At 40.8% G+C, this 227,698-nt stretch overlaps 4 protein-coding genes across 18 annotated transcripts; 2 read left to right on the forward strand and 2 right to left on the reverse strand.

Moving 5' to 3' along the window:
• Nucleotides 1-25,628: 25,628 nt before the first annotated feature.
• APBB1IP (amyloid beta precursor protein binding family B member 1 interacting protein) lies at nucleotides 25,629-73,103 on the forward strand. Its single transcript, XM_086466699.1, has 13 exons — nucleotides 25,629-25,700; nucleotides 28,797-28,884; nucleotides 29,695-29,984; nucleotides 31,221-31,298; nucleotides 34,128-34,287; nucleotides 37,767-37,888; nucleotides 46,134-46,208; nucleotides 47,503-47,646; nucleotides 51,103-51,213; nucleotides 64,027-64,125; nucleotides 65,063-65,180; nucleotides 69,257-69,354; nucleotides 71,701-73,103. Exons 1-13 carry the CDS (start codon nucleotides 25,629-25,631, stop codon nucleotides 72,226-72,228), a joined length of 1,983 nt encoding a protein of 660 aa, XP_086322825.1. The 3' UTR covers nucleotides 72,229-73,103.
• Nucleotides 73,104-78,675: 5,572 nt separating this feature from the next.
• LOC104341769 (uncharacterized) lies at nucleotides 78,676-103,443 on the reverse strand. The gene is made up of 19 exons (XM_086466949.1): nucleotides 103,239-103,443; nucleotides 101,915-102,033; nucleotides 101,546-101,674; nucleotides 100,729-100,793; nucleotides 100,571-100,627; nucleotides 100,373-100,471; nucleotides 95,787-95,854; nucleotides 95,038-95,125; nucleotides 93,214-93,283; nucleotides 92,527-92,599; nucleotides 91,704-91,787; nucleotides 89,575-89,704; nucleotides 88,872-88,916; nucleotides 88,703-88,784; nucleotides 88,520-88,612; nucleotides 86,940-87,019; nucleotides 85,569-85,612; nucleotides 79,741-79,820; nucleotides 78,676-79,418 (listed from the first exon to the last, which is right to left on the reverse strand). Exons 1-19 carry the CDS (start codon nucleotides 103,441-103,443, stop codon nucleotides 79,296-79,298), a joined length of 1,734 nt encoding a protein of 577 aa, XP_086323075.1. The 3' UTR covers nucleotides 78,676-79,295.
• Nucleotides 103,444-103,925: 482 nt separating this feature from the next.
• PDSS1 (decaprenyl diphosphate synthase subunit 1) lies at nucleotides 103,926-126,951 on the forward strand. Of its 2 annotated transcripts, none has more exons than XM_086466766.1 (11): nucleotides 103,926-104,066; nucleotides 105,745-105,809; nucleotides 106,681-106,804; nucleotides 107,191-107,321; nucleotides 113,923-114,064; nucleotides 114,853-114,964; nucleotides 115,053-115,162; nucleotides 121,794-121,874; nucleotides 122,058-122,171; nucleotides 125,741-125,821; nucleotides 126,728-126,951. In XM_086466766.1, exons 1-11 carry the CDS (start codon nucleotides 103,941-103,943, stop codon nucleotides 126,866-126,868), a joined length of 1,227 nt encoding a protein of 408 aa, XP_086322892.1. In that variant the 5' UTR covers nucleotides 103,926-103,940; the 3' UTR covers nucleotides 126,869-126,951. The 2 variants fall into 2 exon arrangements, with proteins under 2 accessions (XP_086322892.1, XP_086322891.1); XM_086466765.1 differs by having other exon boundaries at nucleotides 103,941-104,063.
• Nucleotides 126,952-128,117: 1,166 nt separating this feature from the next.
• ABI1 (abl interactor 1) lies at nucleotides 128,118-210,373 on the reverse strand. Of its 14 annotated transcripts, none has more exons than XM_086467463.1 (12): nucleotides 210,123-210,373; nucleotides 186,535-186,702; nucleotides 157,734-157,910; nucleotides 147,733-147,747; nucleotides 146,902-147,002; nucleotides 143,367-143,507; nucleotides 141,101-141,201; nucleotides 139,852-139,929; nucleotides 138,028-138,204; nucleotides 135,115-135,201; nucleotides 130,703-130,888; nucleotides 128,118-129,007 (listed from the first exon to the last, which is right to left on the reverse strand). In XM_086467463.1, exons 1-12 carry the CDS (start codon nucleotides 210,237-210,239, stop codon nucleotides 128,832-128,834), a joined length of 1,524 nt encoding a protein of 507 aa, XP_086323589.1. In that variant the 5' UTR covers nucleotides 210,240-210,373; the 3' UTR covers nucleotides 128,118-128,831. The 14 variants fall into 14 exon arrangements, with proteins under 14 accessions (XP_086323589.1, XP_086323578.1, XP_086323576.1 ...); XM_086467452.1 differs by having other exon boundaries at nucleotides 139,852-139,893; nucleotides 210,123-210,270; XM_086467450.1 differs by lacking the exon at nucleotides 147,733-147,747 and having other exon boundaries at nucleotides 210,123-210,270.
• Nucleotides 210,374-227,698: the final 17,325 nt, after the last annotated feature.

Consider the following 227,698-nt stretch of genomic DNA (forward strand, 5'->3'; position numbering starts at 1 on the left):
GACTTTTTTCTGGAGTATGTTCACATAAATGAGACATTCCTTTTGTATGTCTGTATCATAAGGCAAGGAATTCTTTCTGCATAGGAAAGGAATAGTAAACTGAATACAGAAAAAAAATATGATTAAAGATGCTGCACTGGTCTCTGAAAGTACTGTTACAACACTCTACCACCAGAGCAAAGTGTAGAGTTTGCTTTTCACAGTCTTCACGAGTAACAAATCAAGTGCATAACATGTACATGACAATACTGACTGCTTCAAAATTTAGTGCACGCCTGTTGCTGAATTTACTTGGAATGCACATTTATATGTTCCAGGTTCACTTGCAATGTATGCTTTTCAACTTTTCTCTTTATTCAGCTGTCAACTCAAGCTCAAGTTGAGCACATGAAGAGATTTAAGAAAATATTTGCTTCCACATGCCTTCCTTCCATGGTGTAAACTAGGCATCATTTTTGACTCAGACATATAGCCAGATCCTCCCAGGTCAGGTGTGTCTAGAGATTGCTGATTATTTCTTTGCAGCACTAAAATAGGTGCCCTCTTTCCATACGTTAAAGCTTGAAGCAAGGCTCTCATGTCATATCCTTATCCTTGGTCTCCAGATGTGGTCTTTCCCTTTTCATTTATTCTTTCTTGCTCTGAAGATTACTTTTTAGGCCAAATACTTTTATTGTATCACTTAGCCTCTGCATTACTTAGCTGGCACTGGCTTCTCACATCAAACACAAGCTGCTGATCTTCACTTTCAAGTCCCTCTATGGACTCCGCACATTCCACACCACCTCTTTTTCACTATAGACTCATCAGCTCTCATCTCTCCTTTGCCCATTTATTAAAATTCACAAAAGCCTTCTCGTTTTATTCTTTATATCTGAAACTTCTAAAAAGCTTTTCAAAAGTTTTTTTGAAATCCAGGGACAATGTAGTACATATATTTGCTACTCTACTACTGCTACGAGTACTTAGAAAGGTCTCTGTCAGCTAGGGATAATCTAAATGCTGCTGCAAAGGATTTCCATTTGAAAATAAGCAAAAGTAATACTGAAGAGTGAAATATGAAGAGTACACAAACAATTGAACTATGTTCAGAGATAATCCAAGAGATGAGAATAGTGTTACTGAGGCAAAAAGGGAACAGAAACCTCAATATGAATAGGAAAGCACCAAGTATTAACACTGAACATGGTGGACTGTAAGGGACAAGCACTTCCTTAATTGCTTTGCTGAAATACAGCCATAAATCAGAACACACCCCTTTTCCAGAAAATCCTGGACAAAATTGGTTAAGAGCTTGAAGTTATTTGTTAAGTCTATTTGAGAAAATAATCTGCTTACTTTCAGAGAAGCATTATCAGCCAGAAGGTCTTTCATGCTTATCATATTTTTAGAGCAGAAGGAACAGTTTTCTCAAAGGCAAGCTACATTATTTGTAATACTTTCTGCAAAAATTTTACCCCAAAACCAAAGCCATATCCTGCTTTAGTATCCTGCAAGAAACTCTTACAATTGCCAATGACATAGCTAGTACATAGGAACCCTCATCCCTGGGAACATGAAAGACTAGTAATGCTGGAATACTTAGGCTGTTGAATGATTTTTACTTCCGTTGCTATGTCAAAGCTTCCTTTTCCTTATTCTCATAAAAAGCTTTGTTGTGGTCGGCAGATGGTTATGCCACTATGCGAGTACAAATGTTTGTTGACAATTGGACACTGAAGCTATCATATGAGGAAAATACGACAGTATTTAATATATTAGTTATAACCATATTCTAAAAATAATACAAACCGTACATTGCAACTGTGCAGTGTAGAAACTTGAGTTATTCAATGCAAGGGAAGTGAGAATTCACTTCCTCCTGCTAAAATTAAAAAATAAAATGCTACCAAAGGAAGCGCAATGCTGTTCTCAAGTTCCTCTTTTACACATTATTGAATCTACAAAATTCAAATAGAGCTCATATTTGACTTGTATTTTATGGAAAACTATATTGTAAACATCATCTGGAAAACACTGTTAGATTACTACATCTATCTCAGTAAATTATTCATTGTCTTATGCTCTCGTGAATCATGTGAGATGCTAGCCTTGAGTAAAAGTGATGCAACTGGCCACAGGTGGGACAGTGTTATTTCTTTGCACAGTGGAATGAATCTCACCTTGACTCTTGCTTGGCGCACAGACATTCGGTTGCAGTCCAGCACCAACTATAGGCCATGGAGAGCCGCAGAAGAAGAGAAGATAGAAAGGTCAAGATCTCCAAATTCTTGATAGTAACATTCAGAGCTCAGCTGTACATTACCTGAGCAGAGTATGTACTATCCTTCAGATAATCTACAATTTTATGGAAGCAAATTTTTATGGACAATATGGAAATAAAAAAGTTCCCTGGCAATTTTACACTTATTTATCAGCAGCAGGCATGAGCTGAGACCACCGTTGCGGTGTGTTAAGCTCTAGCAGGTAGCTTTTCTTTTAGCATTCACCATACAAGATCATGGTAGGGTGGAAACTGATGAATATTTATTTGTTTAACAATTGCCCCATGTTTTACACAAATCTAACATAATGTTCTGAGGTGGCCAAGACAGGACAGAGCTGTGATGGTATGACAAAGCTCTTAGCCTCAAACTTTTGTATTATGTGTACCTTTTCTGTAGACTTAACTTCCACTGCTATGATACCACTTGGTCTGGCTCCCTGGGACCTACCAGAAAGGACCGTCTGTGTACCAAAATTCCATCTGTTAATTTCAAATGCATGAGCTAATTTCATACGCACCTCCCTCCAAGGTGGGGCAAAAAGATGAAACTGTTACCAGTTTTCCCCATCTGCTTCCATATTTAGTTCAAGGGCCTGAAGCAAGTTCTGCTTCCTACTTTGGCCCCTTATGAGCAGTAAGGGCCGCACACCTAAAAACTATTTTGCAAGAACTGTCAGGATCCTCTGCTGCAGAAAAAATAGGTCTGATGACTATTTCTGAAGGTTTCCATCAGTTCCTTGCAGGCAGTGTTTACACTAATGGGAAATAAGTGATTGTGCAAAACCTCCACTTCTCAGTTCCTCACATTAGGAAAGAAAATACAGCTAGTTTATAGTGCTACTTTCCTCATGCTATCCCTCACCGTATATGCACATTACAACTGGCCAAATGCTATACAGTATACATATGCTCTAAGTGACAGACATATTTACTATCAACAGCAGAGAACTTTGCAGCCTAATATTGACATGCAGCTACAGAAAATTAAATGCATGTGCAAAAAGATGTAAACCTAGCATTTGGACTTTAAAACTACCCACTGAGATGGAAAGAAGAGTAAATACATACTCAGATTTTGGAGACACTTTCTGACAGGCAAAAAAATATTACATTTCCGTAAAGCCTTCTATTAAACACTGTGAAAATTATGAGGGAGGTGGGAAGTGGGTGGGGGTGGTGGAGTGGTACAGGTTTATTTCGAACCCTGAATAACAGAAAAAAATCTGAAAATAAAATTATCAAGCTGTTTTCAACTACTATTGTGTAGGCAAAATAAGACCATTAAGTGTTTCAAAGGCTGTCCATGAGCCTCCAGGCAATGGGGTAATTTTTAATATTCATGTGAATGTAATGAAAGAGTCAACATCTAAGAAAAGGAGAAAGTTTAACACTGGTATGACCAGAGGACCAGCTTCAGAGGTGGATCTCACATGGGTTAACACATGTTGACCTCTGGGTAGAAAAAAATTTAAATGAACATTCTACATGTGTAAATCATTCTTACAACATTTTAACAATCAGGAAAAAAAGAAGTGGATAGGGAAATAGATCACAGAGGAAAGAAGTGAGTAAGGAAAGGGTTGAACAGCTTGAAACGAGTAAAATACATCATTAATTTATTTCTATTAATGGAGCCTGGTAATTCCATCTTCTTTCATCTTCAAATTCCTTTTATAATCACTTCAGTAAGAACCTTCAAAACCTTGCTCATATCATGCTAAGTTTGTCATACATGTGAAATCTAACACACAGCATTAATGAAATCAAATGTCCAGTTTAAAATTATGCTTCTCATTAAGCTAACTTTTGTGCACATTGCTCTGAGCAATAGCTAGAAGCCTATCTTGTAAATCTAAAGAAATAATGTTAATAATAAATGCTGACATTTTCAAATTAAGACCCTCAGGTTACAATTTTCTAGTTAATAACAAGTAGCATTCTGAATAAGTTAGATGATATTTCAATATTCCATTTCACAACACTTACAGATGTCCTTTTATGAGTGTAGACAATTTAATTTTATCATAAGATTAATAAAGCAAATAAACAAGATATGGTAGTCAGGCTTTTCCTACCTTAGCTGCAATTTGTGTTAGATGTTCAGCTGTCATGGTGAAGAAGTGGGCTGGCTTGAACAGAGGTTTTTTGAAGAAGAGAAAGGGATATATATCTGCTATGTCTAAACAGTCACAAGAAATATGGATGTACACAGTGATATTTATATGTGAGAGCTGGAAAACAGGCTCTGATCTAAAACTCATTGAACCCAGGGAAAAATGCTCCCTCAGGCATCTCTGGCTTTTGAATCAAGGCCTTTGAAATTTTAACAGTGTAAAGCCTGGACATGTAAAGTGTTGCCTGAACATATTCTACATGTAGAAATGGAAGTCATTGACTAACCTGAGGCCCTACCATACACAGAGATAAAAAAGGTGGAAATCCACCTTAAAATCATTATGGTGGGCAGAACTCTAGTAACTAAGCTTTGATCATAAACTTTTCAGAAGTACTTCCGTCCTAATTTCCTGCAGTTAAAAGTGCAAACTTGCTAGCTTCACTGCTGACATCTTCAGATGGACTTAGAACCAATTCAGCTTTTCATCCAGTTTGAGGTTTCTTTTGCTTTTGGTTTTCCACTGCAAAAACCAATGCATATAAGCTTTCCTATTAATAGGTACTGAGAAAGAATTATATTCTCAATTCTGAGTAGCTCAAAGATGCCATCAAAAGGATGGAAGGACAGATGGGCAGAAGGAAATTGATCTGGCCATATACCTGCTCTTTAGCATATTGAGTTTAACTTCTTCATTTGTTCTAATTTTGAAGAATTATATGTGCTGTACTTGTTAACCACTTCTGTATTCAATGCAGTTGTACTTAAATTTGGATTACTGTGATTTTTCAAAAGGTATTTTTGGTAATTTCTTCCATATAAACTCTCAAATCAGAGCGTTCCATCTTTCTCATAAGAAGTTTTGTAGTTTATGGGTCATTCACAATTGTATTGCACAATCACAAAGGAATATACACACCACACACCCCCCCCAACTTTAAACAGAACTAATTCTTATTGGAAGAACATAAAAGCTATAGCTGCTCCTTGCTTATCCCTATACTTTCTGCTTTTAGCCTTATCATCTAGGAAGATGCCAAACAGATACACACATTTTTCCAGAATGCCCTGACATCGCAGTCTAATGTGGTGCTGTGATTCACTTCACACAAATTGCAACTTCTTTAAGATTTCTGGAAAAAAGAGTGTCTTGGTACCCCAGAGGATCATCCAGTCACTGTACCAAAGATTTTCACAGTGTCTGCAGACTACTACTTGAAAAGAGAATACTCCATCTTTTAGATATCACTTGCCTTAAACTGATACTTTCTTATCATATTTTGTAGCTTGTATCTATGCCTTTGCTTTCTGTGATCAAACCCTTCATTTTCCATCATTCTGAAAGCTGTTTTGTTTAAATAACTACAAAACAAACAAACCTTTCTGTTGTATTTTACGTGTTTTGCTATGACAAAAGATCTAATTAATACACTGATTAATATTTATTTTTCTTTTTTTAATTGTTGGCCAGTGGCATAATGGCTTAGCAGTATTTCACTTATCTGCAGCCTTTCTGTTCATAACGCTGAGGGCTGTGGGCTGATCCTGCATTACTCTGGGCAGGTAAGATCCTAGTCAGCATAGTGTCGTATTTGCCCTGTAGAGAAAATCAAGGTCAGTCTCTCAAGTGATGTCATTATCAGTGTATAAAGTGATGTCAATGAAACTTAAGGAAACACATAGACAGTAAAACATTACCTCTTTTACCAATGAAGTGATGGTTTCCTGACACTAGAAACATATCTATTTGTTCCCTTTCAAAAACAGATGTTCTGCTTTAACTCTGAATTATCTGCTGCTTTATAGAAACTTGCTTTCCAATGAAGGACTCTGAAGGTTAATAAAGCTCCCCCGAGCTGAGGGTATATAATGACAGCATAGCTGCCCAGTGATCTACTCTCCCATGATAAGAAAAGGAAAAGAACAATTTGTAATTGCATGCGTTAGATCTTGAGTCATGCAACTGCTGTGGAACACCTGATTGCAACGTGGGTGGGGTGCGTGTCTCTTTCCATTAGGAAACAAAAAGCTTTTGAATAAGAGCAGGAGGGAGCACTGGAATTCAGGGGAATGATTCTGCTGCACATTCATTTTAGCTGAGAGGTGAGAAATTAGGAAGCATTATGTATTTCCACGTGCTCCTGCCACAGCTTTTGCCTCTCTCTAGCATTAAGACACACACTGTTAATCAAGTCCATGTCTGCCACAGCGTTTCCCTCACCACATTTCTTCCTTATGAATAGATGATGGCCTCCACCCATCCCACTGGAGCACAGTGCTCATGCTCCTGAACGTAGCCCAAAAACTTCTCAGCGTTCAAGATTTTCTGAGATTTCTATGATTTTCTCCTTGCTTTCTGGAGATGTGCCATTCTCATCTCCACTGTTCCTCGTAGAGAGAAGAATGCCTATCTGTTTCAGCCAGGTACAAGGAGAGCTGGAAAGTACTGCCGTTCAACTTTCTCAGCCTTATTTCAGGATACTTGGGGAGGACAGAAACAAATATAGATACCGAGAAAACAAAGGCTCATTTGTACAAGCTGAATAAACGTTTTCTACGTTATCATCACAAATATCTTGGTCATGTATTTCAACAACAGCAAAATAAGTGCGAAACCACTAGTGTAATCAGGGTGTGGCCACATATAGAAGTGAAAAAACACTTTTTGGCAACAAAATGCACCATCAAATATTATTCTTTTAATACATGCAGAGTGTTCACTGCAAAGTGCTGATTTCAAATTTGACTTTGGGATAATTAAAATTAAAAAAAAATGCCGATCAGTCTCTTGAAATTACCTTTTTCCTTTGCACCATAATGACCCCAAAAGCCAAAAGGAGCAACTGCAAAGAGAGTCAGCAAAGAGAACAGAATCTCAGACTCCCAAGCTGCTGAACTAATAACTGTTTATTAACTGTGTGCACGACTTTTTCAAATGCTGAGAAGATTGCCAAATTTAGATGTATTTTCACGTGCCTGGCCAAAGACGCAGTTCTGACCTCAGTGAAGTCTCTGGTAAATTTTAGCCAGCTTCTCAGTGAAATAACTTGTTTTTGTGGGTTTTTTTAAATAACATGAGCAGAACAACATACTATTCCCTAAATGCATTCTTAAATATGGCTGAGCTGTCTCAGCTGGAATTTTTCAAAGCAATTACCCCTTAAAGCATTGAAACGTATTTGCTGTGCAAAACATGGTGGTAATTTAAAATGCTACCATCCTTCTGTTATAATTATCTCCAGCAGTGTTAGAGGAACAGAACATGGGATTTCTTGGCTGCTTTTGAGCAAAACCTGGAGTTTTAAAATAAATTGCCTGTAAACCAAAGATTAAGCTAAACTACCTGATGACTTTTCTAAACTGAAGTAACAGAAGGAGGAGAGACAACATCTTCACCTTTGTTCACTATACTTCACTGTCAGTGCCTTAGGTATGGAAGAAAGAATCAGCTAAAGCATTGGTTTGGAAAAGTTATGGACCGCAAAAATAAGATTTTAAATCAAGAGAGGGGGCTATTTGCATGCTGTCTGCAGCACTTAGAATCTCATCTTTTTAACTTGATATTAACCCCACCAAGGCCACACTGAATTTTCTAACTGACGTTTGCCTTTCTAACTTCAGATGGAAACCTCTGAATTTTTTTTTTCCTCCTTGTCTTTTCATGGAATTTAACCTGTTATAAAATTATTTCTGTTCAGTGAGTAAAATATAAGTACACTTCAAAGCAGCACTTGGCAACATCACGTATGATGTAAAATGCTATAAAAGCATTCCTGCTTTGCGTCAGCATTATTTAAAAGAGATGCAGCCTCACTAACCGGAGTGGGGAAAGAAACACATTTCTGTCCGAAAACCAGAGAGCACCTGACAGCGCTGCCCAGCCGAAAGTCAGCCGGTGCGGCTGGGATGACCCAGGAGAGGCTGCAGGAGGAGCGGAGCAGGCAGGACGACCATCGTGGGGCTATGGCTACTGCTACTGCCCTCGCACCAGCCACAGCCTCTCCGCCTGGGCCTCTAGCCCCTCAAGCCTTCGCATGGCGAGCCTCAGACTCCATTTTGTGGGCAGCCCGGGTGCCCTAAGGCTCAGGGGAGGAGAGGAAGCGCCCGCCCCAGCTCTTCACAACCCTCGGGTCGGCCTTGAGCGGCGAGTCCGTCGCAGGGAGCGGGCCCAGCTCCTCCTGCCCCCGCAGCGGCTCGCCTGCCCAGGCTCTGCGGGACAGTTGTCCCCGGGCCGAAGGTAGAGGGCGGCGCTGCGTGCACTGGGGCGGCTCCCGCCGAAGTAGCCGCCTGGCAGCCCGCGGGGCGGCCCCACTTCCCCACAGGCGGAGGGCGGGTGAGCTCCCGCCGTGCAGGGGTGCCGCGGAGCCGCCCTGCGCCTCCCGCTCGCAGCGCCTCCGGGAGCCGGCGGCGCCCGCCAAGGTAAGCTGCGCAGGGAGAAATTAACCGGATCCCCAAGGGCTCCAGCGCTAGCCCGGGACCCCGAAGGGGCGGGAGGGCGGAGGTGCGGCCGCCGCGGGAAACGTGAGGTGCCCGGCTGTGGCGTGGCGGGGGGCTCGCGGTGTCCTGCTTGCCGTGGTGAGAAGTCATGGCGGGACGTAGCGGTGCTCGGGATGGGGAGTTGCGGCACACCCCGCTCTGTGGTGCCGCTGGAGGGCGGCAGCGCGGGGTGGGCAGCCCGGCAGGCTCCGTCGTGCTGTGCTATCCGGCCGCCCAGGCCTGTGGCGAGAGCCACCTTTCGCAGACAGGGCTTCCCCCTCGGCACAGGGAGACTTCCGACGGCAGACGTGGCCTCGGCGGGCTGAAGTGGGATAAAGCGATTTAGTGCTGCGGGGCAGGGTCCCGGTGTTGGTTGTTCCCTTCGGTAGGGTTAACCTGAGTCAGACCTTCGCCCTGCCCAGAGCTTGAGGTGGCGAGTAGGAGATTGGCCATTTGCAAGGCAGGGTGGCAAAAGTTTCCCCGCAGCCTGGAGAGGCAGGTGGGATGCGGGGGGCGGAGTGCTCTGGTACGGGTGGGGGCGTTCGGCAGGGGAAGGCAGGCAGGAGCCGCAGACCGGGTGGCCTGGCACAAGCGGCCAAAAAATACACCATGTGAATGTGCTAATCTGCCAGCCTTAAACTAAGCTTTTAAGAAGGTGGTGTGGTTATGGCAGAACAGCTAGTACAGACTTCCAGCGAACGCAATTTACATCCCTGTGCTGGTGGTGCATTTGGCCACGTGGTTTAGGGAAGCAATAGATGTGTCTCCTGATGTTGAGAAGGCCCACGGTGCTTGATACCCTCATCTGAACACCGTGGAGAAGGAACATAAGTACAGTCTCCACAAGCTTGGGGTGGTTTTTCAAGCCCTTGGGCACCAAAAGAGAAGTTATTAAATCCATTCATTGTCACACTGGGAAGATGTGTCCAGTAGCATCTTTAAGGCAACATATCATCTAGCCTGTCTTAACTGTCTAGTAAAAATTTAGATACAAGAATACAGCCTACAAACAAAATAGGCAGGGTGCCACCAAAGTGGGACAGACATCTTGACTTTTTGAGGGCCCTTCCTGCCCGAGATTACTCTAATGCTGTGATTAGTGTGGCTCCAGTTTGACTCTACCCCTCAGAAACTTCTGTGTGCAGTATTTTGGCAGTCATTTTTCCTCTTTGGTTCTAGCTCCCCTTTGTGAATTACATGATACGCATGTTTTGTCATCTGTGCTTCCTGCCTGCCTTCTAAAAAAATAATGATTTCATGTATGACTCTGTTGATGTCACCATGGATTAATTACCCTGCTGCTGCACAACTGTGTTGTAAATGTAGTGTTTCCAAGGTTCGATTTAGTACATCTGCTTCATTAGAGACAAATCGGTAAGCCCCAGTGCTTCAGAGGGCTATACTAGATGACCTGCTCCACCTGTGTACGCTCCTACTCATTTGCCTTCACTAAGTTTACAAAGTTTTTTTCTAGAAACTTTGTAAAGTGTGTGAATTTGGGTTAAAACTCTTTATTTAAAACAGCATGTTTAACTTTTTGCTGAACCTGTTCAGTTCTGTTTTCAGGTTTAATCAATGGAGCATTACAGATAGCTGAGTGATCCTTGTTTTATATTCTCAGAGAATTCTGATCCATCTGGGAGCACACATAACTGGAAAAATGTACTGTCTCTGAAAGGGTACTTTTAATCATTCCCTGTGTCTTCTCTTTCTTCTTTAAATACCTCCTGTAGGTACTACAGAGTCTTCTCATGGCAAATGTGACTGAAGGCTCAAAGTAATTATTGAGTAAATTGTGTTTTAATTGTTCGTGTTGGAATTTCTGATTATTTGATGTGCAGTATCTTCGAGCAGGGTATGATGTCTTTGAAGTGCTGGTTTATTTTATCAAATGTATTTATTCCAGCTAAGTTTGATTTTTACAGATCAAAAGTCTGATTCTTGCTATACTTGAGCAGTGTCTGCTAGATCACTACACTATAACGCATCCGTGAATCAGGCTGTAAACTTGATTTTTTTTTTTTTTTTTTTAAATTTATAAAGCTTTAGAGACTAACACATTTGGGAGGGTAATGGTTTGCACAGAGCGGGTAACAGTGTGAACAGAGGGGCCTGCTGGATTTTGTAACAGCTTAACTCAGAACGGTGGCTTGAGGTGCCTTAGGTAGTAAAGAATTTACACAGCCCACTAAGAATTTACTTTTGCTATGTTGCACCTTTCCTGTTAGAAGAAATGTCTTACAGTAATGAGAGGAACAAGAGGCAGAACACCTTCCTTCTCTTGCTCTGCAGTATGTGGTGAAGGGAGAGGTAGGACTTAGGTAACCTGTGGATGGAGGAATCGCTCCTTGCGTCTCTTTGGCCCTACAAAATGTCTGAGAAAACTACCAGTCTGGAGTACTGCTGGAGCTGAGAGGAAGGGTTGCCTTGTTCAAGAGGACGTGGCTTGTTTGCAGATTCATGAACATCTGTCCTTTGAGAAGAATATCTGGGAATGTGGATTTTCCTGAAAGAGTGTTTATGTTTCAGAGGTGGCTTTACAGGAATGTAGATGAGTTTGGTTTTCCTCCATATCATTCAGATATCAAGGCCCCTATCCTTTCCTGCCCTGTCTGCAAACTACACGTGTTTTTCTTTCCCGCAGGCCTTTTTTTCATCTTTCATTTCAGTATGTGTTGACTTGTTTTGTTGTAGGCCCATCTGACCTGTTGCGATGATGACTTCACGTGGTCAGGTGCTGATCTGAGGTGAAAGTGAAATTAAGATCTCTTATTCCTGCAGCGATATAGAAGCTTTAGCTTGTTTCTTTTGGAAGGTCTCTAGTGACAATGGTAACTTGCATCCATGCAGAACTTCCAAAGCACATCTTGGACTTTATAGGCAGGGTCCTTCTCACCTCGCTTTAGACACTAGCATTTTAGTTAAGTCACCTGAGGTTCTGGGTTGCCTTTACAGTCATCAGAGAGAGACAGATTCTCCTAAGACTTGGTTCAGCTGCCCGCTTTTACACAACTACTGTGAAACATGCTGTACAAAATTGCCTTTCTTTCCCTTCGTTGACTAAAAAGAGCCTGGGATGACCATGTCAGATGCAGATGTCATAGAAACTCCACCATAAGTCTTTTAAAGATTAGGAGTGATCCGTGGTACAGTAAAATTCCTCTTGGAAAAGCAAGCATTACAGGCAGCCTCCCTTATCACCCAGCCTGTTGATTCATGGCTACCCTAGATATTAACAGTATAGCTGCCAGTGTAGAAGATAATAGGTTGCACTGTGAAAGAAAGAAGCTAGGGTGCTGTGTTCTTCTTAAGTTTCTGTAGGGGACTTCTGAGCATCTACATGAACATACACGAGCATGTGTTCCTCACCATCCCTCAATATTAATTTACAGTGTTGCTCCTGGGTGATGAATGAAAAGGAAACACAAACGACTTTGATCTGACTTAGAACTTTAATGTGGGAATTCACAAACTAGTTTGATAATGACTGTTTAAAAAGTTTAAGTCTGTCATTAATTTCAAAGCTTTTCTTCCAATAAAGTGACCTTTTAGATCTGTGGCTAGCTAATTGCTTTTATAATTTTTGCTACCAGAAGCTATGTCAGCCTGCACACAGCACTGTTTCTTCTTGTTGAGCATTGATCCAGCATGCCATGAGTTTAGGCTCAAATAAATTAGGGCTACAGTTATTAGGAGTATTTTGGGGAGTAGATGCATTATGAATCCTAGAAGAAAAAAGAAGGTTCAGTATATATGAACCAAATTTTTTTATGATACTCTGTTTAGAAATGCATGCAGAGACATTTCTGATAGAAGTTTTGCACTGGATGCATCTCCTCAGTCCATTTCCATTTTTACTTTCACTCTGTATTTGCTTGTAATTTAAAGCAGCAGATATAAAAATGTGACATGTAACACTAATATTAGTGGGTGAAACTCCCTGCGTATCTGCTATCAGTGATGGGCAGACCCTACATGGCTGATACCACTAGCAATGGAAAGTTCTTAGTTGTCCTCAGACAATCCAAGTGATACAATAAAAATTTTGGTGAAAATCTTGTCATTGTACTCACATCTATTGGGGGCGGGGGAGTGCGGGGCATGTATACGGAGTACATCTGCTTCTAGCAGCATTGCTTCCATCAAGCATAGAGAGAACAGCTAGGAGCCAAAATCAGAGAGGCACTCATCAGATGCTTTTGCTGATAAAAATTGCAAATGACCTTCTGAGTCCCCAGTTTTAGGCAAAGTAATGTATCTGGCTAGAAGGCAGCTCACCAAGAGAGTGGGCAAGCTCTACAGAATTGTCACTTAACCTGCTGCATCAAGTCTATGTAGGCAGCAAATGAAAACTTACTCCTCAGTGGCCTTAGTTGATCTGTTTTGGTACTCACTGCATCTTTAGGTATCCCAGACTGCAGACACTTGATAACTTTTCATCCACTTCAGAGCAAGATTTGAATGTACTTTTGAAGATTTTCTAGTATTTTCTAACAGTACTAGAATCCCCCGTTCTCTCACTTGCTACAGGAATATCATTGAAGCAAAGAAATAAGAAGGATGTATCAGCCCAAAAAGATTGATGTGTTTTGTCTCTGATCGCAAATTTTAAAAAATAATCATTTAAATAACAGTCAAGTTTACACTACTGTTCTTTGTGCTTTTTAATGAAACCTTGTAGTTGGAAGATATGCTGTACATGTGGCTTGGAGGGCCTAAGTTGCTGAGATAACTCTAAGCAAGTGAGAATACCTGCTAAAAACATGAACGCAGATAACATGCCAAAATACTTGCTTTGGTTACAGCTTGATTTTGTACTTCGGTGACAGCATCTTCATGACTGAGGTGAAGACGGCCAGACATAATATTTGAGAGAGCAAACAGAAATGAGCCAGTTGTTTTGGATGCCAGACCTAGGAAGGGATTCAGCATAAGTGTAACTGCAATTTTCTCCCATGGGGGCCATGTTCTTCCATGAAATTCAGCAAAGCCTTTCATATCTGTCACTAGATTGACCTCCCTTGTCTCCCCTGTGTCATGATGGAGTTGCTGTCTCTGACCAGATCAGTTGTTCCATCCCTCCTTCACTTGGTAAGGAAAAAAGAGAGGGAGGCAGTGGCATTTCCTTCTCATGTAAAACCTTACGGAAATGGAAGAATTAGACTGGAAATGTCACAAGATTCTTCTCCTCTTGCTGCCTTTTCTTCCCATTAACAGTTTCCTTTGTGCGGTTCAGGGCTTGTGGAGCTGCGGCAAAGCAGCCACAGTCATACCAATATAACATCCCATCTGTGGTGACTCCGGGCTTCCACTTTCTTTATAGATCTTCATCTGAAAAGCCTCTGCCTATAGCTGTTTGTGACTACCATGCATTATATAGACTGAAAAAAACAGCTTTTCTAGGTGGAAAGTTAATAATGGGCCTTGAAATTGTACCTGACTCTTCAGTCAGTAGTAAAGCTGAGGAAAAGGTTTAGAAAAAAAAATCTTCATTTAATTTTTCGACCATTCACTATGGTACTGAGCACTGTACTTCAATGAAATACCTATAAATTCATATTAAAGCATTACTTGCTTCGTTTGATTTTAATATACAAACTATGTATGAAACAAACAGATGGGCTCAAAAATTTTACAGGTTTGTTTTCATGCTTTTGCTTCACTCTTATCTGTTAGAACATTTTATGCTAGTGTCTTTTCCTCTCGCAGTCTTCCTTTGCCATATCATGTGTCTCCTCCCTTAAACATTTCTGGCAGTAATAAGAGCATGTGATTATGAAGGATATGATGGTGACCTGGAGCTCTTGCCAATGACTAGGGCCTAGGAATAAGTTATTTGTGTGGGCAGACAGTTCTGTCATCAACCCTTATAACATGTCTTGCACTTAACTTCTGATGGTACGTTGTGGGAGGGAGTGAATGTTGGAAAAGATGAGCTGTTGATTATTCAGTGTAGCAACTCCTGCACTTAAATTTTGTGCTGTAACTTTTGATTTCTCGTTTCCTCTTCCTAAGTCTGTGTTATTATTTTTGTTATTCCACACTTAACATCTCTTGATTCTGTAGGGAATTGGGGAGGCGAAGGATTTTCCCCCATTGTGGATCCATGTATGCCTTCCTCTCTCATCTGTGGGCATCCTTGTCTACCATTTTCTGCTCATTAGACAATCTATTCTTGTGGGATCAGCCTACCTTATGGATTGTGAAGCCAAATATAAAAATCTTCATTTAGTAGAGAGCCACAAGACACACTTCCCATAGCTCAGTGACCCAAGGATAGGGGAGTTCTGGAAATAGTTCAAAAGTGGCAAATGGTAATGAAATGCCTATAGCCCATCTGCTCCACTGCAGAGTGGAGTTAGGCTGAGCATTCTGCTGGATCCAAAAATTATTAGTAATTGCACTATTCTCTTTGCTGGCAATTTTTTTAAGTACTAGTCAGTCTCTTCTTGTCACGTAAGTTCCATACAGCAATGTTGTGTAACTGGAAAAAAGCAGGAAGGAAAACATTGCACCAACATCAGCAAACTACAGGTTATGGGAAGGAATGTGGAAACAGAACAAATTTATGCTACTCAGACTTACATTACTCTCTCACTATTCTGCTCTCCCATCAAGTCAGGGAATGGGAGGAACCTAGAACTGAGATTTGTGTTTTCTGGTAACTTGTATGTCTGCAGTTGTTCGTACCTGAGCAGAGAGTAGAGCAGAGTAGACATATTATCAACACAAGATCAGCTGGTGGTTCATGGGCTGAATCCAACTCAGGGGACACACTTCCATCCAGCTTTCTGTCTTTCCTGGAGAAGGTAAATTGGGGCAGTAGTGATCTTATTCCTATGTGCCAGTCATCTAGACATTGTTTCTTCTACCAATCTGTGTGAAGGCGTAGGACTGGAAATAATGTCTCCTCTTACCTTTTCATTCTGCACAGAGAGTTTATGCTGCCTGTGGCTCGTGGGGAGAAAGTCCTCGAACTGGACCATTCTGCAGTAAATAATTCTGTGACAAAGGAAGAACAAGATGACAAAGTCTGTAGCACTGAGTCTGTAGCAGTACAGTGTTTCTGTGATGTTCTTAGTCCCACAGGCCAGACTGAAGCTGGGAGGATACTATATGAGAGTGAACAGAAGTGGCATTGCTTTTGAGCTCCATAAAACTTCCCTTTGGGGGCTGACAGCAGGTTCCAAAGTGAAGTTCTGGGACGTAGACATTGCTTCTCAGCTTTCTCGTCCCTGAGTTTGTGCTTTACACTGGGGTTTCTTTTTCCCCTTGCTTTTAACTCAGTCCCCAACTGGTCGATGCATTTGGGAAACATTTTCTGGAGCCCAGAATCTAGACTCTGTGTCTGTGCCTGAGACTGATTCTGGAGAGGAACTTGGTGAATAAGCTGTCTTGCACCCAGCCTGCATACCATATCCCTCTATACTCCTTTTCTGTAGCTGTAGCATACGCTACCTGTCACTGATTAAATGTTCTTCCTGCCCTCTCTTGTCTTAGTAGAGGGCTGACCTCCTCCTCTGGCCTTGAGTAACTTCCTCCTGACATACTGTGGATAAGCTTTAGGTAGTTCCTTGTTCCTCTCAGCATCTCTTAACTAAGCCTCTGGGACCATTCAGTGATCTTTCCACCCTGCCTCACCCTAAGAACAGAACTCACTTCTCACAGACACCACCCTCAGCAAATGGGATAAAGAAGAGAGTATGTTTTTGGGGCAGTGCATGTGGGAGAGGGGAAGGCTGGGGAGCACAGAGGTGATGAACGCTGAGGCAGTGTCATCTGAAGGATGGCCTCGGATTCAGTCTCCCATGGTGCTTTACGAACATACTAAAACTTATTCTCTCTCTCTCTCTGTCTCCAGTGGAAAAGAAAATACTCCTATATCACTGAAAAAGACGGTGGTGTACTTGTGCTCAGTTGGTGTACTCGTGCATAGGAGGTCCTGTGGTATTTAAATTATTATTGTCATCTTGGCAAGACAAGGGTAAAATACAACTACTGTCATTAAAATGCAGCAGTGTAGCTTTCAGGTCTATGAAATCTCTGTCTTTTGGCCTAATAAAGACTTCTTCTAAATTCAGTCCTAACTGCAGGCTTGTTCCTGTAATACAAGTGAGTTCCCTTTTTTGCTGTTTTGGAAATTCACAGTTAACAAGCTTTGAAGAGGTTTAATTGTATAAATGGCATAGTTACAATTTCTGTGAAAGAGAAATGGGATCTGTGATTTTGGGGTGCTCTTATCTAAAGATGTTTGTGCTTACATCTGGGTGGATGATTCTGGAGTTAGTGGAGTGTGAGTTACAAGCTTCGTTATCAGGTGTGCCTTTAGTCTTGCTAGAGTCAATTTGAGCAATGTGATACAAGATAACAAGGCAACTGGAGTCACATCAGTTCCACAGGGTATGTAAAAATGTGTCTGGAGCAATCAATGGAAAATGCTAGAAGTGTCTTTTTGTGGCGTGGTCACCTGAAGATGCTCTAGTGCCCCAGGTTAACATTAGGAAAGGATTCTTTCACGTGATTGTATTTATCTGCCATTTTTATTTTAATCCAAAGACAAATGTGACTTACTTTCAAACTAGGAAGCATACTTTGTGGTTGTATCAGTCTTCCTGCAGCTCCTAAGTGTTTTAGTGTGTCACTTTTTTTCCATCGTGAGCTGACTTATGATGTGTCACACCCATCCCTGAAATAAATATGCAATGTAATTTCAGCTGCAGATAAACCTACAGTCGTTGGCACACCAGATTTCCCAGAAGGACAGGTGATATGAGTAAGAAACTGCTTTCAGGGTTATCTATATGTGCAAGCTTTTTCTTGGAAAATGCCATGCTTGCCACTGTTGGGTAGGTGCAGTGCTGGAAGCAGTCTAATTGCTTTTGATCCATTCTTTTCAAAACATGAGTGTTAAAACAGGAGAGAGTTGCAGAGTCATGTTATGTGGGTAAGAGAGAAAAGTTGGCATGCTAATTGCCAAATTGATTGTGATTTTGGAAGCTTGAAGGCAGCTGCCATTTCTACTTTAACACTCCAAAACTTCAGTTTCCTTTCTTAGTATCCACTAGAATTAGTGACTAATTGGATTATTCTTCTAGGATGAATTCTGCGGTGATAGGCATCCTCTCATGTTCTACTTCATAAAAATTGATCTAAAAGTCTGTTAAGGACTTTTTACTAGACATGATAAAATAGCTGATTAAGGAACTTCTATCCTGCCTCACTTAAGTATATGAGACATTTGAGTAGTCAGAGTTTTTGTTGTCACCTAACTGTAAAATCATGGTAAGAAACCTGGTTAGATCTATTCAGACCTGCAGTCAATTTGGCCAGCAAGTTGTCTCCAACTACCTAGGGGCTAGCATCATGTGCTTCAGAAGGAGGTACAAGAAATCCTGTGCTTGAAGGTGTGGTGTAACCTATCTATCATGAAAGTATTACTGTGGTTCCAGATTGGTGAAGCCTTTGTTTTAGGTCTTCAAACTTGAGGTTCATTGTCCTTGCCTGAAACTCTCTCTGAAATGCTAGCACTTCTAGCTATAGCTGCTTGTAGAGAAACCCAGCTCCTCAGCTTGCTAGCTCACCAGTTCTGATGGCAAGTTTCACAATTACAGTGTGCATATTTCCCTGGAACAGTTGTGCAGACTTCCAGTTTCATCTGCTATCCCATTGGTTTCACATTATGACCCAGGATGAAATGGTGCCTCAGTAACTTTCTGCTAGGTTTTGATGCATTTTTTTTATCACACTACTTTGACATCTGTTTCCTCTGACAATCAATTACCCTCTTCCCAGCTTTGCTCTTTATGCTGGGGCTTCTGTAACTTTCATCCATCTTCCCTAATTCGCTTCTTTTTTTTTTCTATCTTTGATATGGGATAGTCTGCTGTAGGTAAGGGTGAATCTCTGATTTGAGTGATTTAATCATTGGGCTACTGGTGGGTCTCTCTAAAAAGTTCAAGATTTCTTCATTCCACTGCAGAAAGCATTTAAGCATTAAGTGTTAGCAGGAAGTTACAGTGCTGGTAGTTGTCATCTGGTTAGTCAAACAGCTAGTGTGCATTTTGGCGGACTTGGTACTCCAACGCTTACACACTGTGGTGGAGGGACTAGGACATGAAGGTGTGCTTTTGATCTTTCTGTGTGACTTGTAAAAATATACTTCATGTATTTTTATCCTTGCTATTTGCGTATGTAACAGTTTAAGAAAAGCAACAATACTTTCAGTTTAATGAATGTGTCCGTAACGTTCACCAGATCACTAAATAGATTTGTTCCTAGTACTGTTCATAACATGAATCCACTGTATGTTTTTGTTCTACAGATACCATGCCGCTCCTCATTCCTTTTTTGTTGGTAGCCCTTAGGTTGGTTAAACTGCATCAACTCAACTGCAGCTGAGTTGCAGAGATGGTAATCTCGTGTGTGATACCGTTGGCGTTTCCTGTTCGGTATTTCACAAGGGCTTTGAGCTTGTTTTCAGATTGCAAGTGCAGAAGCCTTGTTACCATGTGACTTAGACCACTCTTCCTGTTGAAATGGGCTGGCTTTGAGTAACTCTCAAAGCTATCAGATGCTAACAGTTCAAACTCTGCTTAGCTTAGTACCTTGCCTGGTTTTTTTGAGCTACATTGTATGATCACCCTGTCAGCTTTCAGGATATTTTTTAATAGTTTCATTATTAAGCACGGTGAATTTTGTACCATTGTTTTACTACTTATTCTGTTAGCTTCCTGCCAAGTGATAATGATTCTATCAAACAATTCCATTTCCTATGTATTGTTCAAAGACATAGTGCTGTTCTCTTACGTAAGTGTGCAAATCACAAAACTTTCCTCATTCTTAAAACATAAAGTTATTTTATTTTTCTCTCTAGTATCTTAACAAATCAAAACATATGCAACCATGCAGAAATCATATCCTGATTTTAATTACAGAGTTGATATTATAGACCAGGAAAGGCAGTTCCTGTTCCACCTGTAAATGTGTGACACTAAATAAGATAGGTGAGGTTCTACTCAACCCAGGTAAGACTGTGCATCTTGAGACTGAGTGCAAGGATTGCTTCTCCATTCTTGCATCTTAGCAAAAAATTTTGCAGTCAGTGTTTTTCTTTGGTGCCCTTCAATAGTGGACCATCCTCATGGGGAAACGGTGTTGTTCACTGTCAGCAAAGTACGTGTCTCATGCAAGTGCAACAAGTTGGACCAGGGAGTGTTTCCCATCCACCTTGGTGGGCTACCTTTCTTTCTGCACAAAATTTCACTGATGTTAGAAATGACATAACTTAATCCCAACTTCCTAGCCCATAGCTCAAAAAATGTAGAAATTTACATCTCAATTTCAAAATAAGGGTATATATGGAATAGATATTTAAGAGAAGGAAGAAGTTTTGTGTGGGTCTGTTGCCAAGATTAGAAGTACAGCGCACAGGAGTTTTGTATTGTCGTCCACGGCAGCAGGGCTGGTTCTTGTGAAAAGGAAATGGTTGGAGGTCACCTCACAGGGGCCCCTGAATGGATGCAAGTAGGACTTTGGAAATGGTAACAAAGAATGTGATGGAGAAAAGACAGGCACTACAAAAGACAGACACTAACAGGTAAGGAGAAGTAGGAAAAAGTACACAGAAACCGTATTTTTTTCGTTGGGTGAGCTGAAATGCAAAGATGCTACAAGTACAAAGAGTACAATAAAATACAAATTGTATAAAATACAAGAGTTGTTTTTTGCATCTCTTCATTTAGATTTAAATTACTTTGATCAGCAAAGAGGCTGTTAAATCTGAAATTGGGAAGGTAAAAAAATTAAAGATCTAGCAGGTCTAGGGGACTTCTGGTAAATGGTGGGATGAATAAATGTATTGATAAGTCAAAATACAGTGAGTTGATTATTTATGTATTATAAACCTGTGAGAGTTTAATATGCGTAAACTAAATAGTGTGACTTGGTAGTTAGAATAGGAAGCTGGAGAGAAAATGCCCCACCCATTTAGGTATACGGTATGAGGAATGTGAGAGTATTAAAAAAACCCGAAGAGGTGTTCATGGGAGCTCAATGAAGATTTGAGAATGTGAAATTTGGGGGAAATAAAAGACAAGGAATACCTTTGCCTGTATGCTTGGTGGTCTAGAAGACATCAGTCTGAAAATTAATCACTTTGAGAAGAGGTAGGTTTCACATGTATGCCTTCCCACAAGCCTTTCCTTAGCATGTTTATTATTGACAACCACAATTTCCTATTTTAATTTTAATTCTGATTTTTTTCTGTGTTTAAAATCTTATGCATAACGTGGGAAACATACTATAAAAGTACTCTTCTTTTTTTTTTTTTTTTCCCTTTTCAGTTTATTATAGTTGATAGTGATTTTAAGAGTTACTATTATTAGTACTATATACAGAAAAACCTGACAGAAAAGTTACTGTTTAATGGATGTAGAGGAGGACTGAATATGAAACTCAGTATTCTTCTGGACACTTTGGTAAATATTTTCCCTTTTTTTGTTAATAATAGCTCATACACCTGCAGGTTTCACTTCAAGTTTCTGGTTTGAGTAAGTTCAAGGCTATTTATAAAAGTTAAAAGAATTTGCTGGTCCAAAATGCAACATCATCCTCCTTGAATTGGGATAGTTCCTAAATCTACATATTATTTTGTCTGTCTGTTCCTACTGTGGCAATCAAATAAAAGAAATGGAAATGCTTGTGGAGAGGAGTCAAAGAGGAGGAGAGTGGATGGACACTCTTTTGCAGCTCCTTGTTTTGGGGACTCATTTTAATGTCTTTTGCTTTTTCTAGCCCTTGACAAAATCCCCGATGAATATGCAGAGTTCTCATATCAGTTTAAGAGATCATTCAATGTGTTTTAACATAAAAGTATTTTCAGAGTATTTGGCGATGGTGATGGTAACTTTATCTTCCTAAACCAAATCAATAAAAATTCAAGAGGAAAAAAATGATACCAGTATGGGCAATGGCTTGGTGACAACATGGCTTTATCCAGTTGGTGATGATGATGAATAACTGTTCATTGAAAGTGACGCTTGAAAGGGACACTAATGCATTTCTTCTTAAAATATGTGTTCAGGCCTTCTCCCTCCCCCATGTGCTTAAAGTCAAAGAAATCCCTAGTATTAAATGTCTTTTATTTTAATCTATAAGGAAAAGTCATCGGTGACTAACTCAGCTCTAATTTACAGTGAAAGTTCTTGCAGAATTCTTTGCACATTGCCTTTTCATAGGATTACATTATTTTAATTATAGAACAAATGTGTCTGAAGATTCAGAAAATCATATAATTGTAAAGAAAGAAGCTTTAAATTTACTAGACCTGTAAAAATCCTGCAATTTGATGAAAGCATTGTATAATCCCATATACAGTTCTCTTGCCTTTTTTTTTTCTTCTTAACTACTGAAGAGGCTTCTTAGGGTTGTTTTGGGTTTTTTTTGTTTGTTGGGGTTTTTTTAATTTATTTTTAGACAGTTCTTGCTCCTTCTCTTGACAAGGTCTCCTGATTGTAACCCAAGAGTAATATTTTTGCCATTTTTATTTTTCTGTTCTGGAAAACATAGCAAAGCAGGATTTCAGATTGTCGGAGGACCCAGTATGAAGACTTTTTCCTGAAAGCAGATCTAGCCAATGCTTAAAAAAAACACAGAAAAACATCCAAATGGCTAGAGCTGAGAAGATTCCCCCAGCAGATATTTTGTTCTTCTAAATCAGAAACCAGGAAAACATAAAATTACTCAGTAGTGTTTAAGCACTGATGAGATACTTGTCAGTATGAACTGCAGCTCCATTTTTTGTCACATAACAAATCTCACTTCACACTGCCTGATGAAATAAGTGCCATTTTATCTGCCTTTTTTATAAAAATTCATTCTCCAAGTGCCAGGTGTGTAGGAAGCTACACAGCTGTTGATTCAAATAAATGAATTAAGATTCAGTAATCATTTGCCCAACCAGTATACTGCTGAATCTACAGAAACAGAACTTTATATAGAAAGCTCTGTACGATAACTATGATACATACAGAGAGAGTGAGCCATCCAGTGTGAGTTTGTCAGCTGGAAATGAAGCAGATTACTTTAACTCTTCATTTGTTCCATCTTGTATGATGCATGTTCCCTGTTACATGGGCATAGCTGTGCCATCTCCACCGTTGGGCTACGGTTCCCTTAGCCCTGCCAACCACATCCAATTAAAATGTCTTTAACAGCATCCAGTTTCCAAATCTTTAAGTCTTTGATTTCCGGGATCCAAGAGAACTGCAGTTTGAAATCCGGTTCCCGGTTGCCTGTGCCTTGTTTAGTTACACCAGCTACAAAAATAGTCTAAAGAAGGTAGAATATGCCCTGAGCCTGACTGATGAAAGCTGTATGTGCCTACTTCTAGTGAGTTCTGGTATTGGGAATAACGTAGGTGGTAAGAGAACAAGTGGTAACTGGGCCAATCTTCCTTATGTAGGTGCCAGAAGGACCAAGTCCAAAGGAGGTGGGAGCAGCTCAGAGTGCTCTAGAATTAACTATCATATTCAAGACATGCTACCAAATAATTCTCGAACAACAGATACTGACTTTAGTGGTTTAGTGGCCTTTATCATTTAACTATGGAATAGTTATGTGACTCAAGATGCTCTATTAAAGGAAAAGCGTAAAGATTTAAGAACAGGATACTTGCTGCTCTTCTTTTCTTGCCAGTCTTTATAGTCATTATAGTTGTTCCTCTCCTCGGTTGATTGGTTTTTTACACTAGGTTGGTCCTTGTCCTGTAAGGTGCTGTGGTGGGTTGACCTTGGCTGGACACCAGCTGCCCACCAAGCCACTCTATCACTCCTCATCCTCAGCAGAACAGGGGGAGAAAATACGATGGAAAAGTTCACGGGTGGAGATAAGGACAGGGAGATCACTTACCAATTACTGTTGAGCAAAACAGGCTCAACATTGGGAAAATAATTTAATTTATTGCCAATTAATAAGACAGTAGGATAACGAGAAATAAGAGGCAATAATGAAACCATCTTCACCCCACCCCTCCCTTCTTCTCAGGCTTAGCTTCACTCCCAACTCTTCTACTTCTTCCCCTTCAAGCAGCACAGGGTGAAGGGAAATGGGGATTGCGATCAGTTCATAACACTTTGTCTCTGCCACTCCTTCCTCCTCACACTGTTTCCCTGCTCCAGCATGGGGGTCCTGCCATGGGAGGGAGACAGTCCTTCATGAACTTCTGCAACGTGAGACCTTCCCACAGGCTGCAGTTCTTCAAGCACGGCTCCAGCATGGGTCATTTCCACAAGGCACAGTCCTTCAGACACAGACTGCTCCAGTGTGTGTCCCCCACAGGGTCACACGTCCTGCAAGAAACCTGCTTTGTGTGGGCTCCTCTCCACAGACTGCAGTTCCTGCCAGGAGCCTGCTCCAGCGTGGGCACACCATGGCCTGCAACTTCCTTCAGGGCATGTCTACCTGCTCCAGTGTGGGGTCCTCCATGGACTGCAGTGTGGATATCTGCTCCAGCATGGTCCCACCTCCAGGGGAACAACCTGCTTTGCCATGGGCTGCAGGGGAATCTGTGCTTCAGCACCTGGAGCACCTCCTTTCCTCTCCTTTACTAACCTTGGTGTCTGCAGGGCTATTTTTTCTCACTCTTCTACAGCTGCTGCACAGCATTTTTTACTTCTTCTTAAATATGTCATCACAGAGGTGCCACAAGTGTTGCTGATGGACTCAGCTTTGGCCAGCCCCAAGTCTATCTTGGAGCCAGCTGGAACTACTGTCTCTCTCTGACATGGGAGCAGCTCCTGGTGTCTTCTCACGGAAGCCACACCTGCAGCCCGCCCTCTACCAAAACCTTGCCACATAAACCCAATATAGGTGCACACAAACCCAGTGAACCAATAGGACTACTTAGATTTTTAATTTTGACCCTAGTTTGAACCTTAGTTTTATGCAATCAGTACCAGAGTTGTCAATTCCTTGCAGGCTTGACCCTCTTAAGAAAATGATGTTTATAGTTCTTGTCTCTGGCAGTGCTCCATATCAGACACCCTTTTACAGTACTTCTGTCCCCGCAAAGGAATAAATTTGTGAGAAAGAGGAAAAGGATTATTATAGAAGCTCTATCTGCCCAGTATCTCAGCACCACCAGGGTGCGGTTGCTGTCCTTGCACCGGCCCCTCTTGCAACGAGACCCACTATTTACTGTTGTGCACCGTGTACCAATTTTCCTTGCCTTGAGGTTAGGTAAAACTGGAGTTCTGTCAGTGCACTAGTATTTGAAAGAAAATAGGGAGAAATACTGAGACAAAAAGTTGTTCATGTACCTAACCATAACCAGGTTCTGCATTAGACAACACCTAATAAACTCTTGTTGTATTAGTCATCTAAGCCAAAGAAAGCAAGCTTTCAAGATGAAGTGTTCAGGAATTTCTTGACCTCAGACTTTGTTTCCCTCTCCATCTTTCACTAACTACATTTCTTTGATGTTTAAGATACAGCCATGGTTTATTACCTAGTGACTCCCTATGAGATGTAAATAATTCAAGGAGATTGTTGGAGCTCCTAATGAATGTAGAGCCCAAATGTGCATTTAAGCATATACAGGATTGAGATTCTGATCTGTTAGTAGTTATTTCTAAACTATGGATGAAGGTTTTTGCAAGTCATGCGCAGTTGTTTTAAAGTTATATACAAGAATGTTGCATATGCTCTCTTTCTGACGGTTACTGGCTTTGAAATGAACTTGTGATGATTCCTTGTTTGTGGATTTTTTTCTTTCAGATGGAGCAAACATGTGATGATATAGATGAAATGTTCAGCAATTTACTTGGGGAGATGGACATGCTGACCCAGGTAAATGATTCTTTTTTTCCGTCAAGATCAGAAAAATAGTTATTATGTGTTAGAGAAGTGAGTCAACTTTTCTACGTTCTTCATGTACCTCAACTCTGAATAAATAAAAGTCCATTATTTTAAAAAACGTTGAACTAAATTTCTCTGCTTGACATTTAAAACAAGTGGCCTGAAGAATAAGGTAGTAGCAGTGCAGGCTAGAGTGTTAAAGAGAGATAACTGCTTATGAAAGACACTTTCTCCAAAAAAACCCAAGTAAGCAATATGAATTCCTCTGGACTCAGTCCCAAGAAATTGAGAGATTCTTTCAAAACAGGAAGAGTTTGAGTCAGAATCTTCGGGTATGAATGCTTTGCATACATGGATAAATGGGATGTAGCCTCAGTGTCAAATGTAAACTTTAGTAACGAAAGCAACATTTTGAATATATGCCTAAGAGTAATCTCTAGATATGGCAAAATACTAAGTTACAGTTAGGGTGGCGTGCAAGAATTTATAGCGACATTATTGCCAATGCAGAATACACTCTTGAGAGGAAACTATAAAACAGTATGAGCCTATTTCTAAACCTTAAGTCATAAAATACGTAGTGCAAAACCTGATGAAAGGAGAATTTTTATTTCTTAAAAAGCCACACAAAATCAATAGATTTGTTGTATTTTAGTAAATGCATGCTTGACAATATTTAAGCTGTCATCTTGGATTCTGTGTGAGTTTGATTGCTTACAGCCTCTGTTTGGAGGGATCTTTCCTCTTGGTGAATCCCAGTGCTTGCCAAATAAAATGCTGATAATTCTGAGCCACAGAATAGGAATTGTGCTTAAACTGTGTGAAAGCCAAAATTTCACTTGGCATTCTTCACTGTCAAATCACAGTACTTTGCCCCTTGGTAGCCTTTATGCTTTTTAAGGGCTTTTTAGAATCATGTATATTTATTTTTTTATATATATGTATATAAAGAGACAAGACTCTTCTCTCTCTGGCTCATTGGTGCAGTACTGGGTGGGATGGGATTTGTTCCTAAGATGGAGACTGACTCCTCCTTCTCTCTAAAGTGCTGGGGTATCACCTCTTACCTCAGCATTGTATGGGAGAAGGATACAGGCATGTCTGAAAGCCTGAAGACTTTCGATTAATAGACTTGCATCTCTTAATTCCTTGAGACTCTTAATTTCTGAAATGAGTCTGTAGGTAGTTTTTCACCCATTTTCACCAATCTCACAAATTTCACCAATAAAGCAAGTGTAAATGATAGAAGCACACAGAGATGCCTTCACATTGCATAACAAGGCTGAAAAATAAATGCAAGTTCAGAATTGGGCTTTTCTGCTATTTCTTAATTTTAAACCTTTTTTTAGCATTTTGATTGTTTTCTCTTTAATTTCCCTTTGCATGTACTTTTTTTTTTTCCTTCACTTCTATGGCCATTGTGAGATGTTATGACTTCTTGTTAGGTTAGTAATAAAAGTATTTCCTTTGTGCTCTTACAGTCTGTTTCATCAATCCATTTTGTCCCTTCCTTTTGCCTCCCCCCCCTCCCCCCTTGGGCACTGTAAAACTATCTCATGTGCTTCATTTCTCCCTCTTCCCCTGTTTATACCGTGTCTATTTTTTGAGAGTGAGTATTAACACACAAACAGTGTTTAAAGTTATCACTGCTTTGGTTTCCAGCTCTGTATAACTTCAGAAGAAACCAACATGTCCTGGGTGGGAAATAGGTGAAAAGAGCTGCCAAGAAAAATATTTGCATTAATTTTCATGGAAGACACCCATCAGTTTCAGGCAACTCTAAGTGTAAATGCCTCTGGTACAAATTAAGTATGAGCAGCAGTAGACAAACATCTTACAGGGATGTATGAACAACGGTATGGCTTGTAGGATTTATGAAGTAATCCTTCCATTCTGTGCAGCATTGGTAAGACCTCAACAGGGAAACTGTGTCCAGCATTGGCATTCCATTTTGAGAAGGAGGGTCCACTGGAGAAAATCCAGAGAAAAGCAATGGGAATGATGAGAAGGAAAAGAAACATGACCTATAAGAAAAAATTGCATGAGGCTCTTTAGTCTAGAGGAGTCTGATAACAATCCTCATGTCCGCAGAGAGTAGGACAGCAGGGAATGGTCTTCAGCTGCAGCAAAGAAAGTTTAGGATGAGCATCAAAAGAAAGGCTTGATGGCAGGAGTAATGATCTCTGTAGTGAAGCAGTGTCACGGATTGCCAGAGGTGATGATGGAATTTATCTAATAGGAAGCTTTTAAAATCAGGTTAAGTATACATTTTTCAGGTATGACCCAGGTATAACTGACCTGCCTTGGGACAGGTGCATGGTCTAGACACGCCCTTGAAATTCCTTCCAGTCTTGTCTACGGTGTTTGCTTGTTAGAGCTATCACCTTCCTCACTGTGGAAGGGAGAATGTATCTTTTTCTATCTCCACTGTATGCACTTTTCTTAACTTGTGAACCACTGGTTCACTGCCTGCTTTCTAAACAGCAAGCCAAAACTAGGAATTCTCACTGCAGGTTTGCAGTTTACGTTACAAACAGCAGCATGTTTTGTTATTTGTTGTGTTTGGGTTTTGGGTTTTTTTGCAAACAGCATGAGAAAGCAACAGCTAGGTTACATTTATTGAATAAAGCACTCTGGAGCAAATGGCACTCTGGAGCTCAAATATGGACACAGCTAAACTCTTTCAACACCCACCCCTGCCCCCCTTCAAAAAACCCACCAAAACCTAAAAATCAGTCAGTCTTTATCCACTGTCTCTATTAGCAGAGGCTAGGGCTGTTTCTCTTCCTCACATCAAGCCTGGGTGTTGCCTGACAAGAGTTGCAGTTGGCATGGGTCAATATTGTATTGAGAACCATGCAAGCCATTAAACGCTTGGCATGGTTGTGAGGCAGTGCTTGACCCTTTATCCTGGCCCTAAATAGTTTACCAGTCTAGGCATAATCGCAGAAACTAGTGTGTGTCATTCAGTTCCTTGAAGAAGAATTGATTTCATTAGACAAATTCAGGTAATTGATTTACAAATGTTAATGTCTGTAATAGTAATTATGTCATCAGGTAACTGTTTTATTTCTTTTACCTTAACAGAGTTTAGGAGTGGAGACTGTACAACCTCCATCCCCCAAAGTGTCCAACAATGAATTTAGCTTTACAGTTGGTTTTAAAGATTTAAATGGTAAGTAGCCGAATGGACTCCTCCATGCTTTTTATGCTTATTAAAATACTTCACAGCAACAAATGAGAAGAAAAACTTCAAACACCCTTGATCAAAAAAACAAACAAACAAACAAAAAACCCAACACAACAACAAAACCAAACCAAAGAAACCTGTTTTGCTGGAGGGGGAGGTATATTTGTGTGTCTCAATTTAGGAAACTTCGAATGGGGCAAATTTTTTTAAAGGGACATTGCTCAGTCTTACATAGGAGTCAGAATTTTTAACACAATTACTGATGTGCTACAAATTGTAACATACAATTTCTTGTGTTCTAGAACTCTCTGACTCTGCTTCATGTTAATTTTAGAGTAGTAATATATGAAGATATTCTTGACCTAGGCCTGTTACACAGTTTGTTGTGTGCTATACAAAAACTTGCTAAGCATTTAAGTATGTTCTTAACTTAAGTAGATAATCTAAAGGGAGCTAATGGAATTTCTTTCATCCACTTCACTAAGCGTGTGCCAAGAAACTTTACTGGATCAGGGCCAGGTTTTGTGACATCATAAGAGCTGAGACTGTATCAGTGAAAGTGAAGCTTCCTGTCCTGTTTAATTTGTATTTGTAGAGTTCCTTGTACTTTGAACTTCAGTGTGACTAGCTTAATGGCTACTCCTGAAATTCTTGAACCCATTTAAAATGTTGTTTCCTTTCCTATAACCCTTATATCTTACAGTAACTGTGCCTTCTGCAATTTAATGTCCACTGATGCAGAAACGTAGTGTTTTGCATTGCACTCTCTGACACATTTTGTGGTTTTCTTTACAGAATCCCTAAGTGCCCTAGAGGACAAAGACCTGGATGCTTTAATGGCTGATCTTGTAGCAGACATAAATGATGTTGAACAGAGAACTTTACAAGCCCAGAAAACTTCTGGCAACCAGCAAAGTACAGTCACTCAGCCTTCTACAGGCTTGGGTAGTGATATTTATTCTAAATCAAGTCCCTATGTTACCATTACTGGACAGTTTGGGGATGACTTGCCGCCTCCACCTCCAGACCCTGATTTAGACCTTCCACCACCACCACCACCTCCTCCTCCTGAGCCACTCACCCAGGTAAGCTTGGGTGGAATCTTGTTCTAAGCATTCAATAGTTCTTGTAAATTTGCAAGTGGTATTTGTCATTGGAACAACAGTGGATATCCCAGGTAGAAACATCTTGGGAAGCTTCTGCCATGATGAAACATGCATGAACTGTGGAGTAAGAGTTATTGTGGGCTCAGAAGTTTCTTCCTGTTCTTTGACCTATTGCCTATTCCTTTACCTTTCTAATCCTCATTTTGATAGCTCAAGACAGGCATAAATCATTGCAAATAGTTTACTGTAACAGAAAACGTGTGAATGATAGAGGTAATAACCATTTAAAATTAATACAGAAAGAACTGATTTCAAATTAGTATTTACTGTCTTGGTTAGCATTTGCTTTGACATGACATTTCTGCTCAGTTGACATTTCTGCTCAGTAGAATGAAGTGCAGCTGTAAATGGAATGCATTTTGTTTCATCGAAGTTCATGTCCCTGTTAGCCAGGATTCTTGATATGTGATTCTTGAGCCATTCAAGGCTGATGTTTTGTTTAACACTTACGGTTGTCTGTAGTCAAATAATAATAGTGTTAATTATTCCCAATGCACTTGTGATACTAAGACTTTATTCTCTAACCTTTAAGCATGCCAAAATTAAGTACAACCTTTCTTTCAGGGAAGCATAGATCTATCTGTTAAGTTTCCATCAACTCTGACATTTCTTTTTAAAACTGTCCTTAAGCTAAATAAGGCTTCTACATTTTCTATGACATTATCTGGATGACTTTTGTGTGCTTCTGTTTGAACATCCAGAAGATGCAAGCCAAGTTTTCAGTGAGATCCTAAAACCTCTAATTCTTTTAACTCTATGGAAAGGCGAGTTTTCTTCCAAGTGGCTGCATCCACAGTGCTGTTTCTTTCAGGCTATATCTTCCTTCACCTTCTCTTTTGTATCAGCTGTAACCCATATGGAAACAGAAGAGTTCAGTTTTCAGGCATAGCTGTAGCATTTAAGGAAGAAATCATGTAAGAGCTGTATGACTGGGCAACAAAAGGAAGCGCTGGACTTGTAAATCGAAGCTTTGGCTAGAGGATATTAGCTCAAGGAAAGCTGAGGGTTCCCTGTAACTATGATTTCCCATGATAGGCCTTATGTTCTGCATATAAATAACAGGAAAGAGCTCTTTTCAAGTGAACATGAATTGCTGGCCTTAATTAACAAGAAGTATACCAAATGTCTTCTGTTTTTAATCTTGTGTCTTTTCAGGCAGAACAAGAGGCACAGGCTAAAGCTGACAAGATTAAACTTGCATTGGAGAAACTGAAGGAAGCCAAAGTTAAAAAGGTGAACCTTAAAATAGTGAAATGCTTATCATAAGAGCTACCAACTAAGTATCTATTATCATTCTTCTCAATACTTGCTAAAATCACTAGGTTTTTTTCATATTTTGTCTGTAAGTTGAGACATCTAAAGGTATTCTGTGGACCTGTCTTGTCATCTGCCTGAAGAGAAGTCTCTGAGAGAATGCTACCTCTGAGGGACTTATTTTTAAGAAGACTTGGAAGGCTCTGCCTCTTTTTTTTTTTTCTTTTTTTTTTTTTTTCTCCCCAATGCTGAGGCAAAGCCCGTTGTGCTGGTAGGTCACTTCAGAGAAAGTGGAATGTATATACTTATGCTGTGCTGATCCCAGAAGTATTAAACTTTTCTTCTACAGTGGATGTGAATTCATCCCAGTTAAATTAATGAGGGTCTTCTTGCTAAATCTTTTCACAGAAGTGTAGTAATGTACAAGGATAATAGAAATTATTTTAGACCAACAAATTAGAAAGCTTCCAGCCATTGTCTGCACAGTGCTGCAATGTGTCATGTAATTATGCCCACTCATCCTAAGCTAGCATTCCAGCTGAACTCAACAGAAGCAGCAGATTTCCAGATGTACTCAACAGCAGCTGAAAAAAGGATGTGAAGGAAAAACAGTCGTGACCTTTCAGTCTTCCTCAAATGGGAGAGGTGAGGTGCTGGAGATCAGAGCCCACAGGGCTTCCAAGAAGACTTGAAGCTTCCAATAAATTTGGGGGTGTCCAGACGTGAGATGGTTCTCCCAGAACACTTTATGTTCATGTACAAATACTACTTCTGAGAGAATGTGTTGGGAGGATTTCACCAATGCTGTCTTTGGAAGGCTCTATAACTAAACTTAGGACTGCTCATTGGTCACCCTCTTTTCCTTGCAATATTAGCAATTCTCCTTTGGGAGGAAACATTTATTTTGAAGACTTTTTTTTTTTTTTTTCCCCACCCGAATATTTGGAGCCATAGAGTAGAAGTAAGGCCTAATCTTCTTGTGGCTGTGTCACTGTGATGAAATTACTGTGTCATTTTTGAATTCTAAATTGAATAAAGAATTCTCAAGAAAACTGGTCTTCTCTCTTTTACTAAAAGCAGAGGGCAGAAGCCAGGGAGGATGGTGAAAAGCAAGCTCACAGCCCTGGACTTCAGGAAAGCAGACTTTGACTTCTTCAAAGATCTGCTTGGAAGAATCCCATGGAATAAGGCCCTGGAGGGTAGAAGGGCCCAGGAAAGGTGGTTAATATTCAAGGATCACCTCATCCAAACTCAAGGGAGTTCCATCCCAATGAATGAAGGGCCACAGCATCTCTCATATTAGGAAAGGCTGAGACAGCTGGGACTGCATAGCCTAGAGAAGGGAAGGCCCAGGGGGATCTTGTCAATATATAGAAATAACTGAAGGGAAGGTGCAAAGAGCATGGAGCCAGGCTCTTTTCAGTGGTGCCCGGTGACAGGACTAGAGGCAATGGGCACAAACTGAAACACCAGAGATTCTATATGAACATCAGGAACAGTTTTTCACTGTCAGGGTGACCAAGCACTGGCACAGGTTTCCCAGAGAGGTTGTGGAGTCCCCCTCCTTGGAGATATTCAAAAGCCATCTGGACAGCATCCTGGACAACAGGCTTTAGGTGACCCTTCTTGAGCAGGTGGTTTGACCAGAGGGCCACCAGAGGTGTCTTCCAGTCTCAACCATTCTGTGATTCTGTGAATATGGGAGCTGCATGCATGTTTCTGAGCAGTCAGCTATAACCAGACAAAAATAAGCTTTTTTCCTCAGACACGTTGTAGATTGTGCATGTACAACATTTCTTTTTCTGTAAGATGTGCTATGGCTCGGTTACTTATTTTAGAGAAGAAGATAGTTACAAGGGTTGGAATCAAAGCAAGTTTACTTTTTTTTTTTTTCTTTTACATTTGCTTTTACTTTTCAGAGATAGTGTAGATTTTCTCTGGGGGATCATCACTCTCTGCTTCTACATGATCTTTTAACAGATTGTGTCAGTAGTACCAAAGCTTCTTATGCACACATTTTGAAATAAGGAGCTATTTAAACAAGACTATGTGGAGAAGTCCTCCTAACTCACTGGTTTAGTTCAGTTTCCATGTACAGATCCTGTAGACAATTTTTCTTTTGTTTTCAGTACTAATGGAGCATTTTAAGTAATTTCCTTATAATGTATTTGCAGTTCTTTATCACATGTTATGTACTTCAGCATTTTCCTGCATTGTTCCTCTCTGGAAAAAAAGTGCATGCTCTTTCTTGTTTAACAAGTACTTCACAATAATAATGAGTGTCTTAGGTTAATTTGGTGAATATAAGTAACTCATCTGTTTGCTTATTGATGGGTGTTGGACTACTGCCTGTCTTAGTACTGAGTCTGATTTCAGGTTAATCTGTTGGCATGGCAATATTCCATTCTTTTTCTCATTTAAAACTAAACTTTCTGCATTTCTGTCCTGCATTAAGGACACTCTGTCCTTTTGGACTTGATTTCCCTATCAAGCATTTTCCTTAATTACACATCTAGTAGATTTGGAGAAGAGATTAATTCTGCTTTTTCTCCATAGGAGTTTCACCTTTCCTGAAGTCATGCACAGGACAAGGTTCAATTTTCTTTTTTGAGAAAAGGTCTTTACTTTGGTGTCAATATAATGTGAAAGCTTGCAAGCTGTTTTATTCACTCAGCTTACTGTGGGACAGGGTGCCTTTGAATCAGTAATAACCTTCAGCCTTAATCTTTCTTATCTGTGTTAGCAGATTCAGACTAGCCTTTTACTTGCTTCTGAAATTAACTGACTCTTCTGTGACTATGTACTCAGCTTGTTGTCAAGGTGCACATGTACGATAACAGCACAAAGTCACTAATGGTGGATGAGCGTCAGGTGACACGGGATGTTTTAGACAATCTCTTCGAGAAAACCCATTGCGACTGCAACGTTGACTGGTGTCTGTATGAAATGTACCCAGAGCTGCAAATTGGTAAGTGGCGTAGTGACAGAGCATATAACAAATAGATATAGTGCATCCTGTGCTATTGGTAATCTTGAAAAGATAATTAATAACATTTCTTCTACCCATGTGTCCACTGGTGTTGGAACATCGCAGCCTCTGAGCTGAGGGATGCTGCAGGAATGTACTTGGGCTGTTCTTGCTGTAGAAGTGAGTCTTCATTCGTCTGTGCTGTGAGCTGCAGAGAGCTCCTCGCCCACCACCATTTCCATTATTCTGTTTTTCACAAAATGAAGGGGCCATGTGAATATCACTATGTTTGTCAAGGCAGTGACAGACCTAAACGCACCAGCACTCAACTCTTTGAAGAGGATGCAGTGCTGAAGTGCTGTCAGCATGCTGTTACATACTGGCCAAACAAATGTCATTAAACAAGACTGTCTGAGAAGTGTTTCTGTCATTTCTAATGCTTTTCACTTGTGATGGTCATTTTCTTAAGTGTAGTTGTGAACAGGATATTGCTCTCTGACAGGGCTGCAGCTCTGCTGGTGATACCTTATGATTTGGAAAGTAACTAACCTGGCCTTCAGGTCCCTAGGAAACAGTTGTGCAAAACTTGGGTATTGTTTGCTGCAACTTAATGAATTTTGTTCCAAAAGGGCTTTCAAGTATTCTCTAATTGTGAGTTATTTTGGAATCTTTTTACTGTCCAGGCTACAAAGGTATTCATATCAAAAGTAAAAGGAAAATTGCCACAACTTTCTTCCAGGGTCACATTTGACCTAGAGAAATGAGAATTTGTCAAAAGCCTTTAGCATTCTCAGTTTACAGTCTCCTGGCAGAGACGTAAAAATACACAAAGAAAGTTAAATATCAATATTGCACTTTAAAAGACTCGTAGGAATAATCATCCTGCTAAACTAAAACAAAGACATGTAAAAATAGCTGGAAAAGGCCTAGCTGCTTATGACCAAGGAGATATTCATCTGCTTGTAAGAATGGCACAGACATTAACTGCTAATCTGTTCTTTCTACTCCATTGAGATGATACATGAAGCAATGTTGCTGCATTCTTTTGTACCTGCTTATCTTAAGTAAGGAAAAGACTGGAAATGCCATTAGACCCTGGAAATGTCACCAATGTCACTGTGAATAATTTTAGTGTTTTCTTGTCTTGGAAAGTTGGTCCCTCTGGTCTAGTGTGACTTGCACAAACGTGTCTGAGTGTTAGGATGACAGCACATGAACGGATTGTTTTCTGAATCTCCAAAATCATTAAAAAGAATGTGCTTTGTGATTCTTCATAATCTGGAGAGACATTTTGAAAAGTAAAAAAAGTAAAAATGATTTGTGTTACTTTAGTCCCAGCTAATGCTAGGTGCTTTGGTTTAGGATTAGGGTATTGCTACAGTAAGTAATTATTCTCATAATGAACTAAAAGCCAGGACAGAAGAGTAGGAAAGGAAATAAATCAGTAGTTTGTTCAGGAAAAATGAAAAAGTCTATGAACTCCTGATGCAGAGGTCTGTCACCAGGCCCAAATCATCTGGGAATGCAGCCTTTTGGTTTGCAGAAGGGAATTTTGATATGGGTGGAATGGTACATATTCTTTCGTCTGCTTCCAGTGCACAGCAACATGCGGTTAATTTTGTTCAAGATCAAAACAATGTTAGGTGTTCTTTATTCTTGTTAGCATACTTCTTGGTAGTTCTGGATTGCTCTATTACTATCAGCATGCTTAGAAGACAGGCTTTTCTGCACTTACCCTTTCTGCCTGCTTTTCATGTTAGTATTGAAGAGACTAAAATTAGGTTTACTTTAAGAAACGAATCCAAGCAGCAAATATTTCAGGCTGAACTGAAAGTCCAAGCTAGTTTTGTATCAGAAGATCCTTGACAGAGTATCTTCTATATACTGTTATTTTGAAAGATGATCATTGCAAATAAAACAAACTACAACTTTAAATTAATTGCATATTAAATATCACAAATAATCTCAGCAGTGAGATTGTGATATATCACTGGGCTGTACATACTAGCATGTATTTTCCAGTAAAGAGTATTGCCTTATATTAGGCATCCAGATTTGACTTTTTTTGATAACAGTAATTATTAAAAAGACCCTTCTGAGGATGGTAAGATCGTACCTTTTATACAAGAAAAGCCTAGTACTGGAAATGAACAAAAAAAAAGTGTGTGTGCCAAAAATTAGTATTTAACTAGTGTTACAACCTGAGAATTATTTTACAGCTGTACTGGACTATAAGATTCTGTTTACTCTTCAAACTGTTACTTGCGTTTTATATAGTGCTTTGTATTTCCAGTGCATTGCAGAAGTATCAGTTGCTAAATGAAAAGTGTTGTGTTGCTTGTGTTGTTGAAAGTTACTGTGTACATGTGAACTGGCCCTGAAGCTCATCTCATTTTGTGAACTTAATTCACAAAATTTAGTTTTGATGGGACATGCTGAACCCTTGTCAAAAGTAACAAGAAGTGTTAAAGAAAGCCTACAAAATGTGTGCTCTGTTAACTCCTCTTACACTAGGCCAATCTAGAAAGATGTGATCGTCACAGACCACTGACATTGCAGTACAGCTGTTCCCAGGGAACAATTGGAGCTTGGTCAATTCCCTGCCCCAATACTGAACTGGTAGAAAAAGGCAGTTTGGGTCCTTCCAAAATTACCTGTCAAACTATGCTCAATTCCTTTTCCTTCCAAAGGGGGTTTATGTGACTGTTCAGCTGCTTTATACCAGTGAAACTGCAGAAGAAGAGATAGGAGTTACCTAACCTCAGCATACCCTGTGGCTTTCCTGGGTGGAGGATCTGGGTTCAGATCAGCTCAGGAAGGGAGAGAACTGCCGCTAGGTCTCACACATTTCTGGTGAGAGTTTTAACTGCAGAGTTGCTAGGTGAAACAGTGTATCTTCACATCAGTTCTCAGTCTGTCTTCCTATTTTCTCTGTTTTACCATTTCTGTTTTTAAATACTGGTACTTGGAACAAAACATTTTCAACGCATAGAATTCTTCCCACTGACAAAAAGTAATTTTTCATTTGTTCCAATAAGTAAAAAGACAAGGAAATAATTTTTTACTATTTTTTTTTTTTTTCAATTCAGTAGCCGAAGTGGATATATAACCACCCCAGTCATACTGCCAACCTTAAAAAACAAAATCAGAAAGCTGTTGAGAGACATGAGTGTAACCATCTACTCCTAGTGGGTCACTGTTTCCATCCTTTGCAGTCTTTGGGCAACAGCACAGAGGTGCAGGAGGAATCCAGGAGCACGCCAGAGCTACATAAGACGTGTTCTGTAGCTGATTTGCCCTTCCACGTGACACTATTTTCATGTGGTTTTCCTTCCTTCTGTGCAGTGGAAAAGAGTACTGGACTGTCAGCCCTGAGTGAACATCCAATAATGATTACATTCTTACACAGGAATTTCTACAGCCTCAGGAGAGGGGAGAAAGAGTTTGGGTGTCTTACATTACTTTTTCTGTTTCTCCAGAAAGGTTTTTTGAAGACCATGAAAATGTTGTTGAAGTGTTATCAGATTGGACCCGAGACACTGAGAATAAGATTCTGTTTTTGGAAAAAAGTGAAAAATATGCTTTATTTAAAAATCCCCAGGTAAGCTAACATGGTATTTGGATAAGAGTCTAAAATTATTTCATTAGGCTGTATGCTGTCTATTGCATTATTAAGTTGCTTACAGATCTGTCAGTTTGGAATTAGAGAAAGCAAAACTTGTACTTTAAACAACAACAAAAAAGAAGACAAAACCAGAATGTTGAATGCAAGGATTTGAAAATTCATGCTTTCTCTTCTTTTCTGATACTATTTTAAAGTCCTGTCTGCAGTGGTAAAAAATGAAGTGTATAGTTCTCCACTTGTACAAGCTGTGGCTTAGGCACATCTCTCAGAACTGGGGTGAGGTGGCACAGCTGTAAAAACCTGGCCTTTGTCATAACTAGTTTCTCCACTGTTTCTTCTGGTGGAAATCAACATTTCCTTGAAGGCTGTTTTTTGCCATTTGTACGTGAAACATCATAAAGGGTATGCTGGCTACTATAGAGGGTTTATCTGGACTTCGTTTAGACCGGGGAGACGAATTGGATGAACAGTAACTTGTGCATACTAACTTTGTAAAAAGAGGGTCTGCACAATGAGTTGTGTCAAATTATTCAGGATAGATATATACACAAATGATTTAAGTCTTGTCATATGTGGTCAAAACCATATTTACAAACACCCTAGCACATAGTTGATGGATTCTGGGGCACTAGATCTTTTCTCCTTGTCTGTCTGTTAGCTCTCTGAGCATCTGGTTGCTTTGTAAGGGCAGCAACAGAAAAATGAGCAATTCAGCATTGCTGAAAAAATGAGTCAAATAGATGATTTGGCAGCAAATCTCTCCAAGCTGCTCATTAGGAAGCTTTTTTTTTAGAATGAGCCAGTGTTTCAAATAAAACCTGCAGAGAGGAAGTTTCCTTCATTGACATAACAAGTATCCACAGTCAGGGAAAGAAAACTTACCCTGCAGTGTACGTGGATTGATGTTAATTTTTAATATGAAACAGCGCAGCCAAGTTTGGAAGTAAAGCATACATGATGGCTCAAGATGTCATATTTCTAATGCACATAAGCATACCTAACAGCAGAGGTTCGATTGTACGTTTGATTCATACACTAGTAGTGTTATTTGGGCAAGTGACTTAGGGCAAGGCTGTGAACCTCCCATAGGACATAAATCTTTGATGAAGATTCTGGGCATTTTGATTGTGATGAACTTTAGAAATAAACATGACCTAAACCAAAACCAGAATAAGAGTGTAGCTCTGTCCTCCTATCTCAGGACATGTCTGCAGTCCTTCAGCTTCAGCCCCTCTGATAAGCTCTAAAATGAACAGACTAAGGAAGCTGGATCGGTTGCAGCCATCACGCTATTGAAATATTTTGCCAGTAATAAAGTCTAACCATCTGTCAGGCTTAGTAAATTCAAACATTGTGAGACAGGCAAATTAGTACAGTCATATCAGCAGTTTGTCTTTTTGGCAGAAAATAATGGGTATTGTACAGACAGAGCTCACACTAGATAATGAAACGTGGTAAAATACATGATCTGGAGTGTGTCCGTGAAAAGGTAAACCAAGCAGAAACGCTGAGTTGGTGGGGGTCAGGGTGTGTGATTACTTAACAAACTGCTTTCAGAAGTTATGGTGTAACCAACCAATGAGAAACTGAAATCCAGTGCTCTGGTACTGTATTCTCAGTATATTCAGCCTCCTCCTAGCTCAGTCAAGGTTGCTTCGTAAACTCATTTTGTGAGTACAGAAATTGCAGAATGCTTGTTTTGACGCAGCCGGTGCTGGCAATGCAGCAGCAGTTGGATTTCTTGTTGGTCTTATTTGGTGCTCCTTCTGTCGGAGGTTGTTGGCAGAGATCTCACAGTTTTGTAACTTGCAGATTTCTTTCTGGAAAAAGAGAAGCAAATTCAAAAGGTGGTCAGGTGCCTACAATTTATTCTTAGACAAATTAGTGATAAAAAGTTTTGTTACAGAGGTTGGATGCAATTAAATGCTTTAAAAAAACCTTATTATAAAGATGTCCAGATGTATTGCTAAAAGAAGTGGACATCTGGAGAAGGTCTATAATCTGTGCCAATATTCATTGTTTCTTTCTGTGAATTAGTTATATACCTGGTATAGATTAAACAACAAGTAACTAAACATGTTTCATTTTCTAATGAGGAACTGAGGTTTTAAAATACAGAATTTATCCTCTATGTCTGTGCTAGCAACGTGCTGCTCAGCTAATGCCAGTGGCTTTTTTTGAAGATTGTTATTCTTGTCATACAGTACTCTCTAATGTTTTTCTGCACCTTTATTTCTGAAAACAATTTTTTAAAGTACTTGGAATACACTTTAGAAAAAGCATCTGCAAAATCCTCCAGTGTCCCCCTCTTCATGAAGACAGGCATACTTTTGCCCATTCCTCATCGTGATATAATTTACCCCGCAGGGAACTCACAGTAAAAGACTGTTCCATTAATGACATCAGTGACTCATCTATAGAGATGGAGCGTCACAAATCTATGACTAAAGAGTAAAAGAAAAATACGTATTGGTACACGTGCAAATAAAGAAAACCCATAACACAGGAAAGGCAATGCTTTGTCATGCGGTTGAGTGATACTGTGCTTGATTCTTGAAATGAGAGGTTGTCGGGTCTCAACACCTCTTTTCAAAAAGCTCAAAGAAGATTTCTCAGCTGAAAGAGACTCTAAAAAAAAGAAAAATGTAGAAAATGCTTTTGCTTCATTTAAACAGGGTTATTTGTAAGGCGCAGCTGAATCTAAACTCCTGACTCTAAATGTTGGTCACGCTCTTGGGATGCTATTTTGATTTTTGCTTACATGGATTTTGTTTCCTGTGTTTTCTTTTGCTGATACAAGCAGACAGGATAAATTCAACAGTGCAGGTGACACCACATGCATGTGAGGGTTTTTGGGTTTTATTATTTTTGGACAGTATTTGTGAAAATGAATGAAAGTCTGTGCAGCGAGTACTTTATGCTTCTGCTCCCTTGTATGTGAGCCAAAAGCAAGAGCTATACCCTCCAGTGGAGAACCCATACACTGAATTGACATTTTATTTCTTCCAAAAAGCGAGAGTACTGAACAGCATGAGAAGGAGATGGAGTGAGAATTTGTAATGTCTTTCATACCAAGACTGCTATAGTGAGTTTCACACTTGAATATTTATTTTGAAGTCAGTTAAATTGGGCTAGTATCCACCAGATGATATTTTCGTTTTTCCACCACCTTTGAGTCAAGGTTTTTCTTTTGTATCCACTGTTACCCAGTGAGGAAAACATGGGACAAGAGAGCCTGATTATTGAGTATGCTGGCAAATGTGCAGAGAAATAGAAGTGAGAAAAGGGAAGTATTTTTCACTGTATTCCCGCAGTTTAGTAATCTTAATTTCTCTCTCTGTTAGCGTATCTCAGACCACGGTATAGTTTCCAGTTGAAGATACTACTTCAATAAATATTTTTCCTTTTCTGCCCTGGGACTGTAGCACAGAAACAGTCTTTACACATTTGAACCATTTTGCAGGTGACTTTTAATCAGCATATTAAGTGTTTTGCTGTTAGCTGCATCCTAGCTTACGTATGTCTGTCAGTTGTTCCATGTTCCATTGTCTTTGATGATGAAACCATCATCCTCAGGGCATGAAAAATCAGTAGTGCTTTCCTCAAACATTATAAAATCAGTTTAACAGAGTTGAAAATCAATTGAGGGGGGCTTCAAAAGAGCTTTGCATTTAGCTTCGTTTATTTATTTACATTTGTGATCTTCAGAACAATTATAGGTATCTCCTAGTATTTTTAACGTGCATTTTTTTTAGGGGACATGTCATGATACAGGTTGCAGGTATGACCATGTTTTGGTTTATTTTTTTCTGCATGAACTATGCTGCGTTCAGTAGGCAGTTGCAACGGGCAGAAATGGGATGTGTGCTGGCCAATTCTTGTTTCATTCCGGGTGCGCTTTGGATGAGTGTAAACAGGCAGCTCATTGCACAAGGATGTTGGGCATGAGTATGGAGCAGCTGCCTTGTTTGCTGCATGCTGTCTGATCCTTGCTGTTGCAGACTTTGCAGATCTTCTGGAAAAACATTTTCAGTATCTTGAAAGCAAAATACAACCTAAGTAGAAGGGGAAGCAGAGGGATGATGCTGCCTTGAACACCTGTTTTTTTGCTATATACTGACAAGTAGCTGCTGCATTCCAGCTTGGATGGAGCTCTGTATGAAAAAAAGATGACAGGTATGGGAGAGGTGCTGTTTCATTTAGGAAATTCTTTTTTACAAATGCAGAAACATGGAACACTGATCAGAGAGTTTGGCAGTGCAGTAGTTAAGACTAGTGTTTCTACCATGATTAAGTTTGGTTTGCTGACATGCCACCAGAGATGGTTTTTGAAACTGTTGAAAGCACCTTCTGTCTTCCACTGTTTGAGGGTTATACAGTGGAGAGAGATAAGAGCCTGAATTTTTTTACCTCCGTTTCCACACAAAAGGAGATGGCTGTATCCCTAAGTGGAAAGGATGTGTGCATAGACTAGTGTTACTTTACAGTACAAAGCACAAAATTAACTTAAGCTGGCCATAAAATCTTTTCAGGATTTTCTTTTGTGCATATAGAATTTCCTGCTAACGTAAAGCCATAGATGGGTCATCAGCTGGTTTTGCCACTGTCTTGCATAAGCACAGGGGAAAATGCTAATGTAGTGTCTCTTGAGGATGTCATACCTGGCTAGCAGTACATGTCAAAACTGCCACTGTAGCGCTGCATTAGTCTGAGTCAGGCAGAATGGCATGGGGAGAGCAACTGGCTTTGTGTCAGCTCAGCTGGTCTGGGATGTATAGGCAGAGGGAATAATTCAGCAAAAACACTTGACTGCTCATCTCTGCAGCAAATAACCCAAACAGTGCAAACAAAGCAAACTCAATGACAAGGTGTGCCAGCACATTTTGTTTTGTTTGTTAAAATAACCCTTTATGTTTGCTTTCTTATGTTATCAGCCCAAGAGGATGAATCTATCCTCTTAAGTAAGCTCTGCTGTATATCAAAAGACTGACATTGTCTTTTGAACGTAAAAAATAGTTAATTCTGAAATCTGTAGACGTATGCAGAGAGCTGCCCTGTAGCCACATCTTGTCCCATTAATGACCTGACCTCCCAAACCAAACATGCGTTTCCCAGTGGAGCCCTCAGACAGGAAAGAGCTTGCCTTTTATCATGACCTTTGACTACTGGACTTGGAATGACCTCTTGTGGACACATATGGTTTGCCTCCTATAGGATGAATGCTTCTGATCAAAAATAGACCACACAATGATAAAACAAGTACAGTGTACAGTCTGCTCCCCAGGTTTTTAACCACTGACAAATAATAAGTGTCATGTACTTCCAGATTTCAGGGCAGAGACATAAAGGAGATAATCAATAATAAATGAAATGTGTGTTGACAGGTGAAAGCTGACAGTGTACGTCTGTGTAACATTGGTTTAGGTGACAGAGCCCTGTTTCCCTAATGAAAAAGCTGCGTTGTTAAGAGATCCAGCATGGATATCATTACAAACTTTCTGGTTTTACCGTTGATTATGTCAGTACAGGGTGGTCTGTGTTTCTGCTCAATAAATGCCAGATGCCTGACTGTGAATCGGTTGTAATCGGAGCTTTGTTTTCTTATTATCAGTGCACTGAAGGCTGACTGAGCCAGATGAATGCTTTCCCCACCGGTAGTAAAGCTGATGAGCCAAGCCTTGTTGAAACAGTGATAAGGTGTACTTACCTTGATAAATCTTCATTGTGTATTTTAGGGCTTGTACTCTGTCTTTGTAATGATCTATAGAAGAAGAAGGCTTACAGCTTGCATGTCCCTCTGCTTTCCAAATCCATCCCAAAGTCGGGAGGCCCAACCCAGCCTAACAGGCCCTCTGAGGTTTCTCTAGATACTTTCATCAATTTAAAAGTGTGTGTGCCAACATCAAGCCAGCAGTGCTGTGATAGTGTTCTCTGTCAAGAAGAGCTGTTGCATGTGTACAGAGGACTTGGCTGCAGCTGCTCCTAACAGTTGGGTTGTTTTCTGGTGGGATGAGTGGAGCAGTGTCACCCAGTCAGACCTGTGGTTTTGAACTGCATAGGCAGGCATTGCTATATGGTTTGTGCTGAGAACATACTTTTAAGCGGGTTTTGTTTTGAGCTGGTTTGGGGTTTTTTCACTATGAATACTGTCTTCAGATGTAGTCACGAAGCTGTGGTCCTTAGTGTTTGCTTACCTTCATCCATGGACTAAAAATGTGCCCAGGCAGTCTGGAGCCAGCTGTATGCTGCTGTATATCCTAGAGAAGAACATTGCTGTATTTCTGAGGATTACCATCTGTTGTATTGAATGTTCAACTTTCTTTTCTTATGTTCATACCACAGATATGGCATCAGGCCAAATTGCAGGTGGCTGTGTTCCTTGCCTGACTTAATGTGAACTTTTAAGAAAGCAGTTTTTAAAGAACTGGTTTTGAGATCATCCACACCTCTTCCCCTTCCTCTCCTGGTGCCCCTCCAAAAACCGCCTGCTATGAGGCTTGTGTTCTGGCAGACAGCTGTTCGCAGCACTGCTTGAAAAAGAAGATGTGGTTGTGTGGAAGAGCAAGGTCTAACTTCAGATAAACCTTGTTGCTGTGAATGTGGTGTGCTGGCAGGGCAGATTTGCTGCTTGTTTATTTCTTATACTGCGGCAACAGCATGTTCCTTCATTTACATACTTCTCATTTGTCTTTTGGTAATGTTTGCATTTGTGTTGCAGTTCAGTCATTGTGGAGTTCATGTAAATATGTTGCCACATTCTCATAGTCTTGAGACATGAAAGAATGGAGAGAGATGAAAAGTCAGATAAACTCTTAGTTTTCTTCCTATAGAATTGCTGAAGAATTACAGAATTAGGAGTAATTTTTCAGTGGATAGCTTTCAAAATTTGTTCGTTTTTTATGATTTTGTCTGTTTCCTAGACAATGGTGTTTGTTTGTTTTATGCCCTTTGTTCTGCAAACTTAGCTTTTTGTCCAATTCCAAGGAAATCAGTAAGACTGTCCCATGCATCAGGTATTTTCCAAACCCAAGCTCCCCTTCTACATGTACTTTTGTTTAGAAAATGATAAAACACAAGAACTTTTGAGTGTTATCAATCTGGCCTCAAGCCCATGGATCCAAATGCTACTTGATGCATGGCATAGCTCCTTGATCTACCTGCTTCCTTCACGCCCAGCTACCTTACTGTCTGCAGGCAGCTGGGCTCTGCTGTCTGGCCATGCTTGGTGTTGAGCAAAGCTGCTTCACATACCTCGGCACCCAAGTCCTAGCGTGCTCCTCAGCCACCTTCCTGCTGCCTGAATTTGCACGTACATCCAAGTGCTGTCCTTTTGTCCATCTGTACAATGCAGATGGATGCTAGATTAGTTTTGCTGTTTAACAGTGGGTGAATTTATTTTTACTGGTAGCACATGAGGTGCTGTGCTTCCTTGTTTGCAAGGGCAGACAGGCACTGGGTCCTCTGAGGGTGGGTGGAGCTTCACAGCCCTCTCTCGCAGAAGTAGAGGGTCATTTCAAAGTGTAGGCTTTTGTTCAGTAGCCTGGAGCACATGTGCCAAGATGTCACAGTGATAATTTCTTTTGATTTCTTCTAGATTTTTGAATACTTTATTCACTGCATAAAAATAATTTGCAGAGCATAAGCAGGGGTTTAAAAACAGAAAGTAGTAACTTTGGATAAAGGCTTTGGCATATAAGCACTTCTAATAAAAATTAAGAGCTGAGTTAGATCCACAGTGCTGGCTATGAAGTGTGCAAATTACCACATTGGGTTGTTAGGAAAAATGCTTTCTAGCCTTTTGGTACTGCATTTTATTGATCGTATATCAGCATGCAAGAAAACGTTACGTTCTCTGCCACCTGTAAGAATATAGGAAGCAGTGAAAATTGGAATAATAAAATCAAACCCCTTGATCCAGAAAAACAGCCAAAAACATAAGCCAGTGCTTTTAAAATTTTGGGAGGCTGTATATAGATAGGCGAAAGTAATTTTGTATTACTTTTGAGTTATATTCAAAATAAAGAATTAAAACTCATGAGCAGACAGCTGTGATTCTGTAAGTTTTCTGTAAGAAGAGTCCATAAGCATCTGCCTCTTGCATCTGCTGGCTTGAGTACTCAATATGGAAAGACTGAGTAACTATTGAATGGATTCGTAGTGATCTAGTTACTTGTATTGCCGTCTTTATAATGAAGATCAATTTCTTTTGTGTCTTAATCAGAATTTCTACCTGGCACACAAAGGGAAGAATGAAAGCAAAGAAATGAATGATAAAAACAAAGAGGCTTTACTGGAGGTAAGCCAGCTTTCTAGGTTGATGATGCAAGTGTCACCAACAGCTTAGCTCTGTGTGGGCAAATGTATAACAACAGGAGGTTCTGAGATGGTTGGTGTCTTTGTGTCTAAGGTTTGATATGTGGATTTTCCTCTGCCTCTGCTGCTTACCATTTAAAAATGCAGATTGTATCCACTACCAGAGGAATTAAGCGATGGAGAATTATTTTGTTGTTATAGACCCCAATACCATGAAATGTTTTCACTTAGTGTTTCAATGAAGAGTAATGCCATGATATCAGTAACAGCAGTGTTACACAAATATGAATAAAAGAAACAGCTATGCCACACCCTTAGGCCAGTCCTTGTGACTTTGTATTGTTAGTAAGGTTCATCAGTAGCAAACAATTATCTTTGGGGTTAGAAGTAGATGGATGTCTCACTACCTCAAATTATTAGCTGTACTACACCAGAAAAAGAACCTTTGCACTTTTCCAGAATGTCTGTTTAGCCCCTTGCCTTTCCTGCTGAAATTTTACTTCAGTTGTACATTTGAGAGAGAAAAATCCAGAGCTATATGAAAGAAGAGATTAACGCAGTTCTCCTGGAAAGCATTTTGACTTTGGTAAAAGTTCACAAAGGGAATGTTGTTCTCGGGTGACTTGAGGATTCCCATTTCAAAATTAGTGCATCTCACGAAGGCACCAGCAGAAGTTCTGGTAAATTCTAAATGAAAACTTGAAGTGATAAGTGTGTTGGCATTAAAAATTAGCCTTAAGTAAGTCCTTTAAGCAAACAGTTAAGTATATTTGTTTCAACAGTGTTGTAAATGCTAGCATGTATTTCAAAGTGAAAGCAGAGATCAAGGGGGTTTTTTTCTTTATCTGTTTTTAAAGCTCTAAGCAGTCTCTAAAGACTGTCTCTACAGAAGTATTTTTCTAAGAACGTATAGGTACAGCAATAGAGAAAAACCAACAGCAGCAGTACCATTCTGTTTTATTGCCTTCACTGAGCACATCTATGTCTAGTTAAAACCTTGTGTAGGTTTTTGCTTGACCCTTTAGAGAATGGAGGTTTTGTGAGCCTTCTTTTCCGGTGTGAGCACCCAACTTGCATGGCTGAGTTACAACATTAGCTTGGAAAAGTTTCCTTCACCTGTCTGAGATGTTCATCTCCCTGGTATCTGCATTCCCCGTGTTCATATGTTCACTGTTACAGGAAATGTCTTTATTTTTCAAGGGAGCATTTTTCTGCTATTTATTAATAGAGTTGCACGTAAATAAATTTATTTTGCTATTATTACTCTTGTTGCACAGGAAAGCTTCTGTGGGACATCTGTCATTGTGCCAGAGCTTGAAGGGGCCCTTTATTTAAAAGAAGATGGAAAAAAGTCCTGGAAGAGGCGTTATTTTCTTCTACGAGCTTCTGGAATTTATTATGTACCCAAAGGAAAAACCAAGGTCAGGAAGCCAAATAATCCTTTTAGCAATAAAACAATTCATGGAGGTGAAAGTGAAGAACTCCCAAGGTGACATTTTAAGAGCACTGTCTGGTGCATCTGAGAGGGTTGGAGATTTTTTTGTTTAACTTTGACTACACCACTTGTGCAAATATTAGACTGTAGTCACTGAATCCTGTCACGTTTCTGTTCTTTTGATTTCTATGGGTAGATAAAAGCATTAAATAGCACTCCTCTGGAAGTCAGTAGGGGAAAGAAAAACAGCACAGCATCCTTCAGCGGGTGTTATGCTGCCAAAATGCTTCAATGTTATATGTGTTCCCTGTGGAAGAGTATTTAAAAATTTTTTGAGTAAATTAATTTCTTGTCACAGAAAAGGTGGAACTTTACTTGGTTTGGTACTGACTTTCTGCACCAGTAACCAGCATGCAGAAATGATATACATTTTTTCCTACAGTGGTCTTCACCTAGAGGATATTTTGTGCCTTTTAAGGCTTTTTAAGACTGCCCTTTGTGTAGAAAGAAGTAAGTGAGACAGAAGCATCCACCTGACTGCATCAAATGCACTGACATTTAGTACTGGAAAATATTTAGAGTCTGAATTACCAGCACTGGAGAAGCAAAGGGGTCCTGCACATGTTGCACATAAGGGTGGCTGGCTTCTCATTTCCACAGTGATGAGGTAGAATGGTGGCTTCTCAGACTGGTGGGTTGGGTTTTTTTTTTTTTGTATTCTGAAAACCACTTCTGTTACCACTTACAGCTTTTCTAGTGCTTTGTATTTGAAGATTCTGGTGCTGCTGATGAAGCTTTACTGTTACGATTTGTGCTGTGAAACTTAGCTGTTCTGCTATTCCCTGACTAAATTACAAAGGAAATAATAAAAAATTGATAGCTTATAAAGGAATGCCATTCTGCTGCTCCAGTGACCTGTGTTTCTAACCAAATCTCAGTAAAACAGACCTAGATTACCTTGCTGCTTTCACAGCAATTTGTTTTGACTTTATCTGACCCTGAGATAATGGCTTTCAGTCCTCAAATCATATTGCACACTCACATCATCCTATCAATTAGGAACTAGAATGCTATTTGGAAGGCACTTAAGGTGGAAAGAGTATAAGAATAGTCAAATGAAAAGTCCATCTTGGACATTTCCTTGTAGCCTGCCTCCAAGGACGGCCAGTAGCACAGTACCAAAGCAGGGCAAGCATATACTGATAGTTACCCAGCCTTTTTTATTTACCCAGTGATACCTGTTTCAGTGACTTTCCATCATAGTGTGAAAGAGGAAAGTGCTTTCTTTTTTCAGGTGATACACTGCAAATGTAGGCTTAGGATGGAGCTGTGCAGTCACCTGTCACAGCTGTTTTAGTTTAAGACTTTATTGCCTGTTAGTCCTTACAGCCTGTGTACCACTCTACCTATAACTAAGCCATTTTAAGGAACTGTGTCACTATGTTACCAACTCAGCCACTCACAGGGACTGAGGACATTGAATCTAGCTCTTCAGGAGATAGTCACAGCTCTTTAAAATGGTACCACAGTCAACTATTTCCTCCTGCTTCTGCAACAGCCTTCAGCGAAAGGATGCATATGTCCATGCCTCAGGCATTCCAGAGGAAGTCAAGCCTCTTAGCTCAAATCTGTGTTTAATGGTGATTTAAGTCAGTTACTGATCTCTGTATTGGAACAGCTGAGGCTCAAGTACACGTCTTTTGTGGAGACAGTGATCTCTGGTAGATGAGCAGGGTGCCATGCACTTAAGCTCTTAAAGCACTGCAGCAGAGTTCAGTGGAGCTCTTCAGTCAAAGCCCTTAAATTATGAGAGTTCATTCCATGTCAGGGTGGTATGAAGAGTGCACACGTGCCTTGCTACAGTCATTTAGTTGTGGGTAGAGTGGTCTTTCATTGAGGTACAGAAACAAACAGTTGGCAGACAATAGTTTCTGCAGCTGCTGCAGCTGTTTTCAAATTCATCATGTAATCATGTTTTCGCTTGTTACGAAAAAGCAAAAGTAGTCTGGCATACCTTTGGCTCTTCGTGTTGGCTATAAAATATATTGCAAATGTGAAAATACAGGGACACGTTCAGATAATTCTACACACATGCCTTTGATGTTTTTTCTTGTTTGGGTTTTTTTCGTAATGAGCAAGGCACCAGTCAGCATGGCTGTCTTAATTTCTTTCTTCAGCATTACTCTACTTCTATCCCATTCAAAAACATGCTGTTAATGGACAGGGTCACAGAACAACAGAATCAGAATTGCAGATACAATTTTAAAATTTGTTTCCATTGATGTGTTGTTTCGTCATGTTAACATTGCAGAAATACTGGCAGTAAGTGCCGTTGTCCCTTGCATAAAAATGTGTTCCTTCCGTAGAAGAACATAACAACTGCAGTCATATTGGTCTTAATTGCCATTACCTGGTTCGTAAAGGAGAGCAACAACTCATGATGCTGCATGGATTTGAGCATGTCTAGGAATTTACAGTATTGGAAAATCCTAGGTCCTCACAATCAATGACAAAATCCTTGACATCAGCTTCAGGGCAGACGGGAGAGACACGCCCTGTCTGCATGCAATATGGAGTGTTTCCTCTCCCACAAGTCTTACTTGCAAACTCAGTTTGTAAATAAACGCAACTCAAGGGCGTATCGTAATGAAAACAGCATAGAAGAACCATTATCTGCAGAAATATAACCCTATTCTTAGGGGTAGAGAGGGTTTGTGATGTGTTATTTTCTTTTTTCTTCTTTTTTTCACGACTTCCTGATTTCTCAGTGTAGCCAACGGTGACCAAGTGACATGGCCGTTTTTGCATTTCCACTCAAAGGATTGCAAAAGTTATGCTTCATATGCAGAATTCTGCATGGAGAAGTGTGCCAGCAACAGAAACCTTGTTACTTTAGCAACATATTGTGAACAAGCAAATATGATAAACAGAAAAGTAATGATGCCAGGAAACTTGAGAAAATTCAGAGCAAAACAGATTAAATGTGTGCTTATTTCTTGATGAGAGTTTGTTTGTTACGTGTACCAAAGAAAAACAAGCTCCCAAAGCAATTTAGAACCCTAAACCTTCTTTCTCCACTCAGAATTGTAAGGGTGTGGTTGCAAGGCCTGTATGTATTTTACTAAAGTTATTTCTTACTATGGTGTTGTACTTGATTTTATTAGGCATAAGCCAAAATCTCCACACAAAGCAATAAAGCACAGCAAAACCAGAACAACAGCAAAATGATGCACTATGTTATATATTATTCCTAATATGTCCTGACCCTCTTCCAGTTGTTAGTTTAAGAATGCACACAGTTAAAATTCATGTTTTTTCAACCTCATGACAGTTAAAAAATAAAAAGCATTGGCGTTTATGCACTTGAAAAACGTCATATTAATGAGTTTCACGTCGAAATTCAATTTGTTCTAACAGTGATGTGCTTGGTTTTCATTTGTAGACATCACGGGACCTGGCATGCTTCATTCAGTTTGAGAATGTGAACGTTTATTATGGTTCTCAACACAAAATGAAATATAAGGCACCTACAGATCACTGCTTTGTCTTAAAGGTAATGTAGAAGAAAAATAAGTTTTGCAAATGTCATACACAGTTTCTTTTATATGGAAACATGTTTCAGTTGGAAGCTACATGGACCCTGATGAGATAGAATACCTCCTGCAAAATCATGTCTGTTTTCTTCTTCACTTCATTGTTGATCAGTGACATAACTTTAGAACGTTAAGGACTGCTAGTCCTATGATATATGTCTACACTGCATCTATAAAATTGCCTTCAAAACAAGGCTGAATGTGCTTCCTGTGACTGACTGTTCAGGTGACTGGACACATCTGGACAAACGGCACACAAGGCAGGCGTGTGATGAGAAGGCTGGCTGTCCCTAAGGTGGATGTTACGAGCACTATATACTAAAAAGTATGTCTGCTTTTTATTTGCGGTGTAGTCGTACCTGTTGGGTGGCTTCTTGAACTGAGATGCAGAATCTTGCAGGAATAGACCTCTCAGATGGCATATTTTATTGCACAAAGATTTGTGGCAGGAGGGCACCCACTCATAAGAATCAGTGCTTGCTGTTGACGTATCTCATTGCTTCCTGTTCAGGTAATAGCTCTGCAAATAGGCTGGGCATTCTGCATTTCTCTCAGGAAAAGAAAAGAAGCCCATGCTTTTCACATAGTTCACATAGCAGAAATGAAGCTTTGAGTTTGCAGGAATTAGGCCTTGCTTGCTATCTGTCATTAATACAGACTTCAGAATGCAGTGGGATTACTGTGTACAAGACAGAAGATAAGCTTGTTGCTGCTTGTCTGTTTAAAGGCCTGCAGTGCAAACAAGAGATTAGAAAACACAGTATCTTGCCATCTCAGAAAGTACAGGAAACGTTCACATCAGAGGTCACTTGCACTACCACATTTCTGGCTGTAGCTGCACACTTATGGCACTTTTTTTTTTTTACTCAGTTTCAAAATGTCTGCTAGTCTAATTACACATGGCCAAGCAGAAGTGGTTTATGGACTCAGACTTATTTTCTGAAACAGATGTATGTAATTAACATGGATGAGCAGTTTTAATACTATAGTTCTCTGCAAAGTGCTCTACAAAAAACACTTTATCCTTTTCTGTAAAACAGAGGTGAGCCTTCTGAAGTTAACAGGTAAGCATTATTTCTGAAAAATGCAACTTCTAATGAAAAAAAATGAAAAGGGGAACTGATTTAAAAAATATGGGGAAATTGATTCTCTAAACAGATGACTGGTCAAAGAAGTATCTGACTAATTTAATAACAGTTATTCACATTCTGTTCAGATGAAAACAAAAGCATGATTTTTGAAGTGTATGTAGCAATGTGTTTAACTGTTCACAATGATTAGGAAAACTTTCTGGACTTACTGCCACCTTTTGTGAAAAGAGGTATACTGTAAGTAAGAACTTACACAAAAGAACGTCACAACTTAACTAAAATACTTGCTTTATAGGATGTGTGATGTTAGCACTGTACCCTCAATGTGAAATGTGAAGAACAAGGTCAAAAGCTCACTAGGGAAAGCTTCATGTGTAACAGGCTTATAGATGCATGAAACCTGCTTAGCAAAACTGTTTGCTCTGATGTTACTAAAATGTGTTTGCAGTATACTAGAATAAACATCGTATCGATAGGATCATTATATTTGAGCAACGCTACTTAGTGATGAATAAATTATGTTACAGTTATTGTTCTTCATTTTAACTCCCACAAATCAGCATTTGATAGATTCCTGACTGGCTCAGTTTCAGACGAGGTTTCTTTTAACCAGCTGTCTCTTGCAGTGGCTGGAGTTGGTCAGGAAGTATGGGCAAGTATTGGTATCTTCAAATCTTCTGTTGCTTCAAAAGTGGAAGCCTCCCACTTTGGGTGGCTTTCTGAGGGTGATGCAATGGAGAGTTTCATATTTATTAGAATTTCTGTACATTAATTTGAATTGTATATATACCTTTTTGAAGGCAATGCAGCTGAGACGGGTACTTTTGTATCCTTCTCTTACCTTTGGAGGTTGGAGCTGAGGATGTAATACATCTTGAGATCTGTGGGCTGATGGAACAAGCAAAGTTAAATGTGGTCTCCTTGATTGGTTGCTTGGTGACAGAAAAGGATGTGGACAGGAACATAGAACCATTTATTACACTTAGTCACATTTTGTTCCTGTCTGGTTTTATATGGAAATTTCCCAGAAGAAAATCTCTTGCTGGGAGACACTTGCCCTGAGATGTCAAAGGAAAACAAACCATCATCCTTGAGGTATTTCTCATCCTGCCGTATTTTGAGAATAAAGCCCTCATGATGAAATGACAGTACTTTTGCAGACAGGTGCAGTGAGCAAAAGGCAATAGATTTAACAGGTAAACATAACCTAGTAATTTTGAAGGAATTTGGATGCCTAGACCAGTGTAAGCCAGATGAAAATTTCTCCACAGCCAAGGCTGCACCTCTGTGTCTTCACAGCTCTTCCATTCACCTGTGTGTGCCTTGGGACAGTGCGCTCTGCAGAGGTTCTCTTCCAGTTACATGTTTATGCTGGCTGCAGGAGAAGATTATCTATCTTTAAAGCAAATGGGGGAAAGTAACTGGAAGAGTAGCAGCCATAGCCCATGCCAGCTGTTCACTGAGGATGGCTATAAATCAAAGGGGATTTTCACATTTTAGAAAATAAGTTAGTGTGCAGCCCTTATTAGCTCCAGCAAGCTGTAATGCCACTTGGAAAGTTTTTGAATAATAGCATACCACTACATTTTTTAAATAAATGTTGCTTCCTAAGGACCCACTTAGGAACTGCTGTGTCAAAACAGTGAGTGGTCATCAGCCAAGTTACTTGCTCTGCCGTGTTTCAGACTTAACAAAAGAAACTGCCCAGCTCAGAGGCAAGAGACCAATTTGTACATTATAGTGAAATGCAAGGACTTAGCCGCTTCAGCAGTGTCTTGCTTCTGTGCTAGGTGGAAAATCCTGCTAAATTCAGAACAGACATAATTTCCTAGGTTTGAGCGTTGAGTTGGAAAAAATACCATATTTATTTGTGACTGCTTAAGCTAATTGGCATCCTTACTTCAAGAACAGGAGAAATGCCCTTTGTTCATTCAAATGGCAGCAAATGGCCAGTGAGGTGGGCTGATTTGGAGTTGAATAGGTCCTCATGCTTGAAGGAAGCATCCCTTCTTTTCCTCCAGTCCCCATTTGAATGATGCCTTCTAAACAAATAACTGGGCTAAAACCTGCCTTCAAAGGTTCTGTCTCCTATTAGAAGATAGAAAAGATAAAACTTTTTTTTGCCTCCCCCCAGCCTTCGTCATCTTTCTGGTGTGTCTTTATGGAGGGAAGAGCCCTCGAGATATTATAAGAACGAGTAAAGTGTTCCTGCCATTTTTGCATCTCTGTGCCGGGCATCACCAAGAACTTACAAGAAAAGGAACCCTATAACTAATGTTAATCACAAGCCTGGTGACTTGGTTTTAGCTAGAACAAATAGATTTCTAAGGTTGTCTGACACTGCCCTGGACTATATGGGTTTTGCCTCAAAGGCTTCATGACATTTCTTTGTTGCTTCATCTTGATCTCTCTAAATGGGATGCGGGTTTTTTCTCCAGTGTCTTCTCTTAGGCTAGAGTCAAGTGAGGGTCTCACAGAGACAGTGAACCTTTGGTCCTAGCGCCTGTCCCAGCTAACGTGCACGTTAGAAGCCAGCCCTCTGCCCTGTTTCTTTTTCAATCTAGCCATTTAATTTCAACTTGAGTGATCATAACAGGGTTGCGTAACTTATGCTGGCTTGGGTACTGATGTTAGTGTAGCAACAACAAGATCATGCACATCATGGGCAGGTTGCTTTAATACTTAGTCAGAAGGTGGGGTAGGTTTTACAGCCTATGATGTTGGAGCTGCACCTGCACTATTTTAAATTAGCTCAAATATAAATTTCTTGTCTGCAGATCCATCCTGTAGAATGTTCCTCTTACAGCTAGAGAAGCATGATGCGTTGGAGTGCTCCTTGCTTATAATTTCTTCCCATTATATCAACACCCCATTGTATATACTGTAGCTCAGAGCAAAAATAGGGTGGTTTTTGCTTGTTTGTTGACCATCAAGACACTGAGGAGGTAATGGGGAAAAGGGTGGTGTGCCAGAAACAATTCAAAAGCACATCACAGTGTCTACCAGCAAAAGAGAGCACTTTGCTGAGCTTATTTAGGAGTTTTCTTTCAGGATGATTTGAGAGACAACTGCAGTAACTGAACCAAGCAGTTGTTTCCTCATATCAGCTCCTCTCAGGCAACAGAAAGCCCAGCTGGCACCAACTGAAAAGAAAAGAGCACGGCTCGCTAGTTGGTGTCAGAGAGCAGAATCACCTTTAGCTGTCCCTGTGCCGCAAACCAAAACTGATGTGGCTCGGTCCTGAGGATGAGAGTACAGCCTGGTGCAGAGGCTTTGATGGAGTTGGCTTTCAGGAATCCTTAGGCTTTAGGGCAACTATAAAGCTTGAAGAACTGTTTTATTTCCCAGTAGCTACTTGGTCTGTGCTGAGGTACAACCTTCTTAAATTGAACTGTTCTATACCACTGCTAAACAAGCCTTCCTCCCTCAAAGGAAGTCACACATTTAGAAAGCAAAACCAACACAAAGAACCCTCAATGTTTTAAAAGTAGATCCTCTGAATAAATGAAATACTTTTGGGGCAGCTGCTCCTGTAAACATGCAGATTCTTCCTGTTTCCTACTCAGCCTAAATGTAATGCTTACAAAAATTTAAAGATCCCACCCTTCATTTTGACATCAGATAAAGTGAGTCTTTTCTTAACAGAGATGTCCATATGCAGAAAAGAGGAAAGGAAAGGGCAGCCAGGTGTGAAAGAAGACCCGAACTCAAACCTGCATCTGTCAAGCTCAGATCTGTCCCTCTGTTCCAGGCAGAGGAGGGGGGAGAGGGTAGCAGCACAGCCCTCCCTCGCACTCTGCGGAGAGTGCTGGCCACTCCTGGGAGGGAAATGGTGAGGGAACAAAACTATCTCTCCTTCACAGAAAAAATAATTTCGCACACAGCAAGTGTGCAAGTTGGGGTGGTTTGGTTCCTTGTAGTCGCCTTTGCATTTACAAATGCAAATTTTTATGCATAGGTTCCCTGTAGATCTTCTCTTTCACCATCTACTATGTTACATGGGAAATGTTGTGGAAATGGATGAGACCTTTTGTGATTTATTTCATATTCTGGAGCTGAAAGCCCTCAAACCTAATAGATTGCACCGTGTAGGAAGGGATCTGTTCATCATGCTAGCGATGGCATCCATTGCACTGAGCAGAAATTGTGAACGTGATGTTTATTTTGTGCATTAAGAGTGTCCGTGTGTGTGTGTGTGTGTGCCCATGCTAGTCCTGGAGCTGGTTTTGTCACACCATGTTGAAAAAATCTTTCAAAGCAGACAACAGCAAGGTAATCTATATGCAAATTTGCTGGTTTAGTCAGTCTGATGTGCCTGTGACAAAGAGTGGATTTAATTATAGTTTATTGGTGGTGGTTGTGCTTGAGTAATCTGGAGGTAATGGTGCATAATGCTGAATTAATCTGTGATGAAAAAAATTGGTTTCCTGGGGATAAACTGAGACAAAGGCAAATCACCCTCTATTTCTACAGCTGGTTACATTTTCCTATGCAGTCTAAACAGCCAAGTTTTCCTGGTGTCATTTGGAAACTATGATTTTTTTTTTTTTCTATTTTATTTTTAATTTTTAATGATCCAAAGAATCTTGGAAGTAAATTTTCAAGAAGAATTGCTTCTGTTTGCAACAGTAGCATCATTCTAGCAGGTAATTTGGTATTTAGTCACTCCACTCCTGATTCCCTCCTTCCTCACATCCAGTATGCTCCGTTGCAGACTCAGTCACGTACTTAATACATTCAACACAATGACAGTTAAGAAGGTAGAAGGTGAGAATTAGCAGTATTTGAGATAGAAAACAGTAGGAAAAAGATGTGGAACAAATGGCTAGTGCAGGAAACAAGGACAGAAAACAGGAGATTTTCTGTTCCTTTATGTGAAAGATTTGAAAACTGTTGTTAGCATGAATGATTCAGATAAATATTCAGAATCAATTCATTGCTAGATAAACTGAAAAACCAAGAGCAGAAATACTCTTTATTACAGAACACTTCCAGATATGTGGGGTTATAGTCATGGTACGTGCACACACTTTTGCAAGATTAATGCATAAACAATGGGGAGAAAAAGGACAGAGAGTGGACAGCAAGAAATGGAATATGATAGCTTCAGAAAATATTATTTGCTGCGTAAAGCAGTCCTCTTTGGTTACAATAGCCATTGCATATATTTTTAATGACCTAAAAATCTTGCCTCAGTCATTAAAGAAATGTAAGTCGAAAGAATAGTTTCCTTGTAATAGATCAGTTACTGTTTTATCTGTGCAGTTCACACATGTCTTCAAAAGATCAGTTGAGCCTGGTCATGTTAATACAGGAGTACATAGAATCAGAATTTGACCATGTTTAATAGTAGAAGGCAAATTTGAACCACTTAGAGTGTGATTTTTGAAAGGTGCTGAGTATTAATTCTGCTTGCAGTCATAGGAGCCAGAAGAGTCTCAGCTTTCCTGAGAAGTAGCTCAACACAGCACAGGTTCATCAGCAGGAAGATAAGGTATCCAAAAACATTGACCACTTTGTGAAAATTTGGCCTAAAGCCAAAGCTTTTGATCCAAAGTTAGTCAATCTTTATGCTTCTGGCTGTTGTTTCTGCCTCAGAGACTGAGCAATGATCCATATATTTTGGGGCAAGAAATCCAATGAGATGCCTGAATAACTTCAGTTTACTTTTCATCTTCAGTGTTTGAAGAAAGCAAAGCAAAAGAACATTTTATTGGGATAATCTCTAATTTCATGCACACATGGCCTTTAGTCATTTGTTTTGGCATAAACCATAGAAACCACATCGTACAGTTCCCGTTTCTTCAGGTTTTCAATGTGTTCTATCTTTTTTCCCTTAGGCAAAGAGTTTACTTTGTATCTGAAAATGTAATCTGTGCACAAATATTTTTTTAAACCGCTCCAGAAAATAAGCTCTTTGTATTCAAGTGCTTCTGCTTTCTCTATCTCTAGACAGTTGATTCTTGTAGAGGAGACAGTGGGTCAGAGGAGAGCACTAGATTCTGTTCCAGACCTTTTCAGTGCTTTCCTGGGTGGAACATGGCCACATCCTTTTGCAGCCTGACGTTTGCGGTGATTGGGCCTTAGTAAGTAACTGGACAGGTGTGCAATACTTCCAAAAATCAGACCAAATGATGCAACTAATTCATCATTATTGAGAGTTTTGACATTGACAGGGAAAAAAGTTCACCATAGTCAAATTATGTTGCATTTTAATACACCATATTATTTTGAAGCACTGTTCCCTTTTTTTCTGTGAAAAAAAATCTGGACTCTTTCTGCTTGCATGTTACCACTTTCATTCAACGTATGACTTCTGGGGTAGTTGCTTTTTAAACAATTGTCTTTCATAATTCATTTTGGTGCTGCATGTTTTGGAGACAAAGGTGATGAATCTTTCTGGAGGAGAGGTTTTCACTTTGCTGTCAGATGATTTTAATGACCTTTTCAGGACATGGTATGCACCGTGTAACAAAATAATTTATCTGTCTCTGTGTGAGATGTGTAAGCTGTGGCATACTGAGGTTAGTGTTACTTTGCCTAAAAATACAGCATTTCTCACATGACTGTCATGATTGATATTGTTACGACCTCTGTTAGTCTCACAGAGAGGTTATTACAGGGGCTATGAATATAGTTTAGCAAAACCAGACTTGCGTAGTGACTACAGGTCCTTATATCTGTATGCTGTACCTAAACAACTATCCTGAGACACAGGAGATGTGAAAGGAGAAAATTGGTTCACCTGGATCTTTACACGTCATTGTTTCCAGGGACTTTCAGCTGCCCAGATTCTTCTCTTGAGTCAGCATTTTCGTGTACTATCTACTAGATTTTGCATGTGACCTGAAGTTTTTAGTGGAGAGTCAAGCTTGTAAAGGTCGTCATCAAAGCAGAGACTTCTGCCATGTGTACTGCCAAAGTAATTTCACTATGGTACAGTTTTTCCCAAGTGAGCAAGCTGTAGGGGTGGAGTGTGACAGTTCTTGACTGAAACATTGTACCTTCATATCCCAATGAGCGTGCTTCATGCATCTAAAAACCACAAGAAGCCAAATGCCTCCATCTGAGCCGCTTTCTAATAATCTTTTACAGGTATAAACCTTCAGTATTAAGCTTGGTGCTGCTGGTGTTTGGTCCCGTGGTCTGGCCTTGCACACAGCTGTAGTAGGCAGCCTCTGCACTGGCAGCATGGAACAGTCCTCCTTAGACCTGAACCAAAGCCCAGGAAGGGTAATGGGGATATTCCCAGTCACCCTCAGTGGGCTGTGGGTCCACTACAAAATTATGTTTTATGTGTCGTTTCTGTGTGTAAAGTTACATGTAGAAGGAGAGCCAGTGCTGCTGCTGCTTCTTGGAAGGTGAGAGACAATACAGTTCTGAGCTGTTACAAAGCAAAGACACAGACTGCCTGCACAGCTTTGAGATGTTTAACCTTCCTTATGAGAGCTGGGTGTTCAGCAGCTTGCTAGTTTGGTCCCTAATTGACAGAATATACTTGTGACTCTGTATTTAATCATGCTTGCTGATTGCAGTAATTTAATCAAGGAACTGATGGGGTGATTTGGAATAGGCTCCACTGGTAAATGTCGGTAGTTAAGATGGATTGTCAAGTGGAGACAATAGCTGTTAAAAGATAGAATAGAGCATAGGCGGTGAGTAACTCCCATGTTGTCTGACACAGGACACTCTAGCCTTGTTCATTGACAGTTCCCTCTCAGCTTCTCATGATGGTGAGAACCCCACAGTCTCAAAATGTTCATAGGCAGGGTAAGCAGTGGGGTGAGGAAGCCTGGTGATGATGCTACATTATTTGGATCATTGAGGAAAGGGCAGACTGAAGAATTCTGGAAGGCCATTGTGAGGCTGAGGTTCTGGACAATAAAATCATAAATAACATATGGTCTAGGTATGCACACAGTGATGTGCTTCGGGACAAAAGCGATCAGAACTTCACCTGTGAAATTACTAACTTTGAGCTGACCTGTACCATTCAGGAGCAAGATGCTGATATGGTATACAACTTGATGAAAGCTTTGTTTCAGTACTCAGTGGTGATCAGATATGTAAATCAAGCATTAGGAATGATTAGGAGAGGCACAGATGATAAAACAGTGGATGTCGCTATACCATAGCACAAGTCCATGGTTTCCCCTCACTGGTGCAGTTCTGGTCCTCTCATCTCAAAGAGGACGTAATAAACTTGGAAAAGGATCAAGGAGGAGCAACAAGGATAAGCAAAGGTAAGGAGTGACTTTGACTTGAAGAATGACTGTAGAGACTAGAAGCCTGTAGGCTGGAAAAGAGACAATGTGCCAGGAATATGATGCAGATCTGTAGGCTCTGGAGTGGCATGGAGAGGTGTGGATAGGGGGCAGCCGTTCAGTGTCTCTTCCAAAACAGAAACTTTACACAAAGCTAGTAGTGGTCAGGCTCAGAGCAAAAGGAGGTGGTTCTTCGTAGTGTGTAGCAGACCTGGGAAAATTGTTGCTAAAAGATATTGTGGATGTGAACTCTTTCTGGGCTCAGTAAGAAGCTGAAGAAGTACCTGGAGGAGAAATCCATTGAAGAACCTAAATACGGGGAAACCCCATCAGACTCAGAAAATCCCCTGACCTGAAAATAACTGCAGAGAGGAAGAGTACAGAGAAGGAAGTATCATTTGTGCTTGTCTTGTTCTTTCTCTTCCCTCAGTGTCCATTTGAGGCAACCGTCAATGTCCAGATACTGGGTTCGGGGACCTTTGATCTGACACAGTATGGGTGTTCTTATGAAACTGGTATTTCTATAGGGTGACCCCAAGGAGGGGTCTGCAGCAGCCCCTCAGCTCCCAGCAGCAGGGCTGTGTCTATGTGCAGCACCATCACCTAGCTTGCTCTATGCCACGTCTTCCTCTGCCTTGTTTATGCAGTGTGTGCTTTCTTCCAGATGTTTGCAAGAATTATCTGTTAAATTATAGAAGTATTTTTTTTCTTGCAATAAAAAACTGTTGATAGGTGTGGTGTTTGAAAATGAAGGGACATACTAGACCCATTGGAGTTCATGATCATGAAAACAGAGGGGGGGCGGAAATCCTTGCTTTTTCCATTTTTGAAAGCTTTGGGTGCCATCTGCTGGATTCAGTAGGACCTTACACGTTGGAGCAAAATTCCTAGTTGTTGATTGAAAAGTGCTTGAAGAATTTAATTTACCCAGGGCAGTGTCTTTGTTTGCACCTCCTGGTTCTTTTGGCTCTGGTGATAACATAACTCAGGTCTATGGGATGTTCTTTCCCACACAGAGAAGTGCCTGCTTGCAGTTCCCTTTTAAAGATACCATTCAGACTGAATTCTCTTAGGGTTTTCACTGTGTTTGGTCACATAATGGGGAAATGGTGGAAGGAAATAAGGATCGTCAGGCATTATGCCCTGGCCATGTATTGCAGTAGCAGAGCCTGCTTTGAGCAGCTTTCAGGCTGTCTGAGGCTGCTGGAGACAGGGACAGGCAGGCACTGGGGAGCTGGAGAAGGCTGTGTGTCCAGGGGCCCTGGTTACTGCCTCTGATATGTGGCCTAGCTGTATAGCAGCCAAATACAGCTCTGTACATTGAACTGTGTGAAGGGGTGGTGTGTGTGTACCGGGTGGATGAGGCACAGGTCCATGGGATGGGCATGGTGCCTGCTCTGCAGTTAAGGCGCCTGAGCTGGCTTCTCTGGGCTTGCAATGTGAGATGTCCCTGGCTCTTGCCTTGGGAATGTCCAAGAGTAGAGTGAGGTAGCCATGGGCCCTTACAGAGGGCTGAGGAGGACTTTGCATATTCATTGTCCAGGGGAGATGGCCAGCTATGTGTTTGCAGAAAAGTGTCAAACAGTATGACCTGTGTGAGCCACCGAGCTCAGACACGCAGGGAGCTGTAGTGCAGTTAGCCACAGCACTGCCTTGGGACGCATCTGTCACTGTGAGACCCCTCAAGAGTCGTATTCCTTTCGTTTTTTCTTCCTCACAGTTATCTCTGGTGTGTTCACTCTCACTTGATAATTTGATGATACAGGGCTTAGGCAGCAATACTGGCTTGTGCGATCCCATCCATCCCTTGCTACTTGTTCTCTTCCCAAGCCACAGTGCCCCTGATCCCAGCACTGTATGTGAGGCCATGCTGTGTACTGCTGGGTTTTAAAAAAAATAACCCAAAACTACAGCATGATGAAATGGGTTATATTTAACCTAGACCAGTTCCTTTTTATTTTAATCACAATGTGGCTTTATAAACAGCTGGGTCAGCACAAGCAAGGGAAGCCTGCTGTCTGCAGCGCTGAGGGGGTAGCAGGGACATGTGGCTGAGGAGCAAGACCTCTGTATTCAGCTCTGCTTTTGAACCCCTGGATCACTCAGCCACGGCTAGGGTTTGGCCTCCACGCCGGGGACACCCCAGCCACCAGCAGGCATCTGCAAGGAGACATCTGGCCCCTACATCAGCCCTGGGCTGGCGGGCTGCTCATAGTACTCCGTGCTGCGAGGGATCCTCCTGAGTTCCCTGTGTCCAGCACTGCTCTGCTTTGGGGGCTTAACATTATGTATAAAACCAAGGCCCTTGCTTCTAGGTGGAGGTAGGCTTTGAATTTTCAACTACCTGGGCCAAAGAGAGTGGTTTGACAATAGTGGATCCTTGGAGCATATTCGACTGCTCTTTTGTGCGTTCGCAAGGTTTCACTAACTGTGCACCTGTAATTTATAAGAATATAAATAGAAAGGAATACAAAAATGAGAGATAATGAAGTCTTTTCCTTTGGTTTCCTACTGTTCCTTGCATATCAAGAGGTGGCAGTGTATTATTCCATCTAAGCTATCAAAGACTTAACAACCTTCTCTGCTGTAGCAGGGAAACCACATTCCTGCAGAGTCTTACGATGTTCAGTCTTGGGCAAGTAGGCAGCCTGGAGTTTTGGTGATCTTTGAGTTGCAATGGTACATCACCACATACCACTACTACATTGATCAGTAGGAGGAAGAGAGCCTAAATTTTGTCGAAAAGAGCAAAAAAGGTTTAAAAATTGTAAAGGTTTCTGGTACAAACAAATCAAAAAGATTACTTCTGATGGCATCACATTTTGAATGATCCCGTATTTGGAACATATGGCAGTATTACAAAACTGTTGGCAAAAAACAGCAAGAGTAAAGTGGAACAAAAATGTATAGGAAGAAAACTAGAACTAGGTCCAAAGAAAGGCAGACAGTTAGAAGGCAAAATCTGTTTCAGCTGAGAGTTTATGCTTAAACAAATTTAACACACTCTTTGAAACCTAATTGTGTTCAGCGTTCGGTCTGGATGCCTTACAGATGACAAACCACAATGAGAAACAGACTTCCTTCCAGTGCTTTTACATTGACCGTCAGGCCTTGAACCATGGCATTTGTAGACTTCAAAAACTCTAGATCATTATTAGATTTCTGTGGCCCTTGAATTCATATTACAATACATTAAAATTATTTCAAGCAAATGCTGCCAGTGGCAACTTGTGTGTAGTTCATATCCTTCTTATGTTTTCTTATACTCTGTTTATACTGCTGCTTTTTTCTTCCAGATCATCTTCAAGTTAACGTGATGCCTATAGGCTGTGTTCTCACCGAGCTCACTGTGCAGTACGCTTTTGTGTAGTGACTTGATTTCTGTGTTTGTTTTACTTTATGAATCAATATCTTTCAGCACCCCCAAATTCAAAAGGAGTCACAATATATCAAGTACTTATGCTGCGATGATCAAGCGACCCTGCATCAGTGGGTAACAGGAATAAGAATTGCCAAGGTGAGATTAAAAGTAAATTTAGTTGAATATGTTTTCTGTAAAATCTTGTCTTCCTCAGGTTACTGACTGTCATCACGTCAACTGGAAATACTGTGACAGGAATGGACATTCATGCTAATTTTACCATAGAAAGAAGGAACAGGAGGCATGACCAGGGTAGATTTGCTGAATGTTCCTGTACCCTAGTTATCAGTGTGTTTTTCTCTCTAACGTGAGGGTGAATTCTGTAGCTATACAACTCATATAGTTGTAAAACTCACTCCACAGTTATCTGGCACAATAATAGTATGATGTGGCTAAAGCTGTGCAAGCTCTGGTCAGTCCAGCTGTGACATTTTTCAGACAGTTCTGCCCAAACTGTCTGCCTCACCCTCTTCAAAAAGATACAAATTCATGGACCATTTTGGTTTACACAAAATATTAAGGGAGATGGATTTATACATAGCCCAGTATACTGGCTGTACCTGGCTATACAGGCCCGCTCCTGTTAGGTAGATATTCTTTTCTGCTGCAGGGTTATCCAACAAACATATGGGGTGAACATCAAATTATTTTGTACCTTACACCAACAGAGCTGTTTGCTCTAGAGTCCAGGACTCAATGTCCAGTCTGAAAATGTAATACTTGGAAAGCATTGGAAAAAGATATTTATTGAGGCCAGTTGGTTTTAAAGCCAAGTTTCAAGATGTTTACAGATACTGAAATGAACATAAAATGTGAGAATAATATCAGTAGGACTGTCACAGGGATTCATGTTTTATTGTGCTATTTCCAGCTGGCCCTATACAGAAATAGGCACAGCACTTGTAGAAAGCTACTTTTTAGTGATATTGGGTAGGAAGAGTGGGGTCAGGAATGCTGTCCTATAGTAAAACGAATGCTTGGCCTATTTCAAGCTTAACACCATGCTTATTGTATTGTTTTGATTGTTTTGCAGTATGGCAAGACACTATATGATAATTACAAATGTGCAGTGAAGAAAGCTGGCTTGCCCTCTCGGTGGACAAATCAAGGGATGATGGAACCAACTGCCCCTGCAGGATTCTTATCAGCAGGTACTGACGCTGTCACAGCAGTTGAAATCGCATTTATTGCCTCCTTCTGTCATCATCAGTGTTGCAGATAGTCTTTGTTCAGAAAACTGTCCTATGGATTCAGCAAGATAATACCTTGTTCTAGACAGCCCCGTGTAGCTCTGATCTATAACTACGCTAGCAGCAGAGCTCTTGCTTTAATGTTATAACTTGAAGAATACAAAGACAGCCCATCAAAGGTCAGTTTAAATCTGCATAATTTAATAAGGTGTTTTTCTGTTGGCATCTGAATACAAATCCTTTATCCTCCCTCTACATTTTATGGACTGATGGTCCATGTCTTGAAGTTTTCTGTTTGCCCATCTCTACACTGGCAGTATGGGAGCTTTTCTTCCAGTGAGTAGAAGGGATGAGTGGGATGTTCTGAGAATGATCATTTCAGAAAGATTATTTATAGGGTGAGCCACTGTCTTTCCTAGCCTTTCACTTGTTTGCATGATAACAATGTGGGTGTTAGGAGAAGGACGTGGAGGATGACAGGATTGCGTTATTCTCTAACTTTACTTTTCCAGTAGCTGTGTCGTGTTCTGCTACCTATGTTGTTATTGTGCAGATACAACAGTGCATGATGCTAGCTGTAACTTGCGTGAGTGTTTTTTAGTTTCCATGCTTAAGATATGCTTTATTTATTAGGAAGGATATGTTGGCCAAGTACTTACTGTCATAAGACAGGTAAAGTCAAAATCAGTGTTGGCGGTTCGTATTCTGACTTCTCATGTAGACAACTCAATATCCTTCACACACCATTCTAAGGCTTCACTTTGCCTTTTCTCAGTATATGTGAGAAGAGGGTGGTCTTTCTACTATTCCTTGCCATGAAATCGCCATGATAAATGCACGTTGAGGGTAGGGAGATCCCATAACAGGTTGTTTTGAGATCAGGGGATTTTTTAAGGGTTAGTACTTTAGCAAGGGTGGATGGAGGCGGGTACTTCAGCGAGGGTGGATGAGACAATCGTGGAGCATTTTGTGTTCTGGTGTTGATGGCAGTAGAGAGGTGGCTGGCCAGTGGGGCTCCACGCTCATGCTTCAGTCTGTACTGGATATGGGCAGGATCAAGGCCTTAAAAAGTATATTATACATCTGTATAACTTCAGCTCCTGACTAGAATCCAGGAACACTGCATGTGATCATAAAATACACTGTTAATCTTAACTAATGGATCCTATTAAGTGGTTAAGTAGCCTGGAAAGATTTCAGTCATGTATGTTGTCTCTATGGAAATATCTCTGAAGGATCATTAGCGTTCTAATTTAGGCAAGTCACTGTGGTTCTTGCTGTCTTACAGTTATCATTACTGCTCTATATAAAACCTGGGGCCCGACTATAACACTATAACCTGAACTGCCTGACTATAAGCAGTTGTTGGCTCATGTTTTGGAAATGGAACAAAGCATGTTTTCTTCTGTTCTGTTTTCAAATGGCTGTATAGCCGTTTATATGGTCTATTCCGGCATAGGCTAAAATCTGCTATAGAAAACTACAGTCCTGTGCGAGCTTCGCAGGGGGCTGTACTCTGTTAACGCCAGTGGCAGCCAAAAGCAGTGCTCCAGAAAGCAGGTGGGACTTCTGTTCTCACATCTCATGTAGCCTGTATTCCCTGGTCACGCTGCTGTAGCCAGCATTTCCATGTTTGTGTGTACCCCAAACTGTATAGTCTGTGGTTCTGAAGTGTCCCAAGTGCCAGCCGCATTTCAGGCAAAAGATGTTTGCCTCTCTACCTCACTGTGTGTGTCTTTGGACACTAAAAAAACAGTGTATGTTGTGTGCCAGCACAATATTACTATGTTTGAAAGATGAAGGATGTTGCTTTATTCAGAGGTTCTGTATCGCTACAAGGCTCAATATTTTGCATTATATAATTTGAGTATCTGTATTTTGCATTATATTTGGATTATTTTCTTTTTCTTCTTAAAACAAATACTAATTAAACTTAAAATTTTGGAGAAGTTTACTTGCAAAGAATGCTGTAACATTTAAATGAAAAATAAGTCTTGATAATAGCATGCATGAACTCATATATTGATTGACTTGGGGTCCTTTAGCTGACGGACTTTGTGTAGGTATATGTGCAGGCATGTGGCAGGAGTTGATGTATCAAATGTTGCTTTCAAGTCATGCATACTTTATGAAATACATTATCAGAAGAAAAAACAGATTACCATTTAGCCATGTCCCAACTTTCTAGTATATCATATTTGCCAAGTAGAATGCTATACCTTGCACTATATAGAGTGGATCTCTGCTGTCTTTCACAGAATCCCAGAATGGTAGGGGTTGCAAGTCCAACTGCTCTGCTAAAGCAGGTTCACCTAGAGCAGGTTCCTCATTTAGTTAAATCTCAGCATGACCTGAGGGCAGCAACTTCTTGAGCAGTGTGAAGCCCGAACTCCTGCTCTGCTATGGACAGCAGATGAAGTGAGGAGAGACAGCAACTTGCTCAACTTGAGGGCATGGCCACAGAACCCAGGGATTTACATCTCTCTCCACTGAGCACTTACAGCCACAAGATTGGGTTTGTCTCTTTATTAACTTCCATGTTAGTCCTTCAACAAACACAGACTGTAGTTTGAATGATCAAAATGGTACATTGGATTAAATATGCTGAACAACATGCAGGCACAGGTTTAAGACACAAGGACTTCAGACCATCTTCTGTCATCCCTTGAAGCCTAGATTCAGTACACTGCAGAGTTTGTCTGTCTTCTCTGTCAATCGTGTGATTTGCAGGCATGGCAATAAAAATAATTTATTCTATTTCTTATCATATTCATGGAACCTCTGCTAATCACAAAAGTACATGTTAAGATAAAAACCATCGTTGTGCTTAGACTTATATTGGAGACAGCTAAGGGTTCACTAGCATCTGAGAAGTGCAAGAGTGGAACTTTACTGGATCTTAGAACTGTAAATTGCAATAGAGCTAAGGCAGTCATTAAGGTTTACAAATGTATGTATCTAGGCACCAAACACTACCTACTACCTTGACTTGTACAGCTTCCAAAAATCCTAGACTAAACTGGAGAGTTTATTTAATCCTCATCAGACTATACAGGGGCTGGGGATTTTTTCATAATTAAACCCACAAATTTGTCTTTTAGTCTCACATTCACTTACTCCATTTGACAATGCTGGGTTATTTATGCATATCCCTTACAAACACAGTAATGGTGGGCAGATGTTTTGCAGAGCTTTACCTTAGCCCGCTAGCAGATCTTCACTAATCTGAGAATACAGCGAGGTTCACAAATCTTCTGGGGCTCCAGATGGGGGAGAAGTTTCAGATCTGATAGCGCATTTACTGAAGAAAATGGATCAGCCCAGCTGTAGGACTTCAAACCTTCAGCTCTCATTGACTCTTATTGATATGCAACTATGGCACTTGTAATCTTTAGCCTAAAGTAAAGGAAAAAAGCATGCAATAAAAACTGAGAAGGTAGTAATACCACAGCACACTACAAACTTCAAAATGCTGTTATGAAAGACAGGTATTTAATCAACCGAAGGCCAGAGGGTGGGCTTAACTATGCCGGTTTGATTTTTGCTGAGCTTTGCTTCCAAAGCCAGCTCCCCTCCTCTATTCCTATATCAGCCTTAACGGTTCCCTTCTGTAATCACCGTTTACGATAGTCAGAAGAAAAAGCTCTTCATTTGTCAACTCCTTTACACACACTGATAACGTCTGTCATATTTCTTCATGATTCTGACACTTACGTAGGATTGTCAGGTGCAACCGTGGAGGCATGTGGACAGGTATTAGTTTTAATGTAAGGTACCTTGTTTATTTTCCTCAGATAACAAACTGATTTATGAAAAGTCACAAACTAAGCCTGAAGTAGAGAACAGACATTCTCATAGATTTTACTGAATTATGCATAAAAAAAGCTGTAACGAGTGGTTCCTTGGTGGAAGTTGTAAAGAAGTTTTTATAGCCTTTTTCTTAGTTTGCTATTCCCTGATCTGGTTAATATCACAAAAATGTAACACACTCTTCCTTCGTAACACACTCTTCCTTCTGTCTCCTCTCCCTCTCACAGGTGCTGTTCAGTCAAACGGACAGGTTCCCCAAATTGTTCGTCGTTCCAGTGCAGAATTTCCAGAGACTCAGAAGAAAGCGGATACATCAGAGGTACAGGTCAGCAGTTACTAGCAGTGCCCTAGTTAAATGTCACCTGTGAACCAGTTCTTCAAGTTTGTTTTTCTTCACCCACTGTCTTCCCCCCCTCAAAGTGCCAGAGTACTGTTGTGACAAGGATTTGGCTCCTGGGCAAAGTGGCTGGTTCCTTGCTGCCCCTCCTCACACTTTGCACGCTGCAAACAGTGTGCCGTTGCACAGAAGCAAGGAGCCGCTGATGGGAGGTGAAGGCACAGCCGTCCGCCACTTGTGTTCTTCAGAACAAACAGCTGTGAGTTCATGTAGCAGGAGTAGGAATGTGCCTACTGGGACAGTCTCAAAGAGCCTGTGCTGACAGAACCTCTGTCTCTGCCAGAAAACAGGTCTTACCTTAGTTACACAAAGGACACAGTAGTGTTTTCAGCAGGGAACACTGAGTGCAGCTGAAGATGAGTGTGTAAGAAAGGAGAGAGTGTGAAGAAGTAAGGGAGAACGTTACCTGTTTTCATTAGGCTCTAAATGCATTCCGTGGTTAAGCTCCAAATTTCATCCACTTGCACCATCTGTGGCTGTAAAACTATCAGTAGGGTGCAGTATAAGGACTTCAAAAACATCCTACAGACAAAAAACCCTGCATTTGTTCGCAGTTCAATCCCTCCATCACGCATAAAGTGCACAGGACAATTGAAATGAAATTCCTGGGATTTTTCTGTCGCCTGCATTACATGTCATACCCTTCTTGTTTCTGTCTTTGAGTTCCTCCTTTAAAAAGATCTGTTTCTCTGTTCTGAACCTCACTTCCTCTGGACTCGATCATGTTCTGAGAACTCAGGCAGTGGTTCCCTCCTCTTATGTCTCGTTTACTTCCATCTTTGTAGGCAGGGAGAATGAGGAAGAGAAGGCATATGTGTTCTACTTAGCTAATCCCAGGATTAGTACTGCTGACTCCAGGGTTGCAGAGTGCTTTTCTCTAGCAGAAGCAAACACGTTGCCGCCTTCATCTCACAGCTTCCCCAAGCCTGGGAGCAAAGGATCACACTGAAACCTTTCAGGGTGCGCTGTGCTACAGTTAGAGCACTAAGCTGGCTGGATCTAAACTGATAAATTAGCCTAACTAGAAATGAATGTGTAACAAAGCTTTGTTTCAGGACAGCAGACTTCTCCACAGGTCTATAAGAATAGATAGCATGTTCACGTGGTAACTGTCAACAGCTTCCAGTTGCTACCTCAAAAGAAAAGAGCAAGTTATATTCAGATATCGCCAAATGGGCTTTATATATCTTCAGTGTTGACTAGCAAACACAGTTCAGAAGAAAAGCCACCTAAAATTTTGTCAAAATAAACATCTCCTTAATGAACTGCTGTCCTACATTTTGGCTAAACTTCTATGATGGATGCTTTGATTTTTCCTTCAAAAAAAATTGTCAGAGGGTTTAAACATCCTGTGACCTTGCAAACATGGCTAGAACTTAGTGCCTTCAAGGACCTGTTTGTTGCACTATTGATTTAAAAGCGGAGGCAGCGTGTCCATGTGCTTCGCCCAGCAGGCAGAAGATACCCTTCTCCAGGCTTGCCAGTGAGTGGCCCTTGCCAGGTCACCGGTGGAGTACCTTTCCCTGCTGTGCCCTGCACAGAATCCTGACAGATGCTTTCCCAACTGCCCTTCACAGTGCTTCGCAGTGCTCTCCCTCCCGCACAGCAGGGCCCAGCGCACTGCCCTGCTGGTGAAGGCTCGTCACACCGCTGCGGAGTGCCAGGGACAGTGAATCCAGACACGTAAACTTTAAATTCCCAAATCTCCCCACCTTCTTCACAGTTCACTGCTGTTGTGTCTGAGTTTGGCAGAGATAGATGACTTCATTATTTTAGCTTTATCCAGAGATCCAGCAGTCACAGCTAGAATGGGAGATGCAGACAGAATGGAGACAAGAACCGAAACTGCCTCTGTTCTCAAAGCTAGCTCAGTATTTTTGGATGTAAAAACACAGCACAGTTGGTTTTTTTTTTTGAGTCTTCGTGTTCTCAGGGAATGAGCAGCAGGGTGGAACATCAAGAAAGTATTTTTTCATATGTCTTACTGCAATTCTTCAAAATTTTAAAAGCACTCATTTTCTGAGGACAGCACTTGAAGCAGCACTATGAATACTGTCAACATGGAGGTTTCCACTGTCAAAGCTCTGTGGGCAGCTCCAGAAAGAAAACACAATACTGTTTGCACTCTTCAGCCAAAATGTACTTTACTTCATTTCGCTGTCTGCTGCACTCTCCTCATACATTTTCACATCTTTTCAGTGTTCTTAGGCAGTGGCATTAGTTTACATGTGCACTGACTGTGTCTTGTCCTTTTATTCCTTCTGCTTATTAAAGGCCAAGTCAAATAACATCAGCACGCTTGGCCTGGCGCAGTCGGTGATGAGGCCACAGAAATACCAGAGTAAGAGGAACTCGCTGCAGCCTCCTCCTCCACCTGAAAGGCGGTCATCTGCTGTTTCTGTTTCACCAATTCTACCCTCCAAAGTCAAACGAGACAGTGGCATTTTCCTAACAGATCCAGAGAGCTTCCCAGCACCACCACCTCCATTAAAGATTGATTTTCCACCGCCACCATCTGATTTCTGTGAACCTCCTCCTGATTTTGTGCCTCCACCACCACCAGCCTCCAGCAGCGGTAACGGAGACCTGCCATTACCCCCTCCACCTCCACCTCCCTCCAGTAAGCCACCACCTCCGATAAAGAAACCTGTGCCTCTTCCTTCAAAAAGGCTAGAAAACACAGGACAAGCTGGAGAGCCACGGTCCACTGGGCCACCTCCGATTGGGGGTGGAGGCAGGCAAGCAGATTTCATGTCTGACCTAATGAAAGCTCTTGAGAAGAAAAGGGGCAGCAGCTCCTGAACTCTGAGAGCAGGTGGACTTCAAGCCGTAGCTGGTTTTGTGAGGCATCATGGAAGGTTGTGCTGGATCAGGCTCCTCCAGGAGGAGTTCTCCTTCAGAGTTCCTCCTGAGGGTCTCAAGAAGTAAGGTGGGGTGCCCTCCGTCCCCCACTTTGTCCCTATAACCTGCTCCTTTCCCCTGCCCCCTGCCATTAACTACCATTCCAGCATCAGGCTGAGGTACCATCTTGCTTCGCTCCATCAGGACAGCCAGGGATGGTGGAGCAGCACTCGCAGAGCCGGCCAGCGAGTGAAATGCATCATCTGTGGCTGCCTCTTAAACAGAATTGGAGCTGAAGGCAAAAATACAACAAAGTTCTCATGTGAACATTGAGAAGTGGGAAGATCCCCTTTCACAGAATTTCCCTTAAAGGTTCTTTATCAGAAAACTCCTAACTGTGGGTTTTTTTCAGTAAAAAGACCTGTTGGTTTTTTTTCTAAAATAGTCTGTCTTAAAAAGTAAAACCTCAGCTAGATTATTCTGAGTTGCAAAGCAGGACCCCAAAGACACTCCAGCTTCCATGTGCAACTCCAGTCATACCTGTTAGCACTCACAGTTGCTGCCTTTAAATCTCATTTATTTGGTTCATCTTAGACAGACAAAGAAAATTTTTTATTTCAAAGTCTTGTATGCTTCCCTTGGTACGCAAGGATTTTTTTTTTCCTGTTAGTTAACATTTGTCTTCAAACCATACCTAGAAATAGTCTGTCTTCTGAAAGACATTGTAATTATCTTGTACCTGATATGACTGTCTCCTCCTACATTTTTTTTTTATTTGTTCTCCCATTTTAATTTTCTGATGTTCATTTAGGCAGCATTCATTATTGGTTCTCAAATAAAAATAGCTTCTCTTTCATACCTGCACAAAGTGTCATAGTTAATGAACAGGCTTTTTACTGGCAACTGGTACCACTTCAAATATTTTAAAGAGTTTTTGTCTCTATCTTCTAGTCCTTATTTTTATTTCTTCCAGTCTTTGCCTCTTCTCATGCACACAATCTTCTAAGATATCATAATAATGTATTTCTGTGTTTTGCAATACAAAAAGCATAAAAAGCAAAGTATGTGGTTTAAAGAAATACATCAGAGCAGCTGGCAGAGCAGGGGGTGAGAACACTGCTGTTTGTCAAAATGGAGTCCTAGGTCCAGAAGTGGTGGTGGGAGGCGAGGGAAGGACAAGCTGGTGGCAGCACCACAGCCTGGGAAACTTTGGGGTCAGCTCTAGTCCAATTTTCAACATAAGGTCAGTTTGCCAGTACCTGCGTAATAGCCTAGCAGAAGTATGAAGGCTATAACCACAAAGCCTTTCCTTTTGAAATGACTACCTTTTTGTTTTTAAAGCTGAAAACACAGCATTATGAACCACGTGCGTTTCTTCCTGCCACTGAAATGATTTTGCTTTAAACATCACGGTAGAGCCCACAGCCACGTCACCTCTGGTGGAAGAAGCAGCTGCTTGAGGCAGACCAATAACTCCATTTGGATATGGGCAAAGGTGCTTGTGGTTAATATTCCTCCCTGGTTTGGAAATTGAAAAAAGTGTCAAAGCATTTTAATCACAAGGTTTTACAAGATCGTATGTGTGAGAGATGCTAAGAGCAAGATACGTACCTGCACAGGTGGCGGAGAGTTAGGGCAGGGCCACTGTTTGAGCAGCTGAGGAGCATTAAGAGTCTGTTGATGCTGCAGTTTGAAAGAGGCCCACCCCCTTCCCTCCCACCACATGTTCCTGTGTTGACCTCACTGCCCAGTGGGGTCTTTGGGTTACGTGAATTCTTTGACCAACCTGGAAGAGGTAGGGGACTTTTTTGGCTCTCCAAGATCATGCAGGTATATCAGGCCACTGGGGCCTGGCCTTCACCCCCAGGCACCCTGCAGTGTTTGTGCTGACATTGATGAAAACATGGTTGGTAGAGTTCCAAAGGTCAACACTAAGGGAGGCGATCACGGGCCATTACAGCCCCGCTTCACCCAGAGCTGCAGATCCTTACCTCCCACATTTTCCACAAGTTCATAGCACGCAGCGCCACCCGTTTGTCCCAGTACAGACGGCAGTGCTGGCTGGCCCGTCTCGCTGCTGGTCAGGCGGTCCCTACTACGTTTGCATGTTTCAGTGGCCGCGTGAGCGTATTCCTCCAGAAGACAGCAAAGACCAGGACTTTGCCATGATAAAGCACAAGCCACAAGCGCTCAGTATCGGAGCCAGACCCCTGACAGGCTGGAGCAATGCAAGGCAAAACACGCCTGTCTCAGCAGTGGGAGGAGCGGGTGGTACCTGGTGAAAGCAGCAGGAGGGAAAGGACAGGCTCTTGGAAGGAGCCGGCGCAGAGGGCGGTCCGTCATGGACACAAGAGGAACTTGGAGATGCACAGAAGGTGTTTCAGAACAGGGGTGCTTCAGCCAGGGAAGTGCCAGATGAGTCACTGAAAAAAGTTTGTGTGACATCCTGCAGCTTAATCTGTTTTCCGTTGAGACAAGCTGAAGCTAAGGGATGTTTTTCCTGCAGTAATCGTGCCCATCCCCAGAGTTACTCAGGCATAGCCATGGGACAGCCACTCTGTTTCCTCCCTTCTTTCTTTGGGTCATTAGCTTCTGGAAGAGTAAGTAAAGCTCAGTCGGGATACAGGGATGGGGGGATATCTTATGACTGCTATTAGCCATTTGTTTGCTCTGCAGCCTGTGGTCGAGGAGCTGGCGTTGCTAGCAAGATGCCACAACTTGTACACCCGTGTCTCTGCTGCTAAATCAAAAGAGGACGAGGACGTAAGCTCGAGCGCTGGCCTAGCGCTCGCCCACACTGCCGAAGCCAGCCTAAGCACAGACCCAGGCGCAGTTCAAGGAACTGCCCAGGCCAGGCCCCGCTCCCAGAAAGACAACATGGACAAGTCTAAAGCAGGTTTCACTGCCCGCACAGAGATCCCCTGTGGTGTGGCTGTGGCGGGTACCTGTTCATGGCCTGAGGGACTATTTCCTGGCCCTCTTACTTACCAATAGAGACGGGGCCTGTGCGACTCTTCCTGGTCTTCTAGCTCCCTTGCTTTCCCTGCACTGAGCAAGAGGCTCTCACCAAGAGAACTACGTTCACCACTAACACAAAGTCTTGAACTGACATGCTAGAACATTCAAAAGGTATCTCATCGTCTCCAAGCAGCCAAACTGAGAAATGCTCTCGAGACAAGTACAAGGCCCGTAAGCTTAGTACAAGCTTTAGTTCCAAGTGCAGGAGGAAAGATACTAACTAGCTAAAAGTAGGAAGGTTACAACAGTTGTAAGTGTTGGGTGATAACAGCTGTCTGCTATCCAACTATTTTTAAATGAAATTAATTTTCTTTTATGAAATACACACTCGGCATCAAGGTAAAGCAGAACATGTCCTTAGAAAAATGTTGCACAATAAGCTAGTTGCCCTGAATTCACAAAGCATTAAGACTTCTATACAGCTTTCCTAGCATTCACTCTTCTCACCAGAATGCTCAGCCTTCTGCCCAATTTCCTCCCTTCTCTTTTGTTATAGCACAATAAACTCATTTTATACATTTTACATCTGCAGTCAATCATAACTCATGCACTTAATCTTACACAAGAGAAAAAGTTGAGCTTTTCTTCAAAAGAATTAAAGTCTACAGAAAACTCCAGAAATCTATTAAAATGCTGTGATGATTAGACCTCTGTCAACTATTTTGTGTATGTACATGGCTGCATTGATTTCCTGAAATGTAAGTATTCAAACTCTCCATTCAAAGAGCAGAGCTACGATCTTAATGATACACAATTATCTGGCTTTATTTGGTACAAAAAAGATGCTGCAAAATCAAAAAAAAGATCTTCCTTCGCAAGACTGTAAATTAAAGCATTTACAAAAAATAGAAGTTAATACTTCCACCTCTATCTAACCTATTGCCATGTGAAATTGTCTTACTCCTGTAGATCATGGCAGTATGTACATTACTGGAGATTACGGTATTGAGTCTGAGAAGATCTGAAATTGCAGCATATTATTTTTAACCTCTCCATACCTCAGATGGAAGCAGTCTCAGCAGCTGCTGTCTGCTTTGGGCTCTTACATCACTGATACAGAAGAAGGACCTATTTCAAATGACGACTCTTCCAACAGTCCTTAGGGTTAGAAAGGTTAGAATAATGTGGAAAAGTTCACACATGGGGGATCAACACAGCTGCCCCTCGTAACGGTCCTCCAACACAGAAATAGGATGAGAGCACAAGTAAACACCTGTCTCATTACCAGCCACAGGATTTTTATTCCCCATATGCTCTTGCATCACTTCTGTGTTTATATAACATGAGGGAAGAGGCAGCTCCAGAGCCGCCAGTGGAAGCCAAGTATTGTAGGGAATCTATCATGTAACACAGTATCAATGCTTACATTGTCATCATAAACCACAACGATTAAAACTTAGAATCTCATTTCTCTGCTTTCACAAAACAAGTTAAAAGGTGCTGTTGAGGTACCTATACTCTTCACGTGTTTTTAACTCACTCTTTGATAGGCACTTTGAGAGTGGAAAAGTAGAAACTGGAATGGATCACGTGGCAGAACTATTATTTATGGGTTATCACTGACGGTCTCACAGTAACTGGGACATGCATATGCAGTTGGGGGGGGACACGCAGAACAGAAGAGACTGAGTAGCGTGAAGACTTAAGAATTCTCATGGTCTTGCAGAATATTCTAAGGCAGCTTGATCTCCATTAACAGTCAGTACTGACTATTATGAAATCAGAAGAGTTACTAAAAACAGGTGACGTAAACTGCATGGTAAAACTAGGGGGAAAAAGTAACGGAGATTTGCTTTCACATAAATCAAGGAAAGAGGACATGCCCGAGTCCGGGAATGAACTCCTGGAGAAGAGAAGTGGCTGACCTGCTCTCTGCAACACGGGAATATATGAAACCAGCTTTCAGGGCTTGTTCTGTTCTTTCAGATGTTTTTCAAGAACCTGAGAAAAGCCTCACACAGTGAGCACAGCAGGCAGCACGTACCACTGCTTGTAAAACCACTCCCGTCTGGGGTGGTCTGTTTGTGTGTCGTGATGCTGGAGGCTTTCTTTACCTGTAACCACGGGTGAGGCGGAGCTCCGCTTGCTACTGTCACCAACAGGATTTAACATTTATGAAACACTTGCAGAAAAAAAGCAGTACAAAAATGCTTTGCATTTATGCAATCATTCCATAAGGCAAAGGTGTGCAGGCAGCTGTGTTTGGCCCCCACACAAAAGAAACACCCTGGATGTTTGGTTCAGCACGAACTGGAGTCCTTTCCTTGCACCGGCCAGGAACCAGGGCCCAAGCTGCAGCGCTGCCGTATTTCCCCTGCGGGCACAAGTATGTTCTTCTTCAAATCATCGCTTACTTGCGGTGTAACTCACTCCGCTGCAGGTGGTAGAGCTGACGTTCACCCATTTCATCACAACATGCTATTTTGCTTGTAATTGTCCGAGAACAGACCCCAACACCAACGTTTCCACAGGTTGGGAATGCAGCTCTCTGCTGACGGGCTGTCGCAGACGCCCCCCAACAGCCCACTCCTCTTACCCGGAGGTGCCGCCAGCTCATGCACTAACCCCAGTGGTTGCAGAGCAGCACTTACTACCTGCACAAGGAACTAACCCAGGCTGAACTTGTGTAAGTTACTTAAACTTCAGTCTGGACTTTCAGAAAGCTGTATGTAAATACCTGTATTGTTCCTCACATTAAAATTCTGCTGTTTACATTTGGACAACTGTATATTAGAACGGCTCTACATCTGAAGGGAAACCATCCTGAATAATTGTGCTGATCACAGTCAAGAAGTAAAGCATTCAGGTATTTTTTAGTCACTGAAAGATTTCTAATAATATACATTTTTTTCCACACTAATTATATTTCTAGGAATAGATTTGTGAGATACTAATTATACCACTTAATAGCCTCTAGATATTTGGAGATTCTAAGACAATCCATTTTGGATTTGGGAAGAGATAAAAGTAATGCCAAGAAGTAACAAAGCCCCCAAGGAAGTCATTGTTGCTCTAAATCTTCTAGCATAACATGTGGACTGGAGTATCAAACAAGGATAAATAACGAGACCCAGGACTCAAAGACTAGTTTCTCTCTGTTACTCAAAAGACTTCCATGCAACAGCTTCAGTTGGTTTTTAAATACTTTCCCTGCAAGATTTTTATTAGTCCCTTACAGCGTCAGGTGGCTGGATACAAAATGTATATTGACCTGACTACATACGTAGCGAGATATTTCCAAGAAAGTCCTTTTCCATGTCCAACCAGTGAAAATTTCCTGAGGCTTTACATCCATGCACCAGCACTCTTTCTACTACTATTGAAAGATACACTTGCAAGGGGCAGTGGGCCAGGCCTGACAAGCCCCTGACACTGGCAAAGGCACCAGAATTATTTTTGGGCAAGTCACTCCCAAGACAGACATCTTTGCTCGCTATTTGAGTTTCCTCTAAATCTTTGTTGGCAGTTTAATGGGACGAAACAAGGTCAAAAAGGGAAAAGGCGGCAAGGTCTGAGTGTAAGACAATCCTCTGCTCCAGCTCAGCAAAAGACTGCAGAACATTCATGTCTTCAGAACACAATTCTATTTGAACAGCAGGCAACAGCAAGGAGAACGTTCATCAAAATACTGTATGATTAAAACTAGCTTAGACGGAGTTTAAATTGACCAGCCATTAAAAGTTACTGGGACCCACCTGATCAGCCATGAATTCTGAGAGGTCAAGTGTGACAGTTTGGCAGAACTCCAATATTGGGACTTAACGCACAGCTGATAGGAAGGGCAGAGTTGTAAATGCCAATATAATTTGCTGATGCAGACATACATAGTGGTCCATCTCTTTAATCTTTAGACTTCATAAAGGTGGTGAAGACCTTGTCTGGCCTAGCAGAGTAGCAGTTTCCAGTCCACGAAGCATAAGGGAGAGAAGCTCCTCTGGCTTGGTCCATTAATCCCATTTGAAGGCCTGAGCTTCGACTGTGATCATTTTTCTTACTTGTTCAGATTTCTCTCAGGATGAACAGCTTACTTTAAGATCCTTGGCCCAAGCTGGGGGGCGCAGGGAGTAGCCTGCTTTCTCTGCAGCCTGCTGTCTCTGGAAGGGATATTGTAAAACCTGCTGTAGGAGATGAACCTGGAAGCAATTAAAATGGGTAAGTTTCTGTACAAAGTGTTTTCCTGCAAACAAGAAAAGTCTCTGCCACTTCGTATTATGCACCCTCCTGGCTCCAGAAACTGTTCCATGAGTTGCTTGCTATTATTAGTACTATTACCGCAGTCTTACTATTTATAATTAATTCTATTAATAGTTTTGTTAATATTTTTAATAGTAAGTGTTATTAAATAGTACAGTGTTGGTGAAAGTGTAATACAGGTTCAACGTGTAAATGCCACAACTCTTTAATTAACAATTATGCCAATTATTAATAAATGTCAAGAAAGAAAAATAATTTTACCTCTGAGAAATCATTCAAATTAGCTTTTTGCACTGCTGATTCTGCCATCCAATTCCTAAGTACGTATCTAGGATTAACAGCTGAAACCAAAAGTAAATTGTCTTAAACTTCAACGTATTCAACAAAAGCAAAACAGTCATTGAAACGTGTCATTGAAATCTTCAAGAAGGTTTAATTTGCAGATCAAGAAAAAAAAAATGCATAAAAAGGAAAAGGAATTAATCAATCTATTTTTATGAGCTGCTAAAAGCATTCTTTTAAACTTGCGCAATCAGAATGCTGAAGTGCCAAACCAAAGTTAGAATAGCGTAGAACATCATGTTGGCACACAAAGGATTTCCTGTTACAAACACCGGCAGACTTTTCAAATGTGATTAGTTTACCATGGCCTAGGTTACTGCTGCATTGTTGGAAAGTGCACTTCAAGGTTATCAATACATTCCTGGAGACCATAAAAATGAATATTATATTATTTAATGTAAAAAGGAATTAGTGAGATACTCATGAGAGTCTATGATATTCCTTCTTCTATGTCATATATCAAAAGTTTGGCCATAAAAGCCTTTAATGTTGGATTTCAGCTGTAAGTTTTCAGAAACTACTTTTTGACCTCTGTCATTCCTTTTCGTTTCCGAAAGGGGGGTGGGGGGGTCAGCAGTTTTTGCCAGAACTGTCTGCTGTATCTTCTTGGGAACAGCCACGACAGCTGTACTACTGCTTTGGCACGTTCCAGGCTGATGGTGTCTTAAATAGTGGTAAGGAGATTGTAGGGACATTGAAAATGAAACTGCAGAATCAGTAACCCAGGCTATATCTTACAGGACAGAAACTAACAACTCCTCAAAGGAGTTCTCTCAGACCCTATGCCGGGAACAATTCTCATAAGCACACAGGGCTTTTATTGTCAATTTTTTAGCAGATAACATCAACACAACTCTTATTTTTGCTCTGCTATGAAAGCCTAGGATTCTGCTTCAGAAAGTTTTCCCTTTAATTAACGATCAAAACAATGTTACAGATTAATTGTAGCAAGCATTTCAAACTTGCATTGTAAGTCTTAATTTGACATTGGTCTACCTATTTTCCCAAATTCAGTGGCTGATTATTACCTGAAGAGATTAATCAGCGATACCAGAGGCATCATCACCCAGGGACTTGAAAGCAAAAGTCTGTGATTTATGGACATATACAAACTTGATCTGCTCCTTCCCTTTCCACTGATGCCCCAGCAGGTTTTACGTGAATAAATGTTAGTTCAAACCTCATATCTTATATACTACATTTCTTTCAAAAAATCCATGTAGCTCTATCAAATATCCTTGTTAACACTCTTACAGCATATTTGACAGACAGTATTAGAGAAAGCAGAGTATTCATCAAAATCATCATCCCAAATTTCCCTCTACACTACTCCTCTAATCAATTAGGTATGATGTTATTTTGTTTACAAATAATAAAGTATATTAGGAGGGGGATGGTCAGAAACAGTAGTTTGGATAAAAGGATTAAATTTAATCTATTTCTGTTTCCCAGTTCACTCCGTTTTTGCATCTCCTTGTGCTGCTGCTTCAGCTTGCAAACATAACTTGTTTAGCCTGGCTGACTACCAAGACAACTGAAGTCTTTGAAAAAAACTATGACTGGCTCCTCCTAAGGTTCTGTGGTCAGACAGTCGCAGGACTTTATTCATATTTAGTAGCTCCCCATACAGAATTACTGCCTAGTGCAGTAAACAGGCTTCTCTGCAATAAGCGTGGCTTCTAAAAAGCACCATTTAACAAACTAGAATTTACTGAAGCAGTGTAATCAGTGAAACAACACTTGCACGATTATTTTATGTATCACAAGACAACTACATTCTTTATGCTTGGCACTGAATGATAGCTATTTTAAGCCACAAGATTTGACATACAGCAGCATTACACAAAGGGTCTTTATGCTATTTAGAACAGTAAAGGACCAAAAAAAAAAAAAAAAAAAAAATCTCTGCTTTAAGTGCTGAACTCTGACCACTCCTGTTCCTGCCAGAAGAGAGAAGGTGAAGCTTTCTTACAAAATCATAACATGGGTCAAAACCAGAAGCATCTCAGGTGGCACAGCCACCCCCTCCTTTACAAAAGCTGCCAAGGGAATAGAAGGACTTTCCAGCACCATGTCCAGGTGCTGACTTCCACGAGAACGGAGACGGAGGTGCCATCCATCCAGCTACAGGCATTCTTCTTCTTCATGTTACCGCTGCTCTGTATGTACTTACGTATGCTAAACAAAAGCCAATAAATACAACTGCCTATTTGGAACCCTGATAACCTTTACACAGTCGTAACAACTCCCTGCCCTAACTGCTAAAAAAATCGCGTTTTCCCACTTGGCGAAGTAATTTGCTCTGGCCCAATATTTTTTTTCAACCAGCAGTCAAGTGTGATAGCAATATAAAAAGAATATTTAAAAGGTGGAGAAGTTAACATATGACTCATACAAAAAATGATCATTCACATTAAAACCATGACTCATATTAGCAGGAGAATATTGGTCCCAGAAATACATTCTTAACAATTGCAAACTGACAAGTCTCACAGTGGCATTAAAAATATCTGTAATTAACAAAAGTGACAAGATAATGATGAGAGGATAAGAAAAGGACAAAGCAGAAGAAATTTTGTGCCCTTATGAGCATTTTATGATCTGGTCTACAGGGTTTTTTTACATGTTTCTTCTATAAAGAAATACAATGATAGACTTGTATGGGGATTTGGATTGTCACAACTTTTTGATCAACTCCTAAGGAACTATGTTTAGGCAGGACAAGATAAAGTGCTACTAAGGACTAAAAATCAAATGAAGAGAGAAAAAAAATAAAGATACCAAATAAGTGATCAACCTGCAATCTTCAAGGTACTAAAGCTACTTTGGGACACAAGATATTTGACTAGACTTACGACGATGAAGGTGACGAATAATGAGGTGATAATGGCAATATACTCGAGGTCAGTCAATACTAAAGACAGCAGTAAGAAATTTAGTGGGACTTACCAACCCATATAAAAATCTAAAGTGCCCCAACAGTTTTGTCTTTAACATGAAATGCTGGGTAAAATGCACAGCTGAGTGAGCTGAGCCAGATTTGTGCTGCAAGTTGTACTGACAAGGACAGCTGTTACAAGCAAACACTTAAAAAAACAATTTTAAGAGCTCACAAGGGGCATCTAAGAGATCTATTTAAATATAAAAACCAACAGCAACAACAATAAAACCTCTGTAAGAAACATCAGTCACACTGATATGGAGAAGCTAGCAAAAATGTAACAAAGTTTGTTTACTTTAAAAAGAAAATAAAATGTTAAATAAAAACAATCACAAATTACCATCAGTAGTCTGTTAGGAATATCTGCTAGCTCTGCTCTATAAATATATTGTGCTGACCAGTTATATGGAAGAAAACTAACTTAACCATGAATCTTTGCATATCCAGTTTTGGACTGCTATCAAAACTGAGGCTAGTAGCACGAGCGCAGTCCTGGAGGCAAAGGCTTTTCCCTGTTTTGTCTGTCTCCTGTACTACATGATCCTCTGAGATACATGTAGAAAACCACAACGCTGGTTTGCAGAAGATCATCCCCAAACTGAGATCCTTTCTGATTTAGAATGAAAACTCAGAATGTCATAAAGTTCTCCAAAAGCAGCCTCAAAACAACATAAAAATAAGAGGTGCGTTTAGAGAGTTTTCAGCATTAAATTTCAGCCAAGGAAAACAGTGGCACTCAAAACCTGGAAACAGTATTTAAGCTAAGAGCCTCAGAGTCCCAGAGTCGAAACTTCTTAACCCTACCAAAATACAAGTAATAAACCAAATCTTTCTTCTTGGTAACTGTTTTCATATTAACTTTCTAAAAATGCGTGTAAAATTGTCAGAAGTGTTCTTAAAAATGGATGGAGCCTTGGTTAGAAAATGTGGATGCAAACATGAAGGTCCATGTGATGATAATTTTTAGTTTTTTACTATCTTATTACTGAAGCTCAGTACCATCTCCTGACATTTCCTACTAAATCAATTAAAGCTTTTGAAGAAAGTGGCCAATCAATATCTAACGAAAGTCATTTCCATTAGAAACAAGAATAAAACACCCTGCAAAGCAGCATAACGCTGCAGTGTGCAATATCTCATGCAGAATTTGATCAGATCCTCCATTCCCTTCACTCCCTTTTGTCCAGAGATTTTCAGTTGCTCATTGTCTCTTATAGGCAAATTTCACGAATTTACCACAGCTCACTGCAGATCAAAAAATACCTCCCCTGAATAATTCTTAGAATTTCACATCTGCCGTTTCTGCTGCGGCAGACGGCTAAATACAGGACCTCTACCATTTTGTATTTAGAATAATGTGGAGAAGTAAAGCACCTTCCTTTCATGACTAGGTAGTCCTTTCACAAGTAAGGAGATTTTTCTCTGGGTGCAGAAAAAAAAGTAGGTGCCTTTCAGAAACCTGAGTTATTTATAACATGTAGAAAGGATTTGGACAAATCTTAGTCCATTGAGCCAGCACAGGACGCCTACCAGAATCTTTCCTGATGTTACCAAGGGTTCATCACTGGAGAAGAACAATGTTCTCCTGAGCAATGCAGACAGACACATTTGCAGACTGCTAAAGGAAGGAAGTACAGGTCAAGGAAAAGATGTTGCTTGTGCTCAGGAAAAGCAGCTACAGAAGAGGAAGGGCATCTCTCACAAGGAAATCAAATCCTAGGGGCCCTTTCAGGGAGCACCCTGCTTTGCAATGAAGAGTTACAACTTGGGGAGCAGCAAGAGCACATCCACCATTTCAAGACACTTAAGCGAAGCCCCACTTGAGACATGGCAAGATACAGACAACCATGCTCCCATGGGCCAGTAATTCTTAAGCTCTTAAAGGAAATCAAAAGGAAAAAAAATTAATCAAGGCCTCAAGCACCAAAGCATATAACAAGCTGGAGGCCTGGCATCTCCTGAGCCCCCAAATGGAAACTGTAAAAAAGGGAGTTAAAAAAAAAAAAAAAAAAGAGAGAGAAAAAATAAATACAAGAAGATAAATGACAAGTAAGGGAAAGAAAAGTAAGTAGGTAAATGAGGATTGATATGGAATAGGCATATGGAATAGCTATGGAATAGCTGGACAGCTGAGTTGGGTTGCCTCAGTGTCTGTATTCACATATGGTGTGACACAGGCCAGAGCAGCCTTTGTGGGTACTGGTAGGAAAAGCCTTCTTCATGACAGCTCCAGCACTTGTGATTTCAGTCACCTCAAATACAAACAGACATGTGCTCTGTCCTTCAAAACAGCAGAACCTAGAGAAAAGCAACTTGGACTAGTAGTTGTGGTGCATTTCCATGATCTCACACTCTTAGGCCTCAGTCAACTGATAGGACTACAGCTGTATTCACAACAGAAGGTGTCTGGGCCGGAGCAGTTTCTTCATAAATGCAGACAATTAAATTAAGGAATTTTTTTTTTTTAAGGAGGGAAAAGGAGGATCCGTAAGGAGGAAGAGCACTTCATTGTAATCAAGGAACTTCTTGATCATTTAGCGTATACAAAAAGTACATATATATTCGCAAGTCTAGCCATACACACCTGGCTGGATTCTAATTACACAATTGGGTGAAACCAGAGATAGCTCCAGTGAATGTACATTATTACAAGATTTGCAGCAGTGTAATGAGAGTTTCTCCTTTTCAGAAAAACAGTACATTTTAGTTCTTCTCAAAAGGAAAAATAACTAACACTGAAGAAACCTATGTAAACAGATAGCTGCCATCTCCAAGCATACAAATTCCTTTGGATTGTTTTACTCACTTGTCATTCTTGTTCTTCTCTTGGCATCTGAATCATCCTTGTTACTGTACATGAAAAACAAACCAAAGAAGAAAAAAGGAAGTGCTTTAGCTAATGAGGTTTATACTTATTTTTAGAAATATTTTATTTGACTTTCATTAAAATCATTAAGTGTTCTGCTTTTGTGCTCAGTGGAAGCAGGTGTGAATCTCTAAGAAAGACTACACTTGGAAAAAACTGCTCACTTCCTTGTAGGTTTTGTATCTTGTACTGATTTTTTTTTTTCCTGAGAATGGTATTTACTAAGATTTCCAAGTACCTGACATGGACTTCTTTTCACTGCTATCAGCCATGCATACCATATAAGACTTGAGAAAAATGCGTTACATTCTCTATTGATTTAAGACAAAATAATTGGTAGGAAGTTCTGATATGCGTGTCCCTATCTATGCAACACCAGTGGTTTCCAAACACAGTCTGTGTATTCACAACCGTTCAACTTCCACCCCTGTCATCCTAAAGCCATGATATTACATAGTAAAAAAATTTTTTTTAAAATGTATTACCAGTAATTAAATACTATTCATTCCTATGTATTTGCAAAGCCTGACTTTCAGATTCTTGGACTGAATCTGTAGGACCGGCATTTTAATAAAAATTATTAACCAAAGAAATCTGATCAGTTGCTCAGCGAAACACAACAAATACAGACCACTCCTCCCATGTCATTTTATGTACCTGTGTGTCAAAAGAGAACGACAATAGTAATTATTATGGAATTGTGTACATTCACAGCCTGTACCTGGGGCTAAACTGTTAACAGTCGCTCTGTCACCTGATGACCCCTCACCAGCCAGGGAGGGGAATCAGGAAAAAGGAAAGCAGACCCATGAGTGGAAGTGAAACAGATCTAACAAAACACCACCAACACCAACAGAGATAGACAGAGTTATACTCAGCCAAATGAATAGCCAGTTGTCACAATCGACAGGACAGCAGTCCTCAGGAGAAGCCAGAGGAGGAACAGGAGGAACCCCAGCCAGAACTCTAGCAGGAGCTCCCCTTCCTCAGCAAACCTTTCCCCTTTATAATGACCACAACATTACAGCATGGGCTACCCCTGTAGCTCACTCAGGTCAGCTGCCCTGGCTGACTCCAAACTGCTGAAGGCCTGCCTGCCATGGCTGGGCTGGGATTCTGTCCCAGCCAAACCAGGCCAGGAATCTGGCACAACCTAGAACCATAAAGACTAGTAAGATGCATGAAACCATGTTTGGGCCTGTTTACTGGACCTGCTAAAGATTATAGAATATCATTGCAGACTGAAGTTGACTGCTTCTGGCAAATACACACTTGGTGTTACTTTTACACTTGAAACTGCATCAGACTGACCGGTTTAATCTCAGGAGGTACATAGTAACCCATTCTGGAAATAACTTGTGTTTACCCAGATCCTGGAGCGCCCAGAACTCCTAAACAGAAAGAAACAGTTAATGGCAGGTAATCGGAATTTTGTTCTCGTTAAGCAAAAACTAAAGCAAGCACACGAATATTAAGGATATGAGAGGGAAACATGATGACCGTCCAAGGAATTTTCTACCTAAACACCTCCAGCACTTCACCCCTATTTTTCCTTGGCTTATTGTCTGACCTATTTTATTTTCTAGGCTACATAACTACAGGTTTTAATCTCTTCTGAGTTTTGTACACGGATCACATCTATTCATAGAGACTTTTTTCCCCCAAAAGTGTGGAATAAGGAAAATATATTGATAAAGAAAAATAAGGTGTGAAGAAAAAGGGAAACTTAAGACTACAGGGACAGGAGAAGACCAAGGAGAAAAATAGAGTAACTTGGAAAAGAAACAGTAACTCCTCGTTTTCATTCTGTGCTTTACATGCAGTCATTCTGCTCCCTAAAACAACCTCCTAAGTCCACCAGCTATCATTTTAAATTAGATTCAAAGACAAACAGAAATAAATCAAAAGTTAGGGAAAGGCAACAAAGTTTCCCAGGCAAAGTGAACAATATCCTCTCATGGAAAAGGCACTGTATTAAAGAAAAAAAAGAAAAAAATGATTCTGGCTCTTACAAAAAGGCTTCCTAATTTTCTTTCCAGATCAGGTACTTACAAGCTTTCTTTTCAGAATTTCCCCTCTGCATTTTTATGCCTAGCATCTCACTCCAGTTCAAACACTTCAGCTGTATTTCCACTTCTAAAGATCGCACTATACCCAGGTATGAAGTTCATCTCTTCTATTTTAACAGTCTCATCTCTTTTATGGTTATACGTGGTCCTGAAGAATAAGTTTAGGCTGAGTTACCAGCAACACAAGATGGGATAGCAGGTTGAGCAGGACACAATAACAAAACGTATTCCTATGCTTTAAGCTATGTTTAGAACCAATCTTGTGCCCAAGGAAGGACAGAGGCCACTACGGGATGAGATGCCAGCAATAGTTAGGAATAGTTTGACTGACCCAAGGTTGAAATTTTCCTTATAAGCCCTATCCAACTTCACTTCTGTCTTAAAAAATACTATCAGAAAGTATTCTTAAGCAAAACGAACAAAAAAAATAAGGGGGGGGAGGGGGGGAGAAGTGGGGGAGAGAAAGTTCTTCCTAGTCGACCCATCTTAAATGTGAAGAAAATCATGTTCCCACCTGTGTATGACTAGTTATGACTGCTCATGTTGGACCTGTACCAGAGGCTGAATATCTGGCTTCAGCACTCTTCATTAACGTATCTTTCATTAGCATTCTTCATTAATGTATCCTTCATTACCAGACACAGGCTTAACATGGGGTGGGAGCATGGCACAGATATATTAGTCTCCCTGTCCCTTAATAATGCTATACATTTTCCAGACAAATCATGGCTTGAGACATCCTCTTTTATCCCAGGGTTATGCCCAACTTAATTTATTCATTTTATATTAAGTATTCCTAAAACTGGGTCCTTGTATTAATACCTCAGGAATATGGAGCTCCTTTAACTGGTCTTCAGTAATTTCACTGAGCTGCCGAAATGTCATTGTAAAATCAGCCTTTGTATCTTCCATAAGCTGGAGAAATGAAGGATACTTCTATTAGTGTTTTGAAGTATGGGGTATCAGTTCAGATAACTGCCAACAAAATTAGCAAAGCATACTCACTTTTAGGAGGAAAGCAATCAAATAGTTATCATCCTCACTCTCACCAAGAAGACCCAGTTTTGTTTTAAATAGTTCTGTGAAGCTGAAAATAGTAACAAAGTAAGGAAATTGTTACATAATACAATATACAGTATCGTGGCTAGAAGGTTTGAATTCTGGAACTGCGTACCGGATGTAATAGCGCTCACCATACCCCTCCAAAATCTGGGAAGCTCTGCAAAAAACAAAAGAAACATCAAATGCTATGGAACTAAAATACTACCGTGGGCACAGTCTTACTGTACACTAAACAATGAATTCTTCTGTCTGATATCTCACAAACATTGATATTCTGAATCAACTGGGATCTGTAGTGGGAAAAAGATTGAGGGAAACATTTTCAACAGGCTTCAAATACATAAATAGCTGCTGCAAAGAAGAAAAATACAATGTTCTTCATTTTTGTACTGAGTAAGGAGTCATGAGTTTAAACTCTACAAAACAAGATTCATATTAGGAATCTTTACAATAGGATATTAAAATACTACCTCATTACTTCAGGAGGATGTATGGTCTTTATAAGTAAGCATCTTAAAGAACAAGCTAGACAAACTTAGAATAGAAAACTGCAGGCAAAGGTCCTACCTTAGTGAAAGGAGAATGGACCACACAACATCTTGGACCGCCTTTCAGTCATATTTTGCTATTATTTATAACCAATGAAAACCTTTCTCTGCTCCCTCCAACCTTATTCTGGCCAATAATTAATTCAGAATCAACCTCCAGTTAGAAAAAAAGATTTTTAAAAGCTAATCCCTTTCTTTCCTATGCATATGGTGATTAGAGGGTCTCCTAGTTCTTTTAAGCATTAAGATATTTTAAGGATTACTTACAGCTGCTTTTGCCTGGCATCCAATAAAGGTTTTAGAGCTTGTAACAGCTTGCTCAGATTAAACAGCCCAACATTTGCCTGGTTTCCTATTTTATACCTCTTTTCATCATCAGACGTGTTTGGAACAAAATCTGTTTCAAACAAAACATTACTTTTCCACAACACAGTAATTACAATAAATAATCAATGTTAAAATACTGAAGCCCATTCTTTTTTCTACTTAAACAGCAAACTGACACTAAATATTTAAATCAAATCACAAGGATACTTATTTACAGTGAATTAAGATCTATTGTTTGCAAATCTAAGGACTACATGCTTCACAAGCAAGTTCCCATGTGTCATCAGTGACATTTTCCAACTGGAAGATAAAATAAATTCAGATGTTGAAACACAAAAAGACCATTTTAACACTGAAAACAAAGTCTTATTCAATATTTTTACTACATATAGTGCTACTGTTTAGCACACAGACCAAGCAAACAACTGTACAACCAGACTGAGGATTTATAAGTGTTTTTGGAAAAGTAACATGTATAAACATGTAATGAAATAAATAGGCTGCCTAAGCAAGACTTGTTTCAGTTGGACAAGCAAGCTTTATGTATTCATACAAAAAGTAGGGCTAAAGTGTTCCAGCATGCAAATCCATTATTTGGGAGATCATAAATATCTGCTATGCAAGTATCCAGAAGTAAAACGTATGCATGTCTACAGCACCAGTCTCTGAATGGATGCAATGTGAACGCCTTGCTCAGATCAAACGCAGGTAAGCTCACCAATGCACACAGCATTGCCCGAGTCCTCAGGGGACGTTAATAACAAATGGAACATTAAGGAGGAGACCTGTGACAGATCTGTGAGATCTGGTGGTTGGTTCTGAATTTTAACTCTAAAGCATTTCATCTGGTTCTAGGGTGCACTGGCTCTGGCTGGGACGGAGTTAATTTTCTTCACAGCAGCCTGTATGGCACTGTGGTTTAGACTTGTGACCAAAACAGTGTTGATAATGCAGCAGTGCTTTAGCTATGGCTGAGCAGTGCTTGAGCAGCATCAAGGCCTTCCCTGTTCTCACTCTGCAACCCCAGCAAGTTAGGCTAGAGGTGGGTGAGGGGCTGGGAGGGTACACAGCTGGGACAGCCGACCTGAACTGACCAAAGGGATATTCCATACCATAGAACTTCATGCTCGGCAATACAAACTGGGGGTAGTTTTTCCAAGGCGGTTGTTGCTTGGGGACTGACTGGGCATCAGTCTGGTGGCGGGAGGTGGTGGATTCATTGCCTTTGCATCACTCATTGGTCGCCCCCACCCCTTTTTTTCCCCCATCACTTATTCAACTATCTTTATCTTGACCCATGAGCTTTTTCTCATCTTTTCTCTTCCAATTCTCTCCCCAAACCCACAGCAGGGGGGAGTGAACAAGTGGCTGGTGGGTCCTTAAATGCCAGCCAGGGTCAACCCACTACATACAGAAAGATCTAAAACCAGAAAAGCCCTGGTTTTAGACACTTATTCTCATGAGGTTTCCTTAATTTCAGGCTGCAGTTTCATGAAAACAGATAACCACTGATGGTTCTGAAGCTTAGTCAGATGCAACCTCTAAACAATAATCTATTAATATGCAGTTATGGACTGGACCTGTATCTATCAATCCCAGACTGACTGAGTTCATGCTTTCAAAGAAAGGTTGCCATGACTGGGTAGGTTTGATTTGTTTTCTTCCAACATATAATTAGCTGCTGTGACTACAAAGCTAGAGCCTGATGCACACAAAGTTACTTCGGCTTTTGGCTGCTTACAGCAATACACAATTTTCAGTTTTCTAGGTTTCTGTTGTAGCATCTGTTCAATTGATGAAGTTCAACTTGAAACATTCTCATGAAAATGGGTTTAATAGTAATATTTCATTAACAAGACTTTTAGCATTTGAATGCTACCTGTATAGTGTATCATAAAACTGGCCTCTGATACCATTTTTCCCCCTAAAATTCTTCAAACAATACACATGCTTGGGATTTTTCTGCTGATAACGTTAGGAGTTTTCATGCACACAGAAACTACATAAATTAATATAAAGAACTTATTTTAAGTAAAAAAATAGTATTTTAAAACAGGTACTACACTCACTTGGGTCATAGGAGTCCATAAATCCAAATGGACCATAATCTATTGTTATGGATAATAAACTGAAGTTATCTGTATTGCACACACCTACAATTAAACAAGGAAAAACAAAAGTTAAAATTCCATCTGAACCCCGTAGTCTCTAGCAAATTTGCTGTGAAATAGATCCACTGAATCTAGAGAACTTTGGAGCAGTTACCTTTCAGAAATCAAACTCTGGAAAATAAAACTTGTCTCTCTCACTCTTGACCTGGCATGCATTTTAAGTACGAAAAAGAGAAACTGTTTGCTACCTTATCTTGCATCTGGTTTCTGTACCTAGGTGGCACTGTTTCCTTTTCCTTTCAGTGCTACACAGTATCGAAACAGCATCTTGCAAATTGGTCATTAGCTGCTTCCTTGCAAGTTGACTGGGTGCTGTATTAGCCAGACAAAGCTATTTTATTTTTCATAATATAAATCTGAAACAGAGGTGGACAGCACTGTACCCTATACACTGTAAAAGGCCAGGTTTTTATGTAGATGCACCAAATTCAGAGCAATTAAACTTACATATGACATCAATACATGGTTTTTTACCTCAGACTATATTACAACAATTCTGAGAATTTATTCTTGCTCCTGTCAGATACAGTCATGCTTCAAAAGATCAGAACGTGCTCCTAACTCTGTTATGAAAGAACTTGTACCTTAATGCATAACAGATACTGCTGTAGGTGAAGACATCAGAAGAACTGAAGAACAAAGTGACAAATAAAGGCCATCATTAAGTGTATGACCATCGAGAGTCACTCCTGTAAAGCCAATGCCATCTACTGCAGCTTACCATGTGCAAACCCCACAGACATCCACAACGCAATCATATTTGCAGTCTCTGATATGACTGTAGAGAAAAATTCCTAAAATCAAATACATCTTTTACTTCAAGTTCTCTGAATCAAAAATACGGAATACAACAAATCACATAAATGTTTGATTCACTTAAGAAAAGTCACACGTATATCTCTGCTTGTCAGGATGTTTCATTCACATTCTAAATGATGTCACTGCACAACAACCTTATCCAGCAAAGATTATAGTTAGATAAGTACATATGCCCTAAAAGAAATTAAAAAGTCAAAAGAAGAAACAAAGACACTACATATACCAGTGTATATACTAGCATATACTATATATACTACATTTATACTAGAAAAAGCATAATCCAGCACTTCATGACCAGTGTTCACTTAAAATCTGAGCAGTAAGAGAACAAAAAATAACAGAAAATGGAAGCTTCCCAATAAACATTTCCATGATGAAATGTGGTGAAGAATGTTCATATTTGACTTTGAGAAAATAAAAACTCCAAGAAGCAGGTTTTTACTGAAAAAAAAATAACAAACTTTTGCTAATAAAACCTGGAAGCTTACTTCAAATTTTAAAACCTCTTATACGAAGTTTTGAAAAGCTTTGTATAATTTTTGTTCACATGTTTGTGGAAAATAAAAATAGCTTCTAAAAAAAGACTTACCAGATATTTATTTGAATCATTCATGGCTATTGATGGAAAATGTTCCTGGATGATAAAGTCTAGCAATCTTCTGTAATACGAAAGGCAGAACTCTTTAAACAGAACTGATCATTCAAAATTCTTGTTTTCAAACAGCTAAATTCTGATCTACAGCTTACTGCGAACAGTTATTAGAGAACTCAATCTATTTATTCCAATGAGCCTTGGATTAAGCCCTTCCAAATGCTTAAGAGATAAAACCTAAGGTTTATCTGGAGACTGCCATGTAGAGTTAAAATTATTTCCATGTGTTAAACTTCCAAAGCACACCAGGATCTGGTTTCACAAGCAGTGGTACCAGTTTTATCAGGGAAAAAAAAAAAGTTTGTGTATCCAAAAACCAAGTATACGATTACAAGGAATAATTCTACATCAGAACTCTCAAGGAAAAAATTTTATGGCTGAATTCTTAGGAAATAGGGTTACTTGCCATAGTCCTACAAAACAGGCTCAGGAAACTGGGATACACACATTACAAATTGGAATGCCTGCCAGATGCACGTCTTCACAGATTTAAAGCTTTACAGTAGAGCAGCTGGCATTTGGTACATTTAGGAGCTCCCTGTAGGACCCTCTTGTGGTCAGATCCAGCCAGGGCCACTGGCACAGGAAGCTGTAACCACCATCTACATGTGGGGGAGGCAGCCTGGGCACGGGTTGTGTGGCTGCGCACACAAATATCTAGATTTCACCTTCTAATCAGGTTGTCAGAACAAATCACTGAACTCTCCTCAAACTGTGATAATTTTATCAGATTAGCTAGCAGCCTGACCTTTAGAAGGGTGTCCAACCTATTGTCTCTGAATTTTAGCTGGTTGCTCCAGGACACCCTCCTTCAGGAGGACCTCCTCTGAGGAGGAAGCACAGACAGTCACACTAGCCTTGACCTGCTCTTGGCCACTCTTTCTGAGGCCCTCTCCAAAACAGGCACAAAGGAGTCATCTACTTTGCATGAGTACCAGTGATCTCTACATGCTCCTTAAATCTAATGGGTCACAAATACTTAACCCAAAAAAACAAAACAAAACAAAATTTTAAATCAGTTCCTTAATTCAGTCTTTCAGTTCTACAACTAAATTCTGCTGTAAGATTTTTTGAAAAAAAAAAGGAAGAAAGACAGCATAGTGATGTGAGACGTTAAACTGAATGTTTATCCATCACCACAATGTACAACGTACTGCTGCTATGAGCTCTTCCTCATTTTTAAGCACCCCAGAACAACTTCTATTGCTCCTGAGGAGAAATGACAAACTTTTAAACATTTACAGTAGACCTAAAAATTTGTCATGCTAATTGCTTGACACACAAATTAATACTGCTAAGAGGCTTAAAACCATGCAATAATTTCTTACCTCGTATACTTCCCTGGCTCTGCATATTTCTGGAAAGCATACTTTATACAACATAGTAATGCTAGTGATTTATTTCATATTTCTGTTAATTTAGCTTCACAGGCAACTATGAGAAATATAGGAACTTACACTTTAAATTTACAAATCTTTCCAAAACAAACTCCTCCCTAATGCTTAGGTACCAGAGCTATTTCAGCTGTAAAAGCTTTCTCATTTTGTAAGAACCAGGCCTTCAGAAACATCTAGGGGGTTCTACCATTATGAGGTATGACTTTTTGTAGGTTTGTATAAAATCAGTGGGTTATGTTTCTAACTTACACAGTCTTCCTTTCTAAATAATTTATGTCTAAATTCCAACTGCATATATGCATTCTAATACATATTTGATTGTTAAAAAAAACGAATATAGTTACTATGAAGATTAAATTCAAACCTTTGTAAGTCCAGTTCCCCAGAACGCGCTAAGATTTCTAAGGATCCTATACGAAACCATGATTTGGCAAGACGTAGCACTATTGCACCTTAAATAGACACATGTGTTTAAATGTAAACAGAGTCAGCAAAATAAAATAGTTCCACAGTAAAAGCCATCGTGTTGTTTCTGTAGTTGGTGATTTATATATGCATAGTTAAACTGGTATTTTTGTAAGTATGCTCAACGCATAACAGATGAATATGCATAACATTACTAAACATACATTTTAATGCTAAAGCTTGATTTGTTATATCAGCAAACACAGGCAAAATTCCATCACTGTGTTAACACTAGAATTACTGCAGAGATGCTAGCAACAAAGATAAAAACATAAACAGATTTTTCCCCATGCCATGCCATCCCACTCTATTTCAGTGCAGGTGTAGATACTGTAGCAACAGCACAGCCCCAGTAGCGTTCCCACTGTCCTAGTGTAGCTACCAGAACAATGGCAGATTTCCCTGGATTTCAATATCATTTTTGTAAGGGCAAGTGAAAATAAGAGACAATCACAGCAGATCTGCTCATAGGGCTTAATTTAACTAAGACATGTTCTGGACTGATTTTCTCAGGAGGAGCTTTATAACCTAATAAAAGAAATGAAGCCTATTTATTACTTTTTATCACATATATATGACATATTAATTTTTGCAATGGAGAATTAAGTTACAGTGTTGCAACATATTATTTTGAAATATGTTCGTTACCTCTTTCTTTCTTAATATTTCCATTGTAAAACTGGTCTCTCCACACATCATCATCACTTATAACTAAGCTGTAACAAACAAGAAATGAACATTAAAAAGTTATCTTAGGAAAAATAATTTACAATGAAGATCAAGTCATATTTTATATAACTTTTTTTCTTTCATAAAAAGAAAGATCTTTTTGCTGGCATAGCTTTGTATTTATAAATGACACAGGCAAACAGTAAGCCGAGGCTTACCGAGCTTCGTTAGCGAGATGAATTTATTTTGTATTTATACAACGTTGTCCAATTTCCATTACTTACACTGTTCCTGGGAAGGGGGCTGCCTTCAAAAAAACCTACTGCATTCATTTGGAACCTCAGTGGCTGATTAGTGTGGTAACATTAAATAAGTCACAATTTCCCTGAGGACAACAGCAAAACTAGAAGGACAGAGAAATTAGAAAGCAAATTGTTGCACCAGATGGAGGTTGCCCTTTACATGAGCCAAAACTGTTGTCTCAGGAACTTTGGGGACAGATCTGGGACCCTTAGCAAACAGGAACTCTTCAAATAGTATCAACACGCAAAAAAGGTGTAATTTTGATGATGTATTATAATTATCCCTGTCTTCTTCACTGGTACTTGTACTTGGATGTTCAAAAACAATCTCTTCCTTTCATTTGCCTTAAAATTCTGCACATCCTATAAATTGTCATGTTTATCCAAATACTGAGATTTGTGAGTGCTTGGAACAACTTTTCTTGCTCTAAAATATTTGACAACTTGCATTGATTTTACAAAATAAAATATGTAATTTCACTGTTATTTTCTGTTATATCAGGAAAAATAAAATAGAATTAATCCTCACAAACTATGCAAGGGCATTATATTCCCCTAAGGTTAACGTGTAGGAAGTTTTCTCTCCAAAGCAACTGGAATTACACAGATAATCCAGCAGAAGCAATACTCAGTGTTATCTTCCAAAAGACATGTTGCCCCCTTGTTCAAGAGTCTAGCAGCAGAGGAATTTAGGTCATTTTGCATAATTCTTTTTTAGCTTTGCTTGCTGATAACTGGAAAACATTCTTCTATACAGGAAAGACATGGACCTGTTGGAGGGGGCCCGAGGAAAACGCAAAAATGTTCATAGGGCTGGAGCACCTCTCCCACGAAGACAGGCTGAAAGAGTTGGGGCTGTTCAGTCTGGAGAAGAGGAGGCTCCAGGAAGACCTTGTTGCAGCCTTTCAGTACTTACAGAGGGCTTATAAGAAAGATGGGGACAGACTTCCTAGCAGGGCCTACTGCAATAGGACAAGGGCTAATGGTTTTAAACTAAAAGAGGGCAGATTCAAACTAGTTACAAGGAAGACATTTTTTATGATGAAGGTGGTGAAACACTGGCACAGGCTGCCCAGAGAGGTGGTAGAAGCCTCATCCTTCATCAAGGTCAGGCTGGACAGGACTCTGAGCAACCTAATCTGGCTAAAGGTGTCCCTGCTCATTGCAGTGGGGTTGGACTAGGTGGCCTTTAAAGGTCCCTTCCAGCCCAAACTATACTATGGTTCCATGATTCAAAACAGTTGGGTGGCATGCTGTTTGAAATTTAATGCAGCTACTTATAGCTGCTATCTATCTATTAGGTCGTTGAAGACTGCACAGAAGACAGAACCAAGCTTTCCTTGGCGGTACACAGAAAAAGACAAGAGGCAAACCAAATATTCTATTCATAAATATGACTGAAGACAGTCACAGAGTTAAAGCAACTCCCAAGTATTACATTTTGAGAGCACATTAGATTTTGGTTTTATGTACTTCGGCATCAAAATTTTAGAAAAAATTTAGTTGGACCAAAAATGTGGTCCAAATAAGTACAAAAAATCTTGAAAAATAATGATTTGTCTGAATTCTTACACAGTGCAGTTGTTTGCAACAGTAACTGTGGCTTTGAAACTAAACTATTATTATAATATTTGGTATTTTTGAAGGTGTCCAGTAGTTATCCAAACTGAATGTTCTCTGTTAACTACAAAGAACAGGCAGTGACTTATTCCAGAAGGAGAGAAAAAGCATTTAGAAATCCATCTGTTCTTGTTACTGGAGCTGTACCAATACATGCAACACTAAGAAATTTTTTCAAAAAAAGACTTTTTTGGAAACAATCATATATGCTTGGCATGTCAGCAGGATTAAGTACAAAAAGCGCTGACATAAATGAGATGGAAGAAGAAAATCTTAATCCTTCAAGGAAACAAAAAATTTCAAAAGCAGGGAATGAACGCCAGACAATCACAAAATACTGTGAGCACCAGAGCACTAGGCGACAGGAGTCAGAATAATAACGCTACTAAATTTTACTATTTTGAACAGACCTCTGCCAGAAAAGTTGTTTCCTTTCAACTATGTAACTCTCAGCAGGCTCTCTGCAAAATTCTTGCAGAATACCAGCACTTCTTTTATTATTGACAAAAAATCCACGGGGGCATCAACATACCAATTAATGGATGCGCAACACTTCGGAGCTGGCCAGAGAGCTGAGCAGCCACACAAAGATACCTACGGTCCCACTACAAAAATAAGTTTCAAACGGTCCCTGTAGTTGGTAATTACCATTACATGGGAGAAGGCAGCAGGGGACCAGACATACACCCAACCACACGAAACAAAGCACAGAAATCGCTTCTGCACCAGTGAAGCTGGAACAGCACTCACAGAAGGACACAAGGATTATATCCCTCCCTCCCCCTGGCTCTAGCTTAAGGGCTGGACTTTAGACTCCCGAGTGCTCTGCTCGCTGTTTAACATGAACATCAAGCCCTAGGCAAGGGCCACTCTGAGAACCGCATAGTGGCTCGCTTTTTTTACCTCATGCATAACACTGCTCACTGGTAGTCCCAGTATGTGCCTAAAATGGCACCACATGAAGAAGTGTTCTTTGTCTGGCAGTACAGTCATAAACTGTAGCACCCCATTGGGAACATAGTACTTAAAATTAATAGAGCAAACCAACCTGCTGGGTGTTCTGGGGTAAGCCGTAAGGCTTTTCCCCACACTTCTGCCAAGACTTCTGTAAGTGCATCCCACCAGCCTCGGCACGCAGCTCCCCATTGGGAAGAACACAGATATCAGTTGGGGTTTTTCCAAGTAAAGTCTTGCAAACAGTCTGGAGAGCCGGTACAGCAGTTAAGAGCCAGGCATTTAAACTGATTTGCCAGCAGAGAACTAAAGCACACTGTGTACTCAACAGAATTTGTGCACAGTTAAGGAGTAATTTCATATTGTTTTTGCACTGAGCAATTTGTTGAGACAACAGCAAACAAAGGCTATAACCTTGCCAGATGTCTTCCTGCTGGTATTCAGACAGATTTGAAGTTTTACATTAACAGCCAACAGCAAAGGATCTCAAGGTGAAGTCAGTGAATAAACCATCAAAAATGTCATTTACAAACACTGCACTTCAACAGAGCAAATACATTAGAATTAATGCTAGAGAGATTTGCAGACGCTTTGCAAATACAGACACCGAGCCATGTGGCAGCTGAGTACAGGCCTTTTCTGCAGAACATTTACTTTCTTTAAAGCCTGAAATGCCTGAGTACAGACATGAGACTTCTTGGAACACAAAATGAACTTGACATTTCAAACACGAACATCTGAAAAATTTAGTTTACTTAATTCTGAGAAAATCATCCAAATGCGTGAATGTATTAGTCGTCTTTGGTTCAAACAGAGTAAGTTTTAATTTATTTTTTTTTTTTTACAAAATGTCCCTTTCTGCTCAAGGGGTGTTTGCACAAATAAGGAATTGAGACCAATGACCTACACTCAGTACCATCCCCAATATTAACGTCTGTTCATCTGACTCACAATTTTTCCTATCAGTCTTAAAAATTGCAACTAGGTGACTATGACAATACAAAAATAGCCACTTGCAACATTTTCCTACTTAACCTGATTCTAGAAAAATTCATCCAAATGCTTAACTTTAGTGTCATAAAAGACTCACTTATTAATCTTGTAAAATATATTAATAGACTCATTGATTATCCACATACACTGAAGGTATTATTATTATTTACAGGGCAGGAATCTAGTCCTGCTGTTTTTGCAAGTCTTCTGGTGAGTAACAAGGGAGAGAACAATTTTGGGTTTTTTAAAGAGAAGAAACTCTTGATTGCAGTATCATAAAAGCTGCAGAGGGGAGTTAGTGTCAGATATAATCACTCAATCTAACTTCCATTTCTTACTTGCTTTACAAAATGAACCAGATTTCAAATTAGGGTAATTCAGTTAAGACAGTCTTACAAGTGAACAACAGCTGTTCACCACAAGACACTGACAGTACACAACATCATATTTAAACAAAGTAGTACTTCAAAGCATATCAAAGACAAAAGTGAACGGATTAATTGCCGGAGCTCTTTATTACTGGAAAGTTTTATCCAAAAATCTATGAAACTCAAGGGATATATTTTGTTCTGATTGCATCTGTATGAAAAGGAGGATCTATCCCCTTGGAAACTAACTGTCCTGCTTTATTCATGCTCAGTGCAACTCAGTCACAAAATTATCTGCAAATTAGGATGCTGTGAAAAAGAAAAATACCTAGCAGCTCTGCTTGTAGGAATTCCAAGATAGTGCATGGCCTCACTACACAAAAATTCTCGCACAGAAGAGCGAAGCACAGCTCTTCCATCGCCATTCCTGTGGAGAACAGAGAAATAAGGAATAGGTCATAAAGTCAAAGCAAATTTCAAAGAGAAAACATCCAGTTTTGGTGTACATAGGTTAACTGCAACTTACCTGGAGTATGGGGTCTTTCCTGACCCTTTTAACTGTAGTTCCCACCTCTCACCATGCCTGCAAAAATACCATTAGCATTTCTAACAGTACACCTCGGGCTATGCGTGAATCAGCTAAACAGAACACAGTTGAATCGATGACTTTACAAAATGTCACACCTGTTTGTATATACTCCGACCAAGTGGGCTCTTCCATCACCCAGCTGACCTGCCCAGCTACCGAACTGACAAAAATAAAAATGAAGTTATTTTCTTCTAATGTTTATGGCAGTTATACTTGAAACATTACATGTAGGTTCTCTGTAATCGACACAATATAATGACACATTTGCTCAGGTAGTCATTAAGACACTGATCCCTAAAGCTGTATTTCCACACTCACACCAATAATGAATCAGAAAACCACAGAAAAAGAATAATGCCAGTAATCCCCATTTTCTTCTCTACCTCCCAGCTATGATGTACAGCTACAGGCCTGTCTCTTTTGTATAACGAGACTTTAAACTGACACAGCTTGTAATTTTTTTTTTTAATTGGAAATTACAAATCAAATTCTACCATTCCTTTCCATGAATAATCTTGCCCGTTTCAATGACACTTGACTCTTAGTAATCATGGTATGGCAGTGAAGCTCTGCCCCTATTCACTCCTCCAGGGTGATAATACCCATCACGAATCAGAGCTTGCCAGGCTGCAGGGCTGCTAAGAGACTCCATAGCTATTGGAAGTTAAAAGGATAATTTGCTTCTGGCATAAACAGAAGCAGAGAAAGCAGACACGGTACCTCGAAAAAAAAAATAAAATACAGTTCTCTTCCACCTGCAGCCTCGTCTAAAGAACAAATCTGCAATCAAAATGTTCATAAGCTTTCATATACTTACAGGCATATAGGCACATACTCGCAGGTATTTCTGAGGTTTAATTCACATGGAAAGACCTACATAATTCCACCTGGAAGAACGAGTGTCATAGTTACCTGATGACCCCCATACCTATGGGCCAATGGAACAGACCCAAGCATCACTTTCCCACCACTGACAAACTGAAGAAAATCAGATGTTCCTTTGACAGATATGTCAAGATCCAAAATATTTTCAAGAACTTCCTGTAGAAAAAAATAACACAGATGGTACTTGAATATGATCAAGTTTTCAGTGGTAATGAATGTGTTTTCTCTACAGATTTTGTTATTAAAAGACATCTCACAGTATGTTCTAAATGTTCTATTTGTTGAAAGTATATATTGATAAGATGCTTTCACAATAAATAGCATATGACTATTAAAATAGTGCATGTATTAACAATTTCTACTAATTAGAGAGGAACAAAAAATATAATAGCCAACCTTTGAAACAGTTACAAGGCGAACTCTAGATTTAAAAGGTGTAGGATATACAATTGAGAAAATGCAGTTTCTCACATTACGGACATAATTTTCCTGGATCGCATCAATTGGAAAAGGATCTGTAAACATGAAACGTTTTTTAAAAAACAATTAACCATATTATTCTTAATATCTTTCCTCTTAAATCCAATCAAAATTCCTCAGAAACAGTTAATACCCAACTCTTTACCACCACGTATATTAAGCCTGCATGAAAAGCAAGCCCAAATAAATTCAGGATTTCATTCTGTTTGGGATTTTTGAAAAGGACTGAATTCTGCAGTTAAAGAAACTGGTAGGGCATGCTAGTTTTAAGATCTAATACATATTTAAGCACAGATTCAATTAACTGGGATTAGAAGTCTCAAGGCAGTTTCGTATTGCCCTCAATTGTATGTGACCCCAAAAGATACTTGCATGAGACAGAAAAGTTCAGCTCCCCCCACAGCTGAACCATGTAGTGCAACAGACGAAGTCACTGTGCACCAGTAACTGCAGCATACAGTCCATATGCAGCAATGATCACCAAGTAACCTCAGAAACCAGCCTGAAGTCTTCTCCGAGCAACGTAAACAGCAAACAAAAGGGGCAGAAGGTGTAGTTCATGCTGTAGCATAACATACGTACTCAAAAGACGGGCTTCGTTCTTCCTTCAGACCTACTCTGCGCCCCCATCCATGGTAAAAGAGGACAAATACCATTTTAAAACATGGGACTAATACTGTGTGTGGTAACATCTTTATGGATTTTTGCTTGCAACAATCTCATGATTCCATGTTAATGATAAAACCCCAGCACCTCATAGTCACTGTTTTGTAAAAATCGTAAGCTAGTTCACATCTCTGGAGACTTGCTGTTAGCCATGTTTCTCAACACCTCTAATGACAAACCCTGTCATAGCCACCTGCCACAAGATTTATCACTGATTATTTCCTAACGCTTGTAAGTAATTGCATCACCCGAAGAAATTATTTCTGTAATGTTATAATATAAATTATGTTTATTATTACAGGCAATTCCGTATGCCCGAGAGCTATACCGCTTTGTCCACTTCAAACCAGGTGTCAGGTGATCAATTGTGCATTAACGGGTAATGGGGACTCGTGCATTTCTCCATTACGACGAATTGCTAATGCAAAAAAAAAGAAAAAAAATCTCCTCATGGCCAATCTCGTTTCCATTTTAGAAGTAATAAGTATTTGACTGTGTATCTCAGGTTTTTGCTTAGTTACTGCTTTAGCAGCTGCCACAACCTGCCAAGGAAAGGCAGCGGGGCAGGCCGTACCTCGGAGGCTGTCGGAGGAGAGGGCCCACTCGCAGAGGTCCGCCGCCCCCCGCTGCCGCCAGCAGTGACCCGGCTGCGGGTGCGAGGCGTTGGGGCCGCGGGGAGCCCGGCAGAGCCCGCGGGAGGCACACAGCGGGGCCTGCCGCCCAGCCCCGGCCTCGCAGGCCCACGCCAGCCAGGCGGCCAGCCAGGGAGGCCACCACATGCCCCCCAGGCCTCGCCTCCACCAGGTCACGTAAGATACCGGCTTGAAGTCTCCCTCCCCTCAAAAAAAAAAAAGCCCTCCTCTCCGGTCTCTTCACGGAGACTTCAGGGGAGGGCTGGCGCCTTCTCCAAGCGGGAAGGACAGCGCGGCTGCCGCTGCAGCCCCTCTCCCTCCCTGGACAGGGCCGGGGCCGCCCTGACACGCCCGCCAGGCGGGCTGGCAGAGCCGGATCCCCGGTGAAGGGCGGCGGCGCCCCAAGCCCCGTCTCCCAGCCGGGCGCGGTGGCCGGACCGGGCCCTGCCGGGTGGCGCCTCTCTCCCTCCAGGCCCTCAGCCGCGCTCGGCGCCCCGCGAGAGCGGCGAGAGGAAGGGCCCCCCCCCCCCGCTCGGACGTCCTCCCGGCACCCCTGCCCGAGGGCGGCGGCGGCGCCTGGCTTCCGCGTCCGGGTCGCGGCGGTGCCGGAAGGCGGTGCCGGCGCGGCGGGGCTGGGGGACACCATGGCCTTGCGCTGGTGGTGGCGGTGCGGCGCCTCCGCCCGCCGAGCGCCGCCTCTCGGCTCCCTGCCGCGCCTCTGCCCGCAGGGGCCTGGCTCCCGCAGCCCGCCGGCGGCCCCCAGCGCGGCGGTGAGTGCGGCGCGGCGGCGGGCGCCTGGAGGTCACCGGGAATGAATGGGGTGGCGAGCGGGGCGTAGGGGTCGGGCGGTCACAGCTGCCCCGCGTCGGACCTTCCTCAGCCCACGCTTCCCTGCCGCCCAGGCAGCGCGAAGGCCCAAGGGCGGCTCTGGGGTGCGAGGGCGGGAGGACGGGCAGTTCCCTGCCCACGGCGGGGGCCTTGCAAGGCGTAGGAGCGCTCTCGGTGCAAGGTTAAATACAGGCTGAAGGGCTTTTAGGGCAGGATTGGTTGCAGTTGTGGGGAAGAGCCTCTCTGGAGGCTTCTCGAGGTGGGAGCAGGGAAAGCGATTCTCATTAGTGTGAGATTTTCGACGTGTTTGTAAGTCAGCGTTATGAGTTGCAATGGGGGCCAGTTCTCTTACTGCATTGTTTGCACCTTCCTTACGAGGCCAAGCGACCGCTCTGACCTGCGGTAGTGTTTTGGCTGTAATGTGTCCAGCATAGTGCGTGACCCAGGCTTAGAGTGTTAAGCAGCAGTGTAAAGGGGAGAGGCTGTCTGTGGCCTCAGCAAAGGAAGAATAGGAAGAGATCAGCTATTTTTTAACAACAGAAGACAGTGAGAGCTATGAGAGGGTGACATTATAAAGGTGTCAGCCATCAGGCTGGGCACTGAAGTCAGACAGCAGAGTTGCAAATCTATAAGTTAGGGTTCCTCTCCTTCCCCTTCCCTTGCCTGGCCTTTCTTCATCCTGTGCGCAAGAAGATCGGAAGGGTGCCCTGGAGCTATTGTGGTGCTCTTGATTCTCTCCCTGTGTCCAAGGAGATAGACTTCAAGCCATGTACAAGGAGACACTGAGGTATGAGGAGCAAGTTGGGGGAACTCTTCTCCAGCTCTAGGTCTCCTTGAGCATGTGCACTTTTGGAGAGGAAGTTTGGTAAACATGGGGATTGGAATGATTTCAGGCTAGCTCAGCATGACTGGGCCCCTGAGTCAGCATGCACTCCAGGGCAGGGCTGGGTAGTTCGTGGCAGCACTGCCAGGAGCAGAGCAAAAGGTGCGGTTCCTTTCTCAGCCTATCTCTGCTGGAATCGTGTACCTAGGACTGCACCTTCCCCCAGGCTCCTGGGCTCCATCTGCAGGAAGAGATCATTGGAGAGATTGCTGGGTTTGAAAGTTATGTTCTTGACATCTAGCAAGGAAGGTCTGCAGGTGTAAATTATCATAAGCAAGCTGAATTAGAATTGCTTCAGGGGAAAACAAGAACATGTTCTTCCGTTAGTATAGTAGTTTATAGAAACAGCTCTTGTCCTTTTCGCTGGGCCTTGACTAGTGTAGTCCAGATTTATCTGCAAGACGGAACATTGGAAAATTGCACCTTCCACGAGTGCAAAAGCAAGGTTTCATTAGAGTCATTCTGAGAGGTTAACTGACACGCCTTCTGGGCTGGTCCTGCGAGGGGAGAAAGTCCAATACTCCTGAGTGGAAGAGTCAGTTTAAGTCAGAAGCTAATGTACATATTGGCAGTTATGTCTCACATGATATGGAAGGACATTGACACTCCCTTTGCAGCTGGGTTGTTAAAATGGAGAAATAGAGCAGTGCCGATGAATAGGTGCTTGTTTTTTGTAATCAAATGCTTTCTGTCAGTTTAAAGTTCTATTAATTTAACCCTGATTTTCCTTTGTGCAGATGTGTCACTTTACCCAAAGAAGTTCAACTTTGTCATTTCCAAAAATATGTAATGTATTTTGGCGGTAAGCTGGAGATCCGTATTGTTGCATAATAATGGGTTAAGACATAGTTATGGGGTGAACTGGGTAGTTACACCTGTGAGCTGCAAACTTTGAAAATAAGGTTATTTGCTCTAGTTGGATAATTGTGCGTAGACTGCTGCTATGGTGCTGAGTCTGAATCTAAGTCCTCCATCCTGGAGAGCAACAGGCAAAGCAAGAATGCCCCAAGAAAACCCATGTGGTTCACTTTGAAAAAGGAAACAAAGTAAGAACTTCCACTTCAGGGAACATAAAAAAAAAAATGGACCTAAGCCTAATGCATCTTAATGCATCCAGGTGGAGCTTTCACCCTTTACTAATGATCTTTCATATCATCATCATGCTATCTGGAAGTACTAATTTCATTTATAATTTATAATGTAGCTGAGTGTGCCATGGAGAACTTTCAAATCCAAGTCAGGAATATTCTTCCAGGAGTATACAGGAGGGGGAAGAAAGTAACAGAATAATTGTGTTACTGGAAGAGGAAGGCTTCCTCACCAAGTGTACAGTATACTATCGGTAGTGTATTCAATTGGCTACATTGAGAACAAGGTAGTTTCATGTGTCTCAGAAGACTTCTGTAATCTGTTAAGGAGGGAGGGAGGTTTGCCAAATGCTGCATTTTGCCAGTCTACTATCATCAATATGTAGCTGTGCTGTCCTTGCACCTTATTAACTGGCTGAAAAGACTGGTTTGATGCCTTCTGCTTATATTTTAGCCATTTGGTTAAATTTTGTGTGAGGGGAAAGGAGGAGGAGGAGGAGGAAATGCTTTGGAATGTTGCTGTTTGGGGAACCGGGGAAGGCTGGCTTTTAACAACATTACTCTCTTGAAAAACACTGTTGCCAGGTGTCATCATACAAGTACATCCCACTTGTGTAGCTGCAGTAAGACAGTTAGTGATGAAAAATACCAAGATCCTTTTCAACTTGGTAGAAAAGACTTGAAGAATCTCTATGAAGATATTAAAAAGGTAAGGGATTTTGGCGATTATTCTGTGATGTTGTGATGATTCTGATTTTAACACCAACCATCGCTTTGGAGGATAGTTACTGAAAGAATATTCTTTGTGAACATTCTGTGTTATGTTTCTGTCTGAAACTTAAACTGAAGGCAAAGAGAGCATTTCTACATACCTTGTAGAACCAGAATGCAGTGGGGTTTTTTCCTCCTGATTTACACTGCTGGAATACATCATCTGTGTTTCAAATTACTCATAGTAATTTTAAAAACAACTTCAGCTTGCGTTGTGCGGAATGAATATAGGCAATGACCTTATAGATGCATACTGTTTTGCTTACACTAAACAGATTGGCTTTGTGACTTTTATGTTGATACGTTCTTTTCCTTTTTTTATAGGAATTACTTGTATCTACAGCAGAACTTAAGGAAATGTGTGATTATTACTTTGATGGGAAAGGAAAGGCTTTTCGACCAATGATTGTGGTGCTAATGGCAAGGGCTTGCAACATTCACCATAATAATTCCAGGTGAGTGATCACTTTTAGATGTATGGACATATATATATATATAAATTGTACTTGAAATTTATCATTCTTGTGTTCCTGAAAAATATGTCTAGTAACTTTATGAAAATAAAAAGCTCATCCGTAAAACCTGAATTTAAGTTCCACTGTGAAGCCGTATTTTTGTAGTTAGCAGTGCAAAGGGAACTACTGGGTTTATTACATGCTTCCACGTGTAAAATTGTGGACTAAGTGCAGTTGCAACTGGTGATGGATAGATAATGTTGCCGACTTCTGATACTTGTAAGGCTTTTAGTCAATTTTAGTTTCTTATATAAAAGCTTTATTAAAACCTTTAATACTTCTTGAAACTAGATGAACTTAATTAGAAGTATTTTTCATTTGTAACCACTCCTGTAGCTATTAAACTCTTGTCACAGTTGCTGCAAGAAGAGATTTTCATAGCTTTTTTTTGTAATTATGCAGAAAAGCCATTAAGCAGGTGGTATGATTATGTACGAAGCTGTAAGACATTCAAAACAATCAGAGACTTCCCTGCGCCCCCTTTTAGGAGCAAGTTTTTACACTTTAATGTAAGATTCCACACTTAGAGCTGGTATAATCCTCGTGTCCCTCAAGTCACTTGTCTTTTGAAAGCTGTCTTAACTGAACAGAACATCATGCTCGCCCTGTACTCTCTACCCCTCCTTGCTGTGGCTGATTGCCAGTGCTTCTTTCCACATGTTTCTGTCAGTTGTTATGTTAGCGTTTTAAGGAAAGACGTTGGTTGGAGTGCTCTCTGCCTTCCAGCTATGCTTCCAGTCTTCCCTCATATAGAATTTCAAATACGAAATCTTTGGTCCCTTGCCAGAAGTATTTCAAGACTAATTTATCAGTCTTAAGGGATTTCTCTCAGCTCTCATAATTTTTTCCTTAGCAGTAGGTTAATGCCCTGTTGGACTTGATTCTACCTCAGAGTGTGGCATGTATTTTGCTGCTTGATATGACATCTCTCCTGGTATACCCCCTCCTATGTGAATCTAATTTCGAAGGAGAAAGCAAAACCTAGTTGGCAGTGTCCTGTCCTGTCCGTGCCAGTTCCTCTTCTTTTAGGAAAACATTGTCCAGGATTAATGAAGTTCACTCCAGCCTGATTCTGTTCTCTGTTCAGTACTGCTTCTTGTAATTGTCTTAGAGGTAGCAAAAGGAACAACATCGGTTGTGAAACTCCTTGAGGATGTCCTTTGTCACAGCCCTCATTGGTTTAATATTTTCATGAGTGATCTTGACATGAAAAACAGGAGTGTGATGATGGCACTTTTTGATGACAGAATCATTCTTGATGACTGGCCATCCATGGCAGAATGAAAGGAAGCAGAAAAAACCCAAAAATTTCTGCTTGAGCTTGGAGGCTCATGAGTGTCCTGTTAGGGTGTAACCCCAGTGTGATTTGCAGCCACCTTCCCTATGAAAAACCTTAAAGTAATCCTAGCAGGCGTAGTATATCCAGTTCAGCTACAGGAGTGCTGATACCCTTGTATATTGCACTTTGTGAAATCATCAGCATGTCTGATCCTCACGTTCAAAAAAAGATAAGTCCAGCTAGCTTCAGGGATGGACTGCAAAGATAATCAGGGAGAATGAAGGACTTGTCTACAAATTTTGTCAGGAACAGGGGTGAAAGAGCTATTTAAGACAAAGGATGACGTTGCTAAGAGGGTGGGAACTTAGGATTAGATTTTCAACAACTGGGGCAGAGAGCTTTTGGAGCATCCTTCTAGTCAAAATAACAGGAAAAATAGTTTTGTCTCATTCTAGTGTGTAGCATGAGAAGCTTATGAACTAAATTATGTAGTGGGCATGCAATACCAAGAAGGCTGGAATTGATGTCATATAGTGTAGGAGGTGAGCAAATCAAAGACAAGAAGTAGCTATAGAAAGAACTGAATTTGCCTTTATGTGCTCCAAGTCTATCTGTTGTCTTTTGACATATGTATATGCTCATGGACATATTCTTGTCCACGTGTTATGCTGACTTGAAACCATAAGGACCAGTTTACAGACCTGCCCTATGCCATTGAGAAAGTGATCTCAGAGTTCAAGTGCCACATATGCCTAAGGGAACTGTTTGCTTCACAGTAGCCAACCCTCAGCATAAGTGCTGTGATTTATAGATGCCTGTGTCATTTGGCAGCTTTTGTACATCTGTTGCAGTTTTTGTCAGCACCTCAAACTATGTTTGATGTTTAAAGGCTCCTCATTAATCTGAATGTTCCTTGTATAAGGACAGACTGAATCACTATCTCTGTCATGTCGTTTTAGAATGAAATTCTGAGTAGGGAGAACAGAAATGTTTCAGCAAAGGGTGCGAATGAAATCCCAGGGTATCTCCCTTCCTCCTCTTTGCCTCATGCCACTTGTCTCTAAGCCTATGATTGTAATTAAAATTCACATATGTTAATACAAGTCTTCACTGTACTGCTTTTTGGTTCATGCATGATGACCAATGTTTTTTGAGGGTTGGGTAGGCCATGCCAAAAGAATATACTTTCATATTGTGGATACCCACTTACTGTCAGTTGATGAAGTTTTATGGGCATTTTCTTCTCTCTTGCTTTTAAGCTTCTTGAAGCAGGCTGTGTTACACCTGCTTTGTATATATGTATACTTCCAGTTCCACACTGATACTGATTTCATTATTGTTGCTTCTTAAAGCAGCATTGCTTCCAGGTGACAAGTTGTTCTTCCAACTTTTTACTGTTTGTGAGGAAAATTGTATACGTAGCGAAGGAAGCACTGCATATTTGTAACTCTGCTGCTCTACTATAGACCTGAGGGAAGAAAATACTTGTTTTCCATTCTAATTGTCCCAGCATTTTTTTAAAGATGTTTTTCCTTTTTCAACTTGTCATTTCCCTTGAAGCATTTTATCGTTCTTTTCCTCAGATAATATTCATTCTTCTCCCAAACTTGTTTTTCTTTGTTGAAGCTTTGGTTACCATACATGTAATCAAAGACACTAGCCATAACATCTGTAGACTTGCGGGGTAAGCCAATATCCTGTGCTGTTCATCCCTAGCATACTTTTCTTATTCTGCCTCCGGGGTTTATGTTACTGATGTTGAGTTTCTGCTTCATCTGGCTGCCATTCTTAAGTGTTGTACAATCGCTGGACCCAGCATGCTTTTGCCTCTTCTTTCTTTTTTTTTTTTTTTTCTTTTGTGCAATACTAGTAGAAAAGGTAATACTCATCCTTGTTTGGCTGGTAAAAATAACAGGACACAACTTTGTAAAGTTATAGGTCCTGATCACAAGGCAGTCCTCAGAGACCTCTTTGTCGTCGCAGAGCCCCACCAGAATAGCTGAGACTTTTAAAATGAACGGAGGGGAACACACAGGTAGCTCTGCTTACAGCTTAGGTGATGTGATTGTTTATGTTTAGATTTGAGGAAGGGCAAGTATTTAGAATGGACCCATCAGGTTAACTGTCTTTATAGAATGAGGTCACTTTATTGTAGTCATAATTAGGAGAATGACAGTTGTATAAGGAATCTGAACTGTTATCAAAAAGGTAAGTGTCTGAAGCATTTAAATTGTTCTGTGCTGGTATGTTGTTTTTTTCCCTTGAAGATCCAAGTGTCAGAAGTCCAACCTTGAGTCCTTTGGGCAATGGCTTTTTGCTTAATGATAGTGACTTAGCTTTGTGCGAAAGTGAGAATTGTTGTAAGGAGTTTAAGCTAAGGTCATGCAAACCCTCAATTTCACACATCCTCTGGCATTTCTTCACATACTGTGTGCAGAATTTCACAGAATTATCACTTAGCCTGACGGGACCTAATGTTTCTGTTTAGGGCGTATTCTCCAGAGATTTTTGCAAATAGGAGTTTTTATTTCTGTTTCTGCAGCCAAAATGAGAGGAATAGACAAATAAAAGAAGGCCAAAGAAGTACAGCGAAATCTTAATAAAGAAAATAGTGAGCACAAATAGAGACATCGCAATGGAGAAAATAGTGAGCACAAAAGATTTAGGTGGAAAAAGGGAAATAAGTCCATCAGAATAGCGCGAGAAATACTTCTTTTGGATGTTTCCTGTCTTTAAACTGGCAATATTTACTTATGGGCAAACACATTGCAAAACTCTTTGTTTGTATTATTTTGAGTTCCCCCCTCCCTTTTTTTTTTTTTTTTTGAAGAGGGATAGTTGGAGGGAGAGGTGTGTTTGGTTGTTGCGGTTTTTTTAACCTGTAAGATCAGCCTTCGTCTTGTTCCAGTGTACAGGAAAGTGTTCTGTGATGGAGAAGACCTCGGGGTACTGTAGGTCTGTAAAAGCTTAGCACAGAATCAAGCAGGGGGTCCTACTGAAAAATAGAACATGATAAAGGACTTAAACATTAATATAATGCACGTGTAAAAAGATAAACTTAACAGTTGTATAAAAATTTTGTGTAAATATATATATCATCTTGGGGTCCCTTTACTTTGAGAATGACCTAAAAATGGCATCTCCCCAATTACTGGACTTGTGGGGACCCAGTTATCTATTGACTTGAGTTACTGCTACTTTTTGCTTTTGTTTTGCAGGAGAAGCAGAATGAAAAAGGGAATGAGAACGATCCTGTTTCTTGTGTGTTTTCCCTAAAATAGGCATGCTCTGATTCAGAATTACTCTCGCAGGTTGTTTGTAGGAAACTATTGCAAAATTTTTTGCCAGTGATGGGAAGAACCTTGCTCAAGACCTTGCAGAAATAGTAATTTTAAAAAGTCCTTCAGGTTGAATTATCACATTTGATACAACATTCTGGGAACCAGACACGTGAACTATGAGCATTCCTATGCCATTTTTAGTCATTGTCAGAGACAAAATGCACTATAATGCAGAACTTTTGAAAACCCACTTTTGAAATGTCTGTCCTTGTGCTGTCTTCATACTACTGAAAGATTTTGGTGTGTTGGTGAGTGTTGCCATTTACTGCTACTTCCCAGCAGGAAGTCCAGTCTGCTGACATAATTAATGAAAAAGGGAGTCCCTGAAAGGAGACCAGTGAATGAAAGAGGCTGGAGACCTTTACAGTTTTTTGAAGGTAAGTTCTCCTGCTTAGTAACAATAATTTATTTTGGAAAACTACTTACACTGAACTAGCATTTGACTAAATTACTAGTTCACAGTAAAACTTAACTTTCAAATGACCGTGAAGGTTTCCAGCTCTTATTTTCTGTTTAAAAGCTACATTTTCACAGCCTATGAGCCATGCATCCTGCTATTGTTCAGGATGTAGAACTCTCACTGACAGCAATGCAGAGTTCTGCATAGAGGTAGGTGTCAGAAAGCAGTGTTATGTCAGCAGACTGCAAGATGTTCTTTCATTTTGTGATTAATCACTAGATTTTAATAGACATAGGCAATGCAAGAAGATTTTAAATTCCCTTCAGCTGAGCTGAAATGACTGTCTTCTGTTTCTCTCCATTCTTTTTCTGTTCTGCTGGCAAGTAGTGTGATTTCCTCTGTTATCTGTATACCAGAAGTAAGGTTTCTATTTATCAGAAGTAATTTTTTCTTTTGTTGGGTTTTTCTGGTTATTGGTGTGGTGGTTTTTTTCTTTTGTTGAGTTTGGTGTGGTTTTGTGGGGGTTTTTTTAATGCCTATGTGGGCTTGTTACAGCTGTAAGGCAAGGCTGACTGGGATAGCCATTTCTGGGATCCTGCATGCAACCCATGATGAAAACAGGTAGAAAAAGATAGATACTAGAACAAGGAAGTAGCAGTTGGGTACTAGGGTAGATGGTCCTTTGTGTGAGCTAGGTTGGCTCTTTTATATTCATTTTGCTAGCCTTGGTCCCTAGATAATTGCTTCTATGTTCTTCCTTTACCTTCTTTTCACCTAGTTTAAAAAGTAAAGTAGGTGTGTGAACTACTGAGAGTTGAATCATCAGTGTTAGATTCTCCCAAAGGCTGAATTTCAGTAAGTGTTAGATAGTTAGTGTTTACAGTCCTGAAGTGATTGCAGTGTAATTCCAGTTAATTCCTCAGGCTTTAGAAGAACCTCTGCGTCTTAAGGTAATCAGATAACATAAAGGACAAGATCCATGAATGATGTCTTTCAAATGTAGAATGCAAGTTTCTGTGCCTGCTGATCTCTCCAGCTTGCTGGTTAGTAGAGTTAGCCAGCTTTGGAGAGTTCGTGATGCTGCATCTTATAGGAAGAGCAACACAGAGATAAGGAAAACTTAAAACTCATCTACAAAGCTACCTGGCGTTCTTTTCTCTGCCCTTTTCCAGATTTCCATCTCTTTGGAACCAAGTGTCCTTGATGCCGTGCTATTTATTGCAGTCTGGATTTAGAGGGATTAAAGTCAATAACTTGGGAATTTTGCAGTACTGTTAATGCAGCAAGGCAGAAACAGGCCTAATAAGGATGGAAACGTCACATTTCACTTACTGTACTAACGTGATCTTACTTTCCTTGTCTTCCTAATTCCAGGTTTCAGAGATGGGGTTCAGACCATGGAAAAGCTGCAACAGCTGTTTTCAGAGAAACATTTTTTGTTTGGTTTTAGTAGAGATTTATTTTAGTGTATTGCATCACATATAATTGATTTAATTTGACAGTTAATGTTGTTTATTTTAGGGAGGTGCAAGCAAGCCAGCGCTCTGTGGCCATAATTGCTGAGATGATCCACACAGCTAGCCTAGTTCATGATGATGTTATTGATGATGCCAATTCTCGCAGAGGAAAAATGACAGTCAATCAGATCTGGGGAGAGAGGAAGGTGAGTTTGCTATTATGTGCAAGACTTGCCTTTGAGTTTCAGCAGAGCACAAATACCTAGGGGTTTTGTCACATTACTGTCCCTAGGCACAGTCTTGGGATATGCCAGAAAAAGCATGAAGAGGTATGCACAGACTGTGGGTAAGATAGATGTGTGTTCCTTTCCTGAACTGCTGAAAGCATTAGATAATGTGTGATTGTAGTGCGATTCTTGCTGGTTTTACATTCCCTATCCCATTTGCTTCAGTGCTGTTGGAATGCTTTGAACTTGTACCTCATCCAGAACACTGAATGTTACTCTGATTCAGTGGTAAACTCAAAAAGGTTTTCAGTCAGCATGAAATTTGTTTTCATTTTTTGAGAGGTGTTTCTTCATAGAACATTAACAGGAAGGTCTTAATCAGAAAATGCAAGGAAAGAAGCACAGCGCTGACGCATCAGAACTTAGGGCAATTCAGAGCTGACATGGCGTAACAGTCAAAACAGAACGGTCAAACAGAGAAGTAATGTTCAAAAAAACTTCGCAGGCAAACACGTATTCAGATGCTGCATACAGGAAGGGCAGTGCTTATATAGAAAAATACAAACAGCACTATAAGGTAGGGATTCAAAAATGGTTCAGGTTTTAATATTTGGTTATCTGCTATTTTCTGTCTGGTACAATGAGTCCTTCATGTAGGAAAATGATGTGATGTGAGTAGACCTGCCAAATAAAGGAAATGTTATTGTCTGTACTAGGACTTACAGGAAAAGACTTAAAAGATCAATTTTTTTTTTTATTATTCTTAGGCTGTTCTAGCTGGTGACTTCATCCTCTCAGCTGCTTCTGTAGCTTTAGCACGAATTGGAAACACTACTATCATCTCTGTTCTAACTCAGGTGATTGAAGATCTGGTGCGTGGTAAGGTCTTTTTCTATTTTTATCTTCAGATTTGCTTGCCTAAGCAGTAAACCCACAAATGTAAACTCCCGTCTGTGCAACTTTTTAGGTGAATTCCTCCAGTTGGGTTCCAAGGAAAATGAGAATGAAAGATTTGCTCACTACCTCGAGAAGACTTTTAAGAAGACTGCGAGTCTTATAGCAAACAGTTGTAAAGCAGTATGTACGTCTGTCTTTTCTAAAGTTAACTCCTAGTTATTGCTGTTTTCTCTGGAGACCCTCCAAAGCAAACCCTTTAAATGGTTTTCTGACAGAATGTGAATGGGTTTGAGATTGTGCATTTTATCACAGTTCAGCTGTGTAGCCTCCAGTATTGGTTTTCACTTTTTCTTTCGTTTTATATTCATACACAGATTTATTGTTACCTCACTGGAATCAAAATAAGGTTCACAGAGGCAGCCTTTAATTTATAAAATTCTGCAACTTTGAGCCAGTGTTTTTAATCTCAGTTGATAATTCTTGAATCTATAATTTGATTTTAAGTCTTCTTTGACATCTGGTCCCACTCATTGGTACCGAGTGGGACCTTAAATAATAACAGTGGGAGAAAACAACTAATTATGTATACTCTGCATTACATTGTAAAAGGACAGAAGCATGTACTTCTTGATTCGTCTGAGGTTTTTAATTATCAATTGCTGTATCCAACCCTGTCTGTCACTGAGTTCTGTTACTTCATTACAAAAGGATCTGGTTTAAGATGATGTTCTTATTCAAAAAATATGTTTAGTTTTAGTGCAGAAAATGGAAAAGGTGAGCAAAATTCTCACCCCAAAAGAGAGTTGTTATTTTGGGTTTTTTATTAAAGGCAGCATAGCTGGTATGTGCTATAGCAAGAGGGAGTTCTAAGGGAATTGGACTCAAAAGTCTGTGCTACTGTTAGTCATCCTCCTTTGTTCTCAGAGGACTGGTACATTTGTGCAATAGCAGTTGAAAATTGCTTAAATTAAATGGATCATGAGAGACACAGATTTTGTGGGGAGGGAAAATAGCTTTCTTTCTAGTTGGAGGAAACAAATCAAGTCTTCTGGGTTGCTCCTATTAATGGCAATATGACCCTGGCAAGAATTTCACTTTGCAAGGCTTCATTTGTATTGGTGGACAATTGGACTAGTAAGGAGCATCACATTGTTCTGCTGCCCGAATAAAAACATGCAAGTCTTTATATTCACTTTGACAGTCTTCCTAAAAGAAGCTTCACAGATAGACAAAGAAATCACCTTCCCACTGGGTGGATTCCCCTTACAAACATGCTATTTTGAGTTTTTGTCCTTCTCATAACTTGCAAGAGTTAAGGATTTAAGCACTTCCCTCCAGATTGTGGCTGTGATGCTGGCGAAGGGGGTGTTTGGCTGCTTTTCTTCTAGTGGTTGTTCTGAGTTGTTCTGTTGCCAAATTGCTGGAATTTTATATGCAGTAAAATTTGTGTTACAAAGGAAGAACAAGAGAGAGGTCTGTCTTTATGGCAAAACCATTGCTACTGCACACAGTAGCAATGACTTGTATGGATGTCCCCCTCAGTTTCTTTCTGCATGGATTAGGAGAACTCTATTGATAGCAGTGAAAAGGGGATTTTTTTTTTTGTTTGAAATCTGGGGGGTTTTGGGGGGTGTTGTTTTTTTTTTGTTTAGATTGTTTTGGCTGCTGAGGAAAAAGTTGGAATCAAAAAGGGGTTGTGTTTTCTGTAGGGTAAAAGTGATAAGCAGGATCGTCAGTTCCAGCTTGAAAGGAAATTCAGTTGGGGAATTGAGAGTATTCACATCTTGTTTTCAGGGACAAAGCTAAGGAGAGAGATTACAGGTTTTCAGGACATCAGTTACAACCAGGCTAGAGTGTCACTGGAAGCAGTTCAGTGCCTGTTAATGGTAGGAAAAACACGGTGATTTGTTTCTGTGCATAAATAAGGTAAAAGTATTAACTGGCAAGATGTCAAGCAAGTTCAGGTAGCATCTTAGAATTCTACAGTGTCATGCATTAGAGATGGAAAAGTAGAATATTCCTGGAAAAATGTCTAAATGAGATGATAGGTAGTCTGTCAACACTGGTCTAGTCACTGTACTAGATACCTTTTGCATCACCAAAGCATTACTGCATTTAAACCAAAAGTCCTTTAAGTTGGCAGAGTAATTTTTTTTTAATGGACAGAACAGTCTGTTCAAGGTGTTAGAGCCATCCCAGTCTCCAGTTCATTTCTGCAGTAGTTCTGCATGGGGTAACGTTACCAAAGTTGCAGTCAAAGTAATGCATTGCACAAGGAAATGGTGGCAGATGGCCCAGAGGGTCAGTGAAGCCTTAGTAACTGAAAGGCATTTTTCAGAGAAACATGAGAGGTGACTTTGGTGCAAGAATTCAGAAACAATAAAGCTGAAGTGGAATTTCTATTAGTCATCAAGCAAGCTTGATGGCAAAATAAGCTGAGCGGGTTCTTTTCCTGTCTTTTTTTTTTTTTTGTAATGTGAATTCCTAACCCTCATAAAGCTGTTTATATTTTGCACAGCATACTTTCAGAAGAGGGATTAAATCGTGCTTGTTTTGAGATAAGTGTAAAGTTGCACTTGAGATTCTTGATTTCTCTGTTAGGAGAAAGTATGCAGCCTCCTCGTGTAAGGCAAGCTGTGTATGGAGGGTCTGCCTTAGGGATTGCGGAACAGCAATAGTCTGCAGCTCTGGAACTACCTGTGAGCTCCTGCTTTAACTAGTTCATAGTTTGGTGTGTGCACCATCAGAAAAAACCTGTCAGTGTGGAACTGCTGTCTAGGAAAGTAAGACCTCTGACCCCCACCAGCAAAATTGGTCGCTCCAGTCCAACTAGGCCTGCAGACTCCAGTGAAGTCCAATGACAGATGTAGGGTAACAGCATCAGGTATTATGGTCAGCCAGTAAATTTCCTTATTTATTATTTAAAATACAGTAACTCCTTTGGGGGGTATTTCTTCTTTATAATGTTTGCTATGAGAAAGATTAGCACAAATATATCACAGATTTTCAGGCAGATAATCTTCACTTCTGTGAAAGTACAATTCTTCATAAACAAGTACTTGGTTAACATGTCAAAATATTAATTACTTGAGAAAAGGTCAAATGTATGAAAATGCAGACTCAGGACAAGGTAGTTGGCTGCTGGGGGCGGGGGGGTGTGTGTGTGCTTCTGCTGGGTAGACATCTTCCTCTCCCGGGTAGGTCTTCATAACCCCCTTCTCAGGAGTAGTTACCCAAAAGGATTTGAAGAGCCTGGAGGAAGCGTGAGCAGTGTGCTCTGCAGCAGTGGAGGCTACACGTACGCTGGGCTGCATCGCTGCCAGCGTAGCCAGCACGTCAGGGGAAGTGACTTGTTTTACTCTGTTCAGCACATGGAGACCTCAAGGCTGGCCTCCCTCGTACGAGACAGAGTGAGTTCAGTGAAGGGCCACCGTGATGGCTGAGGGCTGGAGCAAATGACATGCCAAGAGCTGGTTTTAGTCTGGGTAGAGAAGGCTAAGGGGGAATCCTCGTGCTGCCTCCAGCTATGTAACGGGAGGGCGTAGAGAGGATGGAGGGATTCGCAGCGAAAGGACACGTTGTACCGTGGGAAAATTCAATTAGCTATTGGGAAAAATTTCTCCATGAGGTTGGTCAAACAGGTTGCCCAGACAGGCTGTGGGATCTTCATCCTTGGAGATGCTCAGAACTCAACTGGACACAGCCCTCAGCAACCTGATCTAACTTTGAACCTGATCTAGCCTGAAGTAAGCTCTGCTTTGAGCAGATGACTGGATGAAGTAACTTTCAGTGTTCCCTTCCAACCTTAACTATTCTGTGATTCCATTGGAAAGAACAGTGCTCCTGTCTGCAAGACACTGGTGGATGAGCCACGAAAGAGAAGGCAGGATCCTGACTGCTTCTGGAGGTGGGCATGGAGGAGAGAGGCTGGAAAAGGGGAAGACTTCAGAGCCTTCTCCTTTCCATGGTGTCCACAAATCTAGGAGTGTGAGCGCAAACCTCTCTTGTACTGGTCATGCAAGCATATCCCTGCCCAGCAGCAGGCTTTCCTCTCTGACCTACAGGGCACTGGTATAGATGCACAAGTGCTTTCAACTCCAGCTTCCATGTTCTCACATGATAAATAACAGAGCAGGACATATCTAGCCAGAGCTGATGACAGAATAATTTATGGATGTGAAATTCAGTGAAGAGGCAAGATTGGTTTATAGTCTCTCATGTAACCTAAAATAATAGAAACAATTTTTTATTTTAAAAAGTGTGTTTGAAATAATGCCAGGCAGATTGACTTGCTATACTGAATTCAAAGAACCTTTCTAAAGAATTTGTTCCACTTGGTATTAGGAAGGATTTTTCATCAGGATTTAGTGGAGGACAAGTCTGCATTCTTGCAAGATTAAATTTGTAATCAACCAGTTGTATCAGGGGACCTACAGGATGTTTTCAAAGGGTGAGCTTTATCATTTGAACATAGATCATTATATTGACATTGTTATCCTGATCTGTATTTGTCAATGCATGCTATTGTCCCCGTGTGGCTTCAGTTAAACTCCATCACTCTCAGAGTGACAGGCTGACTGGGACAAGGCGGCCTGCCCGCATCCCAGCGAGTGTCCAGATGGGGGCAATAATCCGCAAGAGCAGTTGAGAAACGGGCTTCTGAAGGAACTCCCTGGTAGACAAGACCCAGTCACGTTGCAGGTTTATGATGTGGTCATGGTCAGAGCGTTGCTCACGTGAGATGTGACAGGCATATCAATCTCCTGGACTTTTAAATTTTTTTTGTCTTCAGAAAATTTCATAACTTGAATAGGAGCTGTGGAGGCCTTCTCTTGCAAGGATACAAGAATTGATTTTGCTTGTGTTACGTTCTGTAACTCATGGTTCTGTTTTTTAAATGCACATATACTGCTGTGGTTCTTTATATAGGTAAAGTCTGCGTCCCCAGAACACTGTCCACCTACAGGAATAGCTCTTGCTCTGACCTTTCAGATTAAATGAGAAAGCTCCTCTCTTTACATGGCACGTCCTCTCCCCATCTACCAACCTGTGCTCACTCTGACCCTTTGGCATTAACCAGGATTTTGTCACTGTTCTACTGAATTCCGTATTTTAATTCCTCACATGAAATGTGGTGGTAGGTAGAAACCTTGAAACAGGGTAGATCCGTTCCCCGTGCCTTGCTGATAATATTTGATTGATCTTACAGAAGCAACCAAGTTTGCTAGGCATGGTACTACAGCAGATGATGTTGGCTCTTTGGGACAAATACTGCTACTGAAGAGACAGGCATCAAAAGGAGGCTAAAAGGGCAAAATGTTCTACTTTGATAGACCCTAGCAATGTCTATTTAAGTACCTCATATTTGCAGTTCTCTCTGGTTTAATAGCCCTCAGGATTCTGTATGATTAGACATATACAGCGTTATTTTCCTGCTATACTGTCCTCTTTTAAACAAAATTGGGAAATGTGAGATGCTGTTAATGCCTCAGGCATCCAGATTCCTCTGGGTTTTAACTATTATCCATGGATGCGGGTTATACCTGGGATGTGTTCTGATGCTCAGTTATGAAATGCACTGATGCATGAAATAGTCTCTAATCTTGTGCGAGTTGCATCACATTTATTAGGACATAATGTTGTTTCTCACTTCCATCTTCATGTTCACTTTCAAAGCTACTACCAGACTCGCTTTTAGTTCAGGGTTTTTTTGGTTTTGGGTTTGTTTTTTTTTTTTTAATAATCCTATTTTACCTAGCCTTAAAGAAGAATTTTTTCATATATATATACACACACATACATATTTTTATGTCGTGGTTTTCCTAGCATGTATTTTTAGTCTTACATTAGGTAAAATGTATCTTCACTCCTTCTGTTAGCCACAGCAGATTTGGAATGTGTGCAGTAACCAGGATGGATTTTTGGCCCCTGTTCCTAATGGCTTTATTGAAGGCTGAAATAAATCTGAGTATTTAAATATAACCAACCTCATTTTGCAAAGTGCATTATCAATACATAAATGCAAAAGCGTAAGTGCCCTTACTTTGAGGGAAGATACTAATTCTCAAATCTTAGTTCATGTCCTATATGTTAGCTTTGTGGGGTGTATTCAGCAAAACTTCTGTCACTCAAGTAGTCGATTCCTTTATCTGTACTCAATTAGAATGATTTATTTATCTCAGTTTAGTGATACTTTTGTCTAGCTTGGTGTACTTTCTGCATTCACTGTCTTTTCTTTGCCATTAATTATCCCTTGGTACCTTTCTCTGCAAGCCAACCAGCTCATCTTCCTGAGCAATTCAGTTATAGTTAACATCACCCTTAAAAATAATCGTCCTTATCTCAGTTGTCCCTCCTATGCTGGATGCAACACATCCAGTTTTGTGTATCTTTTATGAGGCATATAATGTCCATTTATCTGTTGCCTGACCTCCAATTATCCCCTGGCTGATTTATATATGTAATAAATGTAACTGTGTGTGACTGCATGTGCAGTGCGTCGACATTTCTTCTCTCTTCATCCTTGCATTGTAATTTCTAAATCTGATAAATACTTAATAAAGCTAATCTCTTTCCGGACTTGAATATATTTTTAATACTGCACTGCTGTTCAGCCTTGTTTTCCAATAAGCTTGGCTATTTGTGTGTATCCATGAACAGAGATAAGCAAGAATGTGCTACTGAGTCAGCTTTTTTCCCTTCCCAGATCCCTGCTGTCTGTGCTTGCTATGTCACACCTATGGTCAGAGGCTAAGAGTGGATGCTAACTAAAGCTTTCTGTTTACTTGGGTGTTTTTTTTTTTCTTTTTAGGTTTCAATTCTAGGCTGCCCTGATCCTAAAGTTCATGAGATTGCATACCAGTATGGAAAAAATGTTGGCATAGCTTTTCAGGTAGTGCTTTTGTTGAACTAAAGGGAATCTAAAATCTTAACTTCCAGACTGCCTTAGAAATCAAAAAGTGGGCTGTCTTAATCCTTTCTATAAATCTTCTCGTAACAAGGATTATTCTGTATTTAGTTCTTGTCAAAAAAAAAAAAAAGTTTTAAAATAACCTGTACGTTTATCTCTTTCCAGCTAATAGATGATGTGCTGGATTTTACGTCATGTGCCAACCATCTGGGGAAACCAACAGCAGCAGATCTCAAGCTTGGCTTAGCCACAGGCCCAGTCTTGTTTGCTTGTCGACAGGTAAGTGAACAAGAATCTGTTTCCCCAAACCAAAAAGTGTCCGATGCTTTTCACGGCGCACACAGGGGTCCAGCTCGAACACATCAAGTCTAGAGCGCAAGTGACAAGTGTGGCCTGGGCACGTGTGAAAAATCAGTGCGTTCAAGATCAGGTGGATTTAGTGTGCACACGCCTGTTCTTTCAGACTGAGAAACACCTCCCCACACAGCGCCTCCTCCCGTTAGGCCCTTGTATCAAAAGGAGCACCAGTCTAGCAGTCACTAGTCCCGTTCAAGTGCTCGACCTTCACAAAGGGGCAGGTATTCAGAGAGTTTTTTGCATATTTTCTGCAGGTTCTTTCTAAGTAGTTTCTTGCTTATATTCTTTCCTGAGACACCTTGTTCTCCCTAGGCTTGACTATGTATGTCAGCTTTTTGCCAAGTTCAGGGCTTTGTATCCATCCTGGGGCCAAGAACTTAAATCTCTGCCTAGCTTTTAGGTGGACGCCTCTATTTATTGGATTTGATCTCTTTATCTCTCTGTCCTTGAGTCCTACCCAGTTACAATTGGGGGAAGGTAATGTAGAATGTTACCCTTCTGAAGGTAAATGTAATAGTAGTTTGACTGAGAAAAAGGAGTGTCATAAATAAAAAAAGCTTAAAATCAGCCAAGATTTTTAGTGGCTTAAAAATGATTTGGAGGAGTACAAGGAAAACAGAGGTGCCAGCAGTTCCAAAAGAAACATTAAAATTGGTGCTGATCCATGAAAGGGGAAGAAACTGGTTTAATGCACATTACTCAAGCTTCTGCTTCACCTGAGGAAAGAAGATTTGGGACTTTTAGAAAGCAGTCCTTCCTACCAAACTTCTCAGCATGATATAAAAACTGGCACAACTAGTTCCAGTAGTGCTCTAGTCTGTGATCTCTCATTGGAATTGCTCAAAGCTTTACATGGGAAAAGTTTTAAATAATGTAAAAAAAAAAAAAAATACAACTTTATAACATTTACTTCCCCCTCTTTCTTAAAAAAGAGTCTGGAGTGGGGGGAGGCAGAACACACACGCGTGTTTGTGCGTGTTTCCTCATCCTGTGGGCATTTACAAGGACTTGTATCTTGGAAAAGCCAGAAAAGCAAAGAGTATCTATCAGCCACTTCAGAATGCAGACGAATGCAGGCTGAGAACAACGTCCTCCACATTCTTGGTTCCTCCCCACAGACTCGTCTAGGGGATTCACAAACTTGTTCTGGAATCATTATTTCAGAATTAGTTGATAAACAGCAGGATCTTGTTAGTCATCAGCAACTGGAGTTGCCTGAAGAACAGTGAGAGACTCAGGTACAGGAAGAGGATGCAGTTGTGAGACAAGTCGGTTGGTTGGTTTGTGGGTTATAGCTACTTGTAGAGAGGAACGAGGACACGTTGCAAACACTCTTGATTTTGGCAGAGAATGGATGACACCGATTGTCTTGTGGGTGTTGAATATTCCAGTTTTCTTAAATTAAAACTTACTCATTTGTTTGGATTGGCTGTCTCTGACTTTCAACTTCATCTATCATTCAATTAGCTTTATAAGATAAATGAGTTCACCATGTGGAAATACAAGAGAAGAAAATCTGTTGGTTCCATTTTAAAGTCTTACTTGTTCTTTGTCGGTCACTTTTAAACGCTTTTCCTCATTTATATCTGTGATAGAGGGAAGCGCAGGGTCTTGCATTGAAAGATAACTTGACCGTCTTGCAGAGTTTTCTGCACTAACCGGAAGGCTGCTTTGCTGAAAATTTCCTGCTGTTTTCAAGAAACTGGAAGAACAGCACTACAGATTTAAGTGATATATAAACAAAGTATAAGTAAGTGCTAAAAAAAGTTTGGAGCTTCAACAGCCACATATCTGTGCTGCTACTAAAAGGTGTTTCGTCTATTTGTATCTGAGAATAAAAGCCCTGAGGCAGGCCTTGAAGATAGTCCAAAAAATAATTGTTAGTTATAGGCTGTCTTTTCTGTTGAAATCAGTATTACTGCTGCCCTGCACACCCTTTAACACATCTGGTAATCCTCATGTTGTCTTCTTAACAAACTGACTTTAATTCTTAACGCGCTCTGGACCTTCCATGACAGCCTTTTCTTCTTGTCCTCTCCCCTCCCTCTGAAATACATCTTTGTGCATTACAGTATTAAGGAGAGGCCTTTATACGAAAATTGTTCAGCTTGATGTGAGACAAGTTAGTTCACTCAGTAAAAACCACCACGTTTTGTTTTTTTTTTTTAAGGAAATACACTAGTATGCGCTAAGGCTAAAGCCACTCTTACACTAGCACAGCTGAAGAACGAGTGTTTCTTTTTATTACAAGCATTCCTGTCAGATGCTGCTATACTGCCCATTAAATCTGCAAAACTGCTAATAACAGCTTTGCATTACAGGTCATGGGATTTTTATATCCTTTAGTGCTTAAATTTAAGAAGTGAAAGCATAGGCATCCTATATCATTGTAAATATGAATAATACGAAAATGGATTATATGAACAGTGCAATTAAATTGTCATTACACGGGAAGAAAGCTAGGATCTAAAGAAAGCCAAGTATGAGTCACCTAAACCTCTACATGTATCCTCCAAGAAGACCACCTGTGAGTAATGGGGAAGTGTCACAACAATGAGGGATGCTGCATGTTTGTTTCCTAACAAGTTTGTAGATCTGCAGTTTCAGGATCAAAGGTGTACAAGGAAAGCAGATCATTGTTTACAAGTGCAATAAAATAATCTGTTTGACTACAACCCTTTCAGACAAGATGAACAAACACTTCTTTCCTTTAAAAACAACTCCTCTGCAGAGTAGCTGCCTTGAGTTATGGCCTTTGTTTCTTGAGTACCAGGTTCTTCTAGTTCTGGACTGTCCAAAGAAAGTGTCCGTGTGTTTAGCTAAGTGATGCAGTTACTTTCTCAAGACAGCTGACTTTCATTATCTACCTGATTTGTAGGGAACGGAGTGTGCAGTACTGCCTACAAGTGCTACATGATTGAAAGCAAAATACATTATAATTGCCATTTTTCTCCTACAAAAAAACTGTCCTGAGCTTTCCACAGGCAGAGCCCAGAGCAGTGGAAAGCATAACTGGATAGAACAGCCAAAGGTACCATGAAGGGTTTTACAGGTTCAACTGTGCAATACAGATACAACAAACCTACTGGGTGCTTTGCTGTATGTGTGGGAGAAGAGGTAGTTGAAGGTGTGCCAACGCTAACCATCAGTTGTGGTACAAGAATACCTGCACCAGGCGATGCACCTGGAAGTAGCCACATCAGAACTGACCACACTGGATCACCTCCTCAGCATGGTGGAAGGGCAAGTGTAAAGTTTCTCTACCAACTGGCTGCAGCCAACAGAGCCAGCCAACAAAGTTGTGAATGCTTGGGCTGTGCTATACTACAGTCCCACGCAGGTGGCAGCCACTAAGGTATAGCTGTACCTGTAGTAACAACAGCGGCAGGGGAAGAGGTCTGTACTTTGGCTTCTTTGTGACCTTAGTGCTGCAGGCAGTGACATGGAAAACAACTCAAAAGCAGTACAAAACCTTCTCCCTTTGTGCTTAGTTTCCAGAAATGAATGCTATGATAATGAGACGATTCAGTAAGCCCGGAGACGTTGAACGTGCTCGGAAGTACGTGTTGCAGGTAGGACTGATACCAGATATTCCATTCCTGAAGTGCTGTCCCTACTAAAGTCAGTCTGAAATTCATTGCTTCTCAAGTAAAATAGCAGGGCTGCATTTTCAAATGCACATTAAGTCACATGCAATGTGCAATACCAAGTTAGTACTCTCAGCTGGCCTACCGGCCCTATGGTTTAGCAGAAATGCTCAGTACTGAAGAGCTTTTTTCTTTTTTTCCCTCCAATAGCATAAAATCCACATAGTAACAGTAAAAAGCTCATGCATGAACTGTATTCTTTCAGCTGAAGAGCACCTGTATCCAACAACTGGTGTAAGCAGCATGTAATTACCAGTCTTGTAACTGCAGTGCACACTCCGTATCATGGGTTGGCGTGGAAGGGACCTCAAAGACCCATCTAGTTCCAACCCCCCTGCCATGGCAGGGGCACCTCCCACTAGGCCAGGTTGCTCAAGGCTCCATCGAACCTGGCCTTGAACGCTCCCAGGGATGGAGCATCAGCAATTTCATTAGGGAACCTGTTCCAGTTTTAATTGACTCTGGTCTGAAAAGACTGAAGAATTGTCTGTGCAAAATTAATACCTATTTTTTCAGGATAGCACGGGGCTTTTTGTACATGTCTTAAGGTGGGAGAGGAGGGGTTAAGCCATTAGTTTCTATGTACGTTATTAATAGCAGCGTTGTTTTGTAAGTATCCTTAAGTTTAGCACAGGTCAGTTTTAGTATTTCGACACTTTGGGGAGAAGATGTAGGATTCACTGAATATAGAATGAATCCTCTTCCTTTCCCCGCAAAATATAATTAAGTGTTCAGGGTACTTACTGACCTTAAAGCTTGCCCCTGTAACTGCAAGAGGCCAAAGGCAGGAGGGAGGCTGACCAGTTATCCATTACTGTCTTCTCACCCAAGAGTGATGGTGTGCAGCAAACAACCTACCTCGCCCAGCGCTACTGCCACGAAGCTACACGAGAGATCAGTAAGCTACGGCCATCCCCCGAACGAGAAGCCCTCATTCAACTGACGGAAATGGTTCTCATGCGAGACAAGTGAGAGAACTCCTTCCACTCGTGCTGGCAGCTACTTACCAGACTGTGCCTAAATTTACTTCAAAAGTTATTTGCTTCCAACACAGGCTACCAAAAATTATTTTTTTAAAAAAATTTTTTTGAAGTTCTACTTTTTTTTAAAAAACAAAAGTTTAAAGTGTTTTATTGTGAGAAGCCATACAATTCAGAGCAAATCAAACTGTGCTGTACAATTGTTTTAGTGGGGGCTATTCATTGTGTGGGGTGGGGAAGATGTTTACATGTTGATGCACGAAGGCCGCAATGAGAATAAATATAAATCAGTGTATGAGGACTGAAGTTGTTCCAGATTTCACTTGTTCACACTAATAAGCAGAGCACACATGTTACCATCTGGTGAACTCCTGTGAGGAGAGATGGCTTGAATGCTTTCCTGGCTGTTAAACTACAGGAGTACCTGGAAGTGTATTTATGGAACTTGGTCATTATAAAAGACTTTATGTAGACTTGAGTTGGTTATACACATCTGTGAGAAGTTTTCCAACTCATGAAACACAAGAATGCTATGGGTTGCTACTTGCTAGCAGTCAACAAGATGCAGAATATGAGATTGCTACAGAGAAGAGAGGGAAAGGCTTGGTATTTCTAACTCACACTAAAAATGAATGATTCAACAGCCAGTTGAAGCTTCACCCTATCGCCTTCCATCACTCATTTACCGAGTATGTCCCGTACCCTCCTAAGGTCTGCTTTGAAGTCCCAGACACGCTTCTCTTACAGGAATCGTCCTGTAGTACCACATTCCTTTTCAGGTTATTTAAGCCACAGGATTTGTCCAGCAGGGAAGTACATCATCTGGAACGCTCTCTGCGTGTGATCCCTTAACACAATGGCCAAGTTCCCCTCACGTTTGTTCCCCCTTTGTCGTGTCCTGGGGCCAACCTGCCCTCCGGTCAGCTGGGCACGGCCCAAAGCCAGATACAGCTTCGACTGAGAATCAGTTACAGATGGTGTCCAGCTCACTGCATCTAGGTAACCAGATTCAATCAAGAATCCTTGCTAAACTTCTTTTTGGAAGAAAAGAACTTCTAAGAGTATGTATAAATGTGTAATTCAGGTTTCATATCTAATTTATTTGCCCTCTGTCAGTGATAAAGTCACGTTACAAACATTTGCTTTTTTAGTACATTGCCTGGGATAACACAGCCATGATTTGCTACGTTAGCATTCCAAGTGTCTTTGCCAAGCCAACCAACAAAGTAATGGACAAGACCTTTGGTTCACTTATATATTTATGAATGGAAAAAGTCATAATGTAAATTTACTCATTAAAAAAACTTGGGTACAAATTACACATACATAAGACCACCCATTTTTTGATTCACATGGACACCTTAGACCCAAACAACTCATTGTAATAGACTTTAGTGAGAATACTCCAGGTAAAGATTACAACAATTGGAAGCATCTTGGATTTTTAAAAAAGTATATTTCAATACATAAGTTTGTATGCATGCTTTAAACAAATATAGTTCAAGAATGAGCAAAGAGTCTAAACAAAAAGTAATATGACCAGCACTAACATTAAACTTCTCATCCAGATTTTAATATGTTAGTCTAACGTAGTGTTAGTTACCATGCTGTACTGAAAAATGTAATGGCACAATCTGATCATGATTCATTAAATATTATACCCTACTTCCCCAGAATATTTAGGCTGGTCATAAAATTAACAATGCATAAGTAAATAAGTATAACCAGTTATAGACAGTTGCTTGTTTTACAAATTGCCATCAGGTAAGACATACCATCTCCAGGGACTTGGAGAGGTGGACATTCAATCATACCATTAGAACAGTATGGCCTGAAGAAATGGGCACAGGTTTTTTTGAAAGTATATTAAGACAATTCTGTTAGCTTGTAGTTACCCCCTGTAAATAACCATGGTATGACTGAATACAAGACCCAGCTTTGAAAAGCAAAGGATTTTAATCAGCATAGTGCATGATTGATTCAACATAATTCCCAGGAAACAAGCCAGTTACTCGATTGCAAACTCCTTCATACCAGCCGTCATCATTCTTCTTTATCACATAAATGATTGCACCCTCCATAAACGACAGCTCGTCATCTTTGTCCTTTGTATAGTCATATATAGCAACAACTGTGGATTGAACAGCGACACGTTTAGCATTTTATTAATAGCACCAGTATTAACATTTTTTGACGTACAACTAGATTTTGGAAGACTGGTTTGCTATCCTGGGATTTTCCGTCATGAATTCACATGCTTTCCCTGTTGAACATTAAGTCCAGAAATGGACATTCCACTTCTCTTGCAACATTAGCTACCAGTAAGGAGAGGGTGGTGATGACACTGAACGCTCAGTTAAACTCCTGACACAGAGGTACAGCTGACTGCAGCACAGTAACACGGAGCATATGGACACTTAGAAGCTGAACTATGAAATAACTGGTTCCACGGCGGTGGCAGTCATTTCTGGTCAGATCACCTCAGAAGCACATGGATCCTCATACAAGAATCTCTTGATGAGAGAAAGTCTTACCAAAAAAAATCATATGTAGAAATGGACCAACAGGAAAAAAAAAAATTATACTATGGCCCCTGCAGCTACACAGCGTGTGCTTCAGTGTGTGATCTTGCAAACATGGCTGCTCAAAGCCTCTGTGCAGAACTAGATGGTCTTTGCTACGGAGCAGCTATGTGGCAAGAAATTTTGGCATCACTTTTCAAGGAGCTGCCATGAGTGCAAGTATGAAAGTTACTGCAGGGAATAGCATAAGCTGATTTGCAGCAAAATCAGCTGGTTTTCAGTACCTGCTTGGTGAATACGTTACTCTTGCCAACCTCCTACTCACTGTGTGCAATTAACAAAGCAGAGATCTCCCGAAGGAAAGTAAATGTTGCCACCAGCAATACTGGAATTAAAACCTACCACTATGAATACACAAACTTTGGACATCACAGCCTTACCCTCCAAAACAGTTAATGTGGATTTACACAACTGATCGGTTTTATGAATTCCAAAAGCCGACTGTTTTACATATACTCAGAAATCGGACACGTCAATGCCTAGCAAATAGCGATGCAGCGTATCAGTTGTTTTCATCCCATGGGTACATCCTGCACCCAGCCCAGCCAGGAGCGAAGCTGGACCACGGCAGTTCTGCCAAGAGGGTACCTGGGTACCCTGCCCCATTTCACAGGCACTACAGCACCAGCCAGGCCATGAGAGAACTTGCAACGTTGCTGTTGGCAACACGGTCATTGTGCGAACACAGACAACTCTACAGGCAGGAAATCAGCATCTCAATTATTCATGGGAAGAGACGTTTACTGTGTGAGCTCATACCTAAGCACAGTTTATAGTCTGCTGATCAAGAGTCACTGATAAGTCTCCAAGGAAGCCTCACTACATTTTGTAGCTGAAAGTCTCACGATCCACTCTAGCTATCTAGTTTGATGGGATAAATAGAGCTCAGACTTTCAGGCCTGTTTGCAACACTATTTCTAGATGATTGCCCAGCAGTCCTGAGGTAGCTACAGACACAGTCCAGCAGCTCAGCAAAGATGAAAGCCATCCGATTTACATCTGCTTCTCATAACGAAGGATTTTTTATCCGTTCTAGAATGCTTGAAGGTATTTTATAATCCTTCTTTAGAAGGATTATATTTTATCACATTACATGTAGCCACACACAAACTGGGGAAAGAATGGTTCGAGCTCTGACTTAGCAGGGACAATGATTGTTTTCATCAGCCAAGCCCTTCATTCCCTTCAGATACCATTAATCCTCTAACACTGCAGTAACACAAGAGTTGCAACGCTTCTCTTACCTTTCTCTATGTAGTTTTTAGGTGCCCAAGCAGGATCTCCATCTGCATAGGGATCGCTGTACTGCACAACAGCAGCCTCCTCATCCTCATAATCCACGGGGGGTGGGGGTGGAGGAGGAGGCGAGTCATCAAACATCGGCATCTCATCGGGAGGCGGTGGTGGGGGAGGAGTCGGGCTATCCGCAACTAGAAACGTTTGGAGATTATTTTTTTTTTTTCTTAAATCAAAACAGTGTGGAGATGCAAACAAACCTGAGGCCGTACACTGTAAATAAAAGGGGTGGGGGGACACCACACACAGCATGCACTATAATACCATGCACTGATTAGAAACAGAGGCTTCGTATTAACAGCTACAGCACACAACTACATTTGTTATTAGTGGTCAAATCTATGTATAAATGCTACTAGAGTCAAAGCACATGCTGCAGGGCATAAGCTGAACACCAGCAGAGAGGAAAGCTTCCTGCTCCGACGTCCATGCGCCAAGGGGCTAGCTGCAGCGGTTAGCTATGGGAGGACTCCGAGTGGCACCCTCTGAGCCAGGCAGCAACAGGCCTCTGGACTGGACCAGCAGCTTGATTATTTTTTAACAAATCCTTTGTCTCTAGCAATCAGTTTAATTTATTTCTGAACACTGCTTCCTTGGATTCCTTCTCTCAGAGCTAGCATTAAAGGGACAAAAAGATCTGGTGTGGATCATTAAAAAGGGAAAAGACTGGTGTTTAAGGTTTAACCAGGTAAGAGAAAGCCAGGCAATCCTTCTGCAGAAGAAAAGCTTTGTACAGATCCTTATCTTGCAGACTAGCTCATGTGTGCACACACATCCAGGATTCAATTAATAAACAGAAAACTACAACAGGCAGCTGCTGCTCTTGGGGAAAAAGTGCTCCAGGAATTAAGTGTATAATCCAAAATGTCAAATCCCTGCCCTGAGATTCTCCAATCAGCACAATTACAAGTTGCTTTGGGAAAGGGGGGGAGGAAAAAAAAAAGAAAGAGAGAAAGGCATTACGGTACAAATCACTCTTAAAATCAGTTCATCAAATTAGTTTTCAGTAATGTTCGCAGCAGCTGGCAGCAAAGGAGAGAGCAAGCATGCTCACAAGCCATCAAGTCACTTCACCTATTTCTTGGGAACTGTGGGCCACTACACACAGACCTAGGTGTAAGCACTATGAAGCCAGAAGTAACTGAAAGGAAGCTACTGTCGCTAAACTCAGCTTGGTTATATAGCGATACAGAATTAAATACAGAGTCTGCACATCGAAAACGCAGGCTGAAAACCAGTGCTCTAGAAAGGGTTTGACTGGAAGGAGCCATCAGGCTGGGCATGTGCTCCAGAATGTGTAGCTACAGCCCCCTATGCTAATTTTGACAAGAAAGCCAAGCTGCAGGGTGAGGAAAGAACAACACTGAGTGAAGCTTTAGCTACTGCTAGTTACAATGGCACTGGAGGCGAGAAATGAGGTTTCTGTTTGCTTTAATGCTCTTTACTTTTGCCTGGCCACTACTCCAGTGGTGACTATCCTTTGCTCTTCAGCCACATGCTCCTGAGAAGGGGCTTGAGCACAGCAACCATGCACTAGCTGGGTCAGCCCGGCTGCGCTGGTATAGGGGAAGGCAAATCTGCTGCTGTGAGGGGGCAGAAGCCAGCAGGAACTGCAGGGGCAGAGGCTGCCTCAGCCCTGGCACCCAGCCCGCTCTCCACCCCCTGAAGAGCTGATGTGGCTCTTCACCTTGCAAGCCCAGCTCCTCTTCAGCTTGACCAGCTGAGCTGTACACCCACAGTGCTCTCCATCACTAGGACTGGCTGTCACTGTGTTAGTGATTCCTCCCCCAAACAGAAGCCCATTTATGTCACTTAGAGACAGACTAACAAAGTCTTTGGCCGAGTGAACGCTACGTCTTGCCCATGTTACTGAATAGCACTCACAAGCAGGCTTCATTAATCCACCACAGACACATGACAACACTGGTTATGAATGGATTGGTTTTGTGCAGTAGTTTTGGCATCTTTCACAAAATGTATTTCTCCCCTTAAACTTCTGTCTGCAGCCAGGAAAAAAACGCAACAGTATTGAAACAGCAATACTTTGAGATCTTGAGAAATCCTTACCTTAAGAAATGTACAAAGTTGTATTTACTCAACAATGAAGTTGCTTATTTGAAAAGAAGAAAAGAGGGCAGGAAATGCAAGTGTGAAAGTGCCAACACATACCCTTAACTGAGATGCAGTGCAGAAACTGCGTGCTTTATGGGAAACATTTAAAACAATTCAACTTCACATTTAAACAAGGGGAGAGAATGGAACAGAAAATTAGACAAGTGCTGCCCCATGGAATTATCCCCCCACCTCTTGGATTTTAACCTAGACTTTGCCTGGTTTGGCATTTAAAACAAGCAGACTCTACAACTGCATTACTTTTCCTAGGGGAGGGGAAAAAAAATGCATACAGAAAACCACACTAAATGAGAAAGGGTAAAAAGACCAGTATTTATACAGCTCCAAACTCAGACATCTTCTCTTGTATGTATTCACATCCCTGTTCTTTAAGTAGGGACCAGCAGACTCCTTTTGAAAGGACTGGCTGTAATAGTACAGCAATTTACATCCAATCAGTTGCCCCTGGACACTGGACATACTGGAAAACCTCTCTGAAGGAGATATCCACAGTTTGGGCACAGGGCGCAGGAAAAAAGAATAGGTGTTGCATAGTTTCTTAAGCCCTCTGTCCTTGTCCTCTGAAAGAAGTCCACAGAGCAGAGGATGTTGCTTTCCAAACCCACAGATCTCTATGATAAGACAAGCCTACCCACATGTCTCCCTAACTCCACTCCCCCGTAGACTTCTTGCAGAAAATGAGGCAGATGAAAGTCTAGCACACAATGCCAAAACTCAACAGCCTCTACAGCCAGTTTTGCTGAGCGTATGCGCAGGCTGCCACACGCACCCCTCTGCCTCCAAAATGAGGCAGCAGCAGCTCAAAGCCATACTCGTTATATAACTTTCAAACCCATGGACTGTTAAAAGAAAGAAATGAAAAGAACAATTCCTAAGACGAGATTTCAAGCTTCAGCTATTTTTGCTGCAATCTCATTCACAAGTCAGCTTGCATTTTGTTGTTGCACACATGAATAAGTCTGTCCCTTTCACCTCCGCTCTCCCAAGGGCTGTGTTATCTCCAGGAGGACAATACTTGGAACAATTCAGAAGCAGGTGCCAATTTTCTCAAGTTTATCTGCAAGTGAAGACATTCTGTAACCTTCATCTTCAGTAGGTTTACCTCTACACTTTGAATTTTGGAAAGCTTCGTCAACACAATTTTGTGGCAGGCTATTCTACATCAACGTGATTCTTACTATTTACCTAGCACAACACCAAGATACCTTATTTTCAGATGAGAAAGAGATGGCTCCTGTCTCTAGGGGAAGGCTCAGAACATGACCCCTTAAAAGCTCTAGGCAGAAGCTGAACAGCAGCACTAGTCAGATCTGGAGGCCTATAAATGTATGCTGAAGCTACATATGTAGCAGTAGCCCCTGAGATCCCAGTAAACTTCCCTACAGCTCCTGAACACTTTAAGAACATTGTATACTTACTTCAAGCCCTACCTGCATTGCATTCATTCTGTGGTTTACAGAACCACAATGCACTCCTATAGCAAAGATGTCCCCAGATCAGGAACACAACTTTACCCCTGCACTAGCATTTGGCACAGTAACACTCACCTGAAATGAATCAAGCAGTAATGATAAAAGCAGAGTTACCAGTATAAACACCTTGCAGCACAGGTCATAGCCAGGGAGCGTGTCTCACAAACCTAACAAGCAGAGCTATGCTGCAAGAAGCTCAGTAGGGAAATCTGGCTAGAGAACACAAAGAAACAGAGACTGAAAGGCTGCCGAGAGGAGAAATACCTTACAAGCTCCTTTGTAACAGCATTAGATCATAGGAGTGCACATTTTCAATTCACTGTACAGCTTCCTGAAAACTATGACAGCGTTAGATTCAATGGTTACACAGTACGTATTTTGACAGTCTACAAAAGCCTTTCTAATAAAAGCTAATCAATTATTCCTAGTGAAAGCGCCTCAGGCAGGATGATTCAACATGAAATTAATATTTTTAATTAAGATACATTTCTATATTCACACCAAGCATATGCCACATATTTCATACTGTATTTCTATAATAACTTTGCAGTTCAGAACTTAAATGGGTCAGTAAGAATCATGCACATGTTATAAAATATTGAAGAGTGTGCCCTTCAGCTCCAATAGCGTATTGACACTAGAATGCAAGATGGTATTAGCTTCTGGAAAAGGAAACAAAATAGTCTGACTTGCCAGCCATGCATGCTAGAAGAAAGTAGGCTCTACCCTTTAACACTCAGCTTGTCCAAACTTACTGTTTTCCTGCACCCTGGCCACGAAGCCTGTGAGAGGTATCTGTGGAGTCAACTGAGGCATAGGGGGAGGGGGTGGAGCAATAGAAACTGGTAGCAACACACACACACCATATTGGGGAAAGTCAAACAGACAAAGGAAAAAAAAAAAGGAAACAAACAAAAGCAGCCGTCAGTAACAAGGACCACAAAACAAAGTATGTAAAGAACAACAAGAACACACACACGGAAGAACCTCCTTCAAGCCTGTGTTTCCAACAGGGCTGAATTCATGGTTGGCCAATCAAGGAGCAAAAAGCAAAGCATGCCCCTGTGTTTAGGTGAATAAAAAGCTGAGCGCTGGCTGTGCCCTGGAAGCTCACAGGGCGCGCGCGTGAAGGGGCTTGCTCCGCTTCACTTGGGGAGCACACAACACTCAGCTTTTCGTCTTGCTGCCAAGTAACGTTTACTCAAATTTGGCAGCTGTATTTCAAGAGTAACGCAACTAGGAGCGGAGGTGATGTTTCGCCAGGATTCTGGACAATGACTCTGAAATAAAAGCAGAGTGCTACATCAAGTGCAGCAAAGCCGCACTGACACAGAGCAAAGACAACTACTACACACAGGAAACAGCATTGCAAAATCAATACTTAATATCCCTACAGAGAGCACCTCCCATAATTTTGTTTTGCTGGGGTGGGAGGGTAGTAGGTTGGCATACTGTGCTTTTGCCTTGCATAGAAAAAGGGACCTTGTTGCTTGTTGGTAGGAAACCAGATGGGTTTAGAGCAGAATGGAGCTTTATTTTAAATTATTAAGTTTTCTGTGGTTAGAAGACACTCAGCAACCCAAGAGGCTGGCAAAGGCTTCAACAGCTACAGCTGGCTACACTAGCACACAGAGCCCCCCCAGACGCACTTGCAAGCTCGCCTTCTCTGAAGTATGTACCTATTTGGTGAGCAATGAGATAGAAGACACACAGCACCCAGTGCTCAGAGATGCTGGGCTGACAGCAGAGATGTTCAACCCTTCCTTCTGCAGGTAGGAAAGAAGCATGGTAGCAGCCGGGCGTGCCATTCAGAGTAACAGCTCTGGCACAAAATAAAAGAAAGAAAAACCCAGCGAAACATCAACTCATTTATTTTTACTATGCCCCTTCTCGGTGGAATTTCTCTTGCACTGGAGCAGAGAAATTCCTGTGAAGGTGGGAATTCAGCAGGGTAATCCAGTTGGAACCAAATTTGAAAGAGGTTCTGTACTTCTAAGTAAGCAACAGTTTTAAATAAAGCCATAACTAAGATTAATGTTTGATGAACAAAAATGGAGCATTTAGTTCATTACAAAACCAATAACCAAATAAACTGTATGGGAGAAATGATCAATAAAACAGGGACAAACAAACAGGTTTCTCACAAAATTGAAGTAAACATCTAAGAAAAAACAGAGTATTTGTTAGCATGAAAAGTAAAACCTTAAGAAAACATGGGACCTGGATTTAATGTCAAGACAGTAGCATTAAAAAAATTAAAAAATCACCAGTTACAGAAACAGAGGAAAACAGTTTAAAGTAGAAAAACACACCCATCAAAATACTGTTTAAAAAGCCTTGACAATCAGTATTTTGAAAACACCAGAGGCTAGATCAAGGAACAGCACCTGCATTTGAGCAAAAAATTGCTTTGGACAAATGTAAATGTTCAGAAACAGTGGTGTGCACAGCATTTAAGACAACTGAACTACTTCCAGAAGTAAAGCCCTGTTTATTCAACATAACACAATTGTTCAAACAGGGAGTTTCTGTTGTTATAGTGAATTAATTTGGGGGAATAAGAGTATGGAGGAAAATGAAGGGCCAGTATGGGTGAGAGAGAGTGGGAGGAAAAATCAGGAGTCGAAAAAAAAGACAGGTACTGTGCCTGCATATAAAAATGCCTTCTGATAATACTTCTAAACCACTGAGAAAATTCTTCACCTCAGCGTCTCAAACACTTCATGTATTCCTTCCCTAAGAGTAAGTACACAACAGCAAATGCTGGTCTAAAGTGATCTTCGGCCCAAACATCAACATTTCTTTTTAAAAGAAGTATCACACTGAAGTTTAAAGAGTTGGCACACTGAAGAACACCACCAGAAACAGTTAGAAGACTATCACTCCTCTATGTGTATCTGGTCAAAATTTATGGAAACAGCAAGAAAGAAGTTTCTTGACAGGAACAGCCTTTCTACCAACACTCAAGTAGATCCTTATTTTGCAGATCTTTCTGCAGTGAATCTCGTTTGCCCTGTTGGGTAGGTAGGCAGGATGCTGCTGACTAAAATCTGCTCACTTGCCCATGGCATCCATCCCTTCCCTCATTCTTCTCCATCTACACTAGTATTAGTGTGGAAGCACAGAGGAGGAGTCTGCTAAAAAGAGAGAGGCTGAGCTCTTCTTTAACAGTCAATCTTAAAACTAAGAACAAAGGAGAAACTTGGAGTCAGGAAAGGATTTAGGGAAGAGACAGCAAGAAACTGTGCAATGGGAAAAATTTGTTACATAAGCAGTGTGCTCTGACATACTCTCTTGCCACTAGCCGAGAAGTGGAGGGACTGTACTATAACCATGTTAAGTCTCCTGCAAAAAAAATCTGGTTTTAGTTTACGTTCTCCAAGCACACCTGAAATGCTAAGTATAATGTGCCTATAATTAGACAGGCAATCATAATAATTTCTTGTCATGAGTAACAGCAAACAAGTCAGAGGGGAAAACAGTATAATTGCATATAGTGCAATCACTGTACAACTTCAATATAGTTTTTCTTGTTTGTTTTTCCTTCTATTTTAGGAAAGAAAGCAGTAATCTGATTGATGCTCTTCAAAAATGAATTAAAATGCCATGCACGCTTTTACAATAATTTTGCTCAAAACAGTTTGTGATTTCAGAGCTCAGAAGCTTACTTGAATTTTGAGAATAAAGAGGCCCGCCATTAACATGAGGTTGAGCAGAAAATGGGGCAGTCACAGAAGGATTCCGTCTGTATCCACCAGAAGATGCTGAAGAAGTGGTAGAGTTGTGTCGTGAGATTTGCCTGGTCATTGTGCCATACTGGGACCCAGGAGCTGAACCCGGAGCAGCTGAAAAGCATTAGCCAGAGGAACCAAAGAAAAGACTTAAGCAGAGTACTACTTGGGATAGAAGGCAGAAAATAGAAAAAAGCCCAGAACATGGGAAATACTTGATTACAGGTCTCCAATAATTTAAGGCCAGTAACTGGAGATTAACAGAAAACAAACATCCCTGTTATAATCAATAACAAGAAAAAACACACAGGACATAAACCAACACTCACATAAAGGGCATTTGAGACATGCTGTGAACTACTTTGAGAGACTGGATTGGACTGGAAAACTGAATCAGCTTCCAACTCCTAAGCATATCTCAATTATTCTACATGCATTACCCTTTATTAAAAAGCACACAGAAAAAAAATTCCATGTTCTGCTCAAGGCAAGTGTTTTCCATTGTGAACCAGAGCTTGTCTCCAATCCAGTATAAAAAGACACTAACAAAACAGTAAAACAAATGTCATAAGCTTCAGACCCTTGGCACATTTAATCAATCATATTTGCTTCTTGTGCTTTTATATTGCTGGAATTTGCACCAACAAATCAGAATCACCAATGCCAGCTGAGAGAAAGACATATCACTCACTTTTCAGGATGAACATCCCTTTCTACCTTCCACATGCTGCACAAACTTCAAGGTTAATAAAACAACTGAAGTTCTCTTTTGGATTAACCTCTGGCAGGTAGAGAAAAGGATCACACCTTGCAAAGTAATGAATCTCACACTTTGAGGTCACATGGATCAATGCAATTTTTAAATGTAAAAATTGTTTTGCAATAACATGTTTTGTGCTTTTACATACCTATGTATATATCTTATATAAATATATATAAATATATACAAAAATGCAGACACACGTACATACACGAACAGTGTGCAATCAGAAGTTTGCAGTCCTGTAATGTTATCTGAAGTCACTTTCGCTTAAAACTTCAGTAAGGGAAAGTGCAAAGGGTTATGTGGGTCAAAGCCTCCAAAGCTAGTTTCATAACTCAAATCAATAAATTTTGTCATCAGCCTGCAATAGGAAAGGGTGGGGTATTATATCCTGCCTGCTCTGAGAAGAACTACTTTTAGATCCCCTCCTAACAGCTATACGTAACGCCTGAAGCAATTTTTCAAGAACTGTTAGTTCGTATCCTCAAGTCTTCCAGTTTGCCACCCGCCTGCAGCGTTACAGAATCAAACCCAGGCCACTGTGACAGACTCTTCTGCTTTCCAGTCACCTTACTCCCACAGGACAAAATACATACATCACCCTACGCATCAGCTACCATTTATAAGCTGAGTGCAACTGTTGTGGCTTAGTTTCAGCTGCAGGAGTAATACAGCAGAATACCAATATTCAAGCTGATTTTGAGTTCTTATAGATCAGACTAATTGCATCTTAGCTTTATTGGGAACAGATATTTCAAGCAACTGGCAGCCTTTTACCTGTACCTTGTGCATTTACCTTCAGAGGCTTTAACCACAGGAAATTAGTGCAGATTAGATTTGTTTAAAAACAAACAAAAAATCCCAGAACTGATTTTTATACTAAAATCATGTAAACCCCACTACAGAAGAAAAAACACCCTCGCTAAGTCCATTAGGAAGAGATGATTATTGATTATGCAGCGTGACTGCGATCACTTCAGCATTGACACACATCTCACCTATCAGACTGCCCATCGGGAGGGGTGGTGGCAGTGGTGGTGCTGGCGGGGCTCCAGGAGGAGGAACAGAAATGTGTGCTAATAAAATAGTTTATATTCCCAATTAGGCCATTAATTTGAAAAAAAAATAATAAAAACACAAGTAAGAAAGCACGGGCACTTGATAGGCTTCCCAAATAAACACAAAAATTCAGCTTCAGGTAACTGATACAAACTCAGGCCCTGATCCTTCACAGGGTTCTGTACCTGCAGATCTCTATTCCCATTGACTCTTGTGGGATGCCAGACAATAGTAAGAATTCACACCTATTTGTACCACTGCAGGATCAGAAACACCTGGAGAAGGAAAGCCTACATGTCCATAAGAAAGTGAAGACATGTTATCTACAGAACAGATTTAAGAGGTGCAATAGCAAAATTATATTACACCAAAACTCCATTTTCTTGTGCAAATTAGCTTTATGTGCTTACAAAATATACAGATAGTAAACAAGTGACTGAGTTGGTTTATTACCAAGACAATAATCCTGCCAGCTTACAACAGAAAAGGATCCTACCTCACCATTCACCATTCTTAAAGGGAGTATCCTTTTGATGCCGAGAGATCCCGTATGGTTCTCTTATCACTGTGCTATCTTATACACACTAGTTCTCCTGCCTCTCTCAGTGGTCTCCATCTAGCTTAGCAACTTCAGACTGCAATCGTAGCATAAACAACACTGGTGGACAAGCCTGCATTCTACTACTAGCAGCGTTTTTGTAGGTCATCTTGTATTTGAAGTAAAGACTTTTATTTAATTAAAACCAGAACATGTACATACCATCATTGGCAGATGGTAAAGTTAGCATGCTATTTCAGAAGGCAACATTTCCCATCAAACATATACATAGTTGCTGCTGCTTCTCAGGGTATCCAGAAATGCCAAATTGTAGATATGCATTTAAAAACATACTTAAGCTTCAACAGGATACATCTCTCTCCTTCTATCCCCTCCCCCCTTGATTATCTTGTAAAAACGTGGACTGACAAAGGTGTTTTAACCATCCATTATTCTACAGGTTATTGTTCTGCAAGTGTTTTTGGTAAAGAATTAAAACTTTAGCTGTCCCTCAGCACTTATTAGAGATTTCCTGACTAAAACTGTGCTTCAGGACAGTTTCTACCCCATCATATTCAGTCAAAATCCCTCTGCAAACACAAACGACTGGTATTACAGCCTTAAGTTACCATGGGAAGAGTCCCACATACCTGGTCCAATGGTTGGCGGTGAAGGTGTAGGCACGGCAATGGGAATGCCAATACTGCTGCTTCCACTATTCTCTCGACTGCCACTTCCTCCACTACTACCGCTATAAAAGAAAAACACAAGTATTAGCACAGCATTTCCTACAAAGGCCTATCAACAGTCACACTTCTTGTGTGAGCTCTACTAGCCTAACTCAATTTTGGAGTGTTGAAAAATCCCCTATAAAATGCCTCTGTATCTACCTACAATTGCACACAGCTAATCAAGTCTGGATGCATTACACTCCTAATAAATGGAATTAGCTAAGCGCATAAACATCACTATGCATAAAATGTCTAATTAAATGCTTTAAAAAACAAAAGGTAAGCAACCACACCAGTTCTAGGCAATGGAGTAACAACTGCAGGAACAGTTCAAGAGCCTTGTAATAACTGAAGGTAATACGCTGGGGCTAGAAGCGTTCATGCCTAAACTATAAATAATTATTTAAGATTATTTATGTTGTCAGCTGAAGGAACATTTCCTCTACTCAGAACTGAAGTTTAGACTGAGAACTTTTTAACTGAGAACAGCCATGATAAACCAGTTGGGGCGGGGTGTGGTGTGGATAATTTTCTTTATATCTAACACTCCCCTGACCATGCACGCACTTGTGGTATATGAGAAGTTTGTTTCTAAGTCTGAAAGGTAACAGCACAGACAGGTAACAATTTGCCCAAGTACTGTTATATGATACACAAACCATACAATACAGCCAGATTTTTAGAGAACATACTTCTAGTGAACTATTGGATAATATTTCTACACGTGCCTTTGGAGGCCATAACACTTCTTTTCATTGGAGGAGCTGAAAAATAATCAAGATTCAGGCAGAATCTGTCCTTATCCAAGAGCACTCCTTAGGCCAAGGCTTGAATTTACATGGATTAAATGGATAATATAAAGGGAACTGAGTAGTCAAGATGTTTTGAAGCCAGAACACCACTTTAACTCGTCCATGCTAATTAAAGAGTACCCAGTGACATTATAGTTTATTTACCTTTCCTGGGTAGCTACAGATCAGTGCTGTCAAGAGTCAAGTGCAAATCATTCAAATATACCTTAAGAAAATAACACTGTTACAAAAAAGAAAAACAGTGATCTGAAATGGAAGCCAAGATAATTCCTTCAAAATTAGTGTTCTGTCTGCTGAAGACCTTGATCTTGTCACCATGGTTGTGCCTGAATTTCTAACTGCAGTCTACATAAGATCTTGTGAGACAAAAGTAGGAAGCAGTCACAGTAGTCAGCTAAAGAGATTAACAAGATCTTGTTGCAGCCAGATTTAGAAGTTGTTTCATTCTGACAGTACTTCATGATCAACTGTGTCCAAAACACTTTCTCAACCCCCATTATTGACCCACCGTGTTTAAAAAAAAATAATTAGAAGCTCTCTAAAAATAAGCTAACCTCTTACTTCTAACTACATTGAATTATTTTGTGGGGTTTTTTTCCCCCTGCAGTTTGAAGACTATGATAAAAACCAAACTGAAAACACTGAACTTACTCAAGAGGCTCAGAGAAAGATCTAGCCTTGCAATTAGAGAAAAAAATAAATTAAAAAAACCCCAAAAAACGAACAAGGTATACTCAGAACAACCTTCTCACCCAAAACACACACTGCTCTTTCAAAGCCCTTAAACACGTGGCAACAACTGGCTGATGCCAATACACGCTCTGTGAACAGGTTTTATTTTCTACTTGCATCATCTAACACCGACTATGAGCATTAAATTTTAGCCAAAAGAAAGCAATCAGCTTTTTCAGACTACCTTCATCACACTGTTTCTAATCAACAGAAATTTCCCTTTGCAATTAGTGGTTTTGAAAACAACAAAAAAAGCCTAAGTGTATTTTAGGCTAAGGTTAATAATGCAACTTTAAACCCATTAGGGCCCATCACTATCCTACCTTGCAACTGCATAAGTTTTGCTTATTCTTGGGAAACAAGTAACATAGAACAAAATAAGCTGACTACATTAAACGAGGCCTATGGTTATGGAAGTAAGCTGCTAGATAAATGAGGCTTCTATAGAGTATGAAGACACTTCTACATGTTAAAGAAGTCATAACCACAGTGAAGTTCTGTTAATTCAGAGTGGTAGAGAATAACTCACCTTTTGCCTTCCCACAAAAAGCTAACATGAAAAAAGCTTCAAAGCTTTTTTGTGACTCTAGTAAGCATTAGCATGCCAGGCAGGAAAGAGTTACAGCGAGAAAGTGCTCTACCTGTGTGTTCTTGGTCTCTGGTTCAAGGAAGCTGTCCTTCCCGGACTGTGCTGACTGCCCAGCCTCGCAGGACTGGTCATGTAATCATTGGGGACTGTGGGCGGTTTGACTGGCTCCAGGGTTTTGTAAGGAGTATTTCGTCTGGTCAAGGAAAAAAAAAGATTTGAAGTCAGAAAGGTGAAGGATCAGAAGATCAAAAGGACAAATGAAGGAAATAGCAAAGCCATTTGTTTTCTTATGTTTTCTTGAGAGATCCCCGCAGTGACCAACGTTACCGTATATTAAACAAATTCCATTGGGCAGAGTATGCAGGTCATTCAACTTTAAGTGCTCTTATGTAGACAGATCCATTCAAGTTGGCCTACAGCGTACAAACTGGTTAAAAAAAGCCTAAACTAAATTTACCACCCAAAATGTATTCTTTGAACTACGTAACATACAACAGTTATATCCACATATTATACTGGGGTTACCTTTCAGTATACTGCACGGGACAAACTCTTCCACTGTAACAATTTCCTTTTTCCACCCTTCCCCTCCCCTCCAAACACTTTCCAAAAGTATTCTTGGCTAAAGGTATTCAACTCATTAAGACAGCAGTAAGTCTGAAAGATTGACACACAAGTTAAATTTGCAATCACCAGCACTCTTCGTAGTAGCATTGTTTCACACAGTAATCAAGCAATCTCACATCACTTAAGCAGATCTTAAAGTGCCTCATAGATGAGCTTCATTGTCTCTACTGCAGGCCAGGAAAGTGAAGCCCAGAGACTTCCAAGGTCACCTAGCAGACTGCATCAAGTCAGAAATATAACATAGATCTTTTGAGATCTATTTACCAGACCCATTACTGCCTTCAGAACAGTGCATTTATTGTACGGAATTGCAGAGCTCTTCAGTTCTCACCGGTAACTAAGAGACCCCTTGCAAGACATGGAATTTGGCAATGCACCAGCTAAGCAAAAAACAAAAATACTAAACTACTGGCATTTAATAATTTGTTCAATTACTGTTTATAACTGAGTTGGTTAAGAAGTGCAGCTTCCTGGTATCTTAAGAAACTTATTGACTTCCTTTTTACAATATGGAACACAACTATAACATTTTATTATTAAAACCTCTCAAAGAGAAAAGTGGAAATACCATAATTGTTTGCATGCACTGTGGTGTTTGTAAATGAGTTTGTCTATATAAAGAACTCCAGATGATTTTAATATGCAGACTGCCACCACCTATAGATGTGCCAAAAGAGATCAGTCGTGGGAAAAATAAAGAAAGTTTGTATTCCAGTTGTGAGAGACAGGGCTTTAAATACTGCCAAAGGAAATGATAAGCAGGGAAGATTTTAAATGTGCTTCCAACAGACATAATCTTGAAAACGAATGTTTTGAAGTATTCTACCTTGGAATGCACTGGCAATAGAACTGCTACTCATCTCTGTAGTACTATTTGTCTTGCCTGTACAATTTAAAAACATCGTCAAAAGCAATCCCCCACCACATCTTCAGGTTCAGCCATCACTGAAGCTTCACTGAAGAACTTCTAAGCAACAGAAGTCAAACCAACTTCTTTCCATCACTAAGTCAAATCCTTCCCTTTGCTTTTCTGCCAGCCTTACGCAGAGGAGTAAAACACTCTTTCCTGACACTGCCTAGCGCTCCCCACCTCACTGTCCCCCAGTGCTTCAGTGTGGTGCCGATGCCCGTGGCCATCAGTGAGAGCTACAGGGACTCCAAGGCCTTGCTCTGCCCCAGGACCCTCAAGACATGACTGCAACTACTCCCTCCATCCAGCTCCAGCAATGCACTCCTCCTGTGGTACTTCCAACCTGAGCATCCAAGGTTTCCCATAGTCTCTCCCTGGTCTGGTGAAGAGACCCCTGCTTCCTGCAGTCCCCTTCTCTTTTCAGCCCACACAATTTCTGAGCAGGACTCCCTCCCCATCATATTCCTTTAGATTGTCCTGCCTTGGAGGGATGAGCTGCACAATAAGCAGCACGTAAAGACCCATGTTACATACCAAGCTCATTCTGATTTTACAGATTTATCTCTGTCTTCTGGATCAAAGGGAGAAGAGCAGTTAGTATCCTTGCGGTTTCTAGCAATTTTTTCTGCATATATTAGGGAAACAGTCATGCCTATGATATTTCATGCTTTGGCAGAACACGGCTGCTCAAGACAAGAGCTGTACTTCCTGAACAAGAAGGGCAGATAGAAATCTCTGTTACAAACCCACATTATTCCTCCCCCTCAGCCAACTGCTGCCTCTTGTCAAGCTCATCTGGAAATGACATTCAGCCGATTAATCCTTATCAGGAATCAGCTAAGGCAACCAAACAGCTCTGGCTTGTTCAGGGGGGAGCATTAGAGAGAGGCAACTCACCAGTATATCAACACTGCTGTTTCACTAGCAAACCAAGAGGACATGAAAGCACTACCCAGCTTCCCAGGGCTGATAAACAACTCCTCCTCAGCTGGGATAAGAGAGAATCGCAATACTGATTGCATGCCCTTAAGCAATGGGAATTTTCACAAAACATGCTGAGGAAATCTCTAGGGTAATTTCTCTGCAGAATAAACACGGCCATCGTGAAGCAGCAAAGCATCGAATCAGGATTAAAAACCACTAAGTCTTCGACAAAAGGAGTTGTTGCTTATTTTCCTTGACCACTGCTCCTGATCCCCATCATGTTCCGTTTCATTACTCCTCGTTTTTCCAGCTCCCCACCTTTCCCAGACAACATACCTGATGCCAACACAACCATGCCAGTCAGCTTTACACTGCCTCAGTCCCTCCAGCATAAAGGAAAGACTGAGAGTGACAAATAGGTAGAAGGTCTTGTTTAGGATGCCTTTTGGAAGATGCTGCACAGTTGGACAGACAAAACCATATGGCACGTGCTCTGTGCTTCTCCAGTATTAATGTTTCGGTCTCTAGAAACAACTACTTGCTGGCAAGCCAAGATAAGCAGATTTCACTCCCCACAGGTCCACAGCAGCAAAACAGATGCTACAGCAGGGAACTCTGGTCACTGTGGGACTCGGAAATAGCAAAATCCTTCCTCATTCAAGCATAAAAATAAAAATGCACAAGCCTGCGAAAATCAATGTTGCCAATGTGTTCACAATGTCATGAATTTTGCTTAGATAATGCAACAAATACGGCACCAACAGTCACTTCATATCTCTTACAATATTGAGAGTAGACAAAAACTTTAACAATGAAGTCTTTCCCCCCACTGAAGTTAAAACTGTTGATATTCATTTGTGTTGCTAAGGATTTCTCCCCAAAAATCAGGAATAACGATAGCCTCCTCATTTACCCATATCTATAATAAATCCTTCCCCCATTCTTTCAAAAGGTAACCATGAAAATAACAGTCAATATAGCTGAAAAGGTTTATACAGAAAAGGAATTCTGTTTTTTGCTAAAGGCAATCAGAATTGCCATCTATCCATGTATTTAAGAAACACCAACACCAGCACAATTAAAACTTTCTATTACACAGAAGGGACCAAGCAGTCTTCATTCTTACCCCAGAGTTCCCCGGCCTGACATGGGAGGACTTGGTGGTTTTTGTGTAGGCGGATTTGTTCTTGACAAGGTGCCAGCTCTTGCAGGCTGGTTATTTCCATGCTGAAATAAGGGAAAACATGATTTTATTTTTACAACAGAGCAGCTCTATTATTGACAGCTTGCTTTTTTTTTTTAAAGTGTAAGAATATGAAGTGAGAATTCCCAGACAGCTGTCAAACAGCAAGTTTTCAGCTACACGCAAGACAGACATCAGTAAATACAAAGAGTCTACATACAAGCTTAATGTTATTTGTGCTATTAATTTACAACAGACATCAGAAAGGTAGGTAATTGACAGCTTCATGCACAAATCTCTTATATCCTCTTTACTTCAAAGGGAAGCCACATTTGTGGTCATCTCCATTTGAGTGTCAATAATTTAAATCAAACGGTAACACTGACAGTACAATAGAGTCAGCATGGGGCCAGAATTTCTCAGTTTGCTCCTGCTATTTGACTAGCAGGGTCATTCAGGTTGTCTGGGAAGTCTCCTGCAAAAATGTAAGTGAAAGGAATCAAGGCATCTACTGAATTCAGAGCAAAGCACTACATGTGTTAGAGAAATTAATATATCTATGTATAAATGCAGATGTCAATGTATCGCAGATATATTGACACACGCTAAATGCTGTAAATAAAAAAAATCAAGTATAGCATGTTTGATCTAAGTATCCTATGGAAAGCAGAGGAGAGCATAAGAGAGCGCTAGTTTTCAGTTTTAATGGCTCTGCAGCCTCTACTATCAGTCACATGAGGCACTGTGGGTCAAAGGAGAAATAACACTTCTTACCTTGGCTTTTAGCCACTTAACGTTGGCAAAAAGGGGGGAAAAAGGTAGAAATTAATGGCAGATCCATCACAACTGATAGGACAGGTTAAACTACAGATAATTACATTTTTAAAAAAATCATTTGTGTCTACTGATAATTAGCTACATCCCAGTATACTAACAGAGATTTTACTGGCTCACTTAATCATTGAAAGTTCTGCAAATGACTAAGTGACCACAGGAAAAACACTTGTGTCAAAACTGAGTTTAGCTAAGCTTTGCCAGGTTTGTTTGCCAGGCTCCTCATGGGCAGTAAAGGGTTGAAAAGCCCTTTGCTGACCATTCAAGTCCAAACCCAAATCAATGCTATTTCAATGGCAACGCATACTTAATTCGCTCACAAAACCACAGCTTCAGCTATATGGCACAGAATAGACTTGCCTGTTGTTTTGACACTTTACCTTCATGTGTTTTGAAGAAATCCTAGCTGCTGCATTGAATGATAAATAAAGAAAACTGAGTTCTCAAACAGGATGAGCAGCAGCGCCTTTCACCTCTGGTTTATTGATTGAAATCTGATTCAAGCCAGCATAACGCTGGCTGCTCAAAACTGTGTTGGCAGTGCTCTAGTGATTGTTATTCTGAAATTTTAGCTCTCGGAATCAAGTCATTATAGGACTCCACTATATAATTTTTACAGCCTTTGTGATTGCAGAGGGAAGAAAAAAAATATTAAAACTTGGCCTCATAAGCAAAACGAATGTAAAGCTTTAAATAAATTCAAGTTGAGTTCTCTATTGGGGGGGGCAGAATTCATGGCTTTGAATGGGGAAAAGGATTAGTTTCACCATTAAAAAATAAAAGAAAAAAAATCAAGCAAACAAAACCCCACCACATTAAAATAATCCCAATGCTTTTTTTGAGGTTCTTTGGAAATAAACTGTCACTTCCAGAAGAAACCTCCTAATACACAGCTTTTCAAACTGCAGTTTGCACCTTCTTCTCCTCCTCCTCCAAGAAACGTAGACCAGTTTAAAGGCATCCATTAACTCAGAAAAAAATAATTAAAGCATGCTATACAGCAATGTGCATTTGTGAGATTTCTGACAGGGTCTGGAAACCCACAAAAAAAAAACAGCTGGAGTTTACTAATCAAAAGAAGTTGAAAGCCACTGCCCATAAGTTATTCATGTTACCAGAACAGAAATACAAAACCTGCTCCAAAATTCAAGTGAAAAAGTTTAGCAGTAGTAAGTTAAATTTGAAGGTCATCCCATTTGCTCCCAGTCAGGGTAGAAGTTCAGCAGCAGAGCAGCAGAATTAAGGCATTTAAACCACTTCTGTCCCCGCATAGTTATTTCATGGACAAACACAAAGGCTCAGTTTCTAGGATCCGAGGGTAGTCTCCCAAGTATTATATTTTTAAAACAGGCTTTTAGCCATGAAATTTGCTTTCCCCTCTCACAGGAATATGTGACCCTTCCCCTTACTTCACCAGTTGCCAAGGGCAATGGCATAGTACAAGGAATTTGTTAAAAGAGACCAAAAAGTGAAACTGTTGGTCCTGTCCCTCCCCAGTAGCCATAGATAGAAACCTTTTAAAGGCTTAAAAGGAAGGGTGGCATGGTTTCTTACCCAGCCTCTACTACTAAATTTGCCTGCCTCAAAAACACAAACCCAAAAAGCTTCCCCTTTTCTTCCCTTAAGCAGTGTCACTCGAGCACTTAGTGAGCCCTTCCTCCTCCTCAATCACTGTTACATTCTGCCTCCACTGCAGCAACAATATGAATATCAACATCTAGCAATGATTCAGGAATCTTCATCTAATTTCAAACCTTTCAAATCCTAAGTATTGTTTAACATAATTAAACATATATCTGAAGTCCAACAGCTCTTGACCTTTATTCCTCTACCACTACCAAGCTTCATCTCTTTTGCTACCAGTTAAACAATATACAGATACACACATTTCTTTATCATACATAAGAATTAGTAACTGTTGTCATACTGCTTTCTAAAAGTAAAAAGCTCTGTACGTGTCCTCTCTGATGCTGTCAATATAAACAAGCGTCATATGGGCAGGAAAACACAGAAGGAAGGAACACAAAAGGAATAGGGATTCTTATGGGAGAGGAACTCCTGATCCAAAAGACAGAAGAGAGGAAAGCAAATGAATCTAAGTGAGATGAACCATATGGCTGTTTAATCATGGTTAATAAGCTAATTAATTAGGAGGAGACATTTTCTTTCATTTATTAGCTGAGCTTATGAGGTGGACTTGCTGCATTTCTAGGTCTGAAACCTAATGTAGTGCTTTCTAAGCAACTAAAAAAAAAAATGCTTGGAACTGAGAACAGTTTGGGCAGCAGGATCTAGACTCATTATGATTTTAAGAAAAACTGGAAAAAAAGACAGCATAAAACCAAAAGGAAAAGCAGGAACATGTTTAATGTAGGTTCAGGTATGTCTCTACAAATGCCTCCAGGCCAGCCAGCCAGTTGGCAGAACACAGCCTTCACCAACTGCCTGATCAGTATGGAGAAGGTCAGAGTCAGGAAGAAAGGAAATGCAAGGCATGAGGAAGAGAAGCAGCAGCACACATAAGGTTCACAGCTTGAAGAGAGAAGAGACTGTTCTGGAAGGGATCTATAAAATAAAAGATAGGAGGTGCAAGAGGAAAAAAGCTTAGTCAAATGAAGAGCAGCACTGAGAACTCCTGCAGAAGCTGTAGGAGCACCAGTGCCTTCTCATCCTGCTAGTTGTATTACTGTACACATGGGAGACTGTTTTCAGCGAGATACCAGCATCCTGGATGACATACATCAGAACAAAAACACAGTGTATAGGCTTGCTGGGGATGCCGTGACGCCGAGGCAGAGAACTGGACAGATCAGGCTGTTCCCAGAAACAAGATGGCATAGTAAGCAGCAGTATTGGTTGGGATTTCTTGCAAGCATCATAGCAGAGAGATGTTTTAAAGAAGCATGTAGAACAATTTTGCCTTTCCAGGGAAACCCTGCCAAGCATGTGGCAGTCCTGGATAAAGTTTTAAGGGCTGCCACAAAATTAAGAGAAAGAAACCACAGTCTCTGGTTCAAGAAATAGGAGTCAACCTCACTGCACTTCCAAAAGATCAGAGCTAGGGCAGTGGCACATCCACAGGGTTTTGACAGTGTGGTAGCACAGGCTAGCCAAGGACCTAGAGCTAGCAGTGGGCTGGAAAGGAGTAATGCAACTAAGGCAATGGGGCAAAACAGGTGTTTGCGACAGCCATGCAAGGCATTTATCAAAGCCACAAGTGAGGCTGCTTCTGTAACTGATGCCAGGAATTCAGAGCACCTGGACTGAGAATTTTAGCTACGGGTTTGGACAGGACAAGCAATGTTTTGGGACAGCTGAGCACTGACTGTAAGTACCAAGTAAGAGGCTTACTTGCTTAAGGCAACTATTTTGGCAATTCCAGCACACTCAGTTCTGGTAGTCGAAACAGCACAGAAATACTTGCTGACAAAGGCAGTACTGCAGGTTTCTGTAACTGAGGCCAAAGGGACAAGACGAAGAACAGCTAGAAAAGGTAGAGTGTGAGGCAACCAGAAGTATCTACTGGTAGCCAAAGGATGTCCAGACATTTGAGGGGCTCTGCTGGCTGGCCTCAGGAGGCAGCCATTTAACTAGCTGGTTTTAATAGTTTCCATGCCAAGTAACAAGTCATGGGGGAGTATTAGTCATGATTCAGGGAACCAGAAAGCTACTATACGAGTTATAAATTGTGTTTGGAAAACTAGAGCTAGGGACATTGTGCACAACTCATTTATGTGAGCAAATGTATCTATAAGCACAGAAATACAAAAGGCCACTTGCACACAGGAGCAAAAGACATATCACACTGATATCCAGCAAGTTTCTCCTGCACATTTCAGCTATGAACTCTCCAATTTCAGACTGCAGAAACTTCAAATCTCTATGCAGGTTGGTTGTACTTCCCCTGCTGTGTGTCGCACACTATTTCTCCAACTCCGGAATTTAAAGAGCCAATTTCATTCCATATTCTGCCATACTTAGGATCACTGAAACCTGTCATTAAAGACCAACCAATATAAATACTGACCAATGGAAAAAAAAGGTTTAAAAACTGAGCCAGTCTAATCTGCATTAATAGTAAATGTCTGATAAGCTCAGAACTTTAAAACATATGCTCCGTAAAAGCAATAACCAGCCTTGGGCCCATTACCTTTGACCAGTAATCACAGTCATCAACCACAATAGAAAAAAACCACCCATGACTACTCTTGCTGATTCTTTAGTCAACCTCTCCTTTTACTTAAAAATGTATTTCCTTTAGTAGTAAAGGGAGAATTACCTGAGATAGCCCTACAGAAAGGGCAGTTTGCCATAAGACCTTTGGAAGTGCTATTACATATCTGTAGCTAGGCAATTCAATTGCCCCATAGGCATCCTCACAGATTTTTGAAAAAGACTGCCTCCTGTCTCATCAGTGGAGCAGCTTTGGAGTACCACAAGATGACACAGCAAGAAAAGCAGCTGGAAGGTACTTGCACATGAAAATACGGGATACCTAAGGAAAGGATACGGTAAAGCACCAAGTCTAGAACATGGTTTCCTTACAGAAACCAAGATATGGACTTATGTAATCAAAGATGTTTTTCAGAAGGCAGACTGTATGTGGGTGTCAGACACTCAGGGTAACACTTCAGCCACCAGTTCTGTGCAGTTTTAAAGAAATCATTCCTGTGTCTCAATTTCCTTATCAGAATGGGTCAGAAGGCTTTTTTTTTTCTTTATTTCCTCACAGTCTATTGTAAAGCAGGTTATTTTGAGAAAATTTAGGTTTCAAATCAATATTTCTTTCAAAATTGAACATAAACAGGTAAGTCTCTCTTCAGTGAAATTTTACCTTTATCTTAACTATAACCTCTCCTAGTACTATTCGCAACCTAGTAACTACATAGTCTTCTCTTAACAGTAACCAGATGTTGCTTGTCAGTATTGCTTCCTTCTTCTTTATTCCTTTTTTTTTTTTAGTTTCCAAACTGAGCAGGTGAAAATTTAAGTCACATTTGCCCTTAAAATGTTTTTACATACTAAGCTGCTATTAACATACAAAAACCTGCTTGTGGATGGATAGACAAACTTAATATTGTTCCCTCAGCACTCAGTAGTCTTGTTCAGAAAAGGATACCTCGCTTCCTGCCTTTAAATACTTCAAGTTTTTTGAATTCTTTGAGTTGGTAACTTTGAATCTAGCTACAATACAATAAGGCTAATGTAAAAAAAATTCTTTTCAAAATTAGAAAATAAAAAGACCTCATAGTTTTGAGTTTTCTTTGCAAGCAGAAAGGCTTGAAACCTACATTGTATCAGATGACACCACACACTTCTGAATTTCCAGTAGCAAGTGCCCTATGAAAAGCACAGTGTCAACACTCATAACGGACTTATTAGAGCTGGCAACAGGAAGAGTTACTTTTTCCTCCAGAGAAGTGTTCGTTACCCTACAGCAGTATTTACTGTTTGGCCATGACCCCAGAGGGATGATGTGACATTAATGAAATTGGCAACACAAGATCCTTTGAAGCGTGAGTGTCTGACAGAGGCTAACACAGGCACAAAGGCAGCAGAGGCTCAGGTTCAGGATTCCTGTCTCACTTTGGTTTTATTACAGTGAATTATTTAAAAGTTAACACTCAAGTGGCTAACACATAAAAGGTCTTATCCTAAAGGGGAAGCAGGCACAATTAGGTAGCCCTCCACCCTCACATTAGCATCTCATCTGCATTTTTGTTTTGCACAGACACAGATGTAAGCAGGAGGACTGCAGGTGAGCAGGGCAGGCTGAGAAGCATAACAAGGGCAAGAGCAAGGCTCCCTTCTCTAAACTTAGTATTTGGTAAGTTTTGGCCCAATCCTTACTTTAAGTGAGTCCTTCCAATTTCATTTGCTTGAGAAAGATTTCTGAATCCTTAACTCCTGTTTGACTTCCTCAGCTAGAAAGCTTCTTATGGTTTTAATGCACTGAAATGCAAGTTTTACAGTGACGAAATTCTGAATCTTTTCTTAAAACAAATCTGAAAAGTGATCAGTCTTCATATGCAATTCAAGTTTGGTTTTGAAGAACTATTAGTTCCATAAACCAAACTTGATCCTATTACAGCTATTAGGCATTTCAATTTAGCATGTATTCAACATTTTATCTGTCTTTACCATAAGGCATCATTACAATTTCCTACTTAGCTGCCATTTTATGAATTGCTACAATTCTACCTGCCTCGTGTTGAAAAAGAAATGATAATAAATTCAAAGGCCAACTTCAGGGCTTTTAAGGCAGCTTCCAAGCTTCCTCCTCCTTCTCCCCCCTCTTAAACTGAGGATTTTCTGTATGAGTAATTGTATTTGTCCTATTTATTTGCTAGCACACTACTTTTTTTTTCCCCCTCTTTCACAAAAGGAGACAGAAGGAAATGTTACAGTAGCCTCTGCCTAATGATTTTAAACCAAACTCTACACAGGAAGGTAGGCTCTCACATCATGACAGTTACTCTTATTTACCAATAATGACTTCATGTACACTCCCCTATCCCCAGAGGGTGACAGCTGAGCAACTACTTAACAGACCGGCAAAAATGCTTGTCTGTGTGTCTCTTGGAGCCATCTACACATAATATTTGTGTTGCAAAGGAAAGCCTTCTCACTAGCAAACCAACTTTAAAAGCAACTGATTTTGACTGATACTAGCCTTGGCTTCATAGGCATGTATATTAAAAAAAAAAAAAAGCAACTTTACTCCTTTCGGAGACTTCATCTGTATCTGTCCCTGCAAAGCAAAGAGGCAGGGAGCGGAGCAGCTGGGGCAGCTTGGGGCTGTGATGGAGCTTTCAGGTCAAAGGAGAAAGCACCTCTGTGATCCTAGGATGCTCTACAAAAGCTTTTAGACCAAGAAGCTGCCAGAGGAGGAAACAGCACTACCTTCCAAGGAGGTATCTCCCATCAGGGAGGAAATCTGCTACAGAGAGCAGCTGCTTACCATCACTGCCACCCCCACCCTCATCACCTGCCTCACAGAAAAATTGCTGCATACATGTCAGACAGAGGGCAGCACGTAGAGCCCTTCTCCATGTCCCAAGCGTAGGCATCTGCTTTTGCGTCCCCTCTGCACAGCTATGAGAATTATCAGACACACACACACAAAGAAAATGAGCTGTACGCATAGGAGCTGTTTCTGCATTTGCTCAGATGAAAGCTGTACAGGGGAAAACAGTATTTACTCTGAGGACTACCTTCTTTTTTTTAAAATTGTGTGAGACAGTATTTTTATTTACATTTTTTATATAAAACCTTTCAGGAACACTCCTTAAAATATGCTGCATATTTTAATGACATTTTTCCTAGGATCATGAAATAAATAAAAAGAAGAAACAGGCTATAATCCAGCCTGTATCTTTGATTTCACTTCCTTGTATTTTTTCCTTTCTGTTTCTTTACGAAAACCCGCACCAGAACATAACAGAGAGTCCCATTAACAGCAGTAAATTGTCACCTACAGATTTCAAAGTGTCACACAATTTTTGTTTAATACTGAAGTGTCAATGTATGTGTTGTACTGTATTTTATTGACAGTTGCCACAGCAGAAGACATTCAAGGACCTGCAAGTTAGTCAAACTGACAACTGCTTTAGGCAGAACTGAGACTTCCTCTAGAAAAATATGGTTTCTAAGGCCTTATCAGACGTATTGCTGTCCAACTTGGGGTGAAATCTTTGGTCAAGAAAATAAGATTTAACAGAATCTGAAGCATCTTCTGAGACAATTCTGGACAAGACAAAGTTTGTAATTCAATTTATTGTATGCTTCTCCCTAATTTGTATGTTTGTTCAAGAGGCAACTCAGGTTCTCAGCATCATCCATTATTTGTGCTGATTTCTGACAGGACCTGATCCAGTTTCTTACATTGTCTTGGTTTGATTTGCTTGGCACAAGCTACATCTAGGTTTGCAGACAACGCAAGCTACTTCCTTGAGAGCTATAATCTGTGTCACACTCTCAAAACTCAAGTAATATGATGGCTAAACCATTTAATTATGTCATTCACTACCTCAACCCACCTTCTCAACAGCGTGTCCACTGAACACCAACACTGGTGAAGGTGTCAAGTGCATGACAGCCATCTTAAACTATATACCTGAGGACTGGCTGGCAGCTTATTTCATTTGTGTTACAAGTCTACATAGAAAAGATCAACATTGTTTTCCTACTAAGTGTTTCATGCCTTCCACAGTCGTAAAACAGACTTTGGCAAATCACTCCATAAAGAAACAACAGCAAGATATAATTTGTAGCTGACTTGTAATTAGTTGATAATTTGGTTATTACTGGAAGCTATTTTACCTCTGAACAGACCAAGTTTTTAACATAGAATTAAATCATTAACAGTTAAAAAAACCTTTACTAAAAATGTTCCATAAGAACTGCCTAGAAATATGTAAGCAGCACCTCATTTCCACCCCCTACACAAATAGTCACATTAATAAAAATAAAGACACCAGTACTCCTAAAACCAAACAGTCATATTAGAAAATGCAACTGCTACACCTTAACAACTCCACTGTTTATGGATCAAGCAACCTGTTTTGAGCCTGCACAATACAAGTAGTTCAGCAAACCAACAACTTCAGCGACTAACAGTAATTATTCTACTTTCAAAAAGTCTTCTACAGCACCTGATCCCTGGAGCACTTAAATGCAGAAATCAACATCCTGACATTGAATTAGTGTATTCCTGTATTCTCTGTTCATAGAGCACTCTCCTTGAATGTAGAGACTGTACTGAAAAATTATCTATTTCTCTGGCCCCAGTGTTTCTATTTTACAGCAACTCAGGGTATGTCTTTTGTGCTTCTGCAAGGTTTGTGCTTTATTCAGTCTGGATTAAATTGTTAGTGTAAAACAACCCTAAGAGTTATGGGTTTAGTACAGGTTTAGATACAAACAAAACAAAAAATTAGGTAGTCCAAAGTCACTAAGTTAATTCACAACCTAGAGCTGTCATTGTATAGAGCTGCTTTCTCACTTGTGTTGGAATTAGACTCCTCGGGGCACTGATAGGGTTACTATGAAGCAGGAGGTACCCTGGCACTCCTTTGTGTGGAGTAACTCTGAAAGACCTGTTCCTCAAGAACTCAGAGATTCAAATGGCACAGGATGGGCTGATCTAGCTGCACAACTGCCTGACCACAGCACATCAAGCTTTAGAGGATACATGGGTGTTGAATAAAAGCTTTTTCATCCATTCAAGGGAAGACTGTTGTGAACTGAATGTACCTGGAAGGCCTGCTCTAGGGGGATACAAAGCTATTTTTCACAAAAAGATGTCCAGGGAGCAAAGGGTGTTACATTAATTGACTTCAACTATGACCATTTCAAGGGAGGTAGAGATTAACTTATAAAGGCTATTATTTAGAGAAAAGGAAAATGAGGCTGTCCAAAAGCACAACTGGCAGACATCAAATGCCACTGAGACCTAAATACCATCTAGCCAACCCCCTTTCTCCTGACCACCCTCCAGAAAACCCAGAGAGAAAAAAAAAAAAAAAAACAAACACCACACCCCACCAGCCAGTTTCCCCATAACAGATGACCTAATTTTTCTCAATAATGAAAGAAATAAAAGGAGTGGTAGAGACAATTTAATCAGAGGAGGAAATAATAATTGAGAATTTTAGCAGTCATGGCTTTTTTGACAACTCACTAGACTAAGATCATGAGCCATTACTTCCAGCCACTGTGACTACTACTGATAGTCACAAGGTTATGGCAAACATTGCTCAAAAAACCCTCACTGTAAACCCATCCATTTTGTTATTGAAATGTTTGTACATGTGAGCACATCAAGCCCATGATCGTTCCTTCCATAAATGAACTAAATATTTTAAGTCAGTCACGTTCTGCCCCGACCCTATCTCCTGGTCTGTGCTACTCTGAGTCCTCGAGTGTCCGGGTATTCTTACCTTTACGCCATGGCCAACATCATCCAGCACCGTGTAGTCTATAGGTTTTCGAATATACCTTACAGGACGTTCCATGTTCGCTGGCGCTATAATTTTGTGAGTTCTCGATGTGTTCTTATTGGTCGTCAAAATGCCTATCTCTCTGCGAGCGACCTTTTCTTTATGGATGTCCACAGTCTAGATTAAAAACAAGAAAGTATGGATTTCTTTAGGCATTTGCTGTTTTCTTTACAGAGCTATCTACATGTTTAGGCTTCACTATTAGACAACAAGTCTGAACCAAGTTAATGCTGCTGGAAGGATGCCAGTTCATTGATGAAATGAGTTTAATCTACATGAACATTGTTTGAAAATTGCACTTTAATGAAATAACCAATATTAATAATAAAATTACAATTATACATTACTGCTTTGACACTCTAAAGACACTATGCAGATGCCGTTCTTGCAGATTAACCCTCAACGTTCTTATGACTGACACTAGTAATAAATTACTCCAACTCCACAGCTGGGAAACCAGGACAGACAAGCTAAGCAATTTGCCCACGGCCCCAGAGGGGGACTAAGCTTGGGAAGTCTGTGCAGTAATTTCTTTCAGCAAAGCCATCAGCACATATCAGAGTAAGAGTCTGCATAGAGAAGGACTAATGTCAGCACTGAGGCTAGTTTCAGTCCTAGTGTTTACAGTAGCTTTACTAAAAGAACAAAATAGAGCCTTAAAGGTGCAAGTAAAGGAATACACAATAGGCTAAGGTCCATCATTTTATTAGGAAACACCTGAAGAGACAAAGAAAGGTCAGTCCAGCAGTCTGTGAAGGATCAAACTAAGCTTCACATAACAGACACATGCTTCTACATGCTACATAACCACCACTTACACCCTCGCTGAAGGAGAACAAGTACAAATCAAGCATCAGATGCCATGGGAAGTTCCACCTCTAGGAAGCCCATTTCAAGACTCAGGGATTGAATTCACTGCTTTAAGTACCTATTAGAACCTCGGGAGCTCATTGCAGGAGACTGTATCCGACAAAAAACACCACTCTAAGTGACTCTGAACAAAACCTATCAAGCTACCACTTTTTCCACTAAGGAAAATAATTCTCAGTCTGTAAGCATCAATTCCTCCTGGAGAGACTGTCATAGAAACAGTCTCAAGGTTCAGAAAGACAGAAAAATCCTTGTCCATCAGTACTCATTTGGGTATGTCTCTAGAAACGGCCTAATATAAAATGGATGTTGTGATGTGCGAGGTTTTGTTTAGTGAAGCAGAATCAAAGACGAAGCACAGAATTAGTTTATATTTTACTCTATTTCTATATGAGGCAAGACAAAAAAAGCAAGGCAAGCATCCAGGAAATGACCATTTTAGGAAAGCCAGCATTCAGTGTTCAGAGTTCACTATGAAATGCCTTCAGTTGAACTGTTTTTTTTTCATTAACTGGTGCACACGCTCAAATAATCTTAAATTCTCCTGAGTAAGTACAGAAAAATAAAGTCCTCCTTAACAGCTCTGATATCCAGCATTGCAGATTACAAGTGGGAACACAAGTGGAGAAGCACCTAAAAGCAGTGATATCAAGCAAGCTTGTTTTCACAGCTTAAAGCTAAATAACAACTTGTAACATCACAAAAGGTTCTTTTACTTTGCAAGCACATGGAATCTTAATAGAAATGAGAGTTGGGATTTTCCAGAGCAATGCAAGACATTAAATGTGTATGTCTGTATTAGCTTATGTCCTGGGTTACAGTGTAAAATGTGCCAAAAGGAAAAAAAAAAATATTCTATTACCATCTTCAGGAGCTGTTGAGACCAGGTGGGGCGGTGCTCCCTGCCTCCCCCCTCTGGACTATCTCCTGTTACTGGGCACAACAATGCCTTATCCCCTGACCCATCGGTAACTCGCTCCTGGGCTATCTCCTGTTCATGGCCCATCAAGGAACTGCCTCACGACTCCCCATCCCATTGTGAGATGCTCCGCCCGGGGAGGGGGGGGAAGGAGCCAAGCAGTCCATGCCAAATAAAAACGGAGATTTTGAACACCCTAGCAGCCTTTCTTCCACTGGATTCCCAGAAGAGCTTTTCCCCCCACTGGAGTTCCAGAGGACAAGAGCTACCTACCTACCACTGGACCTTCGGAGGAAGACCAGACTCTTTTACCTGATTGCTGCTTCCACAGAACTACACCCATCACTTCAGGAGGACTGCAGCCAGCATCTTATCGGACTGCTACTGCCACCCTAACAGGGTGTCAGGTTGTATTCCTGACTCTGTCAGTGTAAACCAGTGGGTTGTTTGCTTTTTCCCTGCTTTGTGTTATATATATATATATATATATTAGTAAAGAACTGTTATTCCTATTCCCCATATCTTTGCCTGAAGGCCCGTTAATTTCAAAATTATAATAATTTGGAGGGAAGGGGGTTGCACTTTCCATTTCAAGGGAGGCTCCTGCCTTCCTCCACAGACACCTGTCTTTCCAAACCAAGACAGCTTATTTGGAATAAGTTAATTACATATTGCAATAAAACTTTGGAGCAAGCTTTATTGTTCTAAATGCTTACGCTCTGAAAAAAATCCCAAAGTCAGGAATAAAAAGCACATTTCCAAGTGAGACAATTCTATACATCAAGCATTTACCACTGTATCAGTACCAGATACCAGCCACTGCACCCATGTTTGCTCTGGCAGCCAATTTCAGACAACAGAGCAAAGACTTAAGAACAATACTACCCGTATTTCTCCAACTCCAGCTATTATTTGTTCTTTTCCTTCTGAAGACTAACATACACATTAGTTCTGCCTTTTAGTTTGCTTTCAGAAAGATCATGAAACATTACCTGAGTGCTGTGCTACACATTCTTAGATCATCTCTCTTCCAACCACTCTGTACAACCTGAACCCTTTCGTTCAATGATAACACCAGGTCTCAAACTATCTTACAGAATGCTTTAATAATATGAAACTATTTATATTTTGTAACACGTAAGCACTGAAAAGGTGGAAAAAAACCTCTAGAGTCACGTAAACAACATAGCAATATAAGAGGTTGAGGGGAATGACAATTTAAGGTACATACTGCAACATTTTAAAAGACAGTATTTTAAAATACTACTATGTCCCTCGAAATAAATCCATGCTTCTACTTCATTCTCATGAACAGAATCTGTTGCTACTAATAAAATTATTTTTTGTTCAGTGGATGGACAAAAATGCATCCTCATACTAGAAGTTCTCTTTACGTTGATGTCAAAAGAAAAAAGAAACCAAATAAAACAAAACCCTTCATAGTGCAAAAAGACGTGTCTTCTCCTAGCAAGCTGTCAGTGAAGACTGACTTTTCCTCCCTGCAATGAACAACGAAAATGCCATAAATTACTAGAGCAGAGGACAAGAAATTCCAGGAACAGATGCTGTACCATACACGCTTTGGAAAATTACTTAAGTAATCTTCGAACAAATTCTTGTAAAAGAGCATATATTAATTATATCAGACAGCTTATGAAAATTAAATATAGAGCAGCGATTTGTAAGGTCTTTCCATGGCTTTCAGTAATGTAAACCAAGCCGAGAGAAGTGCAGGGCCAGCAACTTAGGGCACATATGTAAATCTGGAAAGGCACGCAGGCATGCCTGTGCAAGAGACTAATTCGTTCTTCAAAGCAAATGAAACTGCAACTCCTACCACATCTGGTACATTGGAAAAGCAAAGCGGTATTTTGCCGCTATGCAAAGCAAAGGCTCCCAGCATACGCTTTGCCCAGAGCAATATGCTGCCCATCAGCTACCAGACAAGCATCTTGCTTCTTCAAGAAGAAATTACTTTTTCTAGGTCTATAAAGACTGCATGTTACTAATTGTTACATGATCATTATGCAAAACAAAGCACACAACAGTTGCTCATTTCTGTATTTTTATTTATATCTATTTGCTTGATGTTGATGTGGAAGTTTGTTTGCTCATAGATAACGTTTTTCATTTCCAAAAGAGGAAAAACCCAAAACACAGGCAATTTTTAGCAGGATAGCATAGCTATCCAGCCAGACAACAGTTAATTCCCAAAAGAGATAAGCCATATATATACACACCAGGTAACAGCCAAACTAGACCATTCTGTCATTCTGTGATTCTCAAAGCTCTGGCCACGCTTGGCACCTGTAGCTATGAGTAAGCGTCCACTCTGATATGATAACAAGAGAGCTAAACAGTAGTTAGCTTGTGATTCCATGCACAAAACCTACTTTTAAACACCAAAGATGGAGAGCAGCAAAGTATGGCAAAATGGCTTGGGTTAACACAGGTTAACAAGCACTAGCAAACAGACAGGCCAGCTTCAAGAATGCTTGACCTATGCTGAACCATAAATACAAGCACAATTTAAAATTTGGGGAATAGCAATTCCTACACAACAATCCAGCAGGGAAAGGTCCAGCACTGTACTGATATGGGGAAGAGGGAGAAGACAGCCCTTGCAAGAGCACAACGTGTTTCCTCCGGGAAGCAAATTTAAACTAGACCGTCAAACAAACCCCTTTGTGGTTACAACTTGGGTGCTAGGGCCCATGCCAGCTAATCCAGGAAGCAAGTTAAACTTGGTGGTTGAAGGAACTGTTAATGATTAGCTGCCTCCACTATCTGTCTACTTCAAACCATACGAAAAAACCCTGTTCATCAACAGGATGTAGAGTTAAATTTTAACTGTTTGCTTCCTCAGAAGTAGCCTCAAGCCCAAGTGCAGCACAGCAATGGCAGAGCAAACTGTTGTAGCTCTCTCCTTTTTCTGTGCTGCAGAAACTTTTCTACCTATGTGCTACCGTGTGCAATCCCAGGACAGACCCTTTACAAGAAACAGACTGCAGTACATCTGGACAAGCTAATTTGAGGATATCTAAATATTGTAATCAAGCCCACATATATAGGGATATTTAAAAAAAAAAAGGAAAAACAACTTCAAGCTTTGACCATCTTTTTAACCCTGTACCACTGCAACTCAAATTTATGAGCCAGACACTCACACAGCCGCTACTTCTCTCACCAAATGCATGCACAGCTAGTAAAGAGCAGGGGAAAAAAAGAAAAAATAACTCTATCAAATCAACTCAGCTAACCAGGCACTGCCAACTTCAGGCTCTCCTGAATAACAAGACAACTCACTACCCTAATACCACAGATTTACACTGAGAAAATACCCTTCAGAATTGTTGTGCAGGAAAATTCCAGTTCCTACTCTGCTCCTCCTCATTTCCTCAGAGTGTGTGCTGTAACAGCACAAACACTCACCTGGCAGAGGGGACCGGAGAAGCGCTGTGCAGTGCTGCACAGCTATCTTACCAGCAAACTGGAAAAAGCTGCGAGGCTTTTGAGAAGAGAGTAATGGTTAAGGGAGAGGAGAACAGCTGCCCAGTCCCCAACAGTGAAAACGGTGGGTATCAGGTAAAAACAGCAGATAAACAAAACCCCGCAAAGGACAGTCTAAGATACAGTGTAGGAAGGCACAAATTAAAAAATACAAAAAAAAACACACCCCACCACCAAAAGCCCAAAAAACCAGACCACCACACGCTTTCACCCACAAATTTGAGGATGAGTGAAAAGTCACTTCAAGGGCATTTCCTTGATTTGAAAGCCTAACATCCAAATCACATTAGACAAAAAATCCAAAAATTACACCACTATTTTTACTGACAGTTTTTCAGGCCACTCCACACAATGATTTAAGAACTTGTATTTTCATATCATGAATGTACTTCAAACAAGTGTTCTGTGCTGCACAGAGCAGCAACTCAGTAACTTTTCAATTTGTCCCTAGGCTCTCTTGGACAAGAAGGACAGGCTCAAACTCCACAGGCTTCCTCAAGCTGCTACTTTAGAGAATGCGAGGAGAAAAGGAAGGCCAAACAGCTTGTTATCAGCAATAGTCTTCTGGTAATTTTGGCATTGTTTCCCTTTTTCACTTTTTCAGTTTGTGGTTGGGTCTGTTACCAACACTTTATTTCAAATAAATAAAGCCCTGGTTACAGGGTAATCAGTGTTAGATATAGCTAAATGTTAGCAATATAGATCAGAATTACTTTACCAAGCAAAACCACAGACATAAGACATATCAGCCATGCATGCAGTATGACCTGTTACCACTTCCCACCCCCATCTTCCTAGCACACTTGGTGTAATCACGCTTACTGAGCCTCAGTAACCTGCTCTGCTCAAAGCTGGTGCTGTACTTCCCCAAAGTAATCTGTTCCACACCTCGAATACTGTATGCAGTGTGGGTGCCTCAATGCAAGTTCAGAACGAACATTAGGAAAAGGCTCTTCACAGGGAGGGTGGTTGGTCACTGGAACAGGCTCCCAAGGAAGTGGTCATGGCACCAAGCCTGTGGGAGTTCATGAAATGTCTGGATGATGCTCCTAGTCACATGATTTAGTTTTAGGTAGTCCTGCGAGGAGCAGGGACTTGGACTTGATGACCTTTATGGGTCCCTTCCAACTTGAAATAATTCTGTGCTAAAGTCAGCATTATTGCAAGGCAAGTTAATGGAGACAACAGTATTTAATTCTTTCTATATCTGACAGCAGTAAAATTCCCTTAACGAAAGGATACTGCTGGCAGCATAAGAGAAAAGAACAGCATAAGAAAAAGAACGTAAGATTTCTAGTCAAAAACAAGCCAATTGGAACACTAGATTTGCCGTATCAAGTTAGGCTAGCAGTCCGTCAAATAAGGTATCTCCTTTCAGCAGAAACTGTGCCTGATGTTACACAAAATACTGGCAAAGATGCAGGTTTCAGACTGAACATAGTCAATAACACTATGCAACATGTGGGACAGTGAGTGGTGCAGAGGAAGGAGATGAGTTTCCTTCCTTGAGCTCTGGGACAATCGTCTGGATCCCAAGCTTACTTGTTTATGTTTGAATGAGCCACAGCTTCAGATTTAGCTGCTCATAGCAGTACATATAGTTGAATGTTACAAACCTTATAACAAAGATTAACGTTTTCTAGTAAACACACATTCTCAATTAAGTATAAGTTCATACACTTAGACCATAAATTGTACCATTAACCAAAGGAAACATAAGAAACAAACACTAAGGTGGTTTTAGTATCCCTTAGTAAAGAAAAAAACAAAACAAACAAACCCTCACTCTTTGCAATTTGTTCCTACACCCGGCTCTAGTATTAGCCCTTATTGTCATTCTCCAAAACTTCAGATTTCATTGCCTTGCTACATAGTTTACACAATAAGCTTCCCCAAAATGGAAAAAAAAAAATCTGATGAGACAAAGAACATTAACCTGTTCTGTTTCAAAATGCAGATTTATTCCACTGCTACTTCCACAAAGAAAGCATATTTAATAAGATTTTTTTAAATAAATGAATTATGGTTAATTGAATAATGGCACTGAAGTGATGCTGGACAATGCACACTGTACAGGCTACCTGCAAGGAAGTCAGTTTAACCTACAAAAAGGACAATAAAATCCCCAGCTTTAATGAGCTCAGCCAGACACCTAACTTCTTCAGGGAGAGCATCATTTTATGCTGTTATTTGTGAAGGAAATTAAAAAGAAAACTTAGCAAATACAGAAAATGTGAACATATTTACACTGCAAGAGAAACAGTCTACAGAATTGATTACGGGTTCAAGGCACATCAGGCATAAGCAAGCACAAGTGAGTAGCTTGGGGTTTTTTTAAGACGCACAATCAGATGCCTACACAATGTTACAAGTTACATCTTTCATTAACTCTTGATGAAAATGCAAGTAACTTAAGTATTTGACTTGATTACTATAGCTTATGTATTTTCTGATCCCCATCAAGATTGTGTTCAAGAAACTCAAGAATTTACCTACAGAAATGAAACAATTTCCTTCCATCTCCCGCCCAGCAGAGTCCGAGTGCCAAGCAAGCCTGGCCTCACTGGAGATGCAGAGAGCAGAGCGCCAGTGCAACTGGCACTGCTCACTCTTGTTTATTGTTATGCACACCCTCATTTATCCCACGAGGATCTTCACCAAGGTATGAGGCTCTACTGGCATTGGGAATTATAACTGTCAATTCCATTGACTAGAAATAGTTTGAATACCCCAGCTGTCTGCACCAACTCAGTTATAGACCAAAACCAGGCAGTTTGGTGGGCATCTGCCTCTTCCCAGTTCTCCCTCACAGACATCTGGTTTAGTTAACCAACACCTGTGAAGCACATTAAAAGCCTGAAAAACTTTGACAGAAGCACTGCTCTGTTATCAGTGACTGGTGGGGCCAATCCTATCTCTAAGGTAGAAGTCTGATACTACCTTTTATCATGCCCAGTTAGCCACCATTTGTGTGAAATTCAAGTCCCTAATTAGCTTTGAACCAATCTTCATTTGAAGGTACCACACTAGAAGTTTTATACTGGTTATTGTTCACTTCCCCAGTAAAAAAGGGAAAGGTCCTCCTTACCATTCACCTCCTCAAGAGATGAATTCAAGACATCTTTAACATCCCCTTGGACAGTCATCAGAATCAAGTCTGCTAAAGTACTGTCAACTTACCAGTCAATCCCAAGAAGAAAGCCAGCGGTAGCAACAAGCAAGAGCTACTAGAGGAGAAGAAAGAAAGAAATGCTTTTTTTCAGCTCCGCAAATTCTTTTAAGAATATAAGGATTTCAAGGCTTTATTATTTCACATATACAATCCTTCAATCCAATTTTTACTAAGGCGAAAAGTCAGTTGCCTGAACACCAGCGTCTAATGTTATCTGAGAATCCTCAGAATACCCTGCCATGCCTTCTGAAGCTGCACCATGAAAGACAGGTCTCCTGTCACCTCTGAAGCATTTAGATATCTAAGTTTCACCTTGTGTGCTTTGTATGTGGTGCTGGCAGTGTAGGAGGCAACTAAAATGGATTTAGGAGTTTTATTTCCAAAGCTGCAAATCCAGCAATGTTTTCTTGTGGTTTTATAGATAGAGGTTTCTCACACATTCCCTTCAGCATACAGACAAGTTCCAGCAGTAGGAGAGGCCCTCCAGAAAGCTTCATCTCCTGAAGTCCTGGTAAATCCAGACCTCTTAAGGCAAAAGGCTAGAGGAGCCAGATAAACCAAGTCTCATGCAATTTGATACGCCACCTTCCTTTTCCCAGAGATTGGGTTCAAAATCAAGAGCTTTTACAGATTAACACAATGAACTAAGCCCATCAACACCTATATAGCAACTTGCAGTCTACATAAAATGTTTGCCATCGTCAGAGGCAGAAAGACACTAGACAGAACAAAGGAAAAAAATTAAAGAAGTCCTATTTCCAGAGATGATAACATATGTAAATACACACATCATATATTTATACATGTAAACAACGTATATTTTTAATATACATAAGCCCACAATGCTAACTGCATTTTACTAATATCATCCAATGGGGGGGGGGGGGCACGAAAAGTGGTGGTTGTGGGTTTTATTTTCAGTTTATCACTGGATTTCTTCAATTATATCTGAACACAGATTATATGCCAGTTTAATCCTATGGAGCTAGGACTTCAGAATTTAAATCTTTTCTCTATATACACTAGCAGATTTTCTCAGATTCTCCTAGCAATTGCCACCAGCATAAAGCAGAACAGATTTCACCAAAGGTTTGAACATATTTTCTACCTTTACGTAAGTATTTTTCCTGGGATATCAGGACAGTTGGGAGGTGGGGGTGTCAGGGAGGGAAGTATACCATAGGCATCCCATTTACTCAGAGCAGTTTGCTTACTGTACAGTTTTACAATTCAGAAGCACAGAATGTAGAACAATAATGCACACAGTCCATAGCATGTCCTGCTCCAGAATTATAATTCTTAAGCTGTACCAATTTCCATGCAAGGCTTACTTAACAAAAGATTGATTCCTGACCAACAGAACATGCACTTGCAAGTGTTAAAGCACTCCTGGAGGTGTTTTAAAAAAAGTGGGGGCTTTAATAAGCCTTATTAAAATCAAAAAGCTGAAAACAAGAGCTAGACAAACAGGCTTAAAGCTTACTGGCCACAGACAAATGGCCTCACCTTTAGCCCTCCTGCAGTTATGAAACTGGAAGTCTTTCTTCCAAAAGGAAGACTAGGATTCACTGAGAATTGGACTCTAAGACCCCAATTTCCAAAACACAATCTGTGAAGTGGCACATACACCTATGTAACAGCACTGAAAAGGAGAGGGTAGAGAGGTCTGTTCAGCTAAAGGATTATTTATATAGATGCTTTTCAGTGTACCCTATTGGCAAGTCTAGTCACCCATTCTGCCAGAGAAACTGAGCAGAAAGAGGACACGGGGAAAGGACAGACCAGAGGGGGTGGGAGCAGGTGCATGACACTCTAGGACAAGAATCAGAGCAAAGAAACCAGCCCACTCATCCAAGAGCCAGACCTGACTTCATGCCTGATTTTTCTTTCCTGGTGCCAACTGGGAATAAGAGGACTGCTATAGAGGACACATATTCATCCTTCAGACAGGACAGAAGCAGCTTCTCACATGATTCTCTACAGCTCCTTCAGAGCACATTCATGCAAGATGCTGAGAACATAAAATGGGGCAGCTGAAGGAAATCAGTAAGTCTCACCTGTGAAATACCACCTCACAGAATTAGGCTCTATAAACAAGAGGCATCTATGGAGAGATACAAGGGCATCTCATCACACCCTCACCCCCTACCTCCCACTTTTCCCAACTGAAAGGAAGATGATGTCACAGAGCATAAGGAGGGGAGGTCTGCAGGAGTATCTTTGGGAACAGGGAGAGGGATGTGGGAAGGAAGACTGGCAGATGGCAACTGAAGGCAAATGGAGTTTAAGTCCTACAGAGGAAGAGATTTTTAGCAGCTCGGCAGAGGCTCTCGATATGGAAAGAAAACAGTTAAGACAACAGTCCTCCCTCTTCCCTCTTGCACTGGTGAAATGCCAGAAGCACTTTGTTGAAGTCCATGTAAGTATGGGGGAAATGGAACTTCAAACATCTGGAGTACAGAGGTCAGACAGTGCTGCAGAAGCAGCTACCCCTGCACGCAAGTGGCGGCTGTCTGCCGGGACGTCAGTCAAGGGAAGGGAAGAGGTGGGATGGGTCTGTGGCTAAGAGCAAGAGCCTGGAAAACAGCAGATTGAAGCTCTATTCCTGGCTCTGCCAGACTTCCTGTGCTACGCCAAGCAAGTCGCTTGGCTGCTTGGGCCAGCTTCTTGGAGCTGCCCACCTGCAGCAGCTTTGAGAACAGACATAGACAGAGCGTAGGTGGGCACAGGTATAGGCAACGCTGCCATGGCTGTCTGCTTCAAACACAGTGAAACACAGTGACAAAGATTCTCAAGATTTCTCTGTATAACAGCTTCCACCGATGTTTTTAAATGCAGTGAAAAATGCAGAAGTGAGTTATGGATCATACTTCCTGTGCTTTGGCAACCCTACTGCCAATTTTAACTGTTTGAGCAAACGAAACATACGTACACTTCAAGTGTGTTGTGAATATTACTCATTTGAAAAAAAAAAAAAGGCAAGACCTCTAATGACCTCTGATACATGTTCATGGGGAGTACAACAGGAATTTTTGCATTCTAGCTAATTTTTTTGGTCTTTCAAATTCAACTGCTAGTTCAATTCCCTCTTCAAGAGTCTGAGTATAATAAACAGGTAGAAAAAAATGCATCACTAATGTAGATCTCTGTGGGAGGACACGGAGCTGGAGAGATTATTTGCAATTATCTGCCTCCTAAAGTCTGTGCCTTTTCTGCATCAAAAGCTGGGAGTGGGGGAGAGAGAAGTAGCTTCCACAGTGTTACTCTCCATTCTAACACAAAATCCCTGATCACTCTAGAATACACTTTCTGATATTTGCTGGAGATTCAGCTGCAGCTGAATACCACACACCACTGCTTCACACCCATTGTATGACAGGAAGTACAGGCCCAGCTCTGCATCAGATCAAAACCACAGTATGTGGCAAATTAACGATTGCTACCCATCCACTTGAGTTTCATCCTGTATGACAAACACCTTTTTGAAGGACAGTTGTTTTACCGAGTCCTCCCCCTGCCCCCATCATCTTCCCTTCACCAAGACAGGATTCTGACAAGGGAACAACCAAGGTACATCCCCTCTCCTCTAGTGAGCTGTAGATGTTCTACACAGTGAACTGAACAGACATCTCACTGATTAACTAACACCAGTTGCATTGCTAATACAAGTTTCCAGAGGGGGAAAAACTATCTAAATGGAACCAAAGACTTACTAATTATATTTGAATACAAGCCAGAAATCCAAAAATGTGCTGATTAAACCCAGTCTTTAAAATAGAAGACACTTCAAAAGAGAAGTGTTTCAAGTGTACAATCCTACTGATTGATTTTGACAGAACAACATTTAGGATGTGCAGTCATAACGTGTTACACTTGTACGCAGTCTTAAAAAGCACAAAAAGCAGATAAATGTTTTTTATTATGCAAAGTCAAAATCCCTACTGTATGTGTGAGCATATTTCAATACCTGAAATTAGATTTTAGTAATTTCAAATTTCTTTTTTTGCTGGGTATTCCTCAAGATACACATGAATGAGTAGGCTCATTTTTAAAAAAACTTGAATAAAAAAAATATGCTTATGCAAGCTCCCACATGAGAGTTTCAGCATTTTGAAGTGGTTGAATGAGTCCCTCTTTTCCTTACTGGAAGCAATGCACTTGTCCAGAATTAAACAAAACGTACAAATCTAAATATATTCTTGACTGAGGGAAAGCACAAGGACAGAAAAGAAAAATTAAAACGGCTTCTTCAGTAGTTTGGACTCACTAAAGAACCACCATGGGAGTAGAACAAAGTAGTATGTCGAATGAAAAGCATTTTATGTGCCAAAAAAAGCAACTTCATAGGAGATGAACATGTGCAATTGCAAAGAGCACTGCAGGTGGCTGAAGAGGAAATCATCTAAAAAAAGCCTATAAAAAATAAACTCAACAGAACAAGTTTGAACTTTCTGAAAGTTTGTCTGAGGTAAGGAACTGATAAAGCTGGAATAATGACAAGCCAGAATGCTAATGCCTGAACAAAAAAACCCAAATCCCTCACATTTAGTTGTAACTTGGAATTTCAAATTGGGGCAGTGGGGTTATAAATGACACACAACACGACACATCAAAAGAAGCAAGGTAACATAGCATTAGCTTTACTTCATCACTTCTCTAGTGCTTTACTTTATCACCTCTAACAGCAAAAATACAATACTTTCCAACAATAAAGGTTACATTACATGGTTGGGATAGTGGATTTATCGTATATCTCAAAATCATTATTATGCCAAAGAACAACAAAACTCCCACATAAAACCTATTCTGATTTGTCACACGTACTTACTCGAAAATTTTCTGAATTAGTTTTCAGGCACATACATTTCTTAAAACAACAAAAAAACCCAAACAAGCAAGCAACCCCAAAACAAGAAAAAACCCAAGCAAAAGGCACAGAAAAATGCCTCTCCCAAGCACCACCCTTCTCCACATGAATTCAGGGCCTATGGGGCGTCTAAGATTGACAGTCCTGGGACAGATTGTTTCCCTAAGACATAAACCAGGGAGAATATGTGTGGAAGTGACGCTGAGTATCCTTTAGCCACCTGCCAACATAGTTTTGACTACAAGTCATCCAAGGCACAATGTTGTTTCTATACCTCTTTGATCATATCTCATTTGATGGCAGTGATGTAAGCTAGTGGGAAATCTGCTGGTTTTCACTTGGGTCAGCACTGCACCAACAGTGACTCGTAAGTATTAATTAAAACAGCCAGACAGCTAAAGGCCATATTATCTACTCCACAAACCTTCTTGGCTCAGTGCCACAAACACAGCTTACCACACATGGAAATTTCTTTTTCTCTTCTTTTGCTGCCTAAATGTTCAAAGGTTGAAGACTGCATTTTGTCCAGAAAAGAACTATTACAGCTCTGGATTTTTTTTTCAAGATTTTGTACAAAACAAGCAAGTCTTTATGGCAAACAACTGCGTTGCAACACTACAAAATGCTACACCAATGGGAGGACAACCAGCAATGGCCATTTTTTTCCTCTTGTCCCCATTGTCAATGAGTCTTATCGGTAAAATAAGATGGGAAGAACAGCCCTTAGCCACTATAGATCCCACCTAGAAGTTTTGAGTATACTTATTCCTCTCTGCAGTTAATTTACTACCCATACTATCACCTCCAGCACACTACTGCAAAGAGCTTTTCCATGTCACTTTCATATCAAAACAACTAGGATCTGACAAGCTCCTCACTTCAAAGACAAATACAGAACAAGACAGTTCAACTCTTGACCCAGTTTCCCCTTTCTCAAACCCGCTTCAGTAACCAGGTATCCCTTCTAAAGGGACATCAACACAGGACAAGCTTAGAAGTATCATGAGCTTCACTCAGTTCAAACTTCTGAAATCTCAGTTTCCACAGAATTGTGCACGGAAGCCTATTAAGATATGCTAGCAAAAAGGAGAGTTAAAAATTCCCTCAGGTGTTTCCTAAGACTGCATTACTATTTTAGATTGAGTCATAGAGACTTCTTGTAATTTGGGATATATTAAGTAAAAGCAGAAGACAGACAACCAAGTCACAAGCATGTATGACGTCTACCAGTTTAACAAGGTGGGGAGGAAGGGACAAGGCAGAGATGGAATTGCTAAGGCTGCTCTACTTCTCCATTGCCATTTTAATTTCTACACACGACTACAACAGGAAGTTGCACATTGTTCCTGTAAATGTATCTCCCTTAGCCTCCTACTCTTGTCCACAACTGATATGAAATACTGCAATTATGTCTGCTGGGAACATTCACATGGCCTCAGCAGTCCCAGCAGCACTTACTCCGTACCGAGCCACAACCTTCCCCAGCCAAAATTTCCCAGACCACGGCTGGGGCACTCTGGCAGAGGACCCTGGCCCAAGAAGAAACTATGCCAGCAGTCAATCCCTCCTCCAGGACCAGATCTCAGACTTGTACATGCATGTACCCAGCAGCAAGTTCTTGGCTCCATCCTGTGCAAGTGCACCTCAACACAAACGCTGCAGCCGGATGGCAGGCTGAAAGGCAGGAAGAGTCCTGAAGAGAAGTCTTATGCATAGGTACAGAGAGGAGGACATTGCAATGACCCTGCTGCTGAATGCATTACCCCACTACCGTTACAGTAAATTCATTAGTCAGATTGATCATGCATTCAGAAATTAGGCATTTCCACTGTGCAGTTATTAGCATAATGATTAAACTTGATTGCAAACACTTGGGGAGAAGAGGAGCGTCAGCCATTGGGGATGACACACAGAAAGAAGCAGAAGTCTGTAGTTTTCAAGATCTTGTCTCCAGGGTAATTGAATCCACGATTTGGAGGGGTGGGGTAGGGCACAGAACAAAACACTGTCTGACACGAGAATGGCAGGAAAAAAGAGAGACTGGCCATCTCTTAGTCACTTTAGGCAAAAGTTAGACATACACTATATATACTGACCAATGAAGTGCTTAAAGCTAACTGAGGAAGGTACACTAGAGCCCTGGTAAAGGTCCTCCAAACACCACGGTGGGTTACAAGCCTCTGAACTGCAGCACAGCATTTCAAGGGAAGGCCTTACAGCTCCACAATAACAACCACCGCAGACTCATACACAACTGGCCACTGACCTGTGCAAAACTGGACAGCTAAACACATGTCGAACTTCTGCAAGAAACCTAACCGCACAGGAGGGTGGCTGGGCTCAAAATACTGCAACAGTTACCTTAATCGGAGAGGGGGGTGCTGGTGAGGAGTAAAGTAATTCCCTGAGAGATAAAGGTGTATGTCAGGACACAATTTAATGGCCTACAAAAAGACAAATGTACAAACTTCTGTGGCCTGCCTCCTCCCCACTACTTTGGTTAAGCCCAGTTTTCCTAAGTGAAGTCAATGTACTTTTTAGATTTAAATTGTGTAGATCCATCCAGCAATATAGACAGTGTTTACTCCCAGAAGTATATAGTTAATGTAAACAACAACCATGCCTTTAAGAACTGCCACGATGAAACCTAGGCAAATGGGCAGGAGGGGAAGAGTACACAGAAAAAGTATCTCTATTCGAGTAAGATCTACTCACAATCTGTTTTTCCAGTATGTTTGCTTAAGTCACATAATTGTTTGCAGAACCTTTGCTTTCCTAAAAATGTATTTGGAAAAATTCACACCACATTTTATTTAATCTGTTTCTACTGATTAGATGATGCTTTTAAACATTACCAAACCAGGTGACCTGTATTTATCCAATAATGACCAGTCAGCATCATTCTCCCAATCTTATTTCTGGCAAACACTTCACACCATCAACAGTCTTTAAAAAGTTTGTCAAATAATCTCCAAAAGAATAAATGTATTTGATACATTTATTCCAAGTAATTCTGCCAGCTCTAGTAGAAAGCTTCTCTGAAGAGTTTCTGTGTTGACTGGAGGACTACACATTCAATGCAGCCCAGAGAAATACAGTTTCATAAATATATTGAGTTAAAAGTAAGATGCAAGTAACCTGGAGTCGTGGTCCTATCAAGCTCCTTTTGCTCCCAGGCCTGGAGATCTAGAAGCAGCAAGCTAACTGGGACTGAAGCCTGATATTCTCTCTGTCAGCCCAGAGGCACTCTGCACTGCATGAGGAATGCTTAAAGCAGCAAAATCCCAAGTGACTGAACTTGAATTTCTCTCAGTGAGAGCTTATGGAAACCATCCCCCAATTCCTGAAGTTTCATTATTTGTTAATGTGCCACAGCCTGTACTAAGAAAAAGGAAAACCACATTAACCAAAACACCATGAACATCCCGGAAGTTCTCTCCTCCTGTTTTAGCATCCAGATACTGGAGTAGCACCAAATGCCACCACTACATCAAGGATGCTTCAAAAATGTAATTATAAAGGACAAGCACTTCTGTGGTCACAGCTGTCATGCTACTGTCAAAATAAGGCACTACCAGACATGTCTATAGATCACACGGATGAACACCATTCATGCAGCACAGAAACAGACATGCTTAATTATACATCAATTCAGGAAGAGACTAAAACAGTGAATACACAAGAGGTTAGCAGACCATCCTCAGTGTGCTGAGAGAAACAAATAAAATAAAGGATTGTCTAGCTCCTATCAGCTTACAGGCTTATAACCCTGTCAGTGCTGTCTCAACACGAGATTTAGGGTGTATGAGGAAACTAAATCCAAACAGTGGCACACGTAAGATTAGATAGTTGAGAAAGTCTAATTTGTTTCAGGCTGTTTGACTGGACTTCTCTCTCTACCTTAATGACCCATATTTAGATGAAGATAGCACATTTCTGGTATGACTTACAGGTTTCACCTCCCAAATGGAGATTGTCCTCAGTTACTTCATCTCGCTCATCACCACATGAGGCAAAAAGTAACCCGAGTTGGAGCACTGGGATAACATAATATTTCTACTGTTCATCCACTCCAAAGTGACATGTTTCATCTGCCAAGACACCTATACAGATTCAACTGCATAATTTTAAGCTAAGTTTATTTTTAAAAAAACATCCAGATTTAAATAGTACTTGAATTTCTTCTAATTAAGAAGAATAAACAATTTGCTAGTCCACATGAGCTGGCATGTCATTAGCTTACCATACACTACCTATCAGCTATTAGAGAGCAAAAATATGTGCACCGTTCAAAAACTTCAAGCAACACCTTTTCCAGCCTAGTTTAGGAGACAAGCCTTTTCCACACTACAACTCATCTCTCTTAGTCCTGTACTACATCTGGCCATTACTACATCCTGACCAATACTTGACTTAACAACACACATAAGGAAATCCTATAAATGGACAAAGAAGGATCAGCTTCCCAAAGATGACGTTTATCCCCTTTCCAGTCAGATAAAGGTTGATTTGTGGTTTGAAGGCTTATCCCTACAACCTTATACAGCCTAGTTTTGAACACAGCTCAAAAATATAACTTAAGAAGAAAAAACAATCCCATAATACAGAGTTCGATAAGAAAGCAGAATTTCCTACAATCAAATCAAGTCTTTCAGTCATTATTCAGTATTTCCTTGTTCTTGTATTTTCAGAAGGTGGCCCAACTGATCTTTCCTGAAGCAATGATACGTTTTACTATTTCCACCATGACCCCTCTTAACTCCAAGGTGCCCACCCCATCTGTTCTCAATTTGTATAGAAGCCTGATGGCTTTTAATCACACCGTTGTTGCTCCTGCCACATACAGGAATTTGAGATAACATGACAAGATCAGGTTGAGAATACATCATTTTTCTCTTGCAAGCAAGGAACAGAGAAGCTAGTTAGAGAAAGAACAAGTTATGCTTCAATCCCCATGTGACACCATACCGAACTGTACTGACAGATCCATTGTAAATAACCATCCCAGGACATGTGAGGGGAAAAAGCATGTGCTTTTTGGCATGAACAGGTGAAGCTACGAAACCACTGCACATTAGCATTCATACAAGGGTACACTCAGCAAAAAGTCATGGCTATTTAGCAGATTCTCATAGAAGCAGCAAACAACATAAGATCTATGATTCTATGGTCATATACTACTTACATTTTCATGCCCATAAGATATAATTAGGCACAATATTAGGCAAAATTATTAATTAATATAACTATTTGCTGGAACCAGGAATGAACATTAGAAAGGAAAATGACAGCTTTAGTAATTTATTTTTTGAAATTAAGGAAGAGGCAGACGTACTTTTATGGTGGTTTCTTCTACATGCGCAGCCTGCGTTCCAAACGAGAATGACTGAAAGAGGGATTCATGGCCTCCCACTAATTGTCACTGAAACTGCTAGTCCAAAACATAGTCTGATTTTTTTCAAAAAAAGAAAAACCCTACATACAGTACAGCTTTTAACCAAACAAATCTACAGGGTTATTTCCACTGCCACCATAATGCCTCTTCTGTGACGGCACTAGCAGCAAGGTCAGTTAAGAATCAACAATGTTCTCCAGTGGAATAAGTAGTTCTGAAAAAATAACATTCATGGTAACCTATTTATATTTTGGTGTTTACCCATAAATTATGTCAATTAATACAGTTTTTCCCATTACAGTAAAGGGAAACTTTTCACTTTCTGCTCTGTGACTGCTCCAGTGATGCAGAGGTCATACTGCCCCAGATGTTGGGAAAGGGATACACACTGGGGCACAGCAGACACGTGACATGTTCAGTAAGATTAGCACTGCTGGACGGATTTCCACACTTCATACACACTTTTTCAAAGTTACAATAAAACAACAGAAGTTGTCCCAGCTTTAGAAGAGCAACTAAGTCATCATTCATATACTTCCCAGGAACTAATATAAGAGTTGGTTCACTGCACATATATAACCTGTAAGGGGACTTTTACAGGACATGCATAACAGATAGCAATGGGTCCCATAAGGCTGGTAGTAAAGAGAATAAACATCAAACCAGCAGCAGTATATAAAGAGTGGCAGAAAGTTACTGCTGGATTCACTCATGAATCATTACACAGTTTTCCATCTGCAGATCAACATTAACTAAGCACTTATGTGCCCCTCAGTAAAACCAGCCAGCAGAAAGCACTAAGCAATTCCCTCCTGAACGGCACAAGAAGTCCAGCCACAAGCACCCAGCAGCATGCATTCATGTGCTTGAGCGGCAGATTATGAAGAGGGGTAGCTTCAGTACAACCACGTAGACACATCTGCTCCACAATGAGCTTCTTGTACTTGCTCTTCCTCTCCTCTTACCCAAATACAGCCCCTCAAGCATAATACTACCCAGCTACCACGAAAACCAACATCCCAAATAGCTGCACTGGATGGCACAGATACAGCGAGCGACATAATGCTTTGGTAGCTGGTTACCTGCTGCTGTATTAGACACTGTGTTCTTATACCATCACCTCACACATTGCATTTCCTTTTTGCTTTGCCTTTATGCCACCAAAACATTGCCAGTGATAAGAAAACTCTAATTCAGTGTAAAACATAAGCCATTCACATGTGAAAACTGCTGGTTTACTGATAATTGAAATAGAAGGAAAATTAATTTCAGGCAACAATCTCATCAGATGCATCTGAATTAAAAAAAAAAAAAGATTCATTGAAAAGACCAAAATGTGACTTTACAGCAGGCTAGTGATACATTTCATTTAGCTGGTATATCTTCCAGATAGGAGAGGTTTTCATTAAAAAAGAAAGATTGCACAAACACCCTTGACTCCTTTGTTCCTTTGTTGCACAAAATCGTCAAAAAGGCCTTTCAGAGTAACACTCACAGTCCTGGGATTTTTTTGCTTTGATTTCAGAAAACAAGAGGCTGCATCAGGCCTCTTAATTTCGTATTTAATGAGGTATCTAGAGCTTACAGCCAAATACCCATTCAGCAGAAAGGAAGTTTTAATAGTCTAAAACACATTGAAAACTCTGCATTCAGACTGCCCTTCTACCAGACTGCAGAATGGGAATCAGCATATGAAGGAACTCATTACAGTCAACAGCTATTAAAGTTAGCAACTTCCCCCATGCCCCAAAAAACATGTTCAAACCCTGCATTCACCAAAAAAGTGGTAATAAAGAACAACAGGAAACAAAAGTTTCTGGCTCAGTTTCTTCTTCTCCATCAAAGCAACTGCCTTTCCCTATCACAGAAAGGCTGACAGTTGTGGTTCTTGCTCATAGGTGTATACAAGTATCATCGGGGTTTTTTGTTTGTTTTGATTTTTTTGTTAGTCACGTGTTGGGTTTTTTTTGACTGCATCAGCTGAACTGTACAGGAATTACAGACAGATCCTATGAGTATTTGTGGTCATGAAGGGAATTTCTCAACAGAAGAGCTGACAAGGCAACCCTTACACATTACACTACATTCTGAGCAATTTATACATGTCATGTAGAAGCTGATATGCACAAAGTTAACAATTTTCATAAGCAGACAGATAATCAGAGTAAGCACAGAACAACTTCTTGGAGCCTTGGCCTCTCTCACAGAGAATACAGGAAGAACAGGATGTGAAGCAAAGGCCACAGAGATAACTGCCAGCACTTTATTTGGAGAGGGAATGTCACTAAAGGCAAGGTTAATCTAAATAAAAGATGCAAGTTTCTTCACCATATTTAGCATATTTGTGTCTGCTGACAAGCAAGGGCAGTCCAAGACAACCAGAGAGAACACATTCTCTTTCCAACATATTCAACATCAGATGACGCTCTAGGTTCTGCAGAATCACTTGGTCTCTTCACACAGTTTTGGACATGCGGAAAGGAAAGTTTGTATGGAAGTGGAGTTTACAAGCATTTGTAGACACGGAGTGGCAGTTTCTTCCCTGACTTTGTCTCCCCCCTCACCACTTAGTTCCTACAGCTTATCATGTACCTTGCAAGGATACAAAGTCAGCTTTGAGGATACATCCAGCTACAGCAGTGTAATACTGAGAAGAGTCACGCCAGAGGGTAACCTGTACCAGTGCTGCATGACACACCAAAATAAGAAGGATTTTCCAAATTTGATGTACTAACCTGCTAAGCTTCAACTTGTGGCTAACTGTTCAACATTACACTGTCAGGACCAAGAAAAAGACTATGAAGATGACAGAGCCAGACTTCAGTATTGGTAGGCTACCATTACATTACTGCTTTGCTTCCTTTTTGTCGGACTAAACAAGCACAACTCCTTCAGCCTCTCCTTGCAGGCTGCATACTCCACATCCCTGACTATCTCCAGTTTCCCTAAATCACTCTTGAACAAGACAGGGGTGACACGGAAAAAACGGACACAGCACTCCAGGTGAAGCTTCATCACTGCAGAGCAGATGATAATCACTGCCCTTCATCTGCCAGCCACGCTCTTCCCAACGCAGCCCTGCCACGCTGTTTCACTTACGCAGATGGTCTTGTATTGTGGGCTCAGCATAGCATCTACCAGCACACCAGCACCTTTTCAGCAGGATAGCTACCCACACAGTCAACTCCCAGCACATACAAATGCATGGGGTTATTCCACCTCAGGTGTAGGGCCTTGCACCTTGCCCAGCGTCCCAAGGTTTTTGCTGGCTCAATCCTCAAGTTTCTCCAGGTTCCTCTGCACTGAAGCTCTGCCATTCAGCATATGAATCACCTTTCCTAATTTAGAATTATCCCCAGATTTGCTGAGGACATGATTTATGTCCTGAATGGCCTCCAAAAAATATTCTGAACAGCGCAGGGTCCAGTATCGACCCTGCTTGTTAGCAGCCATCAACTATTTGCTAGTTCTGGCTAATTTTCTTTCCAGTTAAGCAGTCCTTTTGTCCAGTCCATATGTTCTTAGTGTCAGAGAGCAAGATCAGAGTTTTAAGCATCCTCTTCTTTTTAGAAGAGGCAACTTCAGGATAAAACTACTTGGACAGCTGTCCTTTGGAAGCACAGTTACCACTAAAAGGACCTGGAGAGGTCTTTTGTTCGCATCCATAAGTGTACTAAAGTACTTCACGTAATTGCTTGTTTCTAGGCATGACCACCCACGTTCATCAGCAGATGATCTGTCACATTTTCTTCCCTCTTTCTACTTCTTGGCTTTCAAGCATGAATTTGAACTTATATCACAATCCATGAATGCAGTATCACATCAGTCCAAAGGACAAAGATGATTGGGGCTGGAGCACCTCCCCTGTGAGGACAGGCTGAGAGAGCTGGGGTTTTTCAGCCCAGAGAAGAAAAGGCTCTGAGGAGACCTTAGAGAGGCCTTGCAGTACTTAAAGGGGCCTACAGGAAAGGTGGGCAAGGACTCTATCATGGAGGATAGTGACAGGATGAGGGGTAATTGTTTTGAAACAGAAAAAGGACAGATTTAGATTAGATATTGGGAAGAAATTCTTTACTGTGAGGGTAGTGAGACACCGGAACAAGTTGCCCAGAGAAGCTGTGGATGTCCCATCCCTGGCAGTGTTCAAGGCCAGGTTGGGTGGGGTTTTGAGCAACATGGTTGAGTGGGAGGTGTCCCTTTCCGCGGCAGGGGGGCTGGAACTAGATGATCTTTAAGGTCCCTTCCAACCCAAACCATTCTATGATCCTATGACAGACACACACACTCTGAGAGAAAGCTCCTTCCCACAGACTCAACCATAAAGAATCCCCACCGTATGTGCACCGCCTTATGCCTCTTCAAACACCAGAGCCCTGCTGAGCACCTAACAGCTCTTGTGCTATTCTTCCCCGGCATCCAACACCAGTTACTGTTCTCAACTTGCTACTACTTCAGAGCTCACCTCTTCAAGCCCCAGAACATCTTCAGCAGAGCTTCTCTGAAACCTAATCCACATCAGTTCTGACTGGTTGCTCACCCAACGGAAAAGGCCTTAGTACTTGGGGATGGGGGTGGTGTTTGTGTGTGTGTGATTCAACACAGGCTACAGCTGTAAGTTTCAGAAGTCCTACAGAAAAAAAAAAAAGAAAAAAACACACCCCACATTTGTGTAGTTCCTTACTTCCCCCGCCTTTAGCTAGACAACCAAACCACAGGAACAGAAGGCATTTGGCTTTCTGATTACATGCAGTATTTGAATTACACATGCAATGAATTAGACATGGATGGTGACAGGCAAGATTCAGATGCCGAAGAAAATCTTAACATTGAATGTTTAAGGTGTGCACTGTTTCCTGGTGCAATCATAATTTCTTAAAAAGCAGTCTATTGCCTGCTTTAAGCTTTGAGCAGCATGTATTTAAATACTGAGCTACTTAGAAACTGTTTATGCTCAGGAAAAAAAAAGGGATAGTTGCTACACCCAGTACTGCAGCTGCTCTGACATAAACGTGAGCGCTGATCTGTTACATTTTCCAGTTTTGACACAGTAAACAAGGATGTCCCTGTCAATCTCTCTCCCTGCTGACAAATCTGGCTGTCCCATCTTCATTTTAAGTTGTGGAACTGAAGTAGCAAAAAAAATTACCTTAATGTTTAAGTCAGCTCTTGTTTCCAAGAGAAGGATGGGAAGAGGGAAGAACAACCAAGAAACAGTAAAGAGCTCTTTTGAAAGAGCAAAAGAACATCAGCCGAAATTTCTAGAGCAGCAGTTTTCCTTTGTCAACTATTCAAACTACTAATAGCTGAATTTTTAACTCCTACTAGAATACACTGATTTTCAGAATGAAGAAAGAGGTACAAGAGGATTTTTTAATTTTATTTTTTAAAGAATTAACTAATTGGCTCAGGGACTCATGCAAGAATGGCACAAATGAACAACATTAGTTTAAACAGCAAACTAGAATTTCATTTAATAGACAAAGGAAATAAACATAATGAAGCATAAACTGCATTCAGAGCACAAATACAAAGTGTCTTGCTTAATTCATCATCAGGGTACGTTAAAAAAATCCTCAGTTTTAGTTGCAGCACACCTTAAGAAATATCATATGCTGAAGAACGTTAAGGTCTTCACTCCTTCCCCACCTCAGTGTCCAAGGTCCTTCTGGTGTCTCCCACTGCAGGCTGACCCTCAGCTTCTTCCTTTCCCCATTCCCTGCCCAGTCCATGCATTCACTCATCTTCGCTAAAATTGCTACAGAGGAAAATACTACCTATTCCAGACACCTTACACTTCATACACTAGGAAGAAACCAAAACAACTGGCTATTGCTGTTCAGTCTCCTTCAAAGAAAAATTCTTTTTGGTCACTACAACTGAAGGCAATCCACACCACAGCAGAACTGCTGCTCTGCTACTATCTAGCATTTGTGGATGAGCAAGTTGGCAGTGATCACTAGTGATTACATGGGGATCAAGTCCTTCCTCCATTGCCTTTTTATACCAGTGTCCCATAGGGAAAGTTGCACGCCATAACTGTGCAGCACTCGAGCTGGCTCTGCTTTCACATCTCAGATCAAAACTAGCTCAATTCCTACCTGAAATTTCCCTTCTAAGTATGGCCATTCGCAAGGCAAATAAAAACAAACTAAAGCACCAAATAGGAACTGACAGAAATATGCAATGTAACTGTGACTGCAACAGAAAACTTGAAGTAATGAGTCTAGAGGTATATATAGAATCATAGAATCATTTAGGTCAGAAAAGACCTTTAAGGTCATTGAGTCCAACCATCAACCCAGCACTGCCAAGTCCACCACTAAACCACGTCCCTAAGCACCACATCTACACGTCTTTTAAAACCTCCAGGGATGGTAACTCCACCACTACCCTGGGCAGCCTGTTCAGTGCTTGACAACCCTTTTGGTGAAGAAATTTCTCCTAATGTCCAATTTTGTCCTATCACTTGTTACTTAGGAGAAGAGACATTACCCACCTCACTACAGCCTCCTCTCAGGTAGTTGTAGAGAGCGATAAGGCGTCCTCTCAGCCTCCTTTTCTCCAGACTAAACAACCCCAGTTCCCTCAGCCACTCCTCATCAGACCTGTTATCCAGACGCTTCACCAGCTTTGTTGCCCTTCTCTGGACACGCTCCAGCACCTCAGTGTCTTTCTTGCAGTGAGGGGCCCAAAACTGCACACAGTACTCAAGGTGCAGCCTCCCTCACCAGTGCCGACTACAGGGGCACAATCACCTCCCTGCTCCTGCTGGCCACACTATTGCTGATACAGGCCAGGATGTTGTTAGCTTTCTTGGCCACCTGGGCACACTGCTGGCTCATGTTCAGCCGGCCGTTGACCAGCACCCCCAGGTCCTTTTCTGCTGGGCAGCTTTCCAGCCACTCATCCCCAAGCACAGAGCACTTCATGGGGTTGTTGGGACCCAAGTGCAGGACCCAGCACTTGGCCTTGTTAAACTCATACCTTGGCCTTGGACCATTGATCCAGCCTGTGCAAATCCCTCTGCAGAGCCTTCCTACCCTCCAGCAGATCAACATTCCTGACCAACTTGGTGTCATCTGCGAACTTACTGAGGGTGTACTCGATCCCCTTGTCCAGACAGTTGATAAAGATACTGAACAGAACTGGACCTAATACCAAGCCCTGGGGAACATCACTTCTGACCAGCCACCAGCCGGATTTAACTCCACTCACCACCACTCTTTGGGCTCGGCCATCCAGAGAGTTTTTTACATAATGAAGAGTATACCTGTCCAAGCCATGAGCAGCCAGTTTCTCCAGGAAAATGCTGTAGAAAATGGTGTCAAAGGCTTTACTAAAGCCTACGTAGACACATCCACAGCCTTTTCCCTCATCCACTAAGTCGGTCACCTTATCATAAAGAAGATCAGGTCAGTCAAGCGGGACCTGCCTTCTATAAACCCATGCCGACTAGGCCAAATTGCCTGGTTGTCCTGTAAGTGCTGTGCAATGGCACTCAATATGATCTGCTCCATAACCTTCCCTGGCACTACAGTCAGGTTGACAGACCTATAGCTCCCTGGATCCTCCTTCCAGCCCTTCTTGTAGACAAGCATCACATTTGCTAACCTTAATGCCTTTAGCAAAGCCTTGATGCTCATGTTGGCCCTAAGTATAGACTTGCCCTCTTTTTCCCCTCAAATCTTGCCTAACAGGAGGAATAGGATCTCTTACACCAGAAAAGTTTGCAAACTTCTCCAGAACAGTGATCAAGTCTCTGCTCTGCCATATCAGAACAGCTTGGAAAGGTCAAGTCAGCTTGGCAAAGCTCAAAGTCAGTACCAAGGGTTTAAACCAAAGAGCTGAGCTGTACATGCACAGCTCTGTGTATTGTGCGCGGCAAATAATTACATAGCAGGTCACTCCAGACCCACACATTACAGCTGAAAGACAACTATGACTACAGAAAAATACAGATGCAGGTAGGCAGGCTTTTGCTCTGGCTGCTATGTGAAAGCCATTCCTGGAACTGTTCATGGCCTCCATGTACTCAGAGCAGCACTCCCTCCCCACAGCATGATTACTCATGTGAAGCCTCTCTGTTTACTCTCAACAAGAAACCAAAGTTGAATTATTTTTTTCCTACAAAAGGAAGCAGACTTTTCATCTGTAAAATTAAGCCCCAGTAACAAGAACACACCACTCCATCACCTAACTTCTCATGAGTGCTTTTTCCAGTGAAGAAATTAAATAGCTAGGAAAAAAGATTGAGTGGCTACTAATCAAGCTTAGCTATCCAGCCATTTAGCCTAGAGTCATTCTGGAAAACATGCATAGATAACTGAAACACAGCAGGGGAACAGAAACTGCCTGCAGGTCAGAAGAGCCACAGGATTTTCTTCCATGGAAAGAAGAAAGGTATTTTAACCAGGAAAACTATCTGTGAAATAACGTACAATCTGATATCTGCTCTACGTTGCAAAACCCAGAATTGAGTAATTGACTGGCAATCCATCAGATCTGTGTTTCTAGGCAAGACTTCTTTCATGGAGAAAAATTCCATTTTGAGAAAACGTTCATCCGCATGTTTTAATGACGTTAAAATATTCACGACTGATACAAGCATGGGGAAAGACACTCTGGAGACCTTAGAGGATTTAGAAACAGTCTATCTGCACAGCAGATTTAAGATATGCAGTTGAAGCATTTGAGCAGAAACATTTCAAAGCAAATAGCTGAGCTGGTATGTGTGCATTATCTGTATCCAGTTTAATTCTACAAAATTAGTCTGCAGAGGTTCATTTATAACAAAGGATTAGTTTCAGGAAAGACCAACCAGGACAGAAACTACAAGCAAGCGACCTTGCTAAACACTCCTCAAAAGCTTTACAAAGCACTGATTGTTCACAGTCTTTAGCAAACAGTTCATGTATCAGGTGACTCAATAGCTTTTAGCATAGTGCCTTCAACTCAAGCAGCAAACAGTACAGAGGGTTAACACCTTTTGTGCTAGTATCAAACGTTTTGGCTTTTTCCACGGTTAGTCATAGCAGTGGGCCAATGAGAATTTAACAATAATCACTTCACACACACTGCAGCTCTGAAACACGAAAGAAAAGATGTGACCAGTATAAATGGGAATCCAGTGTTTGGGAAAGCCTGTAGGTTCAGTCCTTTAGCCAGTCATTTCTTCAGAGGTAGTCTTAACCCTAGCATCAAGAATTCTCTAAGTCCTTGATAGAACAAGAAACCCATCTACAGCAATTCTACTTCCTCCTACTTTCCTGTTTCAGTGACAGGTACTTTTTAAATTACGATGCAATCAGATCAGTGCCAGATCAGGTACAAGGCAGGTAGCAGCAGCAACTCTCCCCACTCAGCAGTGGCCGGCTAGGATGAAACCTCAGTCAAGGGAACACAGGCTGCCACCGAAAGGGATGAGCCTGTTCTTTCCCATCATCTATTTCCACGTCCTCCCTGCATCAGCTCCAGCAATACTGCAGTCGCAGTACAAGTTAGTCCAGCGCTCTCATCCAACCACCTTGGGCTTGGAAAGAGTCTGACTTGAGCAGGTAGTGGCAGCACATGAACCCCTCTCCCTCTCCACACAGCTCATGAAATTATGTCCTGTGAGAGTATGAAAACAAATGAGATTACTGCATATGTGGCAACACGGAATAAAATATCACTACTCATATGGTACTTCTAACTGGATTTCCTTCAGAAACAGAATCCTCTCTACCCCTCCTTCATCTGCAGCCTCAGATCTTGGAATCTGAATAATTAACTCCTGTTTTAAACCAAATACAATCTCAGCACTTCTTGATAAAGCAATTGTTTTATTTCAGTTATGACCTCCATCACAAAGTGGCTTTCACAAATATTAAAAGAAAAAAGCCTTACCATTTCCTACCATGTTACTTGAAAATTCAAAGAAGTCAACATAAACTATCCAGCTCAATAATACAAGAGACAAGATAATGCCTCCTCCAACGTTGTCAATCCTCTGTTAAAAAAAAAAATTACCTGGGAGATATGGTTGATGGAAGACTCCATCCTCCGTAGCTGGGATGCTTGGATGTCCAGCAGTTGTAATACATTGTTGGCCAGTGCATTGATCTGATAAGCAACACTGGCTAGAGACTGAGTTGTGTAGGCTTTGGTCTCTTCTAATGCTTTCCTTTTATCTGGAGCCTGTAAAGCAAAAGAAAGTATATTTGCTTAAGACCAGGAAAAGGGTGGGGGAAAAGGACAGGAACAAAAATACAACCTATATTTAGAAGAATCTGTAATCAAGAAGCTCTGACTGTGCAGTCAAAGTACTTGATCTACATCTATATTTAAAAAAATTCTCAATAATAAGGAGCAGATAAGAATTTGAAAAATATTTAACCATAATAAAATTACATGCCAAGAAACAATTCCTTCAGTAGAAAAACCCAACACTATCGTGATTTGTTGAAGTTGAGTTTCTAAAGCCTGTCCAATCCCCAAAAGCCTCCAATTCCCCAGGAACAGTGAAATGCAGTTTTCACCATTGCTTATGAGGTCACGCAAATCAGGCCAATTAAAGACAGAGAAGTATTTTCCCTGCAGTTGCATGTCCCCTATCGCACATGCCACCTACAAAACCAACCTTCCAGTTATGCTGGCTACTACTTCAACAGACCGGGAAAATGGTGAGCAGAGCATCGAGATGGCATGCAGAGTGGGCTCCTGCATGCAGGAGTATTTGTGAAAGTATCCCTCCTCACACAAAAGCTTAATAAATTTTCCTTGACAGCTGAGAAAGTTCATCATTGACTGAGAAGACACACACATTCTGAGGTATCAGAAAGGAGCACAGCTTCCCCCTGAAGGGTAAAAATATAAGGAAAGGATCTCTTTCCCACTAAAATCACACCTTGCTGAGGCAAAGTCCTCAATTTGTTCTGAGGTATTGCTCCCTAGTTACTGTTCAAGATCAGCAACTGCTTACATGACTTGAATTGCACAGCCCAAGTAAGTCCCTTCTCATTGGCAGGATGGGGGAGGGTACCAACACAACCTCCACCTGGAAAAAAAACCTCCACACGCCCAACCCACTCTGAAGTGCTCCCTCTATCACAGCTTGGGAGCTGGCAGTGGAGGTCATGGACTTCATGTCACCCAACTTGCAAACTGCAGCTATTCAGAATTCTCTTTTCTTCCCTTTTTAGGAAAGGTGCGCTGCGTAAGGAACAGTTTGCAGTACATGACGACTCAGTGCTAGCATAGTTTCTTCCTCATTTTATTTATCTGTGGAATAGTCAGTTGATCTCAGCAACCAAGAGGAAAGGTTTATATTAATAGTTCCTTCCAAGTAGACTTCTGTCTATTTTTATCGTTGATTTCTTAGAATAACACTCAACACATATCATATGCAATAGTTAAAATACTACACACACAGTCAGGAAACAAAGAAATTCCATTTGCATTTAACTGAGCCCTGTTTTCCAGTTTCCATGCACTCGTTCATTCTTAAATCCTGACTATTATTTTTTCAGCTCAATATTTTAGTTTAATGTCCACAAGTGTTAAACCTGCCCTGAGTTTAAGTATGAAAAGATGCAACAGCTAATAAGGAATCCTCCTTGTCTCTCTTGCTTTAAGGAGAAAACCAGAAGGCAAGCTGTTCATATAACATTATAAAGTCGCAGCATGACTTAAATACTGCAACACAAGCTATGCCAGGCTACCTTTTAATTAAAGATTTTTTAAACAAGGGTGAATTCCCCCTCAATCCAGGAAATTTGTTCATATTCATGATTAACATTCCTAGCAGTGTTTCGACACTTATTAGAACACTTGGTTAATGCCATCCTTCAAATGGATTCACATACAGATGCCTTCTACAATGTAAAGCAACAAGAACAGTTTAACACAATCCGTTGCCAAAATGTAAAACAGCTATTGCATGTACTAAGGCCACATTAAGCAAAACTCCGAATGTAAACAAAGCTACCTTTCACCTAAAAAGAACACCGACATTTCTAGCTGGCAGAAAATATTAGTAAGAGTCATTCTGCTTTTTCAGAAAACAAACTTCAGTGGTGAAGGATCTGTAAAACAACTACTAAAGATTCAACAAGCAAGTTTCCCAAAGAAGCATTTTAAACTTCAAACCGTCACTAGCAGTGACTTTAAAAACACTGTCCTACTGAGCTGGAGCCTAACCAAATGATGATTTATACTTGAACTTCTACCACTGGACAATGGTGAAAATGCAGGTAGTGGCTTCAGTGATATGTGAAATAAAAAGTTTACTGAACCAGACCAGTCAATAAGGCAGCAGTCAACATGATTTTATCTTTAGAAAAACTCAACTGTAGATCTGTAGCCTTTACTTGGGCAGTTTTCTTATTATGAAGTTTCAACTAAATAATGTTAGGCTGAACACTAACAGGTTACAAAGCTGCAACACTCAATTACCGAGTGTTGTCAAATGAGAAAACGTCAGTGTATAAAAAAGTTTTTCTTCTCTAATGATCTGTTGATCAAATGCCTTGCCCTCATTTGCCTAAGCACCTAACATTTTAGTTATTCACTCAAATGACTAGTTTGGCAGGAAGATTAGACGAACATAGTTGTGATGTGGAACATAAATTATGTCCCAGCAGAATTAGGTTAAAAACATTCTCAAGCTTTGCAGATAATTCGGGCAATTTCAGTTTGCAGTTTAGATTAAAACTAACTTGACACAGTCTTTTGCATTTTTTAATTAGATAGCATCTGCAAGGTATAAGCTAAACGCTTCACAGACAGCAAAAAGGGGGAGGGGAGAAGCCAAGACATGCGGCAGAAACAGGCCTGAGCCGGGACTTCCAATGTTCTTCAATTGTTACTTTCATCTCCCTCTTTAAGCAAAACCAAAAAGCTGTATAGAAGATAATACACACCTTTACGTGCCTTCAGATACTTTAGTATAAACACACAAGCACCAGGTAACTATTCAAATTTAAAGACAATACAATACAAAGGATGTCAACCGACTTGTTTACCTAATAGTTCAGAATTACTTTATGATCTCATATTAAAAGCTTCAAAGATACTGTTGTTTCTCCAGGAAACCTTGAAATAAATGCAAGTTTGAGTGTCCTTTAGTAGCAAAGTGAATATTCTTTAAATCCAGAACATCACAGCTTTTGAAGCTTCCTTCTTAAAATAAGCTTCCACCTGTATCCCCAGTTCACCCTTAACAGTCATGTTACCACGGCAAAAATTGCAGTTTGAAATTGCTTTCACATAACCAGGTTTAATACCAAAAAAAGAAAGCCTCTCCTATAATCCAAGTGGACACATAAGGAGACAGTTAAACTTGCATGACAGTCCACATTGTATATCATGTATTTTTGTCAAATGCAAATTTGTATCATAAAGCTTCCTTAAAAAATTTACATAATTACTACAGCAAAGTCAAAACTGAGTCTGCACCCAAGCAACTGTCACAAGTAAAAGAGCACACGAGCTTATTTACCGATTCTTGAGTTCAGTGATACGTCAAGGTCAAACAATGAGGAACCTGCCCCTCACTCCACAGCTGATCTTTGCAAGTCACATAATCAATTGTTTCTTCCCCTCTTCAAACTGTCACCCACATAGGCACATCCCCACAACACTGCTTGTGCAGTGTTCAAACCATCTGCCTGCTCAGCTTCCTCCCTCTCACCTACTTGCCACCATCTTCTAGTTCATACAGCACACAACTACATGTATGAGCTTCCTCCAAAAATCACATCACCTCACACCGCAAAGCATTTTTGGAAGCCAAACTTTTTGTTGCAAGCACACCGGTCCATAACCTCATTACCTGTTCTCTCACCTGTTTTCCCTCTTTCCACATTCAGTGTGCTTGAAACTCCCTGTAAGATAAATGCCCCACCAAACGAACTAGCTTCATTTGACAAAGGTCAGAAAGCAGCTCATCAGATCTCACCAAGCCTGGCTGCCCTAGTAGAAACAAATTCATTTGCCTCCTCAGTACGTGGCGTGCGGTGCTCTATATTTTAGATCTTCAGCTATTGGAGTATGTGCAAACTCAAGCACAGAAAAACCCATCCAGGATAAACTACTAACAGAGCAGTGCCCTAAAGCAGCCTAATAATCACTAAGCTAAACCAAGTTGTTAATTACTCAGTATCCAATACCTGTTCAGATGCTTGGCATTCTGTTCAAGGCTTGATCACTCTCAGCAGTCAAGCTTCAGGAACAGCTTTATGCTCAGTTTTGCATGCCTTTGCTGTTATTGCTCAGGCACATTTAACAAATTCAACAGTGCAGTACATTTGCATTTGCTTTGAAAGTAAACACAAGATAATTGTTTAGTTTTACATCTTGGTTGTGCTTTTTAAAAAAAAAAAACTTCCACCTTTAGTTAATTGATTAAAGAGAAAATTAGGTTTACTACAATCAGTTGCCACATGGATTTAGCAATCTATCACTAATCAGCATTCACAGAACACAACTATGCCAAAGTCATCAATACGCCCATTTGTATTCTCTTTTGTTCACGTTGTCAGTTATCTACCTTTGACATTTAGAGAATGCATGCCTCCTGATAAGATAGATAGAACAGTTGAGGTTTCAAAGTTCTGCTTCCTTCACTAAGATCTTGCCATTTTAGCTCAGAGACCTGGTCCCAAACAAATTTTACTTTAAAAAGAAAAGCGCCACACAAAAACCCAAAACACTAAACAAAAAACACAGCTAAAACTTCTAGCTGAAGTTAGCTACAATCTAGAGCACCTTATTTTTGAAATCAACAGGAAAAACTTTTACGGAACAGTGAAGATGTACATCGAGGCAGTGGCTTGGAGACTCCTAGATATTGGTACTTAACCTCCCTAAGAACTAGCTGGGAACACTCCAAGGTGGAAAAAACCTTTCTGAAAAGTGTCTTTCCCACTCAGGAAACAGGAGCACCCAAACAACCCTATTAGAACAAAACCTTGTAACATTATGCAGAATTTCCGGATGCATCTATGAGTTTGAAGTTGCTGCTTCACTGATCCGGTAAGGCCTTCAGTAACTCAAACCTGGTCCTAAGGGTTTGTTATTTCTGACTGCTAACAGCAAAAGGCATGGGTATTTCTAAACTAGTCATATTGTAAGTTCAGCTTAGACCAAGTACTCCACAGCTAAGCTGCAGTAATGTGTTTCAAAGGTTTAAATTGGCCATAGTGCTAAATAACATTTACCTACTGAGCCAAAAGTCTAATTCACATGGAATATCAAGGACCATAAAGCCAGAGATCACTGCAAATAACTGAGGAGCTAGATACTGACATAAGCAGGTAGTCCATGGATACAGGTTCCCCCTTATCCGCAGTTCATGAAGCTTGTTAGACTGCTTTGTAAACATGCTGCACCATGGAAGACTTTTTGGCTGTTACTAACAGAACACCAGTTATAAGTGAGAGAAGAAAGTCATACGGCAAACCACAGTAGCAAGTGCCATGAGTTTCTATATTCTGAAGAACTTTTGGGAGCCAACTACCTAGCTGGAAGCCATCCAAGGAGACCTAAACAGACAGTGGTTATTACCAGCAGGTGATCAGCAGGGAGCATTCAGGGTTTCTCTCATCACAGATACAGCCTTAAGGGATAATATATCATTCCAGAGTGGCAGGGGAAACTAAGGCTTCAAAATTTACGAATAGGGGTTGCTTACACCATGTATGCCATCCAGTTAAGGACAGAGTATGGATCAGATGTGTCAGCTGTTTCCTGAAACAGGCTTACTGTGCTCATACCATACAGAAATCTCAATGAAGACATTCTCTCTGCAACACATTAGGCTAGCATTTACTTCAAGGGGATGATGCATTGAGTATTTCCCAATATCCACAGAGCTATCCTAGGCCTGATATTTACCTGTCTACAAGCTACAGACTGTTCCCCACTGATCAGCACCTCAATTCCCCCACTGGAAAGTGAAGTAAGCCACCAGGAGAGTTAGTTCAAAAGTCTAAGCTCAACCTTTGCCCAACATACTAGCACAAAAGATCCTCCCATAGCACCACAGATGAGACTTCAGAAGGTCACCAGTACACTTAGTGTACTGTCTTCAACATAATCAGTCCCAGATCCGCCACCATCAGTTTTCTTGTTACTGGAACCACCTGCTTTGCCATTCATATCATTACTATCATCAACAAAAACAACTGTGGGAAATTTAAAAAGAAAGCATTTATGTGGGGACAAGGAATAGGAAAGGACTTATGCATAAGCACAACCTGATAAAACAACAGGGCAAACCCAGCTTCCATAAGAAGGAGAGCTAATGTCAAAACCCCACATGTTCCAGAACACAGGCAAATCTCAACTAAAATTCTACATCACAAAGATCAGTTCTACCATATGTGCAGTAGAAAACTGTTCAAGCATTTTACTGAAGTGATTTACTATAACTTGTCACTTTGTTGCAGTTTTCTGTCATTCCTGAATTGGGGGTGGTGAGGGGGGTGTGTGTGTGTGAAAGCTCAAGATTTTAATTACCCAATATCTTGCAAACTATTAATAGCAACATATTGTAGTCACTGAACATGTCCATCTCCTGTCCAAGGCCTTCTCTCCAGGGGACTGGCAGTCAATCCTTCACCAACAGTGGAAACAAGAAACAGAACAGACTATCTAACACATCTCTCTACACATAGTCAAAAGTCGTGTCAAACAGAAGTATCAAAGCTCTCAACTATTTGTTCCAGGAGTATGAAGGAATTTAAATATCGCAGAGGCACAGAAGGATGCCTAACCATGCAGAACAGTTTAAAACCCAAGATCCCTCTCACTACAGTAACCCCAAAATTAAAAGCAGAATGATGAAAATCTTTCAAGTCCACTCAGTAAAGAGTAACTCTTCCCATCTACCAAGTCAGAAAACCTCAGTAAACACAGCCAGGCAAGCATCTACAATTCAACTCAAGTCAACTTCCTCCCACCATCCACAACAAAAAGGCTCACTGGTATGAAATAATACCATGTCTGTTGAGTTCCCCCAAGATAAGATGCAGTAAGTCAGCTATACTAAACATAGAGGAACTGGTAGAACTTGAAATCTCTTCTCCCCTGGTAAAGACCTTGCACAATAAAGCTGGCATTCATTCAAGGCACCAGACAACAAGGTGATCACCACCACAGCAACGACCACGCCACAGCCTACAAGCAAGATCTCAGTCTATTTCTTTTTTAGAAACACTATCTTGACAAAAATTAATGACTAGTTAGCTATTCCATCTCAAGGGTCAAGACACATACCAAATTATTGCAGTTTAAGACACACATAGGACAGCATAACAAGCACTGCCTATAATTCACAAGCTCTGTTTCAGACAGGCCCTTCGCCCAAATCCTGTACACAGTAAGCAATCAGCTAGAAGCAAATCCTTCATTTCCATCAGTAATATTCCCCTGACCAGTCCTGAATAGCCTTGATAGCAAATTAGCATTTCTATGGGCCGAGACCAATTTAGCCAATCTGCCTGTGTCCTTGCAGATCATCTTTTACTTGGAAGTTGCTTTTCATTCTGTTGATTAACCGTAAAAAGAAGAGTTTCAATTTTTCTAATCATTATCTCTTTTGGGGAAGGTAGAAGGAGAAAGGTTTCTTCATTAAGGGGAGAAGTTCATTCCAAAGGAGAGTTTAAGGGACACGCATATATTATATATACACACGCATACACCTCAATGTTTCTAAAAAAAAAAAGTGTTTAACTGTCTCAGATACACAGATACGAGTTATCATCAGATTCCAGCCCATTCTCACCTATGTGCACACGTCAGAGAACAATGCCTTTGAGATTAAGCTTCCAATAACTATCTTACCCTCATATTTGTTCTTTACATAAGATGTAGCATTCACAACACTCTGATGCAGACTTTAATAGGGCTGTAAAGAAGGGCAGAAGTAGCCTATAAAAACACTTCTTTTTTTAAACAGTAAGCAATTTAAAAAAAAAAATCAACTTAGGAATTCCATTTTAATTCAGGCTGTGAACATTATAGCAAGAAGTAAATCTATCTAATAGGAGTGCGATTTACAAAGCAATGCTGACTGACAGATGGAGCTTGGTAAGGTATATGCCAGCTGCTCTGTTAGCAGCATTTTCTGCCCAATGCAGCAAACAGAGTTCATGTTGGCTCTGGACTAAACCACTGCCCTTATTAAAAAATTTTATATATACATATATATATATGTGTGTGTTGTTGAAAACACAATTTTCAGTTCTCCTGCCAAATCCAATAGAGATGTCACAGTAAACATGTACATTGGCACAATACGTTGTTCATGTCAGATGTCACAGTCTGTGTATACAACCTAAACAGCATGCCACACTGAACTAAAATGACAGCAGTAGACATGCTCATGTGTCTTTTTCATACAAACCTTGTACACTGAGTAAGACCTCAAGAGTGCATATGCGGCAAGCTTAAGAAACTTGGTCTGAGTTATTTTCTGTGTTCTACATGACTTGGACAACACAAGCTCCAGGACAGAGACCACATCTTCCACTCCTATAAAGCACTGCACAGTATTAGCACATACAGCTGCTTCAAAATTAAGTTTTTAACTTCCTTGCAGTGCCTATGATTTGCCTTATGACACCAAACACACAAGTTTCTTCAGAGCCAACAAAGCGGGCTCTAACATCAGAGACATCAGCCTGAGCTCCAAATACCAACTAATGCCACCCTCAGACTGTCAGCCAGGAAAAGAAACCCTTGTCACCTCCATAGTGTTGAAGAAGGAAGACTGCTACGAAAGCTACCCAAGGCTTTGGAGCGTATGATTATTTCAGCATGCTAGATAGCAGATAATAGGGAATTAGAGAACTTATGTTCCATTTGTTTCCTTACACACTGTCTCTCAAATACTGATCTTTTGTTTTCCGTTTGTAATGGAGCTTGAAATTAAAATGGCTTTCTGTTTACTTTCTTAAGTGCCAGCACCTACCCACAAATTTTAGTTCATCTAGCAAGGACATGCTCATTGATAAGTCAGCGACTTATTTTTCACTTTTCTTGTGGTAATAGGAAGGAGACACTTTAGCAGCTATTAGCTACCTTAATATCCTCCTTGTAATATAGTGGCAGCAACACAGAACATAACTGTAGTGAAAAATGGGAACTGGGTAGATTTTCATGCCATGCAAGCCTTTGAATCAAGACAGCTCAAAGTAACCTGTTTTGGGGCAAAGCTCTTTAGCTTATACCGCATGAAAAGGTCTCTTCTCATAATATTGATAACAATGTTTCCTTCTACAGGTTTTATTTACCTCTTCAGTTTACTCTCAAGGACTGGTGAATGCTCACACAGTCAGAAGTTTGTTTTGACAAAGCAGACTGAAGGAAAAGCCCAGAATACTACAATAAAGTTATATCTGAAGGCAAGCAACATGCTAAAACTTTATGACCTTTTATAGGTGAGCTTCCAATACTACCGTTCTTTCTAGATGCTTAGTCTCTAGTCCTCCCCACCCTCTAGGCAGGCCTGGAATCATACCAGTCAGCATTGAGTACGCAAGGTTAAGACAACAAAATTCAGCATAAAGGATCAAATTACAGTGTCACCTCAGCGTGTCCTGGTCTCACATATATATGTCAACAGTGCTCTGAACCCATTCAACAGGGTAACCTCAACTGCTGTTTGCAAGACAGCCACATACTGAACGTCACCATCTGCAAAAGGGTTGATCCAAAAGCAAGCAGGCTCAAAGCTACACTCTGCACCACAACACGTTTCTCCACATGGAGATGTTGAAGATGTTGCAGGACAACAAAATAGGGAGGGAAGTGGGGAAGAGCACAGGAAGTCATTAAGCAGGCCTGTCCAACTCCAGGAGGAACCTCAAGGCACCAAAACGTAGAGCCAAGAGTTACACAGGCTTTCTGACATCCAGCAAATGTCTGGACTGCAAGTGTTCCTAATTCAGGAAGGGTTCTCATGTTTAGAAAGTCACTTTAACACACAGCTGCTGCCCAGATTTTACAGTTCAAGCAGTTCCCAAACATCACAGTATTTTTAAAATAAAGGAGAAAACACTGGCCATTACAGGGTCAAATTCTCTTCTCATACTTCGTAGCACTACACTGCTGGCTATTTAGTGTCTTGAAGATCAATATACTCACTCCAGCAGGAAACCATCCAAGGGCTTGCACATACCTCACAACACTGGCACAACGTGCTTAGACCAGAAACCAGTAGATCCCCACAGTTCCCAGCACAAGGCATGCTCTCACATAGCACACAGGCTATACAGTGATCTCATGGTAATAAAGTAATGGACTGCAACACAAGGACTGATTGTTTTTACAAGAACTTGCATGTTAGTGGAGAAAGTCAACCTAGCTTCTGTTTCTATCAGATCACAAAAACAGCTGCTAATATTGCTTACTTTTATGCACTCCTGGACCTGTACTCCTGTATAGTTTTCATCTGATAGTGGTTGCAAGCACACTACATCCAGTTTCTTTTTGAAGAATTACTTTTGATTATGTTAAAATTTGAGCCTATAGTTAGCAACCGCATTCCAAAACCTTACACACATAAGTTCATTTGAATACTGGGTTATTTCAACTGCAGCAAGTAGGAATTTAGCGCCCCAAAACACACACATACACACACACCCAGAACAAAACAGATGGCTCAGGGTAATGGGGAAGAGAAGGAGGAAGAATAGCAAGTCAATAACATACCATTGTTTCTTTCCCCAAAAACACTGAACAGGACAGTAGGGAAGAAAAAGTAAATAATATGGTACTCTCCACATCCAGCAAAAGATAAAGCTTAACTTACAGAAACCACCAGAAGACAGAAATCAAGTTCTTCAATACAAAATAGAGTGTCAAATTCACAAGTTAGAGGGTTCTTTTTAAACAAAGTCCTTGGAGAGACAGTTGCTGTGGTGTTAGTTAGCACAGCAGTAGTTCAAGTGAGTAACTTTTCCTAGAAATACAGCTGCAATGCCTCTGGCATACACAATTACAGCAAAGTTTTCTAATTCATGCTGAAGTTCCACTGGTGTTTTTATGCTGCTCCTTCACATGATTTTAAAGACTGCTTCCCCTTGATGTACAACGTAGAGGACAGCAGCTTTAGGCAGATGTAGGAGGTGCAGAGTCATAGAGGACCACGGTGCTTGCACTACCATGCAACCAGATGCATGGGAATAGTCACATTCACATCACTCCCTGCCCATCCCCCTGCTCTGGTAGTAAAACCACCCCTGAACTATTGTATTTCAGCACTTGTAGTAGGGCCACCAGGACACCTTGCTACTATGTTGACTGTAATCAGCTTGACAGATAAATGGCCTTATTACAGCTGCAGAGGAGCTGTGTTCAGAGAAATAGTCCTTTCACAATAGGAACATGTCAGCTGCAGTTGCGTATCCACCCGTACCCACCCTGCCCTCCACCTCCCTACCCGTGCACCCCAGAGAAAGCTCAGCACCTGCCCCCATCTAGTTAAAACACAGGGGAGGCCAAGGGAGGACACGCGCAACCATGGAACAGGATGTGGGACACTATATTGGCATATCCAACTGCTTCAAAGCTTGGGACGGCCTCTGTGTTGCAAGAGAGGCAGAAGAAGCAGTTCAAGCAAATTATATGCCAATTAAGTATGCTGGCAAGTCTTAGCTACCAGAGATAAGACTCCTCCCATGATGTGAGCAGATGCAAGCAAGCCCAGGACTGAAACAATTACATTTCATAAGCTCTTCTCAAAACTCTTTAAAACAGCAAGAAGTGGCTCTGTCAGTAGCAAAAAAAAAAAAAAAAAAAAAAACCAAACAAACAAAAAAAAAAAACCAAACAAACAAAAAAACCCAACCACCAAACCCAACACCCGCCACACACAAACCAACTAAAAAACACAGCTCTCAATTTTACCAAAGAATATACAGTATTCACATGTAAATGAAATCCTGCGTGAGTAGGGGGATGGAAAAGGAAACACCTTTTTATACAGAAACAGCTTAAATACTGAAGGTATATCCAAAACAAAACTGGAAACTGGTCTTTTTACCACCTCCTCTCCTAACCAGTTCTTACAATAGGAACTGCTTGTCAGCTTCCCACCTTGCTGGTTTTTAAAGGAAATTGGAAAGAAAAAAAAACGCCAAACAACCTTTTCTGTTCAGCTACAGAAATTATTTTTTCTATTTACAAAAGGAGTATTTTCTTATCATCATGAATGGCCACATCTTTGCACTCATTATACTTAATGCTGATGCATTTTTTTGACTTTCACCATGGTTAGTTTGTATTTAGTCATTTTCTGAGGGGGCAAGAAGCTTAAATATCTTTTGCTCGTTATTTATGTCCTCTTATTTGCATAGCTCCTTCACAACTGATCCATTAAACACCTCTTCCCCTCCAAGGCCAATTTTAAAAAGCCTCCTTCTTTATGAGACTGACAAGCATGACTCACAGTATTCCCCACATTCATCCCCCCAGGCCTCGTGGGATGTTATACAGCCAGTAAGTACCTGCTTCAGCTCATACTCCCCCACTCCCAGTGCTGCTGCAGTAACTTCTTACAGCAATCTAAACACAGTAAAGCTACCTCTCTAGCTGTCTGCTGTAGGTAGGAAGCAAACAGTAAAAGTATTTGCTTTCAACGTTGTCCACCACATCAGAATTAGCAAGAGAGTAACTGAAGAGAGGCACACAGTGAAGGAGGGTTACGTGCTCTCCCCCATTCCTCCTATGCTTTTACTCCTACCAGAAACTTGGAGCTGCTCAAGACCCTCAACTTGCTTTTCAATCATCCTTAAAATCATTCCCATTTGCTGTTAGCAAGGCAGAAAGTTATTCAACACAGATTATTCTTTATCAACTGTTAAGCTGTTTCCACGCCCAAGGAACATGCCCAAATCCCCCATGTGTCCCGTATTCAGGGCCAAAACCAGCAACTTTTCTCCCCTCAGCAGAGGGGCAGCAGCCCACAGGTACCATATCCCTGCATACTTGGCTTCTATCCCCAGTAAACGAGCCTCTCTCATAATTACAACAATCAGTCTCCAAACGGTCAATAGTCACTGCAGAGTACTGACAGGAGCCGATTTTACAGTTCTTGTACACTCCCCAAAGAGAGAACGTGTGCTAGAAAGCTTTCAACTGACAGTTATCCTTCTCTGTTGGTTTAAAGTATGGACTGCTAAAAAGGAATGAAATACACATCTAATAACAACACAAGCGCTACTCCAGTGATACAAGACTTCTTACAAAGTAAGCAGCATTGTATCAGCCCAAGCTTCAATTACATCTCTGGCAACAACACTTTTCTCTAACACGCAAAGCTAAGGACATCCTAGAAATTAGATTTAAAATCTGTTGCCATTTAAGACAACACGTACTTGCAATGCTCCCAGACAATTCTCAGGACTACTGTGGCAACCAGATCATTTCAGCGCTGGGAGAACATAAGGTATGCTGCAGCAGGAAACACACCCACAGTATTTGAAGAGAGCCCTTGTAGAGCCAAGCACTTTCAAACCAGATGCACATTTTATCTAATGCAGCTAAAGCCAGGAGTTTGCATCACAGAACCAATAGCTCCTCCCAGAGATTTAGAAATCCTGCAAGTTAGCCAGGAAATCAAAAGCTGAACAATCCCCGGCCAGGTCTCCAAGGATCTTGCCAATACAAGTGCATTGATCCATCATATCTCTGTTTTTTACCCTGATACTCTCTGGACCTTGATTGAAGTACCATCCAAGCCATCATCACAGTGGGAACCCTAGAGGCTATAATCATATTTTATAAAAACCCTTCAGAATCAGATACTAAGGTATGTTAACAGAACATCATTACCCCTGACGCATCCACCTTTCACCTCACTGTTAAGAGATCCAAAGCTCTCCAAGCAGAAGTTTTATTAAGCCCTTTCCACTGCTTGGTCTCAGGAGTGGCCTGGCCTGGCCACATATATCTGGGAGGCCTCCTAAGAGTTTTACTAGTAGACAGAATCACATCAGCCCCATTGCACACCACATCTCCCCAGCTGTCTTCTGCTTCCTCTGTATCCCACTAATCAGAGCTTCCTCAGGTGGTTATAGATCACTTCACAGCCAAGGCCTTAATGTCAACTCTGTGCCAGTAAAGATAATCTAAGAAGAAGTGTATGTAAATGTCTGCAGTAGCTGCAGCTTTCAAATTATTCAAACCCATTCTAGTAGAAGCTGTTTGTCTGAAAGGCATCATGAAAAACAGCTGCATAATTTAAGCTGCAAGGCAGTAAAATATGCAGTTAAATAATGGAAAGAGATTAATTAAAAGAAATAGGCAAGGGAGAAGATGTTTTCAGATGAGATCTGAAATGAGACTGAAAGTCACTGAGGTAGAGAGCAAGCATGTGAGTCTGTTTCAGAGGCAGAAGCTGTGGTGGAAGCACTCTTGCATCAATGGCAGCAAAAGAGAAAGTCCACAGTATTTGGCAGTAGAAGAGTGAGACAACAGGTCTGCAAACGGCCTGCAGCAAGCAGACAGAAAACTTCAACGGTGAGAGAAAAATCAGATCACATTAAGATCACAAGCTAGGAGAAGCACCTGGAAAGAGAGAAATGTTGCCACTAGCAACATTTAGTGACTAACATTAGGTGTATAAATGTGAAAAGACAAGCCATAGCATGGCATTCTGCAGCTACTTAGATGTTACTGCAGTAGTGTAATCCAACTGCCTGGACACCTTGTTGTTCTTCTGTTTATTTGTTTTAAACAGATATTTTCTTATCTTAGGCTCCAGAAAACACAGAATTACTGCATGGGGACCACAGTTCAAGTATTAATTTGTATCATCCCTGGTACAATAAAGTCAAGTAAGATGCTCAACTGACAATGACTGCCGCAGGACAAATACTGGTTGGCGGATTTGCTGACCCCAAAGTAGAACAAGGAGATCAGAGGATGAAAGTGAAGATATGCATCTGGCAAAAGATTAGCTGGCAAAAAAAAAAAAGCCAACAAAAAAACCCCACACTTGCCTGATATAGTATAGCTTAGAAAAAACATTATCATGTGAAACACTGGTGTGAAAGTACCCAGAAGAGTCTACACTTCAATTCTTTTCCAAGGATATCAAAGAATTGTTATGCTTCAAGCAGTAAACAACCAATTTTTTTTGAACTATTTATAACCTTAAGACCACCCAGTAAGAACATTACGTTCAACTCCAAGGATGCCAAACCAGCATTTGTTTAGTAAGCCTCCTCTGCCTGAGTTCTGAGAGGCCTCTCTGCTCTCTTAACAAAAGCAGGAACAGTACCACATTTTACTCCTGTTTGTTTTCCTAGTTTTACTGTAACCTCAGAGGCAATGAGGAGTCTCTTCCCCTCGAGTTCTTTAACTGCTCATCACTACAGTATCAGAACCTCCTCACACATGGAGCAGCATGCTTGCTCTTTAACTTCTGCTGTAGAACGAGTACAGCTCTTTGGAAAGGGAGTGAGGAAGGGAGAGAGAGGGATGACACTATCAGAAATATATCTGCTATCTTAACATAAGGAACATAAGAAAGCCATATCTCATTGTAGAAGAGACAACCTTTATGGTTATTTTGGACTATTCCACGATGGCAGAAGATACAGTACGGCACACATCATTTGCGGCTGTTACGAAGAGACTTTATTGCAGGAGAGGCCTAAACCAAGAAAAGTTTTGATTTGCAGAGCCTTTTCCAGTTTGCCAAATGTAGCACTTACTAACTAAACATATTTGATCCGGAATGTTAAACGAGAGTATTATTAAAAATAAAGTCACCTTGTAAGCAGTCAGTCTTTTTCAGAGTAAAACTAATTTGTTTTGTCAGCTTAGCCAGCAGGTTGGCTACCAACTTCATCTCGTGTTAATATAGATTGTTGAATTTTACAAGTTGTATCTGAAAACACTGCACTCAGGTTTCACTCCAAGCTGAAATTCTCATGCACGGTTTCCCACTTCTCCTTTTCTTCTAAAATACCAGCATCATAGTAACAAACCTACACTCTGGGAAGCATGCATGGCTCTTGTTAACAGCATTAAGGGCTTGCATAAGTAACGAGTAACACTATTTGCATAGTCTCAAGCAAACGTGGCATCTACATTCTTATTAATTAACCCAAGGGGAAAAATACCTTCCCTCTAATATCAAGAGGAGGAGTTTAGTGTTCTGCTTTCATTTGCTGTTCAAGAGACAGATTCCTCAAAGAAGCCCTATCTTTTATTCCACTACCTGACCCTAAGCCGATGAAACACTTGACTGACCCCCTGCAGCACAGTCAGAAGGGCACACCGACAGGTTGGAGGGAAGGAGGAAAGGCACCTTGCAGACACCATCTTGCTGTCAGAGCTCTGTTCAGGAGCACATCATGACCTATGCTCCACAGCACACTGGTCTTGGCCCCCAAGGGCTCTGTGCAAGCTTTGAGCTGCAAACAGTTATTTCTACAACCCACAGGAGACACCAAGTCTCTGTCTGCAGTCTCACCGGCAAGGTCAGGAAAAGGGGGAACCACACTGATGCATCGTATCCTACTATTACAAATTCAGCAGTTACTTTCTTTTACTTAGAGGTGGATGGAAGGGAGGATCCCCATGAGCAAGCCCACCTACCTCTGTCACCAGTGCTCAGATTTGGTGGGGGGCAGGGGGGGCAGGCAGAAATGGAAGGAACAACATCAGAGGAACACGGCTCTGGGTAACAAATATTAAAGAGAGCAAGAATGCTCAGGTAATTATGAACAAGCCTGGACACTGAGTAACTGAGAGCCCACAAGTCATTTCCTATCAAGTAACAACAAATAAAAACCACACCATGCTCCTTCCAATTCCAAGTTACTAATTAAGGACCGAACACAGGCACAGAGAGAGCAAGATACTCTCTTATACCAGGGATCTCTCGCTACACCAGAACTGACACTTCGTCCACACAGCTGCCACTCTACTGTTCAGCAGATAAGTAAGATTCCAGTCCCCAGAACTGTCAAACACAGACTGCTTTCACTAACAAGAAAAGAGAGCGGTACCTTCTAGTACCTCTGCCAAGACAGAGCGACCCACCAACATGCAGACAGCCAGTACTGTGAGCATTATGTAACTTGAGAAGTTCACAAAGCCAAAAATTAAGACTTTCAAGGTTCTTATAAGAGGAGACACGTAAAACTCTTAAAACGCAATTGCTGTTTAGGAGTTCAATGCTGGTTTCAGGTGCATGCTTTCCTAAGAGATTCATTGCACTGTCCCTGTGCACAATGTCTCTGCAGATACTACAGTGCAGCAAAAAGTGCGTAGAACAGAGGCAATTCGGAAAGGGGTGGGGTGGGAGGGGGGAACCCTTGTGCACAGCGCTGGAAGTCCAAACAATCAGGTTCTGTTCCCAAATCTGACAGCACGTCCCTGTATGACCTTCCATGAGCCAGTTATAAATTCTATGCCTCCATTTATCCTTCTGTAAAACGAAGACAGTTCAAAATATTAAACAAAGATATTGGGAAATGATATCAGGGTGGTTTTTTGTTTCAGAGTCTGGGGTTTTTTGTTGTTTAATTTACATCAGTAGCACAGATACAAACAGGAACTTTGCCCTTGGAGGTACAATGATTCCTACTTGTACACAGCCTGCTCCTGTACTCCTACCTTCATTATAACATGATCCAGTTCCTGAGCCCTCCTCAAGGCTCATCTATTTTCTCTTTACCATAAGAGCTACTTACTCCCAGAGATCTGAGAGAAGTAAGCATTAGACAGTTGCCCCTCTTACTCATGTTATCTTTCTTCCTTCTGACAATTCCACAGGGCTGGGCACAACAAGGGCAGCAGAGAGAGCAAGGATCACTCCTAACATACACTGACAACAGACAACCTGCAAGCTTCTGCCTTCCAACATGTGTGTGAACAGGAGGGAGCAGACAGAGCTTCCTTTGTGCAAGAAGCAGTCTGCACCTGTAAAAGCTTATCCCAATCCACTTTACTTTGCCTGATTAAGGTAGCACAGTGCTGACACAATCACCTGCTGAAATACTAATGAAAAATGGAGCAGGAAGAGCAGCTGACATCTTGCTAGCTTCTTAAACCAAATGTACCAAAATTAACAGATGCATTTCAAATTTGGAAAAGCTGGTCTCTTATCTCCTTTGGACACAAAACACATACAACACTCTTAGGATCCGTTTCCTGTACACGCAGGGTAATCGCGTGCTCATTCAGTGAAGCTGCACTATTGCCTTATCACTGCTTTCGAGCTAAATATACAGCTGTACTTTCCACAACACATACAACGCACTGGCACAGAAGACCTATACAAGGTGTAGAAGAGCTACCCCACCAACCTATAGCCTAATTATTATTTTTAAAAAACCACGCACACAACAGCCAGTGCCTTTTATACTGATGGTAAACATTTGCTTAAACTACCTTACAAAAGATCAGTGTTTACAAGTATAAGCTAACATCTTTTCTTAAAGAGTATGATTTAAGCCTACAAAGCATAGTGGATAGTACATCCATATTTTATCTCACTGCTCTCAAGCTCTCTAATTTTGAATTATATTCTGGGTTCACAGAAAGTGAACTAGCTTCATTTGCCTTTTTTTTTGTAAAATGTTCCAAATTTAGCAATGAAACCAGGAAAAACACAAACACACTGTATTTACTCTCGAAACAAACTAATTAACCTATGAACATAAAAGCACGCAAGTTCTCACAGCACGTAAAAGATTTGTACTAGTGACAATTTTAGAAGTTTATCCTTTTAAAGCAGGTCATTTCCCGAATTAGACATTCTGAGTGAACTTCTTTGTACTGAACTAAGCCACTTTCCAAACACTAGGCAACAAAACAGAGTGTCAGACCAGTTACTAACATACAAGGAAAAAGAAACACCCTGAAAAAAGTTATTTCCTTTCCAATACATACTATCGACTGTACACAAAGTGCAGAACATCCAACCTATCAAACAGAAAGGATTCTTACACACATACTGGAAGATAACATAAGGATTTGTGAAACTTCTTGCATGCAACACTTCTGCTCAACCCCACATATTCGTTTTTCTACCAACTGGAAAAAGACTTTCAGTTTTTCGTACTAGCAGTCAAACTGAAATCTGTCCCTGCTGTTGTCTGCTTTACCCAGAATAGCTTGTTAACTCACCGTTCAGTTTCCACATACCAGTTGGAAGCTACAGAAGGAAATAACATGACAGCAAAAACACACACATTTAGGCAACACAGCACTTACTTCCTTAAAAGGTCTTTCACTTAATTTATTTTCTAAAGCTGCTAAATCTACCCACTAGAGACCATCAGTATCAGAATTTACACAAGTAGTACATATTCCAAGCTACTCAGTTAGAGGTTCTTAGTCATATCAAACTCATATTTGAGCTTAAAAAAAAAACCAACACCAACAAAAAACAAACAAACAGATCTTTCCAAGAGGTCTAGAAGCAAAGAGACTTATGAAAACCATGTATTGGCCTATGCATAAACAAAACTATAAGAAATATTTGCTTCAGTCAGTAGGGGAGAGTTGTAAGCAGTGTTTTATAGCACAGAGAGGCCTCTGAACTGAAGAGCCGTTCAAAAGGAAGTCATGAGTGCAGTAGCACTGGAGACGCTGGTTTCCCGTGCCATTCTACTGCTTCATAAGCCAGTTACTGTAAATAAGTCCATTAAAAACCAAAAATAATTCAGTTCAACCAGGAAACTGACTGGAGAAGCTCTCTGGAAGTTAGTATTTTCAGCCAAAGAATCATAATCAGAACTACAAGGGCTTTAACTCTATATGTTATTTCCATATTAGTACTGATGAAGTTGATACAGTTTAGGATACTGATGAAATTCCTTACTAGTATCTTCAGCTTTATGCTACAGATTTTCAGACAGCCTTTCACGATTACATGCACACTGAAAGGGACTACTCCCAGATTTTATTTGCAGGCAAAAGGACTTCAGGAAGGCATTAGGTACTGGACCTTGCATTTATATGGCATCTATGAAGAAGTTTCATTTATTTCCATTATAAGACAGTTTCACCACTCCTCCCTTTGCTTGATCTCACTGTACATCACTATAAAGGTATGCCAATTCACAAGCAATCATCATCATAAGAAAGTAAAATCACACCAGTATTCTAAAGAGTGGCAGAAAAAAACACTTGGAAAATATTAAGAAAAATGTAACTTCTCTATATTTAAAAAAACTTACTTCAAGGCAAAAACATGCTTCCAGTTAAAGATGCAAAGTTCAAAACCTGCTCTTAAAACTGTTCAGATTTTAAGTCTCCTATATAAAAGAAAATAGGTATCTAATTTTCTACCTGTTCGTCACTGAGGCTTCCAACCAGAAACATAACAGATTTTAAATCTCGTCACAGACTAAATACAAATGTACTTATAATGCCTTATTCCTCTCCTCAAAGCCAAAATCCTTACCAATAACATCACAACCTTCTTCAATTACTACCTCTACACTTGGTTTCATTTCCCTTTTTTCTCTCTCCCCCTCTCTCCCATCCCCCCCAGGACTGCCACCATACTGTACTTTCCTTCTAGCACTGTAGGTCTTCCTTAGAAACTTATTTGCTCTACTTCTCCCAAATTTTTTTCCCTTCCTATCAGATAAACCTTCTAGATAACCAGAATACACACGGTCTGGAGGGCAATCTGCATTAAGTCTGGCATTCTGATTTATTCACAATTTGCCTTAGCAAGAAACTGCTTCCCACTTTTCCAAGAAGAGCAATTTTCAACTTGAGAGTCCCGAATGCTGTCATCTTTCCTAAATGCTTCAGGAAAAGGATGCTTACTGTCAGTAGAGCTACATTCATCACTAGAAAGCCAAGTTCTACCCAGGTGAGGTTCCTTCCCCACTTCCTCCCTTTTTTTTTTTTTTTTGACATCGAAGACAAATTCTCTTCAAAAAACCAGCGCGACTGAAATTTTATGAGACTTATTCCCAGATTAAGCCAAAGAGACAAACAAGATTCGTATGTTTTCAGATCCAAAAATACAGCTATCATTTGAATACAGAAATAATGGGGGTGGGAAATAACTTTCCTGCTTAAGTGAGCAAAGAATATAAAACATAAGACTGAGAACATCAAGAGTTCTGAGCAAATATCCGAGTGCTATTACAATTATAAATTGTTAACACAAGCACTTGGAATAGTCAGACAAACTTGTTCTACCTCATAGCCACAATGCAGAGCAGGTGACAGGGCACAGTAAGTTTTCCTACTAAGGAGCACATAGCCTTTCCCAAAGGGAGAAAACTCTCCAGATTCAAAGCTATCCAAACTCAAAGAGCCCAGATTAAACCAGCTATGTGCTATGGGATAAATTACGACATGCAGCCACTTCTGAACTATTTTAACACTCACTTCATAACCAGGTTCTCTGTTCTGACCTGCCTTTTTTATAAAATGCTCGATTCTCTTACAAACAAAACATTACGTGTCGGTTAAGCCTCTTCCTCTCCTTTCCTCCCTTCCCATCCCACAACACACACACTCCCAAATCTCATAACCTAGTGCCCTGTGTCATATCGCCTAATCCTGCGGCAGCCCCACAACAGGCACTGGAAGTATAATCTGTTCAGTAGACCAACTGGAGAGCAGATGGCTTTGTATAAAGTGCTGATTAAAAAACCCACCTCCATCACACACACACAAAAAAAAGTAATTTTACCAATATATTTGCCATTTTTACTAAGGAAACATACAGTGCATGTACAATACAAGCAACATACACATTTTTGAAAGCTACTGCGCAAGTCTTCATTAGGAATTTTAAACTCCAGCTTCCTTTCGAAAGGGGTAAACACAGCTGCACAGATAAAACAGACTGTACGAGTCCCACATCCAGATGACCTTGATACTTGAGGTGAAAGTGAGCTACCAAATTAAAACAGAAAAAAAAAAAAAGAAAACCAAAAACCACCCCCAAATGACCAGATGGGAACTAGCTCAAGTGTGGGGTTTTTTGGTTTGTTTGCTTGAAGAAAAGAAAAGATTTAGGACTCTGAAGAAAATGATGTAACTGAAGATTCTCTCTAACTTTCTGACACAGGGAAAAAAAGTCAGGAGCAGGAGACAGGTCAAAACTTGTGCCGCAATTACCACACTCATGTATTTGTCATATTTCCCATGAGTAAAACCAAATGAACCTCGCCTCTTCGAAGCATTTATATCAGCAGCTTTCTTTGGGTGGAGCAAACAACTCAGAAGAGTAAATAGACATTAACTCATACTACCTCACATACCAACAACAAAAAAAAAAATTCTTAAAAATATGGCTTGTTAGAGCAGTTTCAAACCTAGTAGCTCATTTAAAAAATATATATTTCACTTCATACTGTTAAGGCTGTTCTCAAATTTGCTGCTCCATTACTAAAAACAGTAAGACAGCTTACCAACAATGACAGATGCCAGAGAATTTAATAACCTGTATTAAATACTCATCACAGGCAGCCTAGTATTAAAGTCAACAGGTTCACTTTACAAGCTGTCTGGTAAGTAAAGTGCTGTTTCTTTCCTTTTCCCCTTCAATTTTTTTACTAGGAAAAAAAAAAAAGTTGAATTTGAGCATCTCTGGATGGTTCTGTAGCCACATCAGTATGACCAAATACACAGAGTTACGTGCTGCAAATCCTGAAAAAATAACAACAGCAAATTGTGCTGCAAATAGCCTCAAAAAAACAGACTTAAGGCAAGGCCAAGAGGCACCGGCAATGGGGGGGGCGGGGGATCCCACGGACGGGTGGAAATGCGCTCCAGCCAGCGAAGCCCTTCCAGCTCCAGCGGCAGGCCCGCAGCGGCAGTGGCGGGGCGTTCTAGCCGCGGAGCCCGCGAGAGGCACCGGTTGCCATGTTGAACCGCCGCCGGGCATCGCGGCGGCCTCCGGCCCCCGCCGACCGCGGATCTCCCCGCCAGCGCTGAACGCCGTGATGTCACTCGCGCGCGGGGCCCCCTTCCGCTCCCCGAGCGCCCGCCGCGCCGCTGCCGATGGCGGCCCCGCGCTGCCGCCGCGGCTCTGGCAGGCGGGCCGGCCGGCACCCGCGCTCCACGTGAGACGCAGGGGGCGCACGGAGCGGAGCCACCCGCCTCAGCAACCGCCGCGCCGGGGCCCGCCGGCTTCCCCCGCAGCGAAGCGAGGAGGAAACCTGAGGGACCGGGGCTAAGCCGGCCGCACAGAGAGGCTCACCGGCCCTCACGCCCCGCTCACCCCCCCCCGCCCCCCAGCCCTGGGAGGTCTCCGGGATGTGACTCATAATAAATAAATACAGGAAAAAAAAAAAAAAAAGAAAGAAAAAAAGGAAAAAAAAAAAGACACACCCTCCTAGCCCGACTGACATAATAACCCCCTCCCTTCCCCTCCGGAGCGGGGGGAGGGAAGCCCGGTGGCTCGGCTGGAGAAGTTGAAAGAAAAGGCAAAGCCGGCGGAGCGGCTGCGGGGTGGGGAGCCGCGGCAGGGGCGGCGGGGAGCCGCGGCAGAGGCTGCCGGGCGCCGCGCTGCCCCTCAGGCGGCTCCGGCCCCCGCCGCCCGCACCGCAGAGCCGAGCCCAGCCGAGCCTCCCGCCTCACCGCCGGCCCCGGTGCGCTGCCCCGCCGCCCCTCACCTGGATGTAGTTGTTTTCGCAGTAGTCAGCGACTCGAGTGAGGTTTTGGTAGCTCTCGAGCAGGGCCCGCTTGCCAGAAGGGATTTCCTCCTCTAGCAACATCTGCAACTCTGCCATTTTCCACCCCTCCGCATCGCTTCCTCTGGCATTAAAGAGACAGCAGCAGCGCCGGGCTCGCAGCCCGCCTGGTATTGTGGGATTCCTCCTCGCCTCGCTTTCGTGAGCTCTCGCTTTCCCCACCCATCCTTCCCCCTCCGAGGGGAGGGTGGGGGAAAAAAAAAAAAAAAAAAACCAACAACCCACACTAAAACAACCACCCCCGCTTTACAAAGCAAGCTGGGAGCTGTAGGCAGGGCCGCGCCGCGCAGGGCGCATGCGCGGGGTGAGGTGGGGCGGGCGCTGTTGATGGCCGCCGCCCAGAGATGGCGGCGGTCGAGGGAGCTGTTCATCGCCTGGCCCTGCGGCGGGAGAGGGCGGCTGCAGGGCTGTGGGACCGTACTTCTGGGCGGCCAGGGGAGACGCTTGTGTCCTTCCCCGCCCCCCTCAAAAAAAAGCCCCAGCCCCAGCAGTGCTGCCTGAGGCAGTGCCTCTCTTCGGGAGAAGCCGAAAGGGTCCGGGGGGGGGGGGAGCACTGCCCTGGTTATCCGGCCTTCTGTGTCAGGCTGGACATTTGTAAGATGACAACAAAACTGGTAAAACGATAGACGCATCGCGATTAGCGGCAATTAGTCCTAACCCAGGGACTGCTGAGAAATGCTGAATCTAAGAAACCTAGGCTAAAATCTAAGAATCTAAGCTCTGTAGATCTCTGTGAAGGCCTGCCCAGAAGCAGTGATTGACAATTAGCATTTTTCTGGTCTTGGTTTCATAAGAAGAACCTAAACATTTGGCTGAGGTAAATGTATTATTCTTGCAACTCTTTTACCTCAGTTGTTAATCATTGTTCAGGGCTGCCTCTGCTTGTTGCAAAAGCGTGGGAGATAAGGGTCTGGTGATTATTTTGTACAATCTATCTTGCGTGTGTTTTTTTTGTAAGCAGGATCCTGTTTCTGTGATCATACCAGAAGAAAAGCCAATAACAGCAGGTGGCTTCTATGCTGGGATGTCTAAGCCTGCCTTTGCGATGAGTAACAGGCCCAGAAGAAGCTGTCTCCGAGGCCCATTATTCATGCCTTGGTTTTGTGTGCTGTGCATACACAGTTACAAACGCAACTGGTATTAGTCCTTGCATTTCAGAAGTTGTCCCAGAGAAATCCACACAGCAGTGAAAAGTCAGCACATTTAAAAAAAAAAAAAAATCTCAGACACATTCCAGTAAGAGCAGACTGCCTCATCTCTGCATAATCATGAGGCATTTTGCATGGCCTCTGGAGCCAATCTTCTGTTTGCAGCACTGAAAACTGCCCTAGTCAGGATCCTGTGGTACACCTGCTGGTGTCTCTAAATCAAGGTGTCTCTCCCTTCCCCTCTGAGGTGAGCAAAGTCCAGCATCTTGGTCTAGAACAGTGGAAGTGAGGATGAACAGTAGGGAGCCTGAGAAGGTCTGGTGGGCCTGGGAAGGTCTTTGCAGCTGAACTGACAGAAAAACACCCCCTGGCTGGCAACAGCTAGGTAGGTGCTGAGAGAGATATTTGAGTGCTGTCTGGGACAGCAGAGGAAGGAGCTGGTGCATTCACAGCACTTGCTGTGGGATGGAAATGCATCTACATTGCTATCTGCTGATGGTTCATTCATTCAGCAGCTTAGCAAAATTGTTTCCAAAGTGACTTCAATAACTCTCTTTAGGACAGCATGTAATCTGCGATAAAACGTTTTATTTTGGATTCCAAGTACCCTTTTAATGTAAAATAATTAAATTTGATCTGCGACACTATTGAGATACAGACAACCTTTTAATGGTTCCCAGGGCAATGTGTGATCAGAAGCCATCCTGGGCACTGGCTGCTCCTTGTTTCCAGCCATCACAACACAAAGACAAATTTGATTTCTCTATTCAGTCTGTCTGCAAATTGCTTAACACCCGTTGGCTTGGGTGAGTCTGTAATTGCCTACAGATCACAGACTGACTTCATGGAAGCTGTTAACACCCTCAAATCTAGCACAACTGTTGTCGGCTCTTCTTAAAATGTCATTGCTGCCCATGTACCAAGAGATGGCAGATGTGTTTTGCTAAACCTATTGTGCTTCGCTTTGGTGGGCAACCAAGTCCTACAAGCAGATGGCAGGACAGCAGCTGAGCGTGGCCGGGTTGGCTCCCAGAAAACGATAGAGCAGAAGCTCCAGGAGGGCTTACAGCCCCTTTCCCACCAACGGATCTCGACCCAAAAGGCCTCGCACAAACCAAAAAACCTATCAACTCTAGGCAAAATGTGCTCGCAACGCAAGAAGACCTTGGAAGACCCCGTCAAAGAGCGCCACCTTGTGACATCTGCCTTGTGGCTTTTCTTCAGCCCTCCTGGCACGGCCGGGCCTTATCCCCATGCCTGGTGGATGGACCTGTGGTAGATACAGAAACACTCAAACTGGTCCACGCTGAGCTAAGCCAACTCCAGCAGGACTTCCTAACTTGGTGCCATACAACCACAGCACTACTGCTGCAAGGGCCACACAGTGCAAGACGCACTGGGAATTGTGGTGCAGAAATGCTCAACTGATTAGATCAGCAGGTCTTATTAGCTCCTGCCCCATGCCCTCCTGCTTTCAGAATTACTCACTGCAAGGTCACGCGAGTGTCTTTGCAGTGTGTTCCTCATGTCTGAGGTTCTTGAAGGGTTCATTGACTCGAATGCAATAGACCCAAGCTGGCTCCATGAGTATGCATGGGGTGTGCAGCAAGTGATTCCAAAGCACCTGAAAGCAGAGAGATATGTGGGTAGCTGGGCAGGTGCTAGCCAAATCTAGCAGAACCAGCACTGAGCCTGAGCCGATAAACCATGGACTTGAGCCGACCTTTGCTGAAGACACTAGTGTGCATCTGAACTGCGTTCACTGGGGTTTTCTTTAGAAACTATTTTATTCTCTTGTTTTGTTTTTTAATTATCACACTTTCCCGTTGCTCCAGACAATGAACTGCTGATTAGAAGGAAAAGTTAACTAACGTACTCAAGATACTTCAAGTCTGCGAGAGAGCTGGGAATGAAAATTTTCCTGGCTGGGGTGACTGGACTGGTAGAGGGAAAAAATGTAATGATGCTCTTCAAGGTCCACCCAAATGATCACCTGAATGAGATTAAAATGTGCTTGTATACCTCTGTCTCAACTGTCCATCTGAGCTTTGCTAATCCTCAGTGGGGCATGAAGATCTCCAGAGGCAATACTGTCCTTCTGGAACATAGCCCATTTTTGTCTGGAAGAGAACAATGTGACTATATTCTAAACGTACCTGTTTAGAACAGCATCAAAGTAGCAGCGTCAAAGCAACTTCTCCTGCACTGTAATTTGTGTAGCTCTGTAACTGTAACTCTATTCCCTTTTCTAGGCTGTAGAGATTGACATGTGTCTTTTGTTTTTCCCTTGGGAACAGTACTTGCTTTGGTACTGTTGGTTGGAAAATAACTCTTTATGTTTTGTCGGACTGTTTGTCAGCTGAATCAATTCCTGATTCGGTTGTTCAGCTGCACAAGCACTTTTGACAGAGCAATGGAGAGGGAGATGAGGGATCTGAGAGGGCAGCTGGGAGCACAGAGGACACAGCGCCTGTTCAGATCAGCCACATCAGCTCTACTGCCAAATGCCAAGTTTCATGCTCTTGTAAGAAAATTTTTGTTGATTACAGTGAAATAGTTATGCAAGTGTGGCTATACTGGGACAGTCCTGTGTGAATACTTAATGCTATAACTTTAATGGGTTTTTTTCTGGGACCAAAAGTCACCTTTTTGGTATTTCCTACACCAGATTAGAAGTTGCTGCCCAAGAAGGTACATAGCTGTGTACCTGTTTTCTTTCCTGTGCTTTAGATCAAGCCCACAGAGCCTTACTTAAGAACCAGAATAATTAACCATATTGATCTTTCAGTTATCATCACACGGTGTCTGAGTGTTGCAGAGATGAATAGGGCTGTTCCCACTTCTCAGAGACAATTTGTCAGGCTCTCTGTGCTCTCATGGGCACTTCTGCGTGCCCTTTTTTTCCAAATAATATTTTTAAGGTTTTCATCACAGCTGTAACAATTAGAGATACTCCCTTTTGCCTTGCAGCCAGAGCAGGGGTGTTCGGGGTAGGGCTGCATCCCTAAGCCTGGTCCAGGGACCCCATTGCACCCCCTGCCAGTTGCTAGGCAGCCGGTGAGGTCTGTGCGGCACAGCCAGCACACGCCAGCCAGGCATTGCTAGGCAGCCAGAGCTGCTGGAGAGCACAAAAATAATAAGGTTCAAAATTGCAGCTTCGAGAATGCACAAGATAAGAATGGCACAAAAATAAATAGTTTCACTGTATTTGACATGGCCTTTCTCCTCTAATATATTTTCACTTGCAGGATTTGCCTTCTGTCTCAACCTTATTTTTCATAAAACTCTTCCCTCTTCATCCCCCCTGCATGCTTATCTTTGCTCCTCAGCACTGCTCTCGTGTCAACAGTCCTTCCTTTTCTCTCACCTCCACTACCCTTTACTCAATCTGTCATCTCGGTTGTTCCCCTCCCATGTTCCTCCGGATGCCCTGTTCCTTTGGCCTCTTTCATTTTGATCATTCTTTCATCTTTCTCAGCCCAGCCTCCAGCCACCAGGTTGCCTCCTGGCTTTGCCATTTTCACTGCATCAGAGAATTCCTCCCATATCTTCTGTTCCCAGCTCCCAATCTAGGTCCCTTCTGCTGCCACCACTTCCAGCTGCCCATCACAAGGTAGGCTTCCACTGTCCAAAGAGCACAGGAAAAGGGGAGGATCCATTCCCTGGTGATGCAGCCATAAATATGCAGAACCTCAGGAAAGCCCATCTCTTTCTTCCTAGACTTAAACCAGGTAACATGGGTATTGTGTGACAAATGACAAGATGACTTGCTGCTTACACCCGTAACAAATGCGGCCAAACACTTTGAGGAAGAGCTGGCTTTAAATCAACCACTTAAAGCAGGAGGTGGATTTCTGGCAGAAATTCTTTTTATTAGGAAATGGTTTTTGGTCTTCTTTTATTTAATGGCTTTGGAGGGGGGTAGTTTAAACATGAAAAGAATCAATCCCATTGCAAGGGGTAGGCACTGAGTGAGTGTCAGCTTCCTGAATAGAGCCATGCAGGTCTGGCCCACTCAGAGGGAAGGTTGGAATTTCCTGATGAAATAGGTGTTTGTTGGAGGATGCCAATCCTTTAAAATGGAAGACTTTCTTCAATATGTATATATGAAATAAAACTTTCCTTGGGAAAGGTTTTTCACCCGGCATAGAGCTCCTGGTCAAAGGAGCTCAAGAGAGACACCTTGCCCAGGAAAAAAATAATATTTGGATAATTAGCAGTGAAAGGGAATGTAGCAGATCCAAAGGCAAGTGTCTGTGTCCCTGACATGAAAGCAGGCCCTGGAAGGTTTATGTTCCGTGTCAGCAGTGTCCTGCTTGCTTAGCTCTTTTGAGTGAGCATCCCTAGCAGGAAAAAACATTGCTCAAGGTCTTCAGAAATATTATGAAGTCTGAAAACACCATTAGCACCATTTCTGTTCTGTTTTGCACCACTTGATAAAGGTTACGAGAATAACACAAACCAAAAGGTTCCAGAGTGAATGCATGTACTTGTAGAGCCACCCCAGGCTCAATGGGGCTTGTTGGCTCCAACATTATTTGCAAGGTCACCAGGAATATAACTGTTTCTTTGAGATGTAGAGCCTAAGATGGCTTTGCAAACTCGTGCAATGCTGCAAATGATGTCTTGAGGCCACTGCCTAGTGCTGAACCTAGAGTTAGTAAGTTCTGGGTTATATTTACTCTATTGAGAACTGAAGTGTCTCTGTTTGGTGTTCCTTGGAGCAATATCTAGGTTTTACTGTTCTCTGTTAGATCCCAGATAAAGGAGAGTGGACTGTAATAATACCATCATCTAGTTTATCCACACCTCAAAACTGATTAGTCCACACTCATGGCTATACCTAACTGCAATCTCTAGCCTAATGTATTTCCTGTCTTCAGTACTGTGTTTCTGTACATTAATCGAATGGATAAAAACCAGAAAGCAGTAAACATCTATGTTTCAGTTCTCAGTGTTTCAGAGCTAACATCTGATCTATCTCTATAGATTTTTGACTTTTTTATCAACTGAAATGATTTATGTATGTCCATTTCTATGCTAAATAAAAAGAAATCAAAGACTCATCAAAATGTTCTTAGCATAATGCAAAGCCTTAAAAGAATATATTATTGTGAAGGTAATTTAATTGCACAATTGTAATTTTTCATTGTACTGGAGGAAATGTGAGCATGGACAGGAATTACTTTTATACACTCTGTATTTAAAGGATTGGTGTTTTTCTAAGCCCCACAGTTTTTTTGATGCAGATTAAAAGCATTCGTTTTCTGTACTGATTAATTGGTATGCCTCTTTTGCATTTAAATATATACTTCATTGAATTGCAGCTTTCCATCATAAAGCAGAAAAGAAAAATAATTAAATGATAACATCATGCTACTACAGAAAGAGTGCTATTTTCCCAATAAAAGTAAATATTTGACAGCATTTCTCAGCACAATATTTGGATGGCAAAATAAGACACAGCATAATAGTCTTTTTTTTCATCAAGTAAAAACACATTACAGCTATTGGGTCTGTTCCAGCTCCCAGCGAAACAGTAAAGCTTCAACTGGAAGCAATATTGCGTCTATGGGGTTGGGCAGCGTTTGAACAGGACTACCTTCAATAGGCATTGAAGGCAAAAGGAAAGGGACTGGATGCACAGCAACCCTCACATGCAGTTGTCTACTAGAAAATCATTTCCACACTAAGATAACATTGACATCCTCCTTGGCATTGTCCCAGTCAGAGCCCAAACACAGACTGTGCAGATAATAAGGGTAAAAAGTCATTATACATAGACTGAGGCTATTCTCTGTTGGGAACATTTAAAAATAAATCAGGCCATTTAGTGCAATCCAACGGAATTTAAAGGGTAAGCATTGGCTATTCAGAATAAATAAGGGTTTTTCTTTTCTGTAACTTTTCATTACGTAACAGGAACAATCTCTTGTGCCTAGGAGATTGATTACATGTCTCAAAGTTAGTTTAGATATTAATCAAGCTCAGCAACCACTTATTGTTTCCGGTAGCATAATGCAGTAAAAATTGTCCTTTAATTACCACTAATGAAAGTTACCTGCAGTGAAAGCGAATATATGCCACTGGAAAATGGTTTGGTTCAGAGGGCAGCAAATGCAAATATGAACAATCCTTATGATGCACAGGCACAATTAGAAGTGAATATGTAAATTACCAATGGCAGCTTCCTGCTACACTCAGCTATTTGATGTCAACATTAGCTGTGAATGTTTCAATTTACTTGGTCATAACCATAATAAACCCACAGTACTTTTCTGGCCAGTGTGTTTCCTAAAGGGTGAGGACATCTAAACACTGTCATATAACAAATATGTACTTAGTATTAAAAATTTTTGTAATGTTCTTTAAAATAATTCTGAGTGTGAAATGGGTTAATCACGCTGGCTATCACTTCTCTTTAAATGTCTGACCCTTCACTCTGTATCTGATATGTTTGTACTTCTCAAAATATCTTCAGAGTATAAGGTGGAGCCTATCTAGGTTTTTACCTCATTTGGAAGATGTCTCATAACTAGATATCTTTGGTTATGCACTAAGGAAAAAGATTTATTTAATACTATTCTGACTGGAAAAAGAGATCAAGATACTCTTTCACATGGAAGATATAGTACAGGCACCTCACTGTACCGTATTCAAAATTTGTAGTTAAGTTTCCCCTCGTAATGCTTTGCTTTCAGTTGCTTGTACCTTTGTCAGTCTTAATTTAGCCCTAGTAGCACATATTTCAATTTCAGACTTTATTTTTCCCCTTCAGGGAATTTGTGAGATGGAAACAAGAAGAAATGCTCTCTATTGAATCCATCACAAATATTGCAGCCAAGAGGCTAAAACCCCAGCAGTTCTATATTTTGAATGAGGACTTTCAAATTTGGCAGAAGGTCATTTCAGCGCCATACCTCCTGTCTTCCTGAGAAAACCTGACAACATTTGGTTAATTCCTAAGTTTCTAAAAGCAATATATTTGCATATTCTTAGTAGATATTTTAAGAGTTAAGATACATTCACTGAGGAACTGGGCTATGCTGATGATGTTTCACTGTGCACTGCAAGGGCCAAGGGATTTTCTCTGCATTTTGTTTTTCTGAACACACAATATCACTGTGATGGATAATGGTACAGAAGGATCGTATCCCCTGGCACCTGGAATGTAACAGTGTGATGAATTCTGGGACAAGAGATAGTGGAGGGGTTTGCAGGGGCCAGAAAGAAGGGGCATGTATGGGTGTGAAAGAGGAGAGGAAGAAGAATAGGCCAAGAGGGACTATGATGAGATGCAGATTGCTTAGGTATGTGGTGTAACAGGATGGGCTGATTGTGGCAGAGAACAGGTGGGCTGAGGAGAGCACTGAAAAACTAGAGACACCTCCCACACAGGACATAGACTTGGACTCAGGAATTTATTTTCTCTCATTTTCTCACAATAGCCAAAAAACTCACAGAAAACTGTGGACCACAGTCTACAATCATTGCCAATTACTCCTGCTATGTAAAGCTCATTTCCTGTAGATATGAAAAATCAAATCCTGATGTTGGTACTGATGTTGACTGCACACTGAACTCTTAGCAGGTTGAAACAATATATTGACCAGTTAATTACCCAGTGAATACCATGATCTTACGATCTCATAGACAACATGATACTCGGCTGGATATCATCATACAGGCTAATAAAGGGGGCAGGTCTTTTTTATCCTATAAATTTGTTGAAACAGGCTCTCTTTTGAAAACTCTTGGTTTCCAGTGGAAGAAAAAGTGTTTTGTCAAAAAAATGGGCTGTACATCTTGTCTCAAATGGCTAATATACCTAATTTTTAATTATTTTTATTGTGTGGCCTGAAACGTTCCTTATTTCAGATAAAATAATTCAGTATTCAAATACTTTCTTGTTCTGCATTAGGGAAAAGAGCAGCAAATCTAACATATGGTACCTCATTCAAAGATATTAAGTCTTCATAACTGAAAAATACTCATTTCAGTTACCTCTTTAAGTGTTATTTACAACAGCCTCATGCTAAAATAGTCCATTAGAATAATGAAATTGCTATAAAGTGCTTTTCCATTACAGTTCTGTGATGGATATAAGCTACATCAACCTGTAACACGAGCCTATAGCTGAAGTTATTCTGCTGCTGCAGTTCAGCTGAAAGCCAGGTGGTGTTGGTTAAAGCAGCAGTGAGTCAGTCGTAATCCTGCTGCCTTCCACTGGCCATCACACACGAGTGCTAGGCTAGTAGCTAGTGACCATTCCCTTGGCACCTGCAGACACCTCTATTTGCTGGATCAGAGTATCACTTATTTTACCCCTCAAGCAATATTAGTAGGAGTTAGCAAATGAATATGAGAATATTGTGTATATCAGTAGAAGATATTAATAGGAAGGCCTAGCAGGTCGTGCAGTCCATCTCCTGAATATGGCAAAACTGTCCTCTGCACTTCATAGTCCAGCTTTTTATGCTTTCTAATTTTAAATGTCCCTACTGAAAATGGCCTGGAGCTTCCAATACATCAACTGTCAGACTGTTCCACAGTCCGCTATGGTACTGCACAACTTGTGCAATGCTAAGGGTGACATTGCCATATGACTTTTCCCAGATTTGCATACAAATGTACTTTTCAAAGGTTTAGTGAAGCCACAGGGGAATATATTTATTTGTAAGTGCCCACAAATAAGGGTCACAGCAACAATCTAACAATTCATGTATAATCCATTGCCAGGACTTATTCACAAAATAGATTGTATAAATTATGCTGTCCAATGCATAACCATTTTTGTGTGAAAATTTTTAATCAAATAAAAGGAAGTATTTTGTCTCAAAGCAGCTCACAAGCTACAAAAGCAAAAATAAGCAAAAAGGCTTATTCATCATGAAGTAAGGGGTTTTCTATGCAGGGTACTACCAAAACAATTATGTCCATTTCAAATTTATGCCTTAATGTATGTCAGAAATCTCACAAAAGCAGACTGGTTTTGTTTGTTTGCCCCCTGCCTCCCCCCTCCAGCAGATCTCTCCTATAATTTGTCTTCTGAATTTGTGTAGAAAAATTGCAAAATAATGAAAGAATATGTTTTGCCCTCAGTTGGCATGTATTTATTTATTAAAGCGATATACCTGTTGTTTTACATGATAGTGGCTAAAACTGCAAACTGTATTTGATATAACTCATATTTCTTAGCCTTCTCTATTGGTTAGTAGGAAGAGATTTCATCACAAGAAGGTTTGTTTTCATATAAATAAGTAATCTGAAAGCTGAATTCAGGACACAAAGGCAATATATAAGTCTCTGATTCTAGCTGGAGAGTTGGTATGAATAGTATTCCTTCCTTCTCACTACTCCTGACATTTAGAAATCTGTTTTGATATTTGATTATACTACTCAATAATTAATCCAGGATAATTTAGCACATCTCCTACCAATTAAAGTTATTGGGTTTTGCTCAATCATTTCTCAACATCATACTTGTAGAAAGGACAGAAATTTGTTTACTAGAAAACATACCGCCACGTCTATTATTCAGGGAGGGCCACATTACGTGAATGAAATTATGTCACAGTGGGATGAAAGAATTGATCCTGTCTACCTACCTAATCCAGATGTTTAGGACACACCTGACTTCTGTGTTGGTGTGAATGAATAAGCATGTCTACCTCATAAATACAAAAGCACCACTAAAACAAAAAGTGTGCTCCAATAGGGCAGGAATACCTGTCACTGTATTGCCAAAGCACTTTAGCTCAGCTGCGGGAGCCTGGTTCTTCACTACAGGATGGCGTAACTAACCCCAGTGACAACACCAACTGTGCCATGACCGTGGAAGTTTGCTAAAACATCTGAATCCATGCAAGAGGCTTGTGCTGGCCTGGCTTTGAAGCCAAGGCTTGGCCATCTTCACACAGCCCCACCAAGACGAATCTGTAGCAAGGACTTGGTCAGCACCTTTAAACTGTTTAACTCAACCTGGTTTACTCTGGCTGAAACGAGTAGAGGAACATTTACAAGAACAGTTCCACAGGCAGATTGTAGAGGCAGCAATGAGCAGCTACCGATGTGCAGGAGACGGTCACCTCTTCAGCACCTTGGAAGCAGCTGGCAGGGAATGTGTGTTCATGGAAAGAGGTTTAAAAATTTCTTTACTTTAATAAAATGTATTTTAACTCTGCCAATTAAAAGGGGGTAAAACTTGAAAATTAGTCATTTGTGTCTACTTTGGTTTTAATTCCCAGCCTTTGAGGAAGCGGACTGAAGAGGGAATTCAGTTTCCCTACAGAGTGAGTTGACACCCTTGTTCTAGCACCATTCTGCTCTTTTGAATAGTGCCTGATCTGTGAGCTAATCTGATAAATGAAGACATTTTGTGCACACATGGTATGCATTTTAAAGAGCTTCAGTGTGTTAGCAAACCACTCTGAATATGGTGGGCCCCACCAGGAAGCACATAATTTGAGGCACATGAGAAGGAGATGCAGACCAGAGGACACAAAGATGGTCCATTTGGAATGACTGAGGAGGCACCACAGAGCTGCTTTTAGGGTGGGCATGAGCCTTCATTTACTTTTAATACAACTGTTTTAAATGTGTTTTCTCAAGTCATTCCCAACCCATTTTCTATATTTCGTTTCAATAATGTAAAATATCCAGATCCATTGATTTGGGGACTTATCCTGCTTCGTTGCACCACCAAATTTCCCATTTCAAGACCAGTAAGACAACTCCATTTTTTCAATATCTTAGGTAAAAAGCGTGATCGTTTTAGCATTTTTGTGCATATTTATTCTCTTATCATCGATTCCTTATGCCAGTTATGCCACAGAGATTCTTTAGTGAAATATACTACAATGATGCTTTAGTGATGCAGATGACAGCATCCAGCAAATATGGAACTCTTTCACAATGATTTAGAAAATATCCACTTGTGAGTCCTACTGTGAATGCAAACCTGAATCAAGAAATAAGGGTCATGGCAGGTGGCAGAAGAAAATCATAAGGCCAGAATTCCTGACAGCCAAGGGCTCCACCTTGTAAATGTACACAGGACTTAATTTTACTATTGCAAAATCAGTGAGATGCTCAGGATGTTGAGCCTGAACATTTGCCTAATCACAGACTTAGTCAGCACAATGGCTGTTTTGTCTTTAAAAGACCGTATTTGGGCTGTGGTTACAGAGGTTTAGTCTCTGTATTGTGAATGTATCTCGTTCCTTCCCTGCTCCCCCATGCAGTTTTGGATTTGTTTATGCAGAAGAAAGGGGGAGCTGTGGTGGGAGTGGGGTCAGAAAGCTTGTGCAGCCAGCAGAGCACCCCACTGCCACGTCAGCCACAGCACAACCCACCTAATCCAGGGAGGAACAGGCTCTCTGGTCTCTTCCTTTGATCTGTTCAAAAGTAATATATTGCTTTCACCAACAGCTCATAATCTATTAATCATTTTCATACGCAACATCACTATTTATATATTATGTATGTACAAATATATGTGTATATAGCTGGTCAGTATATTGTTTCCTCCAGTATCGGTATAAAACAGAAATACATTCAAGTACTTTCCCCAAAGAAGTAAATATTTGTAAAACTTTTTGAAAAAGGAGGTCAGTGAATAGCACCCACAGTACATTTATCATGACACAGAACTTTAGGCTTTGGGATAGACAACCCTACTAAGCAAAAGCTTTAGTTTTTAAGACTTTTTTTTTTTTAGAACTATGATGCAAAAGAATGAGAAAACACACTGAAAGTTATTAAGTAAAAAATGAAAAACAACCCCCTCCTGCAAAGGTTAGAAGCAGGATTGAGCTGCTTATAACACATGATTTGCTAAGGTAGCTGACAGACATTTATCCCAAGGGTTCATACAAGTCAAAGGTAATCTGCAGAGAAATGTGTCGCTCCTTTTTTTAAAAAAAAAAACTTTAGAAATTCAGAGGCCCTTCCACCTGCAGGATTTCAAACACACAGTGAAACAGTAAAATACCAGGAGAGCGAACAAAACAACAAAAAGACATATTTAATCGCAGTGTTTAACACCCAATTTTTTATTTACATTAAAAGGAAAATCAACGGGGATCTAGTTACCTGCAGGTTCTAATTTTCACCTTCTTAAATCAGCAGGTACAGATTAATCACATCCAAGAGTTTTAAATGAGCCAACAAAGAGCATTATGGACTGTTAATATTAATTCTTAGTCAGTTTTCAAACATTGGAGAAGTTCCAGAGCACTGAAAGAAAGCAAAGGTTGTGCCAATATTGGAAGAAGATACATAGGTATTGTAGTCCTATCAACTTAATATAGATCCCAAGTATACGACAGAATAACTGATAGGAGATTTCATTAAGAAAGAATTAAAGAAGGATAATTTAATTAATGCAAATCAATAGGAATGTATGGAGAAGTACACATATATTCAGGATAAATCAATATCCTTTTCTGTGAGAATACAAGTTTGATAGATAAATGTAACTGTGTTGTAGAAATGTATTCATACTTATTCAAAATATCTGACTGCATAAAATTTTGACTGAGAAACCACAATAAAATTTAAAAAAAAAATACTATTTTAATAGAATATAATTATGGTGCATATTAAATAAAAAAATGGCTCACAATTCAAATGTGGTCATAAAGGATGTGCTGACCTTGTCTCCTTGTTGTTCAACTTAGTTTGGATAACCTACAAGAAAACAATAAAATCACTGCTGATAAAATTTGCAGAGAGCACAGTGATTAGGAGAGTGACAAATAATCAAAAGAACAGACTGACACGATAGAATAATCTGATAAGAGCTGCAAAAAGAGCATATCATTCCATCACTCTGAACAAAAGCTTTAAGAGTACACACTTGTGGTCCTCAGCTACACAGGTATGAGGATCCTGTGCTTTGAGGCCTTCACCCACCTCTACATCCAAACGGTCAATGAATTCTGGACACACGAATGAGAATATTGAGTTTGGAGAAGGCAATACCTCAGCTCTCTATTGCCTTGGACATTAATACAAGTATTCCTGGAGCATTGTACCTAGCAGTAGTATCTGTGATTCAAGAAAGATGTTAAAATATTGCAAAGACACAAGAATGAAAGAATGAATTCACTGGAGTGAAAGCATTAGCGAGTTAAATTCTAAATAAAAGAAATGAAGGAGTTGCTTGATTTCTGTTTACAAGGATTCATACGATTTTTGGAGAACCCTTTAGGAGGATAATAGTGAACTCTGTAATCCAGCAAACAAAGCTACATCAAGATTAAAAACTGATAACAAAAGCTGGGCAAACAAATACTAGAAATAGAGCGTATTTTGTTGTTCTGTTTCTTTTGTGTGGCAAATCTGTAGTACTAACATTAGATTTCAGGATGTTTTTAAAGTGATCTATATGACACTGAAGACTTGGGCTCTTTAATGGGTACATCTTTGGTTGAAGACTTCTAATACCTCCTGAAACTGCCCTCTGCCCTCTGTTACTCAGTATGACAAACAGACTCCGACGTAACTGTTGTCACAGAGATGCGGCTGCCCAGCTCCCTGCTTAGTTTAGGGCTGCATTTCTATCTTTGCAGCAGTGTGACTTGACTTTAAACACCTCTGTTTAGGTGCATTCAAAGACTTCTGTGGATTCAATGACCATTTGTATTTCATACAGCTCAATTGTCTCTGTTTCTTGTGGGTTTTTTAGAAATCAACAGTAATTTACTTAGAAAACTATTCAGCAGGTTCTTTGATTTTATTTTTTTTCTACTTTTTGGGGACCAAGAACTGACAGCTGTCTTTCCTCACTAACCTTTCCAGCATTTACAGACGCTTTGATATTAAGCTTCTCATGCTGAACATATGTTACAGTAACCAGAACATTTTAGTGCAAAGGAAAGTAAAAAACCACTTCAGACACTTCATTTCCTAAGTTTTCATCCTATTTATTCATCCAATGATTTTCTGCTTAAGAATTTTCAGCCTAAGAATTAATTCTCTGTTTTAAATGGCAAAACCCAGGAGGTTCTGATCTTGGGATGCTGTACGTTGCTGTAGTTTATCCATCTCCCTCACCTCACTGAAACGGACAGGCCTTATCACCCCAAAACTCTGAAGCAGAGATGTCTCCTTTATTTCAGTTGAGCAGAAATGATCTAACAATATAAACTGAAACAGTTCCTGAACGTCAAATTTCTTTCTCAATAAAGCTTCCCAGATAAACTTCCTTGGGTAATGTTCAGTAGCAGACCTGACCTGAATATGAGAGTCAAAAAGCTGTGGTTTATAGCTGGAAAAAGTGTCTAGCTGGTACTGACTTCTAAGGAAGTCTGATTTTTTGCTAGGACTCGTACAGCAATAGAGCTGAGTGCTTATGGGGATAGTAATGAAGTGGTGGTCCTGTGCTGAGACATCCAATTAGACTCAGTCTTAAATCCCTCTGAGAGCTTGTTTGTTGGAGGACTCACTCCAGTAAATCACCCCTGATCTGTTATATTATTTTGTTGAAACCCACTGACCAAAACCACAGTGGTATATTTTCTGCCTGAATAAATGATAAACCTGGGCCTGAAAACGCTTGAGTTCAGTTAACTTGGCCAGTTATATTCCAGGTTTTGCACGCTGCTAAACATGTGTCATGAAAACATTTCCACAAAGCCATTTTTCAGATTCGCTAGAAAGAATAATAACCTTCCTTTGCTAGAATTCTAAAAGAACACACATAAACTAAGGGTAGTTTGTTTTTTTCCCTTGCAGATATTGGAAAAAAAAAAAAAATCGAAAGAGCTGTCTGGTTATAAATATGCCATTGCATAAGCACATTAATGTGATACAGTCACAGTATTTTGTTTGCTATTCCCAAGAGGCAAATTACACAAGGATAGGCTTCTAAAACTTAGCAGCAGTAGTCGTGAAGAAGCACAAATGTCAAAACAGAATATACCAGACATACTTAGATTTTTCAGTCAAATTGTACTCATTTGCATTACGAAAACGTGTAACACCATAAATATCCCCAAATCAACCAAGTAACTCCCAAATTTATATCACTGTAAATGACAGCACAATTTGACCTCCAGATACTGTATTTTTTCCTGAAGGGAAAAGAATAAGTATTTGTTATGAGCTGCCTGCTGCTGCTGTTTATAATAACACACAGTTTGTCATTGCTGCAAGATGAAACAACATACTTTTCAAAGTTCAGTTCATGGCTGTGTAAGGGGACAGGATTTTTAAAATGTTCTTTCTACAATATGCAAAATATGAGCAATTCTCTTGTAACTGTCTGCTGGCTCTACAAGAATAATACCTTGAGGCAGTAAGGAAAATTGAACTTTATTAAACATTTCATAAAAGAAATCAATAGGAAGCTTGGAGAAAAAAAGAGGGGCTTAAGACACAATATGGCACTGCATTATACTTTAGGTCTACAGAGATATAAACCTGTAAAAGGTTTTGACTTTGTAAGTACTGTATAGTTCAATGCAAAGTCAAATGCTGCTAAATGTGTTTGGAAGTATGATCATATTTTGTTCTTCAAAGAGCATTTTATGAAATGGATCTAAGCTTATACTTCTGTTACTGCATCTTCTTTTTTTGAAATATATGAGAAGTGGGGAGGCATGGGGGAAAACAAAAATGTGGCTTAAAATACTGACTACTGAAAGACCTGGGATACCTGAATTGAATGGCTCAAAAGAGAGTTGAAATGGGATATAGTACCTTTAACGCCTTTGACAACATGCAGCCTAATCCTTAGGCAAAGCAGCTGCCATTAATAATGGTTAAAAATAATTCCATTACTTAATCCCCAACTGTGAAATGAATCAGTATTTCTAGTTGAGTTATTAAGGGATGTATCTGAACCTCACAAGGAAACTTCCCCCAAAACATTCTTGTTTGTGTCAAACTAGTCCTTTGCCCAAAGGGCTTTTCCTGAAGGACAGGGATTGGCCTACATAAATGGACAAACTTCAGCTGCTGTTTTTGCAATATTCATGATAGCCAAATAGTTCTCTTTCTCCAGAGCTGTTGATTTTGACACAAATATCTTTCATGACTTCATTAAAAAATCTTGTAAGTAAATGTCATTTGATACATTAGTTTCTCTACCGTAAACAGTGTAGAAAACTCCTTATAAGTAGCTCCACCCTTCTTAGACAATATCTTTCCATTCTTCATCAGCATGTAGATTTGACGTAGAAATTGTAATGCTAATTTAGTTCTTCATAATTATGACTATTAGGTTTTAAATAATTAATTCTCCCTCCCCACTGGATTTCATACTTCAAAAAGTAAGCTTTGCTAAAATTACATGCTCTTGGATCTGGTAGCTCACAGAACTTGCTGAAAATGCATATGAGACTA

Source organism: Leptosomus discolor, chromosome 6, assembly GCF_034619465.1.
Source record: "Leptosomus discolor isolate bLepDis1 chromosome 6, bLepDis1.hap2, whole genome shotgun sequence".
In the NCBI taxonomy this organism is placed as follows: Eukaryota; Metazoa; Chordata; class Aves; order Leptosomiformes; family Leptosomidae; genus Leptosomus; species Leptosomus discolor.

What these genes read in the sequence shown, in the direction of transcription:
- APBB1IP (XM_086466699.1), top strand. Translation starts at nt 25,629, where the DNA reads ATGGAGCAAACATGTGATGATATAGATGAAATGTTCAGCAATTTACTT. An exon ending in CTCCTGAGCCACTCACCCAG is followed by an intron (nt 29,985 to 31,220) that starts GTAAGCTTGGGT and finishes GTGTCTTTTCAG; the next exon opens with GCAGAACAAGAGGCACAGGC. An exon ending in CAGGAATAAGAATTGCCAAG is followed by an intron (nt 64,126 to 65,062) that starts GTGAGATTAAAA and finishes ATTGTTTTGCAG; the next exon opens with TATGGCAAGACACTATATGA.
- LOC104341769 (XM_086466949.1), bottom strand. Translation starts at nt 103,443, where the DNA reads ATGTGGTGGCCTCCCTGGCTGGCCGCCTGGCTGGCGTGGGCCTGCGAG. An exon ending in GGTGAGCGCTATTACATCCG is followed by an intron (nt 88,785 to 88,871) that starts GTACGCAGTTCC and finishes TACTATTTTCAG; the next exon opens with CTTCACAGAACTATTTAAAA. An exon ending in GAGAAGAACAAGAATGACAA is followed by an intron (nt 79,821 to 85,568) that starts GTGAGTAAAACA and finishes TTTTGGTTTCAG; the next exon opens with CTGTTAATCCTAGATACGTA.
- PDSS1 (XM_086466766.1), top strand. Translation starts at nt 103,941, where the DNA reads ATGGCCTTGCGCTGGTGGTGGCGGTGCGGCGCCTCCGCCCGCCGAGCG. An exon ending in ATTCACCATAATAATTCCAG is followed by an intron (nt 107,322 to 113,922) that starts GTGAGTGATCAC and finishes TGTTTATTTTAG; the next exon opens with GGAGGTGCAAGCAAGCCAGC. An exon ending in AGATCTGGGGAGAGAGGAAG is followed by an intron (nt 114,065 to 114,852) that starts GTGAGTTTGCTA and finishes TATTATTCTTAG; the next exon opens with GCTGTTCTAGCTGGTGACTT.
- ABI1 (XM_086467463.1), bottom strand. Translation starts at nt 210,239, where the DNA reads ATGGCAGAGTTGCAGATGTTGCTAGAGGAGGAAATCCCTTCTGGCAAG. An exon ending in GCGAAAACAACTACATCCAG is followed by an intron (nt 186,703 to 210,122) that starts GTGAGGGGCGGC and finishes TTTGCTTTACAG; the next exon opens with GCTCCAGATAAAAGGAAAGC. An exon ending in CCCGATGGGCAGTCTGATAG is followed by an intron (nt 138,205 to 139,851) that starts GTGAGATGTGTG and finishes AATGCTTTTCAG; the next exon opens with CTGCTCCGGGTTCAGCTCCT.